The 288,358-nt window shown below is 44.7% G+C and overlaps 1 protein-coding gene across 1 annotated transcript; it reads left to right on the top strand.

The window, feature by feature from the left end:
• The first annotated feature begins 56,764 nt into the window (after window positions 1–56,764).
• GCLM (glutamate-cysteine ligase modifier subunit) lies at window positions 56,765–176,866 on the top strand. Its single transcript, XM_069231422.1, has 7 exons — window positions 56,765–57,168; window positions 113,383–113,448; window positions 126,461–126,545; window positions 135,291–135,347; window positions 141,542–141,744; window positions 158,853–158,967; window positions 176,448–176,866. The coding sequence occupies exons 1-7, from the start codon at window positions 56,890–56,892 to the stop codon at window positions 176,648–176,650; spliced, it is 1,008 nt and encodes a 335-aa protein (XP_069087523.1). The 5' UTR covers window positions 56,765–56,889; the 3' UTR covers window positions 176,651–176,866.
• Window positions 176,867–288,358: the final 111,492 nt, after the last annotated feature.

Raw genomic sequence — 288,358 nt, forward strand, 5'->3', positions numbered from 1 at the left:
ATAAACAGATCAAATGTGACAACACGCTTTTCCTTTATAATTCCATAGTCATCAGGTGCCTGTCTTATTAGGGAAACATCAAGAGGAATTAAGATAGATTCTAATCTGAGAAACATGTTTTGAAGAAAGGGGGTCAAGGTGTTACTTAAATATGCTTGCATTTCCCTCCTATCACGTAAGGGTAAAACATAAAGTAAATGTTTTCTTTGAGCCAGTTCACCCAGATCAGATGTGGTTGAGTTTACAGTCAGGAGTTTCGCCCCTCATTTTTAAGTTAAGCAACATCTTCTGAGATCAAAGAGTAACACAAATTATGATTGTCCAGTGCATCCTTCAACACAGCTGTCCATGGACTCATTAGGGTTGATGAAGCAAGAAAAGAAGAGACTAACAAACATTCATATATCACGTAACAAAATCGTATAAAACAATGTGATTTTAGCAAAGAAAAATAATGTATGTAGAAAATGTGCCCACAAAGTAGTTCGCCATTAGTATAAACAAGCTTAATTAATCATGAAACCCGACAAATGTATTAATCTATCATAATTGAAGCTAAATTCTATGATTTTCTTGTTAAACTGTTATATGCTTAGCTTAAATTTAGCAGAGGCTTTGGCCTAGTCGCCTGGTCTCAATTTTAACTGCGTGGTTTTCACTTGTATTAACAAAGACGTGTTTTAAACTTTTAAAAGCTGTATTTTTCCAGTAGAATGACTAATACCCTTATCTCAAGGTTGCGTGCTAGGCAACTTTCATCCCCTTTGAAGCAAGGTCAGTTTTTGCAGGTGCAGACAATAAAGACACTGATGCAGAATTAATTGGCAACTTTGTTGCTACTTGTGTTCCAAAACTCCAAGGACACCTTACACGTAGATGAGTATTAAGAGAAAAGACACTATTCATTGGTCAAAGAGAAATCACCTCTTGGACCCTCCAATGGAAGAACCTGAAGAATTTTGAACTTTTCTTACTTAAACCCACCAGACAAAGAGAAGACAGCCATTTTATTCACGCCAGTTTTTGAGACGCCATTTTGATGCCATTTGCCACTTTTACCTTAATGACACTTTGATGCCTTTTTCTCTATCACAGAGAGAGAGAGACTCTAAAGAATTCTCACCCTAGAGACTTTAACTCGAACTTTACCCCGTTTTTGCCCATACGATAACTTTTGCCCCATTTTCCTTGCTGCTGCAAGGAAAACTTGCCTTAAACTTTGCCCCCTTGAATTTTGCCCTGTGCTGATCGAACCGGTACCTGAAGGACGAAGACTTACCTTGAATGCTGATTGTATTTGGTAATTATGAAAGGACAAATGTATTATTCATTGTATTTTCCTTCTTAGGTACCAACTGCTTATTTTGACAGAGCCCAAGCTAGAAGTTTTCTAAATTCATGATGACTAAATTCGTTTTGCATGAAGCCCCACATGCCAATGCTAATCAGAGGTTAGTTGAGGTATTCATTTGATGCACCATGCTGAATTGAAATCTTGTTATGCTGACCAATGTATGCAATTAGTCAAATTCAGTTACTTTTATTAGTGATCTGCATTGCTATAACCGAGTGCATTATAATCCAAATGTTGCGTAGATTGCGTTTCTTCTGTCGTTATGGACAGCTAGTCATGTTCGTATATGTATATCATTTGATTTTCAGACTTACTTATATTGTGTTAGCTTTGTTAATATAGGGAAATAAACTCATTAACTTCTAATAAACAGGTGTGGTTATTCATGACTGAAAGGTCATTGTGTGTCTAATTACTGATTTTCTGTTTAACTAATTTGTTGGTTGAATACTAATCGAGTATTGGTTATTGATTATAAATGATTATTGATTATTGATTTGAGGGATCCGACAATTCTTTGGATAAGGAGAACTCAACCCGGTCAAAAGGTTCACCGACCTCCGGCATGTCCAAGCATAAGTAATTTATAAGGACTGGACGCGCTATCAGTAGATGGTAGCAGAGCTTGATGGTTTGGCCCTTTGGGACCCCATCCGAACAATAGACGGATTCAAGTAAAAATTTTCTTTAATAAAACAAGTTGGAGAGATGATGATGCCCTAAATCCCCAATTACTTTCCTGGAATCTTGGAGCTTGCGAATGGAGGAAATGGAGGTGTGAGAATGTTATCGGCGTTTCTAGTGACGGTATGAGAGAAGTTAGGGCTTTGCGCTTGCATAGCTTATGCCGCGGATGAATTGTGAAGTTTGTGAGGATTTTAGGGGGTTACGAACTCCAATACATTTTTTAGAGGAGTGGTACTCCAAAGTGTGAAAGTAGGGAAGTCGTTGAACTTCATATGTGTGTAGCGCTTTGTGCAGAAAAAATTGTCCACGTGGTTGTTGATGTTGAGACGGGCCCTGCGAGGTCAAGAGACTCCGGAGTATGTTGAAAAGTGTATGAGTCACTTGATTGATGTTGTAATTTGTTCGGTTTAATAGGTTGATCGGGCGTAGTCAACAAGTCAGTACGAATGTTGAGGAATAAAAGAAAATTTTCGACTTTGAGATTTGACGAATTCTAAGGTGCACTAGAATAGTTCATTGATCAGTTGAGAGCAAAGTTTGCAGGTCAAAGTTTGCTTGCAAAAGTGGGAAACCGAGAAAGATGGAATAACTGCTGAGGCTAGTGAAAAATCCCTAAGGTTTCTGAAGCGATTGTATTACCTTTCCTGTAGTAAACCGACAGATTTTTTTCTTTTTTTTTTGGATTAGTGCTCGCGATATATTGCAGAAATTAGTTTTGAGTGAAGCTGAACGAAGGAGGACAAGCCGCGAGACTTTGTCAGCCGCAGTGTGTGAGTGTGACGTCACTAGGAGCCGCGCTGGGATAGGTTGGTTGGTGAGAAGGGTCGCGCACGGATTGGACGCAGTCAGTGAAGCGCAATTGGTGGGGAAAGGCAAGCGAAGAGTATTCTTGGAATTAAAGTCACTTATTGATTACATTTTGAGAAAATAAGACGGAAAGATGAAATTTTACAAAGCACTTAAGTGCCTTGAGGGGAGATGTATATATTAAAGCAAATGTAGGAGAAGAAACACCACCTGAGGGTATACCAGCTTACATCGTAATTGAAGAAAAGGGTGTCGCACCATGTCTTTGGTTAAAGCAATGGTGTAAATTAACAGAAAAGCATGGAAGTGTAGCGTTTCCTATCCATGGGACGTTTAATCTAAGAGTTTTGGAGAATTTAAGATTTGCGTTATATGACATGAAAATACCTCCAAGACCAGCACAGTTTGAAGCATTAGCAATTTGGGAACAAATGGCTAGAAGGCAACTACAAAAGAAATTTGAGACAAGAGTGAGAAAAGTAGAAAAGACACTAGCAGATGCTAGATGGGATAGTGCTCAAAAGGTTTGGAGATCAGATATATTGCAGGGAGTCCAATTGTTTCCAGCAATTACTGACGAAGCAGAGATGAAGGGAAGAAAGCTACCCAAAAAACAAACAGGAGTCAGTCCAAAGATAGAGAAAATAAGAGAACCTCAAAAAGGTCAGACGAATCAGATGATGAGGAGTTCATTCTTAAATTGTTAAATGACCGTCCACCACCATATGTGGAAAACGAAAATGGCCCAAGCACTAGTACTGCCCCTCCAGAACCGATACAGGGTACTGTAACACCGAATTTGAGAAAATTGCAGAGGCAAAGTAGTCCTGATATGCCTTTTACACAAGAAATACCACAAGTGCAGAGAATATATCCTGACATGACTAAACTGGAACCTGTTAATAATTACCAGCCACAGGTCCAAAGACGCTATTATGATGAACATAATTTGGAAATAAATTCTAATGTAATGGTGCAGAGAGGACAGGATTACGAAAGACCGACATTGATTCAAACCGAACCAACACAAATTTTGATGCCTCAAAAGCAGATACAAGAAATGCCAAAGTACATTCAAACAGCAGAAACACAGTTAGACATGTCAGCAATGATGAACCATAATGTGGGAATTAACATGCCACAGAATTTGAGTAACAGACAGAATCCGGACGCAATATCTTTGCCTATCACTGTAGGTCTGCCAGTACCCATTATATATACAAGCAAAGCCAAGTGTATGCGATCAAGGTGTAATGACACAGAATGAGACAGGAAGGAGATACATAGAAAATACTCAAGAAATGACTCCCGTGGGAACACTGTCAAATAGATCTGGGTCTTTGTTGGAATTTAGTCCGATTCCAATTTGTGTTCCGGCAACAGTGCTAAGGTCAAATCCACCACTAATAATACCGCAAACCTCAAAAACAGAAATATTACAGAAACCATCAGTAGCAGTAGACGTAGATGCTACATTAATGGGACTAAACGCGCAACAGTTAACACAATGGTTGAACAGTCTGAATGCCCCACAGAGTACACCCAAGGGGAAAGGAGAAGAATATTTGAATCAAATAAGATTGGGCATGGAAGCAGGTGAACTCGTAGATGGAACAATGGGTCTGAACAGGTTAGAATCATACACAGAAGAAGAGCTGAGATACATTTGCCCTAGAGTTACAAGAGAAGTAAGCAGCATACATAAGAGGTTACAAGAAATTGCAGACAGACACAAATAAATAATAAATAAATAAAACCAAACACTTGAGTAGAAGTTACAGGTTAGACTTTGAGGCAAAAGATTTTGAACACATGAGGTCTGCAGGAATGAAAACACACCTTAAAGAAATATTGCAAAGCGCGCAGGTTTGGAGATGTTTAGACAAATGGGAGAGTAGGTGGGTTAAGAAAAGGGATAAGAAGAAAGAAAGTACCCCAGATCAAAATGTTAAAACACAACAGAATGATGATCTTATAACCATGTTACCAATGAGAGAATCAGCAGGAGGAAAGCTTATCCATGGCACAGGTGTGACATTCAATCTTTTACGGATGATTACCCTAAATTAAGAGAGAAACCGATCGAATGGTATCAACAAACAGATAGATTTGTGAAACTCGCAAAGTGTCTTTGGGAAGACCTGAATACTTTGTTCGCAATTGTAGTTCCAGCAGATTTGTGGGAAGATTGTAAAAGGGCTGTAGATTGGCCAACAAGTGAACCGGAAAGAGATAAGGACACAGGTGCACCATCGCCTAGGGTAATGAGCATATACCATAAAGTGATTGAGTATCTGAAAACAAAAGTTGCGTCGAAAAATGTAGATTGGCAGAAAATTGACAGAACAGCACAGGAAGTTAAAGAGTCAATACATGCATACTATGAGAGATTGTTGAAAGCATTTAAAAATTACAGTGGCACGGAATCGATTGAGGCAAAGGACATGCTCCATTTTGTGTTTAGATTTGTGGAAGGATTGAGACCCGAAATTAGCCAGATGATTAAAATGCATTTGATTTGTTGGCAGTCAAAATCGATCGATGAAGTGTTGAACTATGCAAAATACTGCAGTGATGAGATTGAGACAAAGCAGAAAAGGTTGAAAGAAAAAGTGATGGTGATGCAAATTTGAGCAGCTCAGACAGGTTTGCAAGGTTTCCAACAACAGTTGCCGCAGCAGCAACAGCAGGGAAATGCTATGTTTCAGCCACAGATGAGAGGCAGAGGCCGAGGAGGTTTTGTGAATAATGGTCCTGATTTAAATACTGTCGTGATTCCTAATGGTATACAGGCAATGAAGAAAGTGATGCCATGTCACACGTGCGGAATCGTCGGACATTGGAAACTGGAGTGCCCAATGTTGGTGCAGGAAGGTGTAGGTCAGCAAAACAATGATGTCAATACATTTCAGAATATGAGAGGACCAAAATTGAGAGGTCCAAACCCAAATTTCCAAAATAATGTAAATCAGATGCAGGGTCTACAACCTATACAACAACAGCAGGTGCAAATGCCCCGTGTACAAATGGCACAGTTGCAGCCAATGCAACAGCAGTTTCCTTTGGTACCTAATCAGCAAATGCAAGTACCCTTAGCACCAATGAATCAGCAACAAGTAATGCTTCCTCAACAGGTAACAGGTCAAGGAATGAATCAAAGTAACACAGTACACCAATTCCTGTTACACAGTGAGAATGGAATAAACAATGAATAGAAGTATCGAAGTACCAAATTTGCCACTTTCAGGGAGAACAGTTCAAGTAGTGGGAGTAGCAATTCGGTATCTGACAAACCCAATTACAGATCCAGTGCAAGTCAAAATTGGTAACTTTCAAGGGTTACATACATTTGTGGTGTGTGACTCAAGTCCAATATCCCTATTAGGAAGAGATTTATTATGCAAACTAGGATGCTCGATTATGTGCTCACATAATGGAATAAAAATTCAGACAAACAGTGATGAGGAAGAAGAGGACAGTTTAGAAGAAGAGGAAATGGAAACTGTTGATGAAGAGTATCCCCTGATTACTCTATATCCTATGCTCACTGAAACAGATATTCCAGATGATTTACAAGAAACTGTTGGAAAGGAAGTGTGGTATATGACAGGGAAAGAAGTAGGATTGATTAAAGGATCAGAACCAGTGAACGTGACTGTAAAACCTAATGTAAATTTTCCTCAGACTCCACAATACCATATGCCACAAGATACTCTCATGAAAGTCACCCAACTCATTGACGAATTTGTGAAACAGGGAGTACTGAAAGAAGTACTAAGCAGTCCATGTCATTCACCAATCATGGGACTAATAAAGCCAAGTGGAAAAGTCTGAATTGTTCAAGATTTGAGAAAAATAAATGACATAATAGTCAAATGTTGTCCCGTAGTACCAAATCCAGCTGTAATAATGTTTCAAATTCCCTGTGATGCAGAGTGGTTCACAGTCATCGATTTGTCACAAGCATTCTTTTCTGTGCCTCTTCATGAGGACAGCCAATTTCTCCTTTGTTTCAAATTCCTGGACAGGGTCTACAGTTGGTGTCGAATTCCTCAAGGGTTTTCGGAGTCACCATCAATTTTCAATCAGGTTCTAAAGAAAAATCCGGAATCATTGGAATTACCTTTTGAATCAATCTTAGTACACTATATTGACGACTTGCTGATTGCATCGAAAACAGAAAATGACTGTACAGTTGACACTATTGCCTTACTGAACCATTTGGGAAGGAATGGACACAAAGGTGGTCATTCTGACCCTGGCGGTCTTTGACCGCCAGGGCGGAGGACCGCGGGAGCACCGCCGACAGGCCGGCGGTGCTCCAATGGGGATTCCGACCGCGGCGGTAAAGCCGCGGTCGGACCGGCACCACTGGCGGGGTCCCGCCAGTGTACCGCGGCCCCATTGAATCCTCCGCGGCGGCGCAGCTTGCTGCACCGCCGTGGGGATTCCGACCCCCCCTACCGCCATCCAGATCCCGGCGGTCGGACCGCCGAGATCCGGATGGCGGTAGGGGGGGTCGCGGGGCCCCTGGGGGCCCCTGCAGTGCCCATGCCACTGGCATGGGCATTGCAGGGGCCCCCGTAAGAGGGCCCCTACATGTATTTCACTGTCTGCTGCGCAGACAGTGAAATACGCGACGGGTGCAACTGCACCCGTCGCACAGCTTCCACTCCGCCGGCTCGATTCCTAGCCGGCTTCATCGTGGAAGCCTCTTTCCCGCTGGGCTGGCTGGCGGTCTGAAGGCGACCGCCCGCCAGCCCAGCGGGAAAGTCAGAATTACCGCCGCGGTCTTTCGACCGCGGAACGGTAACCTGACGGCGGGACTTTGGCGGGCGGCCTCCGCCGCCCGCCAAGGTCAGAATGAGGGCCAAAGTGTCTCCTTCAAAATTGTAATACTGCCAAAAGAAAGTGAAATATTTGGGTCACCAAATAGAAAAAGGGTAGAGAAAAATCATGTAAGAAAGAATAACGAGTGTACTTCAAATGAGTCCACCCAAAACGAGAAAAGAGGTGAGAAAGTTTTTGGGAATGGTGGGCTACTGTCGCCAATGGATTCCCAATTTCTCAACTCTAGCCAAAACTTTACTGAAACTGACCCAGAAAGATGCGCAGGATGAAATAATGTTGAAATGGATGCCTTTATTGAATTAAAGGACTGCATGTGCAGAGCTCCAGCTTTAGGTATCCCTGATTACAGAAAGCCTTTCACATTGTTTTGTCATGAACGTGATGCATGTTCCTTGTCTGTCTTGACCCAAGCCCATGGTGGCGTAAACAGACCAGTAGCATATTTTTCAGCTACTTTGGATCCAGTCGCAGCAGCCTTACCAGGATGCTTGCATGCTGTAGCAGCAGTTGGTATGAGCCTGAATCAAAGTGAAGGAATAGTGATGGGACATCCTTTAACAGTCATGGTCCCTCACTCAGTCGAAATACTTTTGACACGTTCCCGAACACAGCACATGACTGGTCCTAGGCTTACAAGGTACGAGACAATAATTTTGGGATCACCAAATGTACAGTTAAAAAGATGCACTACATTAAATCCAGCAACTTTGTTTCCCAGTGAAAATGTTGAAATTGAAAACGCTGATGATATCGAGCATGACTGTCTTCAAGTGACTGAATTTTGTACCAAACCAAGACCTGATATCAAAGATGCTCGATTGGAAGAAAATGATCAAATTATTTTTGTTGATGGTTCATGTTTGAGAGATGCACTAGGAATATTGAAAGCAGGATATGCTGTGTGTACAATAACTGATGTTCTAGAAGCAACCTGGCTTCAAGGAATTTACTCTGCGCAAGTAGTAGAACTAGTAGCCCTTACTAGAGCTTGCCAACTTTCGGCATTAATGAAAGTCACCATTTACACTGACAGCCAGTATGGATTTGGAATAGTGCATGACTTTGGAAAACTGTGGTCACAAAGAGGCTTTATGACCTCTTCAGGATCACCAGTGAAAAATGGTGAAAGAATAAGAGAATTGTTACATGCTATCCAGTTACCAGGAGAAGTAGCAGTGGTAAAATGCAGTGCACACTCGAAGTCACAAGACTTCGTTTCTTTGGGAAATGGATATGCAGATCAAGTCGCAAGGTTTTGCGCATTGAACTGTATATTGCTCAAAGACAAATGGAATTTAGTAAGTGAGCCAGAACTGGAACCAAGTGAAGCCTTTGCTCTAAAAGTTGTAGACACAATAGAAGAATTGAAACTCCTACAAAATAAGGTTAGTAAGGATGAAAAACTTTCATGGAGTAAATTACAATGCGTATACAAACCAGATGGTTTGTGGGTTTCAAGTGAAGGGAGATTAGTTTTGCCAGACAGTCTTTTGACACAAATAGCTAGGTTATATCATGGACAAGCACACATTGGAAGAGATGCCATGATTAGATTATTCAAAAGTGATTGGTTTAATCCCAAATTTCGCCAAGTTGCTGAAGCAGTTTGCCATCGTTGCGTCATTTGCCAACAAATGAACGCAGGGAAGGGAACCGTAGTAAATTTGAGCCACATTGGAAGAGCAGGTTGGCCGTTCAGCAGAATGCAAATGGATTTCATTGAGATGCCTATGCATGCAGGCTTGAAATATGTGTTGGTGATTGTGTGTATTTTTAGTCACTGGATTGAAGCATACCCTACACGCAGAAATGACGGTCTTACAGTTGCAAAACTACTTTTGAGAGAACTAATACCACGTTTCGGATTTCCGATCTCTTTAGAATCAGATAGGGGAAGTCACTTCAATAACGAAGTAATCAAATTACTATGTGCAGCATAGAACATTGAGCAAAAATTGCATTGTAGCTACCGCCCTGAAGCATCAGGACTAGTGGTGCAAATGAATGGCACGCTGAAATCAAGAATGGTGAAAATATGCGCATCCACAAACTTGAAATGGCCTGACGCGTTGCCTTTCGTGTTAATGTCAATGAGAAACACACCTGATAGAAAAACTGGACTATCACCACATGAGATTCTCATGGGCAGAGCCATGAGACTTCCAGCAGTTCCTGTGAATGCTCTTGTGAATATTACAGATGATATGGTATTGGACTACTGCAAAGGTCTGGCTGATGTGGTCCGCTCTTTTTCTCACCAGGTGGAGGCAACCACCTTGCCACCGATCCAAGGTCCAGGACACACCCTGAAAGCAGGAGCCTGGGTGGTGATAAAGAAGCACGTGAGAAAGTCGTGTTTGGAACCCCGTTGGAAAGGACCTTTTCAAGTGATTCTGACAACTACCACCGCTGTGAAGTGTGCGGGAGTTCCCAACTTGATCCATGCCAGTCACACGAAAAGGGTGACGTGTCCCACAGAAGAAGAAATTAAAGCACTGAAATCATCAACAGCTGACAGGAAAGTACCAGGCACTGAGACAGAACGAAGAGAGCCTGAAAGCTAACAAGAAGAAATTGAGACAGAAGAGATATTCTCTGAGGAAGACGCAGTCGATCCTTTTGAGGACAACAGAGAAGAAGCCTCAGGAGGTGACAAAGATCCCATCTCAGGTGAAGAAGCAGGAGAGCCTAATAAGAGGAGGGCTTTCCCAGAAGCAGATGGTACAGGAAAAGAAGGAGAAGACCTGACTGACCTCCCAGGTGAAGGAGACAAGACAGAGCAAAGTGAAATTGTTCCAATTCTTCCAGAACCGGTTGCAGGTCCATCAGGTGAAAACAACACGAAACGGAGCCAAAGCATATCAAAGACCAAAGAAACATTAAACGAAAACAAATGGCCAAAATTGAAAGAGAAAAGAAAGGAAGTGTCTATCATAACCACATCGAATGAAGAAAAAGACGCAGCCAAAGAACAAGACATAAGCGAAAGGGAATCGAAAGGCGATGCAAAATTGAAAAGAAAAAGAATAGCGAGCAGAAGATATTCTGGTCCGGAATGGGCATACACAGCCACTAATGATTTGTCAGACAAATTTCTATCTCTTAGTCTTGAAAATGAAGAAGCAGAATGACACTTTGGTACTTGAAAAGTGAAATTTCATGAACATTACCGAATAAGGCATTGATAACCTGATTGACTTTTGAAACCGATTTTGAGACAAAGCTGCTAAACCAATAAGAGACTAAGCTGCTAAAGAAAACCGTGTGAACTTTGACCTCGTTCATCCTTTATATATATATCTGCAAATTTGATTTGACAAACTATCTTCAACTTTGTGATTCTCTATAGATCATGACAGACAATACTACACAAGGACATAAAATGAAGTATTGTAAATACATGTGTATAGGTCTAACAATTGCATGTGTACTAATAATTATGGCAATAATTCTTGGACTGCATGGAAGGGATGAAAGAGACGCGAATGATGCTTCTACTTTTAAAAAACTACTACTGAATTAACTCCTTTGAAGAAGCTCGAACAAGACGAAAAATATTTACACGACAAGAAAGAACTCTTATCAAATGTCTTCTATCGCTTGCTGAATGAGTATGTTGAGACAATGGACGCGAAAGACTGTTATATATGTACACAAATACCTACCTCAGTAATAGAAGGGGTGACATATCATAGCATGCCCCTTACGTATGGAATAACATGTAGTTTGTTACTAACCAGATTTTATGGCCAGGAGTATATTCAATACTTCTAGTCCAATCATGATGTCGTATTTTCATATGTCCCTATAATTGAGTACTTAAGTAAAGTAGCAAGAGATTATTATATAAAATTAGTTAGGGGTTTCTTTGAACCATTATCAGCTTTTTCCACAGTTCACGCTCATAAAGAAAACCTTACATGCTTGCTTTCACCCGTAGAAAAAAAGCTTTTTAGATCACACTGAAGATAGAAGGAAAATGGTAAAGGAAAAATTAGAAAAAGAATTACATAAAAGGACATCTGTAGATAACTATGCTTTTGCCGCAATAAAGACACAAGGGAAACTAGCTTTAGATGCAATACATATAGGGAAACTTTGTATATATAGACCTAAATCATACTATGACACAATCTTTGTAGGAACGAGTGAATGTAAACACGTGTTTTTATTCCAGAGTAAATGGACATTCATGTTAAATGGCCTAGATCCAGCTACTCCAAGAGTATACTATATTTGTGGACTTAGGGCCAGATGTAGGAAACACTTTGCGAGTCGGAAACGGCAAATGTTGCCGTTTGCGACTCGCAAATGCGTGTTTCCTATGCAGAAATGCATTTTGCGAGTCGGGACCGACTCGCAAAATGCATTTCCGAATCGCAAATAGGAAGAGGTGTTCCCTTCCTATTTGCGAGTCGCAGTGGTATGCAACTCCATTTGCGTAAGCGGTCGCAAATGGAGTCGCAGTTACCATCCACTTCAAGTGGATGGTAACCCACTCGCAAATTGGAAGGGGTCCCCATGGGACCCCTTCCAGTTTGAGACTGGACCTCAGAATATTTTTTCAGGGCAGGGAGTGGTCCAAGGGACCACTCCCTGCCCTGAAAAAACCGAAACAAAAGGTTTCGTTTTTTTTTTAAATGCAGCTCGTTTTCCCTTAGGGAAAACGGGCTACATTTAAAAAAAAAAAACTGCTTTATTGAAAAGCAGGTCCCTAACATGGAGGCCTGCTGACTACAGCAGGCCTCCATGTTAGCGAGTGGCTATACTCGCAATGGGGCCGCAATTTGCGACCCACCTCATGAATATTCATGAGGTGGGTCATTGCGACCCCATTGCGAGTCGCAGTCGGTGTCTGAGACACCGTACTGCATAGCAATTTGCGACTTGCAAATTGCGAGTCGCAGGGACTCGCAATTTGCAAGTCGCAAATTGCTATCTTCCTACATCTGGCCCTTAATGCCTATTATCATCTTCCAAAAGGATGGTATGGGAGATGTTATTTGGGAATAGTATTTCCAAAGATCTATCAACTAGACGACTTAAAGAAATTTCCAAAGCTGTCTGAATTACATCGTATTCAGAAAAGGGAGACAGCTTCTGGTGTGGTAGGAGACATATTTGGAGCAATAATTCCTTCAGTAGGAGTTATATTGAATTCAATCAAAATACGAAAGTTGTCTACTATTGTGGATAACATGCTGACAAATTTCTCAGGAGCAATGATCCTGATGGATACTGAACTCGCTGCAGAAAGAGCTATGACTCTTCAAAATCGGCTTGCTTTAGACATTCTTTTAGCAAAGAATGGCGGCGTTTGCAAAATGCTTAGTGCACAACACTGTTGCTCATATATACCAGACAACAGTAAACAAATTAGAAATATGCTTACAAATTTAACTAACGATAGTACAGATTTGAAAGAATTGAAAGAACCAGGAATATGGGAAAAAGTTGGAAAAGGATTTGCTTCCGTGGGAAATTGGCTCAGCAACATTTGGAACAGAATATTACTGAAAATAGTAAAAGGAATATTAATAATACTAATTTGCTTAATAGGTATTTGGGGAATAAGGAAAGCTATTAAAATAGTGAAATCAAGAAACAAGAGAATAATTGAAAAGAGAGAACAAAAAGAAATGGTAAAATTATACAGGGAAAAATCAAAGGGAGTAAAAAGGAAAAGGGATATGATTGAAATGCAAAATTATTAAAACAGAATTTTTGTGAAATAAAATGTGTGGAAGATTTAATGTGATGACATAATTAGTCATCAAAGGAGGGATTGATAAAGCAAGAAAAGAAGAGACTAACAAACATTCATATATCACGTAACAAAATCGTATAAGACAATGTGATTTTAGCAAAGAAAAATAATGTATGTAGAAAATGTGCCCACAAAGTAGTTCGCCATTAGTATAAACAAGCTTAATTAATCATGAAACCCGACAAATGTATTAATCTATCATAATTGAAGCTATAGTCTATGATTTTCTTGTTAAACTGTTATATGCTTAGCTTAAATTTAGCAGAGGCTTTGGCCTAGTTGCCTGGTCTCAATTTTAACTGCATGGTTTTCACTTGTATTAACAAAGACGTGTTTTAAACTTTTAAAAGCTGTATTTTTCCAGTAGAATGACTAATACCCTTATCTCAAGGTTGCGTGCTAGGCAACTTTCATCCAATTTGAAGCAAGGTCAGTTTTTGCAGGTGCAGACAATAAAGACACTGATGCAGAATTAATTGGCAAGTTTGTTGCTACTTGTGTTCCAAAACTCCAAGGACACCTTACACGTAGATGAGTATTAAGAGAAAAGACACTATTCATTGGTCAAAGAGAAATCACCCCATGGACCCTCCAATGGAAGAACCTGAAGAATTTTGAACTTATCTTTCTTAAACCCACTGGACAAAGAGAAGACAGCCATTTTATTCACACCACTTTTTGAGACGCCATTTTGATGCCATTTGCCACTTTCACCTTAATGACACTTTGATGCCTTTTTCTCTATCCCAGAGAGAGAGAGACTCTAAAGAATTCTCACCCTAGAGACTTTAACCCGAACTTTACCCCGTTTTTGCCCATACGATAACTTTTGCCCCATTTTCCTTGCTGCTGCAAAGAAAACGTGCCTTAAGCTTTGCCCCCTTGAAGTTTGCCCCATGCTGATCGAACCGGTACCTGAAGGACGAAGACTTCCTTGAATGCTGATTGTATTTGGTAATTATGAAAGGACAAATGTATTATTCATTGTATTTTCCTTCTTAGGTACCAACTGCTTATTTTGACAGAGCCCAAGCTAGAAGTTTTCTAAATTTATGATGACTAAATTTGTTTTGCATGAAGCCCCACATGCCAATGCTAATCAGAGGTTAGTTGAGGTATTCATTTGATGCACCATGCTGAACTGAAATCTAGTTATGCTGACCAATGTATGCAATTAGTCAAATTCTGTTACTTTTATTAGTGATTTGCATTGCTATAACCGAGTGCATTATAATCCAAATTTTGCATAGATTGCATTTCTTCCGTCGTTATGGACAGCTAGCAATGTTCGTATATGTATATCATTTGATTTTGAGACTTACTTATATTGTGTTAGCTTTGTTAATATTGGGAAATAAACTCATTAACTTCTAATAAACAGGTGTGGTTATTCATGACTGAAAGGTCATGGTGTGTCTAATTACTGATTTTCTGTTTAACTAATTTGTTGATTGAATACTAATCGAGTATTGGTTATTGATTATAAATGATTATTGATTTGAGGGATCCGACAATTCTTTGGATGAGGAGAACTCAACCCGGTCAAAAGGTTCACCGACCTCCGGCGTGTCCAAGCATAAGTAATTTATAAGGACTGGACGCGCTATCAGGGTCGAGCCTGCGAGTGCATACACTAGCGCATGCGTCTCGCTTGCAAGACTCTGTTGTGTACAGTAAAGTGCTTGGAGTCCAGCTGCCGCCCACCATTTGATGGATTGCGAGGCACTCTACTTTACAGTACTTTCCAGCCTTGTAATTCGTCCACTTCAGGCCTGCCATCATTTTCATTCCTCTCTGTGGCGCAAGGACCAAGCACTGATTGATTCAACGTAATCAATCAATCGCTCAATCAAGATACTTATAGAGCACAAACTGTCAACCCAGGGGCTCTACAAGAGCTGTAGTGAAGCTACTTGTGTTGACCTGCTGGTACCCGAAGACCCAGGTCTTGAGTTGCTTCCTGAACACAATGAGAGAGGGAGTGGTGCGAAGGTGGAGGGGTAGTTATTCCAGGTCTTGGCAGCGAGGTAGGAGAAGGAGCGTCCTCCGGTACACTCGCAGCGGATGTGTGGGACTTGTGCCTGAGCGAGGGGTGCTGAGTGTAGCTCCCTCACTGGTTGGTGGAAGTAGAGGCGACCGTTGAGGTAGGCAGGTCCTGTGTTGTGGAGTGCTGTGTAATCATGGGTGAGTAGTTTGAAGTGGCAGTGATGTTGCACGGGGAGCCAGCAGAGATTCCCTGGTGGAGGGTGGTCCTAGTTCTTCTAGGGAGGTCAAAGACTAGTCTTGCTGAGGCATTTTGGATAGTCTGGGGACAGTTGAGGAGCTGCTTAGAGATTCCAGCATAGAAAGCGTTGCTGTAGTCCAGGCAGCGGGTAGTGGTCTTTCTGATGTGTAGGGGTAGCCAAGGGAAGATCTGCTGGAGCATTCAGAGGATGTGGAAGCATGAGAAAGAGACTACATTGACCTGTTGCCTCATGGTGAGTTGGATGTCCAGGATGGACATCCAACTGCTTGGTTGCCTGCTTGGTTCGCAGGTGTGAGCAGGGGTCCAAGGGTGGGTGGCCACCATGAGTCGTTCCAGGGGGAAGGTTTGCTTCCGAAGATGAGTATTTCGTTGTTGTCGGAGTTCAGTTTGAGGCAGTTGGACTTCATCCGATCTGCTACGTCAGTCATGGTGTTTTGAAAGTTGGCTCCGGTTGCATCTGCATCGTCGGAGAGAGAGGAGAGAGAGGAACAGTTGTGTGTCACCGGCATATGAGATGATGTGGAATCCATGAGATCTTGCTACTTCCACAAGATGGGCCATGTAGACGCTGAAGAGGGTGGGGCTGAGGGAGGAGCCCTGAAATACACTGCAAATTATGGCCCTCATTACAACCCCGGCGGTAAATGCTGCTTACCAACGTGCAGAAGACCGCCAACATACCGATGCGGCCGCGGAATTCCGCTACAGGTATTACGACCCACAGCTCGGAATCCGCCATAATACAGACACCCACACAAGTCCACCACACCAAAGGTCAGTGATAAACTGGCGATAACAAAACCTCCACCGTCACGCCAACAGGAATACGCCCACAGTATCATGACCCACGAATCAACGAGGCGGTCTTTCAACTGCGGTAATCCATTGGTGGTACACACTGCCGCGCTCAAAATACACACACATATACAAAACACAGCCACATTGGACAATTCAAAATACACACACCTGATACACATACACACACCACACCCACACACCCAATCCAATATAAAGCACACACCTACATCACCCACAAACCCTTACTACCAGAAATTTGAAAGCAGGCCACAGAGAGACACTACCTAAAACAACACCAGCATCCACAGACACAGAACACCATCACTTGCACAACATCCACGCACCTCAAACAACACACACCAACACATCCCCTCACACATCACAACACACACCACCTCACACATCACCCACACCACATCATGGCACCTCAACGACACCCCAGGTTGTCTGAGGAGCTCAGGGTCATGGTGGAGGAAATCATCCGGGTAGAGCCACAGCTATTCGGATCACAGGTGCAGCAGACTTCCATTACAAGGAAGATGGAGCTATGGCGCAGAATTGTTGACAGGGTCAATGCAGTGGGACAGCATCCAAGAACACGGGATGACATCAGGAAGAGGTGGAATGACCTACGGGGGAATGGTGCGTTCCGTGGACTCCAGATTTCTGTACAGAGGACTGGCGGTGAACCCGCACCTCCTCCCCCACAACTAACAACATGGGAGGAGCAAGTCTTGGCAATACTGCATCCTGAGGGCCTCGCAGGAGTAGCTGGAGGACTGGACTCTGGTAAGGCAAATCTTTGCTACTTTATCCCCCACCCTACCTGCATGCCATCACATACCCCACCCTTACCCTCACACCCATCACCCCAGCAACCCACAGATACCCCACCAACACACCCCACACATACCAAAAACAAGCCCTGCATGTAACACCAATGCATGGACACCCATCACCAAAGCATGTCCAATACAGATACCCACACAGACCCCAAACCAACTATCACACAAGGACCAAGCCAAGAATGCAAGCACTGGAGTACAACCGACTGCACACGATGGCACACACAGATGTTAATAATAATAACTTTACACCCCTACAGGACCCCTACCCAACTTCACCGGACAGGAGGTGCCAGACATATCCAGTCCCCCCACAGAAGAGACCCACAGTGATTACAGCAGCTCTGCACAACTGGATCAAGATGACCAGCCCGGCCCATCAGGGACCTCGGGACAGTCGGTTCCCCTGACACTGGCACAAGCCACCACAGAGCCTCCCCCCTCAGAAAACACCCACCCAGCGGGCCCATCCCTCTGTCCCCAGGACACGTCAATCAGCAGTGTGTCCATCACTACAGGGAACCCAGGCAACCCCACTAACACAGGACGATCAGGGACTTGGGGGCAGTGGCAGTGGGCACACGGTTCAGGGGACAGAGGCACAGGACAAAAGGGAAGCTGGGAGGACTGCTGTGCGACAAGGGGAGGCCAGGCTCAGGTAACTCACTCTCCACGAGGCACTCTCCAACATCATGGGAGCTTACCATCATTCCCAGGAGACGATGGCAACGGTACTGGCCAAGTTTCAGGAGACCCAGCGGCTGCAAGAGGAACACTACCTTGGGATCAGGGAGGACTTGAAGTCCATTAACAACACCCTGGTCATCATTGTAGGGGTGCTGTAAGACCTTGTCAACACCAGGAGGGACACAGTGGCACAGCAAGGGGCCCCTGACACTAGCCTGGACGATGAACAGCCCTCCACCTCTGCCGGCGCTAGTGGACAGGGGCACCGCCACAGGAACACGACACCAGCATCCCTGAGATCCAGGAACAAGACAGAGAACATTGCCAAGACCTCCACCAGGAAATGAGACCCCCCTGAATGTCACCCTTCTGTCCCACTTTGTCACCCTGTCCATCCTTCAACTGCCATTGCTCCACTTCCTATGCCCCTTTGGACAATGCACCTGTGAAACAAATAGACTGGACTCTGCCATGGACATTCCTCCACCATCCCCCCAGCCCATTTTACAACCCCCTCCACTTATTTGTACAGAAATAAACACACTTCAATCACAAAACAATCTGGAGTCAGTCTGTGCTTTCACAAACGTGTAATTGCAATAACCATGGAATATAGCAATGTCAATTTACTTGTGCACATACCGATGTAACACAGCTGTAGGCCTGGAGGAAATATAGCAGAGGGCACAAAGTGGGACCCACATCTGTGAAATGGAAAGGCAAAGTGACAAGTCAGGGTCCATAGACTAAGTGAAAATTACAGACTTATGCTAGCTCCTGAAATTGTATGAGATGTGGAAGGCAGTGACATCTTCTTACCTGTGTCTCACTGGAAGTATTGCATGATTATGTTGTTTCGGTTGTCGATATCCTCTTCTTCTGCCTCCTCTTCGTCACTGTCCACATGCTCCACAGCTGCCACAAGAACACCAGCTGGCCCACCCTCCTGCAGAAAAGGCACCAGCCGTCGCAAAGCCAGGTTGTGCAGCATACAGCAGGCCACGATTATCTGGCACACCTTGTTTGGTGAGTAGTAGAGGGAACCACCTGTCATATGGAGGCACCGGAATTTGGCCTTCAGGAGGCCGAAGGTTCGTTCGATCACCCTCCTTGTTCGCCCATGTGCCTCATTGTAGCGTTCCTCTGCCCTTGTCCTGGGATTCCTCACTGGGGTCAGTAGCCATGACAGGTTGGGGTAACCAGAATCACCTGCAAATATCAAGGGACAAGTGTTAGACACACACTAACCCGTAGGGACAACCCCATACCCAGACACCTATTCACACTGTATTGGGTCCTTGGCCTCACCTATTAGCCACACACGGTGCCTCTGGAGTTGCCCCATCACATAAGGGATGGTGCTATTCCTCAAAATGTAGGCATCAAGCACTGAGCCAGGATACTTGGCATTCACATGGGAATGTACTGGTCTGCCAAACACACCATCTGCACATTCATCGAATGGTAGCTTTTTTTATTTCTGTACACCTGTTCACTCCTGCCGGGGGGTACTAATGCCACATGTGTCCCATCAATGCACCAATGATGTTGGGGATATGTCCCAGGGCATAGAAGTCACCTTTCACTGTGGGCAAATGCTCCACCTGAAGGAACACGATGTAGCTGCGCATGTGTTTCAGCAGGGCAGACAACACTCTGGACAACACGCTAGAGAACATTGGCTGGGACATCCCTGATGCAATGGCCACTGTTGTTTGGAAGGAACCACTTGCCAGGAAATGGAGTACTGACAGGACCTGCACTAGAGGGGGTATCTCTGTGGGATGGCGGATAGTTGACATCAGGTCTGGCTCCAACTGGGCACACAGTTCCTGGATTGTTGCACGATCAAGTCTGTATGTGACTATTATGTGTCTCTCTTCCATTGTCGACAGGTCCACCAGTGGTCTGTACGCCGTAGGATGCCGCCATCTCATCACCTGCCCCAGCAGACCTGCCCTATCGAGGAGAACAGCGAGCAGAGATTCAGCCAACACTGAGGTATCCCAAAATGTCATTTGCACAAATGAATTAATCCGTGATGTGCCTGTAACTGTGTGTATTCCAGGCCTACATAGGTGTGATGCAGTTATTATTAATGCCATGTGGCCCCCTCAAATGGTGGTGGCCTGACCTGTAAGGTGGGACAAGGGGATATGAGGTAACTGCGTTGGCGTTGTACACTGTTGCGGTGGGCGGTCGAAGACCGCGGTGCAATTCTGCATTGGTTACCATTAGGCCCTATGGGTCCAAGAAGCCAATGACGATAAATACTGGCAGTGACGGTACGCACCGCCGCGGAGGTGACCGCCATATTCTGTTTGTTCCCTCACTTGATACCTGACCTTTAACAGGAGAGGACCTACACTGCAAGTGCTGCTGTGACCTCAGTCTGGAAGCGACGATGGCTCATGTGTCTGGGGAAAAGGCCCCTGCCTTTATTTCGGAGGAGATGGAGAATCTAGTGGATGGGGTCCTCCCCCAGTACATGCAACTGTACGGTCCTCCAGACAAACAGGTGAGTACACTGTGAGCATGCTGCATGGGCAATGCCTGTTTTGAGTGGTGTGGATGGAAGATACATGGGGGAGGGCGGCTGAGGCCTGCATATGCGGATGGTGAGTGTATGTGCGTCCGGGCAAGGGTGGGAACGGGGGACAATGAGTATGGCGGTCCGGCAGAAGTAGGGTATTTGGCGTGCCATCGCCTAGGACGTCCGGACCCTGGGGGTCCACCACAGATGGAGCACCCACTGCCGGAAAAGATGGGAGGACCTGCGCCGCTGGAGCAAGAAGACGGCAGAGGCCCAGCTGGGGATGGCCTCCCAAAGTGGGAGGGGTGCCCATCGCACCATGACCCCCTTGATGTTCCGGATCCTGGCGGTGGCCTATCCGGAGTTGGATGGGCGCTTGAGGGCATCACAGCAGCCATAAGGTGGTTAGTACACTCTCATTCAGCTGACTTTGCGCGCATTACGAGGTTTCTGGACGGGGGAGGTGGCCAGTGGGTTCCCCTAGGCCAGGGCAATCTTGGTAGGCAAGGTCCCTTGTGAGGCAGGCTATTTGGCACCCCAACCCCACTAGTGGTTAGAGCCATCTAGACCTAGTCAGGCTCCTGTGACTTCCAGGTGTGCAGCAATTGGGTTTAGGCCTCGTACCCCATGGGCATGTGATTAATCTGTGAACTATAAGTGCATGGCGTAGTGCAGAGGGCTGCTCACTGTCTGTTGTGTCCGCCAACAGTAGTGGTGTTGCATGCACTGAACATGTTTTTCTTCTGGCTTTCCCCCCACTTTTTATGGTCTCCCTGTTCTCGTGTGCAATAGCATCATCAGGTGGAGGAGCATTGGCACCGGAGCGGGGGGAGCTGCATCCCACTTGGCTCTGGAGGGTGAAGCTATGGAGTCTGAAGGCACCAGTGGGACGGAGGGCAAGGGGAGCTCCACGGCAGGGACAGGAGCAGAGACCAGCAACAGCGACTCCCCCTCTGATCGGAGCTCCCTTACGGTGGCGGGCCCCTCTGTGCCCACCGCATCAACAGGTACAGCCGCCACCCCCCTACCAGCACCACCCTCCCAGCAGCCCCTCAGCGTGTGTCCCGTGCCCGCTCCCCCAGGAGGGTGGGCATCTCCTTCACCCCAGGCACCTCAGGCCCTGCCCCAGTCAGCCCTGCTGCCCTCAGTAAGGAGGCTATTGACCTCCTGAGATCCCTCACTGTTGGGCAGTCTACCATTCTGAATGCCATCTAGGGTGTTGAGAGGCATTTGCAACAAACAAATGCATACCTGGAGGGCATTCATTCTGGCTAGGCAGCCCAACAGAGAGCATTTCGGGTTCTGGCCTCAGCACTGGCCTCTCCCCCTCCAACCTCCTCCACCCAGACCAAATCCCCTGCATCCTCAGCCTATCCCAAACACACCATCAGACCAGCATGCACACACATCAACACACAGGCAAACATAAGCATAACACATCCCACAGGCACTCACACAAGCACCATACCCATGCACACATACCAACATCCACTTCCTCCACTGTGTCTCCCTCCTCCACATCTCCCTCCTCCCTCCCAGTCTCGTTTCCACTCACACCTGCATGCACTACATCCTCAGCCATTAGCTCCATCACCAGCACGCCCATCGCCACACACCGCTCATGTGCACTCACCACCCCCACTACCATTCACACATCCCCAGTGTCCTCTACCAGTGTGTCTGTGAGCCCTCCTCCCAAAGTACACAAACGCAGGCACACACCCACCCAACAGCCATCCACCTCACAACAGCCTCCAGCCCATGCACCTTCACCCAAATTCAGCAGACGTACACCTCCTGCAACCACTACCTCTTCCTCCACTCCCAAACCCCCTCCATCTACCCATCTCAGTGTGTCTAAAAAACTTTTCCTGGCAAACCTTGACCTCTTCCCTTCATCTCCCCCACATCCTTCCCCAAGGGCCAGGCTTTCCAGGTCCCAGCCCAGCACCTCAGCCACCACATCCCCAGGCACAGTGGTGCCAGCAACTGCGGGGTCATGGAGTGCGCCAACCATCAGGGCTGCCAGTGTGTCACGTAGTGAGGGCAAGGACATTACGCCACCTGCCAAGGTGAAAAAGGTGCCCACAACCCGGAGGGAGAAGCTGAAAACACCAGCCACCAAGGGGTCAGCGAAAACAAAAGGGGATAGTGGCAAGACAACTGCACCACCATCAAAGGTGGGCAAGGGCCAAAAACTGAAGGGCAGGTCAGGAGAGGGCATGGTGGCACAGACTGAGGGACCAGTGTCACACCTTCTGTCCACGTCCACGCCAACCTGTATGGCGGCGAACACCGCCACCTGCACCACCTCCGGCACGTCTACAACCGCTCCGACAATCCCCAGCCTCTTCCCCGGTGGGCAGCCGTCCGAGGCTGCAGGAGACATCCTGCTTTCTCCCTCAGCAGGTGCTGACACATGCCCCGCCGCCACAGACCCCGCCGCCAGCAACGCCGCCACAGAGCCCGCCGCCAGCACCGTCGCCACAGACCCCGCCGCCAGCACCGCCACCACAGACCCCGCAGCCAGAACCGCCACCACAGACCCCACAGCCAGCACTTCCGCCACAGACCCCACAGCCAGCACCGCCACGACAGACCCCACAGCCAGCACCGCCACGACAGACCCCACACCCAGCACCGCCACGACAGACACCGCCGCAAGCACCGCCAGCGGCCCCGTGACATCCTCAGACAGCGGCACCACCGCTGACATGCCTACCATCCCCAGTAGTCAGTCGCCGAGGCTGGTGGTGAGTTCCAGGACCCTGGGCAGCTTCCATGAAGCATTACTATCATCACTGTTGTCACCTGCAGGTGGAATGCGAAGCCGCAGCAGTGTGGGGTATGTTGCTGCCTCCATGGCGAATCATGCTACCTGTACCTCGGCAATCTCGTGGCACACACACCCAGGTGAGGGAATTGTTCTGGCCACACTGCACATGGAGCACTCTGGGGACCAGGCCCCCTCCAGATCCAGTGGAGAGATACATCCACTACCTCAGTCCTTGGCAGGATGAAGCAGTCTGGGCACAAAGCCCCCTCCAGAACCAGTGGAGAAAGGCATCCACTACCTCAGTCCTTGGCAGGATGAAGCACTCTGGGCACAAAGCCCCCTCCAGAACCAGTGGAGAACAGCATCCACTCACCCTATCTAAGGCAGGATGAAGCACTCTGGGCACAAAGCCCCCTCCAGAACCAGTGGAGAAAGGCATCCACTACCTCAGTCCTTGGCAGGATGAAGCACTCTGGGCACAAAGCCCCCTCCAGAACCAGTGGAGAACAGCATCCACTCACCCTATCCTTGGCAGGATGAAGCACACTGGGCACAAAGCCCCTTCCAGAACCAGTGGAGAAAGGCATCCACTTCAGAGACTGTGGCTTTGCACTCCCCAGGATAAAGCAGTGGGCAACCCACCTACTGGAGAGACTTGAGAGACTGTGGCTTTGCACTCCCCAAGATAAAGCAGTGGGCAAACCACTCACTGGAGAGACTTGAGAGACTGTGGCTTTGCACTCACCAGGATAAAGCAGTGGCAACCCACCCACTGGAGAGGCTTGAGAGGCTGTGGCTTTGCACTCCCCAGGATACATCAATGGGCATGGGGCCCCCTCGTGCAGCAGTGGCGTCGTGCGTTCATCTGGCTGAGGTGCTCCCCCTCCCCCTGAGGTGACTGTTTCATTTCGATCTGATGCCCCAGCAGTGTTCTCTCCGTTTTCAGTCAGGTATCATGTGTGGGCTTTGCCCATGCATTTTGGGCCCAGTGGTCCACGGACAATGATTGGTGCACTATCCAGACATGTGTAGTTGGTGTACATAATTGCGTTTACTGGATTTTGAACTTTGATAATGAGATTTCCCATGATTACATTCGTTCAAATCAATTCCTTTTGTCCTTGCGTTCTTCCAGGGCGTGAGGGGGGATGTGTACTGTTGCTGCATGTAGTTGTGTGTATGTGTTGTGGGTGGGGGTGTTGCGTGTTGCGTGTGTGTGTCACTCTCTTTTCCCTCCCCCCTCCCCTGTGTTGTAGGTGCAGTACTCACCGTGGTCGTCGCTGCCGTCGTTGGTGCTCCTGATAGAAGAGAAGGAACACCAGCATCGGCAGTATCTGCAATTCGGGCTCCATGGCGTCCTGGTTCCACGTGGGGTGTGGAGAGGTGAGTGTTTTCCCTTCTGTGTACTGTTTCTGCTGTGTTTTTGTTTGCGTTGGTTCCGCCCTGGAAAAGGTGGCGGATAGGCATCTTGTGATAGGGTGGGTGATACATTGTCTTCCGCCTGTCTGTTGGCGGTTACCGGCGCGCTGTTTGTTTGTACCGCCACGGCGGTCGGAGTGTTAAAGTGGCTGTCTATGTTGGCAGTTTCCGCCACGGTCGTAATCAATTTTTTTTTTCCGCCAGCCTGTTTGCGGTATTACCGCTGTTTTAACACCGACCGCCAGGGTTGTAATGAGGGCCTATGTCCTTTGGATCGCAGGCGCGGGGAGGGAGGAGAATTCCATTGGATCGCAGGCGCAGGGAGGGAGGAGAATTCTCTGTGTGTGGCCTGAAAGGAAGGAGGCAATTCATTTGAGTGTGCTGCCCTGGATGCCTGCCCTGTGAAGTCTGGTGATGAGTTTGTGGTGAGAGACGGTGTTTAAAGCAGTGTCCGTCCACTGCTCCAGACACGATGGGGGTGCTATTTTGTTTTTTTTAACTTCTAGTGCTCTGCAAACAGGCTTGTGACTTGCAAAAACGTGCCAAGCAAGACAAATAAAATTGCAAAGTTTTCTTTTTTATAGCTAACTTTCTTTGATTTTGCCAAGTCTTCTTTTCTCACTTGCCACTCACGTTCTATTTTATTTTTACTCATTGGAGCTCTTCTCAAAAAATTATCTTGTTCGAAATATTGCAATGCAATGCTGTTTCTTTATTATGTGTAATTTATGAAATGATGCAATTCAACCCACGCCAATCCACTCCAATCCACCCCAATCCAATTCAACACACCCCAGCCCATTTGAATCCAACCAGCTACAATACAATCCACCCCACCCCATTCCAATCTTCCCCACTCACTCCAATTCACCACACTGTACTACAATCCTACCTCTCAAGCTCAGGCAGATCGCATCACTGAAGCAGTTCAGGAAGCACCTCAAGACCTGGCTCTTCGACTGAGCAGCATGCCCACAAACAGTGCCTTGAGACCCTATTGGTGATTAGCCGCGGTCTACAATTCTATGATTGATTGATTGCTTGGATCCATCCACTCTATCCCAATTCGATCCACACCACTCCTTACATCCAGCCTGCCACACTCCAATCCATCCAGCCCACCTCACTCCACCCCACTCTAGTCCAATCTACCCCACTCCAATCCAGTGAATCCAATCCACCCCAATCCAGCCATATCACTCCAATCCAATCCAACTCACCCCACCCCAATCCTATCCACCCAGTTCAATCCACCCACCTGTATCCAATCCACCACAATCCAATCCACCCCACCCTAATCATCCCCATCCTAAACCACCACTCTCAATCCAGTCTGCCCCACTCAATCCAATCCACCTCACTCCAATCCACTCCACTCCACTCCACCCCACTCCAATCAGATCCACTCCACTCCAGTCCCCCCACGCCAATCCAATCCACCTCACCTCAATTCAATCCACCCTAGTCCACTTCACCCCACCCCACCCCAATCTAACCCAATCCACCCACCCCAATCCAGTCCACCCCTCCAGTCTGCCTCACCCTAGCCAGAGTCTAGAGATTTTCATTTTTGATTTGTAATTTTGGATCCTTAGAGAAGTAATTAGGTTTGGTAGGCATTGCTGATCCGGGCCAAATTTTTCTGAATTACATTTTTAAAACTGGCAGATGTGTTGCAGCGATTATGTAATATTTCAGGAACTATGAGACCTATATACTTCATTTCCTAAGAGCAACCCTTCCACCATTTTCCAAAATGGCAGCTATACCAGAGGAAGAAGGGACATATATAGAAATTAAACAAATAATATTGGTGTTTAATCCTCACATGTATACCCCAAACATTGTTTATGCTCTAAATATGAACAAAATTAAAGTTTAGCACTCCTGTTTCAGACATATTTTTATAGTTCACTTTATTTTCTTGCTTCTGCAATCGCTTTTGGTACATTTGCAGAATGTTAAACATTTGAGAAGAGCATATCGACAGGGACATCTTTATGTAGCACAGGTTTTGCAAGTACATGTATGTGTAAGTTCTGTAGGTAGAGGCTTTAGAAATGTTGTCGGTTTTAGCATCCCATCGATATCTTCCCAACCAAATTCACACGGATCTTTCTCTACATATGCATGATCCAAAACATTCACACATCTTCTGATAAAGTAGAACGCTCTTTTAATGTGTCCACACAAAGAATATGACACCTGTGGAAGGTCGCAGCGGGACTGATCTCTTAAACTCACTGTACCGAAGATCGTCAAATGTGTGACAGTTAGAACTCGTTTTCCACACACACACAAGACATTTTTCTATGTCTTTAAAGTCACATTCTTCTTCTGTCTCAGCAAATCCTTTTAGAAACTTCACCAGTTCAGCAGTTAAAAGCTCCATGCTTTGTTCCAATTTTGCTCATAGTGTCATCTATGTGCCTTGATAAGAACACTGGGTATCTCTGTGCCTTGGTAAGAACACTGGGTATCTCTGGGTCAAGTTTCTTGAACAGAATATGAAACGGGATTAAGGCCCTCATTATGACATTGGCTGTAAATCCCACTTTCCGCCACGCTGACTGCCGCCAATTTACTGCTGCCGCCGCAGATATCCGTTCACCATATTATGACACACACACCAATCCGTCAGTATTCAGCCACAAACAAATCTGCAACACCAAAGGTCAGTGATAAACTGGCGGTATCAAAACCCACACCGTTACACCAACAGAACTACGCACACCACATTATGACCCACGAATCACCACGGCGGACATTCAACAGCGGTAAACCATTGGCGGTACATACCGCTGCACTCAAAATGGACACACAAGTACAAAACAACACCACACTGGACAATTCAAACACCACAAACCTGACACCCATACACACACCACACCCACACACCCACATCACAATAATACACACACCAACATGACCCACAACCTTTACAATTCCAAACCATTGCCAGTAGAGAGACATCAAGACCACAGACAAAACCAGAGCCACACACTATACACACCTATACACCACTCACGCACTCCACATCACACATGCCAACACATTACCCAACACACCCTCACCTCACACAACACCCATGGCACCACAAAGATACCCCCGTTTCACAGAGAAGGAGCTCAGGGTCATGGTGGAGGAAAATGTCAGGGTAGAGCCACAGCTATTCGGATCACAGGTGCAGCAGACATCCATTGCAAGGAAGATAGAGCTAAGGCAGAGAATCGTGGACAGGGTCAACGCCATGGGACAGCACCCCAGAACGAGGGATGACATCAGGAAGAGGTGGAACGACCTATGGGGGAAGGTGCATTCCGTGGCAGCAAGACACCAAATAGCTATACAGAGGAATGGCGGTGGACACCCTTCTCCTCCACCACAAGTAACTGCATGGGAGGAGCAAGTCTTGGCAATCCTGCATCCTGAGGGCCTGGCTGGAGTAGGAGGAGGACTGGACTCTGGTAAGTCAACTCTCTACTTCTATCACCCCCCTCCCTGAATGCCATCACATACCCCCACCCTCACCCTCACTCCACCAATTCCCACACCCCCTTCACATCCCACTTATCCCAGTGCCAAGTCCTGCATGCTCTACCAATGCAAGGACACCACTCACAGCCCTGCATGGACACTCATCACTAAAGCATGCACACCATAGAGAAGTAACAATCTCACCATACACCAACATACACAAGTGAAAGCTGCCAGGGCAAATACAACCAAAGAGGGCAAGCCACGGAAGCACAATATGTCAGAAACAGAAACCATAACACATCATTTACATCCCCACAAGTATCCCAGCCAATGTCAGCGGAGAGGAGGTGCCAGCAATATCCAGTCCCCCAACTGAAGAGGATCACAGTGATGACAGCAACTCTGGTCTTCAGGATCTGGATGACCAACCTGGCCCATCAGGGACCACTGGACAGCCGGTTACCCAGGCCCAGTCACACACCACCACAGAGTCTCCCCATCAGGAAACACCACCACAGCACCCACCCAGCGTACCCACACCTCTGTCCCCAGGACACGTCAATCAGCAGTGTGTCCACCTCTACAGGGACCCCAGGGCACTCCTCATACTCAAGACAATCAGGGACCCGGGTCAGTGGCAGTGGGCATGCGGTTCAGGGGACAGAGGCACAGGCTAACAGAGAAACTGGGAAGACTGCTGTGCGCCAGTGGGAGGACAGGCCCAGGGAACCGACTCTCCAGGAGGCACTTTCACAGATCCTGGGAGCCTATCAATATTCCCAGGACACTATGGGCCAGATCCTGGACAATGTGCAGGAGAACAGGCGGCTGCAGGAGGGACAGTACCAGGGGATCAGGGAGAACTTGCAGGCCATCAACAACACCCTGATGTCCATAGCAGGGGTGCTGGCAGACATGGCATTATGAGGTAGGCAGTCACACAACAGCGGGCCCCTGCCACTAGCCAGACATCTGAACAGCCATCCACCTCCACTGCCGCTAGTGGCCAGGAGGCCCCGCCACAAGACTCACAGGCCACCAGCACCCCTCCCCCTGCAGAAGGAGAACCACCCGCAAACATTCCCTGCGATTCAGACAGAAGCCAGAGACACTTCCCGAGACCCCCGCCAGGAAATGAGACTCTCCTGATTGTCACCCTTGTGTCCCACTCAGTCACCCTGTCCACCTTGAACTGCCATTGCTCCCCTTCCTATGTCCCCTTGGGCAATGCACCTATGCTACAAACAGACTGGAACAATACCCTGAACTTTCCTCCATCATCACCCCATCTCCTTGCACTTGCCCCTCAATAATTTAGCACTTCAATAAACACCCTTGGAAAAAAAGAAGTTTGGAATATGTCATGTTTTTCAATTATGTATTCATTGAAACAGGTACAAACATTGCAATTCAATTGTACAGAAAATGAGCATAGATTAATGACCTGTAGCTGGCTGCAGTGATCACACCAGGAGTGTATGTGAGGTCACCAACATCTGCAAAATGAATTGCCAGAGGGAACAGTTAGTGGGCATAGAAGTGGGAAATATCAGCATGCCAGTGCCACAGAAATGCAAACAATGTAATTGAAATGTGAACTAACACTGTCCCACCTGTGTGTCATTGAAAGTATTGTCTGATCACTGATGTTCTGTTGTCCTAATCCGCATCCTCTGCCTCCTCATCCTCACTGTCCACAGGGTCCACTGCTGGCACACGGGCATCTCCAGCCTCCTCCTCCTGCAGGAATGGGACATGGCGTCTGAGGGCCAGGTTATGCAACATGCAGCATGCCACCACTATCTGGCAGACCTTCTTGGGTGAGTAGCACAGGGATCCACCTGTCAGATGGAGGCACCGGAACCTGGCCTTCAGGAGGCCAAAGGTTCTGTCAATGATCCTTCTGGTTCGCCTATGGGCCTCATTATAACGTTCTTCTGCCCTTGTCCTGTCATTACTCACAGGGGTCAGAAGCCATGATAGGTTTGGGTAACCAGAGTCACCTGCAATTATTGAGGGACAACATTTAGCCACACACTATCCCATATGTCCCACACCCTACCCATACACCAACATATACTGGGTGGGAACCAGGGCTCATCTATTAGCCACACCCTGTGCCTCTGTAGTTGGCCCATCACATTTGGGATGCTGCTATTCTTCAGGACAATGGCATCATGCACCGACCCAGGATACTTAGCATTAACGTGGGAGATGTACTGGTCCGCCAAGCACACCATCTGTACATTCATAGAGTGAAAACTCTTCCGATTTCTGAACACCTGTTCATTCTGGCGGGGGGGAAAAATGCAGTATGTGTTCCATCAATCGCCCTAATTATGTTGGGTATATGTCCCATTGCATAGAACTCGGCCTTCACAGTGGCCAAATCTTCTACCTGGGTGAAAACGATGGAGCTGCACATGTGTTTAATCAGGACAGACAACACTCTTGTCAGCACTATTGAGAACATTGGCTGTGACATTCCTGCTGCCAAGCCCACTTGGAAAGAACCAGTTGCCAGGAAATGGAGCACTGATAGAACTTGCACAAGAGGGGGGATCCCAGTGGGGTGACAGATAGCAGATATCAGGTCAGGCTCCAATTGGGTACCCAGCTCTGTGATTGTGGCCCTATCAAGTTTATAGGTGAGTATTATGTGTCTGTCCTCCAGTGTTGCCAAGTCCACCAGGGGTCTGTACACAGGGGTATGTCTCCATCTCCTATTCATCCGCAGTGGAAGGTATCTATGGGGCAAAAGAGAGAGAAGCCGGTCACAAACTGAACAATGGAGCTATAACAGAACTTTGCATGTTGTTAACTTGTTATGGGTCAGTGTGATTTGTCCAGTAACTCCTAATTTTACCAGTGATACAACTATTTTCCAGGGCTTCTTCCCCCCCCCCCTGAAATGGCGTCCACCTGTCCTGTGTGGAGGGCCAGGTGGAAGTGAGGTAATTCTGCTGACGTCGTGCGCCTTTGAGGGAGGCGGTCAGGAACCGCCATGCAACTCCTTATTGGTTAACATTGGGCCCTATAAATTACAGTGGCCAATGGTGGTCTACACCGGTGGTGACGGTATGCGCCGATGCGGACGTGAGCGCCATTTCCTATCTGATCCCCCACTTGCTACCTGATCATCCACAGGAGAGGACCTACACTGCATGTGCTGCTGTGACCTGTGTCTGGAACCTACCATGGCCCGTGTGCCTGGGGAAAGGGCCCCAGCCTTCATTTCAGAGGAGTTGGAGAGACTGGTGGATGGGTCCTACCCCAGTAAGGACTACTGTATGGGCCTCCAGACCAACAGGTGAGTACACTGTGGGCACGATGCATGTGGCAGGAATGCATGGAGTGGTGTGTATGAAGGCCTCGTGTAAGAGGGTGGGTGGATGACCTCTGGGTGGCTTATAGGTTGTGTGTTGGGCCATGTGTGTTTAAATGGTGATGTGAGGGGGTATGGTGGGCCATAAGTGTAACAGGTAGGACTGTTTGTCTAATTCTATTTTCCTGTGTGTATTGCCTCTGCAGGTCAGCGCCCATCAAAAGAAGGGTATATGCCGTGCCATCGCCAAGAAGGTGCGGACCCTGGGGGTCTATGGCAGGCGGAGCATCCACTGTCGCAAACGGTCGGAGGACCTGAGACGCTGGGCACGGAAAACGGCGGAGGCCCAGCTGGGGATGGCCTCCCAACGAGGGAGGGGTGCCCGTCGAACCCTGACACCCCCTGATGGCCCGCATACTGGCGGTGGCCTATCCTGAGCTGGATGGGCGCTTGAGGGCATCACAGCAGCCACCGGGGCGGTGAGTACAATGCCCATCATTACAACTTACCCATGGTAGGGTGGTATCTGGGTGGGGGATGTGTGTCAGTGGGTGCCACTAGGCCAGGCCTGACATTGCAACGTAGGTCCCCTGGTGGCTAGGGCTCTGATGGGATAATCCTGCTATCTAGCTCGTAGGCATCCACTACTGGTCAGGGCTGCTTGGGTCCCAGGTGTGCTGCATTTGGCGGTGTGTGCCCCTCCCCATGCCTTGTTGGCAAGCTATTTCTCTGCTAGTGGCATATTGAGTAGGCCTGTTCCCTGTGTGAGAGGGTGCTGTGTACGCCAACGGTGGTGTTGGTGCAGCCATTGACCCAGTGTATCCTTTGTCTTTCCCCCCCCTTTTTGTCATCCTGTCCTTATGTGCATTAGCATCGACTGGTGGAGGAACAGTGGCCCTGGTGATGGAGGGAGCTGCATCCCACAGGACCCAGGAGGCAGAGTCCACAGATGCTGAGGGCACCAGTGGGACGGAGGGTGAGGGGAGCACCACGGCGGAGACTGGAGGGGACAGTTCTGACACAGATACCTCCTCCGATGGAAGCTCCCTGGTGGTGGCGGACACTTCTGTGGCCACCCCAGCTACAGGTCCAGCTGCCAGCCCCCTTACCAGCACCGCCCTCCCAGCAGCCCCTCAGCGAGTTGCCCATGCCCACTCACCCAGGAGGGTGGGCATCTCCTTCGCCCCAGGCACCTCAGGCCCTGCCCCAGTGAGCCCTGCTGCCCTGAGTGAGGAGGCTATTGACCTCCTGAGATCCATCTCTGTAGGGCAGTCATCCAGGGGCTGGCAGCCCAGATGCAACAGACTAATGCATTCCTGGAGGGCATTCACACTGGATTGGCGGACCAACAGAGATCGATCCAGGCTCTGGCCTCCTCTCTGATGGCAGCCATTGTCCCTGTTTCTTCCCTCCCCCTCCAACTTCCACTGCCCATTCCCATTCTCCTCAACCCCAACCCATCCCAAGCACACAGGCAGACGGATATGCACACAAGACAACACACAAGAGTGGTACAGGCAAACACAAGCACCACAGGCACTCACACAAGCACCATCCAGATGCAGACACACCAACATCCACTATTTCCACTGTCTCCACCTCCTCCTCCTCCTCCTTCACCTCCCTCCCAGTTCCGTCTACACTCAGACCTGCATGCACTACATCATCATCCACTACCAGCATCATCACCACACCCAGCAGAACACACACCTCACTGGCAGACACCTCCACAACAGCCATGCACAAGTCCCCTGTGTCCTCTCCCACTGTGTCTGTTCCCCTCCCTCCTAAGGTACACAGACACAAGCACTCAGACACCCAACAGCCATCCACCTCACAACAGCATACAGCCGATTCACCTGCACCCGAAAGCAGCAGCCAGACACCTCCAACAACCAACCCTCTTCATCCACTCCCATTCCTTCTCCCTCTTCCTGACCCAATGTCCCTAAAAAACTGTTCCTATCCAGCATTGACCTCTTCCCTACCCCACCCCCATCCTGCACGTATGGGCAGGTTTGGAAGAACCCAGACAAGCACCTCAGCCACCCAGTCCACAGGCCCAGTCGTTACCACACCCACTCGTGGTGGAAAAGGATCCAGGCCACATGTCCTGAAGGTGAAGGATTCTTCACCAGGCAGCCTCAAGGGAAAGGAGCCTGCCCCAACTGCCAGAAAGAGCAAGGTTCTTGCCCCATCAGGCAAGAAGGGCAAGGGGTCTGCCCCAGCTGCCAGGAAGACCAAGGAGCCTGCACTAGCAGGCAAGAAGGTAAAGGAGCCTGCCCCAGCTGCCAGGAAGACCAAGGAGCCTGCACCAGCAGGCAAGGAGGTAAAGGAGCCTGCCGCAGCTGCCAGGAAGACCAAGGAGCCTCCACCAATAGGTAGGAAGACCAAGGTGCCTGGGGCAGGAACTGTGACGGAGCCCCCACCACCAACCATGGTTGTGCAGCCGTCTGAGGTTGCAGGGGATGGGCAGGAGCCTCCCCCCATAGCAACACCACTTCCACTGAGCAGCCGTCCGAGATTGCAGGGGATGGGCAGGAGCCTCCCCCCCCAGCAGCACCACCACCTCCACTGACCAGCTGTCACCGCCGGCGGACGGTATGTAATCCTGCCTCCATGGGCTGCTGTGCGGCCTGTCCACTCCAGCAGCAGTGAGTATGACACCCACCTGAGAGACTGTGACCTTGCACTCCCCAGGACAAACCACAGGGCATGTTGCCCCCTCCAGAACCAGTGGGCAAGTCACCCACTTCAGAGACTGTGGCCTTGCACTCCCCAGGGCCAAGCACAGGGCACGATGCCCCCTCCAGAACCAATGGGTAAGACACCCACATGCCCAACACTCCTCAAGACCAAGCATAGGGCATGTTGCCCCCTCCAGAACCAGCGGGCAAGTCACACACTGCAGAGACTGTGGCTTTGCACTCCCCAGGACCAAGCACAGGACATGATGCCCCCTCCAGAACCAGTGGGTAAGACACCCACATGGCCAACACTCCCCAGGATCAAGAGCACAGGGCACGATGTCCCCTCCAGAACCAGTGGGTAAGACACCCATATGCCCAACACTCAATCACAGGGCATGCTGCCCCCTCCAGAACCAGTGGGCAAGTAACCCACTCCAGAGACTGTGGCCTTGCACTCCCCAGGACCTAGCACAGGGCATGATGCCCCCTCCAGAACCAGTGGGTAAGACACCCACATGGCCAACACTCCCCAGGATCAAGAGCACAGTGCACGATACCCCCTCCAGAACCATTGGGTAAGACACCCACATGGCCAACACTCCCCAGGATCAAGAGCACAGGGCATGAGGCCCCCTCCAGAACCTGTGGGTAAGACACCCACATGCCCAACACTCCCTAGGATCAAGAGCACAGGACACAATGCCCCCTCCAGAACCAGTGGGTAAGACACCCACATGCCCAACACTCCCCAGGATCAAGAGCACAGGGCACGATGCCCCCTCCAGAACCAGTGGGTAAGACACCCACATGGCCAACACTCCCCAGGACCAAGAGCACAGGGCATGAGGCCCCCTCCAGAACCAGTGGGTAAGACACCCACATGCCCAACACTCCCTAGGATCAAGAGCACAGGACACAATGCCCCCTCCAGAACCAGTGGGTAAGACACCCACATGCCCAACACTCCCCAGGATCAAGAGCACAGGGCATGAGGCCCTCTCCAGAATCAGTGGGTGGGACACCCACATGAGAGACTGTGACCTTTCACTCCCCAGGACCAAGCACAGGGCATGTTTCCCCTGTCCAGAACCAGCGGTCTTGTATCATCTCCCAGGTGAGGTGCCCCCGTCCCCCTGAGGTGCCTGCCTATTTACCATCAGATGCCCCTGCAGTGTTCTCCGTGTTGAAGCAGGTGACATGTGTGGCCTTGGACTTTGGTCTGTGGCCATGTGGCCTTCGAACATTGTGGACTGGGCTGTGTCCCTTTTTCCTGTACATATGTATATTATCTTGCCTAACTTATTTTTCATGCTGTGTTGATCTCATTACATTCACTTTTTCAAAATTGTTTTGTCCTTTCATTATTCATCCGAGTTACGGGGTTAAATTGTTTTTGTAATGCAGCTGATTGTGTGTATGGTGTAGGGAGGGGGTGGTGCGTGTGTGTGTCACTCTCTTTTTCCTCCCTCCCTCCCTTGTGTGCTAGGCGGTTCTACTCACTGTCGTCATCTTCGCCGGCGTTGGTGTTTGTGGTGGAGAAGAACGTAGAAGATCATGGGGAAGACATGCAGTTTTGGTTCCATGGCGGCGTGGTTGTTCCCTGTGTCTCCAATGGTGAGTCCTTTCCCTTCTGAGGTCTGTTTCCGCCAGGCTTTTGATGTCATTGGTTCCGCCCCGGAAAAGGTGGCGGTTTGGCATGTCTTTAATATGGTGGGCGGAACATTGACTTCCGCCTGGCTGTAGGCGACTACCACCGTGGTGGCTGTTGTTTACGCCCTGACGGTCAGTGTGGTACATTGGCTGTCTTTCGGAGATCTTTCCGCCATGGTCATAATTTGGCGGTAGTTACCGCCAGCCAGGGTTGTAATGAGGGCCTAAGTGTCTTTTCTGGCCTGTTCAATAATGTATCCATAATTCTGACTATCCTTGACTTCTTGAACATTGCAACAAATCTAAGAAGTACAACAATAACATCTGTGTCACTTGACAGTACAATGACTTGATTGGAACCATTTTGAACAGCCCACCCAACATATAGCACAACATGAAGGTCAGATTCCTTCAATTTGCTTTTAAGTTCTTGAATAATATGTTCCGTACTTTTTGAAAATATCTCTGGAGACACCAACTCCTCATCGACAATCATTCCACTTGCAATAATTGGAAATTCAGTGTTCACTGAAGCATCAGCAATGTTTGGGGAGTAAACATCTCCAAGTTTACTTTGCTCGATGTTGATGACCAGAATTTATCAAGTTGCACAGGTATAGGTGTAGAATTTTTGATGCAGGCAAGGTCAATTGTTCCACTTGTAGACATTCGTCTGATTCTCTCACATTCTTTGACAGATAGTTCAAGATAACTGTCAAAGACAATGTGCAGAGATTACATTTTGGCCAGTCGCAATTGTGACATATAGGCCCTCATTCTGATTCTGGCGGGCGGCGGAGGCCGCCCGCCAGAATTCCGCCATCCAAAATACCGCGCCGCGGTCAAAAGACCGCGGCGGGTATTTCAAGTTTTCCCCTGGGCTGGCGGGCGGCCGCCAAAAGGCCGCCCGCCAGCCCAGGGGAAAACGACCTTCCCACGAGGATGCCGGCTCGTAATCGAGCCGGCGGAGTGGGAAGGTGCGACGGGTGCATTTGCACCCGTCGCGTATTTCACTGTCTGCCAAGCAGACAGTGAAATACTTGTAGGGGCCCTCTTACGGGGGCCCCTACAGTGCCCATGCCATTGGCATGGGCACTGCAGGGGCCCCCAGGGGCCCCGAGACTCCCCCTCCCGCCATCCGGTTCCCGGCGGGAGAACCGCCAGGAACTGGATGGCGGGAGGGGGAGTCGGAATCCCCAAGCCGGCGCAGCAAGCTGCGCCGGCTTGGAGGATTCCTGGGGGCAGCGGGAAACCGGCGGGAGACCGCCGGTTTCCCTTTACTGACCGCGGCTAAGCCGCCGCGGTCAGAATGCCCCGCGGGGCACCGCCGGCCTGTCGGCGGTGCCACCGCGTCCCGCGGCCCTGGCGGTTCTATACCGCCAGGGTCGTAATGAGGGCCATAGTCCACACAACTGTAGTTTTCAATGAGGACACTTTTTCAAATTGAAATTCTTCAGGTGAAAGTTTTTTTTCGAGCTCTTGAATGAGTTTGTTTTTCACTGGTTTGGTTGCAGCATCTCCATCAAATAATGTGTTTGTTGGAAGGAGATCATGCAACAGTATGTCATTGATAAATTCACCCCTTTATTTTGCTACATCCATCTCTCTATGGGCCAGATGTAGGTACATTCTGAATTGCGACCCGCAAATTGCGAGTTAGACCGACTCGCAATTTGCGAGTCGCATTTCAGAATGTTGGATGGTGTATTCATGAGGTGGGTCACAATTTGCGACCCCCTTGAGAATCGCGGCACTCACAGGGATGTTGGCCTGCTGGAGACAGCAGACCACCATGTCTGTGACTGCTTTTAAATAAAGCAGTTTTTTTTTGTAATGCAGCACGTTTTCCTTAAAGGAAAACAAGATGCATTACAAAACTAAAAAATGAAACGTTTTTGTTTCATTTTTTCAGAGCAGGCAGTGGTCAGATGCATTACAAAACTAAAAAATGAAACGTTTTTGTTTCATTTTTTCAGAGCAGGCAGTGGTCGATAGGACCACTGCCTGCTCTGGAAAAATGTTTTTAATGCCATTCACAAAGGGGAAGGGGTCCCACGGGGATCCCTTCCCTTTTGCGAATGGGTTAGCACACATTTGAAATGGGTGCTAACTGCGATTGTTTTGCGACCGCATTCGTGGTCACAAAACAATACAACATTACGCTGTGACTCGCAATTAGGGAAGGGAACACTCCTTCCTAATTGCGACTTGCAGTCCCGTTTTGCGATTCGGTAACCAGGTTACTGAATCGCAAAACGGGGTTTGGGCATCGCAATGTGCTTTTTGCATATCGCAAACAGCAAAATTTGCTGTTTGCGATGTGCAAAAAGTTTACTACATCTGGCCCTATGTGCTTGCAAAGATTGTTTTTGTTGTAACTTGTTTTGTAATGGCTGGTTGGATGAAACTCTTACTACAGCAATTAAAGTGTAGAAATATAGCTTTAGTGATTATGTCAAACAGCTTTTTCTCTTTCAATACAAACTTCTCCTGCTTCAGTTTTGCGGATAGTTTGCGGATAGTTTTAATCCATGTTCCAGGACATCTAGTAGATTTGGTTATCCACATATTGTTTGATCACAAAGTTGTGTAGTCGCACAGGCTCAGTAATTTCAAAGGGGTTTCCTTGCTGCTGAATGAAATGAAGAAGGCTATCAACATGTTTATTAAAATGTACCCCTCTCTTTCCCACAAGTGTGTGGTGAGGAAAAGTTTCACGATGGTCCATTAATTTTACATTTGTCATCTCTCTGAAAACATTGCAAATAGAAAGGACTTCATGGTAAACTAGCTTCCATTGGGCAACATATTCACTTTTACCTGTCTGACCAACAATTCCCTTGGAGCTTTTCCGTGATCTCTGTATCATCTGTTCCACTTTCATATCAGGAGCCAGAGCATTGAAACTTCCCTCTCTGTCTTTCACCAAAAAATGTCTTTGGATGAATTTTCTGTAGATGTATGTTTTTTCCACCTCCAGCTTCTGCACTCTTTCCAAATACCAGGCCCATATCTCATGTAGTTTATGTAATAGAATTTGCGAAACACAGTAGACAGTGACTCCACAGTCTTCACGTGCAGCTCCCAATCACCTTCCTGATCAGCATGTACCAAGTTTTTCACTAGAGCTAATATTTGTAAAACATTTCCCAATACTTGCAAAGTTCTGATTTTTCTTCACATTCTTTGACAAACTCTACAGACTTGGTTTTTAGGTTTTTTTGATTTTGAACTGAGTGTATTGAACATTGCCTGGCTTTGCATTATGTTTTTTGAATGAAGTGTACCCTATGCCTTGTTCGCTTCTGAGATAAGATATTCAAAACCTAATTTGTCATTCTTGTTCCAGAAAGCATTCCAATGCAAAGTGTCTATAGCCTCAGATATGATGAGCATACCTTGTAATGAAAGAACATAATGAGTTTCGCTCAATACTGTCTGGACAGTTTTGCTTCCAAAGGTTTCAGCCTCAATAAGTGCATCATCTATGCCGCATCCACTGAGATAACTTTGTACACACTGCAACACAACTTTTAGCATGTGGTAAACTCCGACCAATGGATAAAGATCATCAAATTCTGCAGGATTGCTTATATAAATTTCAGCTACAATACAGAAAACACCTTAATTGCAGAAAATTGTCAGGGTAGGCTGGTCTTCAAGCAGAGCACACACATTTTGGAAATGTTTTAGTGCTGTGTATACTGTCGCGTAGTTTGTGACTGGAGATGGTATTGCAGGTAAAAACCCAACCTTCTTCATTGAGACAGTACTCTGGGAGATCAGAGCGTGAATTGCAGCCCACTGAAGAACTGGCTTTTCTTCAATCTTCAGTCCGCACCGAATAAGCAATAAGATAAATTCTGTTAAATCAGATTTGTGGATCGCAGCATAAGCATAAGGTAAAAAAAGATCCATGTCCTCAGCCTCTTTGAAACTTTCTGGTAGGCTGGGACGTGTTTATGGCTTGTGATTATTTTGCACACATTGGCAAGGCAGTTGGGTTATAGGTTTGCAGCTTTGTTTGTTTATGTCTACAGCTGACACAGCTTATTTTCCAGCCACCACTTCATTGGTACAGTCTTGAAAAAGCACCACCGCAGTATCATACGTGCTGGATGTTCCAGACAAAGAAGGGCTTTCTTCAAAATCAAAATTATCAAGAGGAGCAATTGTAAATCCTTTCCTGGTAAAGTGATTTGGAAGTGGTGTGCTGTCGGATTCACAAGATTTTACAGCATGAGCTGCTAACAAGAACTCAAGAACTTTAGTTTGTAACAGTTTTGCTTTGCTGATATTAAACAATGATGTAAAAAATGTTAAGACAACATGAGGCATTCTTGTTGACTCCCATGATTTGCAGAGCTCTGAGGCATCACAAAATTTGTCATTAAATCCTAAATCTTTCAGGACTTTTTTTTTTAAATGGTTCCTGCTGATTTTACTGCATCCTGTGATCTCATTTTAGCAGCAAGAACTTCAGGAGTCAAATCAGCTGAGAACACCATAAGTGGCTTGTTCTTTTTCATAGACTGACAAAAAAATGAATTCTGTCAATGTACATTCTCACAAAAAAAATCTTAATTTCATTTTTATGGATCAGCACAGTTTCATCAATGTTGACCTTTATTTCTCTGATCTCACTGAGTGTGAACCCGTAGCCAACACTCAATAGTGGCCTTAAATCTTCATTTGCTTTTTCAAAGAGTGAAAACTTAGCTGAAGGCTGGTGGTTACGTTGCTGCTGGGAGCTCATTGTACATTCATATTTTTGAATGTATGCACACATGCAGTTCGGGTGGGCATATACATCTGCTGAAAATAAATTCACCTTGCTGTTTAGATCAGCCACTCAGCTGAAAATTTCATCTTGAAAGAAACTAGCTGCAGATAAAAACGTGTTTGTCCTTTGAGACTCACATTCTAGGTACTTTGTTCTTTCATCAATCGCTTTGGCCCTTGTTCTGGCTAAACCACAGATAACACATTGAAGATCCTCTGCTTTCTGATCAGTTGTTGGAGGGGGACGTGGGGTAGCTATTGATCTTCTAAGTGGATGACCATTGGGCTTGGTTGTTGTCACTTTCTCAGAAGACTCTAATTCGTGTTGTGATTCACTGGTTTCTGCTATTTTTTTACTTTTTTTTTCACTTGTTTTCCATTATATATGATTTACAGCACTTTGTTGTTAAAATGATAAAATATTTGATGCTCTTCACCAATCAGTTTCAATCTTTTGTGAACTCTGTCTTGCAGAATAAGGTGCAAAAAGTTGATTATTTTGGGCCTCATTATGACCCTGGCGGGCGGCGGAGGCCGCCCGCCAGGATGCCGCCCTCCAAAATACCGCGCCGCCCTCCAAAATACCGCGCCGCGGTCAAAAGACCGCGGCGGGTATTACAAGTTTTCCCCTGGGCTGGCGGGCGGTTGCTGAAAAACCGCCCGCCAGCCCAGGGGAAAACGACCTTCCCACGAGGATGCCGGCTCGTAATCGAGCCGGCGGAGTGGGAAGGTGCGACGGGTGCAGTGGCACCCGTCGCGTATTTCAGTGTCTGCAAGGCAGACACTGAAATACTTTGCGGGGCCCTCTTACGGGGGCCCCTGCCGTGCCCATGCCATTGGCATGGGCACGGCAGGGGCCCCCAGGGGCCCCGCAACCCCCCCTACCGCCATCCTGTTCATGGCGGCTTTCCCGCCATGAACAGGATGGCGGTAGGGGGGGTCGGAATCCTCATGGCTGCGGAGCGCGCTCCGCAGCCATGGAGGATTCACACGAGCAGCGGAAAGTCAGCGGGAGACCGCTGACTTTCCGCTTCTGACCGCAGCTGAACCGCCGCGGTCAGAATGCTCGTTGGCTGCAGGCAGGCTGGCGGTGCTCCCGTGGTCGGTGGCCCTGGCGGCCACCGGCCGCCAGGGTCAGAATGACCCTCTTTATGTCTTAATACTGGGATGATGCTCAGGGATTTCATAGTAATGCTATGTTTATGTTTTTGCTTAACAGATATGTATAGGACGAGTTGTAACATGTGACTGTAAATATATTAAATATAAAATTGGATGTGAGGACACTGTGATTTATGGAATTAACTCAAGCTTTAATATGTGTTGTTGTTGTTGTTAATTGTAGTAAAGTGAGGCAATTTTACTTGAACAATTGTATGAGAACTGCATAATATAAAAGTAGATTTGAGGGCGCTGGTACTTTTGGAATTAATTTGGTTTTAATATGGATTTATTTAAAAAAATTATTTGGGTTGTATACATTTTATATATGTGAAATTGTTATTACATGGGGTGTGGTGACTGGTTATTTGTATTTTTTTTATAGGCCCTGATGGAGCTCCTCGGAGGGAACGAAATGCGTTGGCTAGGTCTGCTTGGAATAAAATGTTGAATAAAGAAATATTGAACTACATTTTAACATCATATTGGAGTTACCTTGATCGAGCGTCCTCATATATTTGGAAAGTGAGAGCTAGTTCAATATAGAGCAAGCAAATAGCAGATTAAAGATTTAAGAGATCTAACAATAGTATGTGTGCCCTCCTCAATATTGGATACTTTCAGTGCTTGAAATGGAAAAATTAAAGTGCAGGTACTCTGTGCCAGAGTACCTTCTTGTTTCCTAGAAGTGCCAATTAAAAGTATTATGTTTTTCTTAAGATATGCCGGTACTCTCCCTCTCAAAATAAAAAAGTGCTGGTACTCACTACCGGACAGTACCGGCCCATTTAAAGCACTGGATACTTTACTGGACATGAGGCGGTAACTAAAGTATTATGTGGGAGTGACTCTCTGTTTCCAGAGCACTACAGATTTGTTTTTTTATATATGTTTTTATTGTTATATCACTCAACAAATGAACATAAAAGAAAAATACAGGTGATTATGATACGATGCACTCTACTGAACCCTTGGCAGCCACATTTACCATTCCCGGTCAGATGCCCCTCTCAGCGCCTGCGCACGCAAGCGCGGGAGCCCAAGCACGCGTGAGCGCCAGGCCAAGGGGACAGGGTCCGGGCAAAGCGTTAGTCTAATCAACCTTGTGAAATTAAGAATCTACAAACAGGGGGGTATACAGAAGAGCCCAGTGAAAGGATCGGGGGGCCCAGTGAGCATGTGTGAGGAAGGGAGAGATCAGGCGGGGGAAGCATAGAGACGGTAGGCCATAGACCCCCATCCACAGTCCGGCGACCGACTCCCCGGGCGTCAACAGCGCCACTCGGCACGCTGACCTGGGGCAGGCAGAGAACCCCAGGGGGAGCCAGTCCTCAGGCGGTCAGAGGTAAGGGGGGGGGAATCCTCAGGCAGGCAAGAACGGGCAAGGTCGCAGGTCCCTCTGGAGGGCAGGCAAACCCGGTGCACGCGCTCCCGTCTAGCTCAGCGTGTCGCTGCTTTTTTTCTTTTTGTTGTTCTTTGTTGTTATATGTTTACTTGCCGGTAGTGTGACTGGGCATCCGCATGTGTCAGTGTGATCTTGTGTGCGTTAGAGTGCGACCTTGCAGTGTTTGTAGTGGTGTTTGGTTATTTTTACGTATTTGTTATCACTTAGACACAGGAGTTGACGTTTAGTGAAATATTCATGGCGGTCGCTCGTCGTCTTTGCTTTCTATGGCTGTTACAAAGGAGTTCCAAGTGTTTAAGCCCTTAACCGGGATCCCTTTGACCAATAGAAGCTGCAGCGTCTGCGCCTTGGCCTTGGCCCAGCGCAGCAGCTCAGCTCGCCACAGATCAAACCCCGGAGCGACTGGGGCTTTCCAGTGCATAGCTATGAGGCGCCTGTCCATCACCAGCGCCAAAGCTATGCATCTGAGTGATTGCTTCCCGTTTTTAGGACAGGGGCCTATTCCCAATAAGCATAATTCTGGTGTAGGGGGGAGTGTGATGGCCGTCCATTCTGTCAGCAGTGTTATTATGTCATTCCACACAGTTCGGATTGGGGGGCAGTCCCAGGTCATGTGGAAAAAGTTGGCCTCAGGAGTAGAGCATCTGGGGCATGTCTGCGTCGATTGAGGGAACATGCGCGTGATGCGGTGAGAAGATAGGTATGTTTGGTGCAAGTAATTAAACTGGGTATAACGGAAACGCGGTTTGCGCAACACTTCTTTTATCATTTTCATAGCCTGACTCCATGCGGGCTGTGATAGGGGTTCTGTCAGCACGCTATCCCATCTGTTTTTTGCTTGTTCTTGTCTGTGTTCTAGGTGGGTGGTAAGGATCGTGTATGTTCTATATACGTTTAGTGGGGCGGCTATGCTTCCTAGCAAGTCATGAAGCGTGGGAGAGACGTTTGGTTCTGAGTTTCCGCAATTCCAGCTAGAGCGTAATACCTGTCGCACTGCTCCGAATGCTATGAAACTACCTTGCCCTAAATTATATTTGTCAGAAAGAGCATTGAATGTTAGGAGGTGCCCTTCATTGTATATGTCGCCGACTGTGCGTATGCCCTTGTCGTACCACCCTCCTAGGCCCACCATGGAAGCTATATTAGCGAGTTTCGAGTTGGCCAGAAGTGGAATCCTGGAGGAGTACAGTGGCTTTTGGTCGCCGGCTAGGGCGTAACGGCCCCATATCCAGTGTGCGGTTTTCAATAATATATTTCGTGGATGTTTGGGGTACTCGCGATTCATGAGGTAGTGTAATACTCCTAAGTTTCCCAAAGTTGAAAGGATCAATTGTGATTCCGCACTATCGGGCATCCAAGCCAGGTAGATATCCATTGCAGGTGGGCAGCTGCATAATATAGTTCGAATCTGGGTGCACCCAGTCCACCCATAGTTAGTGGTTTGTATATTTTAGTTAGTGCCACGCGCCGCCGGCCATTGCCCCATATTAGAGCTGTTAAAAGGCTATTTAGGGGTTTAAAGAAGGAGGCTGGTAAAGCCAGTGGGAGGGCCATAAAGAAATACAGCAGACGGGTAGAATTATCATTTTTGCTATGGCCACTCTACCCAGAGGCGAGAGTGGAAGCGAGCACCAGAAAGGCAGGGAGCCTCTAATGGATCTGATCGTTTGCCCAAGGTTGCCGTCCCTGAGATCGCGTGTGTCGTGGTATATATTTATGCCCAAATATTTAAAAGTGGTGTGGCACCACTTCAGATTGCACGGGTTGGAAAGCATCCTGTGTGCCTCGGGAACTGGGCGCATGGGAAATATACACGATTTTGTCCAGTTCACCTTCAATCCGGCTAGTGAGCCAAATTTACGCAGTAGTTTCAATAAGTCGGGCAGAGATTCATTGTGATTACGGAGAAAAATTAGTGCATCGTCTGCGTATAGGGACACTATACGATATGTATGATCATCGCAGACGCCCCATGACGGGGCGACTGCCCGCAGATGGGCTGCCAGTGGTTCGATGGCAAGAGCGAACAAAAGAGGGGATAGTGGACATCCTTGTCTGGTACCTCTTTCTATATTGAATGATTGAGAAATCGTGTCACCAGTTTTAACCCTCGCAGATGGGTTAGTGTAAAGCACCTTTATCCAGTCAATGTATGCCCGTCCAAAGCCCATGCAACGGAGTGTTTCCATCAGAAAGGGCCACCCCAGCGTGTCAAATGCTTTTTCTATGTCTAAGGACACTGCTACACGGTGGTAGTCGCCCTCTGGAGAGTTTGCCATTAGGTGCAATAAGTTTCGGATGTTGCTGAAGGTGCTACGACCCGGAATAAAGCCGGACTGGTCTTGGTGGACCAAGTCTGTCATACATGGGAGTAAACGATTGGCTAATAGTTTACCGAGTAGTTTACATCTGTGTTCAATAGCGAAAGAGGCCTGTATGAACGTACATCTAATGGGTCTCGGCCCGTTTTGGGCAGTACCGCTATCAGTGCCTCCCGGCAAGTGTCAGGCAGTTGACCAAGTTTCAAGGCTTCAGATAGCATCGCAAGATATGGGGTTAATATTTGAGTCGAGAACGTGCTATAATATTCCATGGGTAGACCATCGCTGCCGGGTGCCTTGCCTTGTGATAATTGTTGTAGAGCCCGTTGTATTTCCGTAATATCTATCGGCCTATCTAGGTCCGCTGCTTGCGTGGCAGTCAGGCAGTTTAAAGTAATATCGTTGAAAAACTCACTCACTAGTGCTGTGGAGGGTGGCGGGTGAGCTTTGTATAGTGTGCTATAATACTCCCTAAAGGCACTATTGATATCTGCTTGGGTATTTACTATTAATCCTGTGTCAAGGCGGATGGCCCCTATAGGAGAGTTCCGGTGCTCGGAGCGTGTGAGCCATGACAGTAGTTTGCCTGATCTATCCCCTTCCGCATGCGCACGGGCCATGTAGTGACGATAATCAAAAAGCCTTAGCCGCTTATCTATTTCGTACCATTGGGCACGCGTTCCAGTAAGCTCAGCCTGGGTAATTGTGCAACTAGCGAATTTACTTTCGGAGGAATGGACTTCCTTCTCTAGATTGCGAAGCTCACGTTCTAGTGTTTGACGTACTCCAACCGTCGTTGAAATGCATGCTTCTCTTATGACTGCCTTGTGTGTTCCATTCGTTTGCTCTGGAGCTCGTTGACCCGTCATTTTGGGTGAAATAAGAAGAGATGTGTGTGGCTAATTCTTTTCTAAATGGCGGGTCCTGTAGTAACTGAGTTTGCAGGCTCAAAGTTGGGATACAAGCGCGTGGCCTACCCCATCTGATGTGGGCAATAAGTGGAGAATGGTCTGAGATTACCCTGGCAGTATATTCAGCGCCCATAATTCTATGTGTAAGGTCCTGTGTGGTGAGAATGAGATCTATGCGGTTGTGAAGAAGATGTACCGGGGAATAATAGGAGTATTCCCGGTCTTGTGGGTGTAGATGTCTCCAAGAGTCTATCAGGCGGCGATCCGACATCCACAGGTACTGCACGTCTGTGAGTTTTTAGTTATTGGGGTAGCCGCTATGGGGGGGTGTGATCTGTCCATGTCAATTTGTGGAACGCAGTTCGTGTCCCCGTCCCAGGTGCATGTTGAGAATAGGTCATTTGATATGTGAGAGATCGTTCTTTGTAAAAAGTCGCCCTGTCCAACATTCGGGACATATAGCCCATTAATCACTAGCATCTCCCCGTCCAAAAGGCCTACTAGATGTATGTACCTGCCATCCCTGTCGGTTACACTGTGTTGTACCACATAGGGGACCCTTGGGGCCATCCAGATCAAGACCCCCCTGGCGAAAGATGAGATTCCAGAACCATAGACTTGTCCCACCCAGCTCTTTGCTAGCCATGGGATATCATCAGAGGGGATATGTGTTTCTTGGAGAATGGCTATGTGGATATGGTGTCTTTTTAAGTGTGCGTGTATCCTATTGCGCTTTTTTATTCCTGCCATGCCCTTTACGTTCCAAGTCATTATAGTATATATTGGTTCCTTATTCATTATGCTGGATTAAGTTCTAACGCACCAGTGTTGTGATCCCGGGATCCCAACCCCAGTGTCGTCTGCTTATCACCGTCAGCCTGATGCGCGCGCCCCTGTCCATAACCCCCGTCCACCCGCACCCGCCCGCCAGCCATCACGGCTCCGAAAAAGGAGGATAGTGCAAAGATGGGATAGAAAAAGAGGTGGGAGAAAAGATAACGTAAAAAAGGATATTTCTGGTAAAGCCAGGTTTTAAACAAAGTGGCACAACCGGTGCCTAAACAGCAGTCCGAGAGGTTAAGTTCCATACAGGTATTGTTAGGGTGGTGGGGAGCGTGGGTTTGTTGAGGTCGGACATCAGGTGGCCCACCTCCAGGATAGTTCTTTCCCTGTGTGCACCAAGTTGTGGTCGCGTCTTCCAGCGGTAGCCCGATGAGGTACTGATGGGGCGGCAGTCAGTCTGGCCCCGTCTCGGGGCAGTCGCGTATCTCCATGCGCGGTTACGGGGAACGAGGGGCCCCGCCTCCCCTCGCATAACATCCGGAGAGAGCGCGACGCAAACGCGCTCCAGGGCCCTAGAGTTCGTCCTCCGAGCACGGGGTGAGGTCGGGGCCAACCAGAAGGGGGAGAGGGATGAGCTGGATTCCCCTCCAGGAGAGCCGCTGTCGGTGATGTCTGCTTCGCTCCTGGTGTCGGTTTGGGATCGGTGAATGTGCTAGTTTCCCTTAAACTTTGCGCTTGATCAGCTTCCATTTGTGACTTTGTTGGGCACGATGTTGTTTAGGCTTTCTTTTTCCTTCTGGCACTGGGGGTGATCCATTCTTCGGTTGCTTCTTTTTCTTTGGGCAAGCTGACCAGACCCTTTGCGTGGATCCATGTCCATGCGTCCTCCGGAGTGGGGAACATGAGTGTTTTCTCGTCGATGATTATACGCAGGCGGGCTGGGAACATAAGAGAGTAGATGATAATATGTTCCTGCAGAAGTTGTTTTATCTTGACATATGCTGCTCTTTTACGTTGAACTTCCATCGTGTAGTCCGGATAAGCAGATACAGTGCTGTTTTCCAAGCTGATTGGGTTAGAGGTTCTGAAATGTTGGAGGACTGAGTCTCTCTCTCTCTATGATTAAGAAACCGGGCTATCAGAGGGCGTGATGGTGCTCCGGGCCGTGGCGGCCTGCCCGGGATTCTATGGGCTCTTTCTATCACTGGAGCTTTAGTGGCGCCTTGTATGTTAATTATGTCTTTCAGACAGTTCTCTATGAAATCTTCAGCTTTAGGTAGTTCCAGGCGTTCCGGGATGCCAATAAATATGATGTTGTTGCGTCTTGAGCGACCTTCCACTTCCTCGGTCCTTCGTTGCAACTGTGCTAGTTCCGTTTCCATTTGTTGGATTTTGTTTTTCATGTCTGCTACCTCTGGTTGGACAGTTTTTTGCGATAATTCTGTGTTTTGCACTCTATCTGTTAGTTTGCGGTAGTCAGCGCGAAGCAGCAAGACTTCCAATGCTGCAGCGTAAATTTTCCCTTCCAGTGAGGTCTTGGTCTCCATTATTGCTTGCATGATTTTGTCGAACTGTAGAGAGTGCGTACGTAGAGTTTCGCTCAGTTGGAGCAGCGTTGCAGTTTGCGTATCAGAGTGCCCAGCAGCGGGGGGATCCCCATCCATGGGGGCCCCCGGTTTGGGGTGTTTCAGTTTGACCATAGCGCCCTCCGGGCAGCGGGGGAGGATCGGGCTGGACAAGGTCACCAGCGGGCCCAGGAGGATCAGGACAGGCAGCTTACATGCGGCGGATGGATGGTTCGAAAGTGGGCCGGATGGTGCTACTGTGGTAAGACTCACTGGAAGGCAGCCCGGAGTTTGGCTTTTGAGCGACGCCACTAGCTGTTTGAGTCTTTATTGTTGGTGTAGGCCCATCTTTTAGCCATCACCTACTCAATCCCTGGTGTCATCGCTGGCACTGCCTCGGTAGCCGTGGTTTCCTCTTATTGTGGATTTATGGTTTATATCTTGCGCCAATGTTGTCCTTGCTCTAACACCGCTTTGGTAATTTATTTGTCTTTCTTCTTGAATTGTTTTTTTTTTTTTTTTTAACTTTCCTTAAGTTTCTCCTGTGTGTGTTTTGCTTCAAGAGGGGCTGCACTCACGGTCAGCGCCGCAATGCCAGAGCGTCGTTCCTTGCCAATCCACCACAACAGGGCCGTGGACAGGCCTGTATGCTTTTCTGGCGTGGGGGGAGGGGCGGCCGCTTCCAGCAGGCCGCCTCTCCCAGTCCAGGCCCCGGCGCGTACCGCGCCTCAGTTAGCAGCGGGCCCAGGAAGAGAGTTCTCGCCATCTTGCGGCAGAAGGGGAGCTCCGTTGGGCGATCCAGAGACCGGGCCCCCAGCAGGTAAGCGCGCGAGGCCACAGCCCCAGGTAGAGGGTGGATGACCCCGGCCGACCAGAGCACCCGGTCCAGGTCCTCACGTGGCCGGAGTCCGCCCCCACAGGGGCCCGGGACCCGCGCGCCGCCCCCGCGCGGGGGGAGTCACCCCGGCGGGCCGCCCAGGATGCTACCCCCTGACCAGAGGCCGCTCCCGCCCACCACGCGCACTCCGGTCCGTGGGCCGCCCAATCAGGGCGCGACCAGGCCGGAGGACGCGGCACGCGAGAGTCGCTGAACCTCCAGGAATTTAACGGGAGTCTGAGCCCCAGCGTCTTCAGGGAGTTTCGGGGAGAGCCGAGGGGGCCTCCCTGCCGTTGCTTTGGAACCGCACCCACCTCAACCAGGGCGGTCGGTCCTCAGAGCCGGGGCCTCGACCGCGCCCCACTCCGCGCTCCACAGCAGGGCCGCCGCAGGACCAGCACACGCGGATCTAGGAAGTGCTGAACTTCCCCCAGGCAGGGGGGAGAAGCCTCCTTGTTGAAGCGCACATCAGGGGCCAGGATAATTGTGTTAAAGGTGGGCCATGAGCGGAGCTCTTTGTTCAAGCGTCCGCTCCGGCCACCATCTTGGCCACGCCCCCCAGAGCACTACAGAATAACAAAGAAATTGCTCTATTTTTGCTTTCCTAACTGCCAAATCCATAAAGTTAATTTATAGGTATTTACATTTTGTTGAGTGTTGCACAGAACAACATCCTACAGCCTTTCTTTTCACACTCCTTGTACTGCATCAAGATTGTCATGTCACTTTAAAAAATCATCCCTCTTTGCTGGCAGAGAACGTAAACACCAGTCACCATGCTAAAATAATAAGCAACAATTTGTCAGAAGACATAGCCTGACATAGCCTGACATGTTACCTCTATCTTTGAAGCTGCAGCAAATGTGACAAGATAAACACATTATTTAAAAATTATACCAGCAGTTTTGGAAACACTGCCTCATGCTACTTTGTCAAAACCGTGCGTAGACAAAACCTAGATCTCTCCAGCATATACATTAACCCTCAGAGTTATCTTACCTTTATAATTATTCCCTAATGTTTACCAGCCACATAAAGCACTCTGCATCAATTGCCTTAACCTCATAAGATATTTCAAAATGCAGCATTTGCAAAAATTTAAGACAGAATAGAGTTATTATTGCGTTCCTCCTTGGTGACAATTTACTTGTGCCAAAGGTTTAGGGAAACTAAATTTTATGACAAGACTGGAGGCTCCTATTGTGCTTTTCTTTTCTTGTTTAGTTAAACAGCAGCTGCAGTCAAAAACTACAGTTCCCGTGAGGCTAGAGAAAATTGACCAATGGGAATAAACAAGTAGTTACAACTAATACACCAATCATTAACAGGCTGACCCTATAATACGTATCTTGACTGAGAACAGCCCTCTTTTCTTGCTGCTCGCAGTCAAGATAAGTATGTTTCATTCATTATATATTAATTTATTTGGTTTGTCTAAACATATTTGTCTAAAAATATTTGTTTATGTTTTTGCCTCGAACGTTATCTTATCGCGCTTCGTCTCATGTTTCCAAGCCGACTTGTAGCCACACATTTTCCACGTGTCTCGCGCATTCCATAAACATCCGTTTTGACCGTTTTCTCTTCAGCGCGACCGCCATCTTTCTCTAACGGTCGCGGAGAAGAGACAGCGTTTCTCTCAGCCTCTTCACCTTTCATCTCCTCAGATAAGAGTATTTGCTCTATTACTTCGTTGTCGGCTCCTGTTTTAAGCTGTCGGACCTTCCGACAGTGTGCTTCGGTGGTGCCACTCCCCAGCCTTCGTTTCCTTGTGTTTTTTCCCCACCCATAGGCGGAGCCTAGTGCCTCTCTGGCTTCGGTGAAGGGATTTTAACCCTTTCCTCACCGTTTTGTGACTCCTTCAGTTTACCAAATTATATATGACTATATTATGGATAGCTCACCATTTTCTCATGCTGCCATTGAGGAGGAGGAGATGATTAAAGAAAATCTTAATGATTTCATTCAATCATCAGTTGAACAAGAAGTCTCTGCTTCTTTAGATAAATTATCTAAAACTTTGGAAAATTCTGTTGTACAGTTAGTGTCCAAGACGATTTTGGCCCATTCTGGAGGGGAAAGCAGAGAGCGTCCTGTACTTCAAAAAATAATAAAACGGCGCTATTGAGTGTTGAGGGTTCCTCACACAAGGCAGAGGACGCGGTTCCTCAAAGGCCTCCCTTAAGGGAGGGGTTACTTTCTAAAAAATTGTCTAAAAAATGCGCATCCAAAGCAAAGCATATTACTCCCATAGTAATTTCAGAAATTTTGGACACTGATGACGATGATTTGCATGACAATTACCCAGATTCGGATGTTTCCGACAAAAATAATAGAGACTCTGTCTCTTCTCCTCCTCCTCAAAAAGCAAAAATTCAAGCTCTTTTGGGTTCCAAATCATGCAAATTTATGGACACAGATGGAGAGCCCATGCTTGATCGCAATGACATCCAGAATCCGCACTCTATCGAGTGGCTACCTGCGGATCATGTGGCAGAATATTTGACCTCCAGATTACGTTCCCCCCTCGACAAACAGGTCAGAGCAAAACTCAAATCAGAATGTCCCTGCCCCTCCCTTCCTTCAAAGATTTCAACGACCCCTATTATTGACACTCCCCTCATTACCCATTTCTCCAAATTTGGCAAAGACCCACAAAAGGGAGTCAACAAGGCCTGGTCCACCTGCCAGGATGAGCTTTTGGATGTTGTGGGCCCCTTGTCCTGTATTTTTGATATGGCAGAAGAAGCCCGTCTGGATAATGCTAATTTGAACCCTGTTGAACTGTCGTTGTGGGTGCAACGGGCTATTTGCTTATTGGGGAATGCTAATTGTGCTATAACCCACAAACATAGGAAAGGGTTGTTGCTTAAGCTGGATCCTAAGCTCGTCAGTTTGGCAACCTCGGATCCTGGGTTCAAAGCGGAAGGTTTCCTATTTGGAGACTCATTTATCAAAGAACTCAGCAAATATGTTGCCACATTCGCATCTCTAGACAAAGCTCAGCAATCTTTAAAAAAGATGTTCTCCAGTCGGATTTTCTTCAGGGCCGGCAGGAACCGCTTTGCCGGCCGATCGTACAGTAATCAAGGTTCCTGTGGCGCTTATTCCAACTCCTACCAAGAGTACAGACCTCAGTTTTATCCCCAAAGGAATCGAGGATTCAGTAACACGGGCAGCAGAGGCTCCAGATTCTCTTCCCAGCCTGGTAAGTCATTCCATTCTTCTTCCGGTGGGAGGTCGTCTTGCATTGTTCCTTCCAAAGTGGCGGCCTCTCACAGCAGACCCTTGGGTTTTGAACACCGTTCAGGGATACACTATAGAGCTTTACTCAGAGCCTTTTCAGTCAAATTTTCCTCATCCTCCCCAGTTCACGTTGGAAATGAAAAATATGATTTCTGCGGAAATTCAATCCCTTCTCCAAAAACAAGCTATTGTCCCATGTCCCCTAGACCCTTAGGGCTTTGTCAGTTCAGTCTTTCTAGTCCAAAAGAAAAACAAGAAGATGCGTCCTGTTATCAACCTCAAACTTTTCAACCAATTTGCAGTTTATCATCATTTCAAGATGGAAACTATCTTACATCTCAGAGATTCTCTTCTACAAGGCGACTGGATGGTTTGTTTGGACCTTCAGGATGCTTATCTCACAGTCCCCATGCACCCAACTTCAAGAAAGTTTTTGCAATTCCAATGGCTTGGTCAAACGTATCATTTTTCATCTCTTCCTTTCGGTCTGTCTTCCGCCCCTTGGTGTTTCACAAAACTTATGAAACCAGTGATAGTCTCCCTCAGAGCTCGGGGAGTCAGACTGATTATCTACTTAGACGACATCCTCCTTATGAACCAAAACCATTCGACTCTTCTCGCTAACATTCATTTAACCTGTTCGCTTCTCTCAGATCTAGGCTTCATTATCAACAATGAGAAGTCTTCCCTGGTTTCAGTCCAAAGAATCGAGTTTTTAGGTTTCCCAGTAGATTCCGTTTCTGCCATCCTTCTTCTGCCATCAGCAAAAATAAAGTCTATCAAGTCAGAAATACTTCAGACTTTGCGCAGTTCTCACCTTTCCATCAGATCCCTAGCAAGAATAGTAGGCTTTCTACCCTCCTACATCCAGGCCATTTTTCCGGGTCCATTACATTATCGAGATCTCCAAAGACTAAAGATTTGTCATCTTCAAAGAGGGTTGGCTCATTCGGATTCTGTTATCCTAGATCAAGACTCTCATACAGAACTGCAATTGTGGATAAACCATTTAGACGCTTGGAACGGCAGGACTATCTTTGCATCAGCCCCAGATCTTGTATTAGAATCAGATGCAAGTCTGCTGGGTTGAAGGGCCCGGTGTGGTCCAATCTCGACTGGAGGCACATGGTCTCTAGAGTAGTCAAAGTTGCACATAAATTGTTTAGAGATGCTTGCTGGGTCCTTTGCAATCAAAAGCCTTGCAAGAGACAGGGTTTGTTGTTCAGTTCTTCTCAGGATGGACAATATTTCTGCGGTTTGTTACATAAACCACGTAGGAGGAAATAAATCCAAACCTTTCATGGAATTAGCGAAAGGGTTTGGGGATTTTTGTCTTCAAAACAAAATTTCAGTCCAAGCAAAGTACTTACAAGGCAATCTCAATACAGGGGCAGATTGGCAATCTTGCCATTTTCAAGACTCAAGCGACTGGAAACTTCATCCCAAAGTCTTCCAATCCATCTTCCTCAAATGGGGGCCTTTTCGCATAGATCTCTTCACTTCTCGTCTCAACTTGCAACTTCCGTAGTTTTTCAGTTGGCATCCGGATCCCTCGGCGTTAGCCTTCGATGCTTTTTCTCAAGATTGGTCAACCTCCCTCAACTATGCCTTCCCTCCTTCCATCATGATCGCCCGTCTATTAGCTCAGGTTTGTTCGTCAACAACCTATGTTGGTCCTCATTGCTCCTTTTTGGCAGTCCCAAGTGTGGTTTCCCACTCTTCTGGAATTATCAATAGAACCCCCCTTTCTTATTCCCTCCTTTCTGGATCTACTCTCCAACCCCCTCGGTCTTCCTCACTCCCTCATCCTAGAAAATCTCCTAACCCATTCAACATGGAAAATATCCGGGAATCCCACTCTTTCCCTTCTATTTCGACAGAGGCTTCAAACCTCATCGAACTTTCTTGGGCTCCAGGAACAAAAAAGGTGTATAGATCAGCTGGTCCCTCTGGCATGGCTGGTTTTTGGGAAAACACATTGATCCCTTTACAGCAGATGTAACTTTTATAGTCAGTTTTCTTGCAGCAGAAACTAGTAAGGGTAAGACTTACTGTACTATTAATTCGTATAGGTCCGCTATTTCTTCGTCACACACATACATCAACGGAAAACCAATCGGAGAACACCCTAAAGTGTGTCGCCTTTTAAAGGGAGTAAAATTTTCCAATCCTCCTAAACCTAAATATAGTTCTTTATGGGATGTAAATGTTGTTTTTAATTTGTTTATGTCTTGGCCGGACAATGCTTTGCTACCTCTCAAAAAATTATCGGCCAAGCTTACCATGTTGTTATGCCTTGTTTCTTTTAAACGTCTTTCTGATGTTAGAGCGTTAGATATTACAGCACGCCATTTTACCCCAACAGGTGTTCTATTCAATGTTCACAGACTTACAAAAACTGATCTTTCCTCAGTCTTTCATCCTTATTGTCCCGAGCACCCTAAATTATGTGTGGGCCAATGTTTAAAAGTTTACGAACAACAGACAGCCGATTTGAGAACTTCCTCTGCATCCCAACTCCTTATTTCTTTCAGAAAACCTTTCAAACCTGTGTCCTCTCCTACTCTGGCTCGTTGGGTCAGATGGATTGTGAATTTGGCAGGTATTGATACTTCTGCTTTCGGGGCCCATTCCGCTAGGGGAGCTATGGCTTCCAAAGCCTTTTGGGCTGGTTCCAGTCTGGAGGACATTCTCAGATCGGCTGACTGGTCTAATGATAATTTTTTCAAAGTGTTTTATTGTAAACCTGTTCATGATGCTTCTCTCGATGTTATTGATTCGCTTTAAAATTAGCATAATAGGAGCCTCCGGTCTTGTCATAAAATGTAGATTTTCCTACTAAATTTAGGAAGGAAAGTCTTCATTTTATTAAAGACACAGAGGCGAGTATTATCCCACCTCTACAAATTCTAATTTTTATCTTTGGTCCCTCCCAGCAACATCTTTAACGACTCCACAGACTCCCTCTTAAGGACTTCTGCGTTTACCGCCACGTATCTGGTACCACCTGGTCTGCAGTGTTTAAAGCAAACTTTCAGGACCCCAGTGTTCAAAATCTACCACGTTCTATTTCTGGACTATTGATCGTTATTCAAGAACTTTTGTCGGTGTTCATGGCATTAGGTATATGTTGTTCCACTGTTCCTTTGTTTATTACCTTTTAAGCTTGCATAAGAAAAGAGGGCTGTTCTCAGTCAAGATACCTATTATGGGGTCAGACTGTTAATGATTGGTGTATTAGTTGTGACTACTTGTTTATTCCCATTGGTCATTTTTCTCTAGCCTCATGGGAATTGTAGTTCTTGACTGCAGCTGCTATTTAATTAAACAAGAAAAGAAAAGCATAATACTCGCCTCCGTGTCTTTAATAAAATTAAGACTTTCCTTCATAAATGTACTAGGAAAATCTACATCTATACGTTGACTGTCAGACTACTGCTCATGACTGCGCCCCTCGTCCTTTCACTCAATCCCCTTTTTTGTTACCAAACCTTGACGCAAAAGTTTGGTTTCCCCCGAATAAAGTTTTTCCAATTCCAGTCTGTTCCAGACTATTGCATTCTGCAGAAACGGGTAAGATATCACCGCTGCATGATGACATGATAACTTTTTTTTACTTGACAAAGTATCAACCTGAATGTCAGCTCACTACACAAAAATGGATAAATTTCACATAAACAGACAGAAAACGTGGGTATATGTTAGTCTCTCATCAGTGTTGCCGACCCCGGCTGTCAGTATACTCTTACTTAGTCCCTCTTCAGTGTCGGCGGTTCGGTCGGTGTGTTTACCTTGTCCTTCGTCGCTCTCGGAGGCTCGGTGCCAGTCACGGTTACACAGCACTCTGGGGCGCCGCCTCCTCTGACTCAGCCCCGGGGTTCCTTATAGAACTGCTGCGGCACCGCCCCCCGCAGCAGTCAGGGCATGAGGAGGACGGAGGGACGCGCTGGAGATCGGGCAGGGGAGGACGAGCCGCGGGGACCAGAGGACGCGCGGAGAAGGACCAGCGAGCCACCGCAGGGCGAGGGACTGAGCCCAGGGTCAAAGGGAGGCCACAGTGAGCCTTCTGTTCCGGTCATGAGCCCCGACAGCTGCGCTGCCCGTAGCTTGCTGCACAGAGCCTCCGTGCTCACCATGCAGACTGGGAACCTGCTTAACTGGGGCCGTCTGAAGAAGAAGTGCCAGCTGAGCCCCAGCGAGGAGGTGAGCACTGCAGGAGAGGGCAAGAGGCATGGAGAGGGCTGTTGAGGTTTAGTGGGAGGGGCACGGATAAGGGCAGGTGGAGAGCAGTCAAAGAGTGAGGATCAGTGGATGTCTGGGAGTGACACTGACCAGGATAGCTAATGGGGATCCGTGGGAAGTGGATAAAGTTCAGTGGAAAGAGAGCCTTAAAGGGAAGGATTTATGGGAAAGAGACAATGATGGATCCACTATAAAGGTGAGGACAGTCACAGGAAGGCGAGGGTTCATAGGGATAAGGTAATGTATGGTTAGTTTGGGACAGACGAGAGTCACGTAGAGATATCTCACTGTAGAGGTAAATGGACGGGGCTATGGACGACAGATGAGGGAGGGATAGGGGAACTTGCCTATCCTCAAAGGATGAATCAGTGGGGAGCAGGAAGGTGTCATCTTTGTAGACAGACCTAAGAGAGTTTGGTTGTTGTCCAACGTAATCGTAGGGCAACGGTGATCCACAATAGAGAGAACAAAGGAAGAGTCTCAGTGTCCTTTGACAGTGATGGGAGAGAACATTAAAATAACTCTCAGTAAAAGAGGAATCAATAGCACTGCTAGGTGACACGTATTCAGAGAGTGCAACTCCAATTTAATTTTACAGTCCATTCCCAGCTGTGACCTACTCACATATCTATCAAATTCAATTCAATGTAATGCTTTTCCATGGGATGGTAAAGATGGGCCATCATTTCTATGTTAAGACACCTCATTATACTGACCAGCAGAAAGTCACAGGGTAGAAACAAGCCATGGGCCTAAATTGCCTTGCAAGTCACAGAATGATATTCGTCAACACACAGTCTCTAAGGACACCCCAAAAGAATAGCACATTTCAGAAACTCAGCAACTAGCAGTGTCTCCGAATTGTAGCTTCTTTTTGGCCCCTACCTGTAGCTGTACCTATAGTCTCAGCCGTCATTTGTTGCCTTGAACTACACCATTGGAAATGTTTAAGAGCCTTTATGGGTGAGGAATATGAGAGAGCCATAAAAAGGATGCATAAGAAATAAAAATCAAACAATATGGATCTACAGGTGGGTTGTCCAATGGAGAGAACTGTAGGATAGAATGGAGAGTCTTTCGTGGAGGAGCGGGAGAGTAACTTGGGTCTGGTAGATGTAGAGCCCAACGGAGGGCTGCGGGGGCTTTAGAGAGATACTGATAGCATTAAAACTGGGCAGGGCCATTAGGGTTCGAGGGCCGGAAAGACACGTCAATGCATAGAAGCTGGAGTGTTGCCAGCTTGTTGACTGGCCTTGAAAAACATTACTTAGGTTCTGCTATGCAGATATCTGTACATAGGTAAGCTTCACGTTCATTTGCCTTTTCCAATCTTCGACTGTGATGTATGCCTTGCAGATATATTTAGAGGTTTCGGTTTGAATCACGTTTGTCATTGCTGTTTTTAACTTAACTATACTTTGCTGTCTCGAACTTTTTATTTTCACTCTCTTCACTTTTCTCTTTATTTGTGAGCGTTTACAATTCCCGATTGGCTCAAAAAGTCAGATAGACTTGTTAGAAATCTCCGTTCAAAGCATGTTTAGATGCATGGTACACCATGCCATTAGCGAAAAAGCTTCAGCTATTCTGAATGCAATTCTAGCAAGTGGTGCAGTCTAAAGCGCAAAGGAATGGGGCCAGGATTGCGAGTGCTCTGGAGGAGTATGTAGCATTTATAGCAGATAATAAAATCATATACCCGGGGCTTCAGAGTTATCAGTAGCGATAAAAGGTATGTATCATGTGTTTTGGTGTAACAGACGTGACACAAGCGGCGGGTTCTGGTGATTCCCTCTAAAACGTCTGCATGTCACTGTGTTTCCTGGCCATTTCCTCTGCCCCTACAGATTTAAGTAGATGTGTCCTGCTGAAATACGACTGGGGAAAATGCAGGGGGTGCAGGGTTTACTGCACCTGGTAATTACTATTTGCACACATAAATACTCCAAATGAGAACCTTCTTTGAATTACTCAGACTGTATGACGAAATCACATTTATGTAACTTTCGAAAAGTCCACATAGAGCAATTGGGTCTCGCTTTGTAGCCCTATAGGCTACGCCAATGATTTTTGCAATGCTGTGCAGCCTGATTTAAGATGTATGTGCGAGTGCATCACCACACGTGTTCGTCTCTGTAATGACGCACGTTCCATTTTTTCTATCTACCAATCTAAAATGGTGAATGCCTTTTTTTTAGATCAGTAAAAAAACAAAAAACATTTGCAATTCAACAGTTCTCGCATTTGCTTGTGTTAGAGCTATTGGCATTGTAAATTCATAACATGACTTTTCTTGCCACATAAATTGGTCGACCCTGCCTTATAATTTCGTCTTTTCCTGCCATAGAATTGCAGTGGCCCTGCATATAACAAAAGCACTTCCGTTTACCTTCTTCCTCTATGTGCAGCAACAAATAAAAATGTTGCTATTTAGCATCCTGATGCTAATAGAATACCACTTTTACCACCCCACCATCAGAGTTGCTGGCGGGCTAACAGAATTCCCCAGAAAAGACATAAGACCGCCACAGAGGAGAAATAAACTAGAAGGGTCACCCAAACATATCAAGTGTTCAAACAGTCATAGTGTAATAAGGATGTTAAGTTAGCCTGATTCGTGGTCACAATTGTAGTAAGGAGAGATTATTAAAACATATAAAATTATCATATAAACCCTTATCACAAATAAACTTTTAGCATTAGACTGTAGTGCTCAAAACACCATTACAAAAATATAATTTGTAAGAAACACAGTCATGTAACCATATTGTTTGCCCCTAATGGACATAACCCCTTGAAAATAACAGGTGAAAGTAATGCTGTATAACATTTTCAAGGCTATTTAATCAAACTTTGACCCAGAGAAAGAGACAGAAAGGGAGAAAGAATGGAAAGAAAGATAGGAAATAGCTATAAATAGAAAAAGTAGTTATGAAAAAAAAGCTGCAAGTAGATAAAGAGGCAGGAGGTGTAGGGTGGTGGAAGCAAGGGGTATGGAATCAAGACCAAGCAGCATTGGTATTCGACAACCACTGAATTTGGCAGCGCCGGAAACATGCTCCTGAGAAAATCTTTGGGCTCTGGACTTATGTGTTTACAATGTAAGCACAGCAGTAGGAACAAGGTAATAACATTGACAATGAGGAGGTGGGCTTTATCTTATGCCTTTACAAAGAACAGTTTCCAAGCTTCTTCTGAATCTGAGCAAATGTCCCAAGCACTAGAAGGCAAGCTACGCAGTCCTATTAAGTACTCACCAGAATCCTATGTTACAATGCCTCACTCGCTAGCAGCACCCACATTGGCATACAACATACACAGAAGTCACTTTCCTCAGCTTCATGCCTGAGTAGCCCATCCAGTCTAGGTGTTTGCTTTGCACCCTGGGACTTGGAGTCTTGTTTATCCCATTATAAAATAAGGATTTAAGTCCTTAAGATATTCACACATGGACCATCGAAACTTAAGCTCTGAATACATGAAGAAGCATTTTAGAAACCATAATTAGTTCCAGGAGATTTATTTACGGAAATGCATTTCTACAAATTCAACAGGGGAAGGTAAGACTCCCTAAAGAAAACAAAAGGCAAAACGATCTGTGCCCCTTTCCTGGTCAAATACAAAACACAGCAGAGAGGAGTGAACTGCAGCCTCTCCGTGTCACAGTGAGAGAAAAGACAGGCCGAAATAACAGCTCCTCTTGAAAAAACACCTTGGGAAAGGAAGGCAGAAACATTTGCAAAACGTGCCTGCCTTGTCGAGCCGATAACGTATGTTTGTGTTGCACAGTATAAGAAAATGAAGTAAGATAGCAAACCAGATGCCGCAGAAAGTGTAATTTGAATTGTTTACAGGTTCTGCTGCTGATGGTGAAGTCATCTCGATGCAGGTGGCCAATGGGGGCTGAGCTCTGAAGCCCTGAGACAGCAGGAGGCAATCCTTGGGCAGGAGTGTGAGAAGGGTGCCGGGCAGACGGTTCTGTGTGGCCAAGGGTTGCACACACCCCTGGGTCACAAGACAAGCAGGCACATCTTCACCTCCAGCAAGCAAAGAACCCAGGGTGGCTGCCGATGATATTTCAGACTTCAAGTAAGTCTCACATGTAAATAACATCCGGCTGCAAAGGCTCCTTTGACGGTAGCACGCCAAGCATGCAATAGTTACGTACAGCACTAACACACAAAACGCACCGTGTGTGCAAAACTAGTTTATTCAAAACACGTTGTGAACCCTCAAGGCATTACTGTGGGCGATACCTTGTTTTCTTACATTCTTGTGTAAAGCCGCTATTTTTCCATTATACTGTTTATGAGTTATCAATTTGCGAAATAACGCATTTCAAATTAAGAAAACTACAAATGCCGTTGTATGAACAGCATCCAATTAAATAGTTCATTTTATAACATGCCAACAATATATATATCACACACAACACGCTAAGCTTTGCATAACAAGCAACAAACAGGTAAGGGGAATGCAGGGGGAGTTAAATGGTGGGAGTGATGGGCAAGCCGCAAAGTGGAAAGCGACACAGGAACAAAACAAATTCACACTCTATTAAACTTCAAAGCGGCATGGCTGCCACGGAGCTCGGAGTGACAAAATAAACAATATGACTACCTAGCAGTCATACAAAGCGCTCTAATACCACTGATCAAGGTCGCATTAAGTAAGTGGCATGTCCAGCATGAGCTCAAAAGAGAAAGATAAAATAAAAGTAGTTTGCCCACAGTGATATATATATCGGCAATTGTGTAATTATCCATGTGATAGGGTTGATCCCAAAGACGGTAACAAGACTGCTCCAAGATGGTACAAACGTAAAACATTTACCCACAACATCCAGGGATTTTTGAAAGGCAAACCCACAAACAAATGAAAGTGGTGGGCGTGGTTAAAGCCCACAGATAGATAACAACACGTCGGAAAGCAGCACTTGCACGCTGCTACGCTTGACCTAAAAATAACATTTTTAAGCGAGGGATAGAGATAAATATAGGGAGGTAGCAAAAGGGAGTGGCCCTAGTTACAGAGACAAAAAAATGCGCCTGTTACAGTCTAGATAGAAAGAAAAAGAAAGGGGATGCCCAATAAACCCCACTGGCCCAATAAACCCTGCTGGCCCTAGACTAATATCAAGACAACATAAAGATGAAGAGCATTGGGAGAAATCAATAAAATCAATATTGTTGCAAACCAACTCTAATTTTGTTGCGCAACAACCTTTGTATAATACATAGGAGTGGATGGTTTTTAGGGGAGAGGTCTGCATTTTCGCAAAAAGGTCCTAGCTGGGGTTCTCCCAGTATTAGATAAGATTTAATTTGTGATTTACCATTGGTATGTCCTCTGGGTCCATAAGGGATTAAAGGAATACAGTCACTTCCTGTTCCACTGGTCTTGAACAGGCCTGGAATGGGGAATAGGCTGAAAGGCGTGGACCTGTTTCATTAGCAGAGCCAATAAAAGATAGACTTCATCTTCAATATTAGAGTGGAAAAGGTCTGAAGGATTGAACACCTGGTCTCAGATGTTAATTGAACCTCCCCCCTCTTCACCTCAAGGTGGATGAGGGGCTCAATATGGATATATAAACCACCTGTTGCCTACGTAGGAAGGGCCGGGATAGGCAAGAAATGACCAAACATTATGTACATTTGTCAATGTACTTTTTTTTTTAATGCGGTTACGCATATATACATATATTTTTTCTGAATGTAGTAGTGTCTTTTTCTTTGTTTTTAATGACTCATGCAATGATGCATAAAATGTGCTACATGTGCATGCTTTAATGTGATACAAAGTCTAGTAAATACATAGAAATGGTCAAACGTTTGTGTGGTGATTGGGAATTTGCTCTATGCTTTATACATTGGCTGTTATGCAAGCAAATTAATTTTGGTTTGCAACAATGCTGATTTTATCGATTTGTCCTCACATTCTTCATCTCCATTTGTCATGTTAGTGTATGGTAGCTTCCTTAAGGAAAAAATATATTATTGTATAGGAGAATCAACAGAAGAGCAGGTGAAGAGAAAAAGGGGGGTTATTTGAGTTGGCGTTGGAAATGGCACGTTCTACAGGGTTACCCCCAAACTCTTTGCCTTTTACCCTCCACTTTTTGATGAATTTGTTTTTGTTGGCCTTAGGACTCTGTACTTTACTACTACTAGCCAGTGCTAAAGTGCTTGTGCTCTCTCCCAAAAACATGGTTTGGTTAGCATATACCCAATTGGCATATTTAATTCATTTATAAATCCCTAGTAAAGTGCACTACATGTGCCCAGGGCCTGTAAATGAAATGCTACTAGTTGGTCTGCAGGGCTGCTTTTGCTACCCACTTAAGTAGCAGTTCAAAACCTTTCCCACGCTTGCCATTGCAGCTTGAATTCAGTGTTACACTGCCATGTCGACTTTGCATTTAAAACCCCTTGCCAAGCCTTAAACTACCCTTTTATTACATATGAGTCACCCATAAGGTTGGCCCTATGTAGCCTATAGGGCAGGGTTGCTATATAATTAAAATGCAGGACATATACTTTTAAGTTTTACATGTCCTGGTAGTGAAAAACTCTCATTCATTTTCACTTCTGTGAGGCCTACCTCTCCCATAGGACAACACTGGGGATTTCTTATTATATTTATTAAGATGTAATTCCTGATTGGGAAGGGGTAGCTCGAACATGTTTAGTACCTATGGAATTATAATGATAAATCCTCTTTATTGGAAAAGTCCGATATATTGTTAGAATTTTGAAAGTGCCGCTTTAAAAAGGTTGTCATTTTCCTGCTCTTAGCCCTGTGTGCCTGCTGCCTGTCTCCAATACACGTATGGGGTTAAGTGACAGCTGGACTTGGGTCCTTCCTTTAGAAAGCCACACACAAAGGGAGCTTAGGTGTGACTGGTGGGCCATCAATATCCTGATGGACTATCCTGGGCAGGATGGGAGAGAGGAGCTAGGTACAGCTTCACACACACTTACACCAGAATAGGCTGTGCCCCATCCCCACACAAAGGTTTGCTTTATCTCCTGTAGTGAGTTTGGAGCTAGGACAGAAAGGGAGGAGCTTTGTGCACTTCAAAGCCCTTCTTTAAATTCTTCCCCACTTCAAAGGCACCACTGGATATAAGAACTGGATTTCTGACCCTGCTAACGCAGTACACTTCTGGACCTGTGGATACTCTACCAGGAAGACGGACTGCTGTGCTGCTAAAGGACTGCTACTCTGCTGGACTGCTGCTCTGTAAGACCCTCTTTCTTGCTGTGCTGACCTGCTGCCCTCCTTGCCTGGGTGAGAAAGTCTGGACCCACAACACTTAAACCCAGAACTAGAGTAACTCCAAGGGCTTGCTGGCTTGCCTCCTGTTCTTCTGAAGTCTCAGGGACACAAAATATTTCCAACTCATCACTTACCGCGCATGGACTCTGCCAACTGTGAGTCTTGCCCTGCCAAGTGGTGCCAGTCCAGACCTGGGCACTTGGAAGTGGGTGTAAAGTGCGGCTTCAACAAGAATTGACACATCATAGCTGTTGTGATGGACAGAACCAGTGCATCACCCCGCTCTGTGGGCCAGAACTTCTGTGTCACCTCGACTGGGGGGGGATCAACTCTGACGCATCGTCACTGCTGCAAGACCAGACCTGGCGCTTTGCCTCCAGAATTGCTGCACCTCGGAGTCTGCATCGCTGCTGCTTCGTGGGTAAAATCAGCACTTCTACCCTGCTGCAGGGATCACTTCCGGCGCATTACCTTCGGAACCACCGGAACGCTGGTTCGCTGCTGCACAGGGAAAATCAACGCATTTTCTTGACTGTGTGAGGAAAATTGATGCATCTCCTCTGTTGCAGGATCGGCAATAGTGCATCACCCCCTCTGCTCCCTGCATCTCTTTCGACGCAACCAGGAGTAAGATACTTTTATTCAGCGGGTCTCACTTGGTCCCTGTAGTCAGCCAACGCTCCCATCGCAGTCGGACTGAACTCTTGAATTTGGCCTAGTCCAGTGCAACCAGATACCCCAAGTAAGCGCTTATTGCTTCAAAGGGCTATTTCACAGTTTATTCTTTAAAAGTTCACATCTCGAGGTCCACTAATTGGATTTTTGTTGTATTGGTCTTGTTTTTTATTTATGTAGCTCTAGTTTTCTAATGAGGTGTGTTATCTTTTTATGAGTTGTTTTTACTGTTAGGAGTGTTGCACAAATACTTTACATATTGCGTCTTAAGTTAAGCCTAACTGCTCTGTGTCAAGCTACCTGAGGGTGAGCACAGGTTAAATTAGGGTGTGTTTGTGTCTTACCCTGATTAGGATTGTGGTTCCTGCATGGACAAGGTGCATACCCCTGCTAACCCGAAACCTAATTTCTAGCAGTCGGTGTAAGTTGCACATGAGAGGCAGTAAGAATAGACATGTGCTCTCATAGAGTGCTTAACAAAAATTTTAAAAAAAAGTAGTTCCTTAAATGTGAGCAATTCAAGGACATAAGTAAGACAATCAGAAGGATTGTAAAGAGGTTATGCTCAAGGGAAGTAACAAACACAGGAATAGAAAGGCAATCCGCCAAATAAGAATCGAGCAAATAAGAGTAACCATAAAGCCATCCAATAGAACACAATGGGTTTGCACTAAGCCACAGTACGTTTTTGGTATGGTCCAAAAGAGGCTTTCTCCTACTGACAATTAAAGCTGACCATTAGGTGGGACCTGAAAAAAAAGCCAGGCAAGCCACATTTTACACTACCGGATTGGACACACACATCTTCTTACTTAGTGCTGAAAATGTCCAGTTTATTACAAAGTTGAATGAGTGGTTCCAGAACATCACCACTTTATCACATGAACTGAAGTTTACAGCAGATGTAGATTTTCCACACAAAGCTGGTCAAAGCTGTACTTTGCAACTTAATTGTAATGTTGACTCAGATGAGATGTACTACCCTTCACTTTGTTTTCTTGACAAAGCTGTATGTTAACAGCTTTGTAATGAATCTGATAATTGTGAAGAAACAGTTGACTTCCTTGGCAGAATCATAAGCTACTAAGTGATGTTGTGGGGGATGGCTTGCTACAGCCAGATGGACATGCCTTAGCATGGCTCCGCCAGTTGGCCTTGATCCAGGCAAATCCATTGGGATGTGAGCTTTGTTTCCCCATCCTGCACCCCCCAATGGCTTTGGGATGAAGCTGAGCAGCGGTAGGCATGGGGACAGGCCTGGGGACCTACATTCAGGTCGGTGAGCAGCAGAGGAGACCTGCGGTAAAGTGTGCTGCACCAGTGAAGGCCTTGCGCCCGGGAGTCAGAGTACACTAGACTCTCCCTGAAAGGAGCTGCCACCAAGACTTTATTTTTAAGTGACGGTGGGGCAGCCCCACTTGAAGAGAAAGTGGTGCGGCGCCCCATCCTCCTCATGTATATACATGGCTCCTGGCAGTGGCTGCGCATCTACCCCACAACAACTGAGTGGACCCGCCGGGTGAAGGTAGGCTGTTGAGGGAGAGCCCTCAATAAATTTCGGCCCAGATGGGGACACAGCTTCTCCTGCTACATCCCATCTCACTGAGGCCTCTGCTCTCCATTTATCATTTCCCCTCCATTGACTGCTGTTTTTCCAGAGGGAAGTGGGCTTCAGGGAGGGATGATACTCCCCTTATCAAGATGCTTAGGAGGGAAGACCTTGGTCCAGTGCCTCCCCCAGAGAGAGACACAGTCCTCACAGAGAGTGCTTATGTCCTCACCCCCCCCACCCACCCTAGGGTAGCAGGAGACATCAGAGAAGCAAACTGGGAGGTGAAGCAGGTCTGATGATCTGTTCGGGGGGGGTCCTTGATTTAAAAAAAAAAAAAAAAAAAAAAAAAAAAACACTATTATAGTCCTTACGAAGTCTGGCCTCAAGTCTGCTGCCTGGCACTGCTGAATTACAGCCCAACTGCGGCCTGGACTAATAAGGCCCATGGCCTCAGCATTGTGACCAGCCATTGATATGCAAACCCATGAAGCACATGGGCACCAAGGTACTTGGGGAGCTCGGCAACTAGGGTGCCTGGACATAGGGGGTGGAAGCCGTGAACCACACACCGCAGTTGCAAAGCTCGACAGGATCTTTGCTGCCATAGCTGATACCAAGCAGGAGCATAGGGGCGAGTGGACGAAGTGGCAGTATACTTGAGTCTGCTGCAAGATGACCAGCAGAAGCTCACTGCCTAAGTCACACAAACTGAATCCACCCTACAAACTTTACAGCTAGTCATGACGGAAATGTAGGGATGGGTCTGGGACCTGATGGCCAGATTAGAGGCCCTCTAACATGGAGTGGAGTACGTGGAAGGAGGATCCCGCTGAAGTAATATCCGTATAGTGGGCTTTTCGGAGGGCGCTGTGGGTTCAGACCCTGTCACCTTCTTCGAAAATTGGCTATTCACAACAGTGTCTCCTATGGGCCTGTTGCCCTTCTTCCTGCTGGAGAAAGTACACAAAATGCCAACCGCATGACCCCCTCCAGGCCCCTACCACGATCGGTGGTGGCAAGTCATGAACTTCCATGACAAGGAAACCATCCTGAAGGTAGCTCGAGAAATGGGACCCCTCGCGTTCGGGAACAAACATATACTCATCTTTCTGGAATTCATGCTGGCAGTACAGCACCACATGGCCTCGTCCCTAGTAGAGAAGACAAAACTGCACTGTTTGCCTGGCCTATTCACTGCTATTCCTGGCCAAATTGAAGGTGATGGCAAACCACACTAGCTATTTCTTCATGAAACCCGCAGACGTCTGGGACTGGGTAGAACAGCATTGATTTGAATCCCCTGTGGAGTGTACACCGGAGAAGCGAAGGAGGTCGAACACAGCATGACTTGACAGCAGTTGCCGGCACCAGAGAAGCCGTGTGGTTACTTCAGCTGGTGCTCTTCCCCAGTACAGGCCGGAAAGGATCAACACCAGGCACTCACGCCGGCCACCAGTATTTAGGCAGAGAGTTCTTTTCAATCAGTGGCTGATATGGATGGGATGCTGTTGGAGACTGGATCCAGTTCCTCTGAAAATAGCACTGCCTTGACCGTACTACCATTGGTCACGCCAGAAACTGCTGATAACATTGTCTAATTGTGCATCAATGGGGAGATGGGCATACTACACCCAGATGGCTAACTTCTTCTAGATCTGATTGTGAAAAGATGGCTAACTTCTTCTAGATCTGATTGTGAAACTATGGCTAGCACCGTTACAGTGGATTTGTGGTGCTCCGCCACCAAATATTTGCTCTTTTTTAGAGATTTAGACCCCCTCCCCACTTCCTTTTTCTTCAGCCATCCCTTTTTCCCCGATTTCTTACAGGACTCTGGTTTGCATCATGTTTTAATGCCAGGAGACCTTCTCCGATTGGGTACCATGTTCTTTGTTTGGGCAGTTAGACATTACTCTGCCACCCTAAGTGTAGGAGTTGGGAAAGTTGTTCATTGAACTAATTGCACTCCATGACATGCTACACTGTCTCTACACACACAACCTATATATATGCTGCACTCCCATGCTGCTGCAGCCCTACACCCCTCTATACACTTCATAATTCGAGACTGCACACATGACTTGATATGGAAATCCGTTCTAACCTGTAATGTCAGGGTGATGGGAACAGCGCACAAAAAGAATGCAGTACATCTATAAGTCAAACTTAGATGGGGAGTATAGTATTTCTCCAGGAGACGGCCAGCCCCAAAGGGGAGGACAGCTGGCTTCAGAAGCGCTGGTGCAGTCTATGCTTAGGCATCACCTACTCTGGATGGATAAGACTCTCTGCACCCTTCAGGAACAGAAGGGTTGAGGCGGACCCTGAGGGTCTCTATATTTTTGTGGAGGGTCAGTTGGATGGGACTTACTGCTCTGGAGTATTTATGCCCTAAATGTAGCACAACAGCAATTTATGGTGCGCCTCTCCACCCTGCTGCTACAGTGGTCCCATGTTGGTGTTGTACCATACCTGTCCGGTGGCTGGCACATTTGTCCTTGTCTGACAGCTGGCGCACATTCCACCCAACCGCGAGAGAGTATTCCCATTCCCCGCTACCCCATGACATGCACTTTTGACTAGATAGGTTGCTGGGCAGCCTCCCCGTGCAGCTGCAAGTCAAGCAGGTGGAGTATTTTGGGAAGACCCTGTCCCACCACAATCCCTTGCGTGGGGAACGCTGCTCCCTCCTGTCCCTATGTGGCACTTACAGCCCATGGCCCTGGAGGACACAGCGTTCTGGGAGTCAACCAGCCCCCCTCACTGGCAGAGCAGAGACCAGCATTTGCATCTACTAGACTCACTGCAATGCCTTGATTACAAAGCATACCACCCCAGTATGCATGCTGAGGAACATAAAGCAGGTCGCTTCTTAACATGTCTCCTGAGGTCTGCAATGGCAATCCCTCCGATGACAGTGATCCGTAGCTTCCCAACAGCGCTAGCCACTAATCAGGAAGAAATCCACGAGGCACTCTTTTCCTACTATTGCACGCTTTATAGCCCTTCCGTAGGAAACCGTTGGGAACAGATTGGTGATTTTCTAGGGCAGATCCATTTACCTGTGGTGGCACTAGAACACCACGAGACCCATAACACCCCCCTGATTCTACAAGAAATCCAAGGTGTTATCTAAGCTTCTCCCACATGTTAAACCCTGGGTATGGACTTGCTACCAATTGAATTTTACTAAACATTTGAGACCAATCTAGTTCCTAAGCTCATGTAGGTGTACAAAGCTGCACTTATGACTGGCTGCGTCTCTCGCTGTCCCTTTGTGAAGCACTCCTAATCGGGCTTCCAGAACTGGGCCGAGATCCTCTTCTGATAATTTCTTACAGGCCAGTGTTGATGTTCGGCAGCGACTATAAGATACTGAGAAAGTTAATAGTTGCAAGACTTCTGGGACACCTACCTGATCTTGCGCACCAAGACCAGACTGGGATTTATGCCAAAAGATCCTCAATGTTCAGCATCCGTAGACTGTATTGGTTGCTCAAAGAGGCTTCAAACAATAGCCCTTTGAAACTTGTAGTCCTTGATTTAGAAACGGCAGTCGACAACTTAGACTTGGGCTTAATGCTATCGACCCCGGGGGAGATGGGATATGGGGCAGACTCTTGCAACTCATAAAATGTCTCTATACAGACTCTTTTTCCAGAGTGAAGATAGGTCAATGTATATGAGCCCCATTTACATTCGGTAGGGGCACACATGGAGGCTGTTCTCTTTCCACGCTGTTATTCACCCTAGCAATGGAACTCCTAGCTTACAAACTGAGGCAGGCGGGTCATGCCGGGGGCATTCCATTGGGAGACAAAACACATACAGTCTCCCTATATGTGGACAACGTTCTAATTTATGTAGGGGACATCAGGTCGGGCATTGGGGATATACTAGACTCCTTCAAAATTGCCTCGTGCTGGGCATAAACTGGGGCAAGACCTGTTTGTTCCCGCTTCACCTGTATTTCCCCTCCAAAGCATGTGGGGGTGGGCACACTTTTTTAGTGCACTGGGAGGCCCGCCTTTTTCGGTATCTGGCATCCATGTCTACCACTCACCTGCAGGGACCTCATTGATGGAAACTGCATGAAAGCAAATGCATCCCTCCAACCCCAAATCGCCTTCAGGTGCTCTCTCTATCGGTGCAGGGCAAGGTGGCGCTTTGTAAAATGCTAATGCTTCTGTGTCTAATATTACTTTAACTTACCAAGGGTGGTCCCCCGCAGGCCCTTTCACATGCTGCATGCCATGCTTTGTGGTCTCATGTAGAATAGGGGTAGGAGGCGAGTGGCACTCCATAAATTACAGCTCCAAGCGGAGCGCAGGCCTTGGGGCCCAAAATGTTGAGAAAGTACTATTTGGCAGCACAGCTGCAGTGGCCCACCTGCTGTTTGACATGGAGCTACATAGACGAGCTGGGCTCTGGGTGAGAGCACACTGCAGATAGTGCAAGGTGCCTTCCTGCTTGGTGCAGCACTACCCTTGCCCGCAGATGGACTGCTTTGGGTGGTCCATTGTAGCTTTGTCAGAGCCTTGCGCCTCATGCTGGACATGTCCCAGTATGCTCCCGAGGTTGGACTGCGATCCCCTAGGACCTTCCGAGAGTATATTGGTAGAGAGGGTGTGGAGTAGTGGAAAACAGAAGGAGTCCCTTTTGACTAACTTATGGCCATGGCTGATCTCCCGGCAGGCCGTTTTCTCACCTAACGCAGAATGACGGACATGTGTTAGTGAGACTATGGTGTATACTGGATTTGGACCTGGACCTCCACCCATTGTTACATGCCATGCACATGCTAGGCGAAGGCTGATGTTTGATCACCTGGTTGAGCAAAGTGCACTCTTACACATTACAGGATCCCCGGCCACTCTGAGACCTGGGAGGGAGATATAGACCTTGAACTCGCGTCCAATGAATAGGACAGACTATTACAGTACCTACTCACTACTACACTACTTTCCAATATATCCAACATGATGTACTACACAGGGTGTACCTCATTCCAGCCAGTCCCTCAAAATATATTGTGCAGCCTCACCAGACGCCGGGGCAAATATGCTTCACATGTTATGGAGCTGCCTGATAGCCTGAGGTTTCTGGACTGAAGTTACAGACATAGCATCCCGCACAATGGGCCTCACTGACCTGGACTGCTTGCCTGGTTGTATAATAGGCCTTTACAGGCGCAGAAAAGTTAGGGTGGCCACCACCAGATTCATCGACTTGAGACTTCTGCAAGTGGGTAAACTAACAGCAATGCTTTGGAAGGCCATGACACTGCTGGGAAAGGTGTGCTGGCGAATGGTGATGTTGAAGTAGTGGCTCTCCGGCGTGAGGAGGTCAGGAGACTTAAGACACCCCATCACATCTGAGTGGGAGAGCTTGCTGACTGCCCTTTAGGCCCCGAATGATAGCCCTGCTCTCTCGGACTAATTGACACACATAAGCCTATTGTTCGTGGTATGGGCGGGAATCCGTCTCTTTCTCTTCGCACCATTTTATCTCTCCCTATATGACGCCTGCTTACAGGTAGACGCTCCCCTCTACCCTCCCAGCACTGCTGGACCAAACTGTTCTCACACCTACAGAAGTGTTCCTTTTAATGTGTCCGGTTTGGACTAGATATATTGCTTGAGACCCTTGAGGTGGTCTATGTGCCAAACGCCTTACAATGTGCACACTTGCATTAGCAGCTATGCTTGGTCATGCAACCTGTTATAGGAGTTGTTGTACTACTGTTGTAAGTATTTGTTAATGTTCAGATAAATGGAGTAGCGCCCGAAGGGCTTGTTGTTATGTTATCTGATCTATTGTTGCAACCCTCACAGAACCAGATGTTGTGTTTGCTGTATTATCTCATCTAAACTCCAGTAAAGATGGTTTGAAAAAATACTAAGTGTTGTTTCTTCTGGTTTCCCTAGAATGGTGGTCCTGGCAAAAGTACTTATCAAAAACTGATGACTTTTGTTCACCAAAATGTCATGTTTCGCAACTATTTCAGTTTTACTTCTTATTGTGGTTTTTAACTTAAAAATAATTGAAAAGGGTATGTCAGGAAAGCATGATAAAAAATGTATGGTACAATAATTTACTTCTGTCATAAATAAACATGTAATGCAACTATGGGCAAGGGAAGGAAGATAAGGGATGAAGGTCAAATGCAGACTTTTTGGATCAGAGACCCTTCATTAAGGACCACTGCTTTGGCAGTAGAACAGATTACAATTGCAATAGAAGTGGAATAGAAAGAAGTAAAGAACATGAAAGGAAGTAATTTGACATTTTGTGCAATAATAGGAGAGGAAGTACCACTGACAGAATAGGAGGTTGAAGGGTCCTATCAATTAGCTTTGCGGTGCTCTTTGAAGAGGTGATACTTACCTTATTTCTAACTTGCATGAGTGAGGGTGACAGTTGATATGCGGAGGGATGCTTTTCTAGATCAACTGCACATAAGAGGCAATGTGCCAAATCTTTATATAAATAGGTTGCGCCTACCAGACGGCAGGTTGGTTGTAAAAGACTGGGCTTACCAATCACAGGGGTTTACAACCCTAAGATTGCTTACCATTGGTTGGCTTTGTCAATTTTAATTTGCTTGCTTCTTATTCCTTGGCTTTCCTTGTCCCAGTTTGTTCAACCTGTGTTTGTCCCTCACCTGCAACAGTCTTTTTACAATCCCTGTATTTGGCTGGCTTCTATTCTTCCACTGTTCAGTTATAAGTAACTAAATTTTCTTTCTTTGTGTTTAAGCATCCAATGACAGTGCATCTGTTTTGCAGCTCTCTCCCTCAAGTGATTATCTCCCTATGTTGCTAGCGCTCTCTAGTGTGCTTCTCTTCCCTGCAGAATGCCTTGCCTCCCTGTGCTCTGTGTTGCTTTCTTGTTTGCATGCTTCTCTTTGCCCCCATGTTGCTCTCCCTCATCTGCTTTCCCCCCTCACCTTTTGAGCTTTTTAAAAATCTTTATTATTTAGATCGGGGGGGGAGGAGAGGGAGTGGAAGGACCAGGCAACAAACTGCTCCTCCAACTACCTCAGATCTGTATGAAAAAATAAATAACGAGGGCGCTGTGGCCGTGACCTCGCCTTTTTTGTGTGTTTTTCTTTTGCCCATGCTTCGCATCATCTCCAGAGGGCATTGGAAAAACTAATAGGTCCCAAAGGCAAGACTTCTTCCTAGTGCTGTACAGTGTAACTTCCATGTCATGGCTTTACTGCTAGCTCACTTTTAAACAAGTTAATCTACATTACCCTCAGGAGTAGGTTCCTTGCCAGAGATCCCCAGTGACGCAAATAGGTGAGAGCTTCGAATTAAGATAAGTTAGGCAGTCAAAGAAAAAAGCACTCTGTAGTGGCCACCAGTGCTTTCATAAGATTGACACCAAAATGACAATACAATCAGTGGAACCAGAGTTATGAATGTTTAAAGTAAAAAGTAGGGCATAAATGATCAAAGTGCCAACCACGGACATCTAGTAATGCGAGACGGGCCAAAGTAAAAAAATAAAATAAAAAAATGGCTGACCTCGATGTAGCGCAAGCTGTATACAAGTGGACTGGCATTGTTTGGCTCTTAACTTCAAACTAAAGAAGTTTCAGCAAAAAGTTGTTTGAGAAGGTAAAGCTTAGTCAGGCAAGGCTGCAGGCAGTGTCCGGGGAGGAGGCATCCCCGGGGGCTGCAGGACAAGTTGTGGTGAATATTTCTATGCCAGGCAGTGTGCTCCCTCGTCCTTTTGTGAAGAATTCTATGTTCAGACTTAGGCTCTTATTATGTCCCTGGCGGACGGCGGTATTTTAGAGAAAGGTACTGCCAACAGGCTGGCGGTATCTATCCCCAAAATATGACATTGGCGGTTTGGCTCAAGCCAAACTGCCAATGTACCACTCCGTCCGCCAGGACGGTAACAGACACCGGGCTGGAGACCTCAGTCTCCAGCCAGGAGGCTGTCACTGTCCCTCCCATGGGATTATGACCCCACCTACCGCCATGGTTTTCGTGGCAATCTTACCGCCACGAAAACCATGGCGGTAGGCACTATCAGTGCCAGGTAATTCTGTCCCTGACACTGATAGGGGGTCTCCCCCTCCCCAGAGTCCTCCCCCTCCTGACCCCCCCCCCCCCACGACATACACGCACATTAACGCACCAACATACACACACTCAAACCCACATTCACGCATGCCTGCATGCATACATACATTCACACACACTGACATACATTCTAGCACACATGCATTCACACCACACCACATACACGCACACTCACACCCATTCATGCACACATGCATGCCACACACCCGCATGCACGCACACAATCACATACACACCCACCTCCCCTGTCGGAGCACCCGACTTACCAGCTTGCAGTGGGTCCTCCGCCAGGGGACAGGACGCAGCGCTGCTGCCAGCAAAAGTGTCAGCCAGCAGAACACTGCCAGGCCGTATCATGTGTGATGATACGGTCTGCGGCAGTCTACTGGCAGCAGCGCCACCATACCGCCGTCCGCCACCATGACTGTGGCCAGAATTCCACCAGCCTTCTGGCAGAATTTCGGCTACGGTCATAATATGGCAGATGGTAGGTAGCCGCGGGGACTGTGTTTTGGCGGCTGTTGCTGCGGCGATAGGCGATCGTTACTGCCAATGTCTTAATGAGGGCCTTATTCGACTTTTAAAAAATGAGACTATCTCCAGCAGGACGAGGCTGGGGGCTGATAAGAGTTCCACAAGGCCAGATTTTCATTTGACGAAGGACCGCTGAAGAAGATCTGCTGCTGCAGAGAAGAACGTAGCAGGAGCTGTCACAAAATCAGACTGACTAATGACGCACCTTGGGTAGATAGATGAGCAGGTTGGTCCCAGTTGCCTGTCCGTTCTCACAGCTGTTTATAAACAAAAAGTTCTAAGCCCCAGGTGTAGGAAAATGGCTCTCTGTTGCAGTTATCCCCCCCCACACTTTTTGCCTGAAATTGATGCTGACTTGACTGAGAAGTGTGCTGAGACCCTGCTAACCAGGCCCCAGCACCAGTGTTCTTTCACCCCTCTAGCAGGCCTTAAAGCCCCAAGGCAGAGTCCACCATCCCACAGGTGAGGGCGTAGCTGCATGAGCAATATGCCCCTAAAGTATCTAAGTCCATTCTTAGACATTGTAAGTACAGTGTGGCCATTTTAAGTATATGGTCTGGGAGTTTGTCAAAAGGAACTCCACAGCTCCATAATGGCTACACTGAATACTGAGAAGTTTGGTATCAAACCTCTCAGAATAATAAACCCACACTGATGCCAGTGCTAGATTTATTACAAAATGCACACAGAAGGCATCTTAGAGATGCCCCCTGTATTTTCCCCAATCCTTCAGTGCAGGACTGACTGGTCTGTGCCAGCCTGCCACTGAGGGACGAGTTTCTGACCTCCTGGAGTGAGAACCTTTGTACTCTCTGAGGCCAGAAACAAAGCCTGCACTGGGTGGAGGTGCTTCACATCTCCCCCGGCAGGAACTGTAACACCTAACAGTTAGCCTCAAAGGCTCAGGCTTCATCTTACAATGCCCCAGGGCACTCCAGCTAGTGGAGATGCCCACCCCCCTGGACACAGCCCCACGTTTGGCGGCAAGTCCAGGGAGATAATGAGAACAACAAGGAGGAGTCACCCCCTCAGCCAGGACCACCCCTAGGGTGACCAGAGCTGAAGTGACACCCTCCTTGGAAAATCCTCCATCTTGTTGTGGAGGATTTAGCCAATAGGATTAGGGATGTGCCCCCTCCCCAAAAGGAGGAGGCACAAGGAGGGTGTAGCCACCCTCCGGGACAGTACTATTGGCTACTGCCCTCCAGCCCTAAACACACCCCTAAATCTAGTAGTAGTAGTAGGGCGACCCTGAACCCAGGAAAACAGATTCCTGACTACCTCACAAGAAGAAGGACTGCTTAGCAGAAATCCCAGCAGAGAAGGAAAGGAGACAACTGACTTGGCCCCAGCCCTACCGGCCTGTCTCCTGCTTCAAAGAACCTGCAGAAGAAAAGCTACGCGTCCTGCAGGTCCAGAGACCTCTGAAAAACCTCCAGAGGACTGCCTGCATCCCAGAGGATCAAGAACTCCCGTGGACAGTGGCTCTGTCCAAATCAACAAAGAAGAAACCATCTTTAAAGGGACTCCCACCTCACTTCTGAAGCGTGAGTCCCCAACACTATGCACCAGACGCCCCCGCCCCGTGTCCAGAGAAACCAACACTGCAGTAAGGACCCCCAGGCGGCTCCCACGACGTGTCCACCCTGATACAACCTTCCTGCACCCCCACGGTGACGCCTGCAGAGAATCCAGAGGATCCCCCTGACCGCAACTGCCCGGTAACAAAGACCCCAACGCCTGGAAGAAACTCTGCACCCGCAGCCCGAGGCCCGAGAGGAACCAACTATTGGTGCAGGAGTGACCAGCAGGCGGCCCTCATCTTTGCCCAGTCAGTTGCTGGCCCGAGAAGCCCTCCTATGCCCTGCCTGCATCGGCAGAGTGACCCCTAGGTCCTTCCATTGAATCCAATACAAAACCCAACTCCTTGTTTGCACACTGCACCCGGCCGCCCCTGTGCCGTTGTGCGAGTATTTTGTGTGCCTGTTTAGGACCCCCAACCCCCCCCCCAAGTGCTCTACAAAACCCCCCTGGTCTGCTCCCCGAGGACGCAGATACTTACCTGCTAAGCAGACTGTAACCGGAGCACCCCTAGTCTCCATAGGCACCTATGCTATTTGGGCCCCTCTTTGACCTCTGCACCTGACCGGCCCTGTGTTGCTGGTGCTGGGTGTTTGGGCTTAACTTGAACCCCCAACGGTGGGCTGCCGATGCCCCGGATGCTGAACTTGTAAGTGCTTTTACTTTCCTGACAAACTAACCTTTACTTACCTCCCCAGGAACTGTTGAATTTTGCAGTGTCCACTTTTAAAATAGCTTATTGCCATTTTATGCCAAACTGTGTACATTACTGTTTTCATTCAAAGTTCCATATTTACCTATGCCAAGTACCTTACAATGTATGCACTTGAATTCTGAATCTTGTGGTTCTAAAATAAATTAAGAAAATAATATTTTTTGTATAAAAACGTCTTGGTATGGAGTTAAGTCTTTGAGTGTGTGTTCTCATTTATTGCCTGTGTGTGTACAACAAATGCTTAACACTACCCTCTGATAAGCCTAACTGCTCGACCACACTACCACGAAGAGGGCATTAGTATTATCTAATATTGCCACTATCAACCTCTAAGGGGAACCCCTGGACTCTGTGCACACTAACTCTCACCTAGAGTTAATATATACAGAGCCAGCTTCTTACACCAGGTTTTTGATTTTTGGCTATCTGGGCACCTTTAACACTACCACTAAAGGTCCAGTACTGAAGGGGCACCACTGGAGTGGGGGATGTTGGGACGTGCTCCTGGTAAGTGCAGGTTCAAGATGGTTGGAGCCTTTTCTGTCCCGGAGGCTCGGATCGGAAGGCCATGCAACTAGCCCTTGGAGCCACTGTAGTAGTTATGTGTTCAAGCAGTGGATCAGGGTTTAAGTAGCAGGGCAGGTCTCTAAGGGTTCAAGGCAGCCTCTACCCAGCAAAGCACTCCTTCCAGGTGTAACATAGCAGACTTCTGAAGGACATAGCAGGCCACAGCAGCAGGCAGTCCTCCGAGTCCTTTTGTGGGTCCAGAGAGTGAAGAGTGGGGCTGAGGGTCCTATTTTGGTACCTTGTGCCTTCTTTGAAGTAGGAGAAGATTCTAGAGAATTCTCTTTGATGTGATGAAGTTTCCTGCGTTCCTTGCTCTGGCTCCAGGATGGCTGCATGAGCAACGCAGTGGTAACAAGTCCTTTGTGTGAAGGCAGGGCACAGCCTTTTGAGTTGCACGCGGGCCTGTGCCTTGAGACGTCTGAGGGGCCTGTGGTCTGTCTGAACCCAGAAGTGAGTCCCAAACTGGTATGGTCTTTGCTTCTTGAGTGCAAAGGCCACAGCAAAGGCTTTCCTTTTAATAGTGCTCTGCACCTGTTCCCTGGGAAGTAGCCTCCTAGAGATGAATGATACAGCTTGGTCTAGGCCCTCATTACGCTGTGATAAGACTGACCCATGCCTTGTTCTAAGGCATCAGTCTGCACAATAAACTCCTGAAAAAAGTCAGGGGCCTTGAATACAGGGGCTGCACATACGGCCTGTTTCGGAGTGTCAAATGGTTTTTGAGAGACCTCTGTCCAGATCACCTTTTTGGGCTACTTCTCTGAAGTCTGCTCAGTTAAGGGGGCAACAGTGGTGCCATATCCCTTAACAAAAATCTCCTGTAGTAACCACTGAGTCAATGGAAGGCCTTCACTTATGTCTGGGTTTTGTGGGGCTCACAGACCAGTATAGTCTAATTAGGCTTGAAGGGGCTGCACATCATACCCGCCCACAAGTTGTCCCAAGTACACCACAGAACCCTGCCACAATCAGAACCTAATGGCCTTGATAGTCAGGCCTGCCTGTTGCAGGGTATGAAGTACTTTGTGCAAATGAAACAGGTGATCCTTTCAGCTGCTACTGTAGACAGCTGTGTCATCCAGGGACGCAGTACAGAACATTTCCATCCAAGATAAAACCTGGTTTATCAACTTCTTGGCAAGTTCATTCTTTAAACCAAAGGGCATCACTATAACTTGAAAGTGGCCCTCTGGGGTAGAGAATACTGACCCCTTTAGTCCCCTCTTAGGGCAGTCTGCCTGTACCCTGAAGTTAAATCAGAGGTACTCCAGACCTTGACAGCCCCTAATCCGTCAATGAGCTCATCAGTTCTGCTGAATGGGTGAGCATCAGTCTTGGTTACTGAGTTAACCCTCCTATAATCCACACAGAATCTGAGTTCTGGGCATCATCCTGTGGGGCAGCTTTAGCGACCAAAACCACTGGGCTGGACCAGGGACTACTGCAGTGCTCAATTAAGCCAAATTCATGCATCTAGGAGTGCACCTTAATGCTGGCCCTCTCCGTGCCTGAGAGCCTGTAGTTTTTATTTTTGACAGGTAGTCTGTCCTCAGTATCAATATCATGGGTACACAAGTGTGTAAGCCCAGGAATGCGTTAAAAACAGCGAGGTAAACTGTCCTGCAACTGGTGACAGTCCATCTGCTGTTTTAGGGTTCAGGGTAAGGTAGGGCAGGGAAGAAGTTGACACCGTCCACTGACCCAGCTTTTTCTTTGGATGACAGGAGGTCAGGGAGAGATTTGATCTCCTCTTCCTCTCCATCATCTGTCACCAACAGCATGGTGGCCTTGAGCCTCCCATGGTGGGGTTTGAGGTTCTTGAGTTGGAGGATCCTTAAGGGGTGTTTGGGGGTCTTGGGGGTCCGCCAGGTAGGTTGTCTTCCCCCTTCTTCTCAATCATCTTATAGGGCCCTGTCAGACAGTCTTGGAGGGCCCTGGGCTTAATTGATTTCACCACCTACACTTTTCAGCCAGGCTGAAATTCTGCCAGAGTGGCCTTCTGCTCATACCAGAGTTTCATGAGTTCCTGGCTAGCCTTCAGGTTCTCAGAAGCCTTCTTCCAGAACTTGCCCATCATGTTTTTGAAGGCTGACATGTAGCTAACCATGTCGTGGGGGGAATCTTAGGATTTTGCTCCCACCCCACCTTCACCAGACTGGGAGGAACCCAAACAGAGTGTCCATACAGAAGTTCAAATGGTCTAAACCCAATTTCCTTCTGTGACTTCTTGTAGGCAGAGCGCAGGCAAGTAAGTGGATGTTCCACTTCTGTGTTATGGGCTCAGACAAGCCCATAATCATGCCTTTCAGGATCTTGTTGAACCTTTCAACAAGCCCATTAGTTGAGGATGATAAGGTGTAGAAAACTTGTAGGTTATTCCTCACTCTTTCCCACATGGACTTCATGTAGGCAGACATGAAGTTGGTGCCCCTGTCAGACACCTATTCCTTGGGGAACCCTATCCAGGTGAAAATCCCCATCAGGGCCCTAGCCACTGCAGGACAGTCACAGACCGCAAAGGGATTGCTCCTTGGTATCTAGTGGCATGGTCCACCAAAACCATGACAAACCTTTTGCCTAAGGCATTTTTGGTACCCAAGGTCCAATATTGTTGATACCCACCCTTTCAAAGGGGGTGCCAACAGCAGGTATGGGATTCAAGGGAGCCTTCAGCATCTTCCCTGTTTTCGCACTGGCTTGGCAGGTGAGACATGTCCTGCAGAATGTATTTAAGAACATTCTCGTCTGGGGCCAATAAAAGTGGGAGAGAAGCCCGACAAAGGTCTTGTCCTGACCACTATGTCCTGCCAGGGGAATTTCATGAGCCAGTCCGAGTAGGAAGGCATTGCAACATTGGGGGACCACCAACACACATGTTCACACATGCCTTTGGCTCAGTGTTCAGGAGGTCATTCTCCCAATATGAGGTGATCTCCAGCAGTCTCACCTGCTGCCTGGGCTTCAGTTTGCTACCTAATGCCCTATAGAGTTGGACACTCCAGTGCCTTGCAGGACTCCTCCCTGGTGTGCCAACCCTCCACTTCCCATCCAACAAGCTCCGGTAGGTCTCCTAGGGAGGCAGTGTCTGAAGCAGCTGTACCATGGGAGTTTCATGGACTGGTTTCTTGTGATCCTGCTCTTCCCTATCTTGGGAGCTGCCCAGACCATTTGCCCAAGCTCCATGCCCCCTAGGCCTCCCCCTCTGGGCACCCATGGACCTTGTTGTCCTAGAGGCCCATTCAGGTAAGCATACCATTTCCAGGTGTGATATGAGCTCCACTTCCTTCCAAGCAGAGTTCTCCAGACCATTCCTAAGCAAACAATCCATAGGCATGGCAGGACTCACAGCTAACCTAAGAGGACATGAGACCTCCTCTTGAAAGGGAATCTCAGCTGCCTTTCCCACTCTAACTGGGGCCATTTCCTCCCCAAGCGCTACATTAGCCAACCAGGAGTATGCCCTCCACTGGAGGGATGGGCTGTCTTGGGACATGTGGCAACACCCTTGGTGTGTCCAAACTGGTAACGCTCCTAATTTTGGGCACATTTACAGTAATCCTGTCTACAAAGCCTTTTTGTGGTCAGGTTGGGGCTGGGACCCTTTTCCTGGAGAACCTTTTTGGGGGCCTTGAAAGAACTCCCTCCTAATTCTCCCTGCTCCTCCTCCTTCTGGTGAGAACCCTGACCACCCTTTTAGGCGTTGCCTCTCCCTCCCTGATACCTTCCTGTGGACCCTTGTGCTGATCTAGCAGGCTGCCTCCTTAGCAGACTCTCCGGGATCATGGAGATTCTCTCTGGGGTGAGCCCATATTCCTGGTCAGAGCATCCTTCATGAGGGGATACTTCGTCCTGTATCCTTTCCTTCACCTGGAGTGTTCTTCCAGAGGATGGCACCCCAGTCCTCTTCTGGGACCCTGTGCATCTCTAGGGCAACCTCATAGACAACTGGTTTTAGGCATATGTCCTCTCCCACAACAAAGTTAAGCACTAGATCTTTTGGGAAGTGTACTGTCTTTTCTCCAATGGACATTTGGGGTAATGTTGACGCTAATACTGCTGGACTTGGAAGTTTGCCTGGCTTTGGGCTCCAGTTCCTTCAGACCCATCTCATGTGCCTGCAGTAGATTTTCAGCCAATTCTCTCTCTGTCTCAGCTATCTTCTCCTGTAGTGTGAGCCTTGCAGCAGTCCCCTCCTTGGCTACCTTGAGATTGGCCAGCTGCAGTTTGAGCTCCCTCTCTGCCTTTCTGTCCTCCAGCTCCTTTTGGAACACACCCATGGCAGACACATTGGTTCCTGCCCCATCCTGGGCATCCTCTGGGGGTGAGTTGTACTCCTCCTGCAAGTCGGAACTAGGGTTTCCGTCCTCCTCCTCATTTTCCAAGGGTGCCACCCCTTCTGTTCAACATTCCTCTCTGGGGTGGACTTTCACCTCTGGACTTCCTCCTAGGCTCTGAGGGCTAGCTGGCGATCCAACTTTGTGGCCTTCTTGCTTGCCTTCAACCCCCTTTCTTTGCAGAGCTTCTGCTGCACAGCCCAGGTAACAGTGTTGATGTTGAGCAGTTCCGTCTCCATGGTACAACAAAGGGAGATATGATACTTAAATTTAGAAAAAAAGTGCTTGGAGTTTCCTGCCTCCCTTGCCCTGGCTCCAGGCTGGCTGTATGAACAAAGCTGTGGTGAAAAGTCCATTGCATGAAGGCAGGGCACAACCCAATAAGTTGCAAATGGGATAGTGTCCATCCCCTACCCAACATCCTGCCAGTGACTACCTACCCAGACACACCTAATCCCGTTGTTGTGTGGCTGTCTGGGAGGAATTAACAAAGTGCAACTGCCAACTACATGCAGTCATGTGACCCAGGAACAGGCTGCAGTCACCAGACAGGGCAGGAAAATGCCAAGGCTTTCTAAAAGGGGCATTTTCAAAATTGTAACTTAAAATCTGACTTGACCATTAAACAGGATTTGAAATGACAATTTCTCAGGCACCAAACATGAAATCTTTACTTGTTCCCAATCAAATGTTAACCCTTTTTAAATGTGATAACGCAACTCCATGTTACCCTATGGGAGAGGCAGGCCTTGCAGTAGTGAAAAACACAGTTAGGAGTTTTTCACTACCAGGGACATGTAAAACGTAAAAGTACATATTCAACTTTAGAATTACAATGCACCCTGCCCCATGGGCTACCTAGGGCCTACTTCAGGGGAGACCTATAAGTACTAAAAAAAAGGAGTTTAAGGCTTGGGAAGGGAGTTATTCTACCAAGTCGAATTGACAGTTTAAAACGACATTTAAGGTGCAGTGGCAGACCTGGGACATGTTTTAAGGAGGATACCTAAGTGGATGGCACACAAAATTGCATAAGTGCTCCAGGACCACTAGAAGTATTTGATTTATAGGCTCTGAGCATTAAGTATGCCACTTGTGTGTAAGCCAGTTTTACCATGTTTTATAGAGTGATAACAATCACTTTAGCACTGGATAGCAGTGGTAAAGTGCACAGAGCCCTAAGGCCAACAAAAACAAACTCAGCAAAATAGGAAGGTGAAGGCAAAATGGTTATGAGAAGGATGACTGGTCTACCACCATGTAAATGAGTTATTTAAAAGAAATAGTTTATTTGCTATCATTAGCCTTAATAATTGAAATCTCATTCCCCAGTGGCTGCCCTGAATTAATCCCGACTCTTACTCAAAAAAGGTATTTCTTGTCGATGGTTTAGGGAAGAGCATCATATTTTATGTATTTAAAGAGCCCAGATATCACAAGTCAGAGCTATGCCAACTTTTCTTCCAAAGTAATGTGATCTTGACTCATACTTTCCCAAATTTACAAATATTTTTTATGTTTCAGTTAAAACATTTCCCTTAGTAGTTTGGTCAGCCCTGAGGGTTAAGTTTGTCAATCAAGAAAATATGTTATTATTTTAAATTCTAGGGCCCTCGAATATCCAGAAGGTGGGCCTCGAAGTGGAAGTGGAGCACCTGATATTTAGCAAGTCCTTAATATTCAAATGGAAGTGGAGCACCTGATATTTAGCAAGTCGATCCCAAGAGCATTACACTAGCTTGGTCTGTAAATGCTACTCTAGTCTAATAGTGGAGAAGCTGGTCTTGTAGATTATAACATTGTGGAGCCCACAAGCGATGTTTTGTTTTTTTTTCTCCATTTTTATTACCATTTCTTCTACTTCAGAGTACTTTTTTTCACCCTTATCCAGGCATACAAACATGTAGATCGACATGAACCTCCACATCCTTAACAGAAAGTTCCCTGTTCACCACTGGTGCACCACTTCCCAGCTAGAAAGAGGATCCAGGAAAGATGATTGGTGAGGCATCAATTGAGGTCTCCCCAGCCCTTAATAATTTGCAAAAAACGAAGGCAGTAAAACCCGATGGCCTTTTGTTAATTAAGGTCTCTATATACTATTGAGTTTTATGTATTAGGCCACATACTGAATTAAATAAGTCATCCTAGACACATTTTTACTTGTTTCTGAGAGTCCCAGAGTTAACAGATGCACACTCCTGTCCTGGGTGAGGCATTACACAACAGGGTAATGACCGGTGAGGAGACAGTTGCAAGGCAGGCAGCAACACTATACTAGATACAGACTAGCTTCCATCCGGCAAATAGCACAGCCAGCTGTAAGAATTGTTTCACAGCCTCCTACCCATCACCAACCTTAAAGTACTAGTTACAATCTTGAAACTCTTTATGATAGTACATTAAAATACACAGAGATCATTGTAAAAGTTTGCTAGTGCTTCTATCTCCCAAACTCGGGGGTCTTCAAACTGGGTGGCGGCCCCTCTAGTAGGGGCCTCAAGTGATCCACCCAATGAAAGAACATGAATTACGCAACCACTCACCCCATTACTTTATTTGCGGTTCATTAAGGATATTGATAACAACAGAAGTAGTACAACATTGTATGCCTGATTGGGGTCTTTTATATGAGAAATAGGTTTTGTGTGGAGAGTGCCTTGTTCACTACTTTTCTTCAAGTTATTTTAATCACCGATCCACAATTTTTCTGTTACAGTATTCTTCAGAACCTCACTTTTTCTCAGTAGTTCTTTTGGGATTTGATAAAAAAGGCAAGATTGTCAGCAATAAAATAAAACTGGTATGAGAACTCCAGGTTTGGGAGAGAGAAAAAAAAGAAATTTTACCAATATGTACAGCAAGTAGCCTAAAATAAACAAAACTGTGTAAGGGCCAGGAGGCAACCTTATTTCAGGCTATTTCTAATGGTGTTTCATCAGTTAGTTGCCCATTTGTCTGATAGTAGCAGTTGTATAGTTGCTAAAAGCCCTGGGTGAATGTCCCAGCCTTCTAGTTAGGACCATAAATGCGTGCCGGAAACAGAATCAGAAGTTGCCTTGAAATCTGGAAAGCGGCAATATAGGGTCACCCAGTCGCAATGAATCACTGAGCCATATCTCATAATACAAAATAATGATCGATTATGGATTGGCCATATTAGAAACCAGCTTGTTTGAAAGGAGTGCTGCATGTAAGGCAGACCAATTATTTAACATCCCTGAAACAAATTGACCATGTCCAAGAGATGAAACAGTGCCATGCTGGGTCAGCCCTACTGTGTTTTACAAAAGAGGTGTAACTGTGGTACCTTTCGAGGAGCGGGGAATTGTTCCAGCCTGTTCAATCTATCTGTAAAGTGGGTGCAGATTTTGTTTCCATCACTCTTGATTTCCTTGAACACATGCTGGGACTAACTGAGCCTGCTGCTCTAGAGTGCCATTGACTTGAATACTTCAGGGACTCTTCTGCAAAGCTGTGAGGAATCGCCTACCTAATGGGCTGCAAGGTCCATAAACAGATTGAAGATATTTGGACCAGGAGAGTTCAGAAATACTACTATCCAGGGACTGACGCAGCGTTTACATACCCATATTTATTTTACAGCAATATTGTCAAGGATCCCCTGATTGAATAATATGTAGTGGTAAAAGCCATCTTTTTGCTTTCATCAACTAGTGATACCTCCGTCTCTTTTCTTTCCTTGAAGGATGTTATGTTGAAGTAATGTTTCCCTTCAGTGTCATTAAAAAAAATTACAAACCTTCTAAATACTTTTTTTTTTTTTTTTTTTTTTTTTTTTTTTTTTTTTTAAACCAATGATATACCAAGATTCAAAATGTATTTCAGTTGGGCTCACATAAATACGTCCCTTTTTGTCTCTAATTTGGTTGTACTTTATCAGAGCATCTGTTTTATCCCCATACACATGCCTCTCTTGGCTAACGGCTAAATTAACAAATCTCATATGGAGTGTTTTGAAGCTGAATTAAAATCATGAGTAGAATTTAAGACATTGCACCCCTGTCTCTGATCAATTGCTCTACTCGTTTACTCATTTGAAGGCCTGGAAAACCTAAGCATGTTTGCATCCTAGTGTCTTTGGTAACCTTAACAACCGGCAGTTCTTTGCGTAAACCTTCCATAGGCCTACAACGCCAAGTTTTTCCACAGAATGCTGATTTTTATTTATTTTTTTCTTTGATATTACAATTGGGTATAGCATCACCTTTTTATTTCTCTGCCAGATTTGGATTTAACACAGCCTACATGCTTTATATCCATTAAAGTGATATTCTTTAGAACAGGAATATGCTGGAACTGTTAAGAATACAGTCTATAGGTTTTAATTTATGTGCTTTCTTTCAGATACTCTATGAAAATGCATATGGTCCATAAACTTAGTCTTTGACATCTTAGCTGTTAAAAGCAGTTCAAAATGCTCTGCTTTTTCCATTCTTCTGCCAAGGTAACTAGCTGTGTCTGTCTTGGATTTCTTTGTTTCAGGCGAGATCTTGCATCTCTCCCCTAAGCATTACAGACGAAAGAGATAGTAAGAATTTTATTGAAAAGGCTGTTAAAGAGTTAAGTCTCGAATCTCTGTGTTTTTATAGTAGCCAGGAAGTTTAAACAAGGACTCCCACTGAAAACGTTTTCTACTTAAAACTACTTCTTCCACTTCACCCACTTCCATGAAAGTGCTATTTGGACCTGTATGCTTTTCAGCTTGAAAAAGATGTTTCTCAACAGAGTGGCATATTTTTAGCACTAAGGGAAGCCTCTTTATTATTCCCAAGTCTTTTGGTGAGGCAGCAAGTGATATCCTGAGTTTACCAGATCTGAGAGAAGCCACTCCATTTAGATAATGTGATATAGCTTCAAGTTACGGATTAAGTTCACGCAGTGGAACTTTCTTCCAGTAGTCAACAATAAGACTGTCCTAGTAAAATACCCCTGCTACCACCAGAAGAATGCCACCCATTCAAACCACCACCCCAAACAAAATCTGGGGCGATAAAGAATTTGGATAGAGCGAACTAGTCAAATTTGGCAATTGACTGCCTCGCTGCTTCCAACACACGGCATATGGTGAATCCCACTGCAGCCTGACACATGCTTCTGTTCACAACACTCTGATTCAACTCCGCTCCTATAAAAAAAAGTGCTGGCGAAGAAGCTGATGCCTGCACTGCAAGCCACACCAGGCTGCCGTGGTCTCCCACTGCTGCTTTCCACTGTTCTGCTTCCCCATTACGCCACTCATATAAAAACAAATGCTGACAGAGAACCTGATTCTGCCACCGCAAGCCACGCCAGGCTGCCACCAACGCCTGCTGTTGCATACCACTGTTTTGCTTCCCCATTACTATCCACTTGTCCTCGTCCACCGCTAATCCTCTGCCAACTACTCCACTCCAGTGCAGACAGCAACTCCTTTTTTGCTAGTGCCAAGACAATGTCCCCTTCCCTCCACCTTAACCAGGATTTAGGAACTACAGTAGTTGGAAAAGAGCAATGGCTCAGCAACAACAGCTGAACGCGAGGAAGGGCACAGATGTGTCTGACTTCTTCCGTGGTCTGTGGGGTGTCTGAACATTGTAATGCAAAAAAGTAGGAGCAAACCAATAACAATCTTTATGTAACTTAGTCTAGGCCCTACACCAACATTTACAATCCATCCTGATAGTGTGCAGAGAACTGAGATTGCTGACCCCTGCAGAAATGTGTGTTCTGTGAGTTATTTAATTCCATAATTGTTCTGTGCTTTGGAAATTATATAAGACACAGGCGGGGTCCTAAGGAGGAACTTACAAATTAATATCCTGTCCTAAGCAGGATCACGCAACCTGCGTGCTGACACCTACCTTTTTTGTTTATGTATCAATGAGCTAGTCCTATCTAGCAGTGAAGCCTGTAAATTCTCCAACCCCTGGAGTTATGTTGATGACCACACTCTTTAACACTGATGATGGGGCTCTGCTCTCAAAGACCCATATGGGTCTGTGGTGACTTCTAGCCATAGTTTGTGCAGAGAAGCGTTTAAATATCAACAAAGTAGAGAACAAATATATGCTATTTTACATCCCCAAGTCTTTTAAATCTAATGCCACCATGGGTGACATTATTGGAAACTTTTTGTTCAGTTTAGTAAGGACGAGTTGGTAGAACCATAATGCTAAATGTTCAATTGTGTTGACTCGCAGATCAGGTGCTTTTAAGAGATACTGTGCAATGGTTGGAGAGTTTGCCTTTATTCAAAACTGAAGATATTTAATGTCGAGGCAATTTCCAGCCTTGTGTATATAGGGCCATGATCAGGGTCCATGCCTGTGGCCCAAAGCTCTCCATCACGGAGAGTGCTGTTCTCAATTGTCTATTTAAACCTTCCTGTAAAATCCCAATTACTAAAGTATATGTGTGAGTTGGCCCTGTGAGATCTTTAGAAAATGAGTTTGAGACATGTTTTCTTTTAGGTTACACTTTGTTCTTATGCTCGTATCGCGTCCTTCTACAATCTTTACTACCTTTCCTGGCAACCACTCAAATGAAGCATATATGTTTAGCCACCGGTAAGAAAAAAATGTTTTTTTTTCCCCTGCCAATGCTCTACCAGCACTTGGAGGTGCACTATGTCAGTGGTTTTGTGACGACCACCCTAATTCAGAATAAGTGAATATATTGCTGTGGCTCATTTTTTTTAATGAAATGTAGGGCAGTCCCAGAAAACTTTGAAATCCTTGGCATTAGCCCTCAGCACTTGGCACATTGTAGCCAGCTTCTAGAATCATGCCCCCTGCCATATCATCATTGGTTTGACATTGATAATTAATACAGTCATAGGTAACACTTGACTCCTCTGTAAGCAGGATGAGTGTTGAAAAATAAATCTAATGAGCAGAATTGATTTCTTTCATTATTAGTCTGGGATGTCTGTAAGTGATGAGTCTAAAATAGAAAAAACACTTTAGGGCCAAAATAAATGTGTTTTTAGAGAGTTATTTTAAACCTTGAGATGCATATTGATGTCAAGAGGTTTATCATAATGTAATTATAGCTGCCTTTATAAAGGATGAATTAAATAATTATGGTACATGTAATAGATAGAAATAACAAATATGTAGCCCCTCAGCACTGGCCACACTCTGGCCACCTTCTAAAAATCAAGCCCCCTGCCAAATCATCATTTGTTTTACATTGATAATTAATACAATCATAGGTAAAACTTAGTGCCAGACTGTTGACTCCTCTGTAAGCAGGATGAGTGTTGTAAAATAAATCTAAAGAGCAGAATTTATTTCTTTAATTAATAGTCTGGGATGTCTATGTAAGTGATGAGTCTAAAATAGAAAAAAAAACACTTTTGGGCCAAAATAATTTTTTTTTATATATTTTTTTTTAGAGTGTTATTCTAAACCTTTAGGTGCATATTCATGTCAAGAGGTTTATGATAACGTAAATATAGCTGCCTTTTCAACTCCTTCACTGCCAGGCCTTCCCCCCTCAGATGCCGCTTTTTTTGGGCTATTTGCATCAGTTCACACTTAGGCCCTCATAACATTTTGGCCACATAAGCTACCCACGCCAAATTTGCATCCTTTTTTCCCAACATCCTAGGGATTCTACAGGTACCCAGAGTTTGTGGGTTCCCCTGGAGGAGCCCAAGAAATTAACCAAAATACAGCGAAAATTTATTTTTTAAATGGTAAAAAAAGGCTGCAGTAGAAGGCTTGTGGTTTTTGCCCCCGAAAATGGCATCACCAAATGGTTTGCAGTGCTAAAATCACCATCTTCCCAGCGTTCAGGAACTGGCAGACTTGAATCAGAAAACCACATTTTTCAACACAATGTTGGCATTTTACTGGGACATACCCCATTTTTACACATTGTTTTTGTGCTTTTAGCCTCCTTCCAGTTAGTGACAGGAATGGGTGTGAAACCAATGCTGGATCCCGGACAGCTAAACATTTCTGAAAAGTAGACAACATTCTGAATTCAGCAAGGGGTCATTTGTGTGGATCCTACACGGTTTTCCCACAGAAAATAACAGCAGAAATAAAAAAGAAAAAAATGAAACTGAGGTGAAAAACAGCCATTTCTCTCCACCTTTTCCTCTGTAACTTTTTCTTGCGATGTCCGATTCTTTTAAAGCAATATACCGTTACATCTGCTGGACTCTTGTTGCGGGGATATTTAGGGCTTGTAGGTTCTTCAAGAACCCTAGGTACCCAGAGGCAATAAAGGAGCTGCACCTTGCAATGGGTTTTCATTGTATACCAGGTATACAGCAATTTATTTGGTGAAATCTAAAGAGTGAAAATAGGTATCAAGGAAACCTTTATGTTTCCAAAATGGGCACAAGATAAGGTGTTGAGAAGCAGTGATTATTTGCTCATTTCTGAATTCCGGGGTCTCCATACTAGCGTGTGAATTACAGGGCATTTCTCAAATAGTCGTCTTTTTTACACACGGTCTTACATTCGGAAGGTAAAAATGTAGAGAAAGACAAGGGGCAATAACACTTGTTCTTCTATTCTGTGTTTCCCCCAAAGTCTCCAGATAGAAATGGTACTTCACTTGTGTGGGTAGGCTTAAAGCCCGCAACAGGAAACGCACATGGGCACATCACATTTTGAAATCTGAAGTGTTTTTTGGAAAGTGCCTAGCTGTGGACTTTGACCTCTAGCTCAGCCGTCACGTAGGGAAACCTACCAAGCCTGTGCTTTTTTTAAAACTAGACACCTAGGGGAATCTAGGATGGGGTGACTTGTGGTGCTCTGACCAGGTTCGGTTACCCAGAATCCTTTGCAAACCTCAAAATTTGGCAAATAAACTTTTTCCTCCCATTTCGGTGATAGAAAGTTCTGGAATCTGAGGGGAGCCACAAACTTCCTTTCACCCAGCTTTCCCCCAGGCCTCCTGATTAAAATGGTACCTCACTAGTGTAAGTAGGCCTATTGCCCGAGACAGGAAATGTCTCAAAGCACTACATGGACAACATTATCAAATACAAAACTACCTGTTTTTGTGGGGAGCGGTGGGGGGGGCACCTGCGTTTTTGGCCCTGGGCTCAGCAGCCATCTAGGGAAACCTACCAAACCCAGACATTTCTGAAAACTAGACACCCGAGGGATTCCAGGGAGGTGTGACTTGCATGGATCCCCCAGTGTTGTCTTACCCAGAATCCTCAGCAAACCTCTAATTTAGCTAAAAAAAAATCACATTTGTTCCACATTTCTGTGTGGGATTATCGCACCGACACAGATTTCCTACCACCCAACTTTCCCCTCAGTCTCACGATAAAAAATGATAGCTCATGTGTAGGTGGGCCAAGTGCCTGTGACAGGGAAGAGCCAAAAACATGTTGAAATTGAGGGGGAACCAAAGCGGGTCCAAAAGGGCAGTTTGGTATAGATGCGACAAAGGTGGGTGGTAGGAATCTTGTAGATTCCTGCAGATTCTGGAAGGTTGCATCACAAAAATGTGGGGTAAATGTGCGATTTCAAGCACAGTTGGAGGTTTGCAGGGCATTGTAGGTAGGAAAATGGTGCGGGGTGCATGTGAAGCACACCATCCTGGACTCGCCTAGATGTTTAGTTTTCAGATGTGTCTAGGTCTTGTAGATTTATCTACATGGCAGCATCCCAAAGTCCAAAAAGTGAAGCCCTCACCATTCCAAGTGGGATGATTTTGAAAGTTAGCCAAGCTCTCATGGCCCAAATGTAAAACCAAAACCCATAATAATCAATGTCCTTTTGCTTGCTGTTGGGATAAGATCTTTTAGTGTGCGGGGGAGAGCTGAAAAAATGTTACCCCCTTCAGTTGGGTGGGGGCATAACCATGCCCATACTGGTTGGTAGCCAGCACCACACAATTGTGTTTGTTTGGTTTTTTAAAGTTTTTTTTTTATTCCCTGGCACCTAGTAGGCTTTCTGTCCTCCCCCCCCACCCCCCGCCCCCCCTCTCCGGGAGTGGATTTGGGTAACTGCCACATCTACCCATCGGTGGGCAGAACAACTTTGTCCCCATTTATTTGGGATGGGGGATGGCCATACCCCAACCCTCTTTAAAAAAAAAAAAAAAAAAAAGAAGTCCCTGGTGTCTGCTGGTCTAAGGGGTTGCTCCCCATGTGTGAAATTGGTGAAAAAAAAATCCTTGGTGTCTAGTGGTTTCTGCCCCCACCCCCTTGGGGTCAGATTGGCCTACGATTAATTGGTGGGCAGAAATGGCCTAAAATAAAATTGCCCCCCCCCCATGTGTAAACAATAAAAATAAAAAATAAAAAAAGATCCCTGGTGTCTAGAGTTTTCTGCCCACCCCCACCGGGGGCTGATCTGCCTAATTACAACAGGCCGATCTACCCTTGGTGGGGGGGCGCAAAAAAGGCCTTGCACAAGGGGTAACTCCCTTTTATTGTTTATTCAACAAAAAAAATCCCTTGTGTCTAGTGGGAGTTTCTGCAGCCCAATCGCTTTGAGATCAGGCTGCTGAAATGCTCGGAGACATGAAAGGAAATGCCTTTCCTTTCATGTCTCTGTACCGTCCCCGGGTCCCCCCCTCGCGCGCTGACCTCATCAGATGACACTTGGGGGGGATGGGGTGCGAGGGAAAGCGATTCCCCTTCCATCCCTGCCCTGGGGTGGGGGGCTCATGGAGGGGAGCGCTATCGCCCACCCACCCCCCGTGAGCCGGTCGCAGGATGTAACGGTTACGTCCTTGGCACCTCAGCGATGCAGCCAAGGAGGTAACAGTTACGTCCGTTGCGACCAATGGGTTAAAGGATTAATTAAATTATTTATTATGATACATGTAATAGACGAAAACCACAAACTTAGACAGAATTTGATTGCATTGGGTAAACCCTTGTGTTTTAACAAAAATATTTTTAGGGCCTTTGTCTATTAGTTTTGGGCTTAAGTATATACATACTCTGTAATAAACTTGTGGCAGGTAATCAGCATACATCTATGTGAATGACGTTTTCTCAGGGAAAACCCACGCAACTGGTATGAAGAAATAAGGAGAAACAGTAACGTACAGTGGAAACGATACAAGAGATTTTCAAGGTGATGTAAGCAATTTTAGATGAACAGAGGTAAACTCTGAGGTAACCCAAGATGTGAGTAGATATTCTCCAAACTCCTTTGGTGGAGGAACTTCTAGCGGTCTACCTAAAATGTCTAAGTGAGTGAAGCAGAAAGACATGCACCCAAGATACACAAAGTTCTAATAACCTGATGGTTAGCAACAGACCAGCTACAAAGAGTAAATGTAAAATGCAGACTGGGGGACACTGTTACTGGATTCAGATTGGATGGTGGAGAGCCTATACACATGCTAAGGGAGGCAAATTCAAATAAATCACAACTCCATTTCTGTGCATTTCAAATGGTGACAAAAGATTGAGGCTGGTCGATAGTCTACCTTCAACTGAGATATTGAACATGTTATAGTGTTTTTATGGTCTGGCTTGATAGTGCAGCTATCGTCTGACAATTACATCATTAGAGAGGAGCTTTGGCTCTCCCCTGAGCTTGAACTTTCAGAGGCACAGACATGACATTGGAAAATGCCTTAAATAACTGGACAATTTAATGTGTTTTTTAAGCAGCACGGATGGGAGAAGGGCAGTCGTTAACCTACATGGATGATTAGGTCTTTCTTGTATGACAGTGCAACTGTCACCTTACCTTTTAACCTACACAGATCTTATTGTACAGTTCTTTGCTTCAACACTAATACATATCCATTCCCATGCTATTTATTGCTAATGCTTTAAATTCCCATACAACGTACCTTTAAAGTCAGACCATTTGACATTGCCAGTGCTTGTTTTGCCAGTGTAGACTCGGCTACACACTAATCTAATGGATTTTGGAACACAAGTTCTTTGATGTTGTGTGATTTTTTTTTTTGATTTTTTTTTTTTACATGTTTTATCATTTGATAATATGTGCATGGAAGTGTGACATTACCATTACTTCTTCATTGACAGGAAGAGATCTCCTGCTGCACTTTATTGTACTTCGTAGGTTGGGCATGTCCAATAGTAACATTGTTGCAGCACTCTCTTGTGCGTAGAGCAGTGGTTCTTAACCTTGTTACTTTTGTAGACCCCCACTCGAATCATTACTGTAATTTAGGGACCACCAGTGAGTCATTACTGGAAGATGAGGACCACGCCCTAAGCATTTTTGACAATTTGAACCTCCAAGCAATATACAGAAACAAATACAGAAATGAATAAATATTTTACTTAAATCATAAATATAAATATATCAACATTTTAAAAGGAAGTTGGGAGCTTTTCTAAATTCAATTCAGGCCACTCATTGTTCATACAACAGTCTGTTCTATCCACTTGCACTGCTTCCATGAATCAATCTGACGAAACTAACTTAATTTGTAGCCACCAGTTTAAAACTCCTTCATATTTACAGAAATTTAAAAACATTGTGGTTGTACAGTTTGCTACTTTTAGATAATTAATCTTTTATAATTTTTTCAAGCAGTCACAGACCTCCTGACTACACTACTCTCTAAGCAAGAGGTTCCCAGACCAGCGGTTAAGAACCACTGGCTTAGAGAGTAGCGCTTGTCCAATGGTTACACTGTTGTGAACGGTTAGCAAAATGGAGCTACAATTTAGCTCTGTTACTCATGTAGACTGTGTGCTCTAGGTGGAGAAAGAACTACATATATATCCCCAGCAGCTGGTGAAATAGCACCCATCTCTGTTCATTTAGTGAAGGATTATACTCTGGCAAGTAATGTTCTCATGCATGCTGAAACCCCTGGAAAGCATAACTTTCTCAGCAGGTATGGATTTGTTTAGGTTTTAGTGGAAAATAGGTATTCACTTTAGTAGCCACTTTTCAGTTAACAGCTAACTTTCACTCACCCATAAGTAAATCACTTCCATTCCCAGTTTTTTGCTTCGGTATGGAGAAGAGAGTTTTCAAATTGGAAAGGTAATGTATGATATAAGATAAGCAGTGCCAGTTGAAGACTCAATAACAGAAGTAAGAGTAAACAGTATGCATTTTTTTCATATTGATTTCGATGTCTCAATCATGAAGCACTATGGAAAGATGTATTAAAAGAAATGAATTCTGATAACTTACCCGGTAAGGGTACCCAAAACATAGAAGTAAGTGCTCAAGTCTAAGCATTACCTCCGCCAAGAGGGATTTGAGAATGGCAGAATCTAAAACAAAAATATATAGAAATGGTTCAAAAGCAATATCCAGCTTCATATGGTTGCTGGTCATTCATCCAGCAGCACATTGACAAAATCTCTCTAGTGCTTTTAAGTCAAACATATTTCAATGTAATTCCAGCAAAGGTTATATAGCCCAACAACGAGGGCTGCACAGTGAAGCAAATGGGCTAAGAATGTAGATTGATGTAGCCAGATATGTTTTAAGAGAAGAATTCAGTAGATTTTGAAGTTAAAAATGTTAGTGGATCGAGAGAGCAAATATTAACAGGAGAAATAATAAATGTAGTATCTGTTAAACCTTAAAAGTACATGTCCAACTTTTTAAATGCACTGCACCCTGCTCTTGGGGCTGTCTAGTGCCTACCTTAGGGATGACTTGATTGTATTAAAAAAGAAGGTTTGGGCCTGGCAAGAGGGTTAACATACAAATTCGACATAGCAGTTTAAAAATACACACAGACTCTGCAATGGCAGTTCTGAGCCATGTGTGAAGGGCTACTGCAGTGGGTGGCACAATCCGTGTGTGCTGCAGGCCCACTAATAGCATTCAACTTACAGGCCCTGTTGGGCCTCCACTCCCTGCTCAAAACTTCCAAGACTGTGGCGTGTTTTGTAGTCCTTGGGCTAATACCGGACAAATGGCAAATAACAAGGCGGTGGAAGTCCTATCGGGCTTTACTTGCCTCGTGTTGCCAGGCAGAAGTGCTGCATTGGGGCATGGCTGAAAGCTACATACTATGTAGCGAAGAATACCATGGACTACATAAGTGGGCAGTAGCCATGGTATGGGACGACCGCCTGGCACAGTTCAGGTACAGGGAGGACGAAGATACATAATCCATAACTACTATGAGGCGTGGTTGCCCCTCCCCTGGACACATTTGCTGCTCTGATGACCAGTAAACAAGATAACAAAATAGACACTTCCCACTTCAGATCACAGATGCTTCACAGGGTCCCACTTTCCACTTCACTGATTTACATGGATGGAGTTTGTTGATAAGTTGAGATGAAGGGGGTGGGGGGGGGGGGGGGGTTGGACTCTGTTCTATGTTTCTTGTTAGTTTCTTTTTCCATGCTCTAATCGTTTTTCATGAATGGCCATAATATCACGTAAATAATATTGTATTGCCTACAAATGACTTTGTTGTTTTCCTGCACTAATGTGATTAGGTGCATTTGACAAGGAAAGGTGGTCCTTGTTTTTAAAAATGCAATAAAATATGTTTAAAAAAATAAAATAACTTGCAGGCCCTGGGCACATATAGTGCACCTTACTAGGCATTTACAAGTAAATTAAATATGCCAATTGTGGATAATCCAGTGTTACCATTTTTTTTCTTCAGTGGAGAGCACATGCACCTTAGCACTGCTTAGCAGAGGTAAAGTGCCTAGAGTCCAAAAGTCAACAAAAATTAATTCAGCAAAAAGTGGAAGGGAAACGCAAAACGTTTGGTTATGACCCTGCAGAAAGGGCCAGGTCCAACACTTCCTAAATAATTCTCTTCGATGTTCAATGTTTTACCAACCTTTTATGATCAAGATTCATGTTGATGTCTCCACTTTCAGTCACTTGCCTTTCATGCACATGCTGTGTACATGTTAAACTTTTGAAAGAACATATCATGACAAGGATTGAGACTGCTACATCAATGTGGTGCCGTGTGGGAATGGTGGATACAACCAATGTAAATCACCTCCGAAAGCATATCAAGGTAATGTAACTAAATTGATGAAGAGTACAGTCTGAGTAACTTGCTATTAGGGAACATGCTTGACGGTCAAATACATAAATGTAGCACCAGATTAAAATAAGAAAGTTTACAGTAAGCAAGTGTCTAATATATGTAGCACTACATAGCATGGAATGTAATGGATGTAACATCCTTTGCTAATGTATTTGATGTTCAAAATACATGAGTCTAGTAAAGCATTGAAAAAAGGCAGGTATTGTCAACTTATTACAACTTTGTTTGTGACCATTGCTTTGTTTCTGACCATTTTATATATTTAAGCAGGATCACAATGAACATCATTGTAAGATGTCCAGCAAAAAAGGTTACAGACTTAAAGGAAATATATTCACTATAAATAGGCTAACAGAAGCTTTGAGCAGAAGGAGCATTAACATGAAACTTACAGGGAGTGGGGGGTAATCTGCCCAGCTATAATCAGACTTGTAACTCTTTACAAAGGGTTTGAAGTGGATTGGAATGGGTGGGGTAGAACAAAGGACAAGTGACACTGCAGAAGACCTCACAGTGGCCTTACGTTCTGCACAACTATAGACCAATATTGTTGGGTTCTTGTTCAGTGCTTGACATTTAGTGTTTCTACAGAAGGGGATTACTTGAGGCTTGTGGACAAAGGTAATGATTCTAAGGAGAGAATTCAGATGTTTCTGTGCCACACTCAGGTTTTGGAAAATGGTTAGGACTCAAATACTTTTCTGCTGCTAAAGGCATTCCAAGTGGAAGGGCCCCATGCCATGTTGGTGGAGTTTTCAAGACTGTCTCTTCTCCTTCTAATGTCCCCAACATGAAGACTGCCATTTGAAAAATAACTTGCTTATGTGGCCTGTTTGCCTCAGAAATGGGAACTTGGCTAGCTGAAAAGATATTGTGGAATGTAGCAATGATGATTAGGAGGTGTAAAAGCACTGAGGATACAATGTTCTCAGAACAGCACTTTGTAACACTCACTTGTACATTCTTGGAGCCAAACAATTGCTACCTCTCTACCCTTTATTTTGCTGAATGAACATTCTAATTGATGTGGGAATTTTTAGATTTGGATTTATGGCTATTAGTAGTAGTGATTCCCAACCTGTGGTCCGGGGACTACTGGGGGTCCGCAAAGCCTCCTCAGGGGGTCGGTGACAGCTTAGACAATTAAATAGTATTAATAGATTAGGTCCCCAGCTTTAAATAATGACTCAGCTGGGGGTCCTTGGATTCCAGTAAAGATTCAGTGGGGGTCCCTGGGCTCCAGTAATGATATGGTGGGGGTCCACAGAAGTCAAAAGGTTGGGAACCACTGCCTAAAGAATGTATCTCTTGAAGTTGGTTGTGCTCTTCCTTTACCTTTTTGATTCTTTCTGATTTACTGGTCAATTCATCCTCTGAGCAATAAAAGATAATGTTTTCAAATTAGCAAACTTTTTCATTGTTATTGTCTTAAGACTGTGTCACCATACATCCCATAATGTTGGAATACTGTCACCTTCAAACATCTCAAATTAGATTACTTCTTCAAAGTAAGATGACATATTGGTGAACAAGTTAAACAACTAAGCTCTATGTAAGCTCTATCAATAGATTATGAAAGCAGCATGTAAACTGTGGACTTAATGCTGGGCTAATTACAAATTGTGTAATGAGAATCTAATATCCACTTTACAACTTAAAGGTTTTTTTTCTTAAATAAAATTGATCTTGTATACCAGTTATTAATAATGTGACAGTCTTAGAAAAAGAAATTACCATGGAAGAAATACTTATTGTAATTAATAGCGTGAGACTGAATAGATCCCTTGAAATAGATTCATGTCCAATTGAATGTTATCTTTCTTTTCAAGTTCTGTTGGTTTCTAGATTGGAAACATTGTTTAGTGAAATCTTTGAGAGGGAGTTGATAGTGGCGTTCGATTGGGCTGATGTGGATTGTCTTGATCACAAAACTGGAAGAAAAGCGCACTTCTTGTTCAGATTTTATCCTTATGTTTTGTAACCATGAATAGTATATTTTGGCGAAAATGTAAGTGTTATGGATTTAAAGAGTTATACTATTATTCATTTACACCACCCAGCTTTCATAGCTAATAAAAATGACTGATACTATTCAAGAATTACTGAATGTATTTCACATCCCTAGGAATGGAAGTAAAGATGTAGAGAGTGTGTTAAACTTTGTTAAATTCAATTATTTGCATTGTGTCTTTTGTAAATTTGGTTTTAGTCTGCAGTTTATATACTTGTTCAATTTTCTTTATTTTAATGCTGCAGCTATGGTGACTAGACAGGGAGTCACTTTAGAAGATTTTAACCTTAAGAGAGAGGAACAAGGCAGGGTTGCCATTTATCTTTCCCCTTTAGGTCTCACACTGATAGTGCATGTTCTGTCTTTTCAAGACATATTGTTTACTGTCAGTGGGCTTGGAGGCCGCCCATTACTTATCATTGGTTGGCATAATTGTCACTTTCAGTTGCTTTCATCTCGCTGGTCAGTACTACAGTACCCACCTCTTCTTGTGTGTGGCCATCCCCTAGAGCATGGCCCAAGTGCTTGTGTCCTTCCACTGCTTGCACATTTGGGAACTATTTTGTTCTTTTTGTCATGCACTCTACATCTTTAGTAGCTGGTTCTGTTCTGCATTTCTCCTCTGTCAGTGCCTTCCCACCCTCCCTTAGTGGAGTTGGCAAGCAGGATTTCACTTTATTCACTCTAGAAGGAATGCTGTCAGAATTGGGAGTGAAAGTGTGCAGTTTGGCCGTGTGATTAATTTGCAGCTGCCCGTAGCTCGCAGTGATAACAAGTCGAGCCCCGAGTCAGAGCTGCAGGAATTTGTGTCTGTTTTGCAGTACTTGTTTATTCAGGCTTTAAAGCCTGCATGTACTATATTGTTTACATGTAAAAAAATAAGTTTAATAGAAGTACAGATTTAATTTATTTTGCTGCAAGGGTGGTGTGAAACATGTCAAGTGCTTGGTGAAACTGAAAAATAAACCAATGATGACTTTATAAGAACGCCTCACCCCACTCATTCAAACAAGAAAAGAGCACAAGTCTGCTTGGCTTGCGCTTGCTCCACGTGACTCCTTTAGCCAGTCCTTAAAGAGGTAATCTGCATCTTTTTTTCAAAAAGAGAAACTGCCCCAGTACTACATATGCCTTATCAAAGCCTAACTCTTTCACTCTTGCTCCAAGCACTTCTCCAATACAAGGCGGGCGCTGTAGCAACCTTTTCACCCATGGGCACAGAGACAAAGGGCCTGATTTAGAACTTGGCAAAGCGGAATACTCCATCACAGATGTGACAGATATCCTGTCTGCCATATTATGATCCCATCATGTCCTATGGGGATCATAATACAACTGACAGAATACTCTGTCACAAATGTGACAGATGTCCTATCTGCTAAGTTCTAAATATGGCCCAAAGTCTGTGTGATAAGGAAACATTTCACCCTGCTCTGTGGAGAGTTATGTTTAATCCAAAGCAGACAACAGAGAAAGTCTGGATATAGAAGCACTGCCACGGTCCCTGTGGATAAAATGTGCTCCCCACAATTCGCCTGTTGGCTCCCACACTGTTCCTGAGCCGCAAGAGCAGCGTCTTTCCGGTGTGAGCACAAATGCACAAGAAGCCTACATGCAAACTACTCCTTCTCCACATCTTGGAATGGTGTGCCATCCCGAGCGATCAGAATGCGTATGAATACTGCTCATGATTGAATCTAAATGTCCCCTGGTCTAACTGGTCATACCTTGTTCTGTTCTCTTCTTCAAATGTCTGTCTTTTTAACTATCCTGTCTAGGCCACCTGTATTTAAAACACATTCTCACTGTAGACTCTGCGCCTCAGTGGAGCAGCTGCAGGGCCAGCCCCTACACAAGACTTACATGAGCCAGTCCAAACCCATCACGCCCCCTAAGTCAGCAGGTCTGCCTGGAACCATTTACACCTTGTACTGACAGACATCTGCGTTCTTCTCGAGTCCACTTTCATACCCACTGAGCCTTTCCCCTGTTTGTTTATATATTTTAGCCTTTACACCAGCACCGGCCTCCGCAAATCTCAAGGGGAGGGGTGGGGGGAAGGGACAGGGCCAGGTGTGGGGGGGTTTGGGTGGGGATTAAAAAAAAAAAACTGTTCCCGTTGCCTCCTTCTCACTCCTTTGCTCTTCTTCAGCACAGGCTTCCCAGCATGACTGGCACTGCTTTCATGCTAAACCTACCATGAGAGCAGCACCAAGACTGGTCTGAGGGGCTTGTTCTGCCTCTCAGACAGTGCAGTGTTGCCTGTGCAGTTTCAGGTTGGAGAAACCCAAGTGCACGTGTGTGTTTGGCCAGGCTGAGACGGCCAGCTAAACACACATGTGCACTTAAAAGTGCACAGACTCCAGTTCCTCCTCCCCTCTCTCTCTCCTCTCCCGTGGCCCATTCTAGACCCTCCCTTCACATACTGCTGGCTGAGCCATGAGCTGAAAAATAAAATAACATATTATTTTTTAGGAGGGCGAAGCGCCGTGGAAGATGGAGGCTCCTTTCTAGAGCCGGAACGAACGGAGACGGGAAAACATACCAAAATACATTTTCCCCAATCTCCATGTAACAAATAAAAGGTGACTATCTTATCGGAAGAAAAGAGGATAACCTAGGATTCATCATTTGAAGTCAAGTTGTTTTACAGACGAGCTTATTGCTCAAAGACAGGACGACCAATGAAACTTAAAATGGCGGCATGAGCCTTGTTCCAAACTCCGGATGGTGAAGTACGAAATCTTATGTGCTTAAGAAATTAAAATGTGTGTACTCCATACCTCACCGCATCGCGCAACATGGGAAACTTCACATGCTGCTTTTGGATGCTGTCTGTTCTGATCAATGCTGCCGTAGTGAAGCACGGTGTATAAGAAGGCAGTATTACATCCCAGCAATTAGTATGGCTAAAGATAACATATTACGTTTTTGGAAATCTAATGTTTGACCAACGTTTCAATCTTGGTTGAAAGATATGTTTGAATGACAGTTTGAAAAAGTGATATATAAACTAAATGATAACTTAACACAATTTGATGCTATTTGGGGCTCTTTCTTAGAATAGTAGTGATTTCTTTATGTGAATCTCATGTTTATGCTTTATGGTGTTTTTCTGGAACCTTTCATTCTTATACAATAATAAACAAATTGATACTTAATTTTATACAATTTAATAGGATATCCTTTTCCTTTTTTCCATTTTCTTTTACCAATTGGAAAATGTATATACGAATAGGTCTCTCTCTCTCTCTCTCTCTCTCTCTCTCTCTCTCTCTCTCTCTCTCTATATATATATATATATATATATATATATATATATATATATATAAATAATTATTGTGTAGTTTTCTTTTTTTCCTATTTAATACGGAAAGATTATGAAAATTCTTTGTGTGCACTTTTGTTTTCAACTATTTTCTGTGTATTCTATTTAGTTAATATGTAATTTATGTTTATATATGTTTTCAAAATTAATAAAGAATTGAAACAAAAGTAACAAAAAATAACATTGTTTTATTTTTCAGCTCCTGGCTTTGGGGGTGCGGGAGGGGGTGCAACGCAACGCTCCTTCTCCATTGTGACTACATTAATTGTACTCTGCAAATGAAATTGCAGGTGTCCATACATAGGTTGCGTCTGTTTTCAAATCAGGAGTGGGGCACGCTTTTTAGTGAAAGCATGCACAATTTCTTTCTACTCTGGAGTGTTATGCAATTGAAAATGTGCACCTAAGAGTGAGCATATACATTTGAACATTGCACTCCTTGTTACAGATAAAGTCCTGTAAGAGGCACATATGCCACAAACTATGCAAACCTTAAAAAATAGTGATTTTAGATAATCTTGTGCAAATAGCGCCTCATACTCTTGCTTCCTTGATTAGCCTTCACGTAGCACACAATTGGACTGTAGTACAGCATCGCAGCGCATTTGGTTGTTTCCAAAACAGACCCAAGTCTCATTTGGTCTGTGGAGCTGTGCAGTCAATGGTTTGGAATTAAGGTTGTGTACCCTATTGTTCAACATTTAAACTGCTTAAAGATACCTGCACTAACTTCCTATGGCTCTCCTGTTAAAGAATATATGAACAATTCTTTTAGAGATAAGGATCTTTCTTCCATCCTAAAGAAAGCGTCAGTGCTGTTTTGACGTTTTGAGTGCAAGAAGAACATGGCCAAAATGACTGTTTTTTTTGTCTTTATATTTTTGTTACCAAGGTTTTTGTTTTTATATTTTTGAGACAGGCAGTGCGCTAATATACAGCCGTGCATGGCTGTATATGGTGACAGAATGCTGCAAAAGTGTTATTTTACTGTACATGCGCTGTGTGAATTGCAGAAACTTCTGGCAGACTACAGCAACATGTGATCCTCGGCGCTTGTTAAATTGAGCTCTAACTGACTAGAAGGCGATGCATTTTTTAGACTTGCTCCAGAGATACCTGCGCTGCTGATCTTTAGGGGGCCTGGGAAAAGTAGGTGGCATTTTGGGGGCAAGAGGGCCATCTGAATAAAGCTTCCAGTGTGGGTGAATCACTGGCACCACACATTACAAAGCAGGGGTCACTAGTGTGTCTGCTTTCCACGTCGAATAATATAAGTAGAGCTTTGTGGAGGTAGCATGCACGTGAGGCTGCCTACATTAATGTTCCGTTTTCATATTTGAAATACAGTCTGCTAATCAGTTTGTTTTAGTGTATGGTTTGTTAATTCATCATCCTCTGACTATTGTCAATTTTGTGTGCTTGTTTAGGCACTGTAAAGATCAATAGTCGTTCTTAGGTGCACCTCTCCCAGACACAACTTTTGTGTAGAGCATGCTTCTCGCAGCAGTCAGTGATGGGGCTGACTCCAAGCGTGAGCACGTCATGACATAGCAATTAGAGTGAGACAAATAACGAGTCTGGCCAATAACGTTTTTAAGCTTGAACAGCAGTAACTCTAGTCTCACTGTCAGCCCTACCATCTGTCAAAGGACAGTGTTGAGGAAGAACTAAACTACAAGAAATTTCTAGAGGTAATTCCGTCTTCCCTTTTCCTGGTCTGGATCACCACCTCCCGTCCCTAGGAATACAGACATAAACTTTGCATGCGGCCACTCCCGCTCATAAATGCACAGCTTAAACTTGATGCAGTTGGAAGTTCATGGCTGCAGCTTTATTTCACCTCTTTAACTCAACCAACTATTTTATTGCCGAAATCGAGGCATACCGCATACCTGATAAATCAAGTCATAAATCAGTCAAGCAGTTCACCAAGTCATAAATCAATTTGCCGCTTATGACACATGATCACAAATAATTTCACTGGATCATTAAATTATGAAATGACCTGGTACATTTATGATAGTTAATAGCCAAAATTAGCGCCTGTATCAGTTGAGCATGTATTGCTGGTAACTGGGGTCCTTGAGCGGAGGCTTCGCCATTTTTCCAGGTGGTAGAAGCGTTCCACCATATTTTGCTACCTTGGATTATCGGGTGTGCTCCAATGACCAGTGGGCTGGGCTGCGAGTGCCGTGTTGTGTGCCCCTTCCCCTCTGACCAACTTACTCTGCCGTGAGGCATCCCAGGATAAGTACCCGGTCTGCCTCCCCCTTGGTCCTTTCAAAACTTAAGCTCCTTTAGCTGCCTCTTTTCCACCATGCTGCATGTGGGCTTACGTCCTCGGGCAGCTCCCCCTGCTCAGACTGCAACTGTTCTACTGACAACTGGCCAACACCATGCCTTCCCAGAGATTGGACCAGAATACCTCCAGTCCTGCGTCTGATAGGTGCACCCCATTCTGTGTGAAATACTACGGGTGCTTTAAATTGATCAGGCCATGCCTGATGCTTTCAAAACCATTTGCCCTACAAAACTTAGCCACCGCCACATTGAGCTTCTTTCTGTATCTTTCAATGTCGCCAGTCGCCAGGCCCCGCTCCATGTTTGCCTGGGCACTATTTCAGACCGCAGCACGCTTGCACTACCCAATAGCCTTGCTGCTCCAATCAGTCCACGTCAAATTCTCTCCAATAGCTCCCTCCTGCCCATTTGCACCAAATTGTTCCCCTCCCCCCAGGTGTACAACCACCAAATCCGCCTCCCCCGGGTTCTGCCAAAGCAGACTGCTCAGTACATACTCCAGGTGGTTCCAGCGCATTCCTGGGATTTCTGCCCATCCTAACGCAGTGTTAACTGGCCTGAGCTTTTGAGCGCCTCCCCCTTTGGTCCACCAACTTTGTGTTCTTCACACGAACGAATGCCCTACCATCCACACTGTCCTTCTCCGTTCACCTGTCAGAAAACAAACGGTAGCAAGTTGGTGGGCACATTTCATTTATTGACTAAATAAATGGTCTATTTGTTCCCAACTCACACTTTGTTTGGGGGGGGGAGCGGGTGCAAGCTCTAAGCTTGGTTTCTCTCAGAGCCACACATTAAGCTTGTAGGCTGTCTGTAGTCCATCAGCGGCGTCCCAGCACGAAGCAGTGGCGGGGTGCCACTTCTGTCCCCCATTGTCCCTTGACTCCAGGGCAAGCTGTTGTCGGGCCTTGGTGCCGTAAACTGCGCCGACCCCCTAACCCCCCTTCGGGTGAGGGCCTCTGCTAATACATGTCTGTTGTCTGGGAAGTCTATTCTCACCCCTCATCTTATGCCATGCTAAACCATGGGCATCCAAAAGGGTCCTTTTAATACTGTAAGGGCGAACATAAAAAAAAAAAAACAGCTTCAGCATGAGCAGAGTTTCAATGTTTCCTTTTTTTACCCTTATATTTTCACACGTTGTTACAATCATGGGGTTACTGCTTCTTTCATGTGGTGCATAAATATTCTCAGTATACACATCCAGTCATGACTACACATCCAACCCATGAGCTGAGCAGCTGTTCTTGCTGAAGTGGCTGTCTATTGATATTTGAGTAGTGCATATGCTGTTCATCTTAATCTAATGCCTGTCAAAAGTTTTGTGTAGAGCACTATATCACATGCCTATAATGTTGTTTCTTTCTACAGACCCTCAGATCCCATGCTATGTAAAATATTAATAATACTCTTCTATCTTCCTAAAACCCTGCATGGAAACCAACCATGACTTAAAACTTCTGATTGTCACCTCTACTTTTTTTTCCTACAGTTACATTTTCCTACTTCCGATCCCTGCACTCATCCTTTCTCGGAACACAGCCTACCCTGTCACAGATGTGCTTGCCTTTACCACTATTATAGCATAAAGTGCTTCAGTGCCTCGTCAGGGGGTAATAAGCGCTTTATAAATACAATTACAATAAAACAAAACAATTGTGCATTTACTTCCTAGCAGCACGCAATGCGGCGTCTTTACAGTTTTAACTTTAATCAGCTTCATCAGCGCTTCAAGGGCTCAAAAAATATTTCTGGAATAGATATTTCACTTACCACTACATTCATTCAACTGCCATTTTTAGGAAGGGCTCTTTAATGTAAGCATAGTTAAATAGAATATAATTTGATACATTGTATTGTTAAAATAAAGCTTGCACTTCAACATTTTTACTCTCCACTGTTGGCTTTTTGTTTACCTTAAAGCTGGCTTTACATCCATTTTATGTAACATGTTGTTGGTATGGTAGCAAACAATATTGCTCTTTTCAAATAATTTTGACGTGATCCATTATAACCTTCAAATGTGCTGTTCACATGGGAAGATGGACAGTCCCTATGAATAGGTTATCCGTTTATGTTCTTGGTGTGGCATACCACTTGTGTTTGCAACGTTTTGGAACTGATGACATAAAACCTTAGCTAGGTACCTTTTGGTTGTATCATTTATTGATCCCAATATGGTGGTATTTGCTTCGCTTTCGCTCACAGTTTTTTCAATACTCTTGTTTCAGGAGCTACTTTTTTCTTTTTACTTGCAGCACTCCGACAGAGGGCATGTGTTTGCAGGCCTTTCTTCCCTTCACGACCACGCCCCATGTTGTTGCTGTTGCCCAGTCAACGTTGCTATCCCTTTCTTTCCCAAACTCTCCTGCATTGTGTTACTTACCCCATCGCTTTCAAACCCACCTGTATTGTGTTGCTTGTCCCACCCCTTCTGCCAGACTAAACAAAACGCTATGATGCAGCCATGCTGAACAACAGCTATGCAACATGGCTAACACACATTGACATGGACTAAACCAGTACGTCTCCCACAGGCGCGACCTATTGGCTTTGCCAATGCTTGTTATTTTGATATGGCTAATGAACCTATGTGAGCAGTGGTACAGCAAGAGCTATAAAAGGTTATAATTGGATGTGACATCTTTTTCTTATGCAGGTGATGTTTTATTCTTTGTATCCACCCCAGAAACTTAAAACCATTCTTTGTTTAATCTCTTGTCCTAGTTTAGAAAAGTCTTCAGATGAAAAATAACTGAAAGGAAACAGACATCTTCCCAGAAGTTGCTGTACGGGCTTTTATGCAGAATTTACTACCTGTCCAGCTAATGCCTGTTGTTGGAAGTGTTTGGAAATATACTGTGAAATCGAACCATTTTAGTGTAGCAATATGGGGAAGGTTTTAGTAACAAAAATGAGTACTCCTCTGACGATATTGTGTATATTTATGCCTTGCCCTTTGACATAAAGCAATAATGATGCTTTAAAATTATTAATAGTGGTTCCAGCATATGTTTTCAGGGGTATGCTGGAGGTTGAAAGGCAAAAATGCTTGTACATGTTATATTTAGAGATCCCAAATTATGAGGTTTTTGTCTTTTAAATCTCACCAATTACAAGAGGGGTTTACAGCGCGCTATGTGACTCAACCAGGAATGGATATAATAACACAATATGGTGTACAGTGGAGTTCTTCAAATGCAAGTCTTTCTCTTCAGATCTTCTGGTTTAATGAAGCATACACATATGTTTTTCTTAACACAATATAACCCACACTGATGACACATACAGTCAAGATATGAAAAGATACGCTGAACATAATGCTAGGAAATTTTTATTTGCACAACTCAACATCCATATGGAATAACCCAGTTAAAGAATGGATAAGATATCAGAAGCGGTGAGCTTCTAGTGGTTATTTTAAAAACGTAGAATGTTTGGATAGATAGCTCGGTGGCTTTTGACTACATGAAATTCGAGTACAAAGTGACGGCTACTGAATTGGAGGAATTTGTAGAACTCATGCTGCTGCTGTCTTACTGGTGAACTTTCCTAACCCGCATGTAGTACTATATTATTTTGAAACCTGTTTCAAAACTACAAGGTTTTTAAAAGTCTTTCCTGGATGTATTGACTGCTTTGATACATAACGGCTGAAATAGAACCAGTATCTGGGCATTATTACTAATGGGACATGGTCAGAAATGTGCAGCTTTTTATCACAAATCCCAGTGGACTGTGCATTATGATACATCCAACAAAAATATCTGCTAGATTGTATTGGTCTCCTATTAAGAGGTCTGTGTTTTTTTTTTTTTTATGATGGTTGATGCTAGGTTATCTTTCATGCATCTGTGATAGAGTGATCCTTTATGGACAAATGTATTTGAGAATTTATATGTTCATTTGGATCAACGTATTCACAGAATCTGGGAAACAATCATCTTAAAATATATGTTGTTGCGTCGCCATTTTACATCTGTTTAGGCCTTGGTTCCATTCGGATCCATAAAAACAGATATCCTTCTTACGGAACAGTTTTCACGGTCTTCCTTATTTTCTGTCAATTCCTTCCTGCCTTCTAGCTCCTGGAACATAAGCATCTACATTAGCTAGGTTCCAATTCGCTTTAGATTTCTTGAAACCAGTGTAGCATTTCCTTCATGCTCCTGTGACTTTGATTTTCATTAAATCTGGAATGCTGGGCTGTTCGGAAGCACTCACATTTTTCCCTTTAGTTGATTGGACAAAGGTGTGATAGTTGCATTTCGGTATATAGTGGTGGAAACTTCAGTGATGATCAAATATAATATGTGCATGCCTTTTTCAATTCTAGTCTCGTCTTAAGGTTTGGTCTAGTGTTTCAGCATTGGATGGTTCTTTGTGTTAGTGTGATGTCCATATTTCAGTTTTCGAGGGAGATTCACCATAGAATCACTTAACTTTATTTTTTCCATGTATTTTGTGGGTTGCTGAAGTTGGCAGCTAGGCACAGACATGTTGGCTAAGAGGTCTTTCAATATGGGTTGCACCACTGTTAAGTGTCATCAAGCAGTGTGTGTTGAGGCTGTCCAGCACCTCATCAGAATGCTCCTCAGATGGCAAGTGGCTGTCAAATACTCAGTTGTGTGAGAGGTGCATCTTCACTTCCAGGTGGCCCTTGTTCAGAGCTTGTGTTGCAACCCCTGGCTATGAAGTCCAAAATGGTTGGGTCTGTAGTACAGGTTTTGTCCTATGGAACTTTCATCTGAGACTTGTGGGAAGCTTCACAGCATCTTGATGGAGAACCTTCTGTCAGCAGGGTATTCCTGTCATTGTATCAGTCTTTAGCACAACGGCACACTAGTATTTCCGAAAGATTTTTTTTTCTAGACTTACAATTTCCTGTTCCCTTTTCGGCTTAAATCATATGGTAGAAAGATTTCGATGTCTATCAATTGTATTTGAAATTACAACCACTCTGATGCTCATCTACTGTACTCCAGATCTGAAAAAGACCTGACAGCCCCAACACCACTGCAGGCCCTGTTACCAGCGGGCTATCCTGTGGACCCAACTGACATACAGACTCCATCCACCACTAACTGGGTTTGGAAGAAGCTTGTCAGGATGCTGGATGGGTGGGATGCTATACTCTCCTGCAATTCCGCTGGCGAACAATTCCTAGTTTCCCATTACCCAGAGAGAAGCTGGTCCAACACACTAACAAAACATGCTCTGTATACCTTTTGGTGATCACTTTCCAGACGAACATTTCTTCTGCTGTATGGAAGACAACAGATGTCGAGACGCCACACACATGGACCACATTGTGCTTGGACGGCTTCAGAATGCACTGCGAGCCCAGTACACATCTTATCCTATCACTCCTGACGGTTTTACACCACTGACTCTAGTGATTACTCATAGCGATGGAAGCAGATTAATCTCCAAATTATATCATACTTGCTTAGATTTTTTTTTTACCACTGCGAGTCGCTAAACTCGGGGACAGGTGGGAAGCAGACTTGGGGCATCCTTTAACCAATAAGATTTAATATGCTTGCTGTGCACAGACATGTCTTATTTCCTTTAACCATTGGCATAAGCTCATGCACTATAAATTCCTGCACAGAGCATACATCACACCTGTAGCCCTACCACCAATAGACCCCACTCAGTCCTCTGACTGCCCAAAGTGCAGCGCACCTGCAGCAGACTTTGCCCATATGTCTTGGACATGCAGTAGTATTCCACCATTTTGGAAGGCAGTATTCGACTGCCTTGCCCTGACCATGCACATTACACTTCAGCCCTCTCCTTTTATAACCTCTGCTGGATTATGTGCTAGACATACCTTAAGCAGTGCAGTGTTTTCTAGCCATAGCAATACTAGTGGGCAAACGCTAGATAGTCATATACTGGAGGAGTAGGCACCCACCTAAGACAATGGCATGGATAAAAAGCCTAATGTACTGCAATACCACTAGTGAGCTGTATACAACTCTACAGCCACTCGCCTCTAGACAAAAACACATCTGGCAGCCTCTAAGGGCTTACCTTCTGACACAAGGATCCCAGGACTCAGCCACCTAACCAATCTTACTTTACGGGGTATGTGACGGACACTCAACATTTTCAATTACACACATGGGCGTATCACGGTACTTTGGCCTCTGTCTGTGACTCATTGCATTGCTCCCTCTTTGCTCTACATGGAAATTGGTGCTATCAGCGTCTCAAATGTGGCATTTAGTCCTTTTCTAATGTGTAGTTCAATTATGCAATCAATGTTCCTCCCTAATTTTAGGGAGTCCAGGCATGTGAATGTATGGTATGATAAAAAATGATAGTTTCAGAAAATATTTGAAATTAGAAGTTATTAGAAAATGTTCATTAATGGAGTGGAGGTGTTGGTCATGATGGGTAGGTATTGGGCATCAGAAGCCTTTAACAGGTGCACCTATATCGCACCCTGTATACCATGGGTGCACTTAATGTAGAGTGGTTAATGTAGATGTTATGTTTCCAGTTATGACATCTTGCCTGTACTGGGAAGGGCCAACCACTGCCTTGTTTGAAAGTCATGACGACCGTTTAAGCTAAGGGTGAATACCAGCTACAGAAACAGTGTTTCTACTTTAGCCTGTAGGAAATGAGACCCTTCAATACATGAAGTATTTTTTATGAACGATGGATAATGTTCTGATCGTGATTTAATTTGCTGTTTGCCCCAGAATAGCTTGGAAAGGAATAAGCATGTTGTTAAAGAACAGTTTGGGAAACCTTCAGAAATATTCTACACATCTTTATCTAAAATATTTACTGTTTACGTGTTGTGATTTTCTCATGTCTTTCCTCTTAATAGCTCATGAAAAAAAAGTTTTCTATTTTTCACTGTTTATTTGTTAAGAGCTTTTATAAAGTGCTGTGGGTCTCCTTTCATTTACTACAAAGCCCTTAACCTAGTTGTGGACGAGTACAGTACTAGGCAGGGCGCTGGAGTCAGATAGATTGATGATTAATTGTGCCTGAAATTTATCAATCTGCCTTTTGTGCTGGTTTCAGTTAAAGGCAAATCTCTGTAGTTATTTTTTAAAAAGGTTTCTTGAACACCATGTAGTTGTTTTGATTGGCTAAGCAGACCTCAAGCAAAGGGCTCAATTGAGGCATACCGTGGAGCCAGTTTCTATAGATATACCAGTCATTACCCTAGTATGCTTCTTCAAAGTCAGTGTTAGGAGATTTTGAGTTTGATCCTGGAAGCAACAGGTAGCCATTGCAGTATTTCTAGGCTGGTTTGGCATGGCCCTGTTATAGAGGTTAAGTCAAAGTCTGCTTCTCTGGATCGGAGTCTTTTGAATACGGCATTGAATTTTTTGGGGGAATCCATAGTAGATATTACTTCGAGATTCCCCACGATGAATGTTCAAGTCTGATTGAGACTGGACAGTGTTCAGGACTGGGAGGATTTTACAGAGAGCGAGCGTTCACTGATACATGTGGTCCAGGCAAAAAGTGGATATGAGTTTTGCCAGTATACATTTGGAAGTTCTTCTGGCGTTGCTTGGGGAGCTGAGCTGCCGGAATAAGTGGATGTATGTTAAAGGGAAGGTATAAAATGTATTATCCTTGAAATAGACAAGACCGTGGATGTTTGGATGAGTCAAATGATCCAGTGCAGACTTTAAGGCTGTGAATGGAGGGAAATGAAGGGACCGGACCCACTGTGGCACAGTCTGGAAAGGCCTGCTCACTGTTGAAGGTTTTAAAGCAGGATTGTGTACAACAGTGTCATAAGCAGCAGAAAGATCAAGGAGTATAAGGGCAATTTCTGTTGATTTTGTATGATTATCATTAGTATGTCTGTAGTACAAACTGATACTGTTAACATTTTTAATGTGCGCTTACCTGTTGATATTAGTGTTATTTTTCTTTTTACAGCATATTCTCTTCATAGTCTAAATAAGTGTTCTTAGATGTTGGGAAAGTGAGAGCACAAACTCTAGTCTTGCACTCACACTCACACTCACACTCACTGCACGCCTGCTTAAAAGTTTAGTAATTTCAGAAACCTCCAATTTGCCGATTTAACCTGTATAATTTTTAACACCTAGAGAATCTTGTTTGCCGCATATTCGTTTGTTTGTGTCTGCTCTGGCTTGTATGATTGCTCTCAATGGTTCTCACCAACATACTCCATTTATTGACCTACAATGATTGTAACTAAAATATGACTTCTTCTTTACAGTTGTGGGACTGCATTCGAACAACTTTAGATGAGTGGAGTTTAAAGATCAGTCCAGAATTACTTCAGGTAAGGAGCAATTAGCGAACCGTTTTGTTTGACTGGTTTCTGGAGCTTATTCTTGCAGATGAACAATTTTCAGTGGAAGGAAAAGGGCTGGAGAGACGAAGGAAGATCGTTCTATTATGTGAATGACCTTTACTAAGAATCCTCTAGAAAGCAGTGCTAACTAAACTTTATGCAGTGTGCCATTTTGACTTTTTTACTCTAGTAATGAACATATGCCCCCTTAATTCCACTTTTCTTTCCTTAACCCATATTCCTAGAATTCCTCTATTCGGTTTGGTTGTGCATCTTTTCCTCCATTCAGTTTCGTTTTATTAGCATGACATTTCCCACCAGCCAAAGGTCACTGTAACGAATAATATTAGACTGTAACATGTTTCATGACTATTAAAATATGCCGAGATCATCTTTGCACAATAACCTGCTTTCAGTTTCTTAACAATGAAATTGTTTCCTAAAAATTGTGCACGTACGTGTTACTTAATTTTCTGCTATGTTACAGTATTTGCATTACAAGTGTAACTATTACTAGCTTAGGGGCACCAATGTTTATGGTTGACCCAAAAAGGTGGCGGGTTACGTTATGCTTCTGTGATTTGGACTTGTGACCTGTAGGACGCACAAATGTCCTGCATTAAGTAATTAACTTTTGGAAATATTCGACTGGTCACCTTGTGTCTTGTAGTTTGTGTTCCTTTGCTTCGGGCTCATTAAATAAAAAAAATTCAAAGTCGACCTTTTGTGCCCCCATACCATAGCTCATATTAGCATCTCGGGAATTCTGTTGTTGGGACTCATAATAGGATCAGTTGGAACGCATTCGATGTAAGCAACACACATTGTGTCCTGTCACCATTCTTAGTTCCATATCTCGTTTTCTTAAGCCAAGCAAAATGTCTTTTCTTGTATGCAGTGTGCCGTTGATCCTATTTCAGATGGACCATTCCAATTGGGCACAGCTCTTGAAGGGACAGTTCATCTACATATGTTTTGGTACAGACATGACTGGAAGGAAGAACATTGCTGCTACGGTAATCATAGACATTAGTAGCAGGGGACCTGGAGGGACATAAACCATGGCCCATAAATACTTGCACACCTAATCTGATCACAGTGCAGATTGTCCGTATTTGTGCTCAAGTACCTGGCTCGAAGCGGGGGGCGTGGCCAAGGACCCAAAGATGGCGCATGCTTAATCCCTTCGCTCCGGAGGGGCCTACAATTATCCAGGTAAAAGTGTGCCGTCCCCGGGCCGATCGGAGCCGAAGCAGAGGTGATGGCATGGGGGAGTGGTCTTGGGAGCTGCGGAGCCCCCATCCCGACCCTGAGACGTGGTTCCGGGCTGAGCCACCCATCCCTTGGCCGGAGCCGGGATCTTGCGTGGTTACGCGTGCTGCCGCGGAATCAGAGCGGTCGGCTGGGCGAGCCGCGGGAGGCCTGGATCGGGTCTGGCCGCTGGAGCCGTGGCCTGAGAGCGGAAAGCGGAGAGAGCACAAACGGCAGTAGGCCCTGCCGACTGGGGGCCCCGGAAAAGCCCCGGCGGCTGCCAGCGGCTGAGGAACCCCGAGAGACTGGGCCTCGCTGGGCTGCAGGAGGCCGGGGCAAGGAGAGCGGGCGCAGCCCCGAGTTGGGCGGGGGCCGGCCCACAGATACACCAAGCGGACGCCGCTGGAGGTGCTGGTCGCCCGGCTGGGGGCGCGGCCCTGGGATCGCGGTGAGGCCGACTTCCCGGCCAGTTCGGAATCGACAAGGGAATGCGGCGACCTGTGGTGCGGAGTTCGGAGTCGCTGGTGGGGCCCGACCGACTCCTAAGTCAATAAGTGAGCAACTGAGGCGGTGCTATCTGCAAAAGGAGTAAGATATAGACCACCTGGCAAAGGCAGAGCGGTGAGTGCCCCTGACGGTGGGAGGAACCAACGACCTCCGGGTGAGTGGCATAGCGGCTGGGGTGCCTGGAGGGGCTGGGTGCCCAAGTGGTGGTGGAGCGCACCTGGATGGGGCGCAAGCATTACAGAGATGACACCGAAGAGGCAATAGAGACACAAGGAGGGGGTGCAGCAGAGCGGTGACCTACGGCGCCCCGCTGAGACTGAACAGACCCCCAGGGGGACCCCTGAGCCACCGGGGGGCGGCCTCTAGACGTCCCAGTGAGACCCGGAGGGGTGCAGCCCCTGACACAATGCACGTGGAGGAACAGGTGGGACGACCAGGTCCGGAGAGAGTGGCGAACTGCCACGGGCCAGCAACGAGGAACCTCTAAACCCTGCAGAACACACTGAGGATTTGCTGGAAGCTGACAATAGCCTGTGTGGTACCTGTAAGGCCTGCCGGGAATCTGCCCGGGGGCTGCAGTGTGGCCTGCGGCGAACCGGACTCTGGGCTACAGAAGGAGAAAAGTATGCAATAACATTCCAACCCTGCCTTCAACCTGGGGGTGCGACCCCTTATTTACTCAATGTCCCCCAAGAACCGACACGAGCAGAACCATGGACTCCGCAGCACCATCGGGGCACAAAGAAGTGGACCCACAGGGCCACTCGCAAATTAAAGTGCAGGGCACTCTAGACAAAATACTAGGAGCGATCGAGGCTACAAAGACAACATTACAGCACAACATCAATCAGGTCGCAGTCGAAGTGGGTCTACTGAGGGCAGATCACCATAAATTGGTGGACAGGGTTAAAGAAACGGAATCCACATTGGCGGAAATTGTGCCGAAACAGAAAGACCTAACAGCCGAGGTGACATCCCTCACAGAGTGGCACGCCTAGAACAGAGGGCTGAGGATGCAGAGGGGACAAACAGGAGGAACAACGTCTGTGTGGTGGGCCTCCCAGAAGGGGCAGAAGGAGCGAATATGGTGGAATTTCTGGAGAAATGGTTAAGCACGGTAGTGGCACCGGGGTGTCTGACCCCCTTCTACACACTGGAGCGAGCGCACCGGGTGCCGTCAAGGCCTCTCGCCCCTGGTGGGCCTCCCCGTGTGGTGATTGCCAAATTACTGCACTACAGAGACAGAGACATTCTCCTGCAGAGGGCCAGAGAGATGGGCCTGTTTAAAGTAGCAAATGGAGATGTGACACTATTCCCGGATTTCACTCTGGATGTTCAGAACAAGCGAACCTCATTCCTAGCAGTTAAAAGGGCCCTAAGAGAAGAAGGGATCCAATACTCGCTGCTTTATCCAGCCAGGTTAAGAGTGATAATGGAGGGGGAAGACCACTTTCCTTCAATCCCCAGAGGGGGCGTGGGAGTGGCTTGAGACCCGTGGGTCCCAGGTGGGGCGGTGCACAAGAGAGGGCCTGGCTGGGAGCGGGACTCGCTGAGCTCCGAGAGGGCAGCGGCCCAGGGATCGTCCCCACCTGGCGCCAACGCAGATGCAGAAGGAAAAGGGAAGAAAGGCGGCTCTGGAGGCAGCGGCCCAGATGAGCGCAGAGGTGTCCCCCCCTCCCCGGAGGGCTCTTGGGGGGGATCGGACGACACTGTGATGTCCTCGGCGGGGGGCTCGGGTTGCTCGGTGCGTGTCCTGAGGGTGACCCCGCCGACAGCGGACGAACTCGGATAATCCAAACCACAGGAGTGCCCGGAGACATGGTACAACGGGTGAATATGAGGCCCCTCTGGACATGGCCACCCCCGACCGGAACCTCGCCTGTCCAGTCAGGCTGGCGAGAACTGCAGTTACAAGTTTGAAGAAGTTGCACTGTTGCACAGTTTTCTGGGCAACCTACAGTTTGAGAGGCGCCCTGGTGAGCGGGAGTTGGGTTACACAATTACAAGTTACAATGGCGCCGTGGGTGATGAGGACCGACTATAGCAGGGGTCTGAGAATGCGAACGGGCAAGTCGGATGCTGGGGCAGGTCCGGGACGATACCACCAGACTGAAATATTAATGGCAGAATACAACTTTTTAACATGGAACATTCGGGGGATGGGCACACCGGCTAAAAGACATAGAATACTTTCTTACCTAAAGAGAAGGGGCGTACAAGTGGCAATGCTACAAGAGACCCACTTAGCAACAGAGGAGGTGGAGAAACTGAGACGCAGGTGGAGGGGGCAGGTGTTTGCCACAGAGTATTCAGCATACGCAAGGGGTGTAATGATATGGGTTCGAGCAGGGGTCGCCCTTAAAGTAGACTCATCCAATATAGATCGTGAGGGCAAATTTGTGATTATGGAAGGGAAGCTACACGGCACCCCGATTGTTATGAGCTGCATATATGCCCCTAATCAGAACCAGGTCCCCTTTATGACAAGGTTGTCGAGCCACCTTACCCGCCAACATACAGGAGAACTACTAGTCGGGGGGGATTTCAATAGTGTATTAGACATAAACATGGATAGGTCCACACCGCCACTACAAGGGGCAGTGTCAAGTAAAATAGCTAAAAAAAATTGTGAATGGTTAGAAACCTGGGGGCTAGTGTGGATGTCTGGCGGGAGCAACACCAGAATGACGGAGACTACTCGTACTATTCGGGCCTCCACCGAGTCCACACCAGAATTGATAGAGTGGTATGCACGGCAACTCTCATGCGTAATATGACCCATTCTGAATACCTTGGCCGTACTCTATTAGACCATACTCCCTTGTTACCGACATTGAGGGTGACGGAAGATAAGCCCCCCATACCGTCATGGAGACTGACCCCTGCGGCACTTGAAGATCAGGCGTACAAAGACGCCCTAAGACGCCACCTGGCAGAACATATTGAGTCTAATAGGGGATCTACCCCTTCTAGAGCCACGAAATGGGAAACACTTAAGGTAGTGACGAGTGGTTATTGTCTAGGGCAGTCGGTGGGGGTGAGATGTACACTTGAAAGGGAATTGACTACCCTAGAGAATGAAATACATAAGGGGGAACTGAGACAGGGGTCTGACGCTCAGGAGAACGAGGAATATAACCGTGCCCGGAGAGCTCACTCTCAGATCGAAGAACAACTTAGATGCCACAATACGCAAAAATACTTTGCATAGTTACAATCAGAAGAGGGTAGATTGGGGAAAATATTGGCGTGGTTGGTACGTCCGGGGGAGACAGCGAGCCCATCACGAGTGTGCTGGATAAAGAGGGACTCTGCAGACTCCGACAAGGCCCTATAAATGATGCATTCAAGGTATATTATACACACCTGTATGGGAGGCTTGGCGAACTGGGGATGGAGGCCTTTGATAAATTTCTACAGCAAACCCCACTGCCGACCCTGAAGATAGAAGAGAGGGATAGCCTGGGAGGATTAGTGACAGCGGAGGAGATAGGTGAGGCCATATCGCAATTAGCCCCCGGGAAGACTCCGGGCACGGACAGCCTCCCCATGGACTTTTACAAAAAATATAAAACACTACTGGTCCCCCAGCTAGTGGAAATGTACACGGAAGCATTATACCATGGGAAACTGCCAGGTACCTTGCGGGAGGCCTTGGTGATCCCACTCCCCAAGACAAAATCCAAGGAAGCATCGGTAACGGACTTCCACCCCTTGTCGATGCTGAATAGCGATTTTAAAATCCTTAGTAAGATCATGGCCAACCGGTTGCTCCCCCTCATCCACTCTTGTGCACGTAGATCGGAACGGTTTCGTCCCGAATCGTAGCACCTCCCTGAACCTGAGGCGACTTTTCACTGTTCTGCATATGCCCAGTGAAGAGAACCCCCAGCGGGTGTCTTGCTTGCGGTGGACTTCGAGAAGGCCTTTGGTTCGATTAGATGTGACTACCTAAGGGCCGTGATGCTTAGAATGGGACTGGGGGAGGGTTGGGTAAAATTGGTGGACTTGTTATATTCGTCCCCACTGGCAAGAGTAAAGACAGGAAGAACAATATCTGACACATACCCAAGATACCGGGGAACCAGACAGGGATGCCCCCTGTCCCCACTGTTATTCGCCCTGGCCATCGAGCCCCTGGCGGCCCGGCTGCGACGAGATGGGGTGGGTAAAGGAATTGAATGGGGACCAACTGAACATGTCATCTCATTATATGCCGACGATATACTTATTTACCTTGGGGACGGGATGAGTGGACTCCCATGGGCCCTGAGGAACCTGGAACATTTCGGGGTATTGTCAGGGCTTCGCCCTGTAACATGCCCCAGGGATGTGATCTGGGCCCCACAGACCTTCAAATATTTGGGCATTCAAGTATTCCATGATATGGGTGATCTCCGGGATGGTAATCTCGGTAGGGCACTCCGCTCCTTACGGGCTTCAGTCGGGTTCTGGCGATCATTGATGTTAACGATAATGGCCAGAGTAGCATTGTCTAAAATGATTATGCTCCCTCGCCTTCTCTACTACTTCGCTAATTTGCCGTTACTGATCCCTCCGGCGTGGTTCCGCGAGTTGAACACCCTACTTAGGGAACTAATATGGGATGATGGTTGTAGACGCACAGCGCTATGGACCCTTTGTAGACCGACCCATATGGGTGTCATGGGTGCCCCAGACTTCGAAGCATACTACTTGGCGTCCCAACTACAATGGGTGGCCAGCTGGCTCGCGGGTAAGGGACAACTGGACATGTGTACTACCCACGGTGAGATTGACATAGACCGGATTGTCGTACGCATGACAAATAGGAGGATTACCCCCCAAAGGGACAACCTAATGACTAGAGTGGCGATGACAAGTTGGAAAAGATGTGCCAGAAGGGTTGGAGTGGGCCCACCTTATTCCCCAGCATTGCCGTTATCGGTCCTTGCCCTAGATACGGGAGGAAAGGGCCTAGGGGGTACGGGATTGGGACCATGGATGAGAGCGGGAGTGGAGACAGTTGGGGGAACTCTTCCATGAAGGGGTGCTGAAAAACTTCACCGACCTAACAAGCGAAGGAGTTCCCCAGGGACAGTTTTTACTATTTCGGAAGCTAGTACATACCCTGAAAGACTACTGGGACACGATCAACGCGGAACCCACTACCCACAGGGTGTTACACCTCCTGTTGACATCAGGAGAGGAACCCCTTTTGATCACTAAAATATACCAGGCCCAGATTGAGGTTGCACTGGACCTGCTGCATCCCCTGAGAGAAAGATTAGGGAGAACGGTGGGGCGTGATTTGTCAGACGCAGAATGGAGTAGAGCGTTGGCTTATCCCCGGACACTCTCACGTAACACACGATTACGATACATCCAATATAATTACCTACATAGGACGTACCTCACCCCACACCGACTGTTCCTAATATATGGTGGGGCCCTCAAGACATGCCCCAGATGCGGGAACGGGGATGCTGACTTTGACCACATGGTATGGAGATGCCTAGTACTCCAGGTTGGCTGGAGGGCGGCGATAGAAGACCTGTGAAGACTATTTGTGACGGAACTGTCGCCAGCCCCGTTATATGCTTGTTGTACCTCAAGCCTGGTACCCCACAGGGGAAAGTTAGGGGTCACTTCCTGGACCTGGCTCTGGCCCTTTATAGAAGAATGATCACGAAGGGTTGGAAAGCTCCAAGCCATCCTTCGCTGACTAAATGGAGAAGCGACGTTACGAAATGGACCAGGGCCGAATTACAGGTCCTGAAAGGCGAAGAAGCAAGAGGCATCCGTCAAACCCCTATTGCCCCAGAGTGGGAGGACTTGGTGACGAGCTGGGACGACTTGATGAGGAGGCCGGTAACACCCAAAGAGGAACCAGCAGAAATAGAAGTCTAGGAGGACGTAAGGAAGAGATGGCCAATAATACACCCACCAGTATGTGGCCCTAGGGAAGGACCCTGAAACTAAATGTAAGATGGGGACGGAGGCACCAACAAACCACACCGAGTAACTGGCGGGAGGGACGGGTCAGGCACGAACTATCACATACTTGCTAGGAAATGAGGAGAGTACATTGTTTGGGAGACAGCTAGCCACTTAGAGTCCTGGGAGAGACTTGCCCCAAAAGCTGTAGTGTCCCACCCACACAATGCCAACATGTTTAAAGTTAAGTTAAGTCTGTTATGGAGCCATAAAAACCAAAATGGTATTACAGAACCCACGTGTGAGGGAATCTCTAATGCAGAAACGTTAGCGCACCAGGTTCTGAGACAGTTTAATACTATATAGCAGTCATAATGAATAATAAGTTGAGAACCCAAGTATTTGTAACACTTTGATATGATATTTATCTGTTTAACAATGTATATGATGAGAACAAGATGATGCCATAATCTGATTTGCAAGTGTACGACAGCAAATTGTTAATAAAAATATATTTGGAAAAGAAAAAAAAAGTACCTGGTTCAAAGCCCCGAACTGATGGTTACTCCCTGAGAACTGTGCCCACTTCACCTAACTCATGCAAGTCACTGTCCATTTCTTTGCATTTTCGCCATCTACAAATTAGGACGGTTTCAGAGTAAGTAAAATCATTGCCTTCTTGGGAAGAAGCTTCCTTCTACAGTTTCATGCGTATTGTATTGGTCTCAGTGATGCCAGATTGCAAGGAGATTGAAACTTTAAAAGGTATTTGTGCCTGGGTTACCCGAGATGGGGAAGTAGGTGGCTTGGCAGTTGCAGGTATCTCCTTCGGTAGCTGTGCGACAGGTAGACTGTAAGGATGATGTACGCAAGATGTGAAGAAAGAGATGCAGGCTTATGGTATATCAATGTAAAATTGTTGTGAGCGCAGTGATTCAGCTTAGGTGAGGTGGCATATCTCTCCATGTCTATTCTTGGGTGTTGATGCTGCAGAAGCTTACCAGAAATTGACCAGCCTTTCCACATAGCAGTTTTTCAAGAGCTTTGTAGTGTATCTCTTTGCAGGATACTTTTACCACATTGAGAGTTACTTTAATGCTAGCCGTGCTCCGGCTGATCTAGATTTGTGTTGGCTGGATGTTATGTAGATTGGTAGTAGGTGCAATGCTAGTAGTGCAGGACGTGTCCCTGTCCATAGGCTGTTGCTGATAAACAGTGCTGGGGTATTTGCTACAATAAGCAGCTTCTTTAAAAAAATAATACAATTTCCCTTAAAAGCCTCCTTCCAGAAACCCTCTTAGGGATCTGTTTGCATAAACATAGGTCACAAAAGGATTATATGTATGTGTACGCTAGGATTGATATACAGTTATCAGTTGATTGCACATGTAAATTGGGTGAATGGCATGTGTGGGCCATGAAGCAGTATTTTCCTAGTCCTTGCTCGTATTTTGACCTAGAATGCATTACTCATTACTGGAGCAAAGCCAGTTAAGTGGATAACTTTTGACAGATTGGAAGCTGGCAAAGTTAAGTGGCATACTCATTTAATCACCCCAGAATGTTTAACTTTTTCTGTATGATTACAGAATACATTAACTACTAGGGCTTCAGAAAAGGTCTGTGGCTTAAGTGAAAGGGAGAACGCCGGGCACTCACATTTTACACACTCCATCTGTGGGGAACAATTGAATGATCTCATATTCAGTATTGACCTTGCATTCTGAAACAAGATTTGCTGCCCTCCAACCCATTTGCAACTACGTTCAGTGTCCAAGGGAAACACTCAGTGATAGATTACATATTGGTCACAAACCGACACGCCGCAAGGGCTGGAAATGTTTTTACCCACACGATTGCATGCAGTGATCACTACCCCCTGAGCCATGGACCTGGATATGGCATCCAGGGATTTTTTTTATCCCAAGCACCACTCCCCAACTACTGTATGGTGGGAACTATGGACATTAATAGACTGAACGGGTATACCTTGCGCTGGTCAAAGATTGATCCCCAAGAGTTTCTATTAAAAAAAAAGTTGATCTGTGGTTGTACGCAGGCTTTTGAAAGTTGTCTAGATCTGGGTTCTCTCGCCGAGGATATCATTGAGAGTTTCCAAAACATTGCTGGGGATGTTAAGGAGGGACTAGTAATTACAGGTGGGGACAGCAGCAACAACAGGTTGAGAGGGTGGTTTGATGAACATTGTACCAAGGCCTATAGAACGCTGAAATTTGCACTACAAAAATGACCACGCTGCATAAACTAAATGAGGGTTGCCAGGAAAAACTATAAGCATGTTTTAATGCAGAGGAAAACAGTATTAAAAGAACATCTATGGGACAAACTGCATGAAGCAAGCACTAGTAAAGACCCTGCAGCTTTTTGGCAGGTAACTAATTCACCCTACCTCCAGCCTGATACAGGACCACACCTTGAAGTGGCTATTAGTGAGGGAGACTGGATGGGTCCCTTTTTCAATATTTTTTCCAGTCCTATTAACAGGTTAAGGCTGACTGTAGATGTTGTGACTGAAAGCAATTTGTTTCCCCTCATTACTTTCCTTATCAAGCTGGCATTTACCTTGGATGAGATTATTGCTGCCCTAAATGCAAGCAAAGCTGGCAAGGCACAGGGTTCGGTCTTCATCCCTGTAGATCTGTTTAAAGCCAACACGACCTTCTGGGGGCCACTGCTTATTCAAGTCCTGAATGCATGTTGTCAAATTGGCCTACTGAAATCTTGTAGGGAATCAATCATTGTCCCAATCTTCAAAAAGGGAGATAGACATAGCCCCACTTGTTACCGTCCTACCTCCCTCCGAGATTTGATGCTGAAAGTGGCAGGTCGCGTTATCTTGAACAGACTACAGGAATAGGCCCAGGACAAGAATGTCTTATCGGACTTACAGTACGGGTTCCGGGCGGGAGTAGGAACCGTGGAACAGAGTCTGAACCTAAGCTTGCGGATTGAGAAATGCACCACTATCAAACAAAGGAGATTGTACCTGGTCTTTGTTTATTTAACTGCTGCCTTTGACTGCGTAATTCATACCAAAATATGGGCAATCATGGGGAATGTGAGGGTGGACCTACCGATCATACAATTTCTCAGGGAAACATATCATGGATGCAGTGTCAGAGTGTGATACGGACTAAAGGGCGAATGTACCCAGCCTTTTGGCATAGAGAGGGGTGTATGGCAGAGTTGTGTTCTGGCACCCATTCTCTTTTCCTTATACATGAATAGTCTGGGTAATGTACTATCTGCTAATTGTAACAACCTGCCCCAAATAGGGTCCCGGTCCGTTCCCGCCCTTCTGTATGCTGATGATGCTGTCCTAATGCCGCGAACCCCCCTCCCCCTGCACAGCAAAAGTTACTAACATGCTTTGTGTCCTATATGGAGGAACTGGGGCTGTTAGTCAATAAAAGCAAGACATTTGCTATGAGGTGCGGGAAAGTGTTACCGAAAACCCCCAGCCTCATGATAAAAAGATTCTAGAATTGATTACGTTCCGTCCTTTTCCTACCTGGGGATCATGTTTGACGTAAAAGGGACATGGCAGATGGCAATTAGAATCAGAGGGCTACACTTCCAGAAAACTATTGCAGCCTTACGCAATTTTGCTTGCAAGATTTAGAAACCCCTTAGTCAGATACTGACAGCGTCTAAGGCCAATTGTATGTCAACAGCCATGTATGGGGCAGGTCTTTGGGGGCATGTAAACAATGACTCCCTACAGTTTATAGAGAATGCCTTCCTGAAGTATCTTCTTTCTCTCCCACTCGGAATTAGGGGTCCTGCTAATTTCAAACCTAGTTAAAGCTCAACCGATTTTGCTATGGCACAAGATAATGGACTTCTGAATACACCAAGCTGAATCAAGTGATTATATGGGACTGCCTTAGGTCCTCTAATGTAGGAAGAGTAAAATGGTTGGTTTACATAAAAAAATGTATGAGTGATCTAGGACACCCAGGCTACTACTATAAACCCGAAACCATACGAGCTGTCACAAGAAAAAAACCTGAAAGACTGCTTGTCACATTTAGAAGTACTAAGTCTAACTGTTGAACTGCTTAAGCCAAGTGCTTTTGAAAAACAGTTGATGTTAACCTCACCTGGGATGCAACTATATCTAAAGGAGGTGAGCAACGAACAGCACAGATTTGTTTTAACCAAGTTTAGGCTAGATCTTTTCCATCACTTGGTGAGTTTTCCAACCACAAATGACTGGTCGAGGCCTATGGCCAAATGCCTGTGTGATATGACTACGGAGCAAAGTTCTTTCCATAAGATTCTATTTCGTTCATTGTATAACTCTCCAGGAAAGATAGTTCTGCTGCCATTACTGAGATCCATGGACTTGATGCAGTGTTGACCAGCTTATGTGTTCTTACAGTCTTTGCCAACCATATACATTTGTAACATCATGTCCAAATTCTTATGGGCTAATCTTAGACACAGAAAAATAATAATAGTTTGCTAGTGACTGAGAAGTAAATTCTATAACCATAGAATATGCAACCTGCTGGGTGATCTCAATAATTTTATTATTGTTTTATTTCTTGTGTTTTTATGACATTATTCTGAAAAGATAGTATACATATATATTTTATCTTTCTTTTTAATATTTTGGCACAGCTTTGAACTACAAAACCCTGTATTTTACAGTTTTATTTGGACCCAACACCATGTATTCTACCTGAGTTTAATGCTTTTTCTTTTATGTTTGGTCTGTAGTTCATGTATTGCTTTAGTTTTTGTTGTTCATATGCTTTTATGACAATTTGTTGAATAAAGCTTATTTGATTGACATTAGCTACTCAAGTGGGCCCTGGCCCAGAAATATTTATGCAATGACACCGAACTGTGTTAAAAATTGCAAAGGCTTTGGCAGGGTGGCAGTGGGGAGTGTTGGAGCTGCTTTGTTTTTGCTTTAATTTCTCAAATAAGCTATGCAGTTTTTTAAAGACGATTTAAGCTTCCAGTCTGGTTTCAACAGTGCATGTTTTGAAGTCTTGAATCTTATTGTAGGGTTGTAAAATCCAAACTGTGCATTGCATGTTTTTCAGGCATTGTAGCGTATCCTGCGCTATGGGGGTTGGCACCTTAATTTGTATGAGCTCAGTGTTACACATAAAATCGAAATGATCATCGCCTGCATGAGAAGCCACACCTTCAAGTCATTGACCCTTTGTTGCAAAAAGTGTTTTTCTCTTTTTAGTTCTTACAATTTTAATTATTTTTTGCTTTGACTCAAGAATGTGACGGCTACTGAGAAATGGAGAAAACAAATTTATTGTGATTTGTGTTTTTGCAGGAATCACCAAGCATCCTGGAATGTAGTGTGGCCCAGGCTACAGAAACCATTAACCCTGAAGAAAGGGAAGAAATGAAAGTATCTGGTAAGGACAAAATGCCTCTTGTTATTTTTACCATTACTGATAAGCATTGAGTGAATAGGTGTGCCTGTAGCTGGAAGGATCTGGCATACTTTCATACTTGATGCTGGTGTTTATCATCCACCTTGCTTGTAGAGAAGCCGTGACTTACAGTGGGTCCATTCACAGTTTATTGTGTTGGGTTAACCGAGGTGTGTGCCAGAAAAAAAGCCCTAATGTACACGTGCGTCATCCGTGCAAGGTTCACTGAACAAAGAGGTAAAATAAATGCGTACAGAAGTTTGTCGCTAAAGGTATGAGCGTGCTTGAAGAGCTGATGAATGTAGCAAAGCGTTGGAGTCTGCTGGGGCATGCCATGTAGATTTGGTGTATGTGGGTAAAATAAGACATTCCGAGGCGGTCCCAAAGGCTAATAATACTCTTGCTACCTACATTCAAGTCTAAACTTTACATCTGAAAGATCCTGGAGTAAGTTGTGTAGAAACTGAAGAGCACTTGCACATGAGGCACTTGCAAGATGTGTGTAAAATTGGTAGATTGTGGAAGAAAATGATAATTCCGAAGAGAAGGCTGCTAGACAGCCGAAACGCGTTGTGTTAATAAATACTTTTGCTTTTTGGATTCCTGAGTGTGCGTTATCTACTTGAACTTTTGGACTTGGTATATATATATATTTATATATATGCACTTACCTTAAGCAATACATGTACTACACAAATCGCATTATATTTTAAGCTAATTGGGAAGTCAAAAGTATCAAGCACGTGTAAAGTTAAAGTGGCTTTTTCAGCATATTTGTGAACCATGTGGATTTAGATAATGCGAACCAACTAGAGTAAGGAACCCTTTGCAGTGATACAGATAATAGAATGCAGTGAGGATGTTGGAGTGGGCACTGGCGGGTGCAAATCAGCATGGCAGTATAAAGATGAGGGTGTAGGGTGGCTGAGAGAAGGTGGGTGGAGCTGGGGATAGTGCCTTGATTGACAACTACTAAAGTGGATTGAGGATGGACGAACTGCTGCGCGAGCGGCAGCATGGGAAGCGGAGCAATATCATTTCAGCATGGAAAAGATTGGGGGAGGGGCAGTGTCGTAAGAAGGGCTGCGCACAGGTGTAAGATTGAGTTTGAGAGGGGAGAAGAGTGCATGGCCTACTAATGAGCACAGGGTTCATGGTCAAAGAGTTAAGTTTGAGTGTAAAAAAGCATAGTTTGCCTTTGTTCAGTCATTTAATAAAAGGGTGAGTGACTGTTTAATTAAATATTTCCTAATGAATGAAGGGTAGTCCAAGAGTAGTAGCACATCTGACTAAACGTTAGTCCTTGGCAGCCATGAAGATCTAACTGTTATAGCGCTTTATCAAATCTGACTCACTAAACTGTGTCTTGGATTCCAACGTTCAGTGAAAATAAGACAGTTTGATGCTTAGAAAAGTAGTAACTGAACATGGAGGGCCCTATTTACAAATAAGTAAAAATCCACATGCAGAGATTAATACTTGAGTTTGAACATACTTTTACACTTTATTACAGTTCACAAATATTTCCCGTAGCACGAGAGCTGCGCTAGGTGTAGTTTTCCAAGCATATTACTGGGAATGTCATGTGATATTTTTATGACTTGCCTCTTCCCAATGTGCAATTGGACGTAAGTGCACAACTGCAAACTGTAAAAAGCAGCCAGATGAGGACATCCACATATTTTCTTTTTTTCTCCACAAGGAGAACATTTTCCCCTCGTTGAAACTTCTTCCCCGAGACCCCAAACAAGTAAATGTCTTTCCCTTCCCATTCTGGATGGGGAGTTACTTCAGCCCTTCTCTGAAGCGAACTGAAATAGGATTTTAAGAACCAGCCCTCCTTGTATTAGTCATGCCAACTGTAAACTGGGTTAATGATTTAGGCCGTGGGTATGAGTGTCCCAGTAAATGTTAATATGAGCAGTAATTTTTGTTACTGAATGTCAGAATTACTCGTTTTGCAGCAAAGGTTGCTCACCACATTTTTTCCTTCCATCAATTCTTACAAGAAAAACCTTCTAAAATGTATTAGTGGCAAAATGTATGGTAAATACCGGGACAAGGAGTTTTGGTGCTCTTTCATGGCAGATACTCTGTCTAACCACAGAGGCCTCATCCTTTACCCCACGCACCAGACTAGATCAAGAAACCTTCACAAAGCAGTGCTTCCATGCACCATTAGGGGATGCCATGTGGCTCTCCATGCTGACATCTGTTTCTTTCTTGACTGTCTGTGCCCTCAAACGCGGAGCCCAAAAAACAAGCTTAAGTACCAGTGTGCAGATCTCTAGTTTGGGACCATTTTAGAAATCAAATAAGAGGCTATTCCACAGAACGGGGATGCGAGAGGACAATGAGGAATCTTGAGATAGCATAGCTTCCTAAAAAAGAGCCTAATCAAAGGTAAGTAACTTGTTCTTTTAATGGATACCTCTAACTGAAGATTCCTCATCTAAAACATATCTCCTAAGGTGGAAGGTCTACAGAAGGGGCTCAGACCAAAAAGTCTGGCAGGACCGAACAGGCGAAATGCCTTTCTTGTCAGACCTGGCTGTCGAGGCTGAAGTGCTTCGTAAAGCATGGAGGCTGATGCAGCAGGGTTGTTGGACTGGGGTGAAAGCTGTCCCTGATAATCTGGATGGTGTCTGCTTGAACCCAGTCCCCAAGCTTGAAGGACTGTGGTGCCTGCTGCAGGGATGAGGGAGGAATGCATTCGATGTACACCAACCTCCTAATATGGATATATCTGAAGGGGAAATGCCTGGCAGGCACCAAAAGCCCCAAGGAACGTGCTGTGGCTCGGCTGTCCTTAAAGCATTCCAGGGCTGAATCTGCTGCCTTGCCAAGCAGACGAGACCCATCCACAAGTTGTATATGTAAGGGATGCCTAGACATCCCCAGGGATCCTGTAAACCTGATCCAGGCATGGTGTTGGAGCACCACACTAGTGCCAACTGCCTTATCCAACAAATCTGTAACATCCAGCCCAGTTCTAATGACGCACTTGGCTGCATCTTGGCCACCATGAATAGGTTTAGCTGACCGCGTCCCAGAGGGCATGAGTAGGCAACTGGCATTGACTGATGTTGAGACTTGGCTCAAGACTGGGCTGGCTAATGAGAACAGACATTTCCCTACTCCCCAAGTCTCGTCTATTCTCTGTCCGGGGTGGTTTAGGTGGGGGGGGGGGGTCCATAACGGGAAACACATTGGGGTTTACCTTGCTTGGTGGAAGCTTGAATCGCCAGATTCTGGAGTTGATGTGTCATAAAGTCATGGTTGCCTGGTGCTGGACTATGGCGTTTGGCAACTGGTCTGTTGATAGGAAAGCAAAAACAAAGCATCGCTGAAGTGCCCATCAATGGGCAATTAATGGCCTCTTTGAATGGCAGCAAGGGCTCAGAAGAAGCTTGCCCATACTGTAACACCTCTGATAGTACATCCGTTTCCACTTCCACAGATGAGAGTTGTAGGCCAAAAACTTAGCTACACATCTAATCAGTGCAGCAAAAGAAGCACTTTCCACTTTTGGTGGGAAGGGTTTGGGGTAAGTCAACCCAGTGTCAGCGGAAGTACCCAGACCAGTGATCTCCTGTAGGCCCATGTAGAGGTGGTCATCATCATCCTCCCCATTATCTCCACTGTCATCTCCGAAGGATGACCGACTCTGATCAGAGCCTGAGCCAAAAATTTGATGGAGCACCTGAGGGCTCCTCCGTGGTAGAGGCACTGTTTAGAATGAATCTGATTGGAAGGGGGAACAGGTGCATCAAAGTGGATTCAGGATCCAACCTCTGTCTAGGCCAAGGTGAGTTTGACTCAAAGTCTGACACCAGTATTGGTAGAAAGTCCTCCGCTGGTAACCTCGGGCCGGCATTGAAGTCTAGGTGAAGTCCGCATCGAAGTGGGTACTGAGGACTGATCCACCAGTCCTAACCCAACTGGCCCCGTGCATATCCATGGTCCCTGAAGGCACGCCAGAGGGAACTGGAAGATTGTCAAACACGTGCAGTATGACCTCGCTAAAGCCATCAATTTATTGTTGCACCATCAATGACCTGGGAAACTGAGTGCATCGAGACTTATTGTGGGATGACTCCTTGTTTGATCAGGAGTGAGACAGAGTGGCATATTGACACCCTCACAACTTCGCTGGAGATAGAGAATGGCTGGATGGGGACGAGTCCTGCTTGGCTTTCTTGTGTTTTCTTTTCAACTTGGACTGTGACGAGGACCTGTTGTGGAACGGGTCTATGCTCTCGACTCTAAGTGGGACTTATGCGGTTTCTTCTGGTGTTCGGTGATATATAACTTCACTTCATGTTCACGGATTGCCTTCGGACTTATGAGGCCACATTCTTCACATGACATTGATTCCTCCCTGAGCCTAATCTTCAAAGGCATACTTTGTGTGCGTCTATCACAGACATTTGTTTGCAACATTCCTTGCATGATTTAAATCTTGTAGTTTTTGGAGGAGGTCTTTTCCCTTGCACACTGGTTGAGAATTGAAAAGAAAGTCTCATAAACAGTCGAGGAAAAGAGGAGAGCAGAGCTCCAGATCATGTTTGAAGGTGCAGAAAGAAAGGGACTGATGTCATCATTCAGGGGTGGCACTTGCACGTGTCTCCATTTGTCATTTCTGGATGGAACTAAGTCAGCGCAGAGCTGCACTGTGCCACCTACTGGCGTTCAAGAGCACTACTGTGTGAGTTTAAAAATCCAGTCTGGTGCCTGCGGGTATTTTAAAGGTGAAGAATCTGCAGCTAGAAGTATCCATCTCACTCAGATGTTAAGACACATTTTTTGTGGTAACACTCGTATTAGATGCTGTTTATTGCACCTGATGAACTCCAATATGCTGCTGTCTGATTTTATCCAGTGCGATGAATATTGCAGAATCCTCTAGGGCCTCATAATTTGGTCTAATTTGGGTACTTTCGTGAGTTTAATACATAAATGCTTCTTCTATATTGATAGCCTAGTGTAGGTTATAGTTTCTAAAATATGCCTGTGAGTTGACCTAATTATTTCCATACACGAATGGTCAAAACCCGATTTAACTTTCATATGACATAAGCATGGATTATAATATTATTATAATACATTGTCACATTGTAGTGGGTGTGCTGATGAACTAACACTAGTGAAGTAACTGTCTATGCTTGAGTGCTCCTCTTGTGGTTAATTGCACATCTACAGAGTTCTCCAACTCTTATATTTTATATTCAGTGATCAAAGCGGAGTCCTTTGCATGCAATATCTGTCAGTTCCGTGAGCTAGTCACTTGTTTATACTGATCCAGTTAGTAAAGGTACATTTGTGGATACCCCCTAGTTTACGTCAAACACAGTATTTGGTATCCCTAAGTTTAGGTATACCAAATGTACAACATAAACCAAATGAATAATGTTGGAGGAGGTGCCCAAAAAATTGAGGCAAATCGAACTTCAGAATAACGCCTCTTGAAAAATCTAGACCATTCCTGGAATCGGTCTTACAGCAGATCACAGGTGCTTTAAAAGAACGGTCTTTATAAATTGATATCTTGTGTATTACAATATGTAAGTTTAACCAAGAGCTTTCCATGAGTTTTTCTAAACCCAAAATGTAACCCAAAATATAGTTTCCTGACTATATTAAACTTATGTGATCCTGCCATATGGATTTTACATTCAGTGTCCAATTTCATTGGTCTTTCTCTGTTCTGTCTCTAACCAGTGCTTTTAGTATGCAGTTCTTTTATGGATTAAGGCAAAGTATATGACTTCTGGAGTCCTTAATGTGACATAAATTGTGCATGTCCTCCATGGGTGTGGAATTTTATAACATATCTACTCATCTCAGAGACAAAATGCTTCAGAAATCTACATCTCCAGATAAAATAAAAAAGCTTATTTGGTTCCAAGGAGTGAGGTGACAAATTATGTATGGTTGGGTTCTCGTTATGTCACACCTTTGATAAAAGCTTCTCTGTTTATGCTTGTGCTCTAATTATGCCAATTTGCTGATTGTACTGGACTTAGAATATACCAGGGATCTGCTTAGGAGGCTCTGATTATGAATGTGATTGTTTTAGGCCAGGTTTCTAATCCGGGCGCGGCTCCAAACATGTCAGCACTTTAATTTAGCTAGAGTTAAGATAGCTGCAGATTTCAGGATGTATCATTGTTCTAATTGTACCATTGCTCTGTTATTTAACTTTCTGGGAAAGCGTCTGCTTCGTGAATTGCTCTGAAAAATGTACTTTCTACAAAATGTTATTGTAAGTGAACCCAGATCATACCTGTTCAGCTGGCAACACAGCTTCTGGACTGCACCAGCCGCCCACATTATGACCTTCTCCACTTGACTGCATTGGGTAAACTTGAGCAAATCATGTCCTTTCACTGTGCGTTAGTTCCCTTGTTTTCCAAACCCTTTATCAGTAACTGAGCATTTACATTTGACCACTAAATTACCTCTGCAGGGCTTGTTAGCCTGAATGTTATGGGCCCAATTCTTGAAGCTATGTATACATGTCAGATTGGCTTACATGCTCAATTGTTTGCTTTGCATGCATAAAATCATTTACCAACGTGAATATTTTCGTGTGGGGCAAATATACTAATTGGTTGGAAACAGGTGGTAGTTCTAAGACTAGAATTCCAGCTGTTTGTGCACACCCAAACAACGTGAATGTTTAAGGGTGTTCATCAACTCCTCTCCAACTTATACCACCATGACAAATGTTGGAAATGCATTCCCAACAAAGGCAAAAGTAACATTATTGTAGCAGAGGAGTTTCTCTGGAGTGTGAGAATATATACCCCCTTGGGAGGGGTAAGAAAAACAATTTTAACGCTAGAATTTGCAATTCCTTGATTAAATGAGCAAATTCATAGTTGGATGTTTCTTCATGCAAAAATGGAATTCACAAAAGTTTGCTTGGAGTGCGTCGGGAAAATGTCCAACTATTGCAAATTTCTAGGCATACTTTTGTGAATTGTTGTTGATTCCAGAAAGTAGTGAATCTGCATAGACCTTAGATGCACTTAGTGATTTTCTTTAATAAAGGTTTCCCTAATTCATTTTTTTACATGCTTCCTATAAGGGCTTTAGTCTGCTTCTCCAGTACTTGTTTTTAAAGTATTGGCATGCATCAAACAAGTTTTACTAAATGGTGCCTTTGAAAATTGTTTTTATGTTGTTCTAAAAAAAAAAGCATAATAGTTTAGCAAAACTGTCTGTAACAGTCGTCATTGTTCCAGTTGCAAATGTTCTGTGGGTATATTTTATTTTTAAATCAAACCACCTTTCTTGCTTAATTCAACATGTTATTGTTATCAGCCTACACTGTCCAAATGTAAAATAACAAAGAAATAATTCTATATTACCACAAAACACAATTAGATTCCGAAATAAAAGCATAAAATAATTGCTTATGTTCTACATAAAATGTTATTAAAACAATCCTAAAAACAAGCCCTGTATGCTATACTTAAAAGCCTCTCATATTGAGGTCTAAGTTAACAAGTTTATAGAATACAGTAATTGGCCCTCAACTTTTAATACTGCTGAGCACAATTTTTATGATCCGATTAAATGTTGCCTCTAGGTGTCCCTCCCTGAGATGAGATAATCAGACCTTGTATAAGACGCTTCGGCAAAGTATATTAAATATACATCCATTTAAAAGCAAATTGTGAGTGCTTCAGCACGACTATTTACATAAAAGGTTTTGAATAATGGTAACAACCATTTTCTGTGAGCGCATTGACTTGGTACAAAATAGTATGAAGTGTGAAATGGAGTCCCTACACCCAAGGCTACATTCATGAGATCATTATTACATATTGACCTATCCCACTTCGCTTTTTAAGCTCTGGTAGAAAAAGTATCTGACCTGAATTTGGATGTAAGGAGTGGCTTGCCTCTGGTTTAATCCAGGCTCACTGGCTAATGTTTCTATGAAACCGAGATAGTTCAGTGTCATGGAGCCAGATTTGGCCATACTGCTTTTCTGAGCTTCTGCTGTTAGGTTTCTTTCTTAATTCTGTCAATTTTATCAGGCCTAAATAAGGGGGGAGTGATTCCATTGCACTGCGTGTAATAAAGGAGCACAGAGTGTTACATTTTACAAACATGTTTGCACATTTATATATTGGATCCAACATCAGTAATGTGTGTTCAGTTTATAGCTCAGTGTTTTTCCTACTAGTAAAGGTGTTGCATTAATAAATAATATATACCAGTCTGTGGACCCACACTTAATCAGTACTGGAACCTGGGGACCCCAACTGAATCATTATTGGAATCGGGGGAACCCCTAATGAGTCATTACTGAAAGCTGGGGATCTAATCTGTTAATCATAAAATTTCTAAGCAGTCACTGACACCCTGAGGAGGCTTTGCGGACACCCAGGGGTCCCCAGAACACATGTTGGGAACCACTGATATATACCATTTTCAACATCTTGTACAAAGAGATGCATCTCTTGCCTGCACAGCAATCATCTTTACCTCAACCATACAATGGGTAAATTGACAGACGAAAGGGCTTTTGCTTCAGGGTTTTGGGCCTATTTCGCCGTGTGGCCAAAAAAAAAAAAAAAAAAAGACAAATTGTCCGTGACCGTGCACACAGTTTTTCCTGGGTATACAGTCTTACACGCCCCTGTCCACTGTTTTTGTGCTGTATGTGGATTATGCAAAAATGATTCAGGTTTTTGGTTCTTCTACTTGCAGCAAAGCTGTTCATTACGGGATCTGAATTTTCGTCTATACGTGATGCAGTTGAGTTGGGTAAGTGGAAATGTCCATTGTTTGAAAATTGTTTGGTGAACCCTGTAACTTTAATACACCTTGTACACCTGGACACCACCGCCTGTGAGTCATACTCCCAATTTTACTCAAGGCGACTGACCCTTCTTGTGAATTGCTGCTGTAGTGGAGTCTCTGAATCCTATTTCACCTCTTCCACCCATGCTTAACATGTGTGCTACTTTACTTCTCAACTTGGTCCCACAAATATGTGCCATCATATCATAACTCCATCCACAAAAAAGGTCTGCGCTAAAGTTACTTGTTAATATACTTACTACCGGTGCTTAATTTCAATAAACAAATAAAATATAAATGCCTGGGCCCTCTTCAGGAGGCAACTGTATGTATATTGAAGTAAGAAACTGCTGTTGTTGTGCTTATTTCTAAATTAGACAAGCATTGCCACCTTGTGGGCAGACAGTTATAAGATCCGGTGTTAACAATTGTGCCGTTCCTGTGCACCGGAAACCTCCGGCTCAAATTAAGAACTGCTTCTGACCCGCCTTGTCTACTAATGATAGATAATGACTATTCACAGTCATTCGAAATATCCAGCATATGATTCTTGGCACAAAATAGTATTTCCAAAGCTGTTGATCATGGCTGTGTTCTTAAACTTCACTCTTATCTAAAACTTGTCACCCTGTATGTGCCTTTGCCTTTCTTTTTACGTTTGGTTTTATTATGTGTTTTGCAGCATGAAAATGGCTTTGAATAAATACAACTCCTTATGAGACGGCTTACATGTCTGGAAATCATAAGTAGAATTAAATACAACTACATGATGGATCAAATCCTTCAGGATTCCTGCCCCTCTTCACCTTCCCCGACGGTGTCCCTACACAACAGTTATATTACTACCAACTTATTCACTGCCACCAGGCATATTGCAATGGGGAGTGTCCCCAAACCAGGCTCCCACAGGCACATCGTCATACAAGCATTTCGATTGGCCCAAAATGTTGGAAAAAAATTGGGGGGGGCAAGCCCTTGCCTTACAGACGTATGCACCAGGCCACGTTGGCTTCTCATGTTTCCACCGTCGGATAAATATATATATCTCATTATTGTATGCCTTTGCCTTTCTGCCCTAAGTATGTTTTTCAATGGCAGTCATTATGACTCCTAAATCACGTGACTTGTTAACATTTTCACTTCTGCAAATAGGATCCCATTCTGCTAAGGAATTTTTATCTTCGTAATCGCTTCCAAAATGGAAAGTGGAGGCAATCCTTTCTTATACTAATTGTCTGGCTATGATTCCCACCTAAAGAAAGGCTTTATTCATGTTTTTCCTTTTGAAGAAGTACTATGCTGAGGTCCATTCTTCACTAAGATGCTTTTAAACACTATTTTTTGTTCTCTCAAACTGAAATTTGTGTGGCTGTAATTCAAGGTGTCCAAAATGAACCTCACCTAGAGACTGCCCACTTTGTGTGTGGAAACTTGAAAGCTATAGCTTATTAACAGTACAAAGATCGTATCTACCATTATTCCTGGGGTCTCACTCACTGCCTTATACCAGAAGATGAATGTTTACCATTCACCCACCAGTGTTTCCTCACCATTCCACGAGTAACATGCCACATACATGCTATGGGGATATAGCTAAGGTTGTCATGGTGGCACTGTTGGGTTCTGTGATATCTCATGAAGTTCTAGACATCTCTCAACCCTGTTAATAGTATGCAGTATTAACGCCGCTCTCCTTAGCTCTGTTTCCTAGCAGTCTTGCAATTTTTGGTCTTAGAACCTGACTGTGTAGAGAGCATGGTTTATTAGTTTGATCTCTCTGTCTGATGTGAGGCTTCTCATATAAAGCCATAGATTCGCTCCTTAAAGAGTGGCCATAACCGTGGTGGGTTTTATTGTTTCATGCGACCACTATACAAGTGCTACTTTTAACAGTTACTCTCCAAGAGAATCCTTTTAAATCACTTTTCACACAGTGGAATTTAAGCAGCTGCAGCACAGCATTTTAGTTACTTGCAGATTTTGTTCTAAATTAAAATGCTCCAAGCCAAGCTGCCAATAGGATCATATAAATATGGATACGTTTTTTACAGGGTGGCCTCTGTCCCCTTAGTTCGGTTGTGTGCACTCTCATTTTTAAATGGAGTAATCTGTATCATACAAAATGGAGGATGCCAGCCTACTGTAAATAAAATACATTAAACATGATTTATGTAGTCGAAAAATCATGACATTTACAACAATAAATTCGGAATACCAGCAAAGACGAACACTGTCAGCCCAAGGTAAAATATGTCTCCCGTCTGCAAAGCTAAGAACAGAGCTAACACGTAGGAGGAATAACAGGTAAAAAAGGTGAAATCTGCCGCTGTTTACCACACAAGCTGGACAATCTTGGAAAAAATCTAATGGAAGCACATTGCAAAATGTGCACAGCACTTAGTGCCTTGTTGGAGGCTGATCTATTATTAGAAAGATAGAAAACCAAACCCCACTGCAGCTGTGAAGATCATATTTCGCTATTAAAACCTGCTTGTTTAAACTTGCAAATGGCAGAAAGAACCAAACAGTACGAAAAAACTAGAAATACAAATCATAAACTTATGACAAAAAAAGAAAAGGATACAGCCACTTAAAATTTGCAGAAAAGCAAGATAGTCCCTTGCTTTGGCGTATTCATTTTTGCACCAAATATCCATGCTGTCTTTAAATATTAAAACAGTTTGCAAAATAAAACTAGATGCATTTTTGAAGGCACACCTGCATATGACAAATCACTAACACACTGCATTGTGTTATGCCTTCTCAAAACAACCAGAGGATACCCTGCCCTACTTATGGAGCTAAGGTTAAAAATACCTTCTGAATAGACGCTGAAGATGCCCGTTTAATGGACGTCTGGAAAATCAGGAGAACATACAAAGTCTTGGATATCGAATATGTGGTAGAACTGAAACACTGCAAGCCAGGTACTTTAAGAACCCCTTGTTCATCTTTCTTCATCTAACATAGGGACCTAACTAACCAAAAACTGAAGAAAAAAATCAGAATTTGTTGGCACCTTTTATTTGGCTAGACCTTTGTACCCTCTTGTCTTGATTTTTGTTCTGAATGTTAACTGTATCTCATCTATTAGAAGAAAATTCCACCTTGCCTCCTTTCTCTCACGTTGAAGAGAATATACCCATATAATCTAAATAATGGACTTGGCACGTGTAACTATCTCTCCTGCAGTCACTCTCCAGATGACTGGCATTTACACTTATTTACATCAATTAACCTGTTTGTTCATCACGATTGCTCTGCTGTGTTTTTCTTTGGGTACCAAAGAACTCCTCGAAATGGAGTTCATTCTGCTACTCTGAGGTCACGGTTTTTTGCACCTGTTATTGGGCGTCCATAAAATGTAGCGCCTCTACGCTATGTTAAAACTATATTGCCTTTAGTTTACTGGATTTTTGTAAGTTGAAGATGGCTCTCTGGCTGTTGTTTTGAGTTCCCATTTCGAGGTTACTGCTAAATCAGTACATAGGTTATACTTTACCTAATGGTGTTTTATCTCCATTTTACAATTTGATTAAATACTGTCACCTTTTGAAGGACGAAAAACGAGAGATAATTTGATTACCACATACTTTTGCTTGACACAAGATTTGTGTAATGACAAATACTGTGCCTGTTCACATGAGTTTACTTATTGATTAACGACAGTGTAAGAATTGTGGATATTATCCCACACGAGTATAATTAGCGCTGTTTAGCATTAATGCTAAATTTTGCAGCCGATTTTAAATGAGGCTTTCCTGTATCCCAGGTTTTCATCAGTGTTTGGAGCTGAGCCATTTACAACTACACATTTTCTCAGAATACGCTAACGTTTTTTCAGTCACTGACTGTAGCAGTTAGAAGTGGTATTTAGTTGAAAAATACTATTTCCAAACTACTTACTCCAGTTTATCTAAAAAAAAAAAAAAAACATCATTTAGAGAGTTGAGGTCTGCAAGGCTGAATTGTTGCAGAGGATAGTTTACCCCAGTAGATTCAGAATAAAGCCCCCAAGCCTGAGCGTTATAGGATTTGTATTTGGCACTCAACTTGTGTCACAAATACGTCCTCTTCGGTTAGTAATGTAGTTTATGCAAATCGGGCATGTGCAGCGTTCCCTCTTCATGGCCCTGCTGTTACCAGTGGTGGTAGAGATACTGGAAGTTATCCATGGTTATCTGCATTACTCCGAGTACAGGTAAGTTGAAAACGAGTGTGTGGGACAGGTACAGCACCACTACTGCCTAGACACAAGTGAGATATAGGACAGCACAGTCATTGTCCTCGGTAGAAGTACTCCACCACCTCTCTTTGATCGGGAAATGAAAAAAAAAACTTCAGTCTTGCTTATTCCACCAGGTAAAAGGGCCTCGAGACTTTCAAAAGAACTTATGTAAAATTACTTTGAAACAAAAATTAAAAGCTCTCTTCCTACCCCTTCCACCTCCAATGCCTGAAAGCTGCTTGTACTTACCATTTTAGATTTTTAGGCACCTACAGTCCGGTGTTTAGCAAGTTATTTATCTTACTAACACAGTATCTGCTTTATTAAAGCCATAGCGCCTTATTAGTAATGAATGAGGTCCATCTTCTTAAATCTCTGTTGTTTTATATTTTGTGCAAACTCAATGTTTGTTGGTGTCTGGAGAAATATTAAGCATTCAACCAGTGTTTTTTCCCTACTCTTCAATCACGCTCACCTCAGTCTTGTACTTAACTGTGTAACATTTTTTTACATTAGTACATACTTAAAGGTGGTATGCAGACTTTTTTTTGCAACTTCTCATTAATCCTTTGCCCGCTACATTTTCAGAACTCGGTGCGCTTTTATTACAGGGTGCCACAAGGAGACAGACTGCTTCCCTCCTTATCATTCTGTGCCTTATTACACACCTTTATACTTACACATCCCCGCCTCCTCCTCTCCTACTTATGTTTAATTATCATTAGTGAATCTAGGGAAACTCTATGCCTGCTCCCTTGAAGCAGTAGCTACCAGTTAGAATGTGTATCCGACATCTGCTGCGGCTGGGTGCCTTATAGTATCTGCTGCTTTTACTACAAAGAACACTGCAGTGAGTGTAAACAAAAACCAAGGTGTGCAGGGTTTACTCCTGAGTAACCATCCCCTAGATAACTCTTACCTGGTAAATGCCAATCACGGAGGTGTCCTAAAAACCAGAAATTGGGTGTCTGTGTAACAACGATACAAAGATGGCCCTTCACTTCTGAGTCTTTGCAAAGTTATGCTTGGTGTTCTTTCCATACCAACTTACCCTTATAAAATCTGCTTTAGTACATCTAGAGGAGTCATTTGTTGAGCTCTGTAGATCACACAGGGGACAATCCTTCTGGTGTGCACAACACCAAGGAAATCCTGTCATTCTCATTTGTAGATGTTTGAGTTTCTAGTTCGTGAAAAGGTATCTCAAACCATGCACTCATGGCTATGCCTTAGATGCTATTTGATTCTGGCTTTCCCTTCCTACAATCATGCAAGAATAGAAGATAGTCTGCGTACCTGCACAAAGATGGCGCCTGCACACGTAATGAGCAAGGAAGGAGTACGACCTGTTGTCTGTCTTCAGAGTCCCAGAAGCTTATACGCATAATGTTAATTAATATTACTTAAATACCCTCATTTACACTTCTGCGGAACACATTTTCTAATTGATGTCTGATATTTTTAACACTGACGTGAGACAGATTCTTTCAGATAATAATGCATTCAGCATAAATTAAAACGTTTAATAGTCTTTTCAACACTTGACCAGAAGTTAAGGAAAGGAGGATGAATAGAGTAATATATATTTACATAACAAAATTAGACGAAGCATTTGCTGTAGTCACGCTATTTACTAGTGAAATATTGTCGTGTTAGTTACTCTGGTCTCCTCCAAATAGGTCGGTAAGTGAGTTAAATCTGTGACAAGGGCTACCGCAGGCTAGAGGGTCATATAAGGGAAAACAGCGATTTGTCTAAAATATTTCATGCTAATGCCCAACACATTTAAGCAACTCCTAACAACAAATCTGTTTTTTCGGATCACTGTGACTCTCTAAACTGCCTCACTGGTTCTTCGTCTTTGCCATGTACTTTGTGAGAGATGTTTTGCATTCTTTCTTACGCTGCTCTTGTTTTGTTTTTTGTCTAGCTTGCTCAGCCCTCGGAATTACCCAGTTAGATTCTGTGATCATTGCCCCACCTCCCATCGATGATGATGTTAATCTTTCCTTGGAACACTTGCAACCTTACTGGGAGGAGCTCGAGCGCCTCGTCCAAAACAAGAAGATAGCTGCTATTGGCACCTCTGATTTGGATAAAGCGTTGTTGGAACAACTTTATCTGTGGGCACAGGTGAGGCATGTTGTACTCCAGTAGGCATATATTTAAGAACTTAAAGCCGTTACCATGCCGAAAGTAATTTGTTCTGGGTCAGGTTGGGATCAAAAATAGGCCCGGGCACCCTAAAAATAGTGGCACACATTTGTGGATCCTTGCCTTTCGTGAAACACTGCAAGATTATTATTCAGGGGATTATTTTTGCAAATATGTGTGGTTAAGTAACAATTGTAATAAATCTTACAGAGATCAGTAACATTGGCCATGACTAGACACACTGCAGATTTGAAAAGTGAATACTTGCTTGCACAACGAAGTGAGATACCCTGTCCCAACCAACAATGTCATAGAAATTTAGTCTAGAGCCAAGCTGGAAGAGTTTAGTCGAGCCTGCATTTGTCATCCCTCGGGGGAGAAGGTTGAAAGGTGAATTAGATGATCCTTTGAAGTTGATGCTATGGCCCTGCAATTATCTTGGCCTGTCAGGGTTACAGAAAACAAAGGGCAGGGTGACCCTGAGTGGCCTGCCTTCTGCCTGGACCACTGATGGCCTTGGTCTATGCCAGAATTACCTCCTCTGAGGAAGGGCAGGAGATGGCTAGGCCATAAGGAGTTGAAGAAGTGTTCAAAAGTAGCACTCAAGTGAAGCATGACACCTGTGGGCTGGTTACATTTTTGCATGGTCCTTCCACTGCGACCTTTGGATACTGTCCTGCTGGTAGTGGGCACTGTGGAATCCAGCTTGTTCTAGCCCCCTCACCTAGCAAAAGTGGCATGAAAATTAGGAGGTAGGAAGGAAATATTTAAGTTATCACTCCCCTTTCCTCCTTAACCCCCTGGCTGAACGATAAAGGGGTGAGGTTAAAGCCTCGAGGCAGAAATACCCTAGGCCTACTGTTTTCAGTGCCATTTTAAGGGTTTTTGGGGCCCCTGTTGGGAACAGCTGTTTTTTTTGTTTTTGTTTTTTTAACTCCTTTTCAGCTAATGTAAGCCATCATAATGTCAAACAACAATGAATGATAAGTTACCCTTTGAGAAATGGTGGCATGCAATAACAGGCAATAGCTGAAGCTGACCAACATCTGCCAGCCAAATAGTACCAAAATAAAGCTTGAACAAGTATTGATAGTCCTTTCTTTTTTGGTTTGGATTTATATATTTTGCATTATAAAAAGACTAAAAGCACAAAAAGTGTCTAACAAGTATGCCTGGGTAGAGTTTGCAGAGTTCTGCTACGTGGAACTCCTCAAAGTGCCAAAAAACTTTGCCACACTACATTGAGGTCCACGAGCGGTGGAGTTTGGGTAGGTCGCGCTGTTCGCACTGATTTTCCGTGCGGAAGTTTCTCATGAGCTGTAAAATCAGTGCAAACGGCATCACTCAGAGCACCAGAGAGCGCTAACTTCTTTCTGCCACTCTAGTAGATTTTCTACTTGAGCGGCAGCTTCCTCAACACGAACAGCAGCTTTCCTATTGTGAGCAGTCGCGGCCTACCGCAACCACTCGCGTTAAGAAAACTCACTCACGCTCGCCAAATTAGCAATTTTGCCCCCCAACTTAATGTTGGCGAGCGTGAGAAAAATGTCCGCTTTGCATCAATTTGGGGTGTTTTTTTCAACTCCGCACTCCAGGCGGAGTGGGGAAAACCCAGCGAACTCCACCAGCAGAGCGGAATTCTTCACCTGCCCCTACTAACAGGCCAGTTCCTAACACTGTAGGAAAGACTTAGTTAATTGTGACTTGATGGATGCTTTGTGGACCAGTACACACTGATAACCTATTGCCACATAGTGCTTGAGATTGTTGCTTTCATTGCTGAATATTTGCAATCGCAAATATATCTCTCTTCACCATTGACCTTCTTGCTGCAAAAATGCAAATCAAAGCACTTCTCTGGGAATTTTCACAGTTATATCGGGTGAAATATAATGATTTTCTGATTAATTCTCTTCCCCTGTCTTGTCCCTCCTTTCGCTGGCTACGTAGTCAGCTCCAGCTCTGCTTAGTAAGCAAAATAGAAAGGCCAGTGTGGTAATGAGAGTATCACAGTGTAATGTAAAGGAATAAAGGAGGTAGAAACGGAAGGGTTAGAACGGTAATATAGAAAGGGGGTTGAGTTAGAGAGAGTTAGAGGGAGAGCTGTAGAGGTACATAGGCAAAGAAATGAGGTAGAAGTATAGAGAAATGCAAGTTAGAAACTAATGAGGTAGAGAGAACAGCAGATGAGGAGGTAGGCATAGATAGGACAGAAGGGTAGAGACCAGTGATGTATAGGATGGGAGAGGTATATTAGAAAGAGAGACGTGGTATAGACAGAAATGTGGTGGAAAGGGTTTAAATAAAAATTGACAGGTAGGTACATGGCAATATAGAGATCAATGGAGAGACAGGGATATAAAAGGGGTGGGTGAGATATAAGCCTGGGTCAGGTAAGGGGGGAGATGCGAGACAAATATAGGTGAGGCAAGAATAGAGAGCTAGAGAGTAATAAGTGGTGATATAAAGGTAGTCAGAGGGCCGGGTAGTTGGATACTGGCAGTGGTTTAGCGACTGGTGAGGGAGAGAGAAATGAGGCCCAGAAAAATAGGTAGAAAGAGGAGAAGTACCAAAAGCTGAAGTGCAGAGAGACATGTATAGAGAAAGGCAAGATAAAAGGAGGGAAGTAAGATGAAGAGTAAGCTAGAGGGAGGTAGACAAAGAAAGAGTGATCAGTAAAGAAGGGTGGTGGCAGATAGGGAGAGATACTAGAGAAAGTGATGGGAGAGGAGAGAATTGGAGGTATGCAGAAATAAGTGAGACATGGATAGGAAGAGCGAGGGAGAGAGAGGTTGTTCTAACAAGTCAGAGGCGCAAAAGAGAGCGTTAAATTAATCAGGAAATACCTTTGGGAGTTGCGGGCATTTGCAATTGCCCAAGTCGCCTATTCCTTTAAAACGTGTGTGGCTCCTTTCCTGCCCTGGCAGGCTGGAGAATGCAGAAGGTGGATGAGCCGTAGGGAGGTGAGGCACGAAGCTTGGATGTCCCTTGCTCCTAGGGATTTGATGAGAACCACAAACATCAAACAGCATTATTAAGAAACATATTAGAAATTCAGGTATTGTCCCATTGTGTTTTGAAATGCTGTTGCTGTCCTATTAAAAGCCTAAAGGCTCTAGCGAGGCTCCCACACCACTCCTGTCAACCCCACTCTTAACGTATGTGGGGGTGGGTGGGGGTTAGGGGTGGGTGTGTGTTCCTCAACCCCACTTTTATCATGTGGCGGCTGTGTGTGTGTCTGTCAACCCCACTCTTATCATGTGCCAGACCCGGGGTGTGTTTGTGCTGGGGTATAATTAAGGATACACTGGCCTCATACAGTGAAAAGAGGGGTTGAAACATGTCCCTTCACAGCTAGGCTCCAACGATGCCGCTCCTACCACTAGCTCAGTCTCCATACATTGTTATGTGTCCGCAGCCAGCCCATACCAGTCTCAATAGCTGATGGGTCAGTGCAGCAGGGGATTGGTGAGGATGCTGCAAGCCCTGCCCCTCCCCCTTCCCAAACACCACTTAGAGGTAGGGAGATTGAAATTCAGCCTATCCCTGCTGCAGGCTTCCAGAGAGGGTGATTAGGTCCCAAAGAGCCACTACCGATGCCAGACAACACAGCTGAACCCGAAACTTAACAAAACAGGCACTACTGAGAAAAAAAAAAAACACCCTGCAGATGGCTCTCAGGCAGCGGCCCATCATCGCCCACTGCCTGAATGTCTGGTTTACCAATCCAACCCTGCATTTGTTGAAACTGAACTTCAAATTTACTTTGCTCACATATGTTTCCAGCTTGGTCTATTTGACCTCTGTTTGTTTACTAATACTTTGGAATGTGCTACACGGAGAGCAGACCTTTTCCAAGCACAGTGTGACTTTTTAAAAGCACAAATGACGTACACATGTCACAGCACTTAAGTGGTAACTGATATCAATAAAAAAACAAAAACGCAAAGAAGCCGAGATACATACTAGCATAATGAATAGAAACTATTAAAGCAAGATATCAAAGTGTGAAGGCAACTATTTCAACAAGCATTGGCAAATCCAATAGGTTTCACCTGTGCGAGATCTATTTGTTTTGTCAATGTTTTTTTAAACATGCTGCACAGCAGCATGAGCTACTGTGCACCATGTCTTACAGTTGGAGGAAAAAAAACACGCTATGGTGTTATTTTTTTATAACTTTAAGACGGCCTGCGCTGCCGTGTAACATGTCTAAAAAAAAGATTGACAAAACCAATAGATTTTGCAGAGGCAAAAACCTGTTGGCTTTGCCAGTGCTTGTTTGTACAGTCGCTGGAAGATCTCGCATTTGTTTCCTTCTTGACAGGTCGCCAGAGTTTTTGGAAGGAGGCAGAGAATTAGATTTTCACACACCTCTTCAAAACATGTAAAAAAAAACTAAAAACACAGTGCATGAAATAGGGTGACCTACTACTACAAGTTTTCCTGACAACTCTCATAATTTAAAAATATCACACAATTATTTAAAACCCAAACTTTTTTTGCCACTCAATATTTTAGCATTGTATCGAAGGAAATCTTGGAGAGTCAGGGGAATGGCCCCACCCCCTCTAAATCATCCACTCATCTGCCCCGGCCTAATAAAAACCAAGATGTTGAAAGATAATGTATGCCGCAATGCAGATATAAAAAGCCTGTTGCGCAAGTCCACTACAGTGAGCAAACATTGAGGAGGGCCCAATTATTGTACTTTCTTAGGGAGCTTCTGTAATTGGCCTACCAATATCCAGCTCTATCCTTGCAGAGCGAACGGTGAGCGAGAGGTGGGGGAGGCAATGAGGTATGACCCGGGAAGAGGCTGCAAGACCATGGGAGCAGAGAGGTGGCCTGCAGATGGACTCATATGAAGTGCTCCTTCATAAATTGGGAAAAAAGTACTTGCAGAGTGAGAAGCTAGTGGAAGGACTCTGGCCAGTGATCTGAAGTTGTACTTGGTCCAAGATCATTCCAGGCAAAGACAGCAAAGCAGAGCAGAAGGGCACTGCAACATGCACTGCTGCTTTTTTGTAGTAATGTCTGGTCCATTTGAGCTAAAAACACATTTTTTAATTTAAAATATGCAAATTACCCTGCAGATGATGGATTATATTGCAAATGGAATGAATCCATGCGGAAAATGCAGCGGCCACATATCCGTATAATTCCAGTGGCCCTGGTTATATTTAAATCATTGCAGCTGAATGGTCCAATAATCATCAGAGAAACCTCCATCCAGCAATGGCTTTATTGCTGACAGCACAATACATTCTTAATCTTCTGTTTGTTATGCATAACAGGCACGGGTGGGTATAGAATTTAATAAGGAACACTTTGAAACACCAGGCGTTCAACAGGTTTCCAGACTTAGGGTCTGATTACGGCTTGGTGAAAGGGATACTTGGTCACAAACATGACGGATATCCCGCCCACCAAATTACAAGTTCCATTATATCTTATGGAACTTGTAAAACAGCGGGCGGGATATTCACCACGTTTGTGGTGGAGCATGCCATACACCAAGGACGTAATCGGGCCCGTAGCCTGTTCAGGAGAAGCTATTTTTGTAGTAGCACTTCAACATTACAGATGTGAGCTCAAAAATATCATCATTCAAAATGAGATTGGCTAAAAAGTCAACAATATGATGTATTTAGCAGCTATGTGGCTGTACTGCTCTAACAGGTTTTACAATCATCATCCCGACATCTGGGTATCAGGAGAATTCCTCCACCACCACTAACTAATTAGTATCAGTTGTCTGGATGATACCTGTTGTCACCTTACTTTGAAGTGTTTGACACCGGTTGCCAATTTCTTCCTTGATCAATGCACCTACATCTGGAAAATGTGCCTTTTCTTTGATCATGTTATGGGTGTTAGCTTAAATTTAAGGCCACTAAATATATATATATATATATACTAAAAAAAAAAAAAAGAGGCTTACCGCCCACCCCTTACTTACCATTCATGGCTTCACGGTCACTCATTTTCTTGCGTCTGACTGGTACGAAGCATCAGAGTAACGTCATCAGATTTCACTTCTTCTTTCCTCTGCTGATCCTTGGAGCTTGGATCAAGTACAGTTTCCAGCTGGCTGCCAGGGGCGGGCAGCCAGTGTCCTTCCACTGGCTGCATGTGTCTTAAGTTACTTAAAAAAATAAAATAATAATCTAGCGCTCCATAAAAGTAAACATGTTTACAGTCTCCCCTCCTCCCGCGTATTCCTTCAGCGTAATTACTTATTTTATTTACGTTCTAGCTTTTAACCCACCACCTCCTCCTGCTCTCCATTACTTCACATCCCTCGTTCCAGCCATCTCCCCTGTCACCCCTTGTTTTCTCCCCTGTACAGTAATTTGGTATTGATATTTCTGTCACGTTGCCTGCGCATCCTTAAACTATGTTTTTTCATGTAAAATCTGGTTTACTTTAATAATAAGAATGGTCACACCACATCAATAACTTGTTCATGCAGTATAATTCTGTATACTTTTGGGGCCTTCAAACTCGCGCTGGAGTGATCCTCTAGGCACTTCCCACTGTTGTTGTTGTCCGTCGGATTTAGGTTTGAAGTTGACGGCATAAGGGTCTTCATAAAGGGAGGCCGCTTAAAGGAAAACAAAGAAGGGATTCTTCATAGCAGCAGTCTTGGCTGCAACTTGCCAAACAAGGGCATTAAAAGGAGGAACAGCTTTTGATGGTTTATTTTTTTTTTATTTAAATTTTTTTGAGGTTTTACATAGCGCAATCTTGACCCATAGGTATTCAAGTGCTTAACATGAGCACCAGTTGCATTACGTAAGGGCACATTCATTTTGTTGATTTTATGCACAGGATGATTAAGTGATTTTTCACAGAATCACAGGATGTTGATCCATTGAGAGACTCCAACCCGGTTCTGCTGTGCAGCATGGCTAAAAAGTAGAGCCATGTCACAGTAATTTTTTTTCTTTATGTGAAGCAATGTTGGACAGCAGTCTGCATTGCTGTGCAACATGCCTGAAAAAACAAAGCAAATAGATCTTGCATGGGGGAAACCTGTTGGCTTTGCCTATGCTTGTGTTGTTTAAAAACAAGAGATTTTGCAAGCACAGCACAAGTGCTGTGCAGGGAAAACCTAAAAAAAAAAAAAAAAAGACGACGACGACCAGAGCGAAGAGCTTCAAAATGGACAACTCTGCCCAGTCATCAGGAAAAAGGAAAGCAATCCCCAAGTCTAGACAGTTCCTCCAGAACGAGCAATGTGAGCATTTGACTTTATGAAATCTTCCAGAAGCATTAAAAAAAGAAAAGAAAACTCCTTGCTAATGTGCCTCCCGAGGCTGAATTTGGTGTCCAGCTAGAATGGGCAGCAGCATGAAGAGCTCGATGAATAGCACTGCCATTCTTAGACTTTTTGTGCAGACCCCGAAAAATCTACTTGCCCACTCGCTACGGCAAATCATATTTTATCAGGTCATCCTATTTTTAGGACCTCGAGCTGACACAGAACAGGTGTTTAGTTCAGTCAGAAAGTGAAGAAGCAATGAAGATGTCTTTAAATCTTATCTTGTCACATTTGCTCTGTGTTTACAGACAGAGGACAAAAGTCAGCTTGTCTTCTTACAATTAATTTTTCTTCTGACTGCAGATTTCCAGGATTTTGTAAGGTAAATTCTCTGACCTGCTGTTCTAAGAGTGTGAAACAAAAGGCCGTAGGGTGTCAGGTTTTTCCTAACACAGAGATAAGTAAGTCAACTGTACAAACATTTCTAAATATATTTCATTAGTTGTGAAAGCCCATTTTTTTGTACTTCTCTGTGCTGAAAAAATATTTTAAGAGGATGAAAACAAATCGGAACACTTTATTTGGTGATGTGCAAAGGATAAATATGTTTTCTGAAATCCAATTTTCACTTATTATTGTTATACCCTATATAGTTGTATCAGTAAATCTGCAAGTTAGTAGGGCAGTTTTTGGACATTTAGTGGAAATTTACTGTCTGTAAATGACAGTGTGCTCCAGCATCAGGCTTTAGTAATATATTTATTAAGGGTGAGTGTTTTAACATGAACTGAAACAGTCCTGTCCTGATTGCAATGCTATTAGTAAACTAAGAGGCAAGTAATGGATCATGTCACCCCCCCTATATGTGGGCTAGATCCTTATTATACGTGGAGCAAAATTTTTATTCTATTTAATCAAACAAAAGAGTTTTTTTTAGTACAGCAGAAATGCTGAGCTCACATACTTGAAGGTGCACTCATACGTGAGAATGAAAAAAAGGTGACTGTAAACTAAAATATTTTCCTAGGATCTCACAATTTGAGACCCATTTACGGGGCAAATACATTATACTTAGGTCGAGTAGATTATTTAAGTCACTCGACCTGCAGGTCTAGTAACATTATTATACATTTTCAATGCCTAGACAGCGCCTTCAATGTAGGAGTGAAGGGATATGTTGCCTCCAGTGCAGTGATGCTTTAGTGGCCCATTGAAACATTCAATGCATTACCTCATGGAACAAGCTTTTTTCGGCTGTATTAGTCCAGTAATGTCTCCAAACAGTTTCTCAGGACACTCCCTGAAAAGTGTTTCTCTATTTTTGTAGCTCTGCAGAGGGGTGCAGCCAATGTCAAAGGCACAATTTAGCTATAAAATGTAGCTTAATATTGATGACCATGCAGAGATGCAGACGCATCCACTGCATTCCAGAAACTGAAAACAAAATGACAATCCTTACAACCTCAGCAGTCTCTCCCTGGTACATAGCTTATCTACTCCATGGACCGACTGAATTATGGTCAAGAAACCAACAGACTGTCACACTCAGTCTTAACTATTAGCTGAAGTTACTGACAAGTGTTCACCTCTTGGGAATTGGCAGAAGTAACCTACCATGCAGTGACTCTGACTATTTGTCGCATTGAGAATTCCTTATCTGATCTTGTTCCACTAAGGTAAGGATGTAGTGATGTCAGGATGAGCCTTACCTCACTGGAGAAAAATACTAAATCATGGACCAACCAAAACTATAAATACCAGGGTTCATTGCAGCTTGTGATGACTGCTTCAGTCCATACCCACAGGACATGAACACTTTTAATTTCAGCTAATAGCTGTGCCTCAGTGCTGGCACACCTTGATTTTTAACAATAATAGAGATGACCAAGGCGTAAACTAGAGTACGAAGATCAAAATAGGGAATTGTATGTTCGATGGCATCTGTCGCTGTAGATACGCATGTTCTGCAATAGCTCGCCATCTGGTGTTGGGCCGGAGTGTTACAAGTTGTTTTTCTTCGAAGAAGTCTTTCGAGTCACGGGACCGAGTGACTCCTCCTTTTGTCTCCATTGCGCATGGGCGTCGACTCCATCTTCGATTGTTTTTTTTTCCGCCATCGGGTTCGGACGTGTTCCTGTCGCTCCGAGTTTCGGAACGGAAGATTAGCTAATTTCGGAAGATTTTCGTCGGTATTGTTGCGTTCGGGATCGGCGTACTTAGATTCCACACCGCATCGAAGATCGAAGAGCTCCGGTGCCCTTCGGGGTAGTTTTTCGATCCTCCGTCGGGGCCTGGTCGGCCCGACCGCGTGCTGAAGAACGCCGATGGAACGGACCCCGTTCTGTTTCTGCCCCAAATGCCACAATAAATACCCCTACACAGACCAACACTTGGTCTGCAACCTGTGCCTGTCACCTGAGCACAGCGAAGACACCTGCGAGGCCTGTCGTGCGTTCCGGTCCCGAAAAACACTCCGAGACCGTCGAGCCAGAAGACTGCAGATGGCGTCCGCACCGACAGCCCAACGGGAGTTCGAGGAAGAGGAAGGTACCTTCTCGATCCAAGACTCAGACTCCGAAGGATTCGACGATACACAAACCGTGAGTAAGACGTCGAAATCCACTCAGAGGAACATTTACAAGGCCCAGGGGACGCCACTGCCACCAGGCCATGGCTCGACCCATAAATTCGGTGACCGACCGTCGGCACCGAAAAAGGCCCAAACAGTGCCGAGATCGTCCGACTCCGGTCGAGACACCGGCACGCAGCCTTCTCGGGACCGAGAAAGTGCTGGAGACAAGCCTCGACACCGAGATGCCGGTGTGGACACGGCTCGACGCCGAGACAGCGGCACCGAAACAGATCGACGCCGAGAGGTTTCGGCCCCGAAAAAGAAAAAAGTCACCTCGGAGCCGAAAAAACACGCAGACAGGGTTTCGATGCCGAAACAAACTGCAAGCGACCCAGCTTCAGGCTCTTATACAGAAGAGCACTCGCTAACCTCCCAAATGCAAAAGCATAGGTTTGAGGAAGAGCTACAAGCAACTGATGTGGACCATACGCAAAAGCGTATATTCATACAGCAGGGGACAGGAAAAATAAGCACCCTTCCCCCCATTAGGAGAAAGAGAAGGTTGGAGTTCCAGACGGAACAGACACCACAACCAAAAGTGGTGAAAAGAGTTACCCCACCACCCTCTCCTCCGCCCATGATTAACGTCTCACCAGCACAAACTCCATCACACTCCCCAGCTCACACCACCATGAGCCAGGGTGACCAAGATCAGGATGCATGGGACCTATACGACGCCCCAGTGTCAGATAACAGTCCGGAGGCATACCCTACAAAGCCATCTCCACCAGAAGACAGCACCGCGTATTCTCAAGTGGTGGCTAGAGCAGCACAATTTCACAACGTAAGCCTCCACTCAGAACAGGTCGAGGATGATTTCTTATTCAACACACTCTCCTCCACCCACAGCTCATACCAAAGCCTGCCTATGCTCCCTGGTATGCTCCGGCACGCAAAAGACATCTTTAAGGAGCCGGTCAAAAGTAGGGCAATCACACCAAGGGTGGAAAAAAAGTATAAGGCGCCTCCTACAGACCCGGCTTTCATCACTACACAGCTGCCACCAGACTCTGTCGTTGTAGGAGCAGCTAGGAAAAGGGCCAACTCTCACACATCTGGAGATGCACCACCCCCAGATAAAGAAAGCCGCAAGTTCGATGCAGCTGGTAAAAGAGTCGCAGCACAAGCTGCAAACCAGTGGCGCATCGCGAACTCCCAGGCACTACTTGCGCGCTATGACAGAGCCCACTGGGACGAGATGCAACATCTCATTGAACATCTGCCCAAGGACTTACAAAATAGGGCAAAACAAGTGGTTGAGGAGGGACAGACCATCTCCAACAACCAGATACGCTCCTCCATGGACGCTGCAGATACAGCTGCACGGACAATTAATACATCTGTAACTATCAGAAGGCATGCATGGCTCCGAACGTCTGGATTTAAACCAGAGATTCAACAAGCAGTTCTCAATATGCCTTTTAATGAAAAAGAACTGTTCGGTCCAGAAGTGGACACAGCGATTGAGAAACTCAAAAAAGATACGGACACTGCCAAAGCCATGGGCGCACTCTACTCCCCGCAGAGCAGAGGGAATTACAGCACATTCCGTAAAACGCCCTTTCGAGGGGGGTTTCGGGGTCAAAGCACACAAGCCAGCACCTCACAAGCCACACCGTCCAGTTACCAGGGACAGTATAGAGGAGGTTTTCGGGGACAATATAGAGGAGGGCAATTCCCTAGAAATAGAGGAAGATTTCAAAGCCCCAAAACCACTACTACTAAACAGTGACTCACATGTCACTCACCCCCTCCACACAACACCAGTGGGGGGAAGAATAGGTCATTATTACAAAGCATGGGAGGACATCACTACAGACACTTGGGTTCTAGCAATTATCCAACATGGTTATTGCATAGAATTTCTACAATTCCCTCCAAACATACCACCAAGAGCACAAAATTTAACACACCATTCCAATCTCCTGGAGATAGAAGTGCAGGCACTATTGCAAAAGAATGCAATCGAATTAGTGCCAAACACACAAATAAACACAGGAGTTTACTCACTGTACTTTCTGATACCAAAGAAGGACAAAACACTGAGACCAATCCTAGACCTCAGAGTAGTGAACACTTTCATCAAATCAGACCACTTCCACATGGTCACACTACAAGAAGTATTGCCATTGCTAAAACTACACGACTACATGGCAACTTTAGACCTCAAGGATGCTTATTTCCATATACCAATACACCCATCGCACAGGAAATACCTAAGGTTTGTATTCAAAGGAATACATTACCAATTCAAAGTACTGCCTTTCGGATTAACAACCGCACCAAGAGTCTTTACCAAATGTCTAGCGGTAGTCGCTGCACACATAAGAAGGCAGCAAATACATGTGTTCCCATATTTGGACGACTGGCTAATCAAGGCCCATTCGTTCATACAGTGCTCAAATCACACAAATCAGATCATACAAACCCTCTTCAAACTCGGGTTCACCGTCAACTTTACAAAATCCAACATTCTGCCGCGCAAGGTACAACAATACCTAGGAGCCATAATAGACACATCAAAAGGAGTGGCCACTCCAAGTCCACAAAGAATTCTAAATTTCAACACCATCATACAACCCATGTATCCAACACAAAAGATACAAGCAAAGATGGTATTACAACTCCTAGGCATGATGTCTTCATGCATAGCCATTGTCCCAAACGCAAGACTGCACATGAGGCCCTTACAACAATGCCTAGCATCACAGTGGTCTCAAGCACAGGGTCACCTTCTAGATCTGGTGTTAATAGACCGCCAAACTTACCTCTCGCTTCTGTGGTGGAACAACATAAATTTAAACAAGGGGCGGCCTTTCCAAGACCCAGTGCCACAATACGTAATAACAACAGATGCTTCCATGACAGGGTGGGGAGCACACCTCGATCAACACAGCATACAAGGACAATGGAACGTACATCAAACAAGACTGCATATCAATCACCTAGAACTTCTAGCAGTTTTTCAAGCACTAAAAGCTTTCCAACCAATAATAGTTCACAAATACATTCTCGTCAAAACAGACAACATGACAACAATGTATTATCTAAACAAGCAGGGGGGGACGCACTCCACGCAGTTAAGCCTGCTACCACAAAAGATTTGGCATTGGGCAATTCACAACCAAATTCGCCTAATAGCACAGTTTATACCAGGGATCCAAAATCAACTCGCAGACAATCTCTCTCGAGATCACCAACAGGTCCACGAATGGGAAATTCACCCCCAAATTCTGAACACTTATTTCAAACTCTGGGGAACACCTCAGATAGACTTGTTTGCGACAAGGGAGAACGCAAAATGCCAAAACTTCGCATCCAGATACCCACACAAACAATCCCAAGGCAATGCCCTATGGATGAACTGGTCAGGGATATTTGCTTACGCTTTTCCTCCTCTCCCTCTCCTTCCTTACCTGGTAAACAAACTCAGTCAAAGCAAACTCAAACTCATATTAATAGCACCAACTTGGGCAAGGCAACCCTGGTACACAACGCTGCTAGACCTATCAGTGGTACCCTGCATCAAATTGCCCAACAGGCCAGATCTGTTGACACAGCACAACCAAAAGATCAGACACCCAGATCCAGCATCGCTGAATCTAGCAATCTGGCTCCTGAAATCCTAGAATTCGGGCACTTACAACTTACCCAAGAATGTATGGAAGTCATAAAACAAGCCAGAAGGCCATCCACCAGGCACTGCTATGCAAGTAAATGGAAGAGGTTTGTTTGCTACTGCCATATTAATCAAATACAACCATTACACACAACTCCAGAACATGTAGTGGGTTACTTGCTTCACTTACAAAAATCTAACCTAGCTTTCTCTTCCATTAAAATACACCTTGCAGCAATATCTGCATACCTGCAGACTACCTATTCAACTTCCCTATATAAGATACCAGTCATTAAAGCATTAATGGAGGGCCTTAGGAGAATTATACCACCAAGAACACTACCTGTTCCTTCATGGAACCTAAATGTTGTCCTAACTAGACTTATGGGTCCACCTTTTGAACCCATGCACTCCTGCGACATACAGTTCCTAACCTGGAAGGTGGCATTTCTCATCGCCATTACTTCCCTAAGAAGAGTAAGCGAGATTCAGGCGTTTACAATACAGGAACCTTTTATACAACTACACAAAAATAAAGTCGTCCTAAGGACCAATCCTAAATTTTTGCCAAAGGTTATTTCACCGTTCCATCTAAATCAAACAGTGGAACTTCCAGTGTTCTTTCCACAGCCAGATACCGTAGCTGAAAGGGCACTACATACATTAGATGTCAAAAGAGCATTGATGTATTACATTGACAGAACAAAAAACATCAGAAAGACTAAACAACTCTTTATTGCATTTCAAAAACCTCATGCAGGAAACCCAATTTCAAAACAAGGTATAGCCAGATGGATAGTTAAATGCATCCAAATCTGCTACCTTAAAGCTAAACGACAGCTGCCCATTACACCAAGGGCACACTCAACCAGAAAGAAAGGTGCTACCATGGCCTTTCTAGGAAACATCCCAATGCAAGAAATATGTAAGGCAGCCACATGGTCTACGCCTCACACATTCACCAAGCACTACTGTGTAGACGTGTTATCCGCACAACAAGCCACAGTAGGTCAAGCCGTATTAAGAACATTATTTCAGACTACTTCCACTCCTACAGGCTGATCCACCGCTTTTGGGGAAATAACTGCTTACTAGTCTATGCAGAACATGCGTATCTACAGCGACAGATGCCATCGAACTGAAAATGTCACTTACCCAGTGTACATCTGTTCGTGGCATCAGTCGCAGTAGATTCGCATGTGCCCACCCGCCTCCCCGGGAGCCTGTAGCAGTTTGGAAGTTACCTTCAATTATTTATATATGTATCATCTCAACCTTAAATAGGTGCATACTTAGTCACTCCATTGCATGGGCACTATTACTACAATTCAACTCCTACCTCACCCTCTGCGGGGAAAAACAATCGAAGATGGAGTCGACGCCCATGCGCAATGGAGACAAAAGGAGGAGTCACTCGGTCCCGTGACTCGAAAGACTTCTTCGAAGAAAAACAACTTGTAACACTCCGGCCCAACACCAGATGGCGAGCTATTGCAGAACATGCGAATCTACTGCGACTGATGCCACGAACAGATGTACACTGGGTAAGTGACATTTTCATTCTCTGTCAAGGAATAGAACGAAGATGAAAGGTGGCAGGCATGGTAGATTCTGAAATGACTGTAAAAAGTGTAGACACATTGGTAGCCTATTCAGGCATCTAGACTTCGATATTTCAGAACAATCTTTGGAAAGAAAAAGAATCCGTTTTGGGGCGGGGGGTGTTTAGTCCCTACTGACATCTGCAGCCCGATCCAGGGCTAACGGTGGTGTAGTGTGCATAGGTGGGAAGGTCCTACAATGCATTTCTCCCACATAATAAAACGTAACTACCTCTTTTTGAAAGGTTAGTTGTAACAGCCTGTGCTTCATGTTGCAACCTTGCCATGCTTATTTGAGGTTCAAGTTGCCTTTTATACTTTCTCATGAAATTTTGGATTTCTTTCTTTTTTTGTTTCAATCAGGCTTGAAAGCAGTATCATACTTTTTGCAGATTTAATATGGTCACTCTCTAAGGTCTTTGACCACCTTCTTCAGATTTGTTATTTCTGATTACCCTGTACCGTTGTCCTAGTTCTGCTGAATCTCATTTGGTTTCATTCTGTCTTTTGTCCACGGAAAGTAAAATGAACATTTCCGTCCATTTCCCACTGGCATCCATACTTCTTTTTGCAACACAAATGGATGATGGACGGAGTGCTGAAACTTTTCAAACATTCACGCCTAGTCACAGATCTTTGTTGAATCCATCGTTCTTTTGCTCACCATGCCACCTCAATTTGGACCCAGTCATATGTAAATCAGTCTTAACCCTGCTCCCCATCGGAACAGTCCAGCCCAAACTGCCAGGCCAGGCCAGGTCTTACCTGGACCGGAAACAAGCATCCTTGGACCGGTTTTGGGGTATAACCCCTCATCAGCCAGGCACGCTTGAATCCAGTGGCACAGTGCACAAGGGACCCACATCTGGCTATACCCTGGCCACCTATGGTGACTTTAGCAACACAAAAGGATGAAGGACTGAGTGCTGAAACTTTTCAAATACTCACCCCTAGATCTGGGTTCAATCCATTGTTCTTTTGCTCACTATGCAACCCCAGATTGGACCCGGCCATACTCAAATCAGTCTTGACCCTGCTCCATATGGGAACAGTCCTGGCCAGGTCTTCCCTGGACTGGAAACAAGTGTCCTGAGACCAGTTTTGGGGTATAACCCCTCATCAGCCAAGCACGCTTGAATCCAGTGGCACACTGAGCAAGGGGCCCCCATCTGGGCATACCCTGGCCATTTACGGCGATTTTAGCAACACAAAAGGATGATGGACAGAGTGCTGTAACTTTTTTAATATTCACCCCTAATTACAGATCTGGGTTCAATCAGTTGTTCTTTTGCTCACCATGCCACCCCAGTTTGTACCCAGCCATATGCAAATCAAATGGATTAAACCCAGATCTGTGACTGGGGTTGAGTGAAAAGTTTCAACACTCCGTCCAGCCCCCTTTTGTGTTGCTAAAGTCGCCCCAAGTGGCCAAGGTATGCCCAGACATGGGTCCCTTGCTCACTGTGCCAATGGACTAAGCTAGCCTAGCTGATGAGGGGAGATCCCCTGAAACCTGGTCCCAGGATGTTTGTTTCCTGTCCATTGAGGACCTGGCTTGGTAGTTTGGGCTGGACTGTTCCCATAGGGAGCAGGGTCAAGACTCATTTGCATGTGGCTGGGTACAAACTGGGGTGGCATGGTGAGCAAAATAACTATGAATTAAACCCAAATCTGTGACCGAGGGTGAGTGTTTGAAAAGTTTCAACATTCCATCCATCTTCCTTTTGTGGTGCTAAGGTCATCCATACTTCTTTCAAAATGTGTTAATATGCCAAAAACTGTTGCAAAAGAAAATGGTTGTAACGAAAATATCACATAAAGCTGATATTGTCAACTTTTTAGCTGTTGAGACCCACTGTGAAAAATGAAAAACGTAACATTGATAATACTATTCCTTTAAATGGCTACTTTATTATGTTGATCTCTGAGTGCTTACTAAAAATTAATTGCATCTGACTTCTTTTGTAGGTGAAACCAAACAGTAACCAAGTAAATTTGGCTTCCTGCTGCGTGATGCCACCAGATCTAACGGAGTTTGCAAAACAGTTTGATATTCAGTTGCTAACTCATAACGATCCAAAAGGTTAGTATAAAATGTTTGGAATAAAATTCAGCCACAGAATGGCTGCCCAGATGTTTAGTAACTCCCAGGATATTTTTTCCTGTCGAACATTTTTTTTTTTTAAGTTAGTATGTTTATAGTTTTAAAAAAATAGAATTACTCTACAGACCTTCCAGGAAGCAAGTATCTTAAGTAATAGTACATTAAACAAAAGTAATTCACTAACTTTCATGTACTTTTCATACTTGCCTGATTCATTTTAAAACCCATTTTATTGGAAGTAAATGAGTAAAGATCCAGGACATCCGCTTCCCATTATTTTTTGCCCTTCAACGTGGAACACCTAGATAGTATGCCCCTTAAAAAATTGTATAATCTTTGTGAAATTTGCAAAGTTGCTGACTGCTACTCTGGTCTGTCCATGACCCTTATACCAAAGTGCAAGGGTGTGATTTAGCCAAAGCCACAAGAACAAAGAACGTTCCTTCGTGTCAGCCAAGTGCTTCCGAGTTTGATTGTGATAGGTACACTGAGTAAGTTATTTGATTAATGTCTTTGCTTGTCAGGCACAGTGCTGCAAAGAAGAGATCTGAAATTTGCTACTTCCCATCCTGTGGATACCATACATTAGTATTGGCCACACCTTTGTTGCCTCCAAACTCCCAACTTCCCCTCCCTCCCTTCGGTCAATCAAAATTAATTCCATGGGAAAACGCCATTCTGCAAGAAAAAAGTCCCATGGCCATTTTAAACTGCCACACATAGGCCTCTGGCTGCAGTTAAGACTTGGTTCTTACTGATAGCTCAAAGGAGTGTCATAGGTAAGCACAGGTACAACTGAAGCATCTTATGCTCTTACTAGTGTTATGATAGTATTATGATTGCCCCTGTAATTACAGTACTTTTCACAGTGTGGAAGAGAAAAGCACCTTAGACACCTACGTATTATTGTTTTAACTTCTTCCAGCTTCGTATCTTCAACAAACTAAGCCCGTCCATGTTTTGCTGTATCAAAGTGAGTGCTTTTATTTTAGTCTTATTTAGTTGACGTTCTCCATGTCACAGAGCATCAGTAAATTTAGAAAAAATTGTAAGCCCTCGACTACCCGGTCACACAAAATGGTATTACCTTTTCAATGCAAATAAGGTATGTGCTCACCTCCTACCCACCTTGGGGGCAGAATGAGTTGTGATGGCCACATTAAGAGAAAGAAGTTACCACAACAACAAACTTTTCTGGAGTTATTTACCTTTTGTATACATACTTTGAACAGAAAACGATTCGCGATCAGCGCAGTGAATATTGGGTCTGCATATGTTGATGCTCTAATCACTCTAATTAAGAGGGTTGATGCACAAGATCTGGACCATCCACATTTTTATAAGACTTGGTCCAAGACTATAAACCTGCATAAAACAAGAATTTCACATTAAATCTAGGAATTAGCATCAATATAATTGTAATTTTGCAAGGCAGCTAACATAAGGTCCAAGGAACGACTAAGTACAGATCTGTAAAGAGACTAGCGTAGCATCTGCCTTCAAAGAAATGAGCTAAAAGACTGATATATCTCCGAAACTAAACAGCTTTTATAAAGTTTCAGGGTACAGAAGTTACTCATTTCATGGTATATGACATTGGAAGGGTAGTCTAGCAATGTTGCAAAGACATAAACCAATCAATATTCTGGTAAACAAGATACTTCTAGATAAACTTTCTTCCTAATGCATTTCATTGATTAGGCTATGCATAACTAATTCAGGAGACAAACACAGTAGTACAATGGTTTTGTTCAGCTAATGAATGACATACAAAGAACTTCGGCTGGAAACCTTGGGACGCTACAAAATAAAGAAACATCCTGAAGTAAAAGTTACTTACCTTCTGTAACAATATATCTGGTAGAGACATATTCTAGTTGCAGATTCCTTACCTTAGAATTTCCCCCAGACATCAGACTGGATCCGGAGATTTTTGTTTGCGCAGTACCCCTGCGCTTTTAGGTGGCATTGGTCGACTCTGCAGGCGTCATTGTCGTTGTGGTCGCTGTGATGACATTGCGGTCGTATACAGGCACCACCCTGGTGCGCTGACGTCAGTTTCTTTTCATGACTTTGCATGCCAGTAGCGCGTAGCCATGAAGAACACTGAGAATGGTGTGCCAAAACTAGGGCCCTTAAAGGGAAGTTCCCGTCCCTAGCAGTCAGTTTGCTGGACAGGGATGATGGGCGGGTCGGTAAGGAATCTGCAACTAGAATGTCTCTACCAGATATATAGTTACCGAAGTTGTACATCTGATAGAGACTTATATTTGCAGATTCTTTACCTTAGAATAGATACCCAAGCAATACCATTCCCAGTGGTGGGCTGTGAACCAAGATCACACCAAAAAGTCCTGCAGGACCGAACGGCCAAAGTAGCCGCCTCTGCAGACCTGACTGTCCAGGCAGTAATGCTTGGTGAACGTATGCATGGACGCCCAGGACTCGATCTCCGCGTGCTAACGCTGTGGTAGCAGCAGTTGCTCTGGTTGAATGAGCGTGCAAACCCTTATGTGGTTGCTTTTTTGCCAAAGCGTAGCACATCTTGATGCAGAGGACTACCCATTGCAAGATGATCCTCTTCTACACCGCCTTTCGTTTCTTCGCACCCACATAACCCACAAAGAGTTGACCGTCCACCCTGAAATCTATGGTACAATTTAGATAGAAAACCAACACTCTTTTTAAATCCAGACAGTGGAGTCTCTTCTCCTCGAGAGGGATGTGGGGTTGAGTAAAAGGTAGGCAAGGTGATTGATTGGCCTACGTGAAAAGGTGTCACCACTTAAGGAAGAAAGGAAGCCCTGGTACAAAGCACCACTTTGTCAGGATGTACTGCTAGGAATGGTGGCTTCAAAGAGAGAACCTTTAGCTGACTCACTCTGCGAGCAGAGGTGAGGGCAACCAAGAAGGCAGTTTTAAGGGTCAAGAGCCGCAGAGGACAGTTGTGGAGTGGCTCGAAAGAAGCACACATGAGGTATGTGAGGGCTAAGTTTAAATCCCACTAGGGCATTATGAACGGAATAGGAGGAAACATATGTGTGAGGCCATTAAGAAGCCTCCCAACAATGGGAGATTTTTAATAGAGAAGGTTGGTCTGGTAGCCTTAAAAAGGCAGAGCTGGCAGACAAATATCCCTTGAGGGTGCCCAGGTCAGAGCCCTGCTGGGGAAGAGAAAAAACAAAGAGGAGAACCTCTGAGAGAGGTGCAGATAGAGGATCAACAGTTTGTTGATACACCATGCCACAAGTTTTGTCCAACCACAGGCGTATACCTTTTTGGTAGAGGGATGCCTGGCTGCTAAGATGACATGACAGACTTTGGGTGGAAGGTCAAAAGCCGTCAACTGCCGCCACTCAGTCTCCATGCAAGGAGGCAGCTACTGGACAGGTTTGGGTGGATGACCATCCCCTGCTGCTGCAACAGAAGATCCTCCCGAATGGGCAGTCTGATTGGAGGATCGATGGCCATGCTCAATAGCTCAGGATATCAGACTCTTCGTGCCCAGTCTGGAGCCACCAGGATGACTTGGGCCCGGTTTTGCCTGATGATATTCAGAACTCTGAGCAGAAGTGTTATTGGCGGGAAGGCGTACAGAAGGCCTGAGCTCCATTTGTGACGAAAAGCGTCGCCGAGCGAGTGCTGCCTTGGAAACTTCAGTGCAAAACAGCTGACATTGCGAGTTCTCTGTAGAGGCCAACAGAGCTAACCGAGGCTCTCCTCACTGCTGAAAGAGACCTTGAGCCACCTCCAGATGGAGATGCCATTCGTGATCGACGGCTGAGTTTGTCTGTTCTGACGTTCAGAGAGCCAGCCAGACGTTGAACCACCAGGGAAATGCTCTGATGTTCCAGCATCAGCACCTCCTGACAAAGGGTCCATGACCTCACTCTGACCTGCTTGTTGCAGTACCACATGGCGCTGGTGTTGTCGGTAAACCCCTGCACCACTTTCCCTTTGAGAGAGGGAAGGAATGCTTTCAATGCAAGTCAGATTGCCCGGCGCTCCAAAAGGTTGATGTGGAGCCCGGACTCTGCTCTCTGCCTTTCCCTTGTGGCCACCCCATCCCAGGAATGACACATCTGTCAGGACTATGAGATCTGGTTGGGGTTGGGAGAGGGATAGGTCGTTGACCCAATTTGGATTCGACAACCACCACAGCAGGTCTTTCGCAATTCCCTCCGAGATCTGAACCATGTTGGAGAGATTCCCCTGTTGCTGCGCCCACTATAACTTCAGGTCCCACTGCAGAGGCTGCATATGCCTTCTGGCATGTTGGACCAGCAGGATGGCCATGAGGCCCAGCAGCCTCAGTCATTCTCACTGAAATCCAGGATAGAGGCTGAAACATCGGTATCATAGCCTGAATATCCTGGACTTGCTTTTCAAGAGGATAAGCCCAAAACTGCGAGGGAGTCAGGCGTGACTTTGGCACGTTTATTAGTGAACTCTAGGGAATGCAGGAGGTTCACCGTAGTCTGGAGGTGGGAGACGACTTTCTGGGATGTGTCTGCCTTCAACAGCCAGTCATCGAGGTAGGGGAAGACTGGAGCCCCTAACTTGCGCAGATGAGCTGCAACCACTACCATCACTTTCGTGAATACCCCAGGGGCACTGGTAAGGCCAAAGGGGAGCACAGTGAACTGCAAGTGCTTTTGACCTACCACGAATCGCAAGTAACACCTGTGGGCCGGCACGACGGGAATGTGAAAATTGGCATCCTGCAAGTCCAACGCTACCATCCAGTCTCTAGGGAAGAAAGGACCTGAGCTAGGGTTAGCATCTTGAACTTCTCCTGCTTGAGGAAGAGATTGAGGGAGCGGAAATCTAGGATAGGACGAAGGCCCATGTCCTTTTTGGGCACCAGAGAGTAGCAGGAATAACAAGCATGACCTACTTCTGGCACAGGGACCCTCTCTATCGCTCCCTTGGCCAGGAGAGCCTTGACCTCCTCGCAGATAAGTGCCATTCGATCCTTTGATAGATGATCATATGATGGTGGCATGACTAGAGAAGTCTCGAAGGGGAGGCAGTAGCTCCTTCTGATGATTTGTAACTCCCACCTGTCCATGGTATTGGATTTGTAGTAGGGGCAGGTGATGGTGAATCCTGCCACCAACTGGTCCCGGATGTGTTCTGATGGACTAGGAAGGTTTGGAGGCAGAGGAAGGGGCAGGGCGTGGTGGACTGGGTGGCCCGCTGACTCCCTGCTACACAAGCCCATGGGATCCCAGGGCTGCACAGGGGCTATATAGCATGCACGGGTTGGTGGCCAGGTGGAAAGGAACTCAGTTGGATGCCCCTTCCGTAGCCACAAAAGGGACAAAAGGTGGACTTTTGGGGGCGAGGAGCAGCTGTGAGGCCAAGGGACCGAGCCATAGCCCGGGAATCCTTGAAGCGCTTGAGCGCTGTGTCTGTCGTTTTGTCTCCGAAGAGACGGGTGCCATCAAAGGGCATGTCCATCAAGGATTGTTGGACATCCCCAGAGAATCCAGATGTCCTCAGCCAGGCATGGCGTCTCATTGCCACGGTCGATGCAACGGATCTATCCAGTGAGTCGGTCGTATCCAGTCCACTACGAATCATGAACTTTGCTGCATCTCTCCCTTCTGTAACGGCTTGGGAGTGAATGGTCCGGGCCTCCTCCAGAACTCGAGGCAGCACTTGCGCAACCGCATCCCAGAGAGTGTGACAATAGCAGCCCAAAAGGCCTGCAGTGTTCACGGACTGCAGCACTAGACTGGCGGAAGAAAACATCTTCTTTTTCAAGTTGTCCAGTCTTTTTGATTCCCTGTCCGGGGGAGCGGTAGGGAATGCACCATAGTATGACAAAGCCTGGATGACGAGGCTCTCAGGCGTACGGTTTTGGGTCAGGAATTGTAGGTCGGTCGGCGCAGGCTGATGGCGTGGGCAAAGGTCCTATTCACAGGAGCCCCTGTGCTAGGTCTGGACCAGGTACCCAGAAGGACGTCTGTAAGTGCTTCATTTGAAGGGAAGGAAGGGTTCCAAGTTGGAGGCCCCAGGTTGAAGCACTTCGGTTAGGAGGTTAGTCCTGACCTCCACAGAAGGAAGCTTGAGGTCCAAAACCTTAGCAGCCCTTCTCACCACCATTGAGTATGACGCTCCTCTGTAGCCACGGTAGGGGGAGAAAGTATGCCAGCATCAAGGGAGGTGTCCAACCCACTGACATCACCCAAATCCTGAACCCAGTCCATTTCATGGTCAAGCTGGTATTCTAAAGGGTCCAGCGACCCCTCTACACTATCCCCTTATCCATACCCATATCAATAGGGGTCAGGATCAACCATGGCCCAGGAGAGCCTATGGAAAATGGAATTGGCGTAGAGCGATGCCGTCCCGGCACAGGGTTGTCGGGAATTAGTATAGGGTCAACGTTAATTGTGGGCCTAACCGCCGTCTGGAGCGTCGACGTCTGGCCTGACACTGGGGAAGGTGTCCTCCAGAGTCTGGGCCGAAGCCGAAGACTTGGAACCGGAGGGGGCCCACACAGACTCCCCTGGGCTCGAGGGCACCAAGGGTGGGTTGCTCTGCCAAAATATGAGGCACATTGCCTCGTAAAATTCCTTGAGTTGGGCAGGGGTTGTGCCGGCTCCTGGAAAGTCCGGGAGGCACAGAGCAGACCCAGACGGAGGCTCCAAAGACAGAGGCCTAGAGTGACACTCTCCCCACGTTGTGTCATCTGAAGAATGGGGTGAAGTCAAAGAACGTTTTGTCTTCTTCAACTTCTTCTTCTTCTTCTTCTTGTGACCCAAGTGTCCAGATGACTTGGATGACGAAGAGTGGTGATGACTCCCCAACCGGTCTCCTGACAATCCTCTCGAACGAGACCGGGAACAATGCGGGCTGCCATGAGCTTTAGGGACCGCTCCCTCAAAGCCTTCGAGTTCATGGCCTGATACTCTGAGCACGACTTAAGGTCATGGTCACGCTCCACAGACCAGAGGCACACCAGGGCGGATCCCTGACCAATATCATTTGGCGACAGGAGTCGCAGGGCTTGAATCCGGTCTTACGGGACATCCCTTGATGCATCCAAAACTCGTCAAAAACGAATCAACAAAAGTGTCGCAGTTAGTCAAAAAATGACTGGGGTAGCTCTTCTCCAGATCTGCGCGTAGGCTGGCAAGCAAAGAAAAACCAGACGTAAGCGCGCCAAGGTGGCTCTTATATATGACTGCAGCGTCATCACTGACCACAATGCCCGCTGAGTTGAGCGACGCCACCGAACGGCACGCAGGGGAACTGCTCTAAAGAAAAATCTCCAGATCCAGTCTGATGTCTGAGGGAAATTCCAGAGTAAGTAATCTGCAACTAAAAGTCTATCAGATCATTGCTTCCTCAAGAGAGCAAAAATATTACATTACAGATACCACACTAGGGGCCAGATGTAGGAAACTGTTTGCGACTCGCAAACGGCAAAATTTGCCGTTTGCGAGTCGCAAAACGCAGTTTCCTATGCAGAAATGCATTTTGCGAGTCGGAACCAACTCGCAAAATGCATTTCCGACTCGCAAATAGGAAGGGGTGTTCCCTTCCTATTTGCGACTCGCAGTGGGATGCAATACCATTTGCGACCGCGTACGCGGTCGCAAATGGCATCGCAGTTACCATCCACTCCAAGTGGATGGTAACCCACTCGCAAATTGGAAGGGGTCCCCATGGGACCCCTTCCACTTTGTGACTGGACCCACAAATATTTTTTCAGGGCAGGGAGTGGTCCCTTGCCTGCCCTGAAAAAATACCGAAACTAAAGGTTTCGTTTTTTTTTTAAGTGCAGCTCGTTTTCCTGTAAGGAAAACGGGCTACACTTAAAAAAAAATAAAAAAAACTGCTTTATTGATCAAGCAGTCACGAACATGGAGGTCTGCTGACGACAGCAGGCCTCCATGTTAGCGAGTGCCTATACTCGCTATGGGGCCGCAATTTGCGACCCACCTCATGAATATTCATGAGGTGGGTCATTGCGACCCCATAGCGAGTTGCAGTCGGTGTCTGAGACACCGTACTGCATACCAATTTGCGACTTGCAAATTGCGAGTCGCAGGGACTCGCAATTTGCAAGTCGCAAATTTGCATTTTGCTACATCTGGCCCTAGATGCTTTGTTTTCAATGATATTCCTGAAATGAAAAAACACAGAAGCACACAGAGAGAAAATGCCATGCTCACTTAAAATAAACATGCAATATTCTGCAAATGTGAATAGCTGTTGATGCAGTCTGACTACAGCCGAATCATGCCAACTGAATCATGTTTAAATGAAGCATTATTTCCAGTTATTGAAAACTTGCCTGTGCCTAATACGACTTATTCTTACTCCCAGATCTTTAATGTTTTAGCTTGTGTGTACCCTGCCACCTAGAAGCAAGACAAAAAAGTTTCAATAGCTGTTAATTCATAGCTTTGCACAGCTGTACTCTGCATCCATGTATGAGTCACACGTGGTGCAATCCCTTCCCTGCTCATAGGGACAACCTTGCCAGTTCTCATTTTCTCTGCTGAACGATGTTGATCAGAGCCAGCTTATTAATGGGCAAGGAATTCTTGAGTGGGTCTGCCCTTACAACTATTTGAACTCTTTTTTTGGATTGCTTGTGTGCTGTGCCTTTTGAGGTCGAGCATAGCAGCACGCAAGTGCTGCTCTTCTTGGCATGTTGTAATCTATTCTGTGGGCTTTAACCATATCCATCACTTTCAGTTGTTCTTGGGCCTGACTTTCAAAAATCCCTTGATGTTGTTGGTAAATACTTTGTTTGTCCCGCCTTGAGGCTATTTTGCTACCGCCATGGAGACTGAACCTGTTATATGAATGATTGCACAATGAAGCATGTACCTTAGTGTGGCATACTATTTTTTCTTTAGCCTTGCTGCTTCACGCTCATGGTGGTATGTTGTTTCTTCCTTGTTTTTGGGCATATTGCTGTTTCTTTGCAATGTCTGTGGGGACTTTTTTAGTTTTTATTTTTGTTGCAGTTTTATGTAGCATGAACTCCACTCCACACAAGTATTGGAGCGCTCTTTTTTGTTTTTTTTTTTTTTTTTGAAGTTTTATACAACACAAACTCGAAACAAAGGTATTATAGTGCTTTACGTGAGCACCTGTTACATTACACAAGAACACATTCATTTTTGGCAGGAAAGATGGATTAAGTGGTTTGCCAAGAATCACAGGATGTTGAGCCGGTGCTGAGACTCGAACGGTGTTCCCCAGCTACAAAGTTGGCAGCTCTGCCCCTTACACCACATCTTCTCTCCTAGGGTTCTTTGTCTGGTGCGTGTTTGGGCAGTCTGGCAATAACTCTTATTTTTTTTCTTATATAGCACTTGGGAATACAGGTTCTGCCATTTCATAGCGCTCTAAATCAAGTGCCATTCTTAACAAAATAGCTTTAATTCGTTTGCATTGACCTTACAGAGATGAAGAGGTGAAAAAACTGTCAGGATTGTAATCTGTGATATTCTCGTTCTGTCAAGACCTCTGCAGTGGGTGCATTAACCAACTAACTTGAGTAGAGCTTAACACTAGGCGATAGCACATGCTCTTGATAACCTCCGGAGCGTCACCAACCAAGCACATAGCTTCGTGCTATGCAAGAAGATGGCAACAAGTGTTGGCTCCAAAATGGTGGAAAAGGAGTTGTGACTCCAGACACAAGCATTTCACGGCCTCAAGCTTGATAGCAAAAAACATCTAGCCTTTGGATGTGAATTGGGCCTCTTCAAATAGAATTCAGATAGTAGAAGCAGCCATTTTCCTAACCCTGTAGCACAAAGAAGCTAACCCAAGGGTGCCACAGTGAGAGGAACAGCATATCATCCTCATATACTTCATCCCCTCTTCTTATTTCTGGTTCCCTTCTCTTTTTATTTCCCTTGCCCACTGTGCTCATCCTTGTCTTTTTCTTTCTCGCTCAACCTTATTCCTTTTCCTATAGTCATGTTTTCCTGCACTCCTTCCCATTCTTCCACCCTCTCCCTTACTTTCATTCCTTCATCTCTGTTCTTTATGGCTCCCTTATTACTCTCTCTGTACCCCTCACATTGAAAAGCAGAGGCTGACTCTTAGTAAAAGCTTGTTCCTTTTAAAATAACTACTCATTTTACAGTTTACTGAATCTGTGGAGGGTGACTGGGATTGGGAGTGCTAATCATTTTTAATTTGGTGTTTTAACTTCTGGCTTGTGCAATTTGGCTTGAGTAAAACACAGTTCTGATTAAGGCCATGGACCCATAGAAGCCACTCAAGGCCACAACATGTTGACAAGATATCTAGATGTTTAGGACACATTAATTGTCCTATTAACGTCACTACTCTTTTAGTCTTACCCCAACCCTCTTTTTTTTTTTTTCCAATAAAGTATATTTACAGGTATAGGAGGTAATTTTATTCGGATACCACCATTGTCTTATACCCATACAATATCACACACTCAAGTGAAGAGACCCAATGATGATACTCTTCCCCTACTTCAGCCCAACGGAGATAACATACACTTTTGATGGCGACAATGTGGTTGAGGGTCTCAGAGACAAATTCTTCAAGACTCTGGTCCACAGACCGTTTGGGTTCAGTCCAGCAGCTCGATTGTCCATGAAGATCTCGGTTGCTCATCTGGCTAGGCATCCTTGTGCAGTCTACATTGGCTGTGCATTGCGAGCCGCATCAAATTGAAAACACTAATATTTGCTTTCAGAGCTTCTGAGCAAAAAGGCCCTTTTATATTTACGTGTTTCCAGGGTCTGCAAGGCAAGAAGAGGAAGTTGCTCCCTTTCCTTACTGACCTGCAAGCTCTGGAACCCATTGCTTCTCTCCCACCGAAACAGTATTTTGACAAGCTTATGAAGCCTTTTCTCTTTTATGTATAGATTTCCTGTTCTTTGGTTAGATATGTCGTCTGTTTCACTTTTAGGCCACAAGCGCCGGGGCGCCTCTTCCGAACCAGCTGCGCGCTGTATACATTTTATTGTATTGTCAATACAAATTATTGTAAATACAGGTAATCTCTTGGGACATGCACTGTGTTTAGAATAAATGCATGGTTTAAAGGGTGTTGTCTTTGTTTTTAGTCTGTGTGGGAAAGATTTTCATGTTGTGCAGATGTAACAAATAGAATCAAATTCAGTACTTTGATCAATTCTATTGCAAGACCATATATATATATATATATATATATATATATATATATATATATATATATGATCATCTTTAATACAATAAAATGTGAATTTTGGCATCTGTTTCAGTGAAGCAAGACATTTTAATGAACTTGTTGTCAAAACGTTTAGCATGTCATTAAGCTGGGATAAAGCAGGCAGTAGGCTCTCTCTTAGCCCCACAAAGCCCTCTGTTATAGAGTTATGGGCATTGCGGAGAGAAAAGACAGGGATCCTGTAGTCCTTCTAAGGATTATAAAATTGACAGGGTCAGTGTGGAGAAATGCAATCCGTTCTACCAGAGCACTAGCTGGGAATGTGTATGTGTATCTACTGTGGAATTGACAAAGGGAACGTATGAGAATAGTATACAAAACAAACACTAAACTTTTTATATAAAGATATATCCTAGTGAAGCAGGCTTTGTGATAAGTATAATATCAGCCACGCATACCTGTATTAAGCTGAATGTAGCCGTAGCTGGAGCAGCCCACTGTGGTCCATCCGTCCTCTGCTGCTATCAGGAAATCAGTTCCCTGCTGATGAGCAGAATAATAGGGCTTTCGTAGTAGTTTACACAAGGAACACGTGTGAAATTATGCTTGTGTGCTGGAGAATTCATGCATATATGAGAAATATGCAGTGCGAACAAAAGCATTATGTGTTCCATACAATATACAGTTACATTATAGGTGAAAGTAACCATGTGCAAGCATTCTGAAAAAAAATAATCCTACTTTTGTGAATACATACATACATAAATGGACGCTTACATGTTTAGGCCAAGTGCTATAAACCTAGGCCAGGAGAAGCAATAGACTGTAGGTCATACAAACAGTGTAGAGGTCATAGATCATACACAGGTTATAGGCAGTGCCACTGGAATTATGTGATGCTGCAGCATTTTCCTCGTACTTATGGATTTGCCTCGTAATCCATCATCTGCGGCATAATTTGCAGATAGTAATTAAAAAATTGTTTCTAGGGCAAACAGATCGAAAGTTACTAAAAACGTGGCGAAATGTGTTCCCACTAAGTGAAAGGGTTTTCACACAGGTTGTCTGGTCATCTTTCAGTTGCCGACTATTGTATTTTGTTGTTAAATTGGTATGAATGATGTCAAATCTTTTCACAGACACTGTTAATATGTGTAAAGATCACAAAATAACGAAGTATTTCTATCACAAAATCTGTTGCATAATTTAGTGAATCCTGCCGCATAATTAGATCCTCCCCTGCCGTATAATTCCAGCACCTTGTTACAGGTCATTAGAAGTGCGTTTACTTGCCACAGTTCATAGAAACATACTGGCTATTCCCTCAGCCTGCAAATTGCTGGCAACCACGCCAATGCTACTATTAAAATGTGGAGCACTATGCAATTGTAGCTGATGTGCTAAAATGTTGAATTTAAATAATGCACAATATTCTTACGCCATCATAATCAGACCACTAGTTATGGTAATGGTAGCTTGTCTGAAAGTTAACACAACATCGTCCTGTATAGGACAAGGACGCCAGGCATCTGGAGTCATAACATCAAGGAAATGTACCACTGTAGTCTTCTCTTCCTGGGACAAGCTAATACAAGTGCCACCTTGTACAGCTACAGGCTTCATTTGTGGCACAAGTTTGGCCGGTACCTCTCCTTCCTCTCAGTCTGTGGTCCAAAGGGTTACAAGTTCATGCTGAATCACAGCAAGTTTTGGAGCTGGTTTCTGTTATGTAGAAAGTGTTTTCTGGGGAGTCCCATTTCTGGAGCCCTCTTTTATATCTTGTGTAAGAGAACGGTAAATGGGGTCTCATCTTACTCTGAAGCCTGCGCTGCGAGAGGTTTGAGTAAATACTTTATTCTTCCGGGCTGAAGTCGGGGCTTATCTTATTCATATGACTAATATTGCCCTGTTCGGTTCCATAAATTGATTTTGACCTTGGCATGCCCATTCTGCTAATGTATTTTGCATTCTCCGTCTTTACGACCAGACACTAAGATTACCAGTATTTTCATTCAGTCAGTTTATCAAATGAATGCATTTACTACAGAGATGGTTTTACAATCTTTGTCAGTGGTCCAAATCTCTGTACAGGACTAATTTAGTCAGTGGTCACATGGCTCCCTCTACTTCAATCCTTGTCTCTCGCAGCACATTTTCAGATGTTGGGGTGGTTGAGCCTTGAAGTGGAGTGGTGTCAGAGGGGACTGGAGAGTCGATTGATTAACGTCCTGTAATGTCTAGTTCTGGGGTCCTTAAGCGCAGGCAGCTTGGAAGTGGAGGCGCATTCCTGATGTGCCTGAAGACGACATTAGGGTGTCCGGTCTGGCTGAGCTACTGGTTAGTCTGTGGGAAACGGGGGCGATTCAAACCCACCTAATGTAGACAGGTGTCCCTCGAAGCTCACCCTTCTCGCTTTCAAGCACATGTCCTATATATTCGCTGATGGATTATCCACTTAGGGCTTATTTACACATTTTAAGACTGGGTTCAGTAAAAGCCTGGTATTGTTTTAGGTGTGTTAAATGGAAGGAGAATAATAAACGTGTTAACCAGTTGTGTGAATGGTACTAATATTAACTGAGCACGCTGTCTCTTGCACATAGAAAAGAATGGCGACAACTAGGCTGTCAAACTGCTGTTCGTTAATTAATTGATGTTGAAGTAAGGTTGTTGATATACCACGTTATGTAGCTAGCTGATTAAAAACTGCTAGCCATTACATCATAACTATACGGTTATCACAATTGTGTAATCTAAGCAGTAGAGCTTTGAGATAACAAGTCATCGCAATACCTTGCCTATTCAACGATAAATATACAGCAGTGCAATTGAATGTTACATTGTTGTACCCTTTCTGACTGAACGATAACCATTACCTAGGTGGGTGAGCATGCACTTTAACGTATTTACTTATTTTCAGTTGCAGTTTATTGCCATATGTACTCAGTGATACAAAATAATTGTCTGTAGCGGTTTTGACTGGTTTTCATTTTGTTTTTTTTGTTTTTTACGAGGAGCCCCCAGGTTGTTAAAAAAAATAAGTACGAGACACCAAGCAGAACCAGATTTCTATGTCAAAGTTGTAACGTGGAATACTGTATTTAATTGTACCCTGCTTTGTATTCACGTCCCTTTAAAATAAACATTTGGAAGAGCTGTCTTTCGACTGTCCAGGAAAACGAAAAAATAACATTTAACCTTTTCCTCACTTACCCTAAATACAGTGATTAGATGAGAGAGAATAATAGCTGCCACAGGAAAAAATTGAAAACGGATTTTCTATTAAGGAATATAATACCACTATTTATTGGCTGTGACAAGAAGTATATGAAATCACACAGCCTTCTGTTTACCTCCTAGTCCTCAGATGTTGCAGACTCCTCGTTCTCTTCACAGAACCAGATATTGAAGTGTTAACAGGTCCTTGATCCTATATCAATCAATCAAAAATCTACAGTAACAGAATACCAACTATCACTAGTGGTTTGTGAGCATTCATATTTTTGCATATCATAAAAGAATAGCCAACATGGCTCAGATAACACACCATACGCATGAACACTACTTTTGCACGAGAAAAGCAAGATGTGGTACTCCAATACACAATCAATTTCACAAAGTGATTATCCTAGACATATGACATGTCCACAGCCTCCTGCTCTGCAAGGCACTAAGTTGGACCTGCCAACATTAGGGTGGTCTTCTCCAAAACTGTTTGCCTACTTAACTCCAGTTTTGCTGAATTCGTTTTTGTTTACTTTGGGACTCTAGGACTGGTTAGAAGTGCTGGTGCTATCTCCCTAAAACACGGTTTGATTGATATATACTCAATTGGCATATTAAATATACGTGTAAGTCCCTAGTAAAGTGCACTACAAGTGCCCAGAGTCTTTAAATTAAATGCTTCTAGTGGTCCTGCAGCACTGATTGTGCCCCCCACTTGAGTAGCCCTTAAAGCATGTCTCAGGCCTGCTATTGCAGAACATGTGTGTGCAGTTTAAACTGTTATGTTGACCTGGTAAAATAACCCTTTTGCCAGGCCCAAGCCTTCCTTTTTAAAACATATGTCGCCCCTAAGTTAGGCCCTAGACAGCCCAAAGGGCAGGGTGCAGTGTATTTAAAACGTTGGACATGTACTTAAAGGTTTACATGTCCTGGTAGTGAAAAATTCTTAAATTTATTTTTCACTACTGCAAGGCCCATCTCTCCCATAGGTTAACATCGGGATTACCTTATTACATCTTATAAGTGTAATTCATGATCGGGAAGAGTTACGTTTGTCAAGTTTGGTGTCTCTGTGATCACAATTTAAAATCACAACTTATGGTGAAGTTGGATTTAAATAAAAAATGTCATTTTTAGAAAGTTGGTATTTTCTTACTTTAGTGATTTGGTGCCTGCTGCATGTCTCTGATCACTTGTCTGGGTTGAGTGATAGCTGGGCTTTGTGTATTCCTTGTAGACAGCCGCACACAATGGGAGCTTAGGTGTGACTTGATGGACCCTGATGGGCCATCCTGACGGGATGTCAGGGAGGAGGTGGCCACAGTCTCACACTTACACCTGAATAAGCCATGTCCTGTCCCCCCACTAAGGGCTGCATACCCTTCTGTAGCAGGTCTGGAGCCAGGGCAGGAAGGTAGGACCTCCGTGCACGCCAAAGGCTTCTTTGAAGCCTCCTCCAAATCAAAAGGCACCACTAGGTATAAAAACTAGACCTCAGTCCCGACCACTCCAGTACAGGTGTGGACCTGTGGGTGCCCTGCCAGGAAGGACTGCTGTGCTGCTCCAAGGACTGCCACTCTGCTAGACTGTTGCTCTGGAAGAACGGCTGCCTGCTGTGGTTGCCTGCTACCCTCCTTACCTGAGTGAGAAGGACTGGACCCACAATGACTCCAAGGGCCAGCCTACTGGTCTCCTGATCTGAAGTCTCAGGGACATAAAAGACTTCGAACAAACTCATCACTGCAACTGGACTCTGCCAGCTATGAGCCTCACCTTCCAAGTAGTGCCATCCCGGTCCTGGGACCTTGGAAGTAGATCTTCAGGTGCTCCTCCAGAAGAACCACAGCATCTGCGCCACTGTGTGGATGAAATTGGGGCATCTATGTCATTGTGTGGATAAAACTGGGGCATCGCTTTCGCAGCCAGCACTGCGTTTTCTTTGGCACAGGGTCTGTGCATCCCGTCAAACGGCCTAGACGACAACACCAAACTCTGCACCCACTGCAATCATTGGAATCAACGCACCTCCTTGATATCGATGAAGCAGGCACCCAAACTCCATTGCATCTCGGCTCTGACATCGCCACAACTGAGGGTGGAACTTCGACGCATCTCCTCAGCTGCGTAGAGAAAATATACGCATCTCCTTAGCGGCATTGTTCCGAACCAATACAATGCTCCCCCACTTAGATTTAAGGTACTTTGGTTAAGTGGGCCCTACAGGATCCTTGTAGCCAGTCCGAACTCAGTTGTGGTTGTCCTGAAATTTTGACTTTGTCCCATTCCGGCATGACCAGAAAGCCCCGGGTTGGCTCTTTTTGCTTCTATAAAAATTCACAGCTCCAGCCAGTTCTACTTACTAGATTTTTATTGTTTTTTGGACATGTTTTATTTATTAAATTAAGTTCTATTTTTCTAACCAGGTGTGATCTTTTTGTGTGGTATTTTCACTGTTTTACTGTTTGAAGTGTTGCACAAATACTTTGCACATTGACGCTTAAGTTAATTCTGATTGTTCTGTGCCAAGCTACCAGGGGGTGAGCACAGGTTAATTTAGGGTGTGTTGGTGACACCCTTACTAGGTCTGTGGTTCCTGCTTCATCAGCGTACTGCGTACAGCGTTCTGTCAACCAGAAGCCCAATTCCTGAAAACAGTTTTAAATTAATGTGCACCTTTTGTGTTGGGTATCAAATTCTCATGCTCCTGGCACTCTGTCTATCTTTTTGCTGTGTTTTTTTAATTGTAAACTGATCTGGCGTAATTGTTTTGTGTTACTGATGGCTGAATTAAGGTCATAAAGAAAACAATGAATGGCTTTGCGTGGCCAGCTGGATCATCCTCTTCTGAGTAGCTGTTAAGTAGCGCTAACAATTTTCCCTCCTGGCATGCATTTCAATTTCCTACATACATGGAGAATGGTTTACATCTTATTTAGTTCAATCCGGAATAGCTAAACCACATGCAGCTTTGCTATTAACTTAAAGCCACACGAAGAGTAAGTGGTATTGTGTTCTGTTTAATTCTTCAAATTTAATACATTTTGGTTTTATACTTTTCCTTTAGAACTGCTTTCGGAATCCAGCTTCCAGGAAACTATCAAAGAAGCAGTTGAAGACAGTCGCTCAAATGAGTGGACGCCATTGTGGCTATTGCGTTACTCCGTGATTGTCAAGAGCAGAGGCATTATAAAATCAAAAGGCTATATTTTACAGGCTAAGCGAAAGGTCCCTCCTCTAGTACATCATCCATTAGGCTATGAAAGCTAGCCCAATTTGGGATTAGAGCCGCCTTGTATGTAATGCTTGTAAGAAGGTGCTTGAAAAGTTCGCCTAAAGAGTGGAAATTGTAAAATATTGCTGGTGTCTGACCAATTTGTTTACAAAAATCACGTTCGTAAGACATTGTGTAAATTAACTGTCCTGTCCCAGAGAATATTTGTGTCTATACACTGTGGATTGTTTCATTAAACATTTTATTTTCCAGTTGCGAGTTGTTGTTCGTTTCTATTGAGTGAACTTAGGGTTGAGTTAAACGACAATCAGTTTTGAGATTAGCTAAAATAGAGGTCGTTTCTGATATAGGTACCAACTGAAAAATAAGACGCCATGGCTAAGTACTTAAATTTATTAGTAATAAGAGTCTACAAGTGTTCTAACTGGAGTTGCAAGGCAGTAGGTGAAACAATATCTTTAGTACAAGAAACCGGCATTAAATAACGCAGGAACACTATGGGCAACCTTTGACTAGAGAGCGAAAATAAGACTAACCACAATCTAAGGTGACACATCTTATATTTTCTTTTGTTTAGTAGTTTTTATTGACTTTTACATAAACGCAAATAAACAGCATTATAAAACAAACCAAATAGGGGTAGTACTCAGTTATCAAATTGATCATCTACTCGTACGAAAGCTCTAGAGCAGCAAAGCTAGGCTTTGCTTAGTACGAAGGTAGTCACTTACGAAAATTAACAATTGTTAAGTTGTACATGTACTGACAGTTATGAAGTTGACATAAAGCGATAAGAACAATGATGAATAAATGGTAGCTCCACCACTCCTGAAAAACCGAAGATACAGACAAAATAACAATATAACAGACGGAAATGGATATTACATTAAGAAGATAGAGGAGAAGGCATAAGAGGAAAGAAGGGGATGAATGTATTATTGGGCAATCTACTACTTGCTCTGTGGAAACATGTAACTTTTTTTTTTCTTTTAGAAAAGGTCCTATGAAACAGAACAACCTAAAAACAAGAGGCTTCTTTGATATACCTATCTAATGAGCGCCAAATATTGTTGGACAACCTATCAGTAGCCTGCAATGAGCATTATGAATTACCTGCACCCTTAATATGTTACTCATGTCCACAAAGTGTAGAAAGAAAGAAATTTGGCAGATTTCCAATCCATAAGGATCTGTGTGACTGCTATTAACAAAAGGTGCAGTAGGGCATATTCATCTCTAATAAGAGTGTGTTGAGACACCAACGGTCCAAGAACCATAGTAGGGAAGTCTTATAAGATCCGTTGTTTTAATATAACAGACAACCGGTCTGCAATATCGTTCCAGAAACATTGAATTATTCTACAGCTGAAAAAAGTTACTCACAGTCCCCTGATTTATCTTCTCAGTTCCAGGATGCATCAGATTTGCTTAATTTATCCTTGGCCAATCTGCTACGGGGCCAAGAATTTTAAGTGGATCTTGAAGTTTCGACTGAGCCAGGGAGGGTATTATTTTTGTGTTGAATGACTTTGGAAAATCTCTATTTAGATTTTTGAAGTGTATACCACATTTGGATTGTAGTGCAGCAGCTTTGTTGATTGGGTGAAAGATTAACTTGTTATAGTCTCTGGAAGCAGTAGTTCAGCAGCTAACCATTTCAAGAGGAACAAACCAATTCACGGGTCTTTAGGTGGGTCTATTTTAGATACAGTTGTCTTTATTTTTAAGAAAGTGTAGCAATCTAAGTTGGATAGATTCTTGGCTTTTTATCGTAGCAAATGATAGAGGACCAGAAGGGGAATATAAATCTTTGACTAGAGAAATGCCTTTGACTGCTCAACTGGTGCTAATATTCCAGGGCAAGTCAATTTTTGTTTTCTTTCTTTCCACAGGCATAGGAGTTTGGACTTTGAGATATGCGCGGACAGTATTTTGTCTAAAAGGAGGATTGCCTTCCCTGTGTCTGGCAGGATTTGTTTTGTGTCCTTTGAGCATAGAGTGTCATTGTGAGGGTTTCAATAATGTGATCCGGGGAGGCATGTTTTTGTTGTTTGTAAAGCCACTAGGGATGAGAGACCAAGTTTTCAAAAATGTGCTGCTTCAGTAGGTAGGTAAGCGGTTTGGTAAACAACCCAATATGGGAATTTGACCCTTCATCTCTGTAGTTTGATTATTATGTTTGTAGGAAATGCTTGCCCTTTTTGGTATTCAGTAGGAATGAATGTTCTCTTATCCACCAAGAAGTGTCTAAATAATCTTACTAGCAGCATGTTAGAAATAAAATTGATTATGGGGGTGATCATCATTTTCAAAGTTTCAACTCTGTCCTACCACAAAATGTGCTTGGGAGACCAAGCCATCAGCAGCTTTTTTTTTTTCTTTCCCCCATTCCCCCCAGGGTTTTATTTTTATTCAAGTTGACGGAGGATGACAGGTTATTGGAGAACCACAGTCCAAAGTTTTTAATGTGATTGGGCCGCCAATAATAACCTGAAATGCCAGGGCATGAAGGGAGGCAACAAACATTTATAGTCCGGACTTAAGTTTTATCTCTGTTTAGACTGTATCCCGAAATCTCAGAGAATGACTATAATTCTAGCATAGTATCAGCATTTTCAGAACACAGAAGTATGTTATCGGCTTAGACTGTCGTTTAAATATGAACCAAATCGAAATGGAAGCCTTGGATGTCAGCAGAATTATTTAATAGTTGTAAAAGAGGATTGATAGCCAACAGAAACAAAAGAGGAGTGAAAGAGAAGCCTTAGCATGTGCCCTGTTGAAGATGGAAGCCATCCAATAAATCCCTGTCAGTTGCCACCAGGGCAATAGCAGCAACATATTAGGCCATACCAATTCTTATAAAACAGACGCCTTTGTTGTGGTGTTGTCAGGCAGCTTCTACATAAGGTCAGATCACCTTATAAAGGCCCTTTCTGCATCTAAAGCTATGGCCACTGCGGGGAAGCAACAAGGTGAGCCTTTTCGATGATATGGCAAAAGGTGTGTATGTTGTTGCTCCCTAATCTAACTTCCAAAAAGCCTGATTGAGTTTTATGCTCCAACTTTAGAATAATAGGTTCCAGGCATTTGCCAGAATTTTAGCATTCGGCTTCCGTTTTAATTAAGGGGATTTACCTATTGTTTTTCGGGTCTATATAGTCTTTGCTCTCTTGGGATGGGGACTATTGTCGCCTCTGCATCTTTACTAAAGATCTTACCTGTGTGTGCACAATGTTTTAGGGCAGCTTCAAATGGAAACCAGATTGTGGGCAACATGTTTTTAGAAGCTGATTGGAAGCCCACCCAAACCGATGGCCTTGCAGCTGGGAATTGATTTAATGGCATCAAAAATCTTTTCTTAATTCCAGAATAGGCTTGTTAAGGGGTGCTCTATCAGGGTTGTAAATAGTTGGGGTGCAATTTATCCTCTACAAATTGTAGGCGCGCCTATTTGGAGATGAGGGTGATTGGTTTAAATAATGAAGCATATACGTTTCTGAATACATTAGATAGTTCCTTAGTTTTAGTGGATTCATCAGTGTCTTTGATGTTGGTGATCAGAGATTTCTTTCTTTTAAATAAGCAGCAAACGTTTTACTGACTTTATTGAGATGAAAGTACTTTTTTAGCTTTGTGAGCATGGACCCATAAATGAACTTATTTATAACCTATTCTGTCATATTGATACTTATAGAGTTTTTGCTTTGTCTGTGTTTTTAATTTTGTTTGTTTAATGTTATCATTTAGAAAATCACAAGAGCATTTGATCTCTCTATTCTTCCTAACCAAACAACTAATTCCAGACCTCTGGTATAACACTTTAAATTATCCCATAAGGTGACATGAGAAGGTACATAAAGTGAGTTTTCTTAAATGAATAATTCCAATACCCGTGTTATAACCTTGTCTTCTGATTCATCCTCTAAAGGATCTGCTTTCAACTGCTAAGAATTACTTTTCCCAGTATCCTGGGTAATAAGGAACATTATGGAAATAGCAGCATGGTGTAATAGGACTATGGATTTAATCACAGCATGACTGAAGAAGGGTGATGCAGGCCACTAAATCTATGGGGGAGTAGCTCATAGGTGGCGTGGAGAAGAATGGGAAATCATTCGCAACCGGATAAAAGAGCCTCCACACATCATTAAGCATGTGCATTTTACAAACGTTCTGTAAGACCCTGTGTGCTTTTGGTTGCCTAAATTTGGAAGTTGAGGGTCTGTCCAGGATTAGATCCTTGGAGAGATTAAAGTCTCTCCCACAGATAATGGAAAGATTTTGCAAATTGTAAAATTGAAGTTTGACATTGAGAGCTAGATGTTCAAAGTAAAGTTAGCTTTCTCTTTTTTTTTTTTCTTAGTCTTGTTAGGAGCCATCTACCATCATTATCTTGTTCTATAGTGACTATTGCTAGACTAGAGTCTTTAGAAAGCAGATCGATAATCCCATTCTATTTTTTTGTCACTGCTTCTGACCAGGAGATGTCCATTACCTAAACCAGTCCCATTGAGCGCTCCTTTCTATATGTGATTTTTGTTTCTTGTATGAACACAATTATCTCCTTTTAAGTTACTGCAATAATCACTCATTTTCTTTCTTTTGACCGGTTAATTAAGGCTTTTCGTGTTACAGGATACTACCCTATTGGTAGTCATGGGAGTGTTAAGAGAGGGACACATGGCCTTGTTGTGGGTGGGGGTCTGAAATGCTTGGAAGACACTGGTCTGTCAATTATGGGGCAAGTTACCCGACAATGAAAGGATGAAGGTATAGGGGAGAGAGAGGGGGGGAGGGGGGGGGGGGGGGGGGCGAGTGGGGGCAGTATCAAAATATGAGAAGAAAAGTCTTATTACTAATATTCACAAAATAAAACCAAATTAAGACTAAAATAACTCCCATAGACCCACCCACACCCGTCCCAATGGGGGCAGTCTCCGAGATGAGGTTGTAGTGACTGAGCAGTGGGGGAAGACTTTGGCAGGAAAGACGAAAGCCACTTCAACTCCCAAGGTCATAGTGAAGTGGTACCATTTTCATGGGTAAATATTCTAAAGCACAGTAAGACAAGTCCCGAAACAACGTAGAAATCTGATGTAAAGCTGAATAATCTGTAACCTGACATTTACAGTAATGTCTATATCTAAAATGTTCTTATCAAAATGGCAAGAGATGAACAAACACTAAAGTTGAAACAACCTGAATGTTGAAGTACAGACCAGAATATTAACAACCTGGGTAGCGAAACTGAACAGCGATAAGCTGGTAAACATTATATACTACACAGCATGCACATAGCAAACAACACAGTAATAGAGCAGACTATTACAGAGCCCAAGGGTAACTTGTGTGAAATTGTGAACTTAAATAATAAGACAGCAGCTGCACATTCCGGTGTCCATTGCAGACTTAGTTTTATTGTTAATAAAGGTATCAAGACCTGTTGACTTGGAATAAATAATTGTCTGGCCTTTGAATAAGATTCTAGACTTGAAGGGGCCCATAAATGAGTGTTGAATGGACGTTTACAAATTCCTGTGGAGCGCAAGGAAACCTTTCCCTCTAGACACTGAGGGTTATATTTATCAAGGTTTTGTGATGCCCTTGCACCACGCAAGGAGACTCAAAGGTGACGCAAAAACTAAGTGAGATTTATCAAGCCATGCAAGGCCACCTTCTTTATAGGGCCTTGTATTGCTTGAAAAATCTGTAGTCACTCAAGGTAGCCCAAATTGCTGCCTTGCATTACTCTGCCCCAGGGATGCATTCCATGGGTGGAGTGCGAGTATTCCCATGCATCCACCCATGAATTATGGCTCATCCCCAGACTTACCATTAATGGTAGACCTGGGAATGATGTGGAACGAGAAAAACTAGCAGGAGATAAGAAGGGCTTGTCAACTGGAGGTTGCCATTTTCCTCCGGATCAGCCTGCGCGGACCTCCCCCACGCCCCCAATCATCCCTCTTCCCCTCCCCTGAGTGCACGGTTTGGCTTGGCAGATCAGGCTGGACTGTGGGCGTGAAGGGGAAATTGAGGGAGGGGCAGTGTGAACAGGATCATGACTGATTTGCAAATGGCTGGGTACAAAGTGAGGTGGCATGGTCAGCGAAAAATAGATGGGGATGTGGCCCGAGCAATTGCCAGTGGCTGAGATTAATTCAAGCAATCCACCCATCACCTTGTTGTTGCAGTCTTTCAGAAATGCAAAACAAACATTTTTATCGAGCATCCTGGGGTCTTGTTCCCCACACCAGATGTTCGTGTCACTGACCATGCAGTACATGGCCACTCTTTGAAGTCTTGGTCTGTTTCTTTTTTCATCTTCCACACATTCTCTTGTTCCACCCTACATTCTCTTCATGAAGGGTGTTTCAATCGATTTCATGATTGTGTCCCAACTAAACATCTGGTCACAGAGTTTGCATGTGACTTTCAGTGCAGTCACATTTGTTTTTTAAAAGGTTCTAAAAGTGAAAAAAACAAAATGAGGAATAGTTGCCTTCCACATCCAGTACTGCCACATCAGTAGTGGTATCTGTGGTTGGTACAGAGCCATCAACTGCATTGAAAGCAGAAGAAAGAAATGTGGTCATTTGTTTCCGGTACATAACAATATAGGACGCTTTCAGCACCAAATACACTACTATGAGCAAACCACACTATATCTGGAGTTCCCTAGTAAAAGGGGACTAAAGTTCAGCAGAGAAAAGGTGTTTTTGAATCCTCCTTTTTGTATAATCTCATTTCATTTTTATTGTTTGGTTTGACAGCACAGCGGTCGCCAGACAATTACATGAGCATCTGTACAGAAGGTCTTTGACTCTGCCCACATGTGGGAGCCAGGAGTACATGTTTCAATTGGGCAGAAATTATGTGCTTCCACAAAAAAAGAGTGTTTGCTCTCCACACAGCTGTGATCTTTCTGTTTTTGTTATCCAGCTGCCTGAGGTTGAACTTTCAGGGGCACACACACAACATTGTAATGTTATTAAAATGTCTTAGATAATTTATGGTGTTTTTCTCTGCCAGCAGCACAGATGGGAAGAGGTAGTCATTAACATAAATGGATGTTTATAGCTAGCTTGACAGTGCATTCATAGCCAGACCTACTGGCACTGCCACTGCTTAGTTGTGTTTAGTATTAGGGACATTTTTGTTAGAGTTACAAGAAAACGAAGGCCCATATTTATACTTTTTTAGCGCTGCATTTGCTCTGCTTTTTAACGCAAAAACGGCGCAAACATACAAAATACAGTTGTATTTTGTACGTTTGCGCTGCTTTTGCGTCAAAAAATGACGCAACTGCGCTGCTAAAAAAGTATAAATATGGGCCTAAATCCAAAAAAATACACAGAAACCTAGAAATACACTTTTTTTGGGGGCTTCCAATGGCTGAAAAACTGAACACTTTCTATTTTATTTGCACCCTTCGCATTTATTTTTTGTACTGGATTTCACTACAGAAATCCCAATCATAAAATATAATTATAAGATCTGCTCACAGTCTGCAGCTGAAAACTAACGCCTTCCCTCAAAGGTCATTTCTCTAGACATAACCGAATGTAAATAGTGACTTTTAGGGGCATAGATCCTAAAATGGATTTATTGTGCCCAACACCCCATGTACAATAGAGTTGGCCACAAGGCCTGACCTGCAGTCAGGTTGTGCATCCAAACAACCACTTGCCCAACCATTGATGCCCATGGCTTAATACGGTGTGCAGCAGTGCTTGGCTGCAGGGCCCAGACTTTTGCTAGGCTCTCCGCCCAAACCACCATATGGCTAAGTTCCACCTTGCAGGGCCAAAGACCATGCATAGTTGTGGTTTATGCATGGTCTGGCTTATTGCTACATGCCACCAAGGGGAGACAAAAGGGTACATTGGAAAGTACCAGGATGAGAAGGAGTATAGGTGAGGAGCAAGGCAAAGGACCCACAACCAGGGAGAAGCGGCCAATAAACATGGTGATCAACCTTATGAAAGAAACTCTAACAGAAGACTAAAACCAACTCCTCAATAAAGGACTAGGTTTTGTCCCTAGCAATCAAATGGATACATTCAAACTGAGATGTAAATTTGCGGAGCTACCTCATTAAATCAGAGTGAAAGTTTTCTTTGAGAATGAGTCAGGGAAACAGGTTTGAATTAACTTGCATAATAAGTCCTTTTTCAATCCCCCTTATGTCTTCCATGTCTCTGGATGTGCTAGCCTTTGAGAAAGCTGTCATTAAAGATGTGGAAAATTTGGGCAATAAGAAGATTGGCAATCCGAATCTAACTAGAAAGGAAAGAAATGCCTTGGAATCCCTACGTATAAAGACACACCTAGTTAGAAAACAGGCAAAGACAGTGCAATAGTCATCCAGACAGAGGGAGACTACCAGGAAGCCTGCTTCGCCTTACTGAGGGATGAGAGATTACAGGATACCCCAGTCAGACCCCACTAAAAACCTCTGAAGGAAATAAGTGCTGTTGTGGAAGACACAAAAAAAACTGATAAATAACAGAGAAAGAGGCTGACTTCTTGATAACAGCTAAAGCGAAAATTCCATACTTTTATACATTACCCAAAATTTACAAAGGAGGAACAACTCCTACGGACCGCCCGATTGTTTCTGGCATTGGATCAGCTCTGGAACCTTTGTCTCAATTTGTTGTTTGTCTTTTGCGGCCACTGGTGGTAGAAATTAAATCCTATGTGAAAGATAATAAACACCTACTAAACATCTTGGGTGTTTTAGAGTATTACCCTCAAACAGAATTTATGCTATTCCTGGGTGTTGAAGAATTGTATACTACCATCCCTCAAGAAGAAAGTCTGAAAGTTAAAGAAAACCTCTAAGAAAACAAGAGTGGCTTTTCAATACTGCCACTGAGTGGCTCATGAAACTGGCAGGCAGAAATGGCACTTAAGAACAATTATATCACTTTTGCAGATAGAATGTATATGCAACAACATAGCACTTCTATGAGTCGCAGCTTTGTCTCAGCATAGCTTGCCTATATGTACACCAATTCAAAGAAGAACACATTTGGGCTAATAACCCCTTTGGAGAAGAACTGGGGCTTAATTTGCATCGGTACACATAACACCTCTAACCAAGTCAAAAAGATTCTAAAAAAACAATGGGGCTTTCTGACATCAAAGTAGTTATCATTTCATAAGCCCCTCTTCTCTTTTAAGAAGAAAAGGAGCCTTAGAGACATCTTGATCCATACTAGACCCATAAAGAAAAGACTCCCTAATCAAACCAACCTCTGGGAACCTCCTAACGTCACAAGCCACTATCCCTGCGGTCAATGTTCAGTTTGCCCATTCACTAGCTATACCAAGACCTTGGACCCAGCCTACCCCCGGAACAATGCCCATATACAAACTGAAATTCAAAAAATTTACTATAGCTGATCCAATGCCCATATAAATTACTCTATGAGGGGATGATTTCAAGGAAAATTAAAATCAGAATTGGAAAACATTGTAGTAAGATCAGTTGCAAGAAGTCATAAATGAATCTAACAGCACACTACATAGAAAACGAACATAAGGACAGTGATATATATATTTGACAAATATAGAGAAAATAACAGTGATAATATGATGAGAACACTCCTTAAGAAAGAACAACATTGGGTATACAGATTAGGAACCCAGAAAAAAGACTTAAATTAGGACATTCCTTGAAATCAACTTAATTTTCCGAAATAGTTCTTCCTTTTCCATTATGTATACCACTACATTTATAATTGGTATGCATACCATTTTTTTAATAGACCTCTATTCCAAAAATGGGAAGTATAAGTCCAACAGACATTAGGCCTGGGACGTTGACGTTTATATTAGCCATAAAAATTCAATGAGGAGGATATCTCCCTGACAAATACCTGAGGTTAACATAAGAGTACCATCTCCCTCACAATAAACACAAAATTATTCTACTGGGTTGTGTGAGGCTTTGGGTGTATTATATGGTATGGTTGTGCAACCTTCTTTTTCTGAAAATATTTTCTTTACTTTCCACTTTAATGGGAAGGTTAGAGCTTTTTGAAAACTGCTTTCATTTCTAAAAGTTGTATCAATATAAAAGACTCTGTTATCGCTTTGTCTTTTTTCTCTTAATGGATCTTCTCTTTTTGTTGGTGCATGCAATTGAGAACACCAATCGCCCATACTACTGTTTCCTGTACTTGCATTACTCCCATGAATCAAGCCAAGTATGTCAACTTAATTTCTAACCTCCAATTTCAATTTCCTTCCCAAGTAGAGAGTGTTTCAGAATTTTCAGTTTTACATTTGCTTTTTATGTGTATATGCTTTATTAATCTGCTAATATTTGTCAATTTTTTTATTGAGTGCAGACAAGCAAAAGAAAAAAATAACAGTACATAGTGGTACTTAAATCAACAGTGGCTAAATAATAATTATTGCTTCACAAAATCCAGATAGGGCATGCATGATAAATAATCAAATAAACAATCTAACAATAAATCCCTAGTCTGACATCATAACTTGTCATCCTCCCCCCTCCACCCCCACACCCCAATGCATTGGAATGTTAGGGTGGACCCTCTGACCTTAGCGATAAGTTCTAGTTCGTATGCTTCCCCCACTCCTCAAATTTTTGCAGAAAAAGAGATTTCCAATTCCTTGCAGTAATGTGTCTGGCTATAGCAAGGGTGTAAATCTCCCAGTCGGTAGCACCTAGACCCAACAGAATCTTTTTAGACATTAGGATCCCTGCTTGGGGTTGAACTTTAATTATTTCTGGCATTGGGCCAAAGTCCAGAATATTACCAGTTTGGGACATGTGGCAAACATATGAATATTGTCAGCTGCTTCAACAGCACAATATGGACAAACAAATAAGCTATTATACCATTTTCACAATTTATAAGGGCTAATGTAAAAATCAAACATTGTACGATAGATCTGGGCTCTTAATCTTGTAGGAGTGACAATTTTACAATAACACATAAGAATAGTAGAAAACTCTTTAACCAAGACCTCCTCTTTTAAGTTATCAGACCATTTTTCAACCAATTGCTCAAATCGTTAGGAGAGTGCTGAATGAAGCAACTATTTTTATCTGTAATACTGCATGGTTGCTGACCAAGCGTGTAATCTCAGATTGCATCAGCGGGATATCAATATTATTGTTCTCACACAATAAGTCAGATCGAATCTGCAGGTATTTTTAAAAAATCGCTACGATGAATAGTAAATTCTGCCTGCAAATCTATAAAAGATCTAACCCCGAGTTGTCAAACAAATCACCTTGCGGCTTAATCCCCAGCTGTAACCAAGTGCTGAAATAGGGAGAAGTAAAGTACTCTGGTAGATCCAGATTGTCAAACAGGGGTAAGTAGGCATGAAAATGTGGAATTTCCAAAAACATCATGTTAAGTCAGCTTCTTTCAAGAGCAATCTTGGTTTTCAGTCTAACTTTTTTGAAGAATTTAATGCCCTTAAATTTTGTGCCCCTACGGCGAGAATGTTTTTTAGCTAGAATAATGGGAAGCCAGTTGTCTGGATAAGATTCGTAAAACATGCAGACCTGGTTAGTTATACTGGACCAGTTGTAAAAACGCTAGTCAAGGAGTGCTGAGGAAATTCGATTTTTAATACGATCGCATCGACCCGCCATTTTTGGCCCGCCGCCATTTTATGTTGCCTTCACTCAGGCAGCACAGCGAACGAAGTCCATTCTGCCTTTTCTGCTTATTCTGCAACATGGTGTTCAAAACAGCCTTCTGCCTCTATCTTTACAAGGCTGGTATTAAGGTCTGACCGAGTACACTAATCCCTGTCTGGTTTTCTAATCCTTGTTTCAACTATCTGTAGGCTCACACTATTCTCCGCCGATCTTATCTTATCGTCTGGCCTTCGCTGTCCTTTGCTAGTATTCTCTCATTTCACAACTGTCCTCCAAACGCACACAAACTTATCGCACCACATGCAACTTCGTTGTGGATCGGTTAATGAATTAGTTCAAGGGAGGGGTGACAAACACAGCTGGAGGGGAGGCAACCTTAAGTCACTTGATACTTTGTTTTCCAATTCCTTCTATTGGTGCTGTCTTGTTTTCCGACATTTCTATTGGCTCTGTTCTATCTTTACATTATTCTTACTGGCTCCTTTCTATGTGTTCTGGGAGTGTATGTAGTTAATAAATGGTTTTTATACGGTATATAAGATTGTGCGCCACAAAGTAAAGTGGCAGTCTCCTGAGAACATACCTTGTGTACTTCTTGGACAACTGTACTAGCTGCAGCTAATAAAATCTGATCTTTTACGCCTGACAGAGTGTCCTGTGTCTCTGTTAGTTGAGGCAGGTGAATCCAAGGAGATTTCAGGCGTACCCTGCGCCGCCAGGCCCATAAGGTTCTGGTTCTTCAACTGGCGCCCAACGTGGGGCGGCTTCAGCGGTACCGGTTCTGCCTGAAGGTCGTGAGGAACCCCGCAAGAAAATTCTGGAGGAATCGCGAGCCACGTCAAGCGACCCCTGTATGTCGAAGTGGTCCGAAGGTCTTTTTCAGCGCGGTTACTCCTTCCTGACGGCTACTGACGACTGCTGCCCTGACTGCCGCCCTGCCTTGGCCCTTTCTTTGATGATGTATGGTAAAGCGAGACGATAGACGGGCCTCTGTTGGTGTAAGAAGACATCCTTAGTTAAGTATTTGGTGGGTCGCGCCCACAAATTTTGGTCTTTGTTTTGTCCTTAGGTCCTTAGATTTGGCCATTGCAGTGGCCAAAGCCGAGGGGTAAGTGCATTTGTGCTGTGTAAACTGAAAGTTTTACCCCCTTGATGTTTGTGAACAGCCGTTTGTGAACAGCCAGCAAAAATCGTGAGATGTCTGGTCTGACTAAGTTTGGAAAACTTTGTTGCTTTGGTTGTAATAGGGACTCCCAGCTTGAGGACTCCTGTCTGATTCCTTCGGTTGGAACTCCCACATATGAGCTCTATTCTAAACATGGTGTTGGTCCTATTGCCTTTAATAAGACATGGACCCGATATACAAAGAAAGATGGTGTTTTAAAATGGCCAGAAAATGGTAGTTTCGAAACTGATGTGCTAGATAATTTAGAAGCAACGTTATTTAAAAGAAAAGCCCGGCCGGCAATGTTTGACTCTTTTCGCCTTTGGCGTAAGGAAGCCAAACAGAGAGAAATTAAACAAGCGAAACGAGATAGGAAAACACAGGGAATGACGATTATACAGGCTGCTCAGCAATTCAAAGATGATGAAATAGATAATGCAATGGAAATTTCAGACAGACAGCATCGAATGGCAATAGATAAATGCTATCCGACGTTGCCTATCTCTTCCCTTGATAAGAGAAAAGATTTTGAGGAAGATTCCTTAATGTCCCACTTATTGAAATTGCCTCCGCCCTATGTACAAGGTGCTAATGCACCCCCGATGTTACAGCCTGTTCAGCCGCCAGTTGTGCTTCCGCCTGCTCCAGCTTTTCCACATTTGCCTCCTCAAGTATTGCCTATGCCAGCTTTGCCTTTAACTCCTTTGCCTTCTGCTCCTTTGGCAATTCCTAATGCTCCTTTAGTTAATTCACCTAATACCTTGTCCCCTATCCTTATGTCAAATTCTCCATCTATGCGTAAGCGATTTGCAGATACTGTCTCTGGTCTCTTATCACCTTTCTTTGAAGCTTTAAATGTGTCTCCAGCTTTTTCTCGAAGACAGTCTCGTAGTCAATTCCCAGACTCCGAAGAGCGAGAAAAATTGGACTCACTTGCTTGTAGATGGATCAAGAAGGGTCCCCAATATAGTACGTCTGATATTATGTCCACCTTTCTGCAATGGAATGCACCTACGCAGAGATATGTTTTTAAAGTTATGTGCGATACTCTCGCTAAAGAATGGGAGGATATGAATTTGGGTTCGGTCCCACAGGATCTGTTAGATGTTCAGGCTGACTTTGACAAAGGACTTATTGTGGGTCCTAAGGTTGAAAACGCTGTCAGAACACTTATTTCTTTCAGATCCCTATTGTTCTCACAGACTTTTCCTGATTCTGATCCTTCAGTTAGGACAGCACTGAAAAACTATCCCATGAGAGAGGTTTCTCCAATATGGAAGGAAGAAGTTGTAGCAGCAGGTGCTAATCCAGCTATTCCTGCGCATTTTCAGCGCATATGGATACATGTCCCCTGGAAAAGGTCTGAAGTTTTAGCACTTAAACAGTCACTACCAGATTCACGCAAAAATCCTGCTGGTTACTATAAAGAGTTGTCGCAAACAGTTGATGCATGTACTATGAATCTAGCAGATATTGACATGTTGATGGGAAATGTAGTTCCACAGACAATATGGGCTAAAATTCGTAGAGAGGATCACGCTCAAGAATTAGGCGGCGATTGGAACGCTATTATTGCCGCAGATAGAGGTCAAGTAGGTGGTGCAAAGCCCGACGCTTTGATCTCAGAACTCCCTGGTAGGATTATTACATTAATGAAAACAATGATGCCTGCTTTGAGAGTTAATTGGGATAAGCTAGCAGCATGTAAACAAAAGAAAGATGAAAGTGTTTCCGATTTCTTTACCCGATTCGAGGAGACATTCATTGATCACAGTGGTCAAGATATGGCAACAGAAGGGGGACAGCGATTATTTGTGGATAAGTTCGTATATAACTTGCTTCCTGAACTATCACACAAGCTAAAAGACTCCGAGAGTTCATGGGCAGTTTCTTCTTCCGCCCAGATATTGGCTACTGCACAATATTATGAAAATAGAGACAAAGAAGAAAGGGAAAAACAAGAGAAAAAGACGAAAGAATTAAAAACTAAAGTTCTCTTGCAACAGGCTTATCCTCCTCGTTATGTTCAGCCTCAGTTTCAACAGCCTCCGCAGTTTCAGAGGTTGTATCAAAAGCCTGAACCATTCATTCCAAGACCTTTGCTAGGTCCCAATCAATGTGCTTATTGTAGGGAGGAAGGTCATTTTAAGAACAGTTGTCCGGCATTGTTGCAGCGTAATGGAGCAACATCTGCTTCACGAGGTCGTGGTGGTCCTCAGTCAGCAAATAGAGGTAGAGGTCGAGGTGTGTTAACCCAAGAGCAGCGTTCTTTTGTTCCTCCAAATTCCGGAAATTACTTTGACCAGCAAAATGTTAGGTCTACACAGTATTACAGTGAGGATCAGTATATTGAAGGAGGGAATGAAAGTCTTCATTTTGAATAGGACAGCCATGGACAAAGTAAGGGGGTTACGTCAATTCCAGTGGATCAGAATGGACCTTATGTTAATGTCACTACAATGGGTGTTTCAGAGCCATTTCTTTTAGATACTGGTGCCATGAGAAGCTCTATCATTCATTCTAAACTCCCTGGCGCACCTTTGTCTGGCTTAACGAATGTATCTGTAGGATTTTCTGGCGCCCCTGTTCGCAATCCAGTTTCTTGCCCTTTGCCTGTTTCAATAGGCCCTTATGATTTAGAAGCTCCGCTTCTTCTGACGAATGGTTGTGGTGAAAATCTGTTGGGTTTAGATCTATTAAAAAGAATGCATGCTACAATATATTGTTCACCTTCTGGTGTATACCTCACTCTAGGACAGAAAATGACTAGTCCAATGTACTTATCAAAAGATCAATTCCCACCTGAATTGCTTTCTCTTCCCGAAACGCTTTGGGCTACGGGTCCGAATGACGTTGGTTGTCTTGAGATCCCACTTTATGTTGTTACTCTTAAGCCCAATGCTGAAATGCCACGTATTCCGCAATACAGAATCTCTACTGAAGGTGAGAAAGCACTTCTGGAAATTGTCCATGATTTGATTCAGAAGGGTGTGGTTGAGGAAACGAGAGGAAATACATGTAACAGTCCTGTTCTTCCGGTTCTTAAACGCACTGATCCTTCTCAGCCTCCTGTTTATCGTTTTGTAATTGATCTTCGGGAGGTAAACAAGATTGTCGTACCGCAGTTTCCTGTAGTCCCAGATATCACTGCTCTGTTGACGATGATACCTTCTACAGCGACTTGGTTTTCAGTTATTGATCTAAAGAATGCTTTCTTTAGTATTCCCATCGCCGAAGAGAGTAGAGATATTTTTGGTTTTTCCCTCGGAGGCCGAAGCTTTCGGTTTAAACGCGCACCTCAAGGTTATTGTGAAAGTCCCTCTATTTACAGTCAAGCTCTAAAATGTCATCTTGATGCCTTTTCCTTACCGTCCGGTGCCGCTCTCATTCAGTACATGGATGACTTATTAGTTGCAGCTGATTCAGAGGAGATTTGCAAAAACGTGACCGTTGCACTGTTGCGTCATTTGTTTGATCTGAATCACAAGGTTTCTCCTTCTAAATTACAATATGTCTGTCGCGAGGTGACTTATTTGGGTCATCTCTTGTCAAAGGAGGGACGACGATTGACCCCCGAACGAATTCAGGCAATTGCACAAATGTCAGTGCCATCCACACAAAGAGAGGTACGTGCCTTTTTGGGCATTACTTCTTATTGTAGACAGTGGATTCCGAGTTTCTCTTTATTGGCTAAACCGCTGTTGGCGCTAACTTTAAAAGATACGCCTCAGCCTCTTCCGTGGACTGACGAATGTCAGAAGAGTTTTACTGATTTGCGTATTGCTTTGTGTTCTGCTCCTGTATTGGGTACTCCTGATTACAGTAAGCCCTTTACGCTCTATGTCCACGAAAGAGAGGGTTGTGCATTGTCAGTCTTAACGCAGCGTTTTGGAGATCAACAGCGACCATGCGCATATTTCTCAGCTACGTTAGATCCAGTAGCTAAAGCATTGCCTAGTTGTCTTAAGGCGACAGCGGCAGCAGCAATTTCTATTCGACAGTCTGCTGGAGTAGTGCTAGATAATACTCTCATTGTTATGGTGCCACATGCAGTGGATACTTTACTAAATAGGACAAAAACGCAGCATCTTACGAGTGCTCGGTTGTCCGGATATGAGCTGACGCTTTTGGCTAGTCACATACACATCAAACGATGTAATACCCTGAATCCAGCTACTTTGTTGCCTCTTCCAGAAGAGAGAGATGTCTCTGAACAGCATGATTGTTTTCTCAGTACTGAAGAAGAGACTAAGGGTAGAATTGACCTAAAAGACACGCCATTAGTGAATCCAGATGGAACACTATGGGTAGATGGTTCTTGTTTCAAGCTCCCGAATGGAGATACAGTTTCAGCCTACGCTATTACTACTTTGCATACGATTGTGGAGACAGCACGCATTAGACATAATTCAGCTCAGGCAGCTGAATTGATAGCCTTAACTAGAGCGTGTGTGTTATCCAAAGGAAAAAGAGTAAACGTGTACACTGATAACCAATACGCTTTTGGTGTAGCGTTTAATTTTGGGCGCTTATGGAAGGAAAGAGGATTCTTTACTTCCCATGGTACTAAGATACAACATGGTCAATTAGTGACTGAACTTCTTGAGTCACTTACAATGCCTACTCAGATAGCGATCGTGAAGTGTAGTGCACACAAAAAGATTGTGGACGATGTTGGTCGAGGAAATGCATTTGCAGATGAGGTAGCGAAAAAGACAGCCAGAGACAACACAAGTCGAATGTATGTTGCAGGTCCCACAAACTGCGTAAAAGAAAAGGGAATGTGTGAAGATACAGTAGAGAGTGTGAAATCAATTCAAGGAGAGGCTACGGAGAATGAGTTGAGAAAGTGGAAGGAAAGTACAGGAATGTTAGATGAGATGGGATGTTGGGTTGAATTATCAGAACATCAACGTTGGCTGTTACCAGATGCTTATGTACTACCTGTAGTTACTATGGCACATGGTCCAGCTCACCTAAGTGCAAAAGGAATATGTAAACTTCTGGCTCCAGTGTGGCAAAATGAGGGGATCCCAAAGTGTGCAAATAATGTAGTAAAACATTGTATTGTTTGCTTGATGTACAATCCGGGAAAGGGAACCCCAACTCCAGCAGGTCATTTTGCTCCTCCAACATATCCATTTGAGGTGTTGCAGATCGATTATATTCACATGGAACGATGCAACAACCTCAAATATGTTCTGGTGGTAGTATGTGCTTTTTCTAGATGGGTAGAAGCCTACCCTCTGAAGGACAATACTGCTTTATCAACTGCCAAAATACTTTTGAAAGAATTCTTCCCTAGGTTTGGTTTGCCGCGCATTGTCTGGAGTGACAATGGGAGCGAATTTGTGGGTCAAGTCATGCAAAAAGTTTGTGCAGGTCTTGGCATAAAACAGAAGTTCCACGCGGCGAATCACCCACAGTCGGCTGGTTTAGTAGAATGCTACAATGGAACCTTGAAGCTTAAAATTGCTAAGGTGCAAGCTAGCACAGGACTTAATTGGCCTGATGCTTTACCATTGGCTCTTCTGTCCACCAGAACAGCAGTACACTCTCGTTTGGGGCTTAGCCCTTACGAAGTGATATTTGGTCGCCCAGCTAATGTATGGGGAGTTCCTCGCCCTAAGAAATACTCAGACTTGCCATACCCGATGTTGATTGACTACTTGCATGACCTTACAACTAAATTGCGTGTTCTTCATCAACAGGTTCAGAGTGCTCTACCAGAGGCTTCCACAGACCCAGGTCATTCCATCCGACCAGGTGACTGGGTCTGCACGAAAAATTTCCAACGACAGAGAAATTTGGAGCCCAGATGGAGAGAGCCACGCCTGGTTCTTTTGACCACAAGAACAGCAGTTAAAGTCGAAGGAAAGAAAAACTGGGTGCATGCCGTGCACTGCAAGAAAGTGCCTTTGCCCTTGCCTTTCGATCAGTGGGTCCGTAGAGGCATCAGTGACTCTGAAAGTGAGAAAGTTCCGCAATTTGTACCATTCAGTGATGCGCGTCTAATTGGAACACTTTCTGAGAAAGAGGACGACGACATCCTTCAAGAAGCAATACCATTGCATCGTCGCTTGAACACGACAAATCCAGGAACATTGTTTCAAAACCAGACTGCCTCTGGACAGGAACGCTATAATTTGAGACCAAGACCAAAGAACTTGTAAATTTCTCTCCTATGTAGTACTCTATCCCGGTTGCAGGGTCACGGTAGGAGTCTTAGTTACGACCTGAGTAAGTGGCAATAGGCCTGCAGGACCTCACAGTGTCATAGGACGGTAGATAATCGTGACTACAGTGATTGAGGAAGATTGCCGTGAGCATCCACTTAGAAAGATGGAGGCTACATTAGATAAAAGAGAAAGTAAAAATGTAAAGAATAATTGTAAAGAAATATGTAGTCGTTGTAGTATTGCTCTATGCGTCATTATATTGTCGTGTATTCTTTTGGCATCTGTAAACTGGATCATTATTACTCTGCAGCAAAAAGTTGTCTCTTCTCCTACCTCTACATCTTCTTCTACTATCTCTCCGCACCTATTTCACACTCTTCCCCAGCATGAACTCATCAGAAGAACTGAATACTTTAACAATTCCTTCGTCCAGTTGTTACATCAACATCAGTTAGTGATCAATACAACTGACTGTTGGGTGTGTGGACTCATACCACATACGGTAGAAAAAGGAATGCCATATTTAGTTCTTCCATTCTCCTATGAAGGTTCCGCTTGGGCTTATTTTGTCATTTTCAATAATGCATATCAAAGTAAAATTAAACAACCTGTCAGTTCACATAGTGTTGGTTCAAATTTCAGTCATAGTTTATTGATAAAGGGAATGGTAGCTATGGCTAAAATCATGGAAAAAAGTGAAGCTTCCATAGATGAAAGAAAAGCATATACCAATTGGAACATAACTAATTACATTTCCAGCCTCAATGATAAGGTTAAGCAAGGAAAATCTCCTCCGATACGGGTCATACCCCAACAAGGAAATTTCTGTCTGCAAATAAATGGTAGAACTCCAAACACCGGACAAAGAGAAAGTTTATGTTCCCATACATATGTTTATTCAGCCCTGAATTCACTGCCGTTAGTACCATCTCAAGGTACATACTTCGTTTGCCACGATAGGGCTTATACATGGTTGCCAGCTGATTTCTCTGGTACTTGTTATATAGCCTTTCTTCTTCCCCCTACATACACCGCTCCTGCGAACCATCATAAAAATAGATATGGCAGAGGGATTGTGGATTCGAAAGACACAGCAGGACAAGAGGGAGGAGATTTCCTCAAAGGATTTCTTCCCTTCTGGGGTCCAATGGCCAACAGCAGAAATATAAGGCAATTGGTTCGTGTCGTAGAAACCACCATAGACATCACTGTAGGAGCTTTAAGTAACATTACAGCTGAACTACAGGCTGATCGTCTTATGACCTTGCAGAACCGTGTTGCCTTAGACTTTGTTCTTGCGGACCGTGGTGGAGTATGCAAATTGATCGGATCAAGTTGCTGTATTTTCATACCTAATGACGCTCCGACAGTATACCAAGCTATCTCTAAGTTACACATAATCTCCGAGTCGATTCATCAGGACGAAGGAGATTGGTCCTTTTCAGAGTGGTTTTGGGGATTACTGTCCAAATGGGGTTGGAAGGTATTGACATTCTTTGGAGTAATTTTAGCTTTTATATTCTCTTGTTGTCTTTGTATGCACTGCGGTCCTGCCATCTGCAACCTATGTGCTACTGCATGTATTCCCAAACCCAAGTCACAAAGAGCAGAGAATATCAAAATGATGGTACAGCAACAGCTTGATGACCTCATGGCCATAGACATCGACTCAGATTAACATGAGTTTGTGTATCTTGCCTGAGTTCTGGCAAAAGGAGGGTCTGAGGAAATTCGATTTTTAATACGATCGTATCGACCCGCCATTTTGTGGCCCGCCACCATTTTATGTTGCCTTCACTCAGGCAGCACAGCGAACGAAGTCCATTCTGCCTTTTCTGCTTATTCTGCAACATGGTGTTCAAAACAGCCTTCTGCCTCTATCTTTACAAGGCTGGTATTAAGGTCTGACCGAGTACACTAATCCCTGTCTGGTTTTCTAATCCTTGTTTCAACTATCTGTAGGCTCACACTATTCTCCGCCGATCTTATCTTATCGTCTGGCCTTCGCTGTCCTTTGCTAGTATTCTCTCATTTCACAACTGTCCTCCAAACGCACACAAACTTATCGCACCACATGCAACTTCGTTGTGGATCGGTTAATGAATTAGTTCAAGGGAGGGGTGACAAACACAGCTGGAGGGGAGGCAACCTTAAGTCACTTGATACTTTGTTTTCCAATTCCTTCTATTGGTGCTGTCTTGTTTTCCGACATTTCTATTGGCTCTGTTCTATCTTTACATTATTCTTACTGGCTCCTTTCTATGTGTTCTGGGAGTGTATGTAGTTAATAAATGGTTTTTATACGGTATATAAGATTGTGCGCCACAAAGTAAAGTGGCAGTCTCCTGAGAACATACCTTGTGTACTTCTTGGACAACTGTACTAGCTGCAGCTAATAAAATCTGATCTTTTACGCCTGACAGAGTGTCCCGTGTCTCTGTTAGTTGAGGCAGGTGAATCCAAGGAGATTTCAGGCGTACCCTGCGCCGCCAGGCCCATAAGGTTCTGGTTCTTCAGTGCCCACCCACCTTTTGTAATTGGCAGCCTTCGCATTTTTAACAATCTCCGCTCTTTCTGTTTTTTGCCATATGAATGTCGTGATTATAGAGTCCAGCATTTTGAAATAGCTACAGGGAACAGAGGGGAAGTGAGCGAAAAAGATACAGAATCTTGGGAAGAATATTAATTTTAATTAAATGAATTAATCCGATAATAGAGATGGGTAGGTGCATCCACTTGTCAAGTAGTAATCTCAGCGACCACAGATGTGCTGTGTAGTTGTATTCCCAATAAATTTTTATCTTGGGAGCCCAAATCATGCCTGAATAACTTGCTCACATCGCTACCCTTGAATTAGGGCTCGTCACTCCCCTCCCCCCCCCCCCCCCCCAACAAGAATCAATTGTGTTTTATGTGCATTTATCTTATAGCCTGAACTGTGACCAAAATCTAAAGCAGCCTGTTCAACACTCTTAATTGTTGGCTCAAAGCACTGAGAAAATATGAAAACATTGTCTGCGTACACTGCCAGCGGGAAAGGGAGTAACATGTACAGATTGCTGGGAACGTTTCTACATAGGAGTCTAATCTATGGGCGTAAAGAGTGGGTGAGAGCAGGCAGCCCTGTCAAGTATCATGCGTTATGGAAATAAAGGGTGTTAGTGCTTGTTGTATACAGATCTGATATTCGTGCAACCTTACTGTAATACACTTGCAAAAACTGTCTTGGGTCCAGTCAGGCTTGTTTGTAAAAGTTTAAGCTGAACCCTGGGTAGCTATGGCTTAAACAAAGGAACTAGGTTAAAGCATTTAACAGCACCAAACAACGAAATAAGAAAGCCACTTAAAGCAAAAGAAATCCAACACCAATTTGTATAAATAGACTATATCTTTATGTATTTGTAGAGTCCAAGCTGAGCAAAATCCACCAAATGGTTTCGGAAATACAGATTTTTAAAGAAATCTCAAATCTCAGTTTATTTAACTGGTAACCATAACATTTGTAAACTTTTGAAAAGTTTAAGAATTGTGTTTGACTACTCCAGCCCGACTTGGGCGACCTAATCAGACAGGGAGAAGGTCTAGGGGTCAGTAAGGAACATTTGGACAGTTAGCTGGCTACCAAAGTTTTCTCCAGTCCATTTCTCATCTTTACAGCATGACTGCCAGACTTCAATGAAGTGGTCCTGATTCTTAGGATGCAGGAGATGGAGGATGCTGTGGGTGCTGTTTGGTCGGCAGGGGTGCCTTTACATTTATTCCTCAGTGCACGGGTCAGGTAGGGTGACTTTGGCCACGGAGATCGGGGTCCCTTGAACTTCTTGGTGAGCCAGTAGAAGGCCAGATGCTGCTGGGCTACCTGTCTCTGTAAACAGCAGTCCCAGCTATATCCTTTGGTGGAGGCTAGTGTCCTTCTTGGGCGACCAACCTGGACTCAGATGATACTCCATGGTCTGGCAGACTCTGGGGTAACTTCTGGCTGTCAAAGATCAGTCGCGTGGGAGCAACCAGCAGCAATCAGTGGTAATTCTTCATTTGTGGCTACAGAGTTGGGCTACTTTGGTTTTGATGGTTCTGGTACTAGGGGGGTCAACCGACTGCCCCTGGAGCCACTTCTTTGGTCTGGAACTTGGGAGCAACTTTTCCTCAAGCCAGGAGCCACAGGCACAGTCTATTTGCTAGATCAAAGTGCTTTAGCTGCAGCCCAGCAGGCGGTGCAGCCTCTCATTGCCAAGTTCTGGGGTCAGCAGGGCAGTTGTCAGTCATTCTTTGGTCCCTTTGTCCAGTTCTGGCGTGTTCTGAGGTACAGGGCGCCAGGGGGGACATATTTATGCCCAGAAAGTGATATGGGAGGATGATGCAGTCATTAGCCAATGGACTACCTGATCGCCTCCCACTCTGCAAAGACGTTACATCTGTCTATGGCATATAGCAACCCCGGATTGTAGTATTTTGCCACTCTCAAGATGTCTTATCCCTTTTACAGATGTTAGGAGTTTGGTAGCCCACACTAGAGGTGTGGCTACATGTCCACAGAAATGAACAGTTTGGGCACTGGCCTCCCCTCTCTGTTCTTGCTGCCAGCCTGTTTACCTAAACAAAGGGCAGCCCCTCAGGAGTGTGATTGCCATTTGTCCACCATAGGTTGCTTTGCCTTTGAAGCCTATATTTTGGACAAACACCCTGAGTGGCTTCTTGCGAAGATGATGTAACACCTCGCCCTGTAGAAGGCCATTATTGTTCCTAATCCTGAGTTGCTCACACTACTCCCCAAGAGGGCAGAAAGCTGTCTGGTTGCCAGTGGCCAAGTAAGGGCACTGGACAAACTGAGTCATACAGTGGAAATTTTATAAAAGTTGCACTTCTATAAAAGTGAAATTAAATTTGACTTGAGCATCAAGGCAGATTTAATGCCATGATTAATCTGATACCTTACAGTACCAATTTTAGTAGTCCCATTCAGACGATAGCCAGGGTGAGTGGTCAGCCAGTAACTCTGTGTTCGCCAATGGGGGCTACTAACTCTCCCAAAGCAAAATAACAATTTAGAAGTGTTGCTGCCAGGACACATATTAAAAAAATATATTTTCTGCTTAGTAATACACAGCTCCCTGCCTTAGAACTTAGTAGAGACTGACCTATGGGGTTAAGGGGAATGGGGGTTTACCAATGGTTTTAACAGCATGATCGAACCAGCAGTGTTAACAGTGCCGTTCCAGTCTGCATTGGGAGGCTGGGAGCCATTTGGTACTCTGTCACACACAGGGTGGCGCAATCATTGCTTCAACCCAGGTGGACACTCTGCCATTCATGCCCTTGGTACCATATACTAGGACCTATAAGTCAGTCAGTCTCTGCCAATTTGGGGTAGCCAATTAGACACTTTGGAATGGGTTAGAACACTGAGGTCTGGTCAGCAGGCCTCAGTGCCCTCTCAGAATTGAAAAACCAGCAGCATCAATACAAAAATGTGAGGGGTGAACATGCTAAAAGAGGTGTTTTCTGGCAGGATGTGAGTATATGCCACAAGTACATAAACATAATAAGTATGTTAGGGGCAATTCCCAGAACTTCATATTCTGATGATCAATTTTCTAATATGTAACACTATATTAGTGTTTTTGGGTTCCAAAAACTTCAGCCCGATTCAAAGAAAAAGTACACTCAGGAGTGTACTGACACTACATTTCCCACGATTCGTGTTGCGTAGGCCCATTCCATAGAAAGTGTGTACTTATGGGTGCACCGCTACTACAATTCCCAGGATTCTTGGTACGTCGTGGATGCCATGATATCACCGCATGTGGGCTCTGGGGTGCAACTGGCCATCCAATGAGAAATTGAAATACCGGGTCCTGTTCTCAGAGGTATGATGAGCTGGGTGGAGAAAGGGACATCTATGTAGGTTGGAAAGTGGCATGATACCCTTGATGAAGAAAGTGCGAGGCCATACAATTTGTTTTTCAGTGTGACCCAACACCGTAACTTAGTGATTACTATTCTAAACATTGTGGTTCTGTTTCCCTCATGTTTACTTTACAACATGGGGGTTCTGGCACCTTTACCTTAGCCACTCTTTGTGGATAATGCAAAACTCTTCTCAGTGTGTGACCACAGGGGCATGCTCTCTCCCTCCTCACATGTGGCTATTGAGGATTCTTCCCTAGGTTAAGTTCCTGTGGGTGTATGCTATCGCATAGACTACTGTAATACAACACTACTTTCACCAAGTATGGTAAGCTGTTACAAGTCTTTATTCATAATATGAATACACATACAGTACGATTACAGCAGCATAATAAGTGACTGGTGGATGATTGCATTTATATGTTTTAGTTAAGTATCCACCACAGAGTTTCCAGAACACTGACCATGAATGAAGGTGAAAATCATAAAGACTCATGTTCCAAAGACAATATTTTGCTGAAATAATTTGGATTTACATGTTTTTTCGACTATAGGAATCAAAACCAACTATGGAAAATCATAGGCTAGTAAAATCTCACCTTACATGCATGAGAGTGTTACATGTTTTGAATGTTCTGAATACAAAACCCAGGACAGTGTGATCTGCGTCCTGATGAAAGTCCTAAGCCCAAGTGGCCATAAGTAAAGGGCTGAAACATGCCGACCAATTGTTTGGGTGATCGGACCATAATAATTTTACCCCTACTTTAGAACCCAATTAAAAGTTAATAAAAGGATACTGAGGCTGGTCTGAGGTTTTAAAAAAAATCTTTTTAGCTCCCCGGCTGCAAATATTCATAGTGCTCCCTGAAATATGATTGAGCCCAATCCAGGTTCTTAAGGACCAGGATATAACCCAATGATGAATATTTATAGTGATCCCTGAAATATGATTGAGCCCAATCCAGGTTCTTAAGGACCAGGATATAACCCAATGATGAAGCATGGCACTACTAGAGTGGGTGAGGGTCTAACAAAAGAAGAGGATTTTGTTTTCTGTACCAGCAGGGTGTCTTATGCAACCCAATGATGAAGCATACCACTACTAGAGTTGTTGAGGGTCTAACAAAAGAAAAGAGGATTTGTTTCTGTACCAGCAGGGAATCTTATGCAAGGCAAGTCGAGTCTTGCAAGTAATAAGGATCAGGTAGGGGATAATCATTGGAGTTGTACATGTGCCAACCCACCTTGTCACCACAAAGTCAAACCTGCCTAGTCGCAGAGCTGTTATTTATTATGTTAGGAAGAAAGAGTCGCTGAACTCTGTAGACTTTCCGGGGACACATTTGGAGGAGTGGACCCATCTTTTGGTCTGTAAACCCAGCATCAAAAAGCTGTTGTTTAAAATCTTGTGGCTCTTTATGGGTCCTTTGCAGCTCACCTCAGATGGTCCTTGAGGTCAGAGGATACCAACTTGCCCTCTAAAAGCCCATGATGATTTTTTTCATGACAACAGTCTGAGCCCCTACAGAAGACCTCACTGAAGGCTGGAATAAAATGGAAAACAGACTGTGACGTGGACTTCGAAGATAAACCATGGGAGGCCCTTGCATTAATACACATAGCAAAACATAAAAACCTTCATTAGGCAGCACTCAAAATAGAACTTTCACTCACCAGTAGCCTTCAGCTTTGCATTTCAAGGGGAAAATTACTCAATAGTCCTCCAAAAGCATTCTGGTCGATGTGGTCCATCTTTTGAAAAGTACCAGTTCATCCTCTAAAGCAAAGTCTGATAACTATTCATTTAATCCAATATTTAATTGTCTTAGTCCAAGACACGTTTCGGTCTTTGGTGGAGCACAACAGGTAGAGAGCTGAATAATATTTAAAGATCAGTGCCTTCTTAAGTGTTCATGTTACTGCAAAGGTAATCTCCCTCGGGTGCAAAGCCATTGGCCCTGGAACCATTTTATGGATAAATAAAACAAATCTCCTTTTGGTAGCACTCAACAGGACTGGCACTTACCAACAACCTTTAACTGTGGGTTTCAAGTGAAAAACAAATCAGTATCCCTCCTAGTGCATTCTGGTCCATCTTTTGTAAAGTTACTGTCAGTTCACCGTGGAAAGCAAAGCGTGCTATTAATTCCTTTCAATATTTACTTTTCTTAGCTTGATAACTATAATGTCTTCCCCTTCCTCATTCTGGTAACTCCAGACACATGGCAACAAGCTATTCCAGGTTTCAACTAATATAGTTCAACTTCACTCATAGGACATATGTGACACCAGTGATGCAACACTAGAGCGACCACACAAAGCCTCAGAGTTACCCCAACTGTCAACAGGAGAGGCTAAATATTTCCATCTGATAGGGGCATGCCTGCCAGTACACCCCTACAAGACATAAGAAGTTGAAAGCATGTCGCAAAAGGATCCAACCAGAACTGCAAAATAACCCACAGTTTGATTTATGGCACCTACTCACTAAACAGTTGCAACTTCCGCCAGAGGAGCACCTGCCTTGAGCTGAAAATAACCGTTAAACTTCAATGAGGTAAACTTGTATTTATCAGAAACTGGGTATCATGTAGTACACAGAGAAAGAGGGGATGCATGTCATTCATTCATTACTGGGTTGCTTGGGCCTACATGTTTTCTGATGTGTTTTAACATATGAATTCACTTCATGAGCATTTGTGCAACTAATAAGTTTAAGTGATGACGAATTTTATCTGACAGAACTATCTTTAAGCTGAAAATAAACATTAGTTAAGAAACCTAATTACAGTAAGTCATCGTGATGAGACTGGTAAAAAATTGAAAGTAGAAATGCAACAGATGGTTGTAAGGGTCATAGCAAATTGTGATTTAACAATGATGTCTTAAAAAATGTAAATTGCGCTGTAAAAATAGTCTGAGCCCTGCAAGGCACAATGGTGGCTGAAACTGAAATTTTCCTGATGCTGCCAGCAATTAGACTGTCACAGGTCCAAGGACATATTCAGGGTCTGTGGGCATCCCACTGGTTGGCAGGGAAAATGCTCCCATGTTAAGGTGACATATTTATTTGAGACTACCAATCCTGCCCAGACCATAGGTTCAAATTAATGATCAAGATATAAAGCTGATTAACTCTCCGAAGTACGCTCCATACATTTAACAAACGGAAACATTGCACGAACTAATGAGAACATTTATATTAAATCACGGAATCCATATTCCTAGTCACGTTCTGGTTTAATGCCAATTTTGGTGTATTTTCAATTGGCAGAATTTGCTAGAGAAGAGAGGAAACATACCTATCGGCGCATGAAAGGAAACTTTTTGACCCCACTCTATAACTATGTCTCTATTGGACATAATTTGACATGGTGAATTTTAGCCACTTTCGTAGTGGTCTGGCATATCTTTGCAGGTATGTTGCACAGTGCCAATGCTGCGACCAAACCCAAAAAATCAACACAAAAAAAATCAATAAAAGTGAGTTTGTACCATACCAACACAATTGGTGTTTATTTAGTCTGCCCAAACTTTGACAGTGATTTAGTGTATTCACCTTAGGGTTATGGATCCACATTTTGTGTATAGAGAATAAGAGATGAGAGAAGCCAAGTTATTGGGGGCGGGGAGGGGGGGCAGTGAAATGCCAAAGAGGTACTTACCATTTAAAATCCTATTGAGTGTTTTGCACTTTCCTACACCAAAAATGCTAAATAAGACAGAAGTGTTCTCCGAATAGATCCCTATTTTGCCCTTAGTGTAAATACATCAAGTAGTTTTTCAGATACTTTTGTCACAGCAATGCACTGGGCACAGTTGAAAGTGTTAAATGTGGATCATTTTGCTCCATCTGAAATATGCTGCTGTTAAATGATGTCTGTGAACTGCCATTAGGTGTGCATATATTGTTGTCGAAAAAATTCCCCCTGGCTATGAGGGAGGGTTTGTGTAATACCCTAAAAAAATAAATGGCAATATTCGCCTAAGGAGTTTGGTGAAAATTCAGACGAAATGCATATGTTTTTGTTTCAAAGCTTTGGAGCTCACTTATTACGGTAACCCTAAAATTAATTTTAACTCTAACCTGAATTCTGTGCATGTACCGGGATTTACTCAAACAGGATCAAGCACTGTTACTGGTACTGGATGGTAATGCCACATATTGTAATTGAATGCAATAAAAAAAAACTTTTCTGAACACTCAGAACTTTATTTTATGACTAAGCTATATGAACTCTTTGAAAAACAAAGTATTGCTACTTAACTTATCTTGATAATTTCTGCAGTGGCTGGCTGAGATTTGGAGGGTACCATAAACTGCAAATAGAAGATCCTGGGCAACCATGGGAATAACAATGTCATTTATTTGACGTAGAGACACTGAACTAATTCCAGTCATTACAGCAAGCATATCCCATCAGGCTATTTCATAACTTTTAACGAATTAACTAGAGTAATAAAGAAATCATGCCACAAATTGACAACAACCCAAATTGAATTAGAAGTAATATTGGAATAAGGCAATGCTCGAAAAATAATGACAAGAATCTATGCAGCATTTCTTCAGTTTACCAAAGTTAACCTTCAAGTGAAAAAAAGAAACCCGGGTGCCTGCGAATGCGGAAACATAAAATAACAAGGGCCAATTTAGAAAGGTTTGTGTCGAGTTTGTGTTACTTTTTTTTTTTTTTAAACACAAACCTGATGCAAAATCTTTTTTGGCATTTACAAACCAACGCAAATTGGTATTTGAGAAAAAGTAACGTAATCAGTTACTCTGCTTCAAGGGGGCATATCATGGGTTGTACATGGGCGTTCCCGTGCTACCACCCATGGTTTTTGATGTAAAACTCAGGACCAACGCTGAGGGACTTCAGGTCCCAGGACTCACTGCATCAGGAGGTGCCTTCACTGACCCCCCCTGCCTGCCTGGAGGGGGGCGGGGGGCCTGCTAATCATCACTACATAGCACCTCAAGGTGCCCCACTGCGCGGGACACCAGGACCAACGCTGAGGGACTTCAGGACCCAGGATTCAGTGCGCCCATGGGTGCCTTCACTGCCACGCCTTGCCACCGTGGGATGAGACCTGCTGATCAGCGATACATAGTACCTCAAGGTGCCCCGCTGCGTAGGACACCAGGACCAACGTTGAGGGTCTTCAAGTCCCAGGACTCACCGTGCCAGAAGGTACCTTCACTGCAACGCCCACCTGCATGCAGGGGGAGGAGACCCGCTGACCACCGCTCCATAATACCTCAAGGTGCCCCGCTGCGCAGGACGCCCCCAGACGAAGAGCGGGCCCGTCATCGCCTGGAGGAGGCTGGCCTGGGGCCTCCCCTATCATTTAACATTCACCAAGGCCATTCGCTGGGTAAGCCTTCTGACTCTTGACTCTTACTGTATGCCTTTGACCCCATTTATTCCTTCTGGAAACCTTGTTCAGGACTATTGTGATTGTTGAACTATCTAGTCCTGTTCAGACAATGGGTAAGCGGAAGCAGCTGGGATCTAAGGACCCTGCCCTTAGACTTACTAGCAGCACAACCATTGATTATTTTTTGGCCCGAGCAGTAAAAGTGATCTCAAAGGAAATTGACTTGGCAGAACGAAGGCTATCTTTGGATGTTGGTGAGGGGTTTAGCACCCTACTAGGTGTTCAACCTGTCCAATGTGTGTACTTTGCCCCTCAAACCTAGCCCTGTGTGGAGGATTTTTCCAGGTTCCCCTACTTATCTTCAGTTGCCCAGGAACGAATGATTGAGAGTGCTACATCTGAAACTCTTCACAACAGCGCTTTTCCATCTCTAGCCAAGAGGAAATGACAACCGAATCATACTGGCACTACCAAATGCTCAATCTACTCCTCAAGAAAATGGGATAGCACTGGTCACTTGTAGTCTTGGACTGGGGGGATATATTTGACAAATTCAAAGACACTACTGCACAGTGTGTTGCTCCACATCTGCAAATACTGCATCGTTTGGAGTCTGTTGTGTCAGATTTGTCTAAACCCATCGCAACTGTCAATGTGGATATTAACTCTCTTCTTGCTGTAGGCTCTGGTTCTTCTGCTACCTCTAACATAATCAGAAGCGCGCATATGCCTCACTGTTCTGTTTCTGAAAACTCTGCTCCCAGGCCCTCACTAACCAATTACCCTGTAAACAGCCTAGTCACCCTTCGGTGGTGAATGCCTCAGAAGTTACATTGGGAGGCAGAAGGTCAAACAGCTGCGAGGCTGATGCCCCTGACACTGGATTTGTTGGTGGGAGGGTGCTTCAACTTGCTAAATATATACTTAGTCTTAACTTACCTCCTGAATGCAGTTCTTATGTGGCTATTCTGACTGGGGTTCTGCAGTTTACCCAAGTGTCAGTGAATCAGCCCCCCAATTGAAGAACAAAGTCTGCCACTGGCTGTGTCACAATGCTAACTTCAGTGGTATGGAGTATAACAACATTTTATTGGTGAGACGAGTAGGGTGGGTGGGCTCTGCGGCAAAGACCTTAAAAGGGGACTGTATAGTAGTTAACTGTTGGACACCTACCCTGGGCAGGCATTTCATTAATAGTACTAGCCAACTGCCCCCAAGGGACCTGGGAATCAACATCCTCCAACTTTACTTTTTCTATAGGCATCTGCAACTCAAGCCTTTACTGCCTATTACCATAGGAACTCATCTTTTGGAACAACCCACTATTCCTACGTTAAATAGTTTACTTCCTCTGGTGGATTTAAACCAGAATGAGGCAATTTCCCCTCTATCCATCAGTTCCAAGGCTAGCAAGGTAGCACTACCGCCACCTCCTTCACTCCTCACTGAGAACACCCCCAGCTACAGCTCAGGAGCAGCCCTAAGTGTTTTCTACTGGAATGTTGCAGGCATCAGGGCCAAGCTCCAGGATCCTGAATGGCTTAACCTTGTCACTCATTTTGATGTAGTCATGTTGCAGGAAACGTGAGCTCAAGAATCAGTGGTTTTGGATGGCTATGGCTTATTGTTTCAGCAACTACCTCCCTGGGTCATAGAGCGTGTGGCAGATTAGCCATCCCAGTCTTTATTTCTAAGCAACTTAGGGCCACATTTATGAAACATTTGCAGCCCTTGATTCATTTCTTTTTTTACGCAAAAGCGTTGTAAACTTAACACTATATTTACATTTTGATGGTAGACCTGTCTAGCGTCAAAATAAAAAGTTAGGGGGCATGGCTTAGCGGCCGAACATGGTAGCCGTCTTCTGAAGACGCTTCCGGTGGCCTGCACTGCTGCATCGCAGGGACGCCTGGACGGAGAGGAGGGTGGCCTCCACTCCTGCGATACTGGAGAAGTGCATTGGTGGCCCTAGAGACCCCCCCCGTGTGGAGGAAGGAGGAGGAGTTGGAGTCCTGGGGCCACGGCCTACATCCTGTCGGTGGTAGGGGGGATGGGAACAGAAAGGGGCCCCTAGAGGGCCTGAGTGGCCCGGTGTGGTGGTTGGTGAATGACCCGCTTGAGGCTGACATGCTTCCCACGGTAGACGGCCCCCCTTGTGATGGAAGGGTTGGGGGGCGCGCCAGCGCCTATGGTCCAGAGACGGGTTCCGCTGGCCCTGAGGGCTGGCTCTGATTTATCCTGATCCTGTGCCCGGGGCAGTGCGGAGGCTGCGCCGGTCGGGTGTGGTGACTGATCCGGACCCCTCAGCTCTCCGGTTTTGGACCTGAAGTCTATGAGCGGAGTGCTTCAAGTGGCCATGCACAGAGGCGGACAGTGGTCGGGCCCTACTAAGCTGCTGGGACAATCTGGAGGACATGCGGGGCTGATGACCAGGGCTGGTCATACTATTGAGGCGAGGGGACAGTGCGCTTGCCCGCCATGACCAAAGACAAGCGACCGCTGGGTCCTAAACAGAGTACTGTGGACCAATACCCACATTCGAGTGGAGCAGCACGGGTGGCGGAATCTTGGGGTCAGCCGGTGGTGCACCCAAACACAGCAACATTATTGGCAGCTATCACCCAATCTAGAGACATGCTAGACGCGAAGATTCGAGTAGTTGGCTCTGATTTTAACTTTTTGCGACAGGATCTGCGGAATGCTGTGGAACGACTCACAGAGGCTGAAACTAGGGTCTTGGGAGTGGAGGACTCTGTGCAAAACTTGCTTAGGAAGCCTCAGGGCTTGGAGGTACTCACCAAAGATCTGGCAGTGTGGGTCGAGGATGCTGAGAGAGGAGCACGCAGAAATAATTTACGATTTGTAGGATTCCCCGAGGGCTGCGAGTTAAGGGCCATATTTATACTTTTTGACACAAAACTGCGCTATTGCAGTTTTGCGCCAAAAAGATTAGCGCCGGCTAACGCCATTCTGAAGCGCCATGCGGGCGCCGTATTTATTAAATGGCGTTAGCCGGCGCTAGCAGACCGGCGCTGCCTGGTGTGCGTGGAAAAAAACCACGTACACCAGGCAGCGCCGGCGTTGGGGAAAATGGCGTTAGGGCGTCTTAAAATGGGGCAAGTCAGGTAGAGGCAAAAAAATCGCCTCCACCCGATTTGCGCCATTTTTAACGACGCCCAGACGCCATTTACATGACTCCTGTCTTAGTAAAGACAGGAGTCATGCCCCCTTGCCCAATGGCCATGCCCAGGGGGACTTATGTCCCCTGGGCATGGTCATTGGGCATTGTGGCATGTAGGGGGGCACAAATCAGGCCCCCCTATGCCAAAAAAAAGATTTAAAAAAAAAAAATTATACTTACCTGAACTTACCTGAATGTCCCTGGGATGGGTCCCTCCATCCTTGGGTGTCCTCCTGGGGTGGGCAAGGGTGGCAGGGGGGGTCCCTGGGGGCATGGGAGGGCAGCTGTGGGCTCATTTTGAGCCCACAGGTCCCTTAACGCCTGCCCTGACCCAGGCGTTAAAAAGAGGCGCAAATGCGGGGTTTTTTGCCCCGCCCACTCCCGGGCGTGACTTTTGCCCGGGAGTATAAATACGACGCATTTGCGTCGCAGTCATTTTTTTAGACGGGAACGCCTACCTTGCATCTCATTAACGCAAGGAAGGCGTTCACGCAAAAAAATGACGCTCATTCCTCATACTTTGGCGCTAGACGCGTCTAACGCCAAAGTATAAATATGGAGTTAGTTTTGCGTTGAATTTGCGTCGAAAAAAACGACGCAAATTCGGTGCAAACGGAGTATAAATATGCCTCTAAATGCGGCCGACGCCTTCCTCGCCAAGTGGCTCAGCTCACTGATGCCGGACAGGTCCCTCTCAGTGTGTTTCATAATAGAAAAGGGCCCACAGGGTGCTACAAAAAATCAAATGCCTCCTGGGGTGCAACCGTGCCCTTTCATAGCCCAGTGGTTGAATTATATGGATAGAGACGCCATCCTTAAATATGCCAGAACGCAGTCCAAACTTGCCTACCAAAATACTTCCATCATGATCGTTCCAGATTACACAAAGGTGGTGCAGCAGCAGAGAATGACCTTCACTAAAGCCAACCAACGATTACGAGATCTCTATATTATATGCTGCTGTACCCAGCCTGGATGAGAGTCGTTAATGAGTCACAGACATTTTTTTATAACACTCCCGAAGATGTGCTTCGCTGGACTGATGAGAAGGTGGAGCTGAGGCCTCATACTCCACCACGTATTGACTCTTCACAGGGTCCAGATGGATCCCGAAGGTGTACAGCTTCCAAGATGAAACTGAACAGATACCACTCTACATGGCAAAGCCAAGGGCCTGAGGCAAAAACTTGAGGGGGGATGGTGTGGGTAAGATTAGGATGCATGCTGCCCTCGCAGAGATAATGGTCTGCAATGACGCGGCCTGCTCTGGGAGCTGACGACAGTGGAAAGATATGCAATGTTGCCACCTTCATGCATAGATCTGGGGTTAGGGATCCACTGGTTACAGAAAGTGGCTACCCCTGGTTGGGGTGCCATAAAATGCATACTGCAATAGGTACTTAAGAGTTTTTGCAGTATAGGGGTGAGGGGTGTGTTGGGTATGTGTGTTTGCATGGTTGGTTTATATGTAGGCATTGTCTCGCATTCTGCACCCATGTGTGTCTGCATATGATCCAGATAGACATTTATCACATACACACAGATATTATAGGGAGCACAAATGCAGCATCCAGAGGTCTTAAGGTCTTGTCATGGAATGTGTGGGGGTGCTCAACAGTATTAAGCACAGTGCAGTCCTGAAATATGCAAAATAGGCTAGGGCACAAATTCTAATGTTGCAGGAGACACATCTAGTAGGGACTAAGGCCCTATGTCTGGCTACATATGGGCATCATCAAGTTTACCATTCCGGTTGGGCTAGAGGCTCTCAGGACACATGCAAACTAATTCAACGTACCCTGTGTAGGAGGCTGGACTGGCTTGTAGTGAGTACCAAGGGGTACTTGCACCTTGCACCAGGCCCAGTTATCCCTTATTAGTGTATAGGGTGTCTAGCAGCTTAGGCTGATAGATAATGGTAGCTTAGCAGAGCAGCTTAGGCTGAACTAGGAGACGTGTGAAGCTACTACAGTACCACTTAGTGTCATATGCACAATATCATAAGAAAACACAATACACAGTTATACTAAAAATAAAGGTACTTTATTTTTATGACAATATGCCAAAGTATCTTAGAGTGTACCCTCAGTGAGAGGATAGGAAATATACACAAGATATATATACACAATAGCAAAAATATGCAGTATAGTCTTAGAAAACAGTGCAAACAATGTATAGTTACAATAGGATGCAATGGGGAAACATAGGGATAGGGGCAACACAAACCATATACTCCAAAAGTGGAATGCGAACCACGAATGGACCCCAAACCTATGTGACCTTGTAGAGGGTCGCTGGGACTATTAGAAAATAGTGAGAGTTAGAAAAATAACCCTCCCCAAGACCCTGAAAAGTGAGTGCAAAGTGCACTAAAGTTCCCCTAAGGACAAAAGAGTTGTGTTAGAGGAATAATGCAGGAAAGACACAAACCAGCAATGCAACAACTGTGGATTTCCAATCTAGGGTACCTGTGGAACAAGGGGACCAAGTCCAAAAGTCACAAGCAAGTCGGAGATGGGCAGATGCCCAGGAAATGCCAGCTGCGGGTGCAAAGAAGCTTCGACTGGACAGAAGAAGCTGAGGTTTCTGCAGGAACTAAAAGGGCTAGAGACTTCCCCTTTGGTGGACGGATCCCTCTCGCCTTGGAGAGTCGTGCAGAAGTGTTTTCCCGCCGGAAGAACGCCAACAAGCCTTGCTACACGCAAATCGTGCGTTTGGCGTTTTTGGATGCTGCTGGGGCCCAGGAGGGACCAGGAGGTCGCAAATTGGACCTGCAGAGAGAGGGGACGTCGAGCAAGACAAAGAGCCCTCACTGAAGCAGGTAGCACCCGGAGAAGTGCCAGAAACAGGCACTACGAGGATGCGTGAAACGGTGCTCGCCGAAGTTGCACAAAGGAGTCCCACGTCGCCGGAGACCAACTTAGAAAGTCGTGCAATGCAGGTTAGAGTGCCGTGGACCCAGGCTTGGCTGTGCACGAAGGATTTCCGCCGGAAGTGCACAGGGGCCGGAGTAGCTGCAAAGTCGCGGTTCCCAGCAATGCAGCCCAGCGAGGTGAGGCAAGGACTTACCTCCACCAAACTTGGGCTGAAGAGTCACTGGACTGTGGGGGTCACTTGGACAGCGTCGCTGGATTCGAGGGACCTCGCTCGTCGTGCTGAGAAGAGACCCAAGGGACCGGTGATGCAGCTTTTTGGTGCCTGCGGTTGCAGGGGGAAGATTCCGTCGACCCACAGGAGATTTCTTCAGAGCTTCTGGTGCAGAGAGGAGGCAGGCTACCCCCACAGCATGCACAAGCAGGAAAACAGTCGAGAAGGCGGCAGGATCAGCGTTACAGAGTTGCAGTAGTCGTCTTTGCTACTATGTTGCAGGTTTGCAGGCTTCCAGCGCGGTCAGCGGTCGATTCCTTATCAGAAGGTGAAGAGAGAGATGCAGAGGAACTCGGCTGAGCTCATGCATTCGTTATCTAAAGTTTCCCCAGAGACAGAGACCCTAAATAGCCAGAAAAGAGGGTTTGGCTACCTAGGAGAGAGGAAAGGCTACTAACACCTGAAGGAGCCTATCAGCAGGAGTCTCTGACGTCACCTGGTGGCACTGGCCACTCAGAGCAGTCCAGTGTGCCAGCAGCACCTCTGTTTCCAAGATGGCAGAGGTCTGGAGCACACTGGAGGAGCTCTGGACACCTCCCAGGGGAGGTGCAGGTCAGGGGAGTGGTCACTCCCCTTTCCTTTGTCCAGTTTCGCGCTAGAGCAGGGGCTAAGGGGTCCCTGAACCGGTGTAGACTGGCTTATGCAGAATTGGGCACATCTGTGCCCAACAAAGCATTTCCAGAGGCTGGGGGAGGCTACTCCTCCCCTGCCTTCACACCATTTTCCAAAGGGAGAGGGTGTCACAACCTCTCTCAGAGGAAGTTCTTTGTTCTGCCATCCTGGGCCAGGCCTGGCTGGACCCCAGGAGGGCAGCTGCCTGTCTGAGGGGTTGGCAGCAGCAGCAGCTGCAGTGAAACCCCAGGAAGGGCAGTCTGGCAGTACCAGGGTCTGTGCTACAGACCACTGGGATCATGGAATTGTACCAACAATGCCAGGATGGCATAGAGGGGGCAATTCCATGATCATAGACATGTTACATGGCCATATTCGGAGTTACCGTGGTGAAGCTACATATAGGTAGTGACCTATATGTAGTGCACGCGTGTAATGGTGTCCCCGTACTCACAAAGTTCAGTGAATTGGCTCTGAACAATGTGGGGGCACCTTGGCTAGTGCCAGGGTGCCCTCACACTAAGTAACTTTGCACCTAATCTTTACCAGGTAAAGGTTAGACATATAGGTGACTTATAAGTTACTTAAGTGCAGTGTAAAATGGCTGTGAAATAACGTGGACGTTATTTCACTCAGGCTGCAGTGGCAGGCCTGTGTAAGAATTGTCAGAGCTCCCTATGGGTGGCAAAAGAAATGCTGCAGCCCATAGGGATCTCCTGGAACCCCAATACCCTGGGTACCTCAGTACCATATACTAGGGAATTATAAGGGTGTTCCAGTAAGCCAATGTAAATTGGTAAAAATGGTCACTAGCCTGTCAGTGACAATTTGGAAAGAAATGAGAGAGCATAACCACTGAGGTTCTGATTAGCAGAGCCTCAGTGAGACAGTTAGTCACTACACAGGTAACACATTCAGGCACACTTATGAGCACTGGGGCCCTGGGTTACCAGGGTCCCAGTGACACATACAACTAAAACAACATATATACAGTGAAAAATGGGGGTAACATGCCAGGCAAGATGGTACTTTCCTACACAACCCCCCCCCCAAACGAAGGACAATAAGACTAGCCATTACCTGATGAGTCTTCATTGTCTAAGTGGAAATATCTGGAGAGTCCATCTGCATTGGAGTGGCTACTCCCAGGTCTATGTTCCACTGTATAGTCCATTCCCTGTAGGGATATGGACCACCTCAACAATTTAGGATTTTCCCCTTTCATTTGTTTTAGCCAAAGTAGAGGTTTGTGGTCTGTCTGAACAATGAAGTGAGTGCCAAACAGGTATGGCCTCAACTTCTTCAGAGCCCAGACCACAGCAAAGGCCTCCCTCTCAATGGAAGACCAATGCTTTTCTCTAGGGGTCAACCTTCTACTAATAAAAGCAACAGGTTGATCCTGGCCCTCAGAATTAAGTTGTGATAGGACTGCCCCTACTCCTAATTCAGATGCATCAGTTTGGACATAGAATTTTTTAGAGTAACAAGGGCTTTTCAGGACAGGTGCAGAGCACATGGCCTGCTTCAGCTCCTCAAAAGCTTTCTGACAGCTTGCTGTCCATAATACCTTTTTAGGCATTTTCTTGGATGTGAGGTCATTAAGAGGGGCTGCAATGGAGCCATAGTTCTTAATGAACCTCCTGTAATACCCAGTGAGGCCTAGGAAGGCTCTCACCTGAGTCTGAGTGGTAGGGGGAACCCAATCAATAATAGTTTGGATTTTCCCCTGAAGTGGTGCAATCTGTTCTCCACCAACAAGGTGTCCCAGATAAACCACCTTACCCTGCCCTATCTGGCACTTTGAAGCCTTGATAGTGAGGCCTGCCTTTTGCAGGGCCTCCAAAACTTTCCATAGGTGGACCAGGTGATCATCCCAGCTGGAGCTAAAGACAGCTATATCGTCCAAATATGCTGCACTGAAAGCTTCCAGCCCTTGCAGGACTGTGTTCACCAACCTCTGAAAAGTGGCAGGTGCATTTTTCAAACCAAAAGGCATTACAGTAAACTGGTAATGTCCTCCAATGGTAGAAAATGCAGTCTTAGGTTTAGCATCTTCTGACAATTTGATCTGCCAATACCCTGCAGTCAAATCAAAAGTGCTTAGATACTTGGCAGATGCCAGTGTATCTATGAGCTCATCTGCCCTGGGTATAGGGTGAGCATCAGTTTTGGTTACCAAGTTGAGACCTCTATAGTCTACACAAAACCTCATTTCCTTCTTTCCATCTTTAGAATTGGGTTTTGGTACCAGTACCACAGGAGAAGCCCATGGACTGTCAGAGTTCTCAACCACTCCTAGTTCCAACATTTTCTGAACTTCTTGCTTTATGCAGTCCCTGACATGGTCAGGCTGCCTATAGATCTTACTTTTGACAGGTAAACTGTCTCCAGTATCTATAGTGTGCTCACACCAAGAAGTGGTGCCTGGCACAGTAGAGAAGAGTTCTGAAAATTGTCCTAGGAGATTTATGCAATTATCTTTCTGCTCAGCAGTAAGACAATCAGCCAAAACTACACCTTCCACAAGAGCATCTTGTTCTGTGGAAGAGAAGAGATCAGGTAGAGGATCACTGTCTTCTTCCTGTCCCTCATCAGTTGCCATGAGCAGGGTGAGATCAGCCCTGTCATAGTAGGGTTTCAGGCGGTTGACATGGAGCACCCTAAGGGGACTCCTGGCAGTGCCTAAGTCAACCAAGTAGGTGACTTCACCCTTCTTTTCAACAATTGTGTGGGGTCCACTCCATTTATCTTGGAGTGCTCTTGGGGCCACAGGCTCCAAGACCCACACTTTCTGCCCTGGTTGGTACTGAACCAAAACAGCCTTCTGATCATGCCATTGCTTCTGGAGCTCTTGGCTGGCCTGAAGGTTTTTACTGGCCTTTTTCATGTACTCAGCCATCCTTGATCTGAGGCCAAGTACATAGTCCACAATATCCTGCTTAGGAGCTTTTAAAGGTTGTTCCCAACCCTCCTTTACAAGTGTGAGTGGACCCCTAACAGGGTGTCCAAAAAGAAGTTCAAAGGGGCTGAAGCCCACTCCTTTCTGGGGTACCTCCCTGTAGGCAAAAAGGAGGCATGGTAGAAGGATATCCCATCTCCTGCGGAGTTTTTCAGGGAGACCCATAATCATGCCTTTGAGAGTTTTATTAAATCTCTCCACCAGTCCATTTGTTTGTGGATGATAGGGTGTTGTGAACTTGTAAGTTACACCACACTCCTTCCACATGGCCTTTAAGTATGCAGACATGAAATTGCTTCCTCTGTCTGATACTACTTCCTTTGGGAAGCCCACCCTGGAAAATATTCCCAGGAGGGCCTTTGCCACTGCAGGAGCTGTAGTGGTCCTTAAAGGAATAGCTTCAGGATATCTTGTGGCATGGTCCACTACCACCAAGATAAACCTATTGCCTGAAGCAGTAGGAGGGTCAAGGGGGCCAACTATGTCAACCCCTACCCTTTCAAAGGGAACCCCAACCACAGGCAGTGGGATAAGGGGTGCCTTTGGAGTGCCACCTGTCTTGCCACTGGCTTGACAGGTTTCACAGGACTTACAAAATTCCTTTGTGTCCTCAGACATCCTAGGCCAATGAAACAATGGAACCAATTTGTCCCAAGTTTTCATTTGACCCAGGTGCCCAGCTAGGGGAATGTCATGTGCCAGTGTTAGGAGGAACTTTCTGTACTCCTGAGGAATCACTAATCTCCTGGCAGCTCCAGGTTTAGGATCCCTATGCTCAGTGTACAAGAGGTTGTCCTCCCAGTAAACTCTGTGAGAGTCACTGACATCCCCATTAGCTTGTTTGACAGCTTGCTGTCTGAGACCCTCTAATGTGGGACAGGTTTGCTGTGCCACACTCAGCTCCTCCCTGGCAGGCCCCCCTTCACCCAAAAGCTCAGCAGTGTCTGCTTCCAGCTCCTCTGGTGTAGGTTCTGCACAGGGAGGGAATTCTTCTTCCTCAGAATTAGAATCCACTGTAGAGGGAGGGATAGTAGGAAGTGGTTTGCTTCTACTAGCCCTAGCTTTAGGGAACACTTGGTCCATTGTTCCAGGATCCAAGCTTCCCTGTCCTTTTTGCTTTTTGGCCTGAGCCCTTGTCAAAGCAAAAATATGCCCTGGGATGCCCAGCATTGCTGCATGGGCCTCCAACTCCACATCTGACCAAGCTGATGTCTCCAAATCATTCCCTAATAGACAGTCTACAGGTAAATTTGAAGCTACCACAACTTTCTTTGGACCAGTTACCCCCCCCCAGTTGAGATTTACAACAGCCATGGGGTGGCTTTGTGTTATGTTGTGAGCATCGGTTACTTGGTACTGGTGTCCAAGTATGTGTTGTTCAGGGTGCACCAGTTTCTCAATCACCATTGTGACACTGGCACCTGTGTCCCTGTAGGCCTGGACCTCAACACCATTTATTAGGGTTAGTTGCTTGTACTTCTCCAAGTTATGGGGGCAAGCAACCAAAGTGGCTAAATCAATAGCCCCTTCAGAGACTAAAGTAGCCTCTGTGGTCTCCCTAATTAGACCAACCCCAAGTAAATTACCAAAAGTGAGCCCAGCTACTCCCTTGGATTGGCTATTAGTAGGTTTGCTCCCACCACCACTGCTATTAGTAGGGACACTAGGTGTAGCAGTAGGGGTTGTAGTGGTAGGAGCTGTGGTGCCTTTCTTTGGACAACTGGGATCTGTTGTCCAATGGCCTTTTATTTTACATAAATAGCACCATGGTTTCTTTTCCTTGTTCTGATTAAAGGAGGATTTGGACCCACCACCCCCACCAGAGTGTTTTTGTGGGCCTGATGAAGACTCATTTTTAGATTTGTCCCCACCCTTGTCAGAAGAGTTACCATCCTTCTTTTTGTTGCCATCTTTGTCACCCCCTGTATGAACTTTTCTGTTCACTCTTGTTCTGACCCATTTGTCTGCCTTCTTTCCCAATTCTTGGGGAGAGGTCAGATCAGAGTCCACCAAGTACTGGTGCAACAAATCAGACACACAATTATTAAGAATATGCTCTCTCAGGATCAAGTTATACAGGCTGTCATAATCAGTAACTTTACTGCCATGTAACCACCCCTCCAAGGCCTTCACTGCCTGGTCAATGAAATCAACCCAGTCTTGTGAAGACTCCTTTTTGGTCTCTCTGAACTTTATCCTGTACTGTTCAGTGGTTAAGCCATAACCATCCAGGAGTGCATTCTTAAGAACTTGGAAATTATTAGCATCATTTTCTTTTACAGTAAGGAGCCTATCCCTACCTTTTCCAGTAAATGATAGCCATAGGATAGCAGCCCACTGCTTTTGAGGGACATCCTGTACAGCACAGGCCCTCTCAAGTGCAGCAAACCACTTGTTAATGTCATCCCCCTCCTTGTAAGGGGGAACTATCTTGTGCAGATTCCTGGAATCATGCTCTTTTGCAGGATGACTATGGGGAATACTGCTGCTGCCACCATGGGTTTCTAAACCCAACTTCTTTCTTTCCCTCTCTACTTCTAAAGACTGTCTATCCAAATCCAGCTGTTGCTTCTTGAGCTTCAGTCTGGTTTGTTCCACTCTCAATCTATTGAGCTCCCTTTCTAACAATCTGTCATCAGGGTGGGTGGGAGGGACATTTCTAGATACAGAGGTATGATGGGAATGAACAGAAGGAGACCTGTCCCTTACAGAGGGCACCCTAACAGCTTGGCTACCAGTATAATGTGAGAGCACACCATCAGTATGGTGTGATTCAACCTCTGTACCAACTATGCTAGACTGTCTAGTAATGAGCAGGCTGAGAAGTTTCTTTCCTGAATCTTTTCCTGGGGGAGTCCCTGGATCAGATTGAGAACCATTAGCTACTTTTTCAACAGATTGGGCACTTATGGCCTTATCCTGTACTCTAAGCATGTTAATTAACAGTTCTAAGGAAGGATTCTTCCCTACACTCAAACCTCTCTCTATGCAGAGACTCCTTGCTCCTTTCCAGCTAAGGTGATCATATGCAAGTTTGGACAGTTCAACATTTTTTCCTGTGCCAGACATTTTTTAGAGAGAGTTAAAGTGATAGAAAAAGAGAAAAAAGTTTTCAGAACTTTTTGGAAAGACAGAAAAAACTTTTTTAAACTTTTAAGAACTTTTTGAAAGTTTTAGAAGTACTTTTCAGCACTTAGAAAAGAGTGAAAAGAGGAAATGCAAAACTTTTTGGCTATGTGTATATACACTGACCTTGTTTTGTATATTTTTCTCTTATGAAAAGTACAATGACAAGAGTGGTAAGTAGTCTCAAGCACTTATCCCACCACTGCACAACCAATGTAGGAGGCTGGACTGGCTTGTAGTGAGTACCAAGGGGTACTTGCACCTTGCACCAGGCCCAGTTATCCCTTATTAGTGTATAGGGTGTCTAGCAGCTTAGGCTGATAGATAATGGTAGCTTAGCAGAGCAGCTTAGGCTGAACTAGGAGACGTGTGAAGCTACTACAGTACCACTTAGTGTCATATGCACAATATCATAAGAAAACACAATACACAGTTATACTAAAAATAAAGGTACTTTATTTTTATGACAATATGCCAAAGTATCTTAGAGTGTACCCTCAGTGAGAGGATAGGAAATATACACAAGATATATATACACAATAGCAAAAATATGCAGTATAGTCTTAGAAAACAGTGCAAACAATGTATAGTTACAATAGGATGCAATGGGGAAACATAGGGATAGGGGCAACACAAACCATAGACTCCAAAAGTGGAATGCGAACCACGAATGGACCCCAAACCTATGTGACCTTGTAGAGGGTCGCTGGGACTATTAGAAAATAGTGAGAGTTAGAAAAATAACCCTCCCCAAGACCCTGAAAAGTGAGTGCAAAGTGCACTAAAGTTCCCCTAAGGACAAAAGAGTCGTGTTAGAGGAATAATGCAGGAAAGACACAAACCAGCAATGCAACAACTGTGGATTTCCAATCTAGGGTACCTGTGGAACAAGGGGACCAAGTCCAAAAGTCACAAGCAAGTCGGAGATGGGCAGATGCCCAGGAAATGCCAGCTGCGGGTGCAAAGAAGCTTCGACTGGACACAAGAAGCTGAGGTTTCTGCAGGAACGAAAAGGGCTAGAGACTTCCCCTTTGGTGGACGGATCCCTCTCGCCTTGGAGAGTCGTGCAGAAGTGTTTTCCCGCCGGAAGAACGCCAACAAGCCTTGCTACACGCAAATCGTGCATTTGGCGTTTTTGGACGCTGCTGGGGCCCAGGAGGGACCAGGAGGTCGCAAATTGGATCTGCAGAGAGAGGGGACGTCGAGCAAGACAAAGAGCCCTCACTAAAGCAGGTAGCACCCGGAGAAGTGCCAGAAACAGGCACTAAGAGGATGCGTTAAACGGTGCTCGCCGAAGTTGCACAAAGGAGTCCCACGTCGCCGGAGACCAACTTAGAAAGTCGTGCAATGCAGGTTAGAGTGCCGTGGACCCAGGCTTGGCTGTGCACGAAGGATTTCCGCCGGAAGTGCACAGGGGCCGGAGTAGCTGCAAAGTCGCGGTTCCCAGCAATGCAGCCCAGCGAGGTGAGGCAAGGACTTACCTCCACCAAACTTGGGCTGAAGAGTCACTGGACTATGGGGGTCACTTGGACAGCGTCGCTGGATTCGAGGGACCTCGCTCGTCATGCTGAGAGGAGACCCAAGGGACCGGTGATGCAGCTTTTTGGTGCCTGCGGTTGCAGGGGGAAGATTCCGTCGACCCACGGGAGATTTCTTCGGAGCTTCTGGTGCAGAGAGGAGGCAGGCTACCCCCACAGCATGCACAAGCAGGAAAACAGTCGAGAAGGCGGCAGGATCAGCGTTACAGAGTTGCAGTAGTCGTCTTTGCTACTATGTTGCAGGTTTGCAGGCTTCCAGCGCGGTCAGCGGTCGATTCCTTATCAGAAGGTGAAGAGAGAGATGCAGAGGAACTCGGCTGAGCTCATGCATTCGTTATCTAAAGTTTCCCCAGAGACAGAGACCCTAAATAGCCAGAAAAGAGGGTTTGGCTACCTAGGAGAGAGGAAAGGCTACTAACACCTGAAGGAGCCTATCAGCAGGAGTCTCTGACGTCACCTGGTGGCACTGGCCACTCAGAGCAGTCCAGTGTGCCAGCAGCACCTCTGTTTCCAAGATGGCAGAGGTCTGGAGCACACTGGAGGAGCTCTGGACACCTCCCAGGGGAGGTGCAGGTCAGGGGAGTGGTCACTCCCCTTTCCTTTGTCCAGTTTCGCGCCAGAGCAGGGGCTAAGGGGTCCCTGAACCGGTGTAGACTGGCTTATGCAGAATTGGGCACATCTGTGCCTAACAAAGCATTTCCAGAGGCTGGGGGAGGCTACTCCTCCCCTGCCTTCACACCATTTTCCAAAGGGAGAGGGTGTCACACCCTCTCTCAGAGGAAGTTCTTTGTTCTGCCATCCTGGGCCAGGCCTGGCTGGACCCCAGGAGGGCAGCTGCCTGTCTGAGGGGTTGGCAGCAGCAGCAGCTGCAGTGAAACCCCAGGAAGGGCAGTCTGGCAGTACCAGGGTCTGTGCTACAGACCACTGGGATCATGGAATTGTACCAACAATGCCAGGATGGCATAGAGGGGGCAATTCCATGATCATAGACATGTTACATGGCCATATTCGGAGTTACCATGGTGAAGCTACATATAGGTAGTGACCTATATGTAGTGCACGCGTGTAATGGTGTCCCCGTACTCACAAAGTTCAGTGAATTGGCTCTGAACAATGTGGGGGCACCTTGGCTAGTGCCAGGGTGCCCTCACACTAAGTAACTTTGCACCTAACCTTTACCAGGTAAAGGTTAGACATATAGGTGACTTATAAGTTACTTAAGTGCAGTGTAAAATGGCTGTGAAATAACGTGAACGTTATTTCACTCAGGCTGCAGTGGCAGGCCTGTGTAAGAATTGTCAGAGTTCCCTATGGGTGGCAAAAGAAATGCTGCAGCCCATAGGGATCTCCTGGAACCCCAATACCCTGGGTACCTCAGTACCATATACTAGGGAATTATAAGGGTGTTCCAGTAAGCCAATGTAAATTGGTAAAAATGGTCACTAGCCTGTCAGTGACAATTTGGAAAGAAATGAGAGAGCATAACCACTGAGGTTCTGATTAGCAGAGCCTCAGTGAGACAGTTAGTCACTACACAGGTAACACATTCAGGCACACTTATGAGCACTGGGGCCCTGGGTTACCAGGGTCCCAGTGACACATACAACTAAAACAACATATATACAGTGAAAAATGGGGGTAACATGCCAGGCAAGACGGTACTTTCCTACACACTGCCGTATCAGGTGAGACAGGTCTGGCTGGATAGATTGGGCTGCTTTTTATAAGTCAGCTTACACCAGGCAGGAGGTACTCACACACAAATTAATAGTAGATTTTGTGAACGACTTACCTCTGAGTACATTATCTACGGAGGCTCGTTTGAGTCTTGAGGAGGCCTTGAAGGAGAGCAAACTCGCTCTTGCGCTGGCCAGTCTTTGTACAGACAAAGCCTCAGCCCCAATGGTTTCCCTTGTGACTTATATGTCACACTTGGGAAAATATCTAGTAAATATCATCCACACTGAGGCGGAGGAGGGGTGGCTGCCATCGGACTGGTGGCATGCCAAAACTGGGGTGTTTCCAAAGCCTGGTCACCCACCAGCAGACCCTTCCTCTTATCATCCGATTTCATTGTTAATGAGGTCTAACTCTTGGCGCAGGTGCTTGCAAATAGTCTACAACCATATATCCCAGTGCTAATTCATCCAGACCAAGCTGGATTTATGCCAGGTCGGGTAACACGTTATAATATACGGAGAGCCTCAAATGCAATGGCTCTGGCCGGTTGTCTGGAAGGCCCTGCAGCCATTTTATCGGCAGACTTGGACAGAGCATTTGACTCGGTAAATTAGACATTGGTCTTCGCTCTATTACATCGGCTGAATTTTGGCCCTTGATTCATTTCATATATTTGCTTATTATACATGGATATTTCAGCGTCCGTTAGAATCACTGGGTACACTTCTGAGTCCGTTCAGATACAACAGGGCACAAGTCAGGGTTGCCCCGTTTCGCCTATATTGTTTGCACTGGCGATAGAGCCTTTGGCGGAGTGGGTTCAAATTGATCCATTGGTTAGAGGCTTCGAGTGGACCAGGGATGTATCTGATAGGATGGCACTATATGCAGACAATATATTAATCTTTATGTCTGACCCCAACACTCCTGGGCCGCATGTACTTGAGATGTTACATATCATTGAGGAAACATCCGGTTTATTTATAAATTTGTCTAAGTCTAACATTCTACCTCTTACTGGAAATGGGGGTGTCCTGTCCTGGGCAGAGGCATTCGGGTGGAAGATAAAGGTCTTAAATACCTAGAAGTGTATTTGTCAATAGATAAAGATTAAACATGGGGTAAAAATGTTGAACTGATGCTGAGCAAAACCCAGGAGGAGATCAAAACATGGTCACTACTTCCTCTTTCCCTCATGGGGCGGTCTGCTATTTTTAAGATTGTTTCCCTGCCTAGGATGTTATATGAACTTCAGAATTTTCCATTTGCCATCCCGCGTTGATGGGTCCACCAATTCAATTCCATTTTAACGAGATTTCTGTGGGATGGAGGGGCTCCTTGTGTATCTTTGGCCACATGCTTCATATCTACCTATAAGGGTGGTATAGCTGCAGCAGACATATACTGCTATTATGTGGCTTCACACTTGCTCGTCATTAGTGAGAGGTGGAGTGGCCATCATAGTGACCCTGCATATGCCATGGAGAGGTGGGAGATGGAGGAACATCCCTACTTGGTCTCTTATACAGCAATTCAAAGTTTAATGACTTAACCCAGGTGACACAGGTGGTGATTAGACTCTGGCATGAGACCCATCGACGTATTGGACTGTGGGGCACCCTTACTGAAATGACACCCTTATGGCACGGGATGGTCCTTCAGCAGATGACTCAGTTGGAAGGCTTCAGGAGGTGGGACATGGTAGGGGTTACGTTATTAGGAGATGTCTTGAATGGGAGTCATTTAAAATCCTTTCAGGACTTGCAGAATGAATACCATTTGCACTGCACCCAGTTTCACAAATATCTGCAGTTAAGACATGCCCTATTGCAATACATTATGCTTTTTTATGACGCTTCCTGAATACACACCCTTGGAGTGTAAGATTCTGCAGGGAGATACTGGAGCCACAAGATATCCATGATATACTGCTCTTTGATAATTAATAGCTTGCACACCCTAGATGCTCTGAAGCGGTCCTGGGAAAAAGATAATCTAGTTTTAGGTGACGATGACTGGGCAGAGGCAATACGGTTCCCTTGTGAGGTGGCTATATCCACACGCTTACGCATAATACAACTGAAATATCTCCATAGAGCATATTATACTCTGCACCGCCTTTGACGCATAGGGGTGATAGCCTCACCGCATTGTCTTCGATGCAGGGGTCGGAGGGTACATTTGTACAGACGGTGTGAGAGTGCCATGAGTTGAAATCATTGTGGGAAGGGGTTATAGGATGTCTTAGTACTGTTGTGTGACTACATGTACCACTTGACCCCAAATTAGTACTCCTGCATGTGATTGAGGGTGTTGAGGGTAACAATATCAGAGGGCATTGTTGCTGTTGGGACTCACCATAGCGAAACGGGACATAGCTAAAGCGTGGAAAGCAGTGTTATACCCTGTGTTGAGCGTTTGAAAGCATGACCTGGACTACTGTATGGCTTCAGAAATCCCTGTATGTCAGACACGGGTATGCCTGCACAAACATTCTAAGATTTGGCAGAGATGGGCGGACTATAAGGGTATTCTTCTGCCCCTGGTGTGGCCTCCTTCATCAGGCACTGATGTATTGACTGTTGCTCAACAGTAGCTATACTACATGTATGTATTCCACTAACCGCTTTACATATTAGAGATGGTGGGGGAGCATGCAGTTTAAGTTTATGTTTAGAAAAGACAAACTGTTGCATTGCAATGTGAATTTGTGTCATTCTCATCTAGCTTCAGCTGGAGAATGTTGGATATGCAAAAAAAAAAGTTGCAAAAAAAATAATAATAATCAAGTTAGTGTCATTTTTTGGAAGTGCCAACCCACCTTGCGTTGTATTGCGACAATGATATGCAAGGTAGGTGTTCCCTTCCAAAAAATGTTGCTAGCCCTCCAGCGCCATCTTTAACTTCCGACGCACACTAAGGAAGCAGACCCCAAAAATGACGCAAAAGCTGAAATGTGTCAATTTTTTAACACCTGGTCAGACTAGGCTTTAAAAAGAGGCTCACACACCACCACTTAAGGAAAACATACAGAAGGAGCATTGGCAACCTCCTGGACAACATGAAAGTGCTACTGCTCCAGCTTGGCACACGCCGCAGACATCAGTGACGACAACAGGTCCCTCTACCACCACCACAGCAACCCCAAACACCACCACAGCAGCCACAAAGGCAGCGCAGAAGGTGGGAGAGGATCTTTCAACAGCGTAAAAATCCTTGCACTCAAGGAACAAGATGTCATCAGGAATTATTGTCTGAACCAGGAGCCAATTTTACGCCTACTGCACTACACTGCGCCAGACATCACTGCAAGGGTGGCAACTCAAACAAACATACCACACAGGACCAAACTCCTTGCTGTCCTCCATATGCTGGAGTCAGGATCTTTTCAGACAATGGACAAACAAGCGGCTTGTATCTCTCAGCCATCCTTCTTGGTCTTCCTTTAAAGGTTCTGGACGCAATCATACGCCTCACACCCCACTACATCTGCTTCCCAAACACCCAGCAACTGCAGCAGGCGACCAAGCAAGGTTTCTATCTAATTTCTGGGTTCCCGCATGTGCTGGGTGCAATGAACTGCACCCATGTCCAACTGGTGCCACCTTCAGCAACGGAAAACCTATACAGGAACTGCAAGCACACCCATTCCATAAATGTGCAGGCCGTTGTGGACCACTGTGGGCTCTCCTCAAACATCCTTGCCAAATACCCCGGAGGCATCCATAATGCCTACATATTACGGAACTCCACCATCAACTAGCGGTTCCAGGATGGCCAATATGGCAATGGCCTACTTGTAGGTAAGCCACTATACCAAACAGTACACAGCCAACATACCTACCATGTAGGACAAACAAGACATACACCACACTAAACACACATAGGAAAGGGGAACACAGATGTACAGGCAACAACACATATGCCACATGCCACAGTACACCACAATCATTGCACATCATAAACACATATGCACCCACATGTACCTAATACAGCCACAACCTGAGTGGCACACCACATGAGGGCAGGTGGAGCTATGTCCCCTTTGCATACAGAAGCTGGGCACAAACTACTACAAGTGTTCACTTGTTGACAACTAAATACAGGTACACATTACACCTAATAATGTACAGCTCAGCAGTGTTAATGGCATGGGCCATGTCAATGTAAAAGTCACACATAGGCACAGCCACACATCAGTCATGGGGTTCAAGCATCTGGCGGCACCAATATCAAATGCCACCCAAGTGTTGCCATGACCAACTAAATATCACCTAAACATACCCACATACCTGTAGTGTGCACATTCAACTGTCTGCTGCATTGTGTTGCACACATAGGAATACAACATTACCTGCCATGAAAGACCATGGGGCAGAATGACGAGAAGTTGTGCAGTACCACCTACCATGTGCCTCTTAGCACCCCCTAACACCACCATGTGTGTGCCGTATACAATAAAGGGTCCACCATGGCGCAGAGTTTGTCCAATACTGTAAAGATCATGGATGCCATTGTAGGATTCTGTAGTATAAAAGAAATGCACTGTGCATAGGGACCCAAGTAAAAGAATGGCGTGCACCCTTCCAACACCAGCACTATGCATGTGTTGAAAGTGTCTGTGATTAATCATGTATAGGAACTCTGGAGATTCCACTGTACCAACGACTGATCATCCTACAAATGTTATTCACACCCTAGTACACTTGATGGCTGGCACAGCCATCACCTGCCACAAAGGGTCAGTATGTGTTGCACTGCATGCATAGTGCCACATGGTAACACGGAGGCCAGAGTTTGGCTTTGTAGGGCTACCATGGTGTCTCTAAATATGACACCACTGTGGTGCAAGGAGGTGGAAGTTTCCACCAATAATATGACACTGGCACAAATACGGACAACACAACAAATTCCTAGTCCTTTCCCCACATCATCACCACGCTTGGCAGGATGTATGCAAAGTGGGAATACTTAAGGTAGGGGCTGTTATCAAATGGTGTTTGAGTAATTTAGGAACTGAACAGGGTCCCATCTGAGATGGATTGCTGCTTTGGCGACACTGTGCATGTGTGACAAGGGGGGACATCATTGGTAGCTATGGACCTTCAGTGGCTGTACATGGTTTTTAACAAATGTTAGAGGAAAATGGGTAGGGGTTGCCAGACAAATGAAGCAGCAATGAGTGTTGAACCACTATCCGAACATATGGCCCATTGTTAGGATCTAAGAATACAATGGGACAATGCACCACCACATTATTGTCTGGGCAGAATGTAGGCAGAGTGTGTTCCACTCCCTATGTACATTCTATACACACTTGTCACACAAATATGCTGTCTTGACACATGCCTACAGCAAATCCGGAAATACACGTCAAGACTGATGTATGGGTGTATGGCCTAAGTAGCAAAGGGTTTGCAAGTACCAACAATGGAACCTAGTATAGACTGTATTACACAACAACACAGCACATAGCAATACACACCACTCATTGTCACTCGCATGCCAGATCAAGAGCAAGGTGCCAACAGTGACAAAATTCCCTAATATGTTTGGGTCTCCGACATGGCAATCAGGTATGGGATGTGTAAGGATGTCCTGCAATGTCCAAACATGTCACAGACCCATTAAAAAATGAATGGGAGTAGAAGTAGACAGATATGTTGCATGTGGCTAATGAAAAAAAAAGCACTGAGATGATTTCACACATCAGCGTCATACAGTCATGGTAAGAGTAACATAGGTTGTGGAATGCAGGAATAAATGCATACCCATATTCAACGATGGACAGCTGATAGATACCCACAGATACTTGGAAATACAACATGGGAGGTCACTTGGAGATGACACAAGTGCTGTGGCAGGTGTAATGTTGTGTGTGTGGTATTCATTAAATCTTACAAAGCCGGGCAATGGGACAGTAACTATCATGTAGTCAATAGTAGAAGATGTGCACATCTACAATTTACACAAGTTACATGTTGCATCCTATCCATGTATGACCAGACAATGTTGCTGTAGAAGATGTGTACAAAATGTAAGCAGCCTAAAGATAGGAATATTTTGTGTCCTACACTGCTGCCAAACAGGTAATGTGGTAAAAACGTGGAGAAGGAACACACATAGACCAATACTGACTGTGCAACACATCAATGTCTACATGTGATCACCCAACATACGTACAGAGATGGTGGCTAGGTAAGTGCATGTTTGCTACTACTATAACTTGGTTGTTGTCCATTGCATACCAACATGACAGGAGGCAGTGACAGATAACACCATCTGTCCCCTGGCACGTTCTCACAACAGAGATACAACCCCCAACCAAGCTGCCCATGGAAAGTACTAAGGACATGAAATCATGTCTGTCAGGCCATGCCAAATGATGAGACATGTCCTACACACGCAAGTAGCCAGTCTTCAGTACATGATAGGGTAAGGCTGACATCAAGTACCCCAGAGGAAAGAATGATATCCCAATCCATTTGATAACAAATGTGCATATGTCTGTCTGCTGGGGACTGTGATTTGCTCTGCTGAATAGCAATCATGAAGAGGCTAGATCCCAACCCAAAACACCCTATCACCACAGCTCTGGCTACATAGACTATTGACATTGTCAGGGGCCTGATGCAAATGCACAGTGGACTGAGTAGTCTGGAGCTCAGTAAACCTGCGCCCTCACATGCAACCATGGGTCAGTGTCGGCATAAAAACTCCCACAGTAGTGATGAAGAGTAGGCTGCCACTTATGCCAGATTGCAACACTGCTACACAATGGTATGCCATTTTATGTGACAGTCACAACAAACATGATATGGTCGACTGTGAGTTCCTAGTTGGTAGCATGCACAATATGCGAGATATCTCAGCACAATTATACCACTTAAATGACACAGGCCTGGTAATGTGTATTGGAGTCTGAACAAAAGGCAACTTACCACAAATGTAAGTGCATATCTATCGCAAGATCAATAACAGAAAGAAATGACTGTCACAAGTGTTCCAACATACGGAAATATAGGTGGCACTGATATGACTACACAGGCATTTGTCAAAGTTCATCATGTGTCCACGCAGTAAGATAGATATGTGAGGTTTCATATCCCATGAACACACCGCTGTGGTCATATGTTACTAAAATGACACTACACATATCTTTACACACACACAGCACATAGCAACCTTCATTGACACGTGTGTACACCATCTCCTGCAACTAAGATGCATGGGGAACTATATGTCACAGGTGTAGCAGAGCATCATGAAAGCTAAACCAGCAACACACCACAGAGTGAACACACATGCACACACATTGCTAGGGGTAATGTGATTTCAACCCAGCTGTAGTTCACTGCATCATCTGAGTACAATTTGCCATGGCTGTCACATGATTTACCATGTACTGGACATAGCCCATCATATCTATTGTATTGTTGGTATGAGGTAATTTGTATATCAGACATAAGAATGTGGTACACCAACAAATATGTGCTAGAACACATGTACACTCATAGTACACATGTGCTAACATATGTGGACACAGTCTAGCTACATATGCACATGGTATCAGTCATCATATGCATCACACACGTAAACAAACATATAGGTTAAATATACCAATGTTACCGTCAAGATATAAATGGACATGCACACGCATGTAGCCATACCATACTGACAACATAATTGCATAGCCCCTGTGACATGGTAGGTGAATCTGGGTGCACTGTAAGCTTCCTAATTAATTTCCACGTATTCCTGTCATGCGTCAATGTTTTTTTACACAAACGGCTAAATTCCATGCTCCGCAAGCCTAGAAAAATGACGCAAGGCCCCTGCGGCTGTATGGGAAGGAATACCACGCATGACCATCATGCATCAAAAGTTTAAACGCAAACGCCTAAACTTCATACTTTCCTATGCAGAAAAAAGACGCCTGGCCCGTGAGCGTCAATCGCAAGCCCACAGGCCTTCTCAGGCACAATGGGGGGGGAAATTTACGCATGACCGAAATGTGTAAAACAACAAAACAAAAAAAAACTGCACATAACTGAAAACATGACGCACAGGCCCAGGAAGTGATGAAACAGAACATACTGCCTGCATACATGGTACAATGAGTTCACTTTCACTTTATAGTCTTATTGTCTGTGACTGTGTGAGGGTGTGTGGACCTAGCCTTGTTGGTGGACTGGAGTTTTTGGAGTGTTTTTGTGCTTTGTCCTGTTGCTGTTGTGTCTTATTTGTCTTCTAATCAGTCTTTTTTAGTGTATTTGTACTGTATTTGTCACTGTATTGTGGGGTGTGTGTCTAGGGATACAATAGTTTGTTGGGTATTTGGGGTAGTTTTAGCTTTATTTTTTTCCTGCAATTACATTTGCAGCATACAAACACTGCATGATGTCTTGGAAAGGGAAGATGTCAAAGATGACGGCTGATGAGCTGGAGGGCTTTATATGGCTTGTGCAGCATTATCTGCCAATGATGCTGATATTGGGTGCCCGCTTTATCCAAGGCTACCCCACACAGGCCAGGAACCTTCAGTGCGGCAGGGTGCTGATCCACCACCTAATAAGAATATTTGAAGATAGATGCAATGACCAATAACCTAAACACCGTTGGGCTGACCTCATCTTAAGGGTGCAAGTCCTACTGGATCACATAGGGACTGAGATTGGTGGAGTGGTTGGTAAGTATTGCATTTGCATTGCAACACCATTATTTGCATGTGCATGACAGGTGGTGATAAGGTTGAGTGCAGCATGTTTTGTCAAAGGATCTGGAAATGTAGTACTGTGCATGTATTAAGAGCCCCAGCACCACCTTAGGGCTGCCATTGTAATTTACATTTATGAACAGAGCCAGGGCAGAAGTGCCATCAGAACAAAGTGGTGCAATGCATGCATAGTTCCACTCAGTTTAGACCAGGACAATATGAGGCCTGTGCCAGGCATCATGTATGGAAGGGGGGGCCCTACACCTGTTTGGGGGGCTAAAGTACATGGCTCTGGGAAATATGAGACATTTCCTATTGCCATATTTTCTGCACTTTGAACGGCTGCTCAGATCAGGTGTTATAAAGGGGCATATCATTGTATATTATGGGCCTCTATGTACTCAGCAGAAGTTGTGCTAATCTTTTTGTTGTTACTCTTGTGAGTACATCATTTGCGTCCACTTAAATTGACGCAGTTGCCCCCTACCTGCACCATGCTGCATCGTATTTCTCATAAGGCACACACATGGCAGGGGAAAGGGGTGCACTAGGGGCCACAAGGACTGTAATGATGCACTTGGTGCACAAACACTTTCCTTAAATCTGCCCCTTTGTGTCATTGGCCAACGCCATTAAGAAGGCTTGACTATGCACTGGGGCCAGACTACTAGGACCTTCCTCTTTCTGCACAGTATGTATCACATACACCCCAAAATGTGTCTATTACCCCACAAACATGTGCTGAATTTGTACCACAGGCCTGCTGCATCTTACTGACAGTATGGGGCAGGCCTGCGTCTGCACCAGCACTAGCACATTACTCAGAAACCTGCACCAATACAGGCATCCTTGGACCACAGGGCAAGTGTGTCTGTGTTGAGACATATGTCTATGCGCATGTTGGTACCGCTTCCTGGAGAATTAATGGCATACCATGACAACAATGGCTGGCTACACAGTATTGGCAAGACATCCGTAAATTCAGTTAATGTGCAGGTAGGAACAACTAAATAAACATAAGTAAACTGCCATGGCTTATAACTCAAGTGTGTATTCCTTGTAATGGCACACACATATTAGTAACTAGAAACAAGGATGTGTCAAAGCATTCTTCAACACTTTCGAATACTCACACAAGCCCTGGGCAGTTGTCCTTCTGTCTGAGGTGACGACGAGTTAGATGTCTTCAACATCTGGAGCAGGCTCAAAAGCTATGGGAGTCACAATGGGATGGCCACTGCAACAACTACTGCATGCCCATAAAATGCAGAATACTGTGTCATGCAGCCCCATATGGTCATAGAGGTGTAAAGCAACAAAACACCTGCATGACAATTCCATGTACATATGGTGCAGTTAAATGCACCACAGGAGTGTCAGGGAAAGTGATGGTTTGTATGTGCCAGGGTCTCCATTATCTGAGACTATGTGTGACTGACTGATTATAGATGTTTGACAGCTGGTCTGATATACCACTATGTTGACTTGCTCACTCAGCCTAACAAGTTGATTTTAAAACGGTCGTCCATGCACAGAAATGTCCATATATCACAAAGCTATGTTTTCCTTCCATGTATTGCAGGTGGGCCTCCACCCTACACCAGTGGAGAGGTGTCCAGATTTGAAGATCCCAATGCTGCCAGTAAATGTCACCTTGTGCAACACATGTGGCAATCAAGGGTTTTGTGTGAGACAATCTGATATGTGCAATTCAATGAATACAATTTGTGCGTGACAAATGCTATGATATCATCGGATTTAGGATGGTGACATCATGTCTAATGCAATGTTGAGCATTGAGAAGGGTTTGATTGTTGCACAAGTGGCAACGTGTGCTGCTATGGAATTGTTGATGTTAGGAAATGGAAAGCATTGCCACATATACATTGCTGTCAATCATGATAGGTGCTAGAACAGCTGTTTGTGAGATTAGCATGCTTGTTGACAACAACTTTGTCACAGCACATTTGACAGCACTGTGTGCCACAAGTAGCTTACAGTTACCCATGAAACGGTACAGATGAAGGAAATGTATAGCGGTCTCTAGGAGGCTTATGTAGGAGACACTTGCACCACTGGTGCCTCAGTACCCTTCAGATATAAATTGAGGCTGCAATCATGCAAGGAGCCATATTGTGCTGTGCAGCAGTCAGTAGAGTACACAATCAGTATACAACTCAGCTCCATGTCTATGGAATGTCGCAAGCTAGATCTCAGCAGATTTACCAACATGGGGCATGGCATGCTTTCCCACTTTGGGAACCTCCGCACAATTATATTTTCTCAATTTGCATTGCTTTTACGTCAAAAAAATAACGCAAAGGCAGCACAAACTTTTCATAAATCAGGCTCTTAGGGTTAAATGGTGTAATCTTTAAATTCCCTCTTTGCTCAGAACCCTAGTTGGGCCAATTTAGATCTAATTTTTGAGCCCTTATTATCTCTTGAATCATCCCCCACCTTGGACCTGGATGATTTTTCCCACCTAAATAGCTCCACCAATTTTATTAAGGGGGAGATGTTGGGGCGCTGTAAAGTTGTTCAATCTGGTTGGTTTAACAAAGCTTGTAGGGTGGCCAATGAGCAGCTACATGAGGCCCTCAACACTAAGCCCCGTATTCAGCACAACATCACGGTGGCCAGATTGGCTTACAAAAAAGCTAACCAGGAGCATAAAGCAGTTCTCAAAGAGACCTCTTGGGAGCAGCTGGTACCCACCTGTGACACTGAGGATTCCAGGGTTTTTTGGGTTATGGTCAATGGGAGGCAGCTTTTTGCGGCTGCACCCAATGACATAGGCCCCTCTTTTATTCCTGCTTGTTGAGTAGCTCAATTTCAAAGGGTCTATACTTTTGACAGTTGTACCCTTAGCCATAGTCGGGGAGAGCTGCTTGTTCCCAATGGAGGTCAGGTTCAACCTCCATGAGGCACGCACAGCAGTTTTGTATAGGCACGCACAGCAGTTTTGTAATAGACGGGCACTAGCCCGTCTATTAAAACTCCTGGCCCCGATGGGATACCATGGACTTCTACAAAGCAGAGGTCTCTCTTCGGTCCCCTATCATCACAAATTATCTAAACGCAGCTGCACAAGTTAGCTTGCCCCCTCATGAAAATCTGCAATTATACTACCTGTCTTTAAAAAGGGGAACAGACAAGGTCCTTCTTGTTAAAGATCTATTACCCTTTTAGATTCAGTTGTGAAGGTGGTGGGGCGTATCATTTTACTGCCTATAGAAGATTGGACCCAAGCAAATAACATCCTCTGTCTAGTACAGTATGGTTTCAGGGAAGGGAAAGACACCAAGGCACAATGTTTGAACTTAAACCTACTGCTAGGAAAATATGTGGTTGTGAAACAAGAGTCCATTCATCTGGCATTCATGGACCCTATTGGACTGGGTAAGCAGGTCAAAACTCTGGAACAATTTAGCAGCCCTAGGGTCACCTCTCTCACTGGTTAGCTTCTTAAGAGTTCTGCATATAGACATTAATCCTTGTGTCAGATTTGGTGTAGGGTGGGGGAGGGGGGAATGTACAAAATCATTTAGCCTCCAGCAGGGGTTAGGCAAGGCGCCTATCATCTTTCTGTTATATATCAACGGACTTAACACTTATTTGTCAGCCAATGGGAAAGATCTGCCCAAGATAAAGTCTGTACCTGTACCCTCCTTGCTCTACGCAGATGATGCAGACTTAATGTAAAGAACGGCCAACGGCCTCAAAATGCTTGTTGACCTTTTTGTTAGATTCATGGATGAGGTGGTGTTGGATACTAATATCACCAAAATACACTATATGGTATGTGGGAGGAAATTCCCCAAAACCAGACCGATCGCCATTAAAGGTAAGGTGGTTTCCAGGGTGCCTTCATTTGCTTACTTGGGGGTTACATTCAATCAGCAGGACAATTGGCACACTTGCCTATACAACCGTTGCTGCTCTTTAGTCAAGCTTATAGTGCCCTTTTGCAGAATGTTTTTGGTCCTGGATTTAAACAGCCCTTTGTTATTTGTTCATGAGGAGTTAGGCCTCAACTATGCGGAGGACTGTGTGAAACTGGATCCATTGTTGAGGATTTCAGTATGGTCTTATGAGCACACAGCATTCAATAAGGACGTGATTGGAGATTGTCTGGGGTGTAAGCACAGCAACTAGATACCTTGGCTAAGCTACAACAAGTCTGCTGCCCAATCTCTGGGCCGCCCCAACTTATTTAACAGATCCCACCTCCTTAAAAAGGAGGATAGGAGACTAATCAGGGTGCTGTTTTTACACCACATAAAGGGAAACAGAGAATCTAAGGCACTAGAGAAATTCACCACCAGCTCCCTCCTGCTTCTGAAACCATTGCTGGCCCTAAGCCCTACCTCTCTGCTGTCAGACATCCATGGGAAAGATCACTCCTAACCACATTTCGATTGGGTTCAATATGATCACTTATCTGCTTTCCTCCTGGCCAGTTTGATCCCAAATCGATACTGGTATGCACTTGTGATGGCTGCTCCCCTCAGACCTTGGGGCATCTGGTGCTATTATGTAGGCAATATCTTTTTTTTTATGTCAAAGGTACACTTTACTACTCTTAGGGCCAGATGTACAAAACTTTTTGCATGTCGCAAACAGCTAATTTTGCTGTTTGCGACGTGCAAAAAGCACCTCCCGATGCCCAATCCCCGTTTTGCGATTCGGTAACCTGGTTACCGATTTGCAAAACGGGACTGCGACTCGCAATTAGGAAGGGGCGTTCCCCTTCCTAATTGCGAGTCGCAACGAGATGTTGGATTGTTTTGTGACTGCGAACGCAGTCGCAAAACAATTGCAGTTAGCGCCCATTTCAAATGGGTGCTAGCCATTTGTAAAATGGGACCCCTTCCCCTTTGTGAATGGCATTGAAAACATATTTGCAGAGCAGGCAGTGGTCCTACGGACCACTGCCTACTCTGAAAAAATGAAACAAAAACGTTTCATTTTTTTGTTTTGTAATGCATCTTGTTTTCCTTTAAGGAAAACGGGCTGAATTACAAAAAAAAAAACTGCTTTATTTAAAAGCAGTCACAGACATGGTGGTCTGCTATCTCCAGCAGGCCACCATCCCTGTGAGTGCCGCGAGTCACAAGGGGGTCGCAAATTGCGGCCCACCTCATTAATATTGATGAGGTGGGCCTTTGCGACCCCCTTGCGAGTCGCTGATGCTGTCAGGGAGACCATCCTACATTCTGAATTGCGACTCGCAAATTGCGAGTCACTCTGACTCGCAATTTGCGAGTTGCAATTCAGAATCTACTTACATCTGGTCCTTAAAGTCTAGGGGTTTTTGACAGTTCCGGCCAGCCTTCCTCCATCTACAGTTGTTACCTAATCATACAGTAATGCTGGCTGTTTCCTCTTTTCTGAAAGGTGCCTTACATTGGAACAAAATTATGAATTCTTAAACTGTCCTATTGCCCTTTGATTATACGACTTTCCAGACTTATTTTACTTATATTATAATGTATTGCTTTTACTTGTTTTATCTAGCGTAATAGCAGTAGTAACTTTCATGACTGGTGGTTTCTTCTTTCAATTTATGTGTCTGGGTTTATACGTTTTTATCTTTTATGATTATTTTTTATAATTAGATAAAGATCTATTATTCTATTCTATTCTGATGTAAAAACCCTCTCTGCTAACAACAGTAGACAGGGTTTTTGCACCAAAATTAATGCTACTTTAATGCAGCCCTTTAAAAGAGAAATTTTTCATTTCTCCTTTCTTTTCCAATTTTGTATGCGTGCTGCACTGTGCAGTAAAGTAGGAAAGGTTTTACAAGCTGCCTAGGCCTGGATTTTTTGTACTCATAGTGAACCTTTCTAGTACAAAACCTATGCTAGGCTCCTGATTCTTGGTAACAAAATTGTGCATTGCGCTAGGGACAGGGGAGGAGAGTGCCATATCTCTGTAGATATGGCGCTCTTCTTCCCTCTCCCTGTCACGCAACATAGCACAGCATTTTTGGCTGCTGCGTTGCGTGACACTTTTGTAAATCTGGGCCCAAGAATGGAACCATATCATTTAGTAAACAAATGCACCATCGAGAAATGCAAAACTTCAAATTAATCCTACATAATAGTCTGCATTGTTGTTACACCGTACTTACTTAACTCCTAATCGACTGCATAGAATGTATGACATCCCAGACAAACGGCTAAAATGTTGTATGAATAATGCTGGTCGGTTTAACGTTAGGGAGATGCACCCGATATACAATATAACAGACAGGGAATACAAACAATAGAGAAAGCAACAAAAACATAACATGCCCAAATGACATGCCTTCTGGGCTTTAAAACTAAAATAAGAAAAACAAATATGAACATACATGCGGGGACTTGGCAATCATTCTAGCTAAAAGGCAGTTTGTCAGAAATTGACTGAAATCAAACTTTCACCTGTCATACAACAGTGGACACATGAAGCTGGGAAATGGGTGGAAGCTGAGAATTTGGTTATAGCTGGCCAGCAACAACAGAAAAGGAACTGTATTCCAACCACGACCTGGAACACGATACTCCTAATCAAGATAAAAAGAATTGGACAGACCACCTTAATCCCCAAAAATAGGACCCTGGCCACACTGCACGGTGGTGCACTGGTAGAAGAGTACAGACATAATTTTCAGAAGCTTGTTCATTTTTTTCCTCAACCACTACAGACTGCCCCACCCTCCCCCACAACCAGTAATGCTATGGGCTCCGGTACATGCTTAAACACGGGTAAAGGTGGAACCATTAACACCAACATCTAAAGCTGTCAGCGCAGTTAAATCATCTGAGAAGTACGAGCAGTGCAGAACTGTTTAGTAATATAGATTGTCCAACTGATCTTTCCTAAGTTATAAGGTATTGTAATAAGGGTTGACCGAAGTGTGCCAATGATGATGACACAATAGAAACTTAACCCCTTCGCTGCCAGGCCTTTTCCCCTCCTGTGCGAGCCTTTTTTTGGCTATTTGGGGCAGTTCGCGCTTAGGCCCTCATAACTTTTTGTTCAGATAAGCTACCCACGCCAAATTTGCGTCCTTTTTCCCAACATCCTAGGGATTCTAGAGGTACCCAGACTTTGTGGGTTCCCCTGAAGGAGACCAAGAAATTAGCCAAAATACAGTGAAACTTTTGTTTTTGTTTTTTAAATGGGAAAAAGAGCTGCAGAAGGCAGCTTGTGTTTTTTTCCCTGAAAATGGCCCCAACAAAGGGTTCGCGGTGGCAAGATCACCATCTTCCCAGCTTTCAGGAACAGGCAGACTTGAATTGGAAAACCCAATTTTCAATATAATTTTGACATTTTACTGGGACATACCCCAAAATACCCAGAAAACTAAACATTTCTGAAAAGCAGACAACATTCTGAATTCAGCAAAGGGTCATTTGTGTAGATCCTACAAGTGTTTCCTACAGAAAATGACAGCTGAAATAAAAAAAATATTGAAATTGAGGTGAAAAAAACAGCAATTTTTCTCCACGTTTTACTCTGTAACTTTTTCCTGCGATGTCAGATTTTTGAAAGCAATATACCGTTACGTCAGCTGGACTCTTCTGGTTGCGGGGATATATAGGACTTGTAGGTTCATCAAGAACTCTAGGTACCCAAAGCCAATAAATGAGCTGCACCTTGCAATGGGTTTTTATTCTATACCAGGTATACAGCAATTAATTTGCTGAAATATAAAAAGTGAAAAATAGGTATCAAGAAAACCTTTGTATTTCCAAAATGGCCACAAGATAAGGTGTTGAGAAGCAGTGGTTATTTGCATATCTGAATTCCGGGGTGCCCATACTAGCATGTGAATTACAGGGCATTTCTCAAATAGACCTCTTTTTTACACACTGCCTTACATTTGGAAGGAAAAAATGTAGAGAAATAAAGAGGCAATAACACTTGTTTTGCTATTCTGTGTTCCCCCAAGTCTAGCCGATAAAAATGGTACCTCACTTGTGTGGGTAGGCCTAGCGCCCACAAAAGGAAATGGCCCAAAACACAACGTGGACACATCAATATTTTTCACAGAAAACAGAGGTGTTTTTTACAAAGTGCCTAACTGTGGATTTTGGCCTCTAGCTCAGCCAGCACCTGGGGAAACCTAGCATACCAGCGCATTTTTGAAAACTAGACACCTAGGGGAATCCAAGATGGGGTGACTTGTGGGGCTCTGACCAGGTTCTGTTACCCAGAATCCTTTGCAAACCTCAACATTTAGCCCAAAAAACACTTTTTCCTCTCATTTCGGTGACAGAAAGTTCTGGAATCTGAGAGGAGCCACAAATTTCCTTCCACGCAGCGTTCCCCCAAGTCTCCCAATAAAAATGGTACCTCACTTGTGTGGGTAGGCCTAGCACCCACAAAAGGAAATGGCCCAAAACACAACGTGGACACATCAACATTTTTCACAGAAAACAGAGGTGTTTTTTACAAAGTGCCTACCTGTGGATTTTGGCCTCTAGCTCAGCCGGTACCTGGGGAAACCTAGCAAACCAGCGCATTTTTGAAAACTAGACACCTAGGGGAATCAAAGATGGGGTGACTTGTGGGGCTCTGACCAGGTTCTGTTACCCAGAATCCCTTGCAAACCTCAAAATGTGGCCAAAAAAACACTTTTTCCTCTCATTTCGGTGACAGAAAGTTCTGGAATCTGAGAGGAACCACAAATTTCCTTCCACCCAGCGTTCCCCGAAGTCTGCCGATACAAATGGTACCTCACTTGTGAGGGTAGGCCTAGTGCCCACAAAAGGAAATGGCCCAAAACACAACGTGGACACATCACATTTTTTCACAGAAAACAGAGGTGTTTTTTTTACAAAGTGCCTATCTGTGGATTTTGGCCTCTAGCTCAGCCGGCACCTGGGGAAACATAGCAAACCAGCGCATTTTTGAAAACTAGACACCTAGGGGAATCCAAGAAGGGGTGACTTTTGGGGCTCTGACCAGGTTCTGTTACCCAGAATCCTTTGCAAACCTCAAAATTTGGCCAAAAAAACACTTTTTCCTCTCATTTCGGTGCCAGAAAGTTCTGGAATCTGAGAGGAGCCACAAATTTCCTTCCACCCAGCGTTCCCCCAAGTCTCCCAATAATAATGGTACCTCACTTGTGTGGGTAGGCCTAGCACCCACGAAAGGAAATGGCCCAAAACACAACGTGGACACATCAAAAAAATTTCACAGAAAACAGAGGTGTTTTTTACAAAGTGCCTACCTGTGGATTTTGGCCTCTAGCTCAGCCGGCACCTGGGGAAACCTACCAAACCAGCGCATTTTTGAAAACTAGACACCTAGGGGAATCAAAGATGGGGTGACTTGTGGGGCCCTGACCAGGTTCTGTTACCCAGAATCCCTTGCAAACCTCAAAATGTGGCCAAAAAAACACTTTTTCCTCTCATTTCGGTGACTGAAAGTTCTGGAATCTGAGAGGAACCACAAATTTCCTTCCACCTAGCATTCCCCGAAGTCTGCCGTTAAAAATGGTACCTCACTTGTGTGGATAGGCCTAGTGCCCACAAAAGGAAATGGCCCAAAACACAACGTGGACACATCACGTTTTTTCACAGAAAACAGAGGTGTTTTTTTACAAAGTGCCTACCTGTGGATTTTGGCCTCTAGCTCAGCCGGCACCTGGGGAAACCTAGCAATCCAGCGCATTTTTGAAAACTAGACACCTAGGGGAATCCAAGATGGGGTGACTTGTGGGGCTCTGACCAGGTTCTGTTACCCAGAATCCTTTGCAAACCTCAAAATTTGGCCAAAAAAACACTTTTTCCTCTCATTTCGGTGACAGAAAGTTCTGGAATCTGAGAGGAACCACAAATTTCCTTCCACCCAGCATTCCCCGAAGTCTGCCGATAAAAATGGTACCTCACTTGTGTGGGTAGGCCTAGCGCCCACAAAAAGAAATGGCCCAAAACACAACGTGGACCCATCAAATTTTTTCACAGAAAACAGAGGTGTTTTTTACAAAGTGCCTACCTGTGGATTTTGGCCTCTAGCTCAGCCGGCACCTAGGGAAACCTAGCAAACCTGCACAAATTTCCTTCCACCCAGCATTCCCCCAAGTCTCCAGATAAAAATGATACCTCACTTGTGTGGGTGGGCCAGGGCCAGTAAGTTGATAAGCACATATTTTTCTTTTATACATCTTTTAGGCTGACTCTGCTTTGGGGTCCCATGCAAGTGAGGTATCATTTTACTTGAGGAACTGAGGGGAACGCTGAGTGGTAGGAAATTTGTGCCGCAGCGGTAATCCTACAAAGAAAAGTGAGGAAAATATTATTTGTTATGCAAATTTTGAGGTTTGCCAAGGAGTCTGGGTAAGAAAATGATGGGGGATCCAGGCAAGCCACACCTCCTTGGACTCCTTGGGGTGTCTATTTTTAAAACATGTCTGGGTTTGGTAGGTTTCCCTAGATGAAGGCCGCATCCAGGACCAAAACCATAGGTGCCCCCCACCCCCCAACACAGGTAGTTTTGCAATAGATAATTTTGGTGTGTCCACATACTTATGTGATGTTCCAAACACTAAAATTGTGAAAAGAAATGCACTTAGTTGGTGGGTGAGGGGTCTTTTTAACATAACCTAAGTGGGTGGCATGCTTCATCATTGGGATCCCACCCGAGGCACCTAGCGTGTCACAGGTGTGCTGCGATGCCTGATTACAGCGGAGCAGGTTTTGTAATTTTTACCACACATACTGATTGGATTTGGCACGAGGATAAGTGATGGTTCAGTGGATCAAATTTTATTAACAAGAGATTTCACAAAAATTAAAGGCACTGTTAATAACTGAAAGGCCAAAAAACGGAACCAATGACTCACAGCTCGTGAGCTGTAAATGTCGCGGTTTTCAATGGTCTTACCGTCGCAGCTGAGAGGTGTAGGGGAACGGTCCTTGTTCCGATGGGTTCTGCTCTGGCCGAGGTAGGGGCGACCCCTTCCGGTAGCCACGGTGCTGTTTGGTATGAGCGAACCACTACAGTCCGTGCCCTCCAGAAGGAGTCCCAGAGGAAAAACCCCAGTAGGGTAAAAAACCTCCACAGGAACTCCCTGAAACGAGAAGGAGGACACCAGGGTATTAGGACCGTAGATCAGGAAGGCAGGGAAAACAAGGCAGATCAGGAACAGACACGATGCGCAGAAGGAGATCAAATAGGAGCGTGACTACCACCAAGAAGTGTTGCAACGCAATGGACAAGCAGTTGAAATCCCTTTATATACCCCTAGACAGGAAGTAGAAAACAGGAAGTAGAAATGCCACCATCTTGGATTGGGGAAAAGAAAACAATAGTGAATCAGAAATGTGCGTCTAACAATGCATGCTGGGCAGAGAGGAAGAGGTCAGCATGCTGGGAAGAAAAAGGGAAAGTATAAAGTGCTCCTTGTGTAAGGGTTCGGTTTTGTTCTCAGGATATCGGTAGGAGGTAAGTGAACATGCAAGTAAATAAACGGTTAAGCGCATAATGCGCTGTATGTTGCCATGTAGCGTCTGCCTTTATGGCCGAACTTAAAATAAGGGAAGCGGCGAGTGCCGCGACCCGTAAACCGGCTCCTAGGAGCCTCCATGGCTCTTGCCTGAGCCGCGGCATCCCCCGCGACCCAGGCGTCAGCCGCGGTGTTCACCGTGACCCGAGCGCCGGCCGCGGCGCTCTCCGCGACCCGGGTGTCGGCCGCAGTGAAATTGACGTGCCGCGGCACCCTGAGCCCGCGGCCGCGGCGAGGGCCGCGGCGAGGGCCGCGGCATAACAGTATGCCCCCTCCCCGAGGCCCCGGGTTTGTGAGGGAAGAGCCGAAAAAAGCGGCGGATCAAAAGAGGAGCATGAACTGAGGAGGCATCCTCCCAGGAACACTCACTCATAGGGTATCCCTTCCAATGAATAAGATATTGGAGGTGCCCATGAAAAAACCGAGAGTCACAGATCTCTTGAACTTCGTACTCAGGCACGTTATCAACCAACAGAGGAGGGGGACAGGGCAACTGCCTATGAAAAGGATCAGGACGGTAGGGTTTCAGTTGCGAGACATGGAATACCGGGTGGATCTTCCACGTCCGAGGTAGGCGAAGACGTACAGACACTGGGTTGATCTTCTTGAGGATTAGAAAGGGACCATAAAAGCGGGGTTTGAATTTGTTTTGAGTGAGTCGGAGAGGTAGGAATCTAGAGGAGAGCCAGACCTTATCATGGACCTGATATGGAGGAGCCGCACAGCGTCTCCTATCTGCTATCTTCTTCATGCGGAACTTGGTGGCCACAAGGTTAGAATGGATAATTTGTTGTATGCCTCGTAGCTGTCGAATGTAGGAGGAGATAGCAGGAAGATTGGAGTTCTCTCTCAGGGGAGTTGGGAAGGCCCTGGGATGGAAACCGTAGGAGCCATAAAAAGGAGAGACCTTTGAGGCACTATGTAGAGAATTGTTATAGGAGAATTCTGCAAGCGGTAAGTAGGGGGCCCAATTACTTTGTGTAGCATTGCAGAAGCTACGTAAGTACTGTTCGAGACCCTGATTGAGTCGTTCCGTTTGTCCATTAGTTTGAGGGTGAAACCCGGATGATAAGGCCACCTTGATCCCCAAGGTCTTACAGAATTGATTCCAGAATCGTGAGATATATTGAGGACCCCTGTCCGATATAATGACCTGAGGTAACCCATGAAGCCGAAAGCTTTCTTGAGTAAAGATCTGACCTAATTCTTTTGCCGTTGGTAACTTTCTTAAGGCTGTGAAGTGGGCCATCTTGGTGAAGGAGTCCACAGTTACCATTATGACGTGATTTCCCATTGAGGAAGGTAATGCGCACATAAAATCGGTGGATATGGTATGCCATGGGCCTGGGGGAACAGGTAATTGGTGAAGTAATCCCGCGGGTCTAGTTCGGGGTGTCTTGGCTTGAGCACATATAGGACAGGATAACACATATGCCTCAGTGTCAGCCTTGAGAGTTGGCCACCAGAAGGAGCGAAGCAAAAGATCCTGAGTGGCTTTCATTCCTCGATGACCTGCGATCGGGGAATCGTGGCACATTTGTAAGGCTTCGGTTTGCACTGCTTTAGTGGGTAAAAACAGGGCTTTATCATGATAATAATAATCATTATCTGTGTGCAGCTGCGGACGTAACTTATTTAGTTCTGTTTCGTGTAGACGGGCATATTCGGACTTGACTTGATCTAAAAAAGTCTGTGCTACCCCTATGATTTTATTGTTGTCAAATAAGTTCTGAACCGCGGAATCACCGCACCCAGGATTACGTCGGGACAGGGCATCCGCCAGGATGTTCTGAGAACCAGGGATGTAGGTGATATAGAAATCATATTGGCTGAAGAAGAAGGCCCATCGAGCCTGCCGGCTATTTTGGCACTGGAAATTTCTTAAGCACTGTAGATTTCTGTGATCAGTCCGGGCTTCAAAGGGCTCCTTTGATCCCATCAAAAAGTGTCTCCATTCGGTGCACGCGACCTTTAAGGCGAGTAATTTGCGTTCTAGCACGGAATAATTTCGCTCAGAATCAGATAGAATGTGTGATAGATAAAATACAGGGTGTTCTAGGTCATCATCGTCTTGTTTTTGTAACAAGGCAGCCCCAATGGCTCTTTCTGAGGCGTCTGTGACAACAATGAATTGTTTGCTGGTGTCTGGGTGTCGAAGAATAGGAGCTTGAATAAAGGCTTTCTTTAAGTCCTGAAAAGCTGACTCAGCGTCTGGTGTCCAACAAAAACCTTTCTTTAGATGTTCCTTTTTGAGGGTTTGAGTAATGAAGCTGGTCCTCTGGGCAAAGTCTGCTATGAACTGTCGGTAGAAGTTGGCTAGTCCCAGAAAACATTGAGTCTCCTTGATGGAAGAAGGAGATGGCCAATTCAATATAGCCTATACTTTGTCTGAGTCCATGGCAACTCCGGTTTGGTCTATACAGTATCCCAAGTATTTTACTTCTATCTGATCAAACTCGCATTTTTCAGGCTTACAGAACAAATGATGTTGTCGGAGTCTCTCTAAGACTTGGCGAACATGCTTAGAATGTTCCTCTGGATGAACCGAATAAATTAGGATATCGTCAAGATACACTACCACTGTTTGTTGCAAAAGATCAGAAAAGATAGAATCCATGAATCTTTGAAAGATGGACGGGGCATTAGTGAGTCCGAAGGGCATTACTCTATATTCGTAGTGACCAAAAGGTGTTCTAAAGGCGGTCTTCCACTCATCACCTTCTCTGATTCTTAGTAGATGATAGGCTCCTCGGAGATCCAGCTTGGTGAATCTCTTGGCTCCTCTGACTGCTTCTAAGATGTCCTTGATGAGGGGTAACGGATACCGGTCTTTGATAGTGATCCTGTTTAACCCTCTGAAATCGATACAGGGACGCAGATCTTTGGTTTTCTTTGGTACAAAGAAAAGAGGAGCCCCGGCGGGTGAAGAGGAGGGAGTTATCAACCCACTTTGTAGATTCTCATCTAGGTACTCCTTCAAAACTTGTTTCTCTGGTTCTGTGAGGGAGTACATCCGCCCAAAAGGAACTACGGTGTCTGGTTCTAAAGGAATGGCACAGTCGTATTCTCTGTGGGGTGGCAATTCAGGTCTTTCTGGCTTCTGGAATACATCAATATAGTCCTGATAATGTCTGGGAACTCCCTGTAGGACATTAATGGATCCTCCCACCTGAGAAGGTGCTGTTGAGAGACTTTTTGGGGACCAATAATCCCCGGCCGGATAGCAGTGGTGTTGACAAAAATGGGAGGATAACTAAATGGTTTTTGTTTCCCAGTTGATGTAAGGATTGTGCCGTGTAAGCCCAGGATCATGACATGGTGTGGTGATGAGATTAAGTCAAACGAGAGAATTTCCTGATGTTTACCAAACTGTAAACAGAAGGTAGGGGTGGTGTATTGTACAGGTCCAGAGGCCAAGAGTGACCCATCAACGGTATGTACCTGTTCTGGTACTTCTTTGGGTATTTGTGTTATCTGTCGTTCTTTGGCCCAGGTTTCATCTAAATAGAGGCCACTGGCTCCGCAGTCCAACAAGGCCAAAGTTCTTGCTTCGCGGCCATCAGTTAATTGGAGGGTAACTGGTAAGAGAAAAAGAGCAGTTCCTTCCTCCCTGGAAGAGCAAATAGAAGGTATATCACGATATCCCGTTCTCACCCTTCTTACTGGGGACGGGAGTTGGCGTTTCCCAAGGGCTTGGTTGGACGAATGGGGCAGGCGCGAATTAGGTGACCAGCTGCACCACAATATAGGCAAAGCCCCTTCCTTCGTCTATGTTCCCTTTCACTGGCGGATAGAGGCCCGCGAGCTGTGTCAATCTGCATGGGCTCTTCCTCGGTATTCCCTTTGGATTCAGGACGGACTTCCTCGGTACGATGGGCGAAGGGACGAGATGGTACTGAGTGAGAAGGCAAACGACTCTTCTTTTTCTCCATTCTTCGTTCATTCAACCGATATTCTATCGTTAGTGCCTGGTCCATCAATCCTTTGAGGTTTTCTATCCTGGCAGAATGTACTAGTTCATCTTTGATGTCCTCTCTGAGACCTCTACGGAAGAGTGTCACCAAGGTACGTTCCACCCAGGTTGTTTCTGCAGCTAATTGTCTGAAACGGGTGATGTATTGTAATACATCTTGACTCCCTTGTTGGACTTCGCAAAGAGCCTCTTCTGCTGACGCCTCGAGTCCAGGGCATTCAAACATCTGTTTAAAAGTAGTGATAAAGGTGGAATAATTAGATAGACAGGGATCGTTTCTGGTTACTAGAGGTGTGGCCCAGGCCAAGGCTGGTCCTGATAAGGCACTAATCAAATACCCCACCTTGGTCTTATCTTGTACAAATTGCGAGGGGCGAAAGGCAAAGTACACCGTCAAGGCATCCAGGAATTCTTTTAATGTGGTGGGATCCCCGGAAAATCGAGGTGTAGAGGCGGCTACTGCAGGGACATCTGTGGTCCTGGAGGCAAAGGCTTGTCGATAAACAGTATTCTCAGTACGTAATTGCTGGAGTTCTTGAGCCTGTTGTTGTATCGTCGCCAGTAGGTCCTGGTTAGTAGGTTCCGTGTTTGCCACTGGGTTATCCATAGTTCCGGACTGCAACTGGAATCTTTGGCGTTGCAATCTGTCGCGGTTTTCAATGGTCTTACCGTCGCAGCTGAGAGGTGTAGGGGAACAGTCCTTGTTCCGACGGGTTCTGCTCTGGCCGAGGTAGGGGCGACCCCTTCCGGTAGCCACGGTGCTGTTTGGTATGAGCGAACCACTACAGTCCGTGCCCTCCAGAAGGAGTCCCAGAGGAAAAACCCCAGTAGGGTAAAAAACCTCCACAGGAACTCCCTGAAACGAGAAGGAGGACACCAGGGTATTAGGACCGTAGATCAGGAAGGCAGGGAAAACAAGGCAGATCAGGAACAGACACGATGCGCAGAAGGAGATCAAATAGGAGCGTGACTACCACCAAGAAGTGTTGCAACGCAATGGACAAGCAGTTGAAATCCCTTTATATACCCCTAGACAGGAAGTAGAAAACAGGAAGTAGAAATGCCACCATCTTGGACTGGGGAAAAGAAAACAATAGTGAATCAGAAATGTGCGTCTAACAATGCATGCTGGGCAGAGAGGAAGAGGTCAGCATGCTGGGAAGAAAAAGGGAAAGTATAAAGTGCTCCTTGTGTAAGGGTTCGGTTTTGTTCTCAGGATATCGGTAGGTGGTAAGTGAACATGCAAGTAAATAAACGGTTAAGCGCATAATGCGCTGTATGTTGCCATGTAGCGTCTGCCTTTATGGCCGAACTTAAAATAAGGGAAGCGGCGAGTGCCGCGACCCGTAAACAGGCTCCTAGGAGCCTCCATGGCTCTTGCCTGAGCCGCGGCATCCCCCGCGACCCAGGCGTCAGCCGTGGTGTTCACCGTGACCCGAGCGCCGCCCGCGGCGCTCTCCGCGACCCGGGTGTCGGCCGCGGTGAAATTGACGTGCCGCGCCGCGGCACCCTGAGCCCGCGGCCGTGGCATAACAGTAAAGCCACGGCAAGGCCCAACCGCTTTACAGTCCATTCACACACCTTTTATACATGACACGCACAAGACCATTCACGCCGCCAGCCATGGGCCCAGCACATTACAACACTTGCATCGACAGACAGCACCACAAAAGGGCCCATCACTTGCATACGCCCACATGCCTGATACAGCAATCACACCAGCTGATGGGAGTGTGGACTGGTGTTTGGCTGGCAGTGTGTTGCAGTAGCCAACAGCAAGTCAATATGTATACTATGTACACCCTCAGCCAAGCACCACTCCACACACAATGGCATCACTTTTTTGTTTTTGTTTTTAAACAAAGAAACCACTAACTAATTAGAAATAATTACAAAACTACAAGCACAAAAGCTCTAACTAAGTACATGACAGAAATGCCAACCATGAAACTGAACACATGAAAATACAAAACAGACAGTTTACACTCATGGTTGTTCCCAGTAATTCTTCTGGGTGTGATAATTCTTGAAACAACCACCCACACACAGCCCAGGCTTTGAAGGACAACCTGGGTAGTACATTCGAGTCTCCCTCAGGATACCTCTTCGAAAACACACTCTACATTTCTTAGCTGGAAAGTCTTTTTTGGGTGTGGGAGGAATGTGCTCAGCAAAGTGGCGATCTTTCAATCTAGCCACATCCTCCACCACTGCTTCTCTAGGAACTCTGGCCTGTTCCACCACAATAAGGTTCTCTATCACTGACTCCTGAAATTTCACAAATGTCATCTTTGACCCTGGAGACCTATCCTTAAACACAATAAAAGCATTAAAAGTTGCTAAGTGGAAGAGGTGAATTGCTAACTTCTTATGTCAAAGTAAGCCTCAGCAAGGCCTACTAGTGCAAGGGGTTCGCCCTTCTCTGCACAAAGTCCTCAGACCATATAGGAAGAAGTTGGCACAGAAACTGAAATAAAAGACAAAGTTTATTAAACCTCAAGAGGTGGTACTACAGTTCAAACAGCACCCTTCGGTAATGTTTGAAGTAGCACACTGAACTAAGAGAGCATGGTCCTTTTATACCCACGCAGGGGCTAAAAAGAAGGTGGTACAGTTATAGACGCAAGACTTATATACATATAAGGTCATATGGAAATGCACAGTCAACAGGTAGGAGGGGCTAACAGTTTTCAAGGACTAATAGACACATTACTGTCTGTTACTAATCACTAACAGCTGCAGACCTTACTGGGCATGTGCAAAGTGGGAGATTGCTAAATATAACTTGTCACTAGACAGATTTTCAAGAGTAGTTAACAGGAAGGTAGGACAGAGCACATGGCGAGCACATGGCAGCATGTGGCAGAAATAATGGCTGCCATGAATACAAATGGATTCTGCGAAATGTTTGCAATAGTTGCTAAATACAAGATGTCTTCTGCTAATGCTTAATCTAATCGCTACTAAATTACAACAGATGACCCTTTCAGCATTAGCTGAAGACATTCGTCTTTCTGTGATAATCTAAATATTCATCTTGTAAATTTATGCTCATCATTACAGCTATTTCCTTATCTAACGTGTGTTGTGGTTTCATTTCTGTAATATCTCTTTTGGTAGGCATACAAGCAGTAATACACATGGAGCAGAACATTGGACCACACTGAATACAGACACAGCATGTGAAAAATATTGCAATCTTTACACACAGGATAGTCAGTAGTTTCCAGCCCCAGGTGGAAACAAGAGCCCAAAACCATCCAGAAAAAGTCCAAGTACCAGTCTCTGAGTGGATTTCTGCAGCAATTTTATGCAATTTAGATATTGCATCATATACTGAAGGTGAGTGATCTGGAATGAAAACGCAGCAACTACTACCGATGATGCGACACGCACCACCTCGATCAGCTAATATCACATCTAGTACCATACGATTTTGGAGCGCTACAATCCTCGCAATTTGGAGCTCCTCGGTAATATTCCCAAGTGCCAGAGCTGCCTGATTGGTAACAGCTTCCAAAACCCTAGTCAATCGTCTCACTTTCCTACTGTTTAACGCAGCACGCACAAAGGAGAACAACCCTAAATTAAAATCAACATATTGTTGCAGGCTAGTGTCCGTTTGGTCTACCTCATTTGTACTTTTTGTCCTTTTATATCTATTTTTATATGATGTCATTGAACAGTTTAAAATCTCGGTGATATGATGCAGGTGCCAAAAACACAGGGGGTAATAGAAAAGATACATAACACACACCTGACCACCCAACAGGTAGTTGGTAATATCCATAGTTACCACAAACAAAATATGTATTATGTGAAGCTGTAAAACTACTATTATTTACACCCTCGATAGTTAAAATCAAGGTACAATCGCTTATCCCCACTGGAATTCGCCCAATGCTACGTATACATAAATCTGCTTTAGTTTTTTTAACAGAAATCACAAATTGTTCTTTCTTGTCAGAGTCTCTTATATTTGTGAAGACATATGGTATTGAAACATTGTCCGGTTGATACTCTTCCCATTCTCATTTAGTTCCTTTGGCTTGGGGATACCCGTCTTTGTCTTGGTAGCATACTTTATTAAGGCGAAAAAGAAGTCCGCCCTCTGTACGTTTTCCAGATGCAAATAAAAGCGTATACCAAGCTTGACAAGAACCATTGTGTGAAAAAAGAAGAGGAATGAATGGTGTTCCTCCTTTCTTTTGATGCGCAGGTATCATTCCACATACCCAACAGTTAGCAGTATTTGTAGCATTATGAGTATGATGCAACATCTGAATGAAAGTATTATTGAAGTACGATTGACGGTGCTTCTACTCATGATAGGGAAGTGTAAAGTAATAGTGATCCTCTGGTACTGGAGTAGTGGCAACAAAAAACTCACGAACAGGAGCCATCTTTTCAACAAACCAGGTGATTATTGCTATAACCACCAAAACAACAACAAACCCCATAGTACTAATGATCACTTTGTTATTCATTTTAGCAACAGTGATAATCGACCCTTCCAGAAATTAATTAAAAACAATCATTGGAGCTCTTATCCCTGGGCAGCCGCTGATTTCTTCACCACGGGTTAAGACGGGTGTCACTACTCTAATGCATGGCTTATTCCCCCCTCTTGCCACATTGGCTCTCTGTTTCACTAACCCAGGGCAGTAGCTCAACCAGTTTTCTCCAGCACTACAGATTCTTTCCTCGGTCTCAAATTATATTGCGACACTCCAGAAATCGTACGGTCCGGGAAGAACTCAGCAGATTCGTCAGGTGATATAGCACGGCCTCTCTCCGTAGTCAAGATCTCTTGATAATCTGTCAGCACAGCAGGTTCCACCAAGGTAGGTAGCACTCTCTTGCAGTGAGTACTATGTACCCAATTCTTTCGGTTCGTCACTCGAACTGCTGTCCTTGTCGCAAGGAGCACCTGCTCTGGGCCTCGCCACCTTGGTTCCAAGCTGCTTGATCTTTCAAAGGACTTAGGGGGTCATTCCAACCCTGGCGGTCATCGACTGCCAGGGTAGATGACCACGGAAGGACCGCCAACAGGCTGGCGGTGCTTCCCTGCCCATTCTGACCGCGGCGGTAATGCCGCGGTCAGAAAAGGGGATCCGGCGGTTTCCCGCCGGATTTCCCCTGTCTGGGCTGAATCTCCATGGCGGGGAGATTCCGACCCCCTTCCCGCCACCCTGTTTCTGGCGGTTTTTACCGCCAGGAACAGGATGGCGGGAACGGGTGTCGTGGGGCCCCTGGGGGCCTCTGCACTGCCCATGCCACTGGCATGGGCAGTGCAGGGGCCCCCTAACAGGGCCCCAGCAGGATTTTCACTGTCTGCATAGCAGACAGTGAAAATCGCGACGGGTGCAACTGCACCCGTCGCACCCCTGCAACACCGCCGGCTCCATTCGGAGCCGGCTTCTATGTTGCAGGGCCTTTCCCGCTGGGCCGGCAGGCACTCCTTTGGCGGGCGCCCGCCGGCCCAGCGGGAAAGCCAGAATGGCCTCCGCGGTCCTTTGACCGCGGAGCGGCCAAATGGCGGTGACCGCATGGCGGGCGGCTACCGCCGCCTGCCGCGGTCAGAATGACCGCCTTAATCATCACCTGGTCACCAGGTCAGAGTTCATGGCCTTCACCTGTAGATCTGTCAGGAAGTACTTCTCGAACCTGTTGATGAATAGAAACCAAATTGTCGGTTAACTGTGCCAAATAGTCATTCATCAGGACACAAGGTAAATCATATACAGAATTTGGCTTAGGAACTCCCCAAATGTTCATTGGCCTTCTAAATACTATTTCATAGGGGGTAAGGCCTGTTCGAGAGTGTGGCACTGACCTAATAGACAATAATGCCAACAGTAATGCATCCGGCCAAGTTAAAGATGTGGAAGCCTGTATCTTCGCTAACTTCAGCTTCAAAGTAGCATTTTACCTTTCCACCAACCCTGCTGATTGTGGGTGGAAAACCGCATGGAACGTCTGTTTGATCCCTAATCCTTTCAGGACATACTTAATAACTTCCCCAACAAAATGAGGTCCATTATCATTCCATAAAAGTCTGCAAGCACCAAACCTAGGGAAAAATTCTTTAAAAAGCAACTTTGTTGTGGTTATGGCAGTATTATCCTTTGTGGGGTACGCCTCTATCCATTTACTGAAGGCACATACCACCACCAAGACATACTTTAAATTGTTGCAGCGTTCAAGCTGAATATAATCCATTTGTAGAACTTCGAAAGGTGCAGTTGGTGTAGCAAACCCTCCCGCAGGAGTTCGTGTCCCTTTTCCAGGATTGTATTGTAAACAGATCAAACAAGACTGTACTACTCTCTTAGCTGTACTGGAAATTTCTGGATGCTCCCAAACTTGCGTAAGCAACTTCGTTATTGTTGAAGCTCCAAAATGTGCCAGCCCATGTGCCATCTGAACCATAGGTTGTACAAAAGCTATAGGCAATTTCCATTTATCCTTCTGCTTATTCCGCCAACAGCCCTTATCATCCAATTCTCCTTCTTCAGACCACTGCTCACGTTCTTTCACAGAAGCATATTTCTGTATACCTAATACGTCTTGTCTAGCATCATGCCAACGTTCAGCTTGTGACTTCACTACATACATAGAAGTAGTACTTCGCTGCATCGCAGTCTCACGTGCTACGCGGTCCGCAAGGGCATTACCTTGCCCTATCTTATCGGTCACTTTCTTGTGTGCACTACATTTCACAATAGCTATTTTCTTTGGCTATGTCAATGCAGTCAAGAGGTTATGCACTAATTCTCCGTGCATTATCTGCATCCCGTGGGATGTGAGAAAGCCTCTCTCCTTCCAAAGCAAACCAAAATCATGTGCCACTCCAAAAGCATAGCGGCTGTCTGTATAAATGTTCACACATAAGTCAGTACTAAGCTCACATGCTCGTGTCAAAGCTATTAGTTCAACTGCTTGAGCTGACTTCTGTGGTATACGAGCTGTCTCCACTACCGTGTGTATTGTGGTGATTGCATATGCAGCTGAGGTCGTACCGTCTGCCAACTTCAAACAAGACCCATCAACCCACAATTCCCCGTCTACATCTGGAAGGGGCGTATCTTGCAAATCAATACGACCCTTTGTCTGTTCTTCGGTAAGGAATATACAATCATGTGTTTCTTGTGACTGAGGCTGAGTCACCGGATATGGGAACAAAGTGGCTGGATTTAGTGTTGCACATCTCTTCAGTGTAATGTGAGGAGCCAGCAATGTCAATTCATATCCTGTCAGGCGAGAGCTAGTTAAATGTTGCGTCTTTGTTTGATTTAAAAGAGCATCAACCGCATGGGGTACTAACACCAACAGCTTATGTGACAAAACTATCCCTTCACTCTGACGTATTGACACAGCTGTTGCCGCAACTGAACGAAAACACCCAGGCAACGTTCGAGCGACAGGATCAAGTACTGCTGAAAAATATGCACAGGGACGCTGCTTATCGCCATGTGTCTGTACTAAAACTGACAATGCACATCCATCTTTCTCATGTACGTAAAGTGCAAAAGGCTTCGTGTAATCTGGAGTACCTAACACTGGTGGTGAACAAAGGGCTTGTCGTAGCTGCTGGAAAGCAGTCTCACATTCATCTGTCCATGGGAGGGGCATTGGAGTATCTTTAGTCACAAGTGCTAGCAAAGGTTTGACAATGTGTGAAAACCCTAATATCCACTGCCTACAAAAAGAAGTAAGACCAAGAAATGCACGAACATCTTTCTGAGTAGAGGGTACTGGTGTGTCTAAAATTGCTTGAATACTATCTGATGTAAGTGCACAACCCTCCTTAGACAAAAGGTGACCTAAATAGGTTACCTTTGGTCTACAATATTCCAATTTCTTTTGTGACACTTTATGATGGTGTGAAGCAAGAAAAGAAAGTAAGGACAAAGTGCACTTTTCACGTTGCTCAGGAGTATCAGCTGCCAACAAAATATCATTAACATATTGTATGAGAGCCACACCTTCAGGAAAAACAAAAGAATCAAGTTGTCGTTTTAACGCTTGACTATAAATACTAGGACTCTCAGTATAGCCTTGAGGAACTCTGCAAAATCTATATGATTGTTTATTCAAAGTAAAACCAAACAAATATCGTCTGTCAGGATGAATAGGGATCGAAAAGAAAGCATACTTCAAGTCTATCACAGAGAACGTAGTTGCTGTCGGGGGAACCAAAGTAAGAAATGTTGTGATGTCAGATACCCCAGGATATTGTGGTACCACAATCTTATTCACTTCTCGTAAATCAATAATGAATCCGTAAATCCTAGTATCAGTATCCTTTTTCAGAATAGGAAGAATCGGACTGTTACAAACATTATACGGAACTTCCTCAATAACTCCAAAAGCAATAAGATCATGCACAATTCGTATAAGTGCTTCTTCGCCCTTCTGTGAAATTTTGTATTGAGGCAAACGTGGCAATACAGCTCCCTCCTTGACACTAATATGTACCGGTGGAATAATCATTTGTCCCACATCAGTATCTGAAGTAGCCCACAAAGTACTAGGGAGTGAAGCTAATGCAATATCCTCTTTAACAAGACAAACTCTTTCCACCACAGGATGATTATCATTCAAAATAACACGCACCCCTTCAGGAGAGCATCGTATTGTAGCCCTGAAATACTTGAGCATATCAAGACCCACAATATTGTCTGGTGTATTTGGAGAAAGCAAAAATGGACATGGAGCAGTAAATTTATCAACATGGAATGCAAGTGGTTGTGACAATGGGCTAGGGGAAGGTGTTCCATCAAAACCTATCGATGTAATGGTTAAGCCAGACAGGGGAGCCCTTTGAATCAATTTTTTAGACAAGGCGCTACGAGTAGCTCCTGTATCAACCAGAAACTGATCAGTAGAACCCAAAACATGTGCTGTAACATAGGGACCCCTCTGATCTACTGGAACTTCAACTGATTCCTTACCCCATCCTAGGCAATCCTATGCATAAGCAGAATCTTGGAAATCAGGCTGCACATAGTTAGACATCTGGTATTGGTTCCGTCTATCAAAAGTGTTAAACCCATCCTGCCTTCATACATTAGCATCAAACCTAGCATGATCATTCGTGCTTCTTCTAGGCCTTGAACATCCTGAGTGATTTCTCATTTGCCCCGACCACGTGAACACTGCTGAACACGTAGTGCTGGACAATCGGCAACCCAATGCCCAAATTTCTTACAATACACGCACTGATCAACAGACAAATTCAAACGAGTGTAAGAAGAACCATAAGATCCACGTCCACCTCTATCACTACCTCTAAAAGGCGGACCATAAGCTTGAGCCAACATAACTTTTGTCTTTAATTCTTTAATCTTTGCATCCTTGCTACCTTTTGCTTCTAATTCCTGACGTTCATATTACTGAGCCATAGTCAAAAGAGAAACCGAGGTAGAGATAGTTCATGAACTTTCACTAGCTTTTAGACGACTAGCTATTCCTGATAGCAGATTTGCGACATATTTATCGACAAACAAATGTCTGCCCGTATCATCTGACAATAACTGGCCGCTAAAATCATGAAATGCTTCTTCAAAGCGTGTAAAGAAATCAGAGACCGATTCATCTGCCTTTTGCTTACAAGAAGCTAAAACAGTCCAATCTATCTTTTTAAGGGGAATAATCGTTTTTTATTTAACTAATATGGCTGCGGGAAGATCTAGAATCAACTGATATGGCTTTTTCGCAGGTTCCCTATGCCTGTCCATCTGTTCTATATCTTTCCATGACGCCCCAAAAACTACACGATCATCAACTTTACGAACAGTTCTCCACATATCTGGCAGTAATATCAATCCGAAAAATAAATCAATGTCAGTTAAAGTCATAGTACAAGAACTAATTGCTCCCTCAACTTCTTCATAAAAGGCGGCTGGATTTTTCCGCGGGTCAGGTAATGCTGTTTTAAGTGCCATTACATCTGCCCTATTCCAAGGAGTATACACCCAATTATAAATAAAATAACCCTTAGCATCAACAGAAGTTTTATCCTCACTTGTACCTGATCCTTTAGGAGGAACATATAAAGGCGCGGCCTCCCGCATTGGTTTCGTGTGAACTATCATAGTCTTATCTGTTCCGAAGATGGAAGCTTGCACCCCGCCGGTCTGAGATGTCCGTGCAACTACGTCCATGGCCCTTTTCTCCTCTCGCAAATGGTCTACCGCAACACATAATTTCACCAAACGCCTGATTGCATCCGCCACCTGGGAGAAAACAAAAAGACCATCACGCATTTGCTTACGATCAGCTGCTACATCATCGCGCTCTAACTCATCAGAATACTTGCAAAATAGTTCAATAACTTCTGTGCTAAATGCCTCAGTAAAATATAGCTGTTCCTTTTCGTCCACCCTTTCATGTTGTCTTAAAGTTCAGAAGCAGAGACAACTCTACGAATTGCTTTACGAGCAATAGATCTCAGCTCAGACGCACAGTCAGCAGGCAACATAGAGCGACTGTCTTGTATCTTCTGTTGCTCCGAACCGGAGACCTCAGCTAACTCATGAGGGGCAGAAGGAATGACATACGGAGGTGGAGGGCGATCTAGTAACAAAAAATCATTGTGCAGTTTATTAAGGATAGGATAGAGAGGTTGCTGAGCAGTGTATTGGCCAGTTACCTGTAATTTACGTTATTTCTCTTCTAGGTCCTTTAAGTCATTTATTTATTTATTTCTAATTTCCAATGCTTCACATATACATTCTTCCGCTGCTCTTTCTCAAGCAAGGCTTGTTCACGCTTCACTCGTCCACGCACTTCTTTCTCCCACATTCGTACACAATCAAACATATCTTGCCTAGACCTTTGCTTACACATACATTGTTCCACATACTCAATCTTTCGCAAATCAAGTGACCCATGCATAGGCCAACATAACTCAGGATCCGCACGAGCGTATTTATTCCATAATGTGCTGTACATTATAGAAGAAAGACCATGTTTAACATATATATCTCTATTGGGCATCCCCTCTGGGGGTGCCGGTTGCGATTCTTCCAGGCTCAAATTGGTACCATTACAAAAGCAACACATCCTACGAAGTGCACTAAAAACAGGCATGCCAAAAATAGTGCAAAATATGCAGTATTATAATCAAAGTAGCACTTAAGGTACCTCTAGTACGATGTGCCGTTCAAATCAAAATTAAATTGAAGAAAATTCTCCTCATTACCTGCCTATATAAATTGCAATTTATATATCAATTCAAAGGACACAAATTGACTAGTCACCCAAAACACGAGAGCCACAGTAAGTGATGCAAAACACACAGCAAGTGCCGTAAAACGGCTCTTACCAATCACAGGGCGTCCAGGTTCCAACTGCCAAGTTCTAAAATCGACCAAATGGTCACTGCACGACGAATGAACAAAAAGGATCTCAGTCGAGGACCGGCGCCACCTGGATGGTCAAATCAGAAAGAAGGAAAAAACGCAGTGGTTGCCAAGACTCGGTCTCCTCTGGCATTGATCGTCCAGAGCAAGACCCCAATCCTTAGTAGCGACCAATCCGTCGGGCGTCCGAGTCGCCGATGAGTCCCTGTTCGGGCACCAATGTGTCGCAGTAAGCCTCAGCAAGGCCTACTAGTGCAAGGGGTTCGCCCTTCTCTGCACAAAGTCCTCAGACCATATAGGTAGAAATTGGCACAGAAACTGAAATAAAAGACAAAGGGCCAGATGTATCAAATGATTTTGCACTCGCAAACTGCGAAATCGGCCGTTTGCGAGTGCAAAATCGTGGTCTGCAATGCATCAAAGGCATTCGCAGACCACAAAATGAAAATCGCAAAAATTGCGATTTTCTGCGTTGCGACCTGGATTTTGCGAATTGCAATTTGCGATTCGCAAAATCCAGGTCGCAAGGCAATTCTGCAAAAAATAGCAAATTGCGATTTTTCGCAGAATGGTATTTTGCACATGCAAAATACCATTGTCTGCAACCAGGTGGTAACCTGGTGCAAAATTTAAAAATGCAGTTAAACTGCATTTTTAAATTTAATATGTAAAGCACACATGCCCTTTTGGCATGTGTGTACTTTACATGGAAAAAAAATAAATGTTTGGGGTGCAGGAGAGGGGGCCTTAGGCCCCCAGCACCCTGGCCTTTTGCATTTCCCAAATTGTGATTTCTGTTTCAGAAATCGCAATTTAGGAAATGCAAAAAATTTGCAGCTATGGGCCAACAGGCCCATAGCTGCGAATGGGGCCAGTATCGCAATTTGCGATTCGGTAATTGCATTTGCGATTTTTAAGAAATCGCAATTACCGAATCGCAAATGTGATACATGGCCCTTTGCGAGTCGGTAATTGCGATTTCTTAAAAATCGCAATTACCGAATCGCAATGGGCCAGATTCATACATCTGGCCCAAAGTTTATTAAACCTCAAGAGGTGGTACTACAGTTCAAACAGCACCCTTCGGTAATGTTTGAAGTAGCACACTGAACTAAGAGAGCATGGTCCTTTTATACCCACGCAGGGGCTAAAACGAAGGTGGTGCAATTATAGAAGCAAGACTTATATGCATATAAGATCATATGGAAATGCACAGTCGACAGGTAGGAGGGGCTAACAGTTTTCAAGGACTAGTAGACACATTACTGTCTGTTACTAATTACTAACAGCTGCAGACCTTACTGGGCATGTGCAAAGTGGGAGATGCTAAATATAACTTGTCACTAGACAGATTTTCAAGAGTAGTTAACAGGAAGGTAGGACAAAGCACATGGCGAGCACATGGCAGCATGTGGCAGAGATAATGGCTGCCATGAATACAAATGGATTCCGCGAAATGTTCGCAATAGTTGCTAAATACAAGATGTCTTCTGCTAATGCTTAATCTAATCGCTACTAAATTACAACACTGATACCAAACGTAGGACTTACGAATAGCAGTATAAGGTTCCAACCTTTGATCAACTCTATCTACACCTCCCATGTGCTTATTATAATCTAAAATGCACACAGGTTTGCGCACTTCAGCAACCTGGCCCCAAACAGTCACGGGGGAAGTACTCTCATCATGGATGGTACTTAGCATGTAGACATCCCTCCTGTCTGAAAACTTCAAAGCTAGCAGCTCATCATTCCGCAAGGCACTGCACTGTCCCCTCTCAAGTTTTTTTTACAGACAAGCTCCCTTGGATAGCCTTTCCGGTTACAACGAATTGTGCCACAAGCAACAGTGTCCACTCTAAACAATTCTTTGAGCAACTGCACTCCACTGCAAAAGTTATCTACATACAAATGGTGACCTTTGTTGAACAGTCGTCTACCAAGTTCCCACACAATTTTCTCAGTAACTCCAAAAGTGGGAGGACAACCAGGGGGGTCAATACTGGAATCCCTACCAGTGTAAACATGGAAATTATACACATATCCTGTGCTACTTTCAGACAGCATATACAATTTAATTCCACATCGTGCCCTCTTGCTAGGAATGTACTGCCTAAAAACCAAACGACCCTTGAAGAGGACCAAAGACTCGTCCACAGCTATTTCTTTGCCTGGAACACAGACCTCTGAAAACCGATCTACAAAAATGATCAAGGACAGGCCTAATCTTAAAAAGACGGTCAGAATCAGGGTGATCTCGTGGCAAGGCTAATGCATTGTCAATAAAATGCAGCATCCTAAGAAGAAGCAAATATCGATTACGACCCTTTGTTGCAGGAAATATAGCTGTTGCCATCAAGGGACTAGTAGACCAATAAGAAGCCAGTGACGGCTTCCTTATCAACCCCATCAAAAGAGTCAAACCTAAAAACCTTTTTATCTCCTCCAAATTTGTGGGAATCCACTGGGTAGCTCTAGAGTGTGGCCTAAGTCTAGCAGCGTTGTTCCTCAAATACTGCTCCACATACAAATTAGTCTGCTCAACAATCTCTTCCAAAAACACATCATCCACAAATAACTCAAAGAAACAAAAAGTTATCTGTATTGACTCTACACCCCGGGAGACCAGTAAAGGCAGGCAACTCTGGCTGCTCCATGTTTGGGGCAACCCAGAGTTCAGGTCTTCTAACGGGAAACCTTTCAGCCCCAGGTTGCTGCACTAATGGCACATCAGTGTCCTCCTCTGAAAAAGGCCTTTCATCTGCACTGAGTGTGGCTTCCTCATCAGAAGATTCCTCTCTGACAGAAACTTCACTGCCAGAATCTCTCACTTCCTCCTCTGCCGCAGATGCAGAGTCCGTCTCATAATCATGATCAGACAATGATTCAAAAAGCATACCAAACACCTGCTGAGCGGTCATCCTGCGGCTAGCCATGATCTTTCCTATGAAAATTAACTGGACAAATGCACCACCAACAACCAGCACTGTGTAAGATAAGTAAGAAAGTGTAGCTTTATTAGTAAGAGTTATAAACTCAAAAACTATACCGCTCACTTGCCTGAAAAGGCTTGAATCACCAGCAACTACTCTGCACAGACACAGCAATCACCAATGATATCCCACTAAAAAGAAAGGAAAGAAAAGCAAATTAGAAATAAGACAACACAAATATCATTGTGCACAAATCTAAGGACAATGTCACACAAACCTGCATTTAGTACCACACCTACAAACATGTGATTTATGCATGGCAACAATACTCCTTTGGAGTAAATTGTTTTTACTTACCTAAAACATGCAACTATGCAAACCGCAGGCCAACCACCACCAAAACCGCAAGGAGCCACAGCAAATGCAAATACTTCGTCAGTTGACAAACATCCCACCATCAAGCATTTAGAAATTGGTGCCTTAGTGGATTCTGCCATAGGTGCAGATGGGCCTACTAAAAGATAGGCCTATCTGCCCCAAGGAGGGCAGAAAATACCTTTAGTAGTGTGTCCCCACAGGGAGCGACCCTTCCCCAAGGGGCCACCCGCCAAACAAAACAAAAAAAACACACACACACTATCCCTGGTGCCTACGTGGCTTCAGCCCCACTTGGGGGCAGATGGGCCTAAAAAAAATAGGCCCATCTGCCCCCAAGGGGGGCAGAAATGGCCAACAGTTCAATGTCCCCCTTGGGGGGGCGCCCCTTGCCCAAGCGGACGGCCCCCACATAAATAAACATATAAAAAAAATCCCTGGCATTCTAGTGGTTTCTGCCCCATTGGGCAATAATAATAGGCCGATCTGCCCTCAAGGGGGGCAGAAAAGACCACAACAAACATGGCCCCCAAATGGGAGCGACCCTTGCCCAAGGGGCCGCTCCCAAACACAAAACATAGCATCAATCATGAAAAAATGAAAATCCCTGGTGTCTAGTGGTTTTTGCCCCCCTTGGGGACAGATCAGCCCAAAAATATTAGGCCGATCTACCTCCAAGGGGGGCGGAAATGGCCACACAAACATGCCCCCCAAATGGGAGCGACCCTTGCCCAAGGGGCCGCTCCCAAACACAAAACACAGCATCAATCATGAAAAAATTAAAATCCCTGGCGTATAGTGGTTTCTGTCCCCCTTGGGGACAGAACAGCCCAAAAGTATTAGGCCGATCTACCCCAAGGGGGGCGGAAATGGCCACACAAACATGCCCCCCAAATGGGAGCCACCCTTGCCCAAGGTGCCGCTCCCAAACACGAAAACATTGCCACCATAACAACAACAAAAAAATCCCTGGCGTCAAGTGGGCATTCGGGCAGCAGGAATGCTCAAAGAGACACCGGGGGAAAGGAAAACCCTTTCCTTTCCCCCGGTGCCTCTTATTTTACAACCCCCCACCCGCTGGAGGAGAAACTCACCTGTTTCTCCGGATGCGCACTGGAAGCAAATGGCTTCCAGTGCGAACGGCAGTGTGTAATCGCGCGCTGACGTCATTACGGGGGGTTGGAAGGGGAAGGGCTTCCCCTTCCATCCCTGGCTTGGGGAGGTGGGGGGGAAACCCATGGAGGGAGCGTTAGCGCTCCCTCCGGGTTCCGGGCCGAGGACGTAATGGTTACTTCCTCGGCACAGGAGCACTGTGCCGCAGGACGTAACCACTACGTCCGCAGCACAGAAGGGGTCAAGACACAATGACAAAAATGCACAATATGGAATATTTGTTTAAAAAGAAACGCTATTACAAGAAATTCTGATCTTAGAAATGTGTATGCAGATTGAAAAGAATGGATGAAAGGGTCAGAAAAGTTTTCCACTGAAATATTCATGGGTAACTGTTGTAAGCAGAAAGCAAAACAAATTTATGAGGACTATGCAGTTGGTATTCAAGACTGGGGATTAACCATAGTGTGTGGCTGGAGTCAGTTGAGAGCACTGCAAAAGGCCACATCTTGTGTGCAGTCGCCGCTTAGAAAGGCCTAAAGGCTGTGCTCGATGGAAAATGGGGAGGGGTGTAAGGTGCAGGGAACTGCCAAAAGCCACTTGTTCCGAGAAGGTACTGTCGTGGGAAGGAAGACAGTCTGCTAGGCGAAGCGAAAACCCAGTAAATTTTTCCCAGGGCCAGCATTTGTTCATATAGCTTCATGGGCACAACCACGTTTGGCGCCCCTTAAGCCCTTATGTAGCCTGTACTTTGAGATATACAGGGTGCAAACCATTATCTCCATTAATTTAGCAAATATTGCACCCTGGTACTTGAAACCCTGTATTTATAGTGAGGAGTAACAAAACTGCAATGGCTATAATCTAAAGAGAAACAGTAGAACTTACTATAATAAAATCTTAAATAAATCAGCAGCATGTGACCAGAAAGATGTAAGATGTTTCATGCATAGAAAACAATAACTTTAATAGTGTTACAGAGGTTCAGCTGCTTCGGCTGAGACCGTTACTGTCCAGCTGTCTCCTGTCCTGTCTGCCCATTTCTTCCTTACTGCTGCTTCAAAGTAAAATGGGACTACTGGTGAGTGATGTAGCGTTGGGGGGGGTTGTTTTAGGGTCAGACCCCAGCAGATTACACAAACTTGCCCACTCCTCCTGCATTCTCACAGAGTCACACATAGCTCAGGTCCTTCCTGTAAGTGCCAAATTGTAAATGAGGACGGAAGAAGATGGGAGAGCAAGAGGATTTTAATGGTGTGCTTGCAGCCTGTGCAAGAAAAAACAAGCATTTGCAATGCAATGGGTCTCGCCTTTGCTCGAGTTAGAGCTATTAGCATTGTAAATTCCTAACTGGACTTTTCTTGCCACAGAAATTGAAAACAAAAAGTAAAACAGTTGCCATAAGCAAGCCAATTCAAAGCGCCGCAGCTGTCATGAGCACGAGGGCGAAGGAGAGACACAAAAGGAAAAAGAAGTTCACTCCCAGCCAAAAGTATCCGCAAACGTGCAATTATCCATGTAACAGGGTCGATGGCCAAGGCGGTAACACGACTGCCCCAAGGAGGGACAAATGTAAAGCATTTACCAATTATAATAAAGGATTTTTGAAAGGCAAGCCCCTGAATGAGTGATAGTGATAGGTGTGTGGTGGGTGTGGTTAAAAGCCCACAGATAGATTACAACAGGCCAGAGTACTTGCACGCTCAACCGAAAAAGAGAATGATTTAACACAGTGTGGGCTGACTCCCTAGAGCCCTTTCTGTGTGAGACTGCTGCATGGCCTGCATGGAGATAGCTCCTTTGGCCCCCTCTGAACGTCGTCACTCTGGGCGTGTGCTCAGCTCGCCCAAGCTAAAGGCCGGCCCTGGTCCCAATAACCACATGTATTGGGATGGTCACAGTAAAGAGTTGAAAGCCTTATACTTTGCCCTGAACTTGGTAGACATGGTTAAGGGAGTGGGAAGGGATCAGCCAGGCAGAAGGTTTCATATCACTACCTAGCCGATGTTCAGTGTACGATACTGTTGCCAAAGGCTGTGTTCTGTGCTCAGAGTGGGCTTCGGGAGCTTGATGTGGGCTTCCAGGGCCTGCTTCACATGGCCAAAGGTGGGCTTAGAGCACAACATGGCTGAATGGTCTTTCTCTGAGCCCATAGCACACTGTGTTCACTCATAATGAAATTGGGGAATCGGGCGAGGGCACATTGCACAGGGCAAGGCTTTGAACAAATAAAAATGAAGGTCACTGTCCTGCAGATTCACATAATTTTACTTTTATTGGTGGAAAGCCTAATGAGGTTTTTGCCAGATGCTAGTTGAAATGTCAACTATCGTTACAGATGGCAATTGCATTGTTACCTGTCACTGTTCTTCTATAAATACATGGACATTTTTGTACGAGTCACAACTGGCTTTTTCATATACTTGCAACAGTATTGTATGACCATAGTTAAAACAGTGGGCAAGATTTACAAGGCTCTAGTGCCTGTTAGTGCCACAGTAGCTTCATTTTTTTTACGCTAATGTGGCATTAAGGAGGCCATTCTCCTTTGCCATATTTACAAAATGGGGCAATTCTTGCATTGCGCCACTTTGCTTGCCCTTGCGCCACATTATGCCTTTACCAGTCATAATATATGCAAGGGGGCATTCCCCCGCAGGGAGGCCTGTGAAAATTATGTAGTGACATTTTCAACATTTCACAGTGCCATTTTTAGTGAAATTTTTAACACCTGCTCAGAGCAGGTGTTAAAATGACGTATCCATTACTTTCAATAGGCCTCCCTTTACTTTGCAGGATTAGCGCCACAATTTATGTTGCTAATCCTGCAAAGTACCACAACAGCGTCATACATTTTGATGCTATTATCCTAACGTGCGCCATGGTCCACCGTATAGTAAATACGGCGCGCACATGGTGTCGTTCGAGGACCCAAGGGGGGGCGTATGAAAAGTGACACATCACAGCTTATGCACCACTTTCTTGTAAATCTGGCCCAGTGTGCTGCAAAGCAACTGTATACAGCCAGTGCATCCAAGTACACAGTTAATTAGATATCAACATGTTTTATCTCTGATGTTCATGGAGAGGAGCATTTATAGGACAGTGATAGCAAGTAGTCATGGGCAAATCGTATGTCAACAAATCATGCAAAGTGCAAAACCTGCAAGTGACCCAAAATAAGTTTTGGCATTGATTAGTGACAAAGGTTGTCCATTGGGTTTGCTACAATTAAGGATCTGGAGGCTGTAGCAAACCATGAATCAGGCGCTCAACAAAGTAGGGTGAATATATAAGTGGAGCGTTGAAGGATAGAAGGCAACCCTCTGAAGTGTTCTGTGTCCACATTCCTGTATGTCAGACATGGTGTCTGGAATGTGAAGAGTGGTGATGTAATATAATGTTGGTGTGTAGACTGGAATGGCAGCTAGAAGATGGCGACAGTTGGAGGGAGAATGTCCTAATAGGACTGACCTGAAGTTGCTGTTGACTAAGGGCTTAAAATGAAATAAAGGACTTACCTCCTACCTGAATGGAGCCAGACTTTTATGATATCCCTTACCTCCAAGCACTCCCTTATCAGGTAGAGGAGAAAGAAAATGCATGAGTAGCCATCCAAGCACCTCTGCTTTTGGGAGTATCTGAGAGATAAGGGGTAACACAACCCTCTGTAGATCTTGGAATATATCAGTGAGGTAGGGTGGATGACGCAATTGGACATATTTTCAATCTACCCCTCACACCCTTATCTCTATTTTCGGTGTACCTCTTCTTTGTACTGAAGAGCCCAATGACAATCTCTCTAAGAATTCATTATATTGAGCAAGGGTTACAAATAGGGAACACACCAGCACTCACAAAGTAAGACGATATGGTAGGAGAGCATCTAGTAATTGTGATATGTATTCTCACATTGGCCTTATGATAGCAATTAGTGCAGAATGTGGACCTGGAGGGAGCTAGGAAACCCGGTATCCCCTGGGCATTTCGGGTAAGTGGAGCTGTAGGAAACTGGGATACTGGTTGAGAGGAATCAAATCCAACTCAAGCAACAACCACAATTCTTGTCAGGATGAAACACAAGCACCCCCTAAATTAACCTGTGCTCAACCCTCTCATAGGTTGGCACGAAGCAGTCTGGCTTAATTTAGAGACAACATGCAAAGTTTTTATGCAGCACACAAACAGTAAACAAAGTGAAAACACAACACATGAAAAATACCAGACCTATTTAGAAACAAAATAGAGTGCATTTTAATAAATTGACACGAAAATGACAAAAATCAAATCAGTAGAACTGGAGATATACAACTTTAACGATATAAATGAAAAATAGTGCTTAAAAGCACAAAGTGCCAATGTTGGTTATCTGGTTGTGTTGAACTGGGACAAAGTCACAACTTTTCGCTGACTGCGATGGAGCGCAGGCAGGATACAGGGACCAATTTCTTTTTTTTTTAAACATGTCAGTACTGAAAGTAGTAAATCACAATCAGAACAGTGCAGTATGTATGCCTAGAATATAAACAATAATACAGCATAGTTCAACAGGCGTTCCAGCACAGAATACAAAAGTGGTGGGGTAACCCACCACAATATGAGTTGACAGACTGTTGCAGTAATCTTGCCATGTCTGACTACACATTCTCAAGGCAGTTCACCTAGAAACAAGCTAGCCAGGCTAGTATCCTAATGAAGCAATATAAAGAAAGAAGAAGAACCTTCAACAAATCAACAATAAAAAAGAAACCAACAAAAGCAGCAGCAGCAGGGACCAAGTTAGGCCCACTGAACAAACTTCTTTAAATCTTGGTTGCGGAGGATGCGTCATGCTTGATGTAGTGAAAAACGAATTTAAGGGTTTTTCACTACCAGGACATGAAAAAGTTAAAGGTTCAGGTTTAACTTTTAAAATACACTGCACCCTGCCCTATGGACTGTTTAGGGCCTACAGTAGGGGTGCCTTACATGTATTTAAAAATAAAGGTTTAGGCCTAACAAAAAGGTTTATTTTGCCAGATCGAAATGACAGTTTGAAACTGCACACACAGGCTACAATGGCAGGCCCGAGACATGTTTAAAAGGCTATTTAAGTGGGTGGCAAGACCACTAGTAGTATTTAATTTACAGGCCCTGGGTACGGGTAGTGCCACTTTATTAGGGACTTACAAGTAAATTAAATGTGCCAATGGGGTGGAAGCTAATGTTACCATGTTTTAGGAAGAGAGCACAAGCACTTTAGCAATTGTTATCAGTGGTAAAGTTACCAGAGCCCTGAGGGAAGCTAAAACTGGTTCAGAAAACAGAAGGGTCAAAGCAAAATGTTTGGGGAACACCCTGCAGAGAGGGCCAAGTCCAACAGGTGCTTTCCCCTGCACTGCATGCCCTCATTGGTAACCTAGGTAGAGGCAGGGCAAGGAAGGATTTTAGGTGGATGTGATGTGTGGGGTCGCCTCTTTTAGCAGTACCACGCCCAGGCGCAGGTTAGCTTGATAACTTCATCTAGGTAAGTGTTTTAGGATAGACCAGGGGAAACTGTAGTGAAAGAGGAGGCGGAGTAGGGATGGGTCGTTAAGTTAGAATTACAAAAATGATGGCAGGGCAGAGTAGGGTGGTAAAAGCCTTAAAACTGCTTCAAGAAGAGAGTAGGGAGTATCTAATTAAGGCTGGGGTACTGATACAGGCATGTGTAGGTCTATGTTGTCCCAAGCTTTTGTCATCTGAGGGTGTGGCTGCAGAGGTGATGGCATTTTCACCACCATGGCAAAAAATAGAAAAATGCAGGGGAAAGACGACTACAAAAATAGATATTAGCAGAGGTAATCCAGTGGCAGGTGCCCCCATGTGTTAGGAATAGAGAACTCATGAATATCACTCACCTTACATGGGAGCAGACCTTCAAAGTAGCACTTGCAGCACTCCTAAAGCTTTCAGGAGGAAAGGCAGCTCCTTTCAGGAGTGTTTTACTGGTAAGGGGTAGCACCTGTGACACACTGTGTGGGTGTGGTATGCAAACAACAACAGGTGAGGGCATGTGAACAGCCAATGGTCGACAGCACGACTTGAAAACTAGAGACAAAGCAGTTGGCAACTCTCAAGATGGCTGGACCCAGCAGAGACATGGAGGAACTGATTATTATATTGGACTCTGATCAGGGTGAATGGTGGCTAGCAGCACGCTTAGTAAAACAGATTTTCTCTGCACAACAGGAAATAAGGGGCAGAGAGCGAAGGAAGGAAGAGCTGTCAAGTATGAAATGGAGATCAGAATCAGTAACAGCCAGGCAGGTTGCTCACATGATTAATAAAGTACAGAGGGAGGTAGCGAACAGGGAAGTGACTCCCACTAGAGTCAATAGGTTAGTGTTAGGTGAAAAAGGTCAGGCGTTGACAGAAGTAGGTTCAGGGCTGCACAAGAAACAGTTTCTAGAAAGTGGTGGGATTATCAGGCAGGTGGTTGTGGATTGCAGGATGACAGGAGACAGTGTGGGGTGGCTGGAGGGCTTCCTGGTTGTGGCGTGCCTTTCAGGTCTGTCGGCTTGACTCAACAAGCCCATATGAAGCTGACAGGAAATGTCAGTGATGATGTCAGGCCACTGGTCAAATCTAATGTGATTTTCGAGCAACTGTCTAAAGAGAGGGAGGGGTCCAGAGCTGCCTCCTTGACAACGGATCTTCATCGAACAACTCGTTACTTCGATGTTGGCGGAATCAATTATATGGCGATGTCCAGTCGAAGTGCAGGGGTGAACATTTTTGTGGATGAAAAAGAAGATAGGCGTGAAGTGGTTTTGGATTATGATGATGAACAGGATTCCACAGAGGAAAGTAAAACAGTTGAGGATGGCCAGAGTGGCCACTAAGGAGGTGTCCAGCACCACATTATGAGGTGGAGGCTAATGCAGGTCAGAAGTTTGGATTTTTACAGATGCCCGATGTGCATAGGAACATTTCAGACGGTCTGCATCAGAAATGGAGGGCAGCGGTTCCACAAGCAGAAGTACAACCAGGTACCTTTTAAAATCAGGTAAGATGGTCTGTGGGGTTGAAAATAGTTCAGATGGGTGGGGTGGAGCACTAAAGGTGTTGTGGGGGGTGGCAGTGGGAATAGTCCAGAGAAAATCTCAAGTAGTTTAGATGACAACAGTAAGAAAGGGGTGAATGTTGTGTCTTAAGTTGTGACAGGAAAAACATAGGATAAAGAAAGTGATAATAAGACTCAAGTGCCACAGAACACAAGAAAGAAAACAGGTAACTGAGAGGGGCTGGATAATAAGAACCTAGAATACGGGCTGGGAGAATGTGAAGGGGAAAAAGTTGACATATATGAGCATATCCATACTACTGGGAACCCATGTGATGCCGACATTGAAAGAAAATATTCTGGAGAGGAAATTGTGGAAAAGGAGGAGTGGAAGCTAGAAAGATGGCCCCACTATTGTTAAAACCTGGACTTACACATTTTTTATCTATGCTAGTGTTTAATGCGAACATCATGCAGAGCGATGCGTTGCACTGTTTAAATACATGGGTATGGTTTGGAGGGCCCAAATATATTGTGGGGTGTTGAATGGTTCCACTATGACGAGGAATGTCAAGCCCATCTAGCAGCAAACCCTGAAAAAGAATGGGGAAATGTTGATCGATCAATCAATCAGTGCTTGTATAGCGCAACGACTCACCCGTTAGGGTCTCAAGGCGCTGGGGGGGGAGAAGTGTAGAGTATACTGGTGAGGTAGTTCTTAAAAAAGCCGTCTTCAGTTCCTTCATGAAGCTGAGAAGGGAAGTGGTTTGTCTGGTGTGCAGGCGGTGGCTGCGTGGTAGGAAAAGGAGTGCCCTCCTGTTCTTGTTTTCCTGATGCAGGGTACTTCTGTGAGAGAGAGCTGGGCTGAGCGTAGGGTCCTGAGGGGGTACGTGGAGGTTGAGTCACTGGTTCAGTTAGGCTGGTCCGGTGTTGTGGAGGGCTTTGTGTGTGTGGGTGAGGATCTTGAAGCTGATTCTTTTCTCTATGGGAAGCCAGTGGAGTGTACGCAGGTGTTGCGAGATGTGGCAATGTCGAGGTAGGTTGAGGACCAGTCTGGCGGTGGAGTTCTGGATGTTTTGTAGTTTGCATGTGTGTTTCTTGTTGATTCCGGCGTAGAGTCCATTGCCATAGTCACTAAAGAGCTGTGGATATAATGGATGACTCCCGCGAGGCCTGTCCCACTGGTACATACAGCATATGGTTAATCATTACAATAAAAGCCCTTTCAGGGGCGCCCCAAACCAATATGAGGTGGGTAGCAAAAGAAGGTGACAATTTCCACAGAACAAGGCTTGCTGGTCATTTAATAGAGGATCATCCGCATGAGCACAATAGAAATTAAGACATGACTGTGATAACTGTGGGGAAAGCACCCGGTTCTGCAATGCTCTGGCAATCTTCCCTCTGGCTGGCAGAGACGGCAAGGGATAGGCAGGGGGGCAGCATCATTTTGAAGGAAATTTGAGCTATTGGTTAACCTTTTATCCACACAGGATGGAGGCGAGCTCAATCTATTGGGGTTTTAAGGATTTCTTTCAAGGACCAAGGTTATGGAGCTGGGCCAACAATCTGAAATCGGCAGGCACTAACTCAGAAGTAGTCAGGAAAAAGTTATGGAAAGGGGTACAAGAAGGGAGGATTGTGGATCCATTTTATGGCTAGCCTATAAGCGATCTTACAGTTTTCCCATTGGGTGTGGTTCCCATGAAATAACAAGGTGAGTTCAGACTTATTCATCATTTTTCTTGGACAGAAGATGAGTCCATTAATGATTTTCTCACCAGTGGAGATTCAGGAGTGAAGTATGCTTTGGTGGATGATGCCATAGCTTTGGTGAGAGACTGTGACAAGAGGACGGAAATTGAAAATCATATATAAAGTCAGCTTTTTGGATTCTGCCAGTAGAAGCAGTCCACGTACCCATAGAAAATAATAACATTCTGGTACTAAAACTGATTAATTGGATAGAAGATACAAACACGCCATTGTATATAATTAATGTGTATATTCCCCCCAGATGAAAAAATACAAGTCTTCAATAGTACTTGAGCTATGTGATGTGATAATGGGTGTGTTACAGGAATTAAATCCTCCAGTCATAATAACGGGCGATTTTAATATGGATTTGATGCACAATTTTGAGAGGGAAGAACAGGTAATCCAGCAAGATTACGTATGGTCAATTCCCCTTCAAAGGAACAGGGACCCTCTGAGAAGAACATACGATAAAAGGGCAAACTTCTTAATAAAGGGCTTGGAGTCCCTAGGTATGAGAATCCTTAATGGGAGGTTTAAATCAGACAGCCCACCTGAGTGGACTTATTATTCAGCTCCGGCATGCTACATAATAGATTACACAATGGTAACGCTAACACTTTGGGATAGGATAAAATCCTTTAGTATAAATAAAACATCAAGTAGCGATCATGGACAACAAAGAATTGCGCTTTCAGCACAAGTACAGCATCATCAACAGGTACCCTTGTGGGTTTGGGAAGATACTACAATAAACTATTGAAGGCTAATATGGTCTAGTAAGGTGAATGCCCAAATAAAGGAGTTAGCTAAAACATTAGAAAAAGAAACAGTAGTAAGCGTATATGGTAATAAAGTCAAACAGTGGGGGAATTTTCTTCATAAAATAATAGAAAAAGGAGCTGCAAGGAGGTCCCATAAGTGCCCTCGAGAAAGGCCAGTGGATGGAAACAGGGGTAGAATAAATCTATCCTTTTCTGCTCAGAAGCTATGAAAAAAAAAACGGAACAAACTGCAAAGGAAAATTAGGAAAGACCGACAAAATAGAGAACTACGTTATACCTGCCTTAAAGTAAAAAGGAGTTTGCAAAGACTGGTCTGGAAAGAAAAAGGGGAAGTAAATGATGATTTCTGGGCTAAGATGCTATATTTAGCAAAACAAAAAAACGCAAGCAAAACAGACATGGCTACAATTTTTAAACAAATTATTTAAATCATCATCAATAGGGCCTCGAGAAGAAAAACCCATAAATGAGAACATCAGGTAGGGGGCTTAGAAACCAAAGACCTCGTTACAGATAGCTTCACGGAGAATCGAATAAGGAAAATAGTATTAATTTCCAGGAAGGATGGTGCCCCAGGACATAATGGGCTTCCTCAACCCTTGTACTCATTGAATATAGACTTATGGATAACCGGTACCAGCCACAGTTTATAACTGTGTGCTACAACAGCAGATCATGCCAAAGTCATGGAGGGGCTGTATAATAAACCTTATATATAAGAAAGGTAATAGGGATGTATCTGAAAACTACAGGCTGATAACACTCCAAGATACAGAAGCAAAGTACTTTGCTAGCCTATTACTGAGTGAACTGAGAGAATGGGCAATAGATAGAAAGATTATTTCACTAAACCAAATCAGATTTGCACAAGGAGTAGGACCAGGAACTAATATATTAGCATTATCATTATTAATGGACAAACAAACCCTTAAGAAGTTGCCAATGTACCTTTGCTTCGTCGATTTTAAATCAGCTTTCCACTCAGTGAATCAAATTGTTTCTCGAGGAAACTTACAGCATTGGATATTCCATCCGGTCTTCTCAAGGCTATTCAACTCCTGTATACTGACACTTCGGTGAGGATACGGATAGGGGACGGGTCTGTCTTGTCAAGCAAAATAGATACCGTCAAAGGATTAAAATAGGGCTGTACTCTATCTTTTTAATTTGTTCCTATGAGACCTTTCACATGAACTAAAAGTAGTAAACTCACACTCACCAAGGCTAAGCCTGATGTCTATTTCTAGTCTGCTTTATGCAGACGATATTGTTCTTATAAGCCAAACACAGATCGTGCTACAAAGATTAGTGGGAAGGTTATCAAACTACTCGAAGGAAAATGGATTTACAGTAAATTTAGAAAAGACCAAGGTAATGAATGGAATGCAGCTGAGGGACAAATAAAAAGCATAGATGGTTCATGAATGGAGAACAGGTGGAGTTAGTCCAATCCTATCGCTACTTGGGAGTACGGTATGATGACCGGGGATGCTTTACCCAACATAGGTAGGACTTAAAAAGGAAAGGTTTACACTGCTGGGCTTTTGCAACGTCGGGCAGCATCCATATTGCGCCTTTATAGGAATACGATCGCTAAAGTTGTGTCTCCAGCAGTAAAGATTTACGTGGCTAAGGCACAGGGTGCTGCTGTTTACGGCGCAGAGATTTGGGGCATGTCAGATAGCAGCAGGATAACCAAAATTGAGAATAGCTTTGCACGGGCTTTATGTGCTTGTCCTACTAGCACCCCATTAACCCCCCTATTTTTAGACCTAGGGTTTAAACGAATGGCTGACCTAATTATCTTACGGCCTCTATTATATTGGGTGAGGCTATGGATAGTCCCCGAACTGGCCGTATATAAGTCTTCTTTATTAGAATTGTTAAAAAGCCCTAACTCTATGTCCATCCCATGGATCAAACACGTATCCAGTTGGTTTTGTACGCTGGGATTGAGGAACTTTTGGGAGAATCCCCAGCAACTTGTGAAGTCCCATGTAAAAGCACTGAAGGGAGCTTACTGGTCCCACATACGTAATAATTACATTTCTCATAAATCGAATGGTCATTTAACTAATTTGTTTATTGATTTCAAATGGTATCCAGAGTTCGAACTATATCTAGATATAATACCTGATTTACTAGGCAAAAGTTTGTATGCCAGATTTCGATTCGGAACATTACCTTTGAAGGCCTTGACGAGCAGATGGGGACCTAAGCTAAGCTCTGATATTTGTCCTGCATGCGGCACTTCCTCCGAAACAGTAGAACATTTTATGTTTTTTTGTCCCGCTTACTCAACCCCAAGGTTTAAATGGATTCGCAAAATCTGTCGGGAATTGAAGTTAAGGAAATATGTTTTAGCTTTGAGGATTTTAAAAAGCCATAATTCAAATGTGATAATTTATGCAGTAAGCAAGTTTTTAGTAACGGCATGGCGCATACGCGTCTTTTATTTACAATGATCTGGAATTGTTCTAAGTCGGCCAAACATGGATTTTATTCCCTTTTAAATTTTGTTATGATATTATGATGTTTATTATATTGTATTGTATTGCTTTGATGGTCTGTTGGCCGAATAAAGCTTATGTGTATAACTAACTGCCAACCCTAAAAAGAACCTTGAATGGTCCTAGCATTCTACCATTAATAAGGGTATCAGCCAAACTGGCACCTAGCTTAACGTATGGCAGTGCTGCACTGCGTGGGCACGATGCAGTATGTCTAAATGCAAGTATAAGAACATATAGACAGCTATTTGGCTTGCCACCAAACACATCGCCAGCACAAATACGCTTGGAGTTCAGGCTAATAAACCAGACAATAGCTAGAAAAGGGATCTACACGAAAACCTGGTACAGAATAAAAACAAACAAGAGGAATGATCTGTGCCAGGTTTTGTGGCAAGAACTTCAAAGAAATAGTGATCGTTCCGCTGCGCTCTACCTGAATGCAGCAATAAAGGTATAGGGTTGCATAAAAGTTGGGAAAGTAACCTATCTGTAGCATGTTTTAAAAGAGTAGTAAATAGTAATATGAAGAGGTTATCTTTATTGAAAGATAAATAAATATTATCGAAAAAATCACATGCATGGGAAGTGTTAACTGACTATAAGCTCCTTTGACATCAGCTCTAGTTTGAAGTAGGCTTGTCCACTGTCCTAAAAATAAGTTTTTTGCATTTTCGATTAGGGAAGTTGCCAGGTGATAATAAAGATTACACAAGGGGCAGGATGAGCTCAAATGAGAGTTGTAGGTTATGCAATAATGGGAAGAGAAACTTGATACACCTCTTGTGTCTGTGCCCAGCCTTAGTGCAAGAAAGAAAATGCTTGCTAAAACCGCTTTTTATTCAACGTGGTTTAAGGACATGCAGACAAGCAGTAATAGCATGCCTAAAACCAGGCGACCTAATCTTGAACTCCCGTACGGTAACATTTTTAAAGAGAGCAGAGAAGAAAGTTTTAGGAAAAGAGAGAACAGAATTATGCGTGCAGGAGGGGGACAATACCACATAGTGAAATATGAAAGAATCGCTGCACGGGTACCAATAAAGACTGAGGTAAATTCTGCCTTTTAAACTGTATTTTCTTTTAAGAGTTTGTAATATGTATGCATTTTATATGGTTATATTGTGATTTTATATTGGTAACATCTGGCACAATTTTGTAATGGGTTTTATTAACTGTACAATAAAGATGTATTCATTCATTCAGATTCTGCCAGTCCATCCTGATGATTTTTCACTTCTGGGTTTTCAGTTTGTTGGGTGGATCTACATTGACAGGACATTGCCAATGGGGCTTTCATTTTCATGTTCTTTTAGTTCCTTTTGGCAATGGTTCTTCCAATTTAGATGTAGTTTCCATAAGGTTACTTACTACCTAGATGATTTTCTTTGTGTGTGAAAACAAGAATTCTAGGGAATGCAGCAAGGCTCTGAAAGCTTTCCAGGATGCGATAGAGGAATTGGGTGTGTCTTTGTCTTCTGAAAAGACAGAAGGCCCGCTGACTAGGCTGACTTTTTGGGCATTGAGTTTGACTCTGATAACGTGGAGGTACATTCAAGTGTTGTTAACAAATGCTGGAAGAAAGCATTAGTGGTGAAGAATATGGAATTGAGGAAAGTTTAATCTCTGTTAAGGCTTTTCGATTTTGCCTGCAGCATTGTTAGAGCAGGAAGAGCTTTTTGTAAGTGGCTTGGCATCTCAGTGGCAAGAGCAACTTTTACCACGCCAGAGTTCAGCCGAAGGCATCTTTGAGAGAAGATCTGTGCACCTACATTGCCTTTTTGAAGGAACTTAATGGTGTGGCTATGTTATCACTTCAAGAAGATTGGTTAAGGCAAGTTCGCATTCTTTCAGATGCTGTGGATGCCCATGCTTATGACAAGTTCATATCTTTTTAGATGCTGTGGATGCCCATGGTTTTGGTCTTTTATCGGACAGACATTGAATGACAGAGCAATGGCTGGCTGATTGGCTCGTAGACAGGAGGAGCATAGCCTTTTTGGAATATTTTCTTTAGTCGGAGCGATAGTCGTGTGGGGAAATATGTTGTCTAACAGAAAGGTTACATTCAATGTGGACAACAAATCAGTGATGGCATTGGTTAAATACTCAGAAAGCTTGGGATGAGTGCGTACTGAGGCTGCTCAGGGCTGTTTAAAAGTAAACATCATGTTTAGGGCGAGATAAGGTTCCTGTTGTAGATAAGAATATCGCAGACGGATTAGGTTGTTCCCAGTGGCATAGGTTCCGTAGGCTTGCACCCAGAGTGGATGCGGTGAAGATCAGGATGCCGTGAGACCTGTCACGTGGGAAGATGACACTAGTTGAACTCTTGAGAAGTCAATAGTACAATCAACCAGGAAAACAAAAAAACAGGTTTGACGAACATTTCTGAATGGTGGAGCTTTGAGGAGGAGATGGGCTTCAGAGGAGTTGTGCTTATAATGCCACAAATATGTTTAGGACTTTCTGCAGTTACTATTTTGGGAAAGCTAGCAGGCATTTATTCTTATGCTAAGGGCATATGACCCTATGGATGATGAAGTGGGTTGTAGGATTCTGGCAGGATGGGTAAGAGAAGGAGAAGCTAGGGTAAATAGAAGACAGCAGATACCCAAGAACATGCTAGCTAGAATTTTTATTAGGCTGCCATTCATTTGATTTTTGGATTGGAAGGTAGCCTTGTTTTCCCTCTGCATGGTCTGGTTATACCATGGTGCTTTCAGGATTTCAGAATTGTTGGGATCAACGGAGAGATGTGGTCTGTTATGACAGCAGGTGTTGGCTTCTTCGGATGCAGTTAAGATTTGGTTGGTGAGTAATAAGACTGACCATTTGGGGAGAGGCCAGGAGGTAAAGTTATTTAAAATAGTTAATGTTTCTTGTCTTGGACACAGCTGGTTTAAATTTGTTTATTAAACAGGTGAGTTGTCAGGACAAATGTTTCTCTTTGAGGATGGGTCAGTTTAAATGCCTTTCCAGGTGCTAAAAGTTTAGAGGTTAGGAAAGGTTGATTTGGGTTTCTTAGCAAAAAACCATGAAACACATTTTTTTGTATTGTCGGAATGAACAGAGGCATGGCACCTGGGTTTGTCAGAAGGCAGGATAAAATTGCTGGGCAGGTGGAAATCGCCATACTATAACCAGTATGTGCAGCTGTACAAGTAAAGTTTGCGGATCCTAGTTGGATATTGTGTAATTCTCATGTTCTCTTCCTTGTGTAACTGGTCAACCGCGCAGCAATGTTACAACTGTATGAATTATAGGACATTTGTTTGCTCAGTGGGCTGCCAAGCAAGCAGAGGCTAGTACATATGCAAAGCAGCCAGGACTGCATGGCCCTAGGGTGATGGTTTACTGGTGAGGAAAGAGTTGAATTTTCTGACTTAAGCAGTTAGGTACTCTCTCCAAACATATCTCAGGTAGGACATGCCAAGATTTATTAGTTATTCATCTGGGAGAAAATGACTTTGTTCGGATGTCAGGCATTAGATTATTAAATGCCATGAAGATAGATCTCATGCATATCAAGAAAGGTTGGTCAGACACTCATATTTTATGGACCAAATTGATCCAGAGTAGAGTTTGGAGAAGTGCATGAAAGCAGAGTGTAGGAGGATTTTTCTCTTTTCCGCCAAGAATGGGTTTATCTATCTTTTCTGGGCATAGAATCTTTCCTAGGTAATTGTTGGAGAATAGTGAATGTCTGCCTCTTATGATGCAGGCTCTTCTATTCTTACAAAAGCTACATTTTGAAAGTTTGTTCTGATTTTTCAGCAATTGGTCCCTAGCATGTTCATTGCCTGAAGTTAAGATGGTCCCTGATTCAGAATGTTGATTAATTTCTCGAAGCTGACTTCTTACTTCTGGATGCAATAACATTTTTGAAGTAAGCAATATCCATTCCCCATCTCTGGGTTATGTTGCTGTATACTAATAGGTTCAGGACTATATCTGAACAGTAGCCTACCTCCTGGTCCCTTTGGCTTGCCAAGTCCCCTTTTTTGCCCATTCCCACAACACCCTCAGGTTGCCTCGCTCTCTCTACTTACAAAGTACAGCATTGGGCTGTTTCTTCTGTGTCTCCCCCAACACCCATTTACCTGCTATATGGGACCCCACATGGGAGTGTATTCTACTAACTAGAGAGCACTCTGAATGCTGCCAGTTCCTTTTTCACTAGACTCACTAGCTCTCATACAGAGAGCCTCCCTTAGACATGTGGGTCCTCCCTATACTGTGTTTCCACCAGTTTTCTACCTCAATGCCCTCATTCCACTCTTTCCTGTGTCTTTCCAAAATACCCCAATGGCTTCTTACACTGTGCCCACATGGCCCAACAGCAACTTCTACTACAGTTACCTAAGAGCAGAGGTCTTCAAACTAGGGGGCATGCTCCCTGGGGGTCTGTGGATGTATTCTCAGAGGGGCGCAGATGCCTCTGCAAATACATGCAAATGAAGATAGGCACGTTTCCAAGCTGTCTTCATTTACATGAAGCAGTTAAAGTCCATAGAAAACTGTGAGGATGGCACTACTGACTGGTATGGGGCATGGTCAGTGAAGTGAGGAGACAGGATCAAGAGCATGGCTAAAAAGAAGGAACAATTCTCTATCTTCTTGTTTTTTTCACCTTTATCGAACTACATCAAAAAAAATATATATATACCTCAAATTAAAAATAAATGCAAGTTAAACTAATCAAAGGGAAATATACTCTTTTACCAAATGAAACCTCAGGTGGCTAATGTGATCACTGTGAATGTCTTTGTGTGTTTGTGTGTGACCAGAGTCACATAATTAAACCCTGTTTGATGTAGTAAGGAATAGTGACATGTTTATTTATAGTCCTACAATGTCCCTGTCTGTAACAGAAATCACTGTGAATGTCTTTATTTTAAAATTATATTACACAGTATAAAACAAGTGGCTGCAAAATACTGTTTCAGATTTTAAAAAGTGCTTTACAAATATACATTTTAGTGATAGGCATTCATACTACTAGTGTAAATGTTTGTATGTGTCCATTAAAATGGTCCTCTCCTTCTAATAGACATATATATTACCTCTGAAAAGTGTCAGAACGTCTACCTTGGGTATCTGGCCTAGAAGTGATGGTCCTGTTGAGTGGGCTGAGCAGACAGCCTTCTCCACAGAGCTGTAGGTGCCGTTGGTGCTGCATTAGAGGCCCGGGGCATACTTGCTGTGTCAGTGTTTCTTTGAGTTTGGAGCAATGGCCAAAGGGAGGGGACAAAATGAAGCAGAGGAGGAAAATTGATTTGGGCATCAAGGAGATGAGGGCGAAGGGTTGATGATAGATGGGAGGGAGTGGGAGGGCGTGAGATGGGAACCCATGTTATTAACAAAGGTCAGAGGCAACAACAAGGCAGTAGCTATCAGTAGTGAAGCAGGTGCAGAGACACTTTTGACAAGGGGCCTGCTGCATCACAATTATGGATGTTTTACTATAAAAAGAGGATGAGGGCTCATTTTCCTTATTAGCTTTAGGGCAGACGGAACCCTTGGCGCAAAAAGGGAGCAACATGCAGTAGCTCATTTTTTTCAGAAAAAAGACCAAGTTTGTTTCGAGATTGAAGTGATGGTCAGACATGGTGGGGAAGGAGTGAAAGAAGAGAAGATAGCCAGCTTCTTAGGGCTTCAGCCATTATTAGTAAAGTAGGTGGAGTTGCATTTGGGCCCACAGCACCCCAATTATAGGGAGTAGTGTTTTTGGTCGATTCTGTTTTTGTTTAATGACATTGCTTTTTTATAAGGCCCACATTTAATGTGGATTACCAGATGCAGAAAAGCACCCCTGAACTTATCTCATGATCCACACCCCCTGCGATCATCCCTCCTGCTCTCCAAATCCTTGCCATGTAGTTTTGGAGAGGGGGTCAAATTCAAAACATTTTGTTTAGGGGGACTCAGAGCAAAAAAGTCTGAAGACCTCTGCCTTAGAGTGTCTGTGTTTGCGCCCTCACCAACTGCTTCAAGCATTCATCCTCTTTGGTGACAAATAAGTCACAATGGAAGCCACAGCTATAAATTTTCCTCTGAGAACCCACTGTTGCCAACCTCTCTGTGCCACACCTAACCTCTCTTCATGCCTTTCATAAACACTAGAGCCATCTCTTTCAGGCACCCTGCCCCTCTGATGCTAACGCTCCATGTTCCCCACTGAACTCACATTCTTTAGATAAGAAGGTACCTTTACCAGCTTCCCTCTCACAATGTGCCACAAATGCAACCTCTTTGGGTCTTCAACCATCTTCTCCTCTATATGTTCCAAGGCATCCTTCCCTATGCACTGGTAGCCAAAGACCTGCCAACCTTAAGGTAATTTTTACTGTGTGATAGTTCAGAGGAGGGGGTGGGACGTGGCAAGTGGGACTTTGGATGCTCTGCTCTGCTATACATAAGTACCCTTGTGAATATATATATCTGAAAATATATATATATATATATATTTATATATATATATATATCTCCAGTAGGTAGTTATAGTTAGAACCTAGTTTCCATAGAAAAAGCGTTTTTAGTTTTGCTAATAACTTTGGCGCCGCGTGACGAATCTTCACAAATTTTTCAAAACTAGTACGCACCTCAGTTCAGCTGCTGTGTAGAAAGTTTTGGGGTAATTTGTCATGTGGGGGCTGAGAAAAAATGGGGGTCCCAAAATGTGCTTTCCCCATGCAATTTTCCCATGGGGATTTTAGACACGAATACAGCCAAACAGCTGGACAGATTTACACCAAATTGGGCAGAAACTTAGCTCTTGATCCAGACATTTGGCCATCAACTCCATTTTGTATGAGTGACTCAATTTTGTGTCCTGCGGCAGTTGCAGGGCAGCGCAGGTGTTTTTCCTCACAGTTGTTGTTTTTCTCTTCACAAGAACAACGTTAGACAGATTTTGAACATACTATGTGGGATGCGCACTCATAAGAGGTCACAAGCCTGAGAGTGTTTTTACCAGAGGAATGTGCAGCTCTGTCTCAGAACAAACATAGGAGTCTGGCCGGCTCCCATGGGTGTTGTCGATGCAGACGAAGTACAGTCACCATTTAGTTTCAGAACAGAGGAAAGGGCGTTCTAGAACTTGCTCCTTGAGGTGTTTTAAGGTATAAAAGACAGGAAGACTTGGCGCTCAGACAGGAGTTCGTCTGTGGAATGGACGCGTTGCCCAGGATCTATTTGTGATCCCAATCAGGTCTCCTGCCTAACTGATCTGAGGGCTCCCCCATTCGCGCTGGTGAGGATGATGGCTTTAACTCAATCGGTGAAGTATTTTAAATCTTGATTATTTAGCTCAAATATATATATATATGCTCTGCTGATGCATCGTACATTTCTTCCTATGTCTTGATCACTTGATCTATGCATCTATCTTTGGTTATACACATATTCTGCTGCACTTGAGTTATATGCTTATTCTCATATATTTGTATGACCTTTGGGAAGTGCCTTAATAAATTAATTATTCACACCAAGAGTGCTGAATTCTTTTGGCAATGTGTCCTCTTAGTTTAAGTGAAAAGCAATACACACAGCAATCCACTCACAGGCTCGCACAGACACTCACAGACCCACACAGGCCCTCACACAGCCACTACAGACCCACACAGACACTCACACAGACCCACACAAACACTCACACACCCACCCACTGACAGATCCTCACTGACCCACTCACGGACCCAAACTCATATCCACTCAAAGGCCCACACAGACACTAACATACTCACACAGACACTCACACACCCACTGACAGACCCACACACACCCACTCACAGATCCACATGAACACTCACAGACCCACGCAGACACTCACACACCCACTCAGACACTCACACATGCACTCACCCACCCACAGACCCACACAGGCACTCACACACCCACTCACAGATCCACACAGTCACTCACAAGCCAACTCACAGACCCACACAAGCACTCACACACCCATTCACAGACCCACACAAACTCACACACGCACTCACAGACCCATACACACAGTCACAGCCCCACACATGCACCCAAACAACCACTCACAGACATACACAGGCACTCATACCCAATCACAGAAACTCTCACACACCCACACCAGCACTCACACCCCAACTGACAGACCCACACAATCACACACCCACACACCCATTCACTGACCCAGTCACACACACACACTGACAGACCCACAAGGGCACTCGCACACCCACTCACAGACCCACACAGACACTCACACACCCACTCACAGACCCACACAGACACCAACACCACTACCCACCAACACACGCACTCACATACCCACCCACAAACCCACAAAAGTACCCACTCACAGACCCGCACAGGCACTCAAACACCTACTCACAGATACAAAGACATTCATAGACCAATTTACAGACCGACATATGCACTCACACACCCACTCGCAGACCCACACAGAGACTCACACACATCCACTCACAGACTCTAAAAGACCCTCTCACAGACCCACACAGGCATTCACAGACACACTCACATACCCAAACACTCATCGACCCACTCACAGACCCACACAGGCACTCACAGACCCTTAAAGACACTCACATGCCCACTAACAGACCCACACAGACACAACCATTCACACACCTATAAATGTTCCTGTTGTGTATTGAGAGTGTGCTTTTCGTTTGTGGATCCGCGATGGATCTGCGGATCCTAACGAGAATTAAAAAAAAGAATTTTAGAATAAAACAAACCAGTGTAAGGGAAAAGGGTTGGCTCTGAAAAAACCCTTTATGTTTATGATGTGTAGATGATAATTACATATATAACAGGATGCAGTCTTTCAAACTGTTGAGGAATACCCTGCTGTCTTTCTCTGTGAAATTAAATCTATTGTTTCAATTTATTCCGTCCATATCAAAGTGTAAATTATTATGGTATAGAACCCATGTTGTGGTCTCTGAGGAATGAAGAAACTGTTTTATAGACATGTATCCTGGATTTGTCTATCTGTGGACAAAACTTGTTTGACCATTTCCACTTCTGCCTTTAGCAAATGTTGGAAAACAGCAAGGCAGTGTGTGAGAAAAGTATCACTCATTTACCAATGTTATCCTTCATTAGGATTTCCAGTCCTACCCCAGTAATTGTGCTTAGGTTATTGCCACCACAGTGCAAAATCATGAGGTCTGGATGTTGTCAACCCGCAATGCTTTCAACCAAAGGCAGCAATTTATGCCACTTTAACCCTCTCTGGCCAACCCAAGTAAGTTCTACATTAGCTAAACCTAGGACCCTGTCAATGCACTCTTTCTGGCAGGCTCTCTGGCCCAGCACAGAAAACTATGACCCAGAATCCACACTCTAACAAATCTGGAGACACGCATTACACGCAGGAGTATCACACAGGGAAAAGCTACTGCTGAATGAAGGGGTTTAGAAGATGAAAGGCAGATAAAATGGACAGTATGTAAAAAATAAAAGAACAGATTTGATTGGATGGTGGAAATGTGCAGAGAAATAAAGTTAAGAAAAAAAGTGAGTAACTGTGATTGGCTTTTGATAAATAAAAAAAGGGTATGGTAATTAGGGCATGCTTGCAATTGTAAACAGTCAACCACACCTGCTACACTTTAACTTGAAGCCAGTATGCTGATCACAGAAAATCTTTTGAACTTTTGACCTACTACAGGAAAGGGTGTTCCAAACATGGTTGCTATAGAAACGGAGCTAAAGGAGTGTGGGGGAAGGGAACTCAAATGACTGTACTGTGAAGGTTAAAAGGAGAGTGGTGTAGGCACATTGCTTATTATGGAGTGTCTGCCTTCTAATTCAGTAGTTTCCTACAAAACAAAATATAGGTGCAAAGTATTGACAGTACAATATTAAACGCTTTTAGGAGCTCTCGTGTGGATTTGCGGATCCGCCGTGAATTTACACAGCGGAGCACTCTGAGCACTGCTGCAGATCCTTGAAACCACCCAAAAACACTACCAAACGCTTGTGCTGTCGCTGGGAGGGACTCCAAGTCCCAGGAACCACAGAGGAGGCCAGGGGGCAGAGCTGGACATTGCCCTGAGCGCTTCAAAAGCGCTGCCGGTCTCCTGCATCGTGGGACGCTTGTGCTGCCGCTGGGAGGGACTCCAAGTCCCAGGAACCACCGAGGAGGCCAGGGGGCGGAGCTGGACATTGCCCTGAGTGCTTCAAAAGTGCTGCCGGTCTCCCGCATCGTGGGCCGCGCCTGGGCCAAGGGCGGGGCTGTCCACGCCTGTCATAGCCCGAAGAAGGCCAGGCAGGGCCAACCCCTAACAACAACTACCCGTGTCAATGGGACTTTGAAGAAACTCAATGTGAGAGCGTCTCATATTCTGTAAACACAAGGTCATTCCAAAGTATTAGCGATGGCTTTTTATAGAAAATTGTTTAATTAGAGTTGGAGCAATTAGTCAGAACATTGGCTGAGGGCCCAGTATAACCACTTTATAGGGGACGTGTGAGATTGGTGAATTACATTGTATAAACCTACTGACTAGTACAAAAGTAAAGGTATATAGATCTATAGAGCCCACTTTTCTCATTTTACAAGTATACTTGGTCTTCTGTAAATATGGGTAAAAGAAAGCATTTAATGAGGAATCCTACATCTAATACAGAGGATAGAACCTCTATATTCAAATATATTTCAGGAGCAATGGGGATGATTGATCAGCAAATTTCTAGAACAACTGTTGACATCTGGTGATTGTATTCCACCTCCGCCAAGGAAGTTGGAAAAACCGTCTGAGCTCTGTGAAACTGAAAGGGGCATTAGTATAGAGATGGGTGGACATCAGAAAAGGAAACATGTTAAAAACAGCTGTATCCAAAATACCTCAGACATAATATCAGTTCAAGATGTGTCCCCGCCTTCACCTAAGCGCTCAAGAAGCCTGTGACAGGTAGGGTGGATAATTCCTCTGTTATCAATTTAAAGAAGGATGACCCAGCAAACACTTTGAAAAGGCATCTGCCAAAAAAAGTAACCCGGAGGAAAACCCCAAATAAACCAGTTGAAGTAACCTCAAATTCCCTCCTTAATATTTACAAAGCAATAAACGGTTTGAAATCATTGGTCCAGACTTCACTGGACTCTTTTTCAGATCGATTAAGAGCAGTAGAGAGTAATCTTGGAGTGGGTTTAGTCCTGATGAAATCCATACAGCCTGGGGAACTGCAATCCCCTAGAAAATTTCCTAACGTATCACACCTAATTAAAAACACTGAGTAACCCACAATCTCAAACTCACATTAGGAAAGCTCCTATTGTTTCACATCTATCTTCAAGCTCTACGTGTAACATATAACCCCCACCACAAGCAGCAATCACTAGTCAACCACAGGTTAAGATATTAAACAGAAAGTCGTCCTCAGATAGGGTGATTCGGCCTGCTAGAAATTCTAACGGGGAGGAGTATACACAATGGACAACACCGGAATCTTTCTATAAACCAAGTGATTTTTTACATCTTCCCCCAGAAGTGACACCATACGTAGTGATATGTTCCTACCCTGGGTGATCAGTATCGGGAAACATGGTCAAGTTTGAGAAATAAGTCCCTTAATTGGATTGGAACTCGGCTGGATTCTGGTATGGTGGGCCCACTTTTTTATAAAATAAAAATGGTGAGGAGAATTAAATGGATATGTACTAGTCAGAAAATGCTAGATGGAGATTGCGTGGTACTTTCATTTCAATCCCCTGAACTAGTAGAGAGAGTTATTCACAAACTTGGGACAAGGCATGTTACTGACCAGGGTATTTCATTATTACCATTGGGTTACTTTTATCAAAGCCCGGTGGGTCAAAATCTTAACAGAGGTCGAACAAGTCATTCTACAGAATTAACTAATGTGGATTCCACCTTTACTAGTAACAGGTTCCAAGTCCTGTCGACCCTTGAAGACTTGGATTGACTCAGTAGGGCTGTGAAAGGAATCTTTAATAAGATGGTACCAGAGACAAATGTGGAAGGGGGAAAGACAAGGCAGGAAGATCCACTCAGGGTATTAACCCCTATAGCCCATAGTGGTCTAAACCCTTTGACCACAAATAATACTCAGGACCAGAGTCAACAGAAACCAGAAATATCCTTACTCTTCTCGAATGTGGCTGGCCTAAAGAACAAGCTTAATAACGAGGAATGGATGAATTTCATTGGAGACTTTACTTTTGTTTGTTTACAGGAAACCTGGCTCTTAAAACCCGTACATATAAATGGGTATAAAACATATCACACACCAGCAGTACCCTCAGGATATGGATGCCCAAAAGGGGGTTTATGCACGTATATCTCAAATAAGCTTACCCTAACAAATTTAAAGATGCGAATTTCAAACGTATATTACCAAGTGATTGTAAGTGGCCTTGACCAGATGATCCAATTAGTGGTCATTAACTTTTATAACAACATACCTATGGGAGAGGTCCCTACTGTCCTAATACAACTGGGAGAGGATTTAGAGGAAGTTTGTATAGAATCCAGGAGAGAAAGCTTTATCTTATGGGGTGGTGATTTTAATATCCATCACTGTAAGGAACCATCTACTAAGATATGTGGATTGTATGAAGAAGATAAAGAAGATATGGGTCCCTGGGCTCACTTTACTCATAATCCCCAAGGTGATGCTATGAATGTATTGGCGCATAAATGTAACTTGTCTTTTATAAATGAAATTTATTTTGATGTTCCACAATTTAGGCCAACCTTTAATGGTAGGGGAACAGAGACAGTGATTGATTATTTTCTAATGTCTTCTCATTTTTCACATTATCTTTCTAAATTTTCACTTCATGACATAGCAATAAGTGATCACTTTCCCCAGAGCTTATACATTTCATTAGCTTCTATCTCACATCCCCAGAAGGATAATGATGCCTTGGTAAACGATATTGAACTGGCTTCATGCAATGCTTATTCATTGCGATGGTCCCAAATAGAGCCACAGGGTCTTTTGAAACAGTTAATTTGCGAGCATACACCAGATTTTGTGGACTGCCTTACGGAAGACATAGACCCAGTTAAACGTATTACTGCCTTCTCTTCGATATTGGAAGGTGCAAAAAAAGCTTTGATTAATAAAAGAAGAAAGGTGGGACAACGGGATAAAACAGGCTGGTTTGACTCG

Source organism: Pleurodeles waltl, chromosome 4_2 (assembly GCF_031143425.1).
Source record: "Pleurodeles waltl isolate 20211129_DDA chromosome 4_2, aPleWal1.hap1.20221129, whole genome shotgun sequence".
NCBI classification, from domain to species: domain Eukaryota; kingdom Metazoa; phylum Chordata; class Amphibia; order Caudata; family Salamandridae; genus Pleurodeles; species Pleurodeles waltl.

Coding starts and splice junctions, on each gene's coding strand:
- GCLM (XM_069231422.1), top strand. CDS start 56,890: ATGAGGAGGACGGAGGGACGCGCTGGAGATCGGGCAGGGGAGGACGAG. Junction 57,169..113,382: donor AGCTGAGCCCCAGCGAGGAG/GTGAGCACTGCA, acceptor TCTTCTTTACAG/TTGTGGGACTGCATTCGAAC. Junction 126,546..135,290: donor GGAAGAAATGAAAGTATCTG/GTAAGGACAAAA, acceptor TTCTACTTGCAG/CAAAGCTGTTCATTACGGGA.